Genomic DNA, 224546 nt, shown 5'->3' with positions numbered 1-224546 from the left:
ATTTTTTAGGCTTGAAGATAACTGGGAGAAAGGCTATTAAAGCGAGGAGACAGCCTGTAGGGCAGCTTCAGGAGCGATGGGAGTCCATTATAGAGCCTCTGCAGAGCTCTAACAGGTAACATTGGCAGCCATATGTCAGGTGCTACTGAATCCACATTTTTGTCTTGGTAGCCTAATTATAAAATTTCTTCTGGCATGAGGGCCACACACCGCTGACACGGTGTTGCTTCTATAGCAACACCGTGTCAGCGGCATGCTTACCTGCCACGAAGGCTTGAAAAGCAATGCATGACTGACATTTCAGCATGTTGCCCCAAAGTTTAGATGCTGGAGTCACAATGGCCGGCAGCCTAATAAAGAATCTATGACACACGCCTGGACACAGAGCTCCTACAATCCTAAAATCCCTATCTATTGGATTTTTTTTGTATCTGCTGTGGATCAGCCACAACCCCATTATATTGAAACTCCATCCTTCCTGCCTGCTCAGAATGTTTGAGGACTGTGATTGATCGCGTTTGATGGAGCGTGCGCTAAAAGCAACCTTGCGCGTGCATAACCACTCGGACGCGTTGAGGGAGGAAATCCAAGGACAGTTAACTTCACAATCACCGATGAAAGCAGGGGAAGAAATAAAAACAGAGCGTCACTCCTTTATCACTCTATAGATTCCTGTCTCTTCTGGTGAAATCCAATCTGCATGGATGGTCTCTGAACTCGTCTTTCATCTCCCTCAAAGACAACATACACCGAGAGACTTTTAAAGGGCAGAACAGAGCACTGAGGGAATCAAACATGACTGGCTAGTTAAACAGTGAAACCTTGTACTATAAATAGATTAAATGTATTTTGTTTGCAGGTTTCTTTTACCTTTTGACACTTTAATTAAATGCCTACAAGCTCATATCAGTCCTTCTCCGCTCAGCTTCCGGCTACAATATCTGTCCTCTTCAGCCTCCACAGGACTTTGTCTCTTTGGTGACATTTATTTATCAGCTTAGAGGCAAAATGATAGGAAAAGAAACTGGTAATTGCGTTTAATATGTTGTATGATGTGGAAGAGGGAGGAAGTTGTGGTAATTCTAGCCCCGGGTTAGTTTTGCGAGGACAGCACTCCAAAAACGCTTTTCCACATTTCACACAGATGTTCGCAAACACCTAAATATATCAGGCAAATTACATAAGCAAATTCAATAAAGGTAATTTTGCAGATTGTGCGGCGCGTGTAGCAAGGTGTTCTCCCACAGGTGCTTTGCAACCCACAAGAGACTTAGAACGAGAATTAAAGATGCAGCACAACCCGATATATTACACAGCGTGATCCAAATTTGAAATGAAAATTGTCACCCACCTCCAACATTTCCGTGCGGATTCAACCAACAGCTTGTGGAGTGATCATCAGGGAACTTTCATGGGCACTTGGGCGATTTGATGCCGGGTTTTCATGTTTCTCTCATTGTTTGGTGTCTTGTGTCGTTACTTGTGTTGTTACAACACCCGCGTGTACGTTTAGGCCATTAAAGTCAGTGAATCAGTCAAACACGGGTGCATTTGCACATTAAGAGAAGGAGCTGCTGATGATTGGCAGGCAGAGGCAGACACAGCGTGACCTTTAGAGGGACGCCTTGACTTTCCCTCCGCTGCCATTAGTGGGTCACACTAGACCAGTGAACTACAGTATCCCACAAACCGAGGGAGCTCATTAGCTTCATGTCTATACTGTGTGTAGCGAATGTTAAGACACTGAGCTCCACTGATGTGGACTGAAAGGCAGGTTGTCTGTACATCATCTCACTAACACTGAAGATGTTGTAATGCGGAGGTTAACTCCCAGCTTCTGAGGCCTGCTGCAACTAATTGAACATAAGGGGAATGAAAAGGCATGAGTGGGCATGGACCCAGGGGCCCGATCTGACGGGGCGACAGACAGAGTTGTCTGGGTAACCATTAAGTGAGACACAACGCATCCGCGCGAGTTGCAAGGATTCAGTTCGGAGCAAAACTTTGTGAACCTACTTCATAAACATTGACAGACTGAGAGATAAAGGAGCGACTGGAGGCGAATGACAGAAAGAAATGGTAAGTTCTGAGATCAGTCGCAGGCAGAGTACGCGCACACACACACACACACACACACACACACACGCACACACACACAGACACACACACACACACACGCACACACACACAGACACACACGCACACACACACAGACACACACACACACACACACACACACGCACACACACACACACACACACACCCACTGGTTCTAGTTGTTTCTAGCTAGACACCACCTTTTAGCACAGTTGCTGTTACAAACAGTGGCACAAGGCGGAAAGTTCCTCCGTTCTTTTCTCTCATAAAGAGCAACTAATGAGTCGCATTGCAAATGACAGCTCAAGTCTTTTATACAAAAGCGTAATTAACCTTTATAACGAGAAGAAGTAAGAAATTGCACAGGTCAGAAACACTAAAAATATCTCTCGATACAATCTTTCTCAAGTCTTATGCAATAAAGTGGATGCAGCTAATTAATGATGATGACTGTTTTCCAGCTATGCTAATTCAAATGTTCTGCTCGCTGCTTCACATAAGGCTTTGAAGCGCTGACCCCCCACTGAGCGCGTTTTAATCTTATCAATCCCATTTGCTGTTTGAAATGAACAGATCGATGCGGCTGCCCCTCGTTGAGAGATAGCGTATCTCAGCATGTTGAAGCGCGCCCTTATCTGTGCTAAAAACCTGCGGGTTAGCATGTTAGCATGTGCCGCGCGCCTACGCAGGTGTGGACGTATGAGGCGCACGCGTCCTGCAGCGGCGGGCGAATTATCTGAACAAACGCACCGTCTACAGCTGGGATCAGATTTCAGCACATACTGCATCACAGTTGCTCCTGGACCGAGCGGCTCCTCACAAACAGCAAAGCAGCTCGCCGCCTCGTGGCCGATGCCGCCGTCGTGGCGCGTTAGCGATGTAAAATGGCCGCTCACACTGATCTAAACAAGTGCAGAAGTCAAACACGTGAACCCACACGGAACCAAACGCACACTGTAGAATTTCTAGAAGGTTTTTTTTTTCCAGAATCACATTATCATTTGACCCAATTGGAGTGTTTTTCTGACCTACTTATTGGGCTGCTCCTCCAGGGCCTGGCCTTTTGCACTTGTTAAGTGTGTACAATGGCATACTTCTTTGATGTGCAAGTATCGATTGTACTGATACAAGACTCTGGGCTGACCTATAGCGCATTGATTCAAGAAAGCTGTCTGCAATGTGCCTCCTCTCCCAGCTGATGAAAACGGATCCGGCGATAACCTCGCACAGCAAAATTAACGCTCAGAGGTGCACATGCAAAATAATCTGTGGCGTCGCGAAACATCAAATGTAAAGGTTTAGACTCTTGACGGAGCCTCATCTGGTATTTTTAGCGCGTCAGCGCCGCTGCTCGTCTGCTTCTCCCCAATCGGAGAGCTGCCATTTCCATTTCTGACAGGGTTTGCCGTGATGTGCTGGGTTTAAACCTGTCTGCTCATCCAAAGGTCATTAGGTCGTGTCACGTCAGCGGTAACGGAGCTGACAGGCTTCAGCAGCCGACACATATGTTCTCGCAGCCTGAGGGACTGGGAGCGATTCCACGCCGCCTGCGACCGCACGAAAGCAGCGCACCTGCAGCTCGGAGGTTCGACGATACCGGAGAACAGCTGGGTGAAGTTTAATTGTTCGTGTATATGGGAAAAGGACAGTGTGTGTGTGTGTTGGGGGGGGTCAGGTCATAAATCAGCTACTGCTGCTACTGCCAGAAAGCTAAAAGTTTTAACCTGTGATTAATTAGAGAAAAGCACATAAGGAACTACTATATAATTTAAACACAACTTATCCGGAAAATAAAATCATTTTTTAGTATTATGTTTCAAATAATAATTAAAAAAATTAAACACACTGCCTGAACTTTCAAGTATATGAAGCACAGTGGGGAGTGGGCATTCAGGGTTCAAATTAGAGCCTGATGAGAGATTATAATGATGCTGCTCCATGGTTCAGTCCACATCCAGAGGGGCCAAATATCCAATTAAAACAGTCTATCACACCCTGTGTGTGTGTCTCTCTCTCTCGCTCACAAATCTGTGGCTCAGTGAGGTAATTACTAAAAACTCTGCATGTAAATTCAATTCGAGATAATACCGCTGGAGGGACAGCTCACAACAGCCCCCGAACGTCACCCAGTCATTTTACAGCATGAAATTCATCGCACTGTGAGTGTAAAGTCACAAACACCACCTTTACAAGAGTGTTCAACCACAGCTGCGCCAAGGTTTTGGTTCCATCAGCTCAACTCATACTGAGATCATAATTATAGCTCGATGCTAATTGCTATTAGCTAAAGTTCTATATGTATCTCACAGCAGGTAGAAGGACGCTGAGCTGAGCTGATCGGTGGCCAAACACAGTGTAAGAGCGAAAGCTGTACTTTATACCTTGACCTTTAACAGCTTGCTCTCTCTCCTCCGTCAGCATCACAGATCAGCTGCACAGCTGCGTACGAGCCCCGGATCCAGTCCAAATGACAGCAGTCTCTCTAATGTCCCCGAAGCCGCAGCCTTTTCATCTGGGCGCTAAGATAATGTCGCGCCTGTGTCAGAGGAGCAGCACTGGGCACTTCCTTTCATCAGGATGCGGCAGCTTTTACGCTACGCGCTGCAGCCGGTCGGGGACGGAGCCGCTCTGCTCTGTTGTTATCGTGTGCAGGTAGGACACAGTCAGGTCACAAACCTGGTGTCATTTTTATGGATTTGAAAATGAGTAATTGTTTTCGACTCTTCTTAATGAGCCAATCAGGTTATTAGGTTTCTCCTTAATTATTTTACTCCTTAAGTTAACATCTGTTTAACTGAATTACCTGAAATAGTCACTCTCATCATTGAGGTTGGGTGATTTTAACCCATTCTCTACACGCCATAATTATGCTTGATGTTGTTTTGTTTGATGATTAGTTCGCGGGACTGCAGCAAAAAAATTCGAAAATTATTTTATTTTTTTTGCTTTAATGATACACAGAGCCTTCAAGTTTGGATGAAACTATCTCCAGCCAGGCGCACTTCTAATGTGGAGGAAAAGCCTCAGAAGAAGAAGAAGAAGAAGAAGCAGAAGAAGAAGGCCAGTGGGATGGAAACTTAAAGACGCTTCTTTTTTTTCCCAATCTGAAAATGGCACAAAACCACCTGCTGAAAGTCAATTAACATAACCCTGACGTACACCGACACAACACACAGATACAAACAGCTAAATTTAAATGTAGGGAACCTGCAGGCATTCAGATAAAGCCGGCGTCAGAAGCCTCCCAATTTACCTGCAAATAGAAAAAGGCTTGGATAAAGACATGCATGTGAGACTTTTTGACTCTCTGTGAGGGAGTCGCTGGCGTTTATTGAAAATAACTTTTAATCTGGGAACATGTACTGACCAGTACAGTTCCTGCAAAACTTTCTGGATACGTTCAACGAAGAGCTGAAAAAGACAGCTCGGAAAAATCAGCTCGACACATTTCACTCTGAATAAGATATTTTAATTACCTGATAATCAAGCCCTTGTTTTTCCATCGGGAGCGCTTCGAGCGATCCTCCAGATAAAACCTTTAATGGCTGCCATCAGCGGGCTCTCGCGGAGCTCTGACGGTTCAAATGGCCGGCTGGACAGCGGAATGGGCTCCCATTCAGGCCCTGATTGCAGCCGCGCGGCCCTCGCTGCGGCTTCATTGTGTGCAGCCACTGTCACAACACCAGAGTGCCTGTAATAGAGGCCGCCGCGTCCTTGGGAGGTCAGCCCGCGTCCAGTGGAAATGGGTTTCAGCACAGCCCTCATTCAAATGTGGACGCACAAACTGGCGTTTGGCGACAATTTCTTGTTTCTTTTTCTTTCTGATTTTGAGGATTTCAGCTCGACAGACTAAAAAACCTGCAAGTCTGGTCAACCTGGCCTTCAAAGAGGTTTTTTGCCTCTAGGACTCGCCGGATGATCTAACCACACTGGCTAATTGATTCATAGCATGTAGGAGGGAGAGAAAATAGCTCTACTCACACGTCAAGTAAAATTAGCCTTCAGTGGAACTGACCAAACGTACTTAGGGCCTCTGTGTCCGCGTGTTTATTCCGTTTATGTTGTCAGAATGGAGATTTGGGATTTGGAGACCTCTGAGCTCTCTTATCGCAGAAGCAAAACATGTAACGCTCCAAGGAATTTAAGACTGTCAAATGCTATACGTTTACAGTTTAGGAGAAAAGCCCACAGTACAGTCTGTCTGCGCCGTGACGCTAATCTCCTCTGTCTGGACTTCTGTTCTTGTAAAAAAAAAACTCCCAAACTTTTCGGTCGGTAAAAGAGCCTTTTACTTAAACAAGGCGCATTCTTGAAAGGTCACCGAATCATAGGAGCGCGGCCTCGCGGGGCTGCGTTTTGTTACAATATGCACTCTGACAAGTGTTGCCGTCCCATGAGTAACACTTCATGGCATGATAAAGTAAGTAAGCAGATTTGCCGTGTGCCTGACTGTCCTGTCCAGCCGAGTGTGTGAAAAGCCTGTATGTGACATGTGCTCCCTGCTGGGGCCGAGACGGAGGAGGACGCGCATTCGCCACGAGTTCCTGTTCACGCACGATCAGCGTCAGGAGCGGAGCCGCTGCTTGGGCCTCCCTTCGTCCCCGTCGGACGCTGGAAACCGTTGCTGATTGTTCGTTTTAAGAAAGGAGGAGATTCGGGCTCTGCTCGTCGCCCTGAACCTGCAGACTGGCTGAACTTGTTAAATCTGTAATGATGCTGTGGTGTGAAAATCCTTGAAACTCCTCTTCTGGTGATTTTCGCATCAGCTGAACTGAAGGCGAGGGCTTCTCTCAGCTCCAGCTCCAATAAAACACTGAAACATGCAGCGTGGTTCCTCTCATGCTCATGATTTACTTTTTTACTTGTTTATTGATACTAGTCTAGTTTATACTTATACTGGCTAGGATTCAATGAGAAAAAAGGAGCAAGAAAAGGAGTCCAGTGCTGGTTCTGGTGATTTCAGATTTAATAATACACACTGTTGAGAACTCACCACTTCAATGGTTCTTTATTTATTGGGTCAAATCATCTTCAGCAGCCTATTGAACTGTTATCTGCAAATAATAAGATGCAACAAATGGCTAAAGGTGTTTCTTTCAAACCAAACCTGAGAATAATTCAATGACCGCCCAGATGTGGTATGAGTATTTTATTAGTAATAGTAAAGATAAATCATTTATGTGGCTGCAACACATTTTTTACGTGCTGTCTGCAATTTTTCTTTGCAAGTCCTGCAAAGCGCCAATCAGACCAATCAACCGCTAATAATTAGTCAAGGTCGGGGTGATAACGAAGCGATCGTGCAGAGGCTGATTTAGTCGGCGCCTTCATCCTGATGAGCGAGCGCTGCGAAAAGCCACCGAGCATGAAGCCATAAAATGAAGAGTGTGAGTCGCTTTTCGCACCTTCTCTGCAGTGAACCCGAGCCCGGAGCCTGGAAGCACAAAGGCAGCACATATAGACACTTCAAATGTGGAGACTTTCATCATATTTACCCCCATCTGACCAAACCTGAAGGGTCACGCTGATGTTATCCAGGCCGGGGTTTGCTGTGTGGAAGAGGGAGGCGACTAAAGTGGTGGAAGAACAACAGCAGCAGCAACAGAGCAAGAGGAAGAAGTGACCTGAACTTTAACAGGATGGAGCCAATTCCCTGAGGAGTAAACATTCAGTAAAAGCTGAGCAGCCCATATCTGTGGAGTAAATGGGCAGTAGAGTGAACCATGTTCTTCCCTAACAGGGCCAAGGTACACTGCCAGGGGATCTGAACTTGTAATTCCCTTTCACTGTTGCTTGACTTATCAGAGAGTGTACCAGCAACTTTTGGCCAGAAAAAGAAAAAAGAAACACTCCCACATCGCTGGTGTGGACGTCCATGATTGAGCTTCCAAACCTTACTGCAACACTATGATGAAATGATTAAAACCAGACCATCTCGCGTTAAAGGAAATTACCTCCCGCAATCAGGCTCGGCGCTATTAGCTCAGAGGACGAGTAAGCGGCTGCGAGGCAAAGTCCGGCCCACTGAAGCTCACTTCACTGTTGCAGCTGGAGGCTGTTTACTGTTAAGTCACACACTTGTATTTATTACCAGCGTCACAGTATTCGCAGTGTACGCCGCCTGATACCCTGCAAATAAAGGCTTTATTCAAGCGGCCTACTTCAGCCTGCACGCAGACACATACGCTACCTGTTGTTGTTGCTTATCGGAGCCTCGTCTCAGTTACCGCCTGGTGTTAATTCTTTCAAAGCGCGGGAATATAAAGCCATACACCCCCCGATAATTGCAATCCTCTCAGGGAGGCTGAGAGCAGTCACCTGTGAATGGATGAAGAAATAATGGCGCGGCTAAGAGCTGCTTGGGGGAATCAGACGCGTTTATTTATTTATTTATTTATTCATTTCTTTGTGAAGTGCTGTGTCTTGAAAGCTGGAAACGATTCGGGGACGTTTCTTGTTTGACACTGTGGCAACGAGGTGACGCAGGTAAAATGCTGTTGTTTTAGAACAACGCGTGTGCTCCCGGGGGTTAAATGCAGCCGGTGGAGGCAGCGGGGGCCGCGTGTCACGATGAAAACCGACGCGGGGGTGTCTCCTCAGCAGCCCCCCCCCCCCTCCTCCCCCCTACGTGACATCCTGACAGCACCAATCCCACCTTATCTGCCCCACCCCCCCCCGCTTCCGACACCTTCCCCTTCCATCACCCGCTTTCCGAACCCCGCTGTGATAAGCACGCCGAATTAAAATGATTTCTTTTTAATTACTTTCCCTATTAAGTGCAATCCGCAAGCGCATGCATTATATATGTATTTTTCACTCCACTCTCTATGAGCATTACACCGTAGTGGGTAAACCTTGCCTGAGGGCAAAATACACAAATGCAGTTAAATTAATTTCAGTGGGGGGAAAAACGCATTTTCTCACAGTAGACAGTTTTGGAGGAGGAAAAAAAACAATTCTGTCGTCTATATTTGGAAGTGAAGTTCATTATTCTGGAAATAATAAGTGGAAAAACACTCTTTGCTATAATTAGGGGGAAGCGTGTTCTGTACCAGTGCTTACAAGTGTCCTGCCGTAACCCAGTGGAGAACAGCTCCGCCGTGGTTGTTCGTATGGAATTATCTGCCCGTCGCGTTTCATATTTCACTTTATGGGAAATTAGCATGCAGGTCGTTTCCTCCGCGGCCTCTGAGCGATGATCAGACTGAGGCAGGCGCCGCGGTGACCTGCGCCGCGCGGGTTAGCGTGTCGGCCGCACACCGTGCGCTGAATCCCTGATACCGCGTTACATGTCCTTTACATCTTTGAGGCGCGGATCGATAGCGTGTGGAGGACGGACGGACGGACGGACGGACGGGAGGTAAACGCAGCGGAGGCCAATTACAGCCGCCGGCCTCGCGTCCTCTCAGGGGTCGGGGAGATCACCTTCCGCGCACCTGCCACTCCAGGCCCATGCAGCCGCGCCGGAGCCCAGCTTCACATCAGAGGCGCTACTTGAACTCAAAACTGGAAAAAAAAAAAAACCTCCAGAGGACAGTCGATCCACACATGGGAACCTTGATGACCCACGAGGCATAACATGAATTTAGCCCGGCCTCGCTGTCACGCTCTGTTTAGGGAGCTAAGACACAAAGGGGGTGTGATGTGTATGGATTTTCTTTTAACAGTAATAGGACTGTCAGGGGGGCCGTACAGCTTGTTTGAGGATTTGGAGCCACAGACAGCGGTAATTGAAACTGACAGCAGGTTGAGCACAGCGACTCTGTGGATAGCAACAATCATAACCTCCATAATCATCACAGCGGCACACGCGCATTAAGGTTTTAGGTAAACAAGGGGCCGTCTTCTTCGTGCGCCGCGTCCGGAGGCACGCGAGGCGCCTGAAAGCCCCGCGCCCCGGGGTGACGCCGCCTCTCATCTGCGAAGCCTCTAACGGAGGTTTTTTGTTGAGCAGCGGGGTAAAAATTCAGTTTACGCCAACAACTGTTTGCTCTAATTGAAGCCAGTTGTTTTGCAAGTCAATGAGGGGCGAACAATAAAAATAGCTGCCGTCTAAAGGCACTGACACGTGTCAAGGAAGCGCCGCAAAGTGCGCTTTATGACAGATTTTAAAAGGAAGCGCACTCGTTTTGATTTGCCGTTCGTGGGGTTTTTATTAGCTCCGTCGGCCATTAGCGAGGACGGAGCTCCGCTCGCCGCCTCCAGCCGCCGTCGGGTGGAGGCGGAGTCACGGACAGGTCCTGACGCACGGCGCAGACGGACACGCGCGGCCCATTAGAAACCAGCGAGGGGCCTCATTGCCACGCGTCGAAATTTTGAACACCTCGTCGAGAAAACCCAACGTGTTCTGCCTCACTGTCAGATATTCACCTTTGCTATTTTTACTTTTATTGGCTGAGACAAATCCCCAACATTGGAATTATTAGCTTCAGCGTCACTGTGAGACATTTCAAAATCTCGATTCGAAAAGGGATCTTTTCAGAACGGGTGGATTTTAAATAGAGCTTCACATGTTTTGATAAAATTGTGTGGTCTTAACTGCAGTAATAAATTAGTCTTTTTGCTGTTCTGTCCTTCTGTCTACCCCGCCTCTCTTCCTACTGACCTCAGGTCTGCTGTTCTTTTTCACTAGTCTTCTAGTTTCTCCTTCGCTCCCAAATGAAATTCTAATCAAATATTATTACTATGAAACATCCGGTAATCTGCTTAACAGATGGGTGTAAAAATCACAAAATAATCATTTTAGAGTCACATATCTAAAACGTTCAGACCCCATATCTGATGATGAAGGACAAATGAAGAGACTATGTCTAGATACAACTTTTGTTTATGTTAAATGAATCCTATGCTGAATAATACTGTATAAAAAACACAACCTTGATCAGATATGAAGCATGAGACCTAAAGCTCGCTGGTGAAGTTAGTGCACCTGTTTGTTCATGTGAATTATATTAGAACCATAAATTATCCACTTTCATCTAACAAGCATTTCATCTGGAAATGATCACAGCCAGGAACAAATGTCCTGTGACTAACTTTCTGACCGCCATTAGTCCTGCGGTGTTTCCTTCCAGATCTCAGCCCATTCATCTGAAGGATAATTCATCCACTTCATGTGAATTGTGTCTTTTTCGAGCATGGACTTTAATCTTGAACTCATTTTGCAGGGTTTCAATAAGGTTCGGATCTGGGCTTCCAGGGGGGCACTGCAGAACCTTAATCACTAATAATGATGCCCTTCACAAAGCTTTGGGCCAATGTGTATGAAACTCAGGTCCTACAGTAGGTTTTTCATGAGATCGGAACAAGGTTACTTTTGTCTGGAGAAGCAGACCACCCCCCATAATGCTCCCACCACCACGATGTGCCTCAAATAAATGTTTGCATATACACTACACTCATAAGGAGAAAACAATCTTTTTCTATATTTTGCTTATTTTCCCACATTCGTGAAGTTGAAGTGAGTCAGAATAAACATCTGTCCTCTTCATTTTCAATAAGTGCAAGCTGTCAGGCGTGTAATCACACAATCATGTGCTGTCAGTCACTTTCCATTACAGCCAATGCCGCTCGCTTTTATCGTGATGTGTCTCATTGAAGGTTTGATTCTCATTTCCTTATGTAAGCAAACACAAAACCCTCCCGACTTCTGTCTTTGGTATCAGCAGATGTTAAACTTCTTGTGGCACCGAAAACTACAAAGCAAATATCATTTTCTCCTGCTTATTATCTCCTCTGTAGACGTTATTGTATTCAGTCACGAGTTATTTCTGCTGCTGTGAAGATCTAAATAAATAAATGTTTCAGCGACAAATTATTTGTGAATATTCTTCTGACTGGTGGGAAGGAAACAAAGTTAGCGGGCGCACAGCTTGGTGCTGACAGATGAAAGAGGTGGTGAAGTGTTATTATGGCTGGAGTGTACTCAAAGGAACGCAATGGATGGCCACTCCGGGGTCAACTCTGCCCAGCGCGCCCTGGGGGAGAAATCTCCAGCTGAAGTATCACCTGCTTTGATATTGTGATGGTTGAGGAGCTTCTGCCTTGTGCTGCACACGTACACACACACGCACTCACACACGCACGCACACACACACACACACACAGAATCACTGCAGAAGCCTGAAAAATAACCCAAACCATGATCATAATTATCTGAATGTGTGAAAGAATGATGCAGGTTTTCATCTCTACTGTATATAACAAACAATGACAATTACATACACATACAGTATCACTGCGTCATGCATCCACTCTGCATATTTACTGCAGTTTATTATGCAAATGAAAGGAAATTATTGTAGAAATGTGGCACTTTTCATATTTCCAAAGTCAGTGAAGTTAACTGCAGGCCAGAAGTCGAGCATCAATCATACTGTACCTGTTCTCTTATTGTCGGCAGCAGCCTCCCCGTCTCCAAACGCACCCCCCCCCCTCCCCTGCCTTTCTTTCCCTTTCTCATTAGCTGGAGCCTGGGTGCAGACAAATGGGGAGAAATGAAATGGATATGCTTTAAAGTCTCTGTAATGGGTTCATGTGATGCACTGAACACGGCTAATTAAGGTCAGGAGCGATCTCGTCACAGGCAGACCTACACTTGTGTGTATGTGTTTATGAAGGATATTTATTATGCAGCTCTGGCTGGGACTGACTTTCCCTGCTTCACCAACATACTGATTACTGTAGTTTTGCCTGGGTGCCCAGAATTATCCACATACAGTATTCGAGCACTGTAATTTTCTGAGGATGGCAGTAATACATAAAGAAAAAATCTTTTAAATTATCAATATCCCATAAAAATGTTGTTTGGGCCGAGGAGAAGTGGGCCAAGGCTGCAGAGCCTCTGTCCTCACATGGCCCCGGAGCTCGTCTGTACTGTGTATTTGTAGAAAGACGCTGGCTGTAATTAGTTTAACAAATGGCTCAGTGGTCATTTAGGAAACGGCTCCTTTAAAAATGCTTCATAACTCAGGTGACTGATCGCGCAGACTAACAAACATCAGCCGACGCATCTAGAATTCCTGATTGCCGTAGGAACAGATAGATCCAACGGTGCGACTGTAAAATTACTGCTGAGGCGTTTAAACGCGTGGCCTCGTCCCGTCTCAGCCTCGTCGCTACCACAGTGAAACCCGGAGCGGTTCATGCGATACGAGTTTCTGCAAATAAATAAATAAACACTTGCTGACAGCACAATAACGATATTGAAGTGTAGCTCCTAAAAGTTCCAGCTAATAGCAGAGTGTCAGAATAAAACATCTCTGAGCTAAATCACTTGTGCTTAATTTGTGCATAAAACCTTGGTGTACACATTAAATACTAAAGTCTGCACCACAAATATTCACATTGTCCCATTTATGGTTGAGCCTCGGATAAAACAGTAACGTCTGATGCTAAATTTAACCACCAGACTCATTTGATGACTGTTTAAATGTTTTGTTTTTTTTCCTGTCACGCTGCAAACCTGAAACGTTTGCACCCATTCAAATCACTGGGAATGTGACTTAATTGCTTTATAGCAGGAGCTGAGCATCTCTCCATTGTCTTGTTTAGAGTTAGATGAGCAAATGACACCGCTCTGATGTTTGCATGGCCTCCATAAAGCTCAGTGGCAGCTGTCAGATGCCAGTTTGCCACCAATACTGAAACAGTCTATCACAGAACTGTGGAGCTAATATGATAATATACACCATAATACTTGAACTGGTGGTACTGGTGAGGTACTGGTACGGTACATGTCATTATAAATGAACTTTTTCTTAATTACTAATTTAATTTAGTTATAATTGTGTAGGTTTTGATTATTCATACCAAAATCCGATGATAACACTATTATTTTCATTCTCAGCAGAAAACAGAGCAGCGGAAACATAATGAGGGCAGGTTTGTGATCGAGCCTTTGTTGAGCCGTGTTCCCACTTACTTGATGGATTGTTGAGGCACAAACATTAAAAGCAGATTAAAAACAATAAATCACACCATCCCTGCAGATTTGATCAAAACCTTAACTTCTATTATTGCTGTTATCAGTTTAACGCTGATTATCACAGATCTCATTTTTCGCTATCTTGTAGCTTTCAGTCTCCCGGTGATAAATATCAGAGTGACTTATTTTCATGTTCACAATCAAGGATTGCATTACTGTCTAATCTCACGCTCTAAGAAGCAAAGCTGGATGAAGATCTGGGAGATTTTCACTTCCAGACTGTTTTCAAATCAGCCATTAAGATCTGTGCGTTTGGTAATCCTTTGAATGTCATTCACTTCAGCTCGTCGGAGCTCAGAGGGGGCGCAGCAGGAAGACCTGGCTCAGTGTGTGTGTGTATGTGTGTGTTAGTGTGTGTGCGTGTGTGTGTGTGTGTGTGTGTGTGTGTTACTTCATCGTCACTCAGTCATGTGCACTGCTTAGAGGAGTTATGCGTAATAAGGGAATACAATATGCACCTACACCGGGCTGCACGGCGGCTGGTGTGCAGGAAATTCACGGAGCGCGGAGACGCACGGGAGCTTAGAGATTTTTCCAACTGAACCGACTGAGTCAACACATGAATTAAATATCTGTGCTTAGCGCTGCTGTTGGTTGCAGCCACACTCTGCTACCGCAGCATTTTAAAAGTCTCTTTTTGCTAAAAGGGTTTCGCATTCACTCGCTCAGAGCTTGTTCTTAACGGGGATATCATTAACACTGACAAACTAAAATTCACTTAATGAAATGACAAATCATGCTTTTGCTAGTCTTCACTGCCTAATTTGTGTGGTGCGTTTCGTATTCATCGCATTTATGCAGAAAAAGTGGGTTTTATTTGTATTTAATATAAAGACAAGTCCGGAAAACAGCACAATGTGGGCGGTGAGGTGAAGCATAACTGGCCGCCTATACAATGAGCAGCTGCTCACTAAGGGCCTGCATTGCCAGGGAGATCATGAACTGATTTAATGCTGAAGGGCTTAGATGCAGCTGAAAGAGTAGGAGCAGATAAAGAGAGAGTGCAGTGTGTCAGGGATACAACACAATCGTGTTGTAGAATCAAATAGAGGACTTCCCATTTATCAAACTAACGGGAACCACACATTTGTCCTCACTCCACTGTCAGCGACGCTTTGATGAGCACTAATGTGAATAAGATGTTTGGTTCTGTGGGGTTCAGCTTTGCCACGCGGCTCGTCCTCGCCGTATTAAAAAGATATAATAGGATTAATATGAGTTCAGCTTGTGACTTGTGCTTCGACACAGCCTACTGTGCTTTGAAGCCGCCGCCGCCGCAATAGAAAGATGAACAGACAGGGTCTAATCAGTTCATGAAAATGCGCCCGGCGCCCAGCGGTTGGAGATTAAACAGATCGAGGTCCGCCCACAGATAATGGGCAGAGTAAACTTCATTCTGGCAGTTTACGGCACAAAACAGCCGAGAGCAACAGACACGGCGCGTAAACAAAAGATAAGGAATAAACACCAATGTTCAGTGTTTCCAGCAAGAGGTGCAACAGTCACTGGAGCATCAGCTTCAGGTTCGAACCAGCAGCACTGATGTAGAAAGACGATTAGGCTCTATCTATAACAAATTAAGACGAACAGACGCTGGAACTCTACAAAACAGTTTGAAACAACATAAAGATTCAGCGAAGGTCGTTTAGTTCACGTGTATTTTTAGATTTAGGGTTTGAACTCAGCCATAACAAAGGTTCAGCCTTCGCTTGCAACGTGGACGCATATTAATGATTGTTCCAGACCGGCTGCTTGTCTCAACCAATTTGCTCGTGCGGCCCCAGATCACAGCGCTAATGATATTTCAAAGTAAATTGCTACAGAGCGGGATGGATTCGTGTTGATGATATGTAAATGACCCTTTTTTAGATCTTTGCATCTTATCTTTGTTTTTCCACACGCCCCACGCTCATCAGCAGCAATGACCATGAGACGTCCCACGGTGAGCAGAAATCTGGGGATGTGGAGAAACTCCACTTTCATGGCTGGAAGGTGTCTTACCGGGGGGTCTTTCTAATTAAACTGGTGCCCAGACCAAGGCTGTGGGAGATGGTGCATCTGCTATGCAAAGTGGTTAGAAATCCTCTAGCTCCCCGTGTGCAAAACTTTTCATCTGGCCTCTATCGAAGAAGGCAGTTTGGGAAAATGCCTTTATTTTTCATAATCCCCCCTCTCTCTCTCTCTCTCCTACCTTATCCATATTTCATGAAGAGCTCTGGAGGTATGAAATTGTCTGAAACTAATCCACTACTGGATATTTAGTCCCAGATTAAAATCACTCGCTTCACTGCCTCATAATTCTGTTCCTATTGATTGCCTGGGTCCAAATATAAGTCGGGGATGTACAGAACATTTTTCCAGCCGTGTCAGCGCAGCCTCTTTGCACCGAACCCGTGGAAATGGTGCCATCCGCAGCGAGCCTGGATTTGTTTAGCCTCGTGTTGACACTGTACAGACGTCCTCCACTTGTTGCAACCCTCTGCGACACCGCAGCCGCGTCTGCACACCTGAGCACAGTTTAAACTGAGAACGCCGCACTTTGTTGCTGTAACAGTGAAATACTAGAATACGGCATCAGTTCAGTCATCATCATCAATCATTAATTAGCATCAATCAATTAAATATTTCTGGACCGGCACCTTATGCAAAAAGTCTGCACAATAGTGGCACGTTGCATCTACAGTAGTTATTACATTAGCAGGGAGCCCCGAGAGCACAGTTACCAAAGATAGGCTTTGTAAATATAAATTATGGAAAAGCGAAATTACAAAATATGAAATATGCAAACGGTTTCTCAACAGCTAAAAGTTGGCTTGTTCACAGAATTTAGTTGTTGGCCTCTTAAAACCAAATTAAATTTTCTGTGTTCATAACTGACAATTAACAGGAAAAATGTCTTCCTTTTCCGAGTGTGAAACTGCTGGCAAGCAATGCATGCAGGTGTTAATGCTACGATAACTGGAGCTATTATTCGATCTCCGAGCACCATTCAAGTAAATGTTCCTGTGAGTGACAAATCACAGATCCTGTTCCTCGCGCGACGTTGGAGTCGAGTTGGACGGGGAGGAGAAACACGGGACGGCGGACCCGCGGCGGGGACGCGGCGGCCGCGGCGGGGACGCGCTCCCGCCGGGCGCTCTCCAACGCGCCGCTCGCGAGGCTCCGCGTGTCAAAAAGCTGAAGATGGAGATGTGTTGACGCATCCCTGCCAGAAAATCACAGCCCGACTGTTTCGGTGCCAAATGCCACGCGGGCATGGCAGGTGAGAAACTCTGGAGCTCTGCGGGAGAGAGAGAGAGAGAGAGAGAGAGAGAGAGCGAACGCCGGGCCTGTCACCGAGTTATTGTTCCTTTTTCAAAATAACGTGTGTGGGACGTTAAAAAAAGACCCGCACAAAAGCGAGAGTTGAATCAAGTCTGATTTATGCTGCTCCTCCGCTCGTTCAGCAAACCTCCAGCTAACAACGTGTTACAATTTAATAGATGCCGGATAATATAGTGTAAATTAAAATTCTGCAGCAACAACAACAGTCAACAGCTTATCTTCATACGTGGGGAAAGTGAAGCGCTTTCATGTGCACTTGAGTAATTATGGAAATAAGTGGAGTTTGTTTACCCCGACTCTTCCACGCAATAATCTGCCTGCAGATTGAGTTTTACCAGGCGCTAGCTAGAGTATCATGTCTGGTGGAGTAAAAGCCCTCCTCTCTCCAAAGATTATTCCATCTATGAAGAGTCTGGCAAGTAAACAAAGGAACAGGTGTTTGGCTACAAAGGAGGCAAAGGAATAATACCCGGTCCTCAGCACACGGGTCTGTGTGTGTTTGTTCGCTCTCACTGTGTGCACAGGCCTAATGATGGTGTTTAGTCACCTCGTCACTTTCAGAAACATCCAGATTCTTTGATAATTACGCTCTTACTGTGCCGAAAAACTGTTGTGCGTGGGACTCGTTCGGCGCTTTTGGAAATGTGTTTATTCACCAGATGTGTGTCATCCAGATATAGCGAATATAACAAAAAAAATAAAAGAATGAAGAAAATCGGCAAAGACGCTAGAAGCAATGTTTGTTTGCGTCACCATTGTTCCATTAAGGCCAGTTTCATTCTGTTTTTGTGCAAACCTTCTTCCGAAGCACTTAGCTGGAAGTAGCATCAGTTAAAAACTGCAACTTGCTTACTTCAGCCGACCGCAATTATATTCTTTTCATTGGCCAAATATTTTCATTTTCCCTCGCTGTTTTGTGCCGATGATGAACTTGAGCCTGTCGAAGCCACAGCTGTAAACAAACCGTCACCTGATTCGAAATAGGAGTTAAATGCAGACGGCGCTGTGCGTTTCCTGACGTCAGCTCATTGCTACAGAGACCTCTGAATCCATACAGTACATAAGCACATAAATATATATGTAGTGTATATTACCTCAGCTTGTGTTGTGTCATTCGCCACACTACGCTCACAAACATGCCAACCAGCATCGATTTACTGTACATACTTATTCTGAGTGGGCTGTTAGCTTAATGATGATACTAAAGCAACTCGAGAACTGTAAAACAAGACAGAAACACAACTTGCTTCTCACTATGGGCCAAGTTTGTGGGTCAGACACTTATATAACTCACAGCACAGCACATCACAGCCCAAAACTCCTCTTATTTGCTCGCAGGCTACTTCACTGCAAGCGCATTCAGTGCAAACGTAAAGCTAGATTGGACTAGGAAGCATCACAGAGTGGCGGCGACGATGGAGCCAGCTCCTAATGACCGGGCGGCGAAAAACCAGCAGAGTCCAGAGCAGTGGATTCAGACTGGAGGATGAGTCCCAGGAGTGTGTACCCAGTAACATAAGTTGGTGGGAATGAGCCATCTTGCAGTGAGCCAGTGCATAACTTGCAGCATGTTCCTGTTGATTCCCAGCAGAGGAATGTTTTTAATGAGCCCCCCAGTGATGACTCCCCATCTCAAGGCCCCGCCGCGCACGGATCACGGGCTTTGTTTTGAGGCCAATCATTTTACCTTCGCATTGAAAATTCCCCGGACGGCCGTGACTCTTCCTGAACTTGTTCTTTTGCCGAAAAACAGTGCGCCTCCCCCGCCGCCCCGTTTCAAGGCGGGGGAGAGAGAAAGCTCATCTGAATTTGGGAAATGAAGAAAGAAAAAAAAAAAAAACGCATCTTGCGAGAACAGAATTCCCAGGTGTGCCTGCGCCTGCCCCGGAATTCAGATACTCAAAATACAACACATATCAAAGAGGGAGAGAGGATCATTTGGCAAGTGGGGAGAACATGAGACTATTCCACAGAGCTGTAAAATGCTTCTAATGTCTTAAAAAAGGAGAAAAGACTGAAACAAGGTAAAAGGAAAAGCTCTTGAAGAGACTCCTTTGGTCTTCAAAGAAGCCCTGACAGCTCCCACCCTCCATGTTTGTCTGCAACATCCAGCTTCATTCATTAAGTACTTCTATAATAAAACTGATGAAAGCAATTCATTGACGATGCTGCTTCTTCTTTTGTTTTTCTCACACTGTCAGCCCAAATTGACAGCTAGGTTAAACACAGAAAAATACATGAAACATCACTTACTTAGGAGGCAGGGAAACTTTGGCAGCTGTCTCTGCCGCTGTGCTTTTTTTGTTTTTTTCCTTTTAGATTCCTTTGATAGGAATGTCTGTCGATGCACAAAATAATGCACGCCCAGGGAAATTTACCAGGACAGGACTTATGCAGCAATAAGTTGAAGGTGCTTTTCAAAGGTCATATAACTTGTTTCGCCTCAGGAGTGTGTGATTTAGCGCTCCTTAAAGAACAGTTCAGGTTATTTTTCTGCTTTTGTTTCCTGCTCCTCTCTATTTAACGCATTCGCCCCTAATCAACGCCTGCTGGTGTGTGCTCAACGTCCAGACTGCAAAAGTCGCAGCCCTTTAGAACCGAGCGGCGCGGACGCCGGTCCCATGGAAGGACGCGTTTTATGGCGCGTTGTGTTCAGCTGCCGGGGCGCTGGAGAGAAGCCCTGGCAGCAAACTGGAGGTATGTAAAGCTCAGCAATTTGGGCAATTATGACACGCTGAGCACAAATCATTTTTATTATGAAAAACCAGGAGGGAGAAGGCCACGGATAACAGCGATTGGAACTAATTCCGGACTTTTATGTGGGCTGTACCATTTGCATCCTAAGGTTCATTTTTATTGTTGATGGTGTAGTTTTGTTGTTTGCTGAATGGCCGAGATAACATTAGGGATGGACTGGAAATGAAAATTGGCTCCGAGTCGCCCACCAAGCCAAATCAATCCACGAGGCGGGAGGTGGAAAACGGAGGGAAGACGATACAAAGAGATTACACTTATCTTAGCGCGAGCAGTTGAATGGTGCTCACAGCGCCATTTATGATAATGACTCAGGTGTTATTTCATTATGATCGCAATGGGCACGAAGCTGGCTCACCTGGGCCAGTTATCAGAGCCAGCCCACGCTCCCTGTTTGTCTGCTGCCCGTGTTTGTCCAGATCAGGCAAGCTGCGGCCAGCGATATCGCCCAATGTCCAGGAATTCTGCAGAGTGTACAGACGACCTGCCCGACCCTGTCCGCAGAGGCCCGGACATCAAATCTGAGAAGCGCTGCTTCGCAACCATTTAAGCTGAACCTGATATCAGAATGACTCACTTGATATATTTTACTAGTCAAACAAATGCAGCCGAAGAGTCTCAAGGAATGGGCTCCTGAGGGTGTCACCCTGAGCTGTGATGTCTTTAACCTTCGGCCTAATGCGGGCTCCGGGTTAATGCTGGGCTTTCAGTAGTCAAGGGTCCAGGTTGGCCCAAAGCTGCAAGATGCAAAAGTCAAAAGCCTCAAGAAACGCGGGCGCGTTCGGAGAGTTCGCCGTGGATTCGGCGGTTGCTACTCGTGCAACTGGGAGTCAGGCAGCTTTGGACCGTGGGCGAAATCTGGCTAAAATCTCATGACCTGCAAAATGAATCTGTTCTCGCTAACAACAGAAATATAAGCCTCCAAGTGAGGTCAAGTGAAATAAAATCAATTTATCGTGTTGAACTGATATGAATAGTTTCATTGTGAGAGATTCATGCATGCAGCCTGATCCGCTCTCCTCACCAAACTGTGTAGCAGGTCAGACTCCGCTCCCACTGCAGAAACTCTAAACACAAACCCCATGAATAATACAACCACTTTATTAAATAGCACCATACCACATAAAACAAGTTTGAATTAATCAAATTAAAGCACAGAAAGACTTTTTACTAAATCAGTGATCCGTGTACTGCATTCAGCCACGTAGTGACACTGGAATCATCCCTCAGATGCACAAGGTGACACCAAAGAGTGGATTGAGTGGTGGCATTGAAACGTAGAGTGAAGAGCATGTTGGTGGTTGAAGTTTTGTCAAACGTGTTAAGCTTTAAAAAGTGATTTTAATAGGGCTGGTGAAGTCATGTAATGCGGTGTGGGCCAAAACATTATTCTCAAACTATGTCAAAAACAATCACATTATTACGTAAATATGGTGAATAATTTTAGTTGAATTATTAATATAGTGTAGTAAGACTGGTGCTGTCTGACTTGTAGCACTGAAAGCAGGGAACACACGTTACCTGCTAATGATTTAATTCACTTAAACAACACAAGCTAACAGCCACGGGATGTTTGAAACCTGACTAAGAGAACCCGACAGCTTACAACGAATCACCCGAGTGTCACAGTGAGCTAAGTCACCAAGCTGAGGGCTAATTACTGATTTAGTCTGAACAACGGACTCCAGCTTTTGGTCCTGTCCAGCTCGCTTTGCGCCTGCTGCGTTGGCGCAAACACCGGCTCCCGCAGTTTAAGAGCGACAATCACCCAACGTTTGCCTGCGATAAGCGGCAGGTCTCGAGCAGCAGCTAAACATGGCGGTTGCTTAGTGACACGTGCTCCGAGGTACTCCTCCAGTCGCAGTCATATTCAAATTAGCGGCTGTGTGATGCGTGACAGGCGCTAAAACAAGAGGCGTCCCTTTACCCGCGGCGCTGCTATTCCTGGCTGCCTGGGGGTTAACGGGGTTAATACCGGATGCGGCGGCTCGCGCTCGGGAGGGAAAACGACTTCTTCTGCTGAGGCATCACAGTGCTGAGGGAAAAGGGGGCGGGGCGAGCGCATCCTCCTCCAACCAGCGCGGCAACCGGTAGCACGAGTAACGGCTTAGCTTAATTAGGTTATTTGTTGTTGCCACACAAGTGATGAGTAAAGCAAATCCTTTAATGTGCGGCGCCGCGGCGCGAATGCTGAGGAGCGGTTCCGCGCGCTCACCCGCCACCTGATGAATACTGATGCCCCGAACGCCAGACCGGGGCTCGCCCCTAACAGCGCCGAGGTCTGATGAATACATATTGTTGTGTTCGCGTGCGCGCGAGCGCGCGCGAGGCTCGCGGCGGGGGGACGATCCGCGGGGATGGGTTCCGGCAGACCGGGATGCGGCTCGGAAAAGCTCCAGCACATCCGAGAGTTTAGTCCTGAGCCTCGATTTCCTCTCTGGGGCTGCAATCATGTTTGTTTTCGCTAAACATTGTTTACCTTCTCTCGTGTGCGCGTGTGTGCGCGCGTTGGTGTGCATTTGTGTTTATATTAGTTTTTCATAGATCTGACGCTGAAACAGGACGCCTGGCAGGAATAAAGATTCAATCCCTGCCGGATTCCTTTTCCATGAAGAATAGATTAGCCTCCCTGTGACTAACTGACAAGTCCTTTTCATTTTAGGTGTGGTTAGTATGAATGCTAACACTCAGCATCATCTGCTGTGTAACGCAGCATCTCTGTATGGTGTGAGTCGCTCAGGCAGAGGTCAAAAGGTCATCTGCTTCATGCGCGTCATGCTCAGCTCTGTTTGCTCTCCACCTTATTTGTTTTTCAAAGACTCGCCTCCTTCCATGCACTTAATGTGACTTTCTTCTTTGGCCTCATCAGCAAATATGAAAAAAAAAAAATCCCAGCCCCACTGGGTATGAAGTAGGTCAAACTGTTAGTAGTTAATTTGGGCTCAGCTCAGACGAGCTTGAAACAGCACTTATTTTTCTGTTCACTTAACTCCCGCTCTCTGGATAATAGATGACGCTGTCCAAAGCCCTTAATCTTAGAAGTTTGCAATATTCAGAAATGATATTTTTTAAAAACCATAATGTCATAGCCTTGGTTAATACAAAGAGTAATTATTTGGGCTGCGTTGTATGACAGGGAACTTTACTGTACTCCGAGCATCATTAACTCTGGGATGAGAAGTGCTGTGTCAGACACCGGGGGCTGTTAAACTCGCTGTTATTCATGTTCCGCTGATATTGTTTGCAACCCGATCCAGTCACCTCTGCGGCGAGGACGCACGCGGCCGCCGTGTCTGCCTCTCTGACCGACTCCACGCGGTGTCACAAATTTCAAATGCGCGATAAGGGAGGGCAGGGCCGCGGCGTGGCGCTATGCAAATGCTAAGGGACCAAGTTAAATAGGTTTTTTAAAAGCTTACAAGCAGCAGCGCGCGCCGGCGCTGACCCCGCTGCCCTCTGGCTGATAACACTAGAGCTCATTAGAGGACTACACACACCGCTGATGTGGGAGGTTGATGCGGGCGAGCCAAACTTACAGTGATTGCATTTTTTTTTGTGTGTGTGCGTCTTGATAAACTTGACAAAAACTGAACATTGTAATGAATCAGATTTGTCTTTCAATCTCAAATTACACACGCCATTGTGTTTTTGGTGGTTCTCCCTTTTGTTCCATATGTTATGCAAATGTGAAAATTGGGTTCAAATTGTGATGTCGGACTAGTTTTGAGCCTTTGTATGTATGTGGTTCCATTGGATCTGTGTCCTTCACCATAAACATAACTGTGGAGCAGTTCATCAACTGATCCAAATCCAATATACATACATCTACATAATATGTTCTCGCATGATGAAGACAAACTGTTGCACGGCACACAGTTTCCTCGGTAAACTCAGTAAATCACTGTGATGAGCCGACACAATAAAGATCGTATCAGCTCTAAAGTTTGTCAGTTCCATCAAAGTCTGAAGCGTTGTTGTGATTCATGGGATCCAAAGTCACACCGACGGGCTGGAGCTGACACTAAGTGGCATATATTGGTTTTAATAGAGCGAGAACAGCTTCTAACCCGCGCATCCTCCGATTTAACGCCTTTTACGGCTCCGGGTCTCAGGTGTTGAACATTACTGCTCACGCTGTTTTACTGCGACATCGAGGGTGAGGTGTAAAAACAGCGATCTATTTATTTTGTTAGCGCTGACCAGTTTGTTGATATGTGTATCACGTTCTAGTGCTTTAATATAAAGCTGTATTAAACTTAATGAATCTGTTCTCCTATTATGAAACCACAGCATATACAGTAAATGTCTCTAACATGAGGCTGATTCCATAAGTGGTGATGAATCAATTACTCACAATCTGAGGATCATTTTTAAGGATAAATGTTTTGTTGAGTTAGAATCAAGTTCATTACATCACTGGCTGCTTAATTACGACCACAGAACCTAATGAAACAAGCTGGTAGACGTGAGTCAAGGTGTTACAGCACCCGCTCAAGTTCTAAAAGCTTTATTTACATCAGGCTCGTTGCGTTCGTTTGCGCTCCGTTTTGCACGTATTTCCTTCTCGCCCTGTGCACAAACTACGCCGTAAACCTATTTGGTGTTTCTTTGTTAATTAGCTTCACATTGTGGCTGCAAATCCTCCCAAGCGCTGCTCCGCGGAGTAAAGCAGGAGCGCCCACGCGCAGACGCTCAGCCTTTGTCTCGCCCGTGTTTGCTGTAATTTCGGTCCCGATATGTCATCTCCGCTCATAAACCCCCCCCTTCCTCCAGAGGGGGCACGGAGCAGCGGCACCGGGGGGCAAAAATCAGCTCCATCAGGAAGCCGGATAACATTGCACAACCTTGGTTCAGTAAGAATATCTCCGTATCCTGCTGACATGTGATCTTCTGAATCTATTTGGGACAGCTTGTCTCACTGAACTCTAAACAAGTCCTTTCAAGCTGCACCATTCATCAATTTCAGCCCTGGTTGTGGGCTACAGATGATACCCCGCGAGCTCGATAGCTGGCAGACACTTAACAATATGTCACCCAGCCATTCTCAGACAGCCCACGCTCGAGGCTTTTACTAATCCGGCGCTTCAGGTGTTGACAACGTTAAATGCTTAAGGCATCAAGCGAGGAGCTTATCGCATACTATTGTTGCCATGACAGCACTTAATCAACAATATTGCACGCGGGCTTTGCAGAAGTGTCATTACTGTTTCTGGCTAGTGAGCATGTTACTCCTCCAGCGAAGGCGTGCAGGTTTATTTATTTTTTGGGTTGTTTATTTATTTATTTGTTTGTCTAAATCTGTATTTGTTTGCGATGATGGTACGGTACCAGTGAAGCACTTTCTGCTGATGGAGAGGTTCAGCAGATAAATGATGGAAGGGATTTTCTCGGAACTGCTGTTATGGCTCTTTGAACTATTTTTACTAGCTTATTTTCCATGATTGCTGGGAGGTCCGACTCTTCTAAGTCAACCTCTGCGCGCAGGGCTCACAGAGATGGTGTGTGTTGTTTACTTTGGGACGCGTCTGTGGGGGGCTGAATAAGTCGTCCTGCAATTGTCTGATTCCTTCCCGGCGCTGCGTATCGCAACACGTCTAAAGCTAACGAGGGGACCCGGGTCCGGAAGCGCCCGTTGTTGTGGCTGCGGAGGCAGAATGAGATGAAGTTGATGCTGATGTTGTTGAGAGGCGCTGTTATATTTAACTGCCTCTCCTCTAATGCTGCGCCGCCTTCAATGCGCCTGCTCTGATTCGGTACCAGACATTTGTCAAACTGTGCTCCTTGTGTCTCTGCAGCCCTAATTTCTCACCAGTGCACAGGGCATTTACTGTTAATCATCTATTAGGCTTCCTGTAATGAATTTGTTTTACGTATTTCCCATCTCATCTTTGGACGACGGCGTATATTTCATCATAAGTTTTCTATTTATATTCATTAAACCTTTTCATTGTGTTAAACTAACCATGTTGATTTCTTATATTTCCTGCCCACATTTAGGCCTTAATAGTGACACCTACATGTATTAGGGCCAGAGCAGAAATACTACCTCTCGTCCTCAGCTTTGGAGATGGCCTAATCGGTAGCACTGCCATCTATTAGAGTGACACAGACCAGACACGCGGGTCCAACACTGCTCGGGACTGGCCCCGGGAGAAGGCTCAAGTATTTCCTGTAATGAATGAGGCCTGTAACATCGATGCCTGTTGACCTGCACCGTGTGGTTAAGCTGTTCAGCCGGGGTCAGCGTTTCCAATTTCCATTAATATTCTAATATGACATATTAAGTTTAGGAGTTGTGAGCACTGCACTCGGTTGGTAATAGCTCAGAGAAAATTATTGTCTCAGCTCGAAATCCTCCAGCGCTGAGGCCAAGCCCATGCGTGCGCGAGGCACTTCTTCTTCTGTAACATTTATGTGATCTGTGCAAGTTCACCTTCTGTGATAATATTCAGAGGAATCTAATTCATGTATATATACACATCTGGGAGCTGAGGATATAAATATAAATAGCTTCTTTAAAATATAACCTTAAAAGATAGCGGCTGGAGTTCTGTGTGTGGAGATAAGAGGAGACGGTAAGCAGGTAAGCAACCTCCAGCCGCTATCCTGCATCAAATTCAAGGCTGCGTTTTTTTTTTTTTTTTTTTTGAATTGGCTTGATTACTAATGCAGCCATCTGTCATTGTGGCAGGTACAGTGCAGGACTCGTGAGTGCAGCACTCAGAAGAAAATCCGGTTGCTCCATGAAAAACATCACCCATACAGAGTTAATAGCGCCCATACAACTCGCCGCAATGGGTAAGGATAATTGCATGGCCTTTAGAGCGGCCCGCGGTCTGGCCTTTGTTTAAACACAACAGCGAAGCCATAAAACAACATGAACAGAAAAAGGTGGAGGAGATTTTATTGAGGGGATCAAATTACTTTAATCTGCATCCTACAGAGAACTAAGCTAAATAAAAGACAGAGTATTCAGTTTTCCACTGACACAAATGTATTGTTTATTGATATTGCTTATTTATTATTTATTGTTAATTCATAAGTACAAGTGGAGACTTTGGTCAAAGTGAAGTCTTTCATACTTCTTAGTCTCCTTTCTAGACTCATTTAACTCTTTCAGTGTTTCCACATGTATCATTGAGACAAAGCTCCACTTCCCCTGTCCTTCCTTCAAGTCAAACACATTACTTCATATTTTCTCTGTGGTGTTTCTTTTAGCCTGTGAGGTTATTTGCTGTAAATGTCACCTGGGACGCTGAGTGACAAAATAATGACAACCTTTTTTGAGGCAGAGCAATTTCCCAGAATTGAATGAGCAGGATGTGTACAGAGTGAACAATATGTGCACTCGCCTCCCGATTGCGCTCTATCAATACCGCTCTGACATCTTCCCAAGAATGTGTTCAGACAAATAGATTGGACGCGGCACAAAGAGACGCACGGAGGCAAATAAAGATTTTAACACGTAGTGTACATGCGCCGGCCGCTGTTTACGTTGGGAGCGGGCGAAACGGCATCACAGCGAAGCGATGTCAAAATCTGTTGAGGAGGTTTTCCATGAAACACATTACGGCTGCAGCATGTTATAATCGTGAGCTAAGAGCTCGCTCATATCAATATGTTTGGAAAATATCAGGTAATTAAACTGTCACTGAACCGGGTCTGTTGTGTGACACAAAAATCCATTCATTCCATTAACATGGAAACCAAATCTATTTGCATGTCAAATGTCAACCAGAGAATTGAGTAGCGATTTCACAAACTCACGTCTCGCTTCATCGTTACTCGACGCCTTTACGGGGGTGAAATGGACAGTTCGAGTCGCCGAAGGTCACTACAAGCAAATTATCAAGGGGTATTTTTGGTACATATGTTCTCCAGTGTTGGAGCAGTTTTGAAATGAACACTCATCCATCACATCCTGTACAAATCATGTGTTTTTTTTAGAGATGAACATGTGCTAGTGAAAGCAGGTGTGTTGGAACATTTCCTGGTGTTAATTAAATGGTTCACTGGATTTGAAAATGAATTTCAGAAGTGACTGGATTCTTTAAGAATGTGTAAAATGGTGCAACATAATTACTGGTGTGAAAGAAGAGCACATTACAAGGTATTAGGTTAATAGAAATCTTGAGACGTCTCTGTGATACCAATATAACCACAGCACATACAGTGGTACAGTATAGAACGGGCTCATACTGTAGATGTCACCATGATGTGTATAATTACACAGAAGCGTCTTTACAATCAGTGGGTGGATTCAGAATTCATCTCAAACTAAAACTATCAATAAAACAAAGTGAAAACATCGGTAAAAACTGTTTCACATTACGAACCAAAGTATGAAGAATATTCTTTGCACAACTGTGAGACAACTGCAGACGTCATATTTGATAGAGTAGATTGGAGTATTGTGTTAGTTAATTACTCATGGGCATTTCATAAAATAAGCTTTTATAACATGATTGCCAGGTGAAGTGATAATTAAAAGAATTAGTTGCTTTTGTCCTGTCCAACAACAAGCAAACAGCTCTCAGAGACCAGATAAGGGTGGAGAATAAAAAGACAAATAACTTGGAGTCGGAAAATGCCTTTTGTTAAAAGGCATTACTACTGTACTGATTGAAAAGCCTCTGTAATAAACACAGTAATATTATTTCATGAGTCAACTTGCAGCATCTTAAAGGAAAAGTCTGGTGGCACTTAGCGTTTTGTGTGGGCTGATGTGTGGCCTTTGGAGGCGTAGCGTGTTCGTCCGGCAGCTGTGGACCAGGTCCTCCCATCGGAGCCTCGGAGCAGCTCTGGGAAAAAGCACGGAGCCATAAAACATTCAGCATCATTCAAAGTCGCCTCTCCCCGCGCACGCTGAGACAATGTGACATTCACAACAACAAGGATGTCGGCCCAGGAAACATATTTCAGGAAACCTTTTTTTTTTATAGGAGTGAAATGTGGAGGGGGGGGAACCTGCTTTAGCTTGACACATTTCTACTGGCATCTATTGTGCGGAGCATCAAACGCGCTCACAATGCGCACATTTCCTTGTTAGTTCCAATAGAGTCGTGAAATGATTCTTTCCCGGGCGAACGAGGTTTTAAATAAACAGGATAAATGCAAGGAGGGAAAAATACCGCCGAAGCTTTTTCATGCTGGGTCTCCACAGAGTAAATCACATCCTCTTTAGACTCCATCACATACCTGAGCACTTTGTATTTCTTTGAGCTCTCTTAACGTTCACATTCGCAGCTGTAAACAAAATGCGTTCCTTATGCAAATGCGTCTCTTCAGAATTAAAGCGCGCTTGAAAGTGTGTCATTCACGGAGTTCATTCCTCTTCTTTATTTTATTGTTTTAGCTCTTTAGGATGGAAGTGCTTCTCTTTTTTGCTCCTCACCTATTAGAGCACACAGCTGTGAGGAAGAAGAATCAGGTTACCATGTGTTGGACTGCTAAGCAGCAGCTTTGATGAATTACAAGTCAGTTAGCTCATTTTGCTGACAAAATGCAAATTTATTTATGACCCCGAATGTGGGAGAAAATGAAATCATCATATGTTTCCAAACACTCGTGCAGTGTTTTAGATTAGAGGAATCTATTTGCGATGGAAGCACATTCGGCGAATAAATTGTTTGAATTCTCTTTTGAAACAAGTCTGCGAAGCGCCACACTCGAACGCCGCCCGGGCTGAGCTCTCACAACAGAGCCGAATGAAAGGAGAATCTTAATTTAGGGCTACGACCGGACATCCAATCTCCCTCCGAGTCAGAAGAGCCACTCTTTGAATAAAAAACACAAAATCAACTTTAATTTCTGGAGTGTCTGCTTTTGATTTATAGTCAAGGAATAAAAAGCAGCCCATTTCATATGATTTGGTGGTTATCCCATTTTACATTTTCATCAAATCACATTCTCAGGCCATATCTGTAAAATTGAGAAATCATCAGAGCTGAAGTAGTGGGATATTGGAAGTTCAGCTTCATCAGCAGTCTGTGCGGCTGAAATGAGAGACCTTCAGTAGGCGCCTTCACCCCCCCCCCCCCCTAACTCTTCCATAGCCTCCCCCTCCCCATCTCTTACTCTCATTTGGTTTTTTGCTCCTCACTCAACTGCACAAGACGTAGTGAGATCACACGACGGGCTATTTTATCTCCACTTGTGTGAAATAATTTAATTAAACAAAGTCACAGCAATACGTCGCGTCTCCGGCTCATAACATATTTTACTGGTGCACCGAGAGCCGCAGCTCGCGCAATAACCACGAGTGCAGTAAAAGCTGATGCGTTTGCGTGCGGAATGTGCTGAATGCTTGTTTGCGAAGTTGGGTCTCACGCATTAAATCCATATTGCCCACCCACTGGAGATGCCATAATGTTAAAGTAATACTTACTTTTCCGACATTAGTGGAAATAATTTAGGTCATAATTGAATTTCCTGAGCCCATATCAATAGTATTTAATGAAATTGATACACTATTGATCATCATACAGTCATTCTGCATGGTAATTAATGGCTAAAATGCTGTGGCATGCAGATCTGAACCTCAATTTCATCCTCACTGGACTGCGTCCTCATAAGTGGTTTGCAAAGTACTGTAATATGCAATCCGCTGATGGCTTATTAAGATCTTTACAGTCATTTAATCTGATACTGTGGTCAATTATATCTCTCTGGAGTAGCATTGCAGTTTAATTTGATATAAACAAAACAATAGGCTGTGAAGCTGTGGTCATGATGGAAGCTGATACACCCGCTTTCTCTCTCTCCCCACAAGTCTGTGCTGGAATGCAGACAGAGTCTGCACTGCATCCTCCTCGTGGGACTTTATGGCTTGTTTGTAAACAATAAATAATATTAATTTCATACCGGACACCTCTGTTGGATCGATGCTTATCGACCGGGAGAATCACTTGTCTTTATGGCTTGCATATTTTGGGGGAGAGTAATTGCGCCGTTTATGCGTGGAGAGCGGAAGACAAGCGTGAACATTGTGTAACATACAAATGTGCCTCATGTTTTCATAATACTTATCTGTCATCGGGTCCGGTCTCATTGGATCACGGCGGCTCTGAATAATTCAAGATGATACAAGAGGAATGGTGGTTCCGTGCTGGTTTGGTGATTGATTGTGGGCCGGTGCGAGCTGCTTTAAGTCTCAGGATATTGTAACTGGAGCCAATGATGGAGGGAAAATTAATTACAACGCCACAAATCGATGAACAACTGAATGTGTCAACTCCCCAAAGAGCTGCGATTGCTCATTGTGGGCTGATTGAGAGAGCACAGGGGGAGAATCCCGGACCCGGCGAGACGGGAAAGGGAAGGGTTGCGGGGGAGGTCGGGCACTGCTTTGACTCCAAAACGTGGATCACAGCGAGGAAACGCATACTAATAATTCATACAAGAACAGCCGAGCTCCCCAGAAAACCCACTGTGCATTTAGCTTTCTACATATTCCCATTCCCTCATTTGAAATGCATGTAGCTAGGTTGTTTTTCCCCAAAAAAAAAAAGAGGAAGGAACATACTGTGACTAGAAGAGACGCTCTCCATCTTGCACTGCCTGATAGGACACAGAACAGATTAGCAGAATGAGCGAGATCATTACGAGCAACCTCACAAGTGACCGAGGCTGAGTCACTCTCTCGCTCCCGTTTCGCTGCTGCGCCCCTGCCTCGCTTTACCCTCTTCTTCGCGTTGTCGGAGCCCCGTCAGGAGGATTCGACTGCGGGGCGCGTTGCTGCAGGATCTGTGAGGCTCCTGCGTGCGTGCGCACGCGTCCGCGCCGTCATCCTGACTGTGACTTTGACCTTTAGCGAGGGATGCTGGATGGAGAGAAAGCTTAATGAGTTTGTATAATAGCTGGACTCTATCTGAAGAATCATCCATCTACATGAGCCCCGTAATTAGCTGGTAAGACAGTGGTCCGGTTCTGTGCTTCCACTTATTATTCTGCTGACTAGTATGTGGGAGTGGAGAAATGGATAAACAAAGATACAGACCCCCTCTGAAGTGTATTAATAATGTGCTGTCAATACTGGCAGCCTCGTAAAAGGCATGGTTGAGCAGTCTATGTTGGAGCATAAGTCACATCCTGGACTGAGGTTGCAGACAGGTGTGCGCTCTCACGGGAGCCTCTCCACGTGCGCGACGCGCCGGCAGCGCACGCACGAGCCCCCAAGACAAAGCAGCCGAGGCATGTTTAAGTGAAACTCAACGACATGCAGATGTGGCGCGCGTGTGCGCATCTGCATGCAAAGCGAGCGACCTGATTCCTCCCATTTACAGGAGTGAATATCATATCCATCATTTCCATGTACGGCGGGAGGATGAAAAGCAGCCGCGCGGACGAAATCATTTTCATTCTGTCTCGCGTTGCCCAATATGTGGTTAGTTATGCTTATTCAAGATATGTAAATGCTGGGCCAGGAATAAAAGGAAAGGCTGGAACACGGCGGGGCGCGCTCAGGACGCTCCGTCGCCAGCGAGCGCGCGGACTCCACTCCGGGTTTTGCGGCTCCGACCATCGCAGCGTACACCTTCCCCGATTCACAACACGCCAGCAGTGCTGCGCAAGCAGATGTTCCTCCTCTGATGCCAATTATTGCAGTTTTCGCAATCGGAGAAAGGTATTCTTCCTCGCGACGGCGGCAAAGTGACAGGAAGCGAGAGAAACTGCCTCCATCCTCGGCTCGGGGAGAGAAAGAGAGAGAGAGAGAGAGAGAGGAGGAGAGTTGGGAGCGGAAAGCGGCTTTGGGAGAAATAACAGTACAGTAAAACCTGCGGCGCGAGCGAGGCGGCAGTTTATTTACCACACCTGTGATGCGTTGTTCTGAGCAACGGAGACGCACGAGCGGGATACCGATGGCCACGGCGCGGCACGAGGATATGTGTTGAAGACTTGGGCGTTGTGAAAAAGAGACAGACAGGCGTTAACTGCTACTCCCCGGACCTTTCTTCGAAAAGCTCAGCGGTCCCCCTCCGCTCCCCGTTCCTGTTTTTTTTTAAATTCTTTGAAACTTGGGCTTAAACGACACGAAGATGCCCTCACTTCTGGGCCCCTTTGTCCGCGCCGCGCTCCTCGTGCTGTGGCTCGTCTTCGCCGGCTTCACCTGCACTGGTGAGTTATGGCGTTATCGCGCACGGGTTAATTGTCCTGTTAATTTGTGTGTCTTATTCGCGGGGGGAAATGCGCAGTAAGTAGCTTCCACGCCGAAATACGACGCGTGATAAGTTGTTCGCCATGTTGATTTGTTTGTTTCTGTCCTTGCCGCGCGTGACGGAGCACGCTGTTGGCAGCGGTTATTGTTCGCTAATTTGCCAGCGCTAACTCCCGTCAATTAGCCTGCGCCTTCAAGGTTACACGTCTGACTCCGTAGCTCCTAACATGTCCGCCAAGGTTAACACTTGAGCCGAGCACTTACTAGTATCAGCATATTCAATTTAAGCCCTTTAAAGCAAGTTGGGGCGACACCTGCTTCAAAGAGCCACGAGCCTCCGTGCACTTTAAGGCCCGTGGACCTTTTTTTATATGATAGACTGTATCATAAACAACGGCCGCTTCATTTTTGTTAGTCTGTGTCAAACACAAGCGGCAAAACGAGCCTGTAAATCTTGACGACGTGCAGCCCGGAGCAGGTCCGTGCTCGCCGCGGCTCCATCCGTCCGTGCAGCCCCGCTGCTCCGTTGGCTGCGAACGGGCTCGTTGAGCCCCACGCGTTTCTCCGCGGTCAGGACTCTTTCCTGCTGCATTCGCAGGACGGTGACAGCTTTACGGAGTTGCTCGACGACCTACTCGCGCTGATGACTTACATTTTATGATGTTGCCGCGTGGCCAGACACTCCCGATTGCATGCAAATGCGTTTGGATGTGCAAGGCAATCACTAACGGAGGCTGGAGCAGCATGACTGGAGAGAAGTTTCCCTGAGTAGCAGCAAAAAAGCCATTTGTGGAAAAATGTGCCCACATTTCCTTTCTGTTTCAAACACTATTAGATTATTTATTAAAAAACTCAAATTAGCTCATACAACATGTGTACAAATCCTAATTATGACACTCGTGATAAATATAAACCCAGTCATCCCACTATAGAGTGACTTGATTGTTGATTTCCCATAATGCACCTTCTCAGCATTTACACATTTAGACTATTATTCCAACACTTTACTCCATCTCCCAGATGCTAACCATCATCTCTCAATGCCCCGCAGTTGGAGGCTGCTGGTAAGTGTTCAGAACAGGAGGATTTCACACGTCATTTGCCTCGCGCTTATTTTCGAACCGCTAACCTTGCTTTGGACAGAAGACAAACATGGGAAAGTTGGTGTAATTTGTGTCTCTCGCTTCAGGACACGGAGATGATGAATTAAGAGGGGGGGGGGTTCTCTTGCATTAATTAGTGTATAATTATGAATATATTAGGTTTAAATAAACAGTCGTGCTCCGGGGACGTCGTATATCACGCTAAGTAGGTAGCAGTGCGCTGGTATTTGCAAGTCATTTCCTGATGCATGTTGGAAGTGATGTTTTGATGGGTTTGCTGGTTAAAAAGGATTTAATGCTTGTACCATGAAGTTGTTTGGTGTCCCTGTGCTTTCGTTTTGCACTTCTGGCTTCTTCTGGATGCCACGGCCCGTAGCTGAAGGCTGATTTAAGACCCCAAACTCCCATAGGTGTGATACTGTTTGTGTCTTTGTTTGCTCTGTGATAGCCTGGTGATCTGTGAAGGGTGTTTCCCCTGCCTTTCATTCAGTGCAGGTTTTTTATTCTCTTGTCTCTTTTATACACCGTTTTAGTAATGAACCTTCCTCCTTGTCTTTCACTCTGTCATGTATTCGGTCAGTACAAGCATCTTTCTAAGCTCCTATCACAGCGGACAGGCTGCTTTACTGTAATAGGACAGAGGAAGTTCCTCAAATGTATTGGGAGGTAATTTGGTAGCCAGGTCTTTCTACATCAGGACCGGGGCCGCCTCTGCCCAGATCAGTCGAGGTAGCCTCTGTAGAGAGGCAAGGCGCTGACTCGGCATTCATCGCTATCAAAAGCCGACTTGTCTTTTTTGCAGGGAAACATAACTCAGTCAGTAATAAAGGTAGGCCTGTCAATCTAGATTTGAGCTAGCTGAGCACTTTGCCTTTTCCCTGTGTTGTGAGTGATCTGACGGGCTGGACATAGGGGGTAGGTGCGCTCTCAGCCTTAGGAACAAAGAGACTGTACTGCACTGTGTGCGCACACAGGGAAAGCAGTACAAAGAGTTGCATGCTTTTGCAGCAGAAGTGCATGGCTTCCGCTGGTCTGTGTGCGCACATTATTCTGACTCCTGTTGCTTCTCTTGTTTCCCTTTTTATTTAAACTTGCCCTGAAGGTTGCGCGTTTAGTCTCTTGTTACCTTTCTGAAAAAATAATAACGAAACCCAGGTAGCCACGGATAGCTAATACAAAAATCTGTGAATTTTCTGTTCTTTGTTTTTCCCTTTGCCCAGTGAGAGCGTTGCCAAGCAATTGTTGTCTAGCTTAGTGAGGGAACATGGGATTTGGTATCAGGCATCTTCCTACCTGTGTGAACAGTCACCTCAGAGTAATTTCCGCGGGGTGTAAACCATATGATGATGCAAGGAGGTGGCCATTAAATGACAACAAGCAGAAATCTATTGCATAATACAGTCATTTGCAACTTGCACCTTCTTAGTACAGTAATACAAAGGATTATTTTTTTCAGACTTCCCATCATCCTAATGCGAATCATCCCAAAGTTGTCTTTCTTGCAGTAAGTTTTGTTTCTCCTCATTGACTCACTAAAGAATGCGATAAGGAGAGCAAAAGACAAGAATTAGCATAATTTATTGAGGGGAATTGCCTTCTGGTCAAAGAAATTTAAAAGCACTTCATTTCTGTCCCATAGATAATGCATGGCAAATGATCGCCATGTATTTGTGGGAATGTAGTTTTTTACAAAGAAGTGATAATTTAGCAGAAATTCTTTTTTTCACCCCCATTGGAGATGAATTCAAATGACACTGATGATTGTGACACAGTGGAGGAAAGTCTCACGGAGAGGGTTTCATTTTGTCAACTGCTGATACATATTCAGCAAATTGGCATGATGTAAAAATGCATAATGTATGATGTAAGGAGGCAAATAGTCTTTAGAAAAAGCAATCAGGATAAAAGTATATGATTTCACTCTCGAGGAGTTCAGATGTCTGTTAGGAAGCCTGTGCCTCTGAATTTCAATTGGACTGCATCACAACGGAAAAACAGAATTGAAATATCTTTGTTGCAAAACAGGGAGGAGCAAATTGTTTAAGTTTCTTTCCATCATATTAATTTGTTTGTTAGACTAAAAATGGATTAATTCAACTACTTGGCCGCAGTCTTCCAAAAATGTATTTTTGTGGGTTGATGTTAGTGAGATTAATGGAGGCAGAGATAACACTTCAGCATAAATGAATAAGAGGTAAACAGTGCATGTCAACACAGATTGGCTTTAAGCAAGTAGGAGCACGCTCCATTTGGTGACAAATGCCCGGGTGCCTTATCTGTAAGGGGACTATGTGCCTGCACGTATCCTTTGCAAATGGCAGTCTTGAAGAAAGGGAAGGACACAGGTGTGGCCGAGGACACGTGGAGGATGATCCTTGCAGAAGGGAGGCATTGGGGTTATTTTCTGCAATCTGTGCAGAGGCTTTGAGAAGCCACTACATCTCTGTCAAACTCTGCCCTTTTGTTCCAATTACACCGTTTCTATGATTCAGGTCTATGTGAGAGCACTTAAGGTTTGAAGTTGGGCCGTTTCCACCCTGAAATGAAATGCACAGTAATCACTATCTGTGCTTTTCTACCTAGGTAGCATAAAATTGACCTATCAGCTGTGAAGTGGGATGAGATTAGCCCACGTCCCACGGGTAACCTGGAGCATAATTCACAGAAGGCCACGGCATCTGACATGGTATCAGCTGTCGGCAGATTGCTCCACGTGTGTGCTGTTAGGCTTCTGATGCGGCACCATCCTGTGCCACCAACCCGCCATCGTGTCCCAAGGCCACCAATGAGTCAAGGATGAGCTTGTCGAGCTGAGTTGGGAGTCTTTCCCTGGAGGGTCTAATCGAGTGTTATTTCCCCAGGTCATCCTGCTCTCTCTCTCCTAAAACCTGATGCAGAGCTGACCTTGAATCTGAGATGCTACTGTATTCTCATGCTGAGATGTTTCACCTTGGGATCGAACAGTGAAGCTTGATGTTGATATCCGCAAGTCAGTCCCAATGAAAGATGTTAATGTTGCAGTTTTCTTTCCCAGAACTTCTTTTATGGACTGACTAGAACCCCAACCACTGAGCTGGACTGTTGTGTGCTTAAGCTGCACACAGTATAAGACACATGTTTGTTTTTAGTGCACATTATAGGCTGTCTGGCCACTTGCTCCGTGCACTGAGAATAGTGGTGTGTTATGAGATGTTCCCAGGTCCTTCCTCTTCTCCAAGTGATCAATACTCTTCTCCAAATGGTTAATTGGCCATCAGTCACTGTCAGAGGAAGTGCTTAGAAACCCAGAGGTGTCTTGGTGCAGCTCATAACAAGAGAGTGTCCAGTCCGCTGGGTCCTCTCCTGGCCTTTACTTCAGGCCAGGTGGCGGCTGGGGAGAGCACATCTGAATGCAATATGGAGAGCCATAGATTAATAGTTCCTTCGTGAGGCCACCAGGGAGCGATGTGCAGGCCACTTCCACTTCATCATATAGTGCACTGGATGGGGATTCTGCTCAAGACTTGATGGAAAAAAGATCTTTAAAACTCTGAAGGTCATTTGATATAAAGTTGCATTTGGCAGACTGACTCACGGCTTCAGTAGTGTCTAATCTACAATTTGTTTGACAGGCAAGTAAATGTTGTCTAGTGATGTTAGCGTGAAGTTGTCACTTTTATTTCCAGCAGCTTGTAGTTTAAAGTTTGAAGATAATGACATTTTTGTCTGTTTCTCCTCAACCTTGAAGGAAAAACACACCTCCAACCCGATGTATGGCTCATTGGTATGCTTAGCCCTATTTAGCAATGCCATGCAAAATACATAATTAGAAAACACCTAAGGCTACGCAGACATTCCTACTGGCGCTTGATTGGCAAGGGTATCTCAGGGAGGTCTGGCTTAGCCCGAGCCAGAATTTGTCATCTTGAAGTGATTTTGTTGACAAGACAGGAGGCACGGTGACCTTTCCTAATTATGTGTATGTGTCCAGGCACTGACGCCTTAGGCAAGCAATTCAACTGAGTCAACAGAGAGCTGACTCTCATTTGAGCCAGACAGCATGTTGTGTGATGTAGGGTTAGAATATGCTGGCTTTAGCAGCAAGCTTGTTAATAATTCAGAATTCATACATTCAAACATTGTTAATGTCATTTTGTGTTATAGTTTGTCCCCTCGCTTTGCTTATGGATACGACCAGAAACAAACAGACCAGGTCAGGTTAGGCACTTTCTCTATTGTTTGCTTCTTTCTTTTTCCAATTGTACCTGGAATCCTCTTAAAATATTCTAATTGTACTGTGACATCGTGCACGTAGATTCCCAGAGAACATGAACCATTTATTATCTACTTCAAATGTGTAGACACAAGTGCACAGCCTCTCTGATCTGTATGTAGGTCCTCTGTTATTGTTTTTCCCAAACAAACAATTTCCGCGTGTAAAATGGGGTCTGAACATTACACATTCAGAGCTTAAAGCCAGGCAGCACATTTTCCCAGCTAGGCCATCAGAAACCCGCGGCTCACAGAGAAGCACATTCAAGTCCTTTCTCTAACAGAATTAGTCGTGACAACACAGCTAGCACGGAGCAGAGACACTCGTTTTTAACAGGCCGCCTTGCACTTGATTATGGCTTCTTTGGATTTAAATGTCCACTGACAATTCATTGATGTTGAATCAAAGTGTGTTTTCACACCTGCAGTTTCTTGCAACCAGTGCTTGATTTTCAAAAGATGAGTACACGGCAGCACCGCTCTGCCATTGTTTTTGTTAATTAGCCGCTGCTTCCTGCAGAGTTGATATTAAAGGTTAGGTGATGTTAGAGAAACACAGTCTTGTGATGTTACCTAACCATTTACAACACTGCACCAACTTGATTTACAACAACTGGTTAGAGTTTGGTTAATAGTTGGAGCCGCACTGCTTTACATTAATCATTCTTCTTGACTAATGCAAGTATAAAACTATATACAAAGGTAGAAACCACCAGTGTGTCACTGAATATTGATCCAATCTGAGCTCCAGAAAACCTTCTTTAACTATTACAATGTGCAATCAAAGCCAGACCAGCACAAAACTACTCAGTTAGACTTCTTGCCCAGCAGAGTCCTGTAAAGCAAACTTTCCCTGTTAATTTAAAAACTTGCACCACAGCCTGTAACCATGTCAAGCTCTCGTTCTCCTTATACTGTAGTTTTCTGTTACCTTTGCCCAGGCATTGCTCCACTGTAAGTACAGTACAGTCCCCTCAGAAACCCATGTTGAATTTGTTCTATTAAGAGTTGGCAGCCAACTAGATTCAATATGTGCTGTTCTCTTTCAGAGAACACCTTGAACATAATCCATTTCAAAAACTGACAATGATGAATGTTTGATCAAGTCTACAAAAGTCTCTTGTAAATTAACTGCTGAAATATTTTCTTATCAGATACCGTACTGTGATTAATATTTGAGTCTTATGCTCAGTGTGTTGTGGATAGATGATGCTGCGCCTCAGAGTGAATGTTTTTTTTTTGTGCAGTGTTTTAGTTCTGTGTTAAGTTTCGACACATTGTAATGATTTATTTGAATGTAGCTGTGTAGTAGACGTCATTTGCTTTTAGCGATGGTGTGTGATTATAATCCTTGGGCTTTCTTTTTCACTGGATGTGAATACGGCATATTTGATGTGTGTATTAATTCCAGCATTTCAAGTCTGCAACTGTCAGAGTACAGTACACGCAGAGCTTCTGGTGACAGGCCAAACAAAGCATTGCTCATTTCAACGGCAATTAGGATTCAGGCAAAGACATTGTTTACTTAAAAATCTGGGTAAAGCCGGAATAAATGTGTCCTGAGTTTGTTACACCACAGTAAATAATAAGCCACTATTAACCACCCAGGCAAATCTGATTAAAATGAAATAAATCTAAAATTAACTATCAAACCTTGTCCTACCACGGGTCTGATTTATGAAACTCTTCATGGTTCATTTCGTCATCCTTGGTCTTTACCCTGTCTAATTAAACAGCTTCTAGCATCTATACAAAATGTTGATATGCTTATTATTATTGTGCAGCCGATCTTGGATCAGTCTAGTGTGTGCAGTCAGTTGACAGATATAAACTGACACCAGCATTAATTTTGGTGTGGGTGGATGGAGGCTATAATGCTGTTCTTAGTGTCCAAGTCTCCTCTGTCAAAAAGAAAGTATGATCTCACTGTAGCACTGCTCTAATTGATGTAAGAGTCTATGCTGCTACTTTAGCTTAATTTGACACTGAATAATGTGCATTCGCTGTTTCGCAGACTTTAATGTGCTTCTACAGATTATTGATTGTAGTTCTGCTGTTGCTTCTTCTGGGAGTTGGCACTGTTCAACTCGTTCAGGAAAAACAACAGCGTACAATTTGTTCATTTAATTAATTTGCCTGTCATGTAGTTGGGGCTGCAGACATCTGCTGACCACTAATCAATAATATAAGAAGTTATTTGTTTGACGCGGCTGTCGTTTATTGAATGTGAGCCCATGTCCAATTTCGAGCGGTGGCTGCACACTGGCCACTGACCCAGAGCAGCTCAGACAATACTGTTAACAGCTTCTCTAATGACTTCATCCGTCTTTCATTTCTAAATCACAGTGGCAAATTTTTACTCCCAAATCAGAAGATCCCATCACTCATAAACCAATGACACTATGAAGGATTATTCATCTCTATTATTCGAGATTTGACAATCTAATTGAAGCTGAAAAGTCAGTTGGGACATACACGGTGTGAAACCCCTGCAAAAATCATTAGTTCCATTTTGGGTGTTTATTTGGAGACTTGTGTTGATCTGTAGATACACTATCGGCTCCTATGGGGAGGTGGGATCGGTGTAATCTCTTGAGTGGTCATAGATATCAGGTGCCGCTCTTCAGTTTCTCTAATTTGTTGTCTTTTTCTTCTGAATATTGAGCAGCATTATGATGTAAGTTACTGGGACTGTCGGCCAAACGTTGTACATGTGTGATAATCAATGGAATTTAGAGTGAGGTCAAGTGAAGCAGACCCTTATTAGCCATTTTCCCCCACAGCTGTACAGATATAAGGTTTGTGCTCTCCATGTTGGATTTTAGTCGTCTATTTCCCACATGCAGATCTAGTGTGGATTTCAGCCTGTTGACAGGCCTCCTGGTTTTAATGTAATCAAAGAGGTAAATAGAAGAGTCATTGTCCAAAGTTACAATTCTAAAACCACTGCTCTCATAGAATCTGTCCAGATTCACAATAAACAACAAATGTATTTTGTGTGGGTAATTTAATATACTATAGCCTAATCAGTCTTAACCTTTTTAATATTGCTTTTTGAATCTTACCACTGGACTCCAGTCCCACAGGGATTCTCTTGTGGCATGTTCCTTCGGTCCAGCCCTCGTGGCACCAGAGGGCTCCACTGTGCCAGACTGATGTGGTTTAGCATGGGGAGGGAGCACTGGGTCCCCTTAATCTCTAACAGACATGACAATTTTATAAAGGCACATTAATCCACAATGAACAGGCTCTCTCTGGAGAGTTGGGGTTCGCTGTTAAAAGCAGGAAGCGATGTCGACTTACATAGGACCGAGGAGGGTGATCATTCGTCTTAGTTCTATATTGATGTCTACTGAGAACATGGCAATAAATGCATAGAGAACAATACATGCAGGAGAAAAATGATGAAGACGCATTTGATGGGAGAGAAGAGATAAGTCTCTTTATTTCTTGTTAGGTTGACCTAATTGCAGTATTCTGTGATTGACCCTGCTCTTTCACCTGTTCCTGTTTACAACACAATCAGTGCAGCTACTTAGACTTGAATATAATCAGTAACACCTACACTGTACTGTATCACAACAGTACAAACTGCTTCCTGACATTTGACACTAACATACAAAATTGGAACAATATGTCTGCACTTTAATTTAAAGCCATAAATAGATTTAATAATTTTTTTCCTTCTTTAAGCTGTCTCGTTCCTTTCAGTTACTTTAGAAAATCCCAGACTGACTCCTAACAGACAAGTGCCTTACAGTACATAGGGCTGTACTGTATGTAACTTGTAGTGTAATACTTTACTGCTGCACCACTGTACGCTCAGTGTGTGTACTGTCCTGTCATACGTTTCACTAACTAAAAAGCACATTACTACACGTTGGACTCTGTCTGTGACTCTATAACCTTTTCCATTGTTGCTGCTGTTCCTCAGTTGAAATCTCAAGTGACTCTATGAATCATCTGGTTTTATCTTTCACAAGTTTCCAAAGCCAGACTTCAGACCATGTCTCTGAATCACTCTCATTATATGTGATGGAAGTGCCACAGTGAGAGCTGTGAGGTCGGACATTCTATCCTGAACTAACTAAGTCCATATTTGTTATAATGTGACATTTAGTTTGATTCACCACACAGACCTGTGCTGTTTAGCTTATTTCGTAATTACTTTTGAATTCTCAGCAGCACACAGTACATCACACATACATCTTTTGGCTGCTATTTCCATAATAGTAATTATCTAATAACGTTTTTGACTGAGTCAGGTTATTCTTGTTGTTACACCGTTAAATCCTGAGTATTTCTATAAATTGGCCTGGTAATCACTTTAGATAATTGTGAAACTATGATTTGCTGTACAGCAGACGTCTTTTGTAATATTGCACTCTGCTAAAGAAGTTTATTTTCAGATTGTCCCACTCGTCTAAGAGACTCGAGATGAAATTTGTAAAATCAGCGCCATCGACGTGAGAAAGGACTACCTGACTTGGATAACACGTCTAAGCTCTCACAAAGGTGCTTTTCTCCTGCCTTGGCAGCCTTCAGCTTCCCTTTTATCAGGCTTGTCTTACCTTTCACATTCCATTACCTTAATCAACAGCATACCTTATCTCTCCTCACTCATTAAAGTAGGCTGAGAGTCTTGACAGTGGATGATTTGGAAATGTGATTTTGGTCCCTAGCAAAGTACAACTCAGTATTGAAATGGTCATTAAAACCCATCGCAGCATTGAGACAAGCGGCATAATTTGATTGAGATTCATGCGACTGTTTTTCATCCAGCATAAACTTCAACATTATCTGTGTCCATCCTCTGTAAGTGGCTGCCATTTTGTGTTAGGCCAGCACTGATTCACAGAGCCTCCACAGCTTAGTGGAAATTACCAAAGCCTAAAGCAAACAGCGGGGCCCTGGGTCCCACAAGTATGATGCAGCCAAGTAAACCCATTAACTGCTTATAGAGTGGGTTGTGGTATTGTCTCCATTTGATTCAATCCACAAATGAACCACTAAGTGATTTACTGCGTGTTTGGTTATGCTGAACCACCACACGAGAATCAAGACAATGTATCTTGCTACTGTACTGGAACCAAGTTCTGGATCCAAGTTATGTTCATCAAGTGCTCTCATAGAAGTGGTTGGAAAAAAATCTGGAAAATGCAAATTCTGCACTTGTCCATAATTTATCATAAAATCACAGTATAAGCATTTTACTTGTAAGATTTTGACAAGTCTGCAGCATTTCATTTTGGGGCACTCAGGCATGATACTCTGACTCTGAATTCTTCTATCCCCTCTCAACATATGATGCCCAACTGTACAAATTATTTGAATTGCCAGAAGGTGTTTGATTTATGCTGAGTCTGAGTTATCAGCGCCGAACAGGCCATGTAGCTTCCCTCTTATCAGCCGACCCAGCTGCCTGCAGAATTCCTGCATGTTTTTGAGCTCAGCCCTAAATGTGATGACAATAGTCATGAGCGGAACACAAAGACAAAAAAACTGCCACTTGCAGCAGAACGAGAGCCTCCTCCCTCACCTAATTTTTGTGTCAGATTCTCCTGCAGTATGTTTGACAAGAAGGCCTGGCAGCTTTAACGCCCTGGCCCAAATCAGGCTGTCGTGGGTGCTGCCCACCCCGACCCTGTCACACAATTAGCTTTTTGCTTTTCAGATAGCTAGAACAAAGGTGAACTCGGAAGGCTGGGGTGTGTTCAGTCAGAGTGAAGGGGTGTGTGAAACACTGATGGCTCTAGGGCACTTTCTTGACCAGAGGAGTCGTTAGCTGTCACTAAACATCACTGTCTCCCTGCCCACTAATGGCATCTCCAGATTGTGCTATAAGGAACAAAGCCTGGTTGTTTGAGATACCGAGGAAAAAATAGAGTGACCCCATTAGGGCTTCAGGCTGTGGTTTGTGACAGTGGCTGCAGACCTATAGACGTGTCATGACAGATATGAACCAAGGAGCAATTATAGGGTGATGTGCTTGAAGCTAAGCTGGCGGTTCCTTTTGACAAAATCAAGAAAAGGTGTTGCATGAATACAACAGCAAACACATGCTTCTCAACATGGGAACAGCATTAAAGGTTGTATATTAAAAAACTTGCAAATACATTGAGATGATTAAGCTAAATCTAGTGGTAAAATGTACATTTACTAGTAATCTGTCTAAAATTATATTTGTACTGCTCTCTGTTGTAAAATGTGTTTAACAGCAGGAGGATATTGACTAGATCTACACTGAGCTTTGCTTCCTGTCACGGAATCACTGAGATGCAAATTAAACGTGTTCAACAGATAATTTTTCTTGGGTGTGAACCAAACACTTTAAGACAGTAATGAAGCATAGTGGCATCCAGGACATTTTTAAACTACAGTTGAATAAAGTGTAATCAAAATCACCTCTATTTTGTGGGTGGCCCTGTCATTTCAGGAGCAATCCTAATATTAGGAATTGTTGGCTGTCGAATCCGAAGCTAATAGGATTTAAAAAAAAAAAAAAAAAAAAAAAGCTCATTTGCTATTTTTTTTCCTCACTGTTGAGTCTCATTATTTTTAGCTGCACATATAGCCACTGTCTAATGTAGGGGAAGTGACAGTAATGCCACGTTTTAGCTGCTGGTCTCCGCAGGTGATAATTAGGCTCCAGGTTCTTTCACCTTTGGCTAAAGTACCACTGATTTAAAACCCAAACTGTTTTGTAAAATGTGTGCTGTGTTTATATTTTTATTCTGGTGTTAATTTATTGTGGTAATGTAATTGTTCCACAGTACTGAGTCAAGTCTTAAGGAATAATGTGCAAAAGTCAGATTGTAGAATGTGTCATGTTTCTGCAAAGCATTGCAGGAGTACAATGCTTGGCATCAGCATTGTCACACAAGATCTCTGTCTCAATGACACTTGGAGTCAAAACACGAGCTCAGAAAATGTGAGCCCTCCCAGTGTCAAGAAATTGCTCTGTTTCTTGTGTGCTGCGGCTGCTGATGATTCAGACAGAATTATGAGTATTAGGAAAGTAACTTCAGCGCTATCATACAAGCGCTGCAAATATTCAGGACCAAGAGAGTTGACCTGTTTCTTTCTTCAAAGGCGGAGCGCCATTATCTCTTCCCTCGGTTTCCTTGGTCACAGCATGTATGCGGCCATGTGTCTAAGTTTCCCAGTGGAGGCTGCAGAGTCCCACAGGTTTAGCTGTAATACCCTCGTTAATTCCCTCTGTATGTCAGGTTATTGCCATCAAAGCTTATCCCCATCCTGCCTCGGTGCTTTTTTTTTTTTTTTACAATTTTTTTTCTGATGGCTTTGTTCTGTATCACAACCAGAGCCCTGCCCATCACCACACGCAGAGATACAGAAACAAACACACACATCTATAAATGCACAAATAGTAATAGCTATATAGCTTAAACGGAAGACGCAAATGATTTGATCTCATTTCAAAGTTGTGATCTGACTCAGATATTTTACTAGTTGGTTAAGTCGCAGCAGAACTGAGTTTTTAAAGGTTGTATTTTTAGACCGTTTGATCTGATATCTGATTGGGTTATTCTTGTCATTTATACAGTGTGAAACCTCTAAAGAACACACACACACACACACACACACACACACACACACACACACACACACACACACACACACACACACACAGTTTAAGATATAAACAGCAGCTACTGTAGTGATTACAGGAAGGAGCAGGCATCACTCATATGACTTCATTAAATGGACCCTTGACCCCCTGAGACGCTGGGTTGATCTATTTCCTCTTAGTTCGTTTTACTTTACCAGAGAATTGAGATTCCTCCCAGAGATTGTGGCTGCACTATCTCCTTATCTTTAATTTAGAAATGCAGTAGGACTGCACATGGGTAAGATGGTTATCCAGCGTGCCGGTCTGTCTTGTCACTTACATGTTAGCTCTGCAAAGGCCTCCTTTGGGACCACATAACTGGCTGTTACAGTACTTTTTAAACAGTTTTCTTTCTCTTTCCATTCCCTAATGGCCACTGATGGGGGCGTTGATGTCAGACATAATTTCCATCTTGATGCTTCTGAGGCTTCGGAGACCAGACATGTTGGGGCTAAATAAGCAAAAGAACAGGATCAAGCATTGGGAAAATAGTTCAGCGCTCGTAGCAGAGCGCCGCTGTTCTAAAATAAGCCTTTTTTTTTTTTTTGCTTTTTCCTAAGAGAGCTGCATGTTTGCATTGCGGCAAGGGTTGAACACACAGGGGCGGCCAGGAGCAGCTCCCCTGTAGCTGCGTCTTGATCAAGGACACTTCTGCAGGGTTGTTGGTAGATCAAAGCATAGTCTCTCTATCCACGAGGCCCGCTCTGCCTCCAGAATTATGTAGGTGGTTTAAGAGGGGAGGTGATCCTCATTCAGGATGACAGCTAACATTAACTTGAACAGCTAGAGCAACTGTTAGTTTATAGCAAAATATGTTTTGCAACATACTGTAGTTGACTTTTCCTGAAAAGCGCCTTACAAAAATGTTATCTTATTAGGAATTAAAGGATTTTTGAATGCTTTGAATACGCTGTGTTCCACATTATCAACTTGACGGGGATTTTACTCACCATATGCAATTAAATTTTTATTGGGCTTTAGAAATCTCCGTTTTGATGCAAGGTCTGCGTCATGATTGAGCTGTAAGGATGATGCCTCTAGAGCTTTCAACTTTACATTTGCCTTTCAGACAATTGAAAGGCAGAGAAAACGGTGCAATTTATCTAAAAGGAAGTGACTGCGATCAATAGGATTTTCATTAATTATGTTTTGGTACTGCAGTAAAGGCAGGATGTAGAGCTCCGATGAATGATACATTAGGGTTCCCAGCCTCTCCCTTACCCATGTCAATCCTTAGATCCAAAAGGCTGTCACTTCAATGATGCGGGAGCCCTGGGATGAGTTTGTGCACCCAGACCTATTTCTCCTTAATACCACAGCGATCTGTTTTGTCATTGTAGATTTCCGGCAGTGTCATGGCTTTGTGGAGGGGGGTGGGGGTGGGTGATACCATAACACAATCTTTCTGAGAGCTGAGTTTTATTAAATTATCCCTCACTCTGGTCCCACTTCGAAAGGTGGAGTTAAGCTGCTTACCTGTGGCCTTGAAGAATACATGAATGCAGTGTTAATAGTCCAGCAAGGAGTCAAGTGCACCACCTACACCAACATGGAAACAATTCATTTTCATTATTTACTTTGTAATATGGCCAAAAAACACCCTGCCTGCTCCTGTTCCCATTCCCCTTAATACTACAGTGACAGTCACAGTCATCCCATCTCAATCGCAACCCCAGTGATGACCTCTTTAAACAGCTAAACTAGTTTATAATCACATTAACATGCACTTTCACAACAGGCAATGTTAAGATGAGACACCAGGACACTGTGGTAACTCGCACAGCACAAAGGGAAAAGCTGATCAGCAGCCACGACAGCAGAAGGAGTAGGTGTACCCGCGACAGTCTGCCTCTAAATCCAATAAACCTCCCTGTGATACAGCTGTGACAGGTCAGCCAGATAATGCAACACAAAGGGCAAAACAAATGGGGCTCGCTCAGACAGGGTGCCTATTCCTCATTACGCCCTTGGCAATCACAGAATAAATGACCACAGGCCCACAGGTGCAAGCGATTCACTCTTTGGGCATATAGTCGTTTACATTAACATCATTTATCACGTGTGGTGTGGCAGCCTAATATATTAGTTAGTGTTTGCGTTATGCACACGTATCAGAGAGCGGGGAAATTGCAGCCTCTCCCGTGTCTCCGACCACCACACCGGCTTCGCTCCTGCGAGCGTTGGCAAGCAGCAGATGTAATAATTGTCCAGCTCAGAGAGTTTGCCGTTTCTCCCATCTGCTCTTTGCTGCCGTGCATCTGTGGGCCACTTGAAATTTGGGTTTCACTGTAATTTATGATTTTCCTGCAGCTGTATGCGTTTAACTGTACAGCCGACGGCGAGTGATCAAGTTTTGGACCTGCGCTTCTCTTACTTGTGCACATAAAAGCTGAAGTGGGCTAATTGCTTTTGAATTTTCACAGAAGACATAGTCGACTGCTATGTCGTCTCAGCAACACCAACATCTAAAACAATGGGCTGAAAAACTAAGACTTAGTAAAACTAATGAGGTTTATGAAGACAGAGTGGAGAGGTGTTTTGCATACGAGAAAGATAACACATTATTATTCTGAAATTAAAACATGCTCCAACATCACTGTTTGGATTGTTAAATTAATTCTTTACCCACAGCTTCCATCATAATTACTAGCTTCACAATCCACACGCGAAATCCGTGTCTTTATTGATTTAAATTTGAAGAACAACCGCCAGAGTAGGTGGGTTCTGAACATTATGCAGGGTCATGTAACTGACGATTAAATAATTTCTTACCTCCTGCAAAAACTCGTGGTGTAATTGAGGCTTACGCTGTTGTGCCCTTAGCTGCAATTTCTCACCTGTGTTGTGTTTGCTGGAGCCATCAGTCATTTGTCAGCTTGTCATGCTGTCCACGGGCTGCTGGGAATGTACAAAGAATGCATTAGCTTTTGTTTCCCACCAAACTGAATGAAGCCTGATGATATGCAGGGGTTTCCGCATCTCCACGCGCTGTTACCGTTCGTTCCTGCACCACTGCTAATTACCTCAGGTCAGACATGTTCAGTCACATGGTCTTGTCTGAATCCTGATGAGGATGAAAAAGGAGAAATAATAGTTTTACTGGGATCTTTCAGCTTCCAAATCCTTTAGCCGACACAGTCACATGCAATAAAAAATATAGAATTGAACCTTTAAAATGCTCATGCTCATGTTGAGATACTATAAAAAGCAGAAACAAGTTACTTCCTGCACTGTACACTGGCCGAAAGTCAAAGGCTCTCTCCTGCCTCTTCCACCTAATGTTTTCTCCTGTCAATAACTCACCCAGCTCTTTCCTCAGTGACGGACCAAAAAGCCGAAGCTGCTGAGAGTGTTGTGATCCACCATTGTCTTCTGAATCATATCTCCCTCTAATGGGTTGTAGTTCAAGAGTGATAGACAGTTCTGTTGCCGCAATCTTTCACTTCCCCGCTCATCTGACGACAGGTAAAGCAGTAAGTTAATAGAAAGTCTTTTTTCTCATTACTGGCTCCTATTGAAGCCTGAGCTCCTTGCTGATAGGACATGAACCCAGCTTCAGTTTCTTAGTTCATAGACTCCTGCTGTTTTTGTTCTTGACATCATTTGTCAAATAGTTTGGCTTTTATATATATACTTTATATATAAATAAATATACTTTTTTTTCTGCTTACTTTTTGTGTTTCATACACAGTGTCCTATACAGTAGCTCTGAGTACTCCAGTTGAATATGTTTCAAAATTTTTTCCCACTTCTAGAAACACGCACCCTGCCTGATATATTCTGAAGGCTGTGGAGGAGATTACACCAAAGTATGTTAACATTTAATCCATTATTATTATCTTGGTTGTCCAAGAGTCGAAATGTGTCTGTTGTTTTTTTTCTGATAAGCTGAAGTTCTCAATTTCCTTTTCATTGCCCTCATAGGTTATTTATTTACATTTACCTTTTATTTTGGTGTTGTTCTCGCTGGAGGTAAATGGCAATAAGAGGCATAACTGCATCTACAAAGATCCAGAGCAAAACTCATTTTCAGAGGGTTACAGGGTTTATTTTGCTTTTCCACCACAATCTTATCACTGACTCTGTGACTGTTTTCTCTTTGACCTTATTTGAATTCTGAGATAAGCATCCCTCCAGCAAAATTGGACCAAATTAGTCTTTTATCTGGTGTTTTTTTAAGGGAGTGCCTTTGTCACCATGTCGATCTGCCGCCTCATACACCGTAACTGTGCTCAGCTGCTGACTTGTCTCATTTACCCAAAAATATTTTGGTTACTGTTGAGGTCACACAGCCCCAGTGTGAATGCTTTTAATTCTTTATCTAGTGATGGTTGAAAGGGATTCCAACACAGTACAGTGTGTACACTAACAGTAGAAGTTGTTGTAGATGCTTGGTGAACTGCAGATTACATTACCTCATTAATCAAAATCTGTAAGGAATTTGTTTCTTGTTGGTTACATAAAATTACGAGCCTGAAATGTAGTGAGATCACGATCTGAGCCTAAGTAGGAATGACTTACAGTACATATAATTTAAATTCTCTCAGATGCTGGAATGGGGAATATCTTTGCAATTATGCACATATTTTGACATCACTATGTCTTATTATAAGAGCTGTGTTCAGTTTATATTAGATGAAATGAGCTCATGAGTTGCATTTCCTTTAATGCAAGAATTTTTTTCTCACAGTATGAATATCTGTTCAGTGTTTCAGAAAACAATGGGAATTGATAAATACGTCATCGCAAGTGTCTTTTTTAAAACGTGTTACCTCATGAAGTTTAAAAAAGTGGACCATACATCAAGCAATTGTCACTAGAGCTAAAATCAGTGAAATTGATACACTTTTTTTATTTTATGGTAAATAGATGTTGTTTGTTAAAAAATAACAATGTCACCTTGGGTTTTATTTATCTCATTCACCATTTACTGCTTAGATGAGTAAGCACGTTGGGAGAATAAACAACTCAAAGTTTATAAAGTTGCTAAATTTGTCACCTTTTACAAGGTTTGATTCTAAGGTGACATTTCACCAGCGCTTCCACTAAGTTAGTGAGACGAACACAAGGCCATGCACCACCTTGTGCCAAGTACTTTCCGAGTTATCTGGTGCTGAGCCATGGAATGAGCAGATAAAACAATTCTAAAGGGGAAATGATTCTGTCCGTAATCAGATTTATTTACGCAGCCCACTGAGGAAGATTGATGTCTTATCTGTGGCTGTGGATTTCAATTCTCTATGCCGTGATGCAGATAAACAATCAGTCCGCTGTCTCCAGAGCTTCTTTTAATTGTGTGTCTGTGTGTGTGTGTTTGGGTATGTGTGCGCCTTTTGGCACATTTTGTCTATCAGCATGTTCCTGACAACTGAGATGGTGACGTTTTTTAAAATAAAGTCACCATCTATCCTCGACTTCTTTCACAACTACTTTCCACGGCTTTTAAATGCCAAACATATGCTCTTACATCTTTCTGACTAGCAATTGAAAAGTGGAGCTCAAGCAGAGATCAAACCAGTGCTGTTGCTCCTGTCTAGCTGGGAGACAGATTTCCTCCTTTCTTCTGAGTGCGGAAGCGAGTGAGCCACCATTTTGGTGGAGGAGACGTCCGTATGTCGGAAATCCATGTCTTGGAGTTCAGAATCCTGTTCCTCGTTGAGTTTGTGTGACCACGATAAAAAGATTTAATTTCGGTATTTCGTACAGTGAATAAATAACTGGTAAATATAGCTTGTTGGAACAGTGCAAGGCAATATATCGACAGTGCATCTCTAAGGAATGAAGGGCTCATTATTTGTATGAAGGCTTATTATTCATGTGGCACAATATATTATTGACTGTGTGCCTTGAATATAGGCTATTTTAGTAGTTTTTTATTATCCTCTAGTTATGTAGAGTATACATACTGAAGTAGTTTCCATGGTAGCCACTATATTTGATGACAGTGGCTCCTATCTGTTGCATTGGGATTTACTATGTTACAGTATGTGGGGAATAAGGAGGGGAAACTCCCCTCCTTAAAATAGGCCAGGCAAAGAATGTGTGAAAGCAGAAAATTGGCATAACCTCCACACCCGGATGCTCAGAAGCCAACAAATTGTGCATTTGTCTCCTACACGAGGAAAAAAGCAGTTGATAGACAGCCTTCGCGTCGTGGGCGGCGATAAAGGATTTTGTGACTTGTTATTAAGTTGAATTCTCATTCACCAGCAAGCAAGATCTGAGGAGCATCGCTCCCCCTCCCTCCCTACTTAGACAGCTTGTCTTATTATCTCCTGAAACGGCAAGGTTACAGTACCTACAGGTGCAGAGGAAGGTGAACGCGTTGCCTTTTTATCTTTAAACCAGTCAACCTTAACAGAGACGCGCGCTGAAGTCTCATCAGACCTGGCGAGGAATAAACATTCTCGCGTGTACAAGTTTGGCAATTCTGCAGAGCTACTTAGATGGGAAATGGGAGAATGTTGAAACGTATCAGGTGTGTTTAATGGACCTGGAGAAAAACTGGGAAAAATAACCTTGGTTACCTCTGGCATTAATATAAAATTTATGAGAAGGATTTAGGCCAATCTCTCACAGAGCCTTGAGAAGACATTGCTTTGTCAGTCAGTACACGTTTAGCATAAAACTCTTGCTTTCCATTTTTCCAGCAGCTACCTTTTTTTCTACAGTCAGATTGTCATAGTTTTTTTTTATTCCAGAGGTATTAAGAGTGTTCAGGGGTATTAATTTGTTTTTGTCTAATTTAGTATTCGAGGAATGGTTTAGTATTTTCTTAACTCAAGTTCTTGTAGATTATTTAGCCCATAAAACTGCTTAGGGTGTACAACTTCATTCAGCTTGTTAGTCTTGTCTTATTTTCGCTGCACATGTGTGACGTTAATAATAACAGCTCATGAACTGAATGAGTCACTATGTTGTTGTTTTGTTTGGCACGTTTTTTTATATTACAAAGGGAACTGCTACTGCAGTGCTGCAACTATCCCAGCTGCGTACAGTGAATAATGAGCATTTCCAAAATGGCCTGTTTCACAGAAATGTGTTCATTCATATCCTTAATTGTTAGATTATATAAATGTTAGTATTACTTTTCTTTTTATGGTCACTTATTATTAATGACATGTTAGAACTTGGACCTATTGATTGCGCCTCATTTGCATTCATATGAAGGCTGTAATAAATTGAGCCATTTTGGCTGCTATAATAGTTGGACTATCTGCCTGTTAATAGGAGGGACCTTTTTACAGGTGAGGCAACTGTCGTCTGTCTTACTGTGATTCATGAATTTTGTGAATGGACTCTAATGAGCAGCATATTTCAATCAGTTGAAGGATCGGGAGCGGGGCTCTCTCTCCTCCTCCTGCTTTTGATGGTAATGGAAATTATCAGGCAAATGGCTCGGCCCATTTCTTTTAGTAAAAGTTCACAAAGCCACTTTTTCAACTATCAAAGAGTTTCTGTGTGTGACTGCCTTTAGCCCCCTGATAAATTACAGTCAGGTAAAGGCCTTCACGCATTCTCTAGTTGTAACACGTCAATGCTGTGTATAGCCGCATACTTTACAAGGTCTTGTACTATACGTAGTATGCTCAAAAGTAAACTGTGCTACAATACAGAGAATAGAAGTGGACCCTGTATCTGTGAGATATATAAACATACACTAATATATTTAGATATGAAATAAGCATATAGTGTGAAATTAGCATTTTAAGATTTTACTCTCCACTGTGCTTCATCAAATAGCTAGAAACAGCTGTGATCATATTAAATTCAGCTCAAATGTAGCTCAAACTACACTAATGAAACCAATGTGGTATTTTTAATTTTTTCAGAATATAGTTTACGTATATGAACAGCAGCTTCAGTCATAAATGGCTCATCTTACTCACTTCACCCCCATCAGTTTATATTATCCAGAGCACAAAATGGCTGCTGTCTACGTGCTGCCTGTGCTGAATGTAATTGTGCTCAATGGGTAGTAAATCCAGCATCATAAGTCAGAGAACCTTTCAGCGGTTATGAATGTGATCTAACTTGGCCTCCGTGTGCAAACATTTACCCAGGTCTTGCGGACCATGAGACGTGTCCCGCAGAGACACATCGAGGATCAGGACCCTCAGCGGGGTTTCACTGAGCCGCTGGAACTGGTTCAAGGCTTTTATTTAGCGTTATTAGGACAAGGTATGTTTTGTGCATTTACATGGGCTCACAAACTACTGCACCATTCAGGCCCCAGTCATGTCTAGGAGGAGAGAACACTTTAGCAACAACTAATGAATTTTGAAGTTGCTCATGAATAAAAGTTTGGTTAAGTGGGTGAGAAGTAAAGTCTTTTTCTGTCTGTGTCTCAACTTTGCACTGTCAATGCTATAGTACTTCTGCTGTTTAACCTAATCAATGTGCACACACTGCACCCACCATTGCATAATGTTTTTGTCTTCAATAGTGAGTTTTATTTAATTAGAAGAAATACAGTCAGCTAGAGAAAGCAAATGGCATAAAACAGAAGAGAATTTAATTGCTTTACAATAAAGCAGAGTCATTTTTTAATTAACCTTGTAATGAAAGCGGTCATATCAGATTTGGAGATCCTTGTCAAGAGCCAATCTTCAGGTTAGGAACAGAAAAAAAAACACCTGATTTGAGATCACAAGCCTCTTTTATTAAAAGCATCTGGTCTATGAGTGTCTGAGAGATGGAAGGAGCCACGGAACAGTAGGAATCATTTTAAAATGTCACTGAATTGCTGGAAGTAGGGAAAACAATTTTTACAATCGGTTAGTTACACAATTATTATGAATTGTTTTTTTTAAATGTCCATTAAAACATTGACTGGAAGTCGAACATGTTTGGCATTTTTTTCTTTAAAAGTGGCTTTTTATAATACAGTATTTTCAAATACCAGCTAATTTTTTTGTGACCTGACTTATTTTCAAATCTTCCTTTTCTTCTAGTAAGATGAGCCTCAATTCCACGTTTAACTTTGTACATGTCTTAGCAGACACAGGTGAAACGACAGATAAAAGCCACTTCTACTGACCCTATTAATAATTATTTAAATGATTGTTCTGAACAATTGATTCTGTTACTGTCAGAAATGTGATAATTGATTTACTGTATGTCCTTGTTGACTGAGACTGACTAATCCGACTGGGTGAAAGACTGATGCCATCGATGGGACTGAGAGCGTAATAATGTACTTAACTCTGTTAAAGCTGATGATGGAGCTTATTTGAAATCTCCTTAAAGCCAACAGGTGAATATTCATGCTGCACCAGTTAAACCTCCTTGATTCCTGGGAGAACAGCAGTCTGAAGGTCTGAAGAAAAAAAAAAAAGACACGTTAAAGCTAATCATAATAAATTATGTCTGGCCCAGGAGAAAGGTGCATGGGCCTTGTTGTTTATTAAAAAAGTAATTACTCTAATTCAAAAGCAAAGTTTAATGTGGTTAAAGTGACTGGAGTGTTCCTGGCTTGATATGCTTCCTCCAGTGAATTATGTACAGTGTAGTTGTAGTTAAAGGTTTTGATGAGTAAGAGTTTCATGCGTGAATAAAAAATCACTGAACCACTGAGCGATAGTAAAAAATGTTGAGGTCAGTGGGGCATATTTGATTGGATCAAATGTGTTACTGAAAAAATATGATGTATATGCAGTTCACAGCGCTACGTATAATTTTTTTATTCGGTTGGATACAAGTATCAATTCCTGCTAATGGCATATCATCTGGTTACAAAATATAGTATTTAGATTCTGCAAAAAAGCTCTTCTTACTGAGGTCAGCTTTCAATCTTCAAAAGAAAGCAAACTTTGGAGATGCTATTTATGAACCGTGTTCCTCCCACATGAATATCCTGCTGAGTTCTGTCACAGGCAGATTAAAGACACTGATTCACAATGGAGGAGAAGGGTAAAAATAAATGCATCGCATAATATTAAGTCAGGGGTGGCACAAAATTCACATATTTGCTTTGTTCATCACATCTAGCTTGAGTCGCTAGGTGCAATCTGTCCCGCTACAGATGGCCCGAGCAGAGGTTTGCCTGGGTGCACACGGCAGGTGGATTCAATCAAGCCATCTAATGGAATGTAAATCTAAAAGGCAGCAGGACCCAGGGATCACATCCTGCATTTAGTCATGCCCTTCGCGTGGTGGCTAAGTGCAGGTGCACATCAGAGGACGCCCCAGTAACACGGGGGGAGGGAGTGGTCATCTGCATGCAGAATTGCACAATTGTCTATCCAGAGAGATGAAGGGCGGGAGGCGGCATCATTGTCGGGGTCATTCGTCGCTTGTGTGAGCCGGTGCACGACAAAGGACCCTTTACTGCCTCCCGTCAAACTGTGTGCTTTGTTATTGTGCTGGAGGTGAAATGTAATTATCTGCCCTTTGGCGTGGAGGCTTCCAGTGATCCAGAGGTGGAAGTAAGGCAGCTCGCTGTGGATCACGATCACCCGCCCCAAGGAGGCCTTTGCTGACTTTAACCTTTATGTGCCACTGAATATCCCTGCTCGTTTCGCCACCCTGAGGCTGTATCTGTTTATCCAGCACCACCGATAGCACGCACGGCAGAGTGGATGCTGTCTGGTGTCGAAATGTCTCCTCTGAAACGTCTGCGCTTACGTTGGCGTGCCGGTGGCGCGGTGCGCGTCATGTGCCATGGACGGAGCGCTTAGCTACGTAGCTAAGCACACACATCGAGTGGGGTAAGAGGCAGAAGCTGAGCCTGCGAGACATTTACAAGATAAATATTACATTCTAGACAAGAACTCTGCATTTCTGAGGCGTAGGCGGCACAGAATGTTTTCACAGCGGCATTCTGTCAGAAGGATGCTGGAGTCGTTATGCATCTCCACAACCACGCTGACACAGGTTGTCCTGTTTCTGGAAGAGGAACACTTGCTGTACGGGAGATCTTACGTTTCGACTAAACCTCACAATGCCGTGATGGACACACTGTCACCCGGCGGCACGTCTTCTCCGCTCGCACTAGTGTGTGTGTTCTCACGGGCACCTGCTCAATACTGCAGTCGGAGTAAATAACAATCTATAAATACAGTAGCAAACACTGGTTCTACTGTTTGTCTACTGTACCATCAATTTTATTTTTTGCACTTATGCAATTCTATTCAAGTTCTAATTCATTATTACTCAACAACCACTGTTGTTCAGAGTTTCCGTAGAACAAATTCGAGCCCTATTATATCATTTTAGGCCTGCTAGTAAATGCTTAGGGCTCAAAGGAAATGAGTGGTAATTACGCCCTCCCTGGCTCAGTCAGTTCATATCAAACGTGGTGGGGTGTAGAGGCCTCTAGAGGCCACTGCCAGGGTTTGAGCGTTTTCAAAATGAGATTTTGAACAGTCTTTGGTCTAATTTCTCCTCAGCTCTATGCGCTTGTTAATATATTAATTAAGTATATTGGGGTAATAATATTCAGTAAAAATGAAAGTGGGAGACTGCTGATAAACGTCCCCAGATTGACCATCTCTCGCAATGTTCGAAGCGCTAATCAACGCGTGATAGCAAAGAAGCACTCCTAATTAAAGGTAGTTACATTTACAAATAGCAAGTGATGCATTCAAAAATACATTTGCAGTAACGCATTAGCACTTTGCAGTTAGTACCACGCCAGTGTGCCTTTATTAGTGCAGCATGAAATGATCCGAGGGCCCGTACTGGTCGAACGCTCCGCTCAAATAGCTGCAAAGGTTAAGGTCACTCAGCAATATAGAGCGTATTAGTAGCTGCAAGACTTGTTGAGCATTTGATGGTTGATGTTATGCTGTAAACTGAATACAGTCGCTCTTAAGCTTGTTCATTTATTTTTAGTTAAGTGTGCTGTCAGTCTCTACTTTATGTCAATTAACTGGAGTGTCCACAAACGACCTTGGCCAACATCCAGCTCCTCTGCTGTTTAGTCAGAGCTGGAGCCATGCCAGCAATACTGCGCTTGTTGTCCAACCAGAACCAGCCACAGCCGTCAGGTGGGCCGGTCCCAACGTACAGTCTCGGAGCCAGCGGGCTACCGACAGCCTATGCTAATGTCCATATGTTCATGTTTGCGCTCAGCTCTGGTCTCCCCTGGACACAGAGCTGCTATTCAGTCAATGTCATTGGGTAGACACACAAAACCTACAGGGCCGGTAGAGACACGCAGCAGGATGAGCAAGGGTTCAAAGGAGGCATTTCCAGTTCTAATCCTGCTGTGTAGTATGTGATCAATGACATTTACTGACCCTTTATAAGTTTTTGGTTGTGTAGTTTAGTTTGACTCGCCATTTTGCCCATTTTGACTTTGTAACTGCCCTAGTCTTCATTCAAGAGGCTAATTTTAGCAAAGGTAATTGCATGTGTGTAGTAGTCTGTAAGATTCTGAAGATGCAGACGAGATAATGAGGTCCAATGGAAAATGTAGGGTTTATTGGCAGTTTATTCACTGTGCCATGGAAAAGCATGGATATCTAAAACATCAATTTCTGGTCTCACATCTGCTTCATCTACTTTGATTATCAGTTACCCTCCATAAATTCCTCATGTTGTGTGTTTTACATTAAAGCGAATGTTCCTGAAGTACCCTAGGAGTCTGCATTCATTTTTATTAAGTATCATTACAACCCGACTAATGAAGCTGGATATACTGCTCTTCTGCTGTGATTTGGACATTTGAGTGTTTCATGTGACAAGTTACTTAACAAACTGCCTCCTCTTGGTCCTTGTATAATTCTGATGTAGATGTGATTTATGATTTGCCAGATTGTGGCGTAATGACTTTGAAGAGCCAACAAACCTGGAGGTGTTTTCAATGCACAGAAGTACTTTGTGTACTTGAAGTATTGTGTGAAATTGCTCCAAAAGCTACTTTGTTACCGAAACACTTGTAAATCTGATTTGTTTCTTTCACTCCTGTCACTGTGTGTGTGTGTGTGCGTCTTTGTGTGTGTGTGCGTGCATGTACGTGTTGAATGATCACCCACATATGCAGCCTGCCACAGGTTTGGTATTAGTGAATGGCCCTCAAGGGAAAGTCTTTCATTTATTGGAGAAAGAGCCACATTCACACGTAGCCTCTCTGTGCATATTATTCCCAGTGGCCCAGTCAAACCCGTTCGTACATTCAGACCGGCAGCCTTACAGTGCTTGTTTCTGGGCTTAATCACAGAAAAGACGCATTCTGTCTACTTTGTTTTTTATATTTCAAATCAAACCGCTATAATACAATGAGTTGTGAACCAGTGTCCAAAGATCACAAACACACCCACTCAGGGCCCGCACTCAGGTGATAAATGCCCATCATTGATGTCCAACACAGTGGAACTCTGAGCCCATTGGAGCTGATCCTTCGCTGTTATTCTACAGCAGCTGCCATATGGTTAGATCTCACTGCCACCTGCCTTTGGTGCTAACCAGGGAATAATGAGCGGGGGGGGTAGCCTGGCATTAGGCATTAGAGCAGGAAATCACAAAGTCTCCAAAATGACTTAATGTTCTTTCTTTTGGACTGTGTAAGGATAGATGCTTTGACTGAACCAGAAGCTGTTGAACGGGAGCTCAGGGCTGCAGCATTAGCAGGGCTGTGTTATTCTCTGTGCTTGTATACCCCTGTTGCACACTAGTATTGTGTTGTGTACTTTTGCCCCAAGCCCCATGATAAGCAAACAATTATAATAGCCTTAAAGTAGTGTCTAAAGACAGAGCACTTAAAAATGAATCATTCTAATGCAGTTCAGCTTCTAAGAATATAATTATTTTTAGAAAAAGACCATCTGGTAGAAAACTCATCCCCTGTCATGACATATTAACGCTTCACAGAGCAGGTGCAGGTTTTGCTTCTTGTTTAAGGAAACAAAACAAATCGCAACAAGATTCCTATCGCACAGACGCATCAGTGTGCGGAGTGCTGGCTTTCCATACTGTAAGTAGTGTAATCAGATGAGATCTAGTAGAAAAACTGTTCTCATATCTGTAAATAAATCTGTCCTGTCTAAGATACTGTGCGTCTCGCTGTTTGGTTTGGACTATGAATGTTCATGCAAGAGCTGTAATGGTTGTGCTCGTCTTGTATATAGGAATCCTCTCTGACGTTCTGTTCTATTTTATTAACTCAGTTATCTTAATTTTTTCTCTTCTGTATTAAATCCTCTGACTTTTATTCAACACTCTTCCGTTGTAGGACTTCCCAAACTCTGAGCTAAATCAATGCTCCAAGCAGCTTCGACGCCAAGCGTTCTTTGGTTATGTGCATCTGCATAAATGACAAGTCTAAAAAGCTTTAGCATCCACCTGCAACCTCCCGGTCCAGCGAGAGTGTTCCTCAGCAGCCAAGGTTGCCACGGCGACGTTTAATTAACGCAGCTATTGCCGGACAAATGTCCGTTATTCAATTTGAGCGATATAAAGCCACATTTATTAGGCATTTCTTGTATCTCGTGGCTGTAAATGTATGTTGGGCAGGACAATGCTTGATGTGTCTGCAGCAGTAATGAGCAGGGACTCCTGGCCCCCCTAATTGCTTGCCGAGCCTCTGCATGGCTCATCAGAGAGCGGCTTAATTGGCCATCACTACCCAGGCAAGCATGAGGCTAAGGCTAGCCCTGTTCCTGCCCGCTCGCTCTTTGCCAGGACGCTTGCAGAATAAGTAAGCGGCTCCATTCATTCTGCATTGCTGCCACTAATGAACGCAGTTTAGCCCGGAGGTCTTGATCATTGTTTCTCACTCCGTCTTGGTCTTGCTGTGTTTGGTGTGTTTGTAACTGCAGTTTGCTGGTGTCGATCCAGTGTTTGGCCTTTTTTTTCTTTTTATTCTTCGTACTGTTAAGCATCAATGTAATGAAGTACTTCCTGGTTTTGGTATTGGGGTCTGTAGTGCAAAGCTGACTCGTTGGGAGATAAGTGTCTTCAGCTGCTGGCAATCAATTTATTTGCCCTCTAATGTTAAATGCGTGAGTGGAATGAATAGTGAAAGACGTGAAAAGATGGAAGAGGAAAAGGGAGTTGAAATTGCTGTCTGCGTGCTTTTCTGTTCTCACTGAGAAATGATCCTTTCAGTGTTACTACACAACTCTTTATGGACCATTACGCTATCCTGAAATATACAATCACACGCAGAGCAATGCGTGGAGGCTATTCCAATACAGCCAGTTAATGTTAAAGCATCAACGGGGAAATGACATGAGTTTTTCATTTCCACACATGATCAGTTATGCATTGTTACTAGCTGTTTTCCCTTTTCCTGATACGAGAGCACGTTGGCCTGTGAAGCAGCGTGACCGTCTGATTACATGAAGAAAATGGTGCGCGTGTCTCCTGCCATACGTGGATTTGTCAGCGTGGACTCAGACGCATGGAGGTCACAGGCTTCCCTTCACCTGCCCTTGGAAAAGTTGCCACAACAACGAAAAGACCCCCGCGCATAATGCAGTATTGATTGGTGCTTAAAACGGTTTGATAACAGCTTTGTCAAGTCAACTCTTTTTAACAATCAGATTAGAGCTTTTAGTACAATCGATCGGGTGGGGATTTCAAATCTACAAGATGACAGTTAGAGAGGGACATCGCTGAAACCTACAAACAGTCAGACTCTGCCTCCACTCTACACAATCACGTTTTAAATGGGGCTGACTTCGTACAGGAAACCAGGGGCCTTTCCTTTTAATGAGCCAGTCATAACCAGTCCTGTGACCTGCACCGCGGCCTCGCTAACCAACTCCAAATGTGACGGATTCATCTGCTCACATCTGAAGGCGCCAGCAATTATTTTACTCCGTGTGCCGCCGGACAATGGAGGAGGTTGAGCTCGTCGCCGCGCCGCACGCCTCCCGCTGCAGCGCCGTGGCGTTGATCGTTGCAGCTGATTCTAAATAAATGCCATGCGGCGTGACACCCGGATGAAACAAATACCATCTGAAATGCCACATACAGTAAATAAGGACGACCCCGCCGTAGCCAGGGCATTACAACGCTAAACAAACTCTGCAGACGTGGGTGCCATTTTATGCTCGAACCACAAAGTGTTGCGCCTTTGCTTTCAATATGCTTGCATAGCATGCATCCGGGGTAAATTAAAAGTGCTTTTATGAGTCACCATCAGCTGGAAAAGGGGAGCTGGAGAATGAAGGTATTCACTGGTAATTGCTGGTATTCTCTTTATTTGATGTTGAAAGGTACTCTCTCGAGCTGTAATTCTGGTTGCCAAGTCAGCGAGAGGCAACTGTGAGACCGCGCTAGCTCCTCTCCTGGGCTTCTTAATTGGGTTTGTTATTGCAGACCCGAGCGGGGTGAAGGCGGCGAGGAAGAATGTGGGCTTTGGTATATAACACGCAGAGCTTTCGACTGTGACCCTCCTCCCAGGAGCAGAGTGTTCGCAGCTGCACTCTCTGGAGAAGGTGACCTGGCTTTGCATCCCTCCCTGCACTTCTCCCAGCGGACCGCCCGCCCACCCATCCTCTCCCACCCCGCTCGTTCACTCCTTTCCTCTCAGAGGTCATTTTCTACACCACCATAGTTTTTTGGGGGTTTTTTTCCGTTCCCTTCCCTCCCTTTTTTCTCTGCAACTATCCGTTGGCCCCAGCAGGGAGTCGCTAATTCTCTCCGCTCTGTGGATTTCCACACTTTTCCGGTGTGGGATGCCAACATCTTCAGTGCCTCGCTCTGGCATCAGCGCCCTCCCAAGACACACATGCATATAAGGCATGATTTTCCACATGGGCCCGACCCCACACTCCCAGGGCTTTTAGTAGTGAGAAAACATCAGTGGCATACGCGAGAGGCATAACAGAATAACCCCGTATTATTTTGGGTCTTGCCACCACAGGCATTTGACATATTTACTAACAGTGATGTTCCCGGAGCAGTTCTTCTGCTGACCGCTCTTTTCAAATGACTAAGAATAAGATGACTTTCTGGCACTAGCAGCGAGTGCTTGGTGAATGATGAGGGAGCTTGTGTGTGTATGTGTGTGTGTATGTGTATGTGTATGTGTATGTGTATGTGTATGTGTATGTGTGAGTGTATTGGAGCATAAAGCAAAAGGAAGCAGGTGGTTTACCATGTTTTTCTAACACGATGCAGGACAAGCAATCAACTCCCTATTGTACGTTCTTGACCCATTTTCTTTCTTATAGCGTGTTATCATTAGCAGCCATGACACATCTCTTTCGCATTGTCTGCACCTTCGACACGTACTGTACAGTAGTATTCTGGCAAAACATAAGAGGTCCTGCGTTACATTTATAAAGCCTTGCAGCAACATGTACAGTATTTTTAAAGAGCTTTCAAGTAGATATTAATGTACACGAGACATGCTTATGCAGCATTAGGCTATTTATCACTGGAGAACTGCTTTTGAGCTGTCACGGCTAAAGCTGTCTCGCTCCTTGTAAACACAGCTTCGGACTCCATTTGTGGAATTAAAGTTGCAAATGAGAATTTCAAGAACAGACCGGTGGAGGTGTCAGGAAGCGAGATAATCATTTCACCCTTATTAATGTTTTTCGTCTGAGGTACTAAGTCGTTTTGCATGTCTCACTCAGAGTTTAAGCATTAGTCTGTGTAAAGGAGAGTTCAACTCCAGAAGATGTCGGCTGCTTCTTGTTTATTAAAGACATACTGTAGGTAACAAATGTTACTCACTGTAATGTGTGTCTGCAGCCGGATAAAGCACCCCTCAATAGAAAAACAAATCTCAAAGCTAATCCTTTAAACACCACAGCGGTGGCATTGTGTTTTTCATCAACTCCAACACGATGTAACAAGCTTTTTAAAGCCAATCTCGCTAAAAAGAAAACCTCCATTAAAACACAAGAAAGGACTCTGATCACTAAAGTCACAAGTGGCGTTGGCATGTAATTACTGTACACGCTGGCGACAATGAACGGAGAATGATCGGCCCTGGCTTTAAATGGATGCCTGCGCTGATTCCGTGCCTTCAGTGAATACTTCTGATGCGCATCAACAGTCACATCTGCCGAGTCTGAATACAGCAAGATTCAAGCTGAAAAGCAAACATTTGCCTTTCAGCCTTTAAAGTCTCTTGTTGAACGCAGATAAAGATTGGGAACCTTTTCACAAAATCCTGGTTGTTTGTTCGGTGGAGTTTTTGTACAAGCTGGTATAGTGGAAGAAATGAGCATTACAGATGACTTTTTTTAAGTTTTTGAACAGCTCTTTGTTTGCTGTTAAATATAATGATGCCTAAAATACAGTACAACATCCCTTTACATTCCCTTTGTAATTGGATTTTTCTGGGATTTTCTACTTGCTCTCGTTTCTGCAGCCAGTTGGTTCTGCCACGCCAGTGAAACCAAACAGAAAGGTGAAAGCACTCAGTGAGGCCTGAAATGTGATCAGACTCCAGGCAGGACACATTACAAATGCAGCATAAGTCTTCATTAAAGAACAAAATAACAAGTAATCAAATCTCTGCAACATATGGAAACAGGAGCTAAGACGGAGCTGGTCTTGGGGGGGTGACTGGTCCTCAGCAGGTTCAGGTTTCAGCCTTGTTAATCATGACCTCACATTAGCGCAATGTAATTCCTCCTCAGCGTCTTCGGTACAAGAGACGCTTCCATTAGCCGCGTGTTTGTCTGCAGAAGCAACAACAGGCACGTTGAATAGCTCTCTTAATCTCAGGCAGTTACTGAACACAGCTCTTTTGTTCTGAGAGTAGGTCATGTACATAGTTCAGTCTAGGAGGGTAATATTTAGAGCAGGCCAGTCAAAAAGTCTATATCCATCGTTACAAGAGTGACATGTCTTAAATGAATGTGCCAAATAGACCAGGGCTCGACTGGTGTAAGGTCAAACACAAATGTGACAGAGAAATGTTATATCGTTGCTTTAATCTTCTTGTATATCTTGCTGCTTTTATCTCAGATGGATGTAAAGTACAACCCTGAACCGTGCCCTTACGTTTTACACCATTAACCACCTCCCGTTAACTTCAACTTCACTCGTTTCGTCCCAAACACAGGACAATTAGGGAAGAAATTTTAAGTGTCTTGTTTGACATAAACACTTGAGGCGAAAACGACGACCTTGCTTCGCGCCCGACGTCGTCGTACGCTGCTCTGCCCTCGTCGTGAATAATCGAGGGAATTTTGTGCCTGGCATTTGTTAATCCATTCAAATGAGGAATTAAATATTCAATTTTCTTTGAGAGAATCTCCTGCATATATTTGTTGTGCTCAAAGTAAATTGGTGTGCATATCAGCTCCCAGCTGTGTTGTTGTCCATGCCTGTTCAGAGAAAGCACAGCAGGAGACCCCATCAACATCATGGTAGTAATTTGATTTATGGCGTGTGTATGGTGATGCTTTGTGTGAATAGACATATTTATCAACAAAAACACCAAATGAATTTACTTTGCATTTTAAAAACAACTCGTTTTTTTTCTAGTAGTTTTGGAAATGAATGTCATCATTGAAGAGCATGACACACCTGCAGTGCTGTGTGCAGCCTGTAGGCAACAGCATCCAGCCGTCTGTAGGCAAGAAGGTTTGATTGCATTCGCATGCACTGAAGCACATTTATCAACCTTTGCCTTTCGTCAAAATGTTCATATCCATGTTTTGATCGTTAAATTCATGTCAGTGTTTTTTTTTCAAAGCTTGACTCTAAGATCTATTCTGTTCTCCAGCTAAAACCACATAAGATGCTGTGAAGCCTTAAGGCGTCAGTGCCGCCTCCTACAGTTCATCACATTTGTTTGTATTATAATTTACAGAATAACGGTTATGCACAAGATGTGAATTCTGGATTTCTTGCTGCTGCTGTGTTGCCCAAGACTTTTTTTTATTTGCTTGTTTGCAATACCTTGTGTCTGTCAGTTTAACAAAAGTTGTTAAAATAAATTAAATCTAAATTCATAAAGTAAAGCTAAACTTTGTGTTCTTCGCAAAACGTGGTTTCATCAAAAATGATGAATGTGGTTGCGTGGTTTAATTTAAAATAGATTTTAATTTGATTTAAGTACAGATGACTTAAATAATCAGTTTTTCTGCAAAACCATTGTCTTGAGCTTTTTGAGCTCTGTAATGTGACAAGCACAAAATAAGACTCTAGTTAATCTAACTATCATTTTGTATGTACTGTATGTGAAATTAAGTTCTGTGTGACCTTTTTTAAAAGCTTTCCCAAAGTGGAGAAGAATTACTTGTGTCCTACTTGTAGTTTCCATGAAAGACGTCATCTAATCATCTAACAGGTCTTATCTGAGCACGTCTATAAATAGTAGCAGAGTATAATAAAGTAGATTAGTCATATTCCATCAAAGTTTAACCTTAATCAGGACCAACGTGCTGTTTGACACGGTTTGTCGTAGTATTTACTGTGAAGCAGTCCCACGTGTTTCAGGCCTGATGAAAAATGTGCAACTGGGACATGATGTTGGGAAGTGAATGAATTTCAGCCATATTTCACCCACCTGAGCCTTTACCGTGTTGCAGTATCTGACCCCCTTTGTGCGTTCACTGATCCAGGTTTCCCCACCGTGCTTCCCACACCGCCACGTTCCCCACATGATTTGCAATCCCATCATTTCCCGTGCAACAGCTCGCAGCTCACTCGAAAATGAAATGGCAGCGTGACACGCGTTCGACGAGAGTGAAAGCACATCTGTTGAGGCTTTGTCGCTTACACTAAACACTCCGGTCACCTGATTTCTCTGTCTTTTCCTTTTTTTTCCCGTCAATCTGGTGCAACATTTAAATGATGCATCGCAGGCGTAACGCATGCAGTGAAGTTGTCGCACGTTTTATGCGCGGCATTGTCTCCGCAGCGGCTAAACAGCGCGACATAAAAGCACAATCCCTCCGAACGATCGCACACACGCGCACGGGTGATGTTAGTTGTGGCCTGTCGATAGCGTTGTGTTCAGCTGGAAAGATAAGTTCCTTCACGGTGGAGCCGCTCCGGTTGCTGGGCGGCGGGGGCTGCTCCAGGACAGCGGCTGTGAGTAATACTGCATGCTGGCGCTCATTGCAGCCGATTACTTATCTATTGATTGAAGCCAGCATTGTGCAGATGGATGCCTTTGGAGTGTGACAAGTGCTTTAACAACCCTGGAACCTAGTGCTCCTTAGCGTCACTCCGGGTCCATGTTAAATAATGTCCCGTCTCTAAGTCACCAGGATTCACTCACGGTCAATCCCAGCTGCGGAAAAGGAATCCATCTTGATTGGCTGTCTTCAGAACGAAAGATCTATGGCTGCAATTACATGCAGCCACTCTCTGCTACAGCTGATGAGATGTAATAAATAGCCTTAAGGACTGTGAAAATCCTTTAAATACACTTTCCCCCTTCTCTTCCTCCTTGACAGTTGGAGCAATGAATTTCTAGTGATCCTTGGAACCGCAACCCTGTTTCCCCTGCTTATCACTTTTGCTTAAGCTGCTCGAAGGACTCGGTCACGCGTGCACACGCCCACACGCCAGCCCCATGACGCGACGCCAGCCTGCTTATTGTTTATGTAAGACAGGAGAGGAGCCGCAGCACCTCATGACGAAAATATACTGTACCCTGAGTCACCGGGCGCTCCGTTCGCTGCTCGAGACATTTAAGCTAAATGTTCTGTGCTGCCTCGCGTCAGGATTTGGCACAGGTCCATCACCGCTTCCCAACAAGTCGCCTCAGGCCAGCCAAGTCAATCAGTTGTATAATCTTAAAATGCTAAGGGCTGACACAACCGGATGAATGTTTCAGATGAGTCATGATTCATCTGAAACTTCGGGCTTAATCTGTTTTTTATACTGTAAAACCGCCTGAGCAGCACTGGCAGCCCCTCACATTTTATTTGCTAGTTTGAGCCATTACTGACGGTTGCACAGTTTGAACCAACAGAGCTTTTACCAAGTGTATTTTTTTTTTCTTTTTTACAATATCCTCTGGATCTCAGCAGTAATCATCAGCGTCTGGGCAGCCCGGCTGTCTGCACTTTTCATGTGTTTTCCTAGCAAACAAGTCATATGTTGTTGTTTCTTTTATTTTGTATCTCAGCGTTAAGTTCACCGTTTTTTTTTTTTTTTTTTACTGAAACAAAAAACGGACCTGGGGACAAAACAGAAGCTGACCTTCTAACATTTCAACAGCCTTTATCATCTTGCATGCTTGACCTCAAAAACATTTCCATACCAAGGGTGTTCACACCTACTGTACAACAAGGAGGCTTCGCTTCCTTAGTGGTTATCTCTTCCTGTCAGAAGCAACACAGCCTGAAGCCTTAAACCCAGAGTCCGTAGCTTCTGTCATTTACATTTTTGTCTTTTCTAATTTGACAAAAAAAATTCACATAATCTTAGTATATGACACAAAAATAATGTATGTGAAAATGGAGGGGTTTTTTTGGTGTCTGCTTGACCACATTGAACCAGACACACTGTCATTGCAGTTGAGTAACTGTTAGTGAAGTGTGGATTGTGCTGTTTTTATATCCGCTGTCTGCTTCACAGTGAAGATGTCAAATCTGTTGGTGTGAAAAAGGCAAAGGATGTACAACGCTGCACATACTGTATGATCCGACTCTGAGCTGTTAGTCCTTTTATTAAATCTTCTAATTCAAACATTATTAATTTTCAAACAATTCCTACAGGGATTCAAAGAAAAAGGATAGTTTTTTTTTTTTTTTTTAATCAAACATCAAAGCAGCTCATTTTCATAGAGCAACCCTTTGGCGGAGAACCCACAATAGGATTTCTGTGTTGGTTCAGGATGTTATTGCTTTCTTGTCTCATTTTTATTTTTGGCAAGATTACAATTTCTTTCAAACTCTTCCTGGTACAATTTTGTTCACTCAAGGGTGCTTTCCATTTGCACTTTACCAAAGCACAAGAACAAACTCCCTCGGAGAGTGGCTGGTCCTCACTTAACCACACAGAAATAGCTGGACACGGTGGCCTGCCTATGACAGAATACAGTGATAACTGAATATCCCGCTGAACTGCACCATTTGCCATCTCCACTCCTTCATTTACCATAGATTCGGTTTGATGATTTCCTGCTGAAAATCAATGATTCACTTACGTTGAGAATAGCGGCTCCTCTGAGGGTGTTGGCCAGGTTCTCCCGATGGCAATGATTTCAATCAAGAGGTGTGTGAATTCCAGGCTTGCCACAATATCATGGAACACTCTGTAAAAAATTGGACAAATAAGTAATTTCTATGTAAAGGATAGATTTAAATGGATTCTTATTGTGACCTCTAGTACATTTATCGGGCAGGTCCTGCATGCTCAGGGATGCACACACCACATACAGTGTATGCATGAAACGTCTAGATTTTAGAAAAGAGTTTAGAAAATTAGATAATTTTACTGCAGTTTTCATTTTTGTAAAACTGCAACCAAAACATCAGACATTTCTCCAGTATAATATATTCTATTATAGCTCCAACACCCAATAGAGTATGGACGGATGGATTTTGCTATATTTGAAATTATTCATATCAGTAAAAGAATAATTGCATCACAGTTGAGCAAATGTCCTCAGATTTGACATATTAAATAACATACCTTCATTGTAATAAGGCTCATAGTCATCATCAAAAGAACCTGACAAAAGCGAAATTCCAGACAGTTTTGGTGTATTTATATGCATATGATGGGATTTTCTGTTTCCCCAGCCAGTTTCAAGTTTGCATCATATTAAATATTTCTTCAACGTTCCTATAACCATGTCAGCATGACCTGCATGTCAGAAACCATTGGTATTGTTTTTAAGTCAGGGATCTGACATGTTTGTCTAAAGGGCAAATTTGTGCAATTAATTTGACAGCTAAAGTAATGCGTGTAATGTTAAGCCACTGGAAAGCGCTGGCAGTTTTAATGCTCTGTTACAATTGAAACATGAATGTGTTATCCAGCAGGACTAATCCTGAGTCTTAACCAACAACATGTCCTGCATATTGGGTGACTAGCTGAACGCCGGAAGTCTGATTGGACTGTCGTTTTTCTTCCCCGCTGAGATGAGAGGTCTTATAAAAGACTACATGAACGTCCACAGGGATTACTAGTGCAAGGGGCCTTGGTTAGACAAAGGCTCTACAGTACATCATGCTGCGCTATAGACATATTGGGAGCTGTCCATATGTTTTTACCTAATTGGTAAAAACTGGAGAGTCCTAAAGTGTCTCTAAGCCTGGAGTCTTTGGCTCTGCAGAAATCTTGGTGCAAGCTTGGGTTTTATATTAATGGACGACTTGCTGCTCCCAGCCAGGTGGACGCAGAGCAGTAATAAATGTGGCCCAATACATCATCTGCAGCACATTACAGGGGAGCCGGGGTGATTATTCATGCCGGCAGGGGCATGAACAGACCTTTCAGGGGTTCACGGGCTCAAACTTTGAAAAGGGCGTCTCCCTCATCTTTCTCAACAGGGTGGATACAATCTCCCTGTGCCTTGCGATGCTACTGGTTAGACTGAAAGTATAATGAATTCAGTGAAATCCACAAGCTCAGACACGGATAATGGTGAATGCAGAGTGTCATTTGTTTGGTTTTGTCTGATTACTTGATGAGTTTGGATTTGTGTACGTGTGTTTATTAAGTGCTTTTCTTTTCATGGATTTACTGTAATCACTGAATTCTTTAACCTTAATCATCAAAGTTGAACACATCAACACGCAATTTGTAGTGTTTACGTTCCACTGTTAACTCTTCGGACTGTGATCCTGAATTTTAAGTCCCAGAATTAGCTTTGTAGACGGGTGCAATCAAGACTGCAATTACCACACTCGCAGTCAATCAACTTTTTTCCCCATCAGCCACATTCTTGGACCCAATTAAAGTTGGTACTTCTGCAGTCATTTAGTCAAGGGCCAGGAGATGATGGTGTTGTGAAGGTGGATGGGGGCGTTGTGTTTTGAGCAGCCTGTGTTTGCTGTCGGTTCGCAGCTATACGGGCACACACACAGACAGATGAGACACAACAGCTGGCCCTAATGCGTGTTGGGTAGGATCAGCCCGGCCCAGTCACAGCACATCAGTAGACCCATACGTTAGCTGACAGGGAGAGCACTAAACCGGGCTCGACCAGCAGGTGTCGTGGATCCAGCCCCGGCCCAGGTGATGGGGAATTAGGCAATCTGTCTTTCTACCGAAGGGGTATTGGAGCTGGGCTGGAGGAAGCTCGGTTGCCATTGCACATCAGGCATCTGATCCTTCAGAGCAAAGAACAAAAGAGTGTTTTACACAATGGCAAACATTCATAACCTGGACCAGCAGCACCTTCCAATAATAAAAAAAAAAAAAAAACCTGCAGGGATCAACTAGATGGTTTCTGAGCTGAAGTTCAGCCTCCGTGTCAGGCTGCATGTGTCACTTTGGATCAGCCCTCGTGGCACAGATGTGTTCATCTGTATTGTATGGTGAAAAGCAAATATTTTGAGCTTCACTGCTCATCCATTATGGATTGGAGCATCCACTCTGTATTTTAGTAATGGCAGGCTATCATTTGTTTCAAATAGAAAAACAGTGTGCATATTGTTTTGGTTTTTGAAAGCGCCATAATATTTGAAATCAAATATTGGTGATGGTTTATTCAAGAGGACAGAATAAATTAAAATTTAACTTTACTTAAAGTAATTCTTGTTGACGATTAGTAACCTATTGTTACAAAAAGCACCTCAAAGTATTTAACACTAATAATTTTAATGTTTATAGACAGTGTTTGCAGCTGTGTGTGCTTTTTTTGCAGCAGATTCAATGGCTTTTATAATTTAGCCCGAAAACTAGAATTATGCAACTCAGACAGGATAATAACCTACAAATGTGGTTTTAATTAGAACCAAAGCAGCAAAGTATTGAATAGGTAATGCCACATTATTTTCGGCAGTGTGGTTTCATCATTAAATTTGGTGGGTGAGGAAAACAAACAAAAAAACTCACCCAGTGTGGATGCAGTTGGCTTTTATCCGTGCTTTAACAATTCAGTCATTTGTCCAGGGTTCTCGGAAATAGTGAAAATAGCATGACAGCGCTGTATGCGAAAAATAATTCTGTCTGAAATGCCTATACTGTATGTTGCAGTTTTCCCCCACTGTTATTATTGTCGTATTGAAGAAATATGACTTTATTTAAATCAGATCATTTATATGTAGATCGAATTAAAATATACTGTGCATCACATAAATTAGAGTTTGTTTTGGTCATGTTGGTCAAGTTCATGAGTAAAACTGCAGGTACAAACACTGGATCAGTCTCAGGGCTGTTTGGCCATGCAGATGCATGATTTCAGACGCCAATGGGGTCTTTGGCTAATGTTCTTTTCCAACATGAGCAGTCTCATGCGATCTGGTGATTAACTGCTTTAAACATAATGAGCCTGAAAAACTGACAAAAACAAATGTTTACTGGGGCAGGAAACATGTCTGAAGAAAACTGTCCAAGTTGAATGAACGTGAATGAAAGCTAGAAGCTTCCCCCAGATATGGAAAACTACCCAGAGACTTTAGCCTGAGTTTGTATGTGCCAACAAGGTAATTTATGAGCAGCATTCTACTTTCCCAGATATCTAAAAATACAATCAAGCATTTGAATGGTTCCTCTTAGGGCAGAGTTAGGCTCCTCAACATTAGGTGTAATAGGTTTAAACATTTCTTTTAGTGTGCACAATAAAATCAATTAATTTGCACAGCTTGGCAGCAAAAGTCTGGCCCTTCAGGATATTCATGTTGTTTTTCAGTTGCTGCTGTTTTTTTCCTTCCTGCAGTAGTTTTCAGGTACATACTTGTTTTTAGCTTTTAGTTCTTGGTCTCTTTTATCTTGCGGCTGCTTTTAAATTAGCAAAACGGCAATGACAGAAAATGAGTACAGTAACTTAGAGTTTCGTGGCAAAAGAAAACTGAAGAGTTGACAGAAGAACCTTTTACCATCAGAGATTCAGACTCTTGATACTAAACACCAGTTTCCTTCATATCGTGGCTTTCAATGGTTTTGACAACTGAAGTGGGGATATAATCAGTGTTCATTTTTGTAGCAGCCCCAAAAAGACGACAACTCTGTACCTACTCTGCATGAGACGTGTTGGAGGATAATGTTAGTCATTGCTTTTTTTTTACTGTCCACACTGGAAAACACTGGCAGCGGTTACACCATGGTTTCTCTAATGCGTATGTAGACCTTTTTAAGCCAAACAGTGTCCTGCTCTACAGAAGGTAATGGCACATTAGTTAGCCAAAAATTATCTTAAGTCAAATACGGCCCATCATGCTAAATTTAGTAAGAATAACATTTCCCTCATTCAGATCCTGAATCGTCGTTAAAACTCAAATCGTTGCCTGTCAGGGCCGTCACCTGCCTTGCATTTCAAAGTAGCTTCTGAGAGATCCTTGAATACCACTCCATTATCCAAATGACATTCAAATGCTTGGAGCGAGCCTTTGCTGTAGTTTGTGAACTTCCATTTTCCTGGTACTTTTACAGTCAAACAAGAAATGCCCTAATGGCAGCAAGGCACAAGACTTTTTACCCTACACGCGAAAGAACAAGGTGACATGCTGACTCAATTTTAAAGAAGTGTTATTAATTTAGATAATGATCTTTCTTTCCATTAAAGCACTTTCTGGCCCGTTCTTCACACCTTCGTACACATTGGTCGACAGCCCTGATAAGATGTCTCCACTAGACTCATTGCTTAAATCCTATTGGTATATTTTCTGGAGCAAAGTGCCTCTTTTCAGATATTTATTGCCACTCACCTAATGCTTTGCTATTGTTCATGCACATTATTGGGTTGGATGTGAAGCCATTTCTGTCTCCGTAATATAGAGCGTGGCCATCAAGGCCCTTTATGGATTTCAAAAGGCAGGAAGCGGGGAAAAACCCAGGCCAGCTATTGCTGAGGGGAACTCGGGGGAGAGGTCCACTGTGCTCAACATTTATGCTGTAATAACGAAGGAAACGTGCCGCGTTTGTCCTCATAGTGTGTTTTAGTATTCACAATGCACGGATGACGGATTGAAAAGCCCCAGTCTCAATGGGAGAGTCTCAAGGACTGCTTAAAGCATCTGTGTATTACAGGCCCTCGGCAGATGTAAGCGAGCAGGACAAATAAGAAGTTGACCATTGTGCTGATAAATTCAATTTCTCAGTCGGCGCCTGCTGTACTTGGGCCTCTTTGTTACAGCTGCTCTGCAAATGAAACAACATATTTACAACTAATGTGAGAGGACTAAACTGCTAATCCCCATAGAAAAAGACACAGTGTGCTGATTTTCATATTGGCTGCAGCAGAAAGGTTTAGAAAGGTTTAGACTAAAACGCAGACATCCTAGATTTTGGTCAAGTCTCTCCCATTTGTGTAACTCTTAGAAAAATGAAAATCTTAGAGCAAGTTTAGCAGTTTAGAGCAAATATTTCCTGTCCAGTCCTCACACCCTCTGTACAATAGGAACAGCTCCCTGGTTATCAGATGGTGCATCGTCCTATTTGTGGCGAGGCGTTATTAGCAGTGTCGAGGCGCCGTCCCTTCTCATCACATCATTTGTCAGAAGATCATCAGTTGCTGTAACAACCCAGCAGGAGTTGCTGTGTGCTGCTTATCTGGTTCAGACACACAGCCTCTGGTCACCGGGGGAGGAGGAAAGTAACCGAGTAGAATTACTCCAGTACCGGTGTGTTACACTAGACGGCCCTTCATTACAAGGAGCAAGGACACGGTGGGTATTTTGATGCGGTCATCAAACAGTGTTCGGGGACCGTAAATACTCCTAAGTGCACAAAGTGTGCATGAGTCCAGGGCTGAAAATAGCCCTTTACAAATACAGATAAGATCAGATGCGACTTTATTTATCTCACAATGGGGAAATTCTTCAATACGGCGCAGTTTATTCCTTTTTGAGCTTAAGACAAATTAGACAAATTAGCTTAGGAGCCAGTGCCAGAGACAGGAGAATGAAATCGTCAAGTCCTGAGAGAAATGGAGGACCCATTGTTGGTTAAAGCCGTTTCACTATATGGGAGATGTTGACAATAACTAGATTATCAAGTAGCACCAGCCTCATCCTTTAAATACTGTACTTTCACCACTGGGAAATAGACAGTGTATCCGTGACTGACTAGATTCAATTGCTCCTCCTGCTAATAATAATTCCTCATTGTTTCTAATTTCCCCCAAGATTATATGCTTTATGACATTAAAATCCCACCAACATGCTATTCATCTATTCATTGTGGAAGGCTTCATTAAATAGCTCTTATTGTTGAGGTGATGAAGCGACCTTTATTTTGTCAGGACTGCGTTGCAGCATTGTGTCAGAGCTAAACCAGCCTAGAACTGTTGATCTGCAGGGTTGATGCCTTTGTACCTTTTCCTCCTTTTTGCCTTAAATGTACAAGAAATTACACAGTCTGGGAGAGAAACGGGGAGAACTCCCAACCATGTTTTATGTGTAGGGTATTATTTAAATCTCATTTCTGAGGGAGTTTCCGGTGAGCCGCAGTCCTGTTGGTTTTCATCTCACTGACATTAGCAACACGTACAGCAGCCGTCCTAATACTCGCCGTGCGGTGTCGCATGAAGCGTTTCAGGTGGCGATAGTCATGCTCAGACTGAGGAGAGACTCCCAGCGCTCAAATAAAGGTGCCATGAGTCACTGTCAAAGTGGAGGACGTGCTGAAGCTGCTGCCATCACTGGGATTTTAATGCGACATTAGACGGGCGTGTTGTTTTTAATAACTTATTTTTTCCATTAGTTGGCGTTAATGTTACTCGTGTGCTCTTACAAGCAAACCCTCATTCTCCTGCCTTGAACAGGCCCAAAACAACAACCACCTCGGATTTAGATTTGTTTTCATGCATTGCTAAATCACAGACGCCGGTGCGTCTCTGCTGCTGGTTGTGATGCTCAGGCGCTGGTGTTGCATGGGAGAAAAACACAAAATACACAAAAAAAACAAAAAAAAAGGAGAATAATCAGAAAGCGGGTTGAGGTTGAAATGAGTTTCCCTAAACACGCGTGGAGTTCAGCTGCGTTTGGGTTTGCTTTGGAGGTGGGTGGTCACATCAGATAACCAGCGCTGTCTTTCATTTCACACTTATCTACATAATTCCTAGTTATATTTCTCTTTCAGGTCTGCAGCCACTGATCCCAGATCCCAGGCAAACATGTGACATGTGGTAAACGCGTTTGTGCTTTGATAAGGCTGCTGCCACATGTCCGTATCTACAGGGCTGTCATATTAAAGCATTATAGAGGCAGGGGAAGCAGAAATCACTTCGTATGTACACATCCAGTGTTTTCATGGCCTATTAATGACCCTCAACAATCTTTACCCCCAGACAATATCAATTGATTGATTAGTCCGGCACTACTGGATGAATTGCTATGGGATCAATAAATGCACTTGTAAGCATTTGATTTATTGGCGGTGGTGAGAGCGTAACACAGGTTATTGCAGTAAACCGATATTCAGTGGAAACTCTAATTTTGAGTTTTATACCTTTTGTCTTTGCAGCGTGGAGTAAGTGAGGGCCTTGGCATGTGCCACTGCCACAGTCAGCGCTGGTGGCTTATTGAATCGTCACTTGTTTTTTGTTACAGTAATTAGAGTTGAGCAGGTGATGCTTTATCTCAGCCTTGTTATGGATCATATCCTTGTGTTGTGTTCTTATTCTCTGTCTAATGCCTCCATGCTCCGTCACACTAATTAGATGGCACAAGTCATCCTCCATTTGGTTCTACCTGGGTATGAGAGTGGGGGAGACGATCAGGCGAGGGGGAGGAGAAGAGAGGAACAGGCAGCTTGAACGTGTCACAAGGAGGCTTCACACTCAAAAACCCCCTTGGAACAGACCGAATAAGTTTAAGGAGCATCTGCTGACATCGGCACTTATACACTCTCCTGTCACTGCTTTGTCATTTTGCCAAATTGAATCTGCTTTCTGAGTGGTCGCTAAACTGACAGTGTATTTTCTGCGAGGACACGAGCCCTGGTGCTGCTGGCCGAAAGAGCATGTTTTATTTAATTGTGAAGCTCTCCAAGTAACCGCGTTTGTAATATGAGCGATGGGATACGGACAAAACAGGATCGCTGTTTGTGGTGTTTTGTTCAGTCCGTAAACAATATAGATTAGCAGCGATTGTGGCGTTCTATTATTTTAAGGTTTGTGGCTCTTGATCATTGTGGCAGCCTGCCTCGCTTTCTGCAGTTCGGATTGTTCCACAGTTGTAAAATGCAGTGTGTGAAACCTCATTTTAGCTGTAGGCACATCCGCTAATTAAAGGATTAACTTGGTAATCTAAATTGTCTCTTGTCTCCGTCTTCCTCCCTCCTCCCATTATTTCCTAACATCCATTTCAAAGATTTAAAAAATGCTTCCCTTCCCTCTCCATCTGCATTTCTGTTTCTTTCCACGCCGGCTCGAGCCCTGTAATCAACTTGCCTCTGAATAACCTTGTTTCCGGCTAAGCATAAGGAAACGACAAATCCGCCAGCGCGTGCGTGCCTCGGATGGCAAAGACGGCGACTGTGTCAGCCCCTCCTGACGGCTCAGGATGTCTGCAATTCCTCTGAGGATTGTGTGTAGTTATTAAGTCGAACGGTGTTTAAATCTCTGCGCATCTCATGAAAACCATCCCGCATTGAACTGTCAAATAGTAGAATTTGAAGCGTTCAATCTACATTTCTAGTTTAGTTACAGCAAGACTGAATTTCTTCCTCCAGGTAAATAATAGTGTTTATGTCTGTATGGGCTTCAAGATTTATATGTGTGTAGTTTTTGCTGTGCTTCTAAAATATTTTTGTAGAAATCCAACATAAGGTACAGTACGTCAATTGGAAACTGTCAATCAGCGATTTGAACCACTGATGAAAATGGTTTGAGGCTTTTTCGGACATGACGTCGGAGACATGTGGAAGTAAAATGGTACAAATCATCAGCTGTGATGCTCGAACCACCGGCATGGATATTTGTGTAGATTGTGCACTCACAAACTAATAATCCGTCCGTTCATTATCGGAGCCACTTGGCTGCAGCACATGACCCTTCACCAGATGTCACTGAGTAAATGGGCATGTTGCACCCTGGACAGGTAGCCAGTCGGGCCCAGGGCCGACGTGTCAGGACATACAGACACAGAGTCATTCACGTTGGCAATTTACACTCTCCAAATACCCTAAGAGTTTGACCTGCTGATCTTTGATGGGAGAAAACTGGAGTACCCAGAGAAAACTGCAGTATTCTCCACTGTGCTGCTAATGATGCATCTAGGAATAGAACTGCACTTTGTCTGACTGTATAACTATTTAAATCAAGATGTTGTTTTTTTTACATATCCCACATTAGCACTGATGTTATTTACACATAACACACATTCAGCCTCCCAGCTGCAGATCTTGTTAAACATGACTTTCAGCAGTTTATTCGCACGCATTTGCTTCAAACGTGTGGATTTGAGCGGACAAATACTTGCTTGCTCGCTCGCACGCACTGCGAAATGTCAGCTTTTTCACGTTGACACAAACTTAAAATGGACTCGTTAGGCTTGTGCCTTTCAAGGCGCAGCGGAGGAGTCGGTGAGTGTCAGCGCTGGTGGCAAAGGTAGACGATGCAAAATTGCTTCCCTGCTTAGTTCAACACCCCCCCGACCCCTCACCCCCCGCTGAGGTATCACTTTGAATAGATGAGGAGAAATTATTAAATAAAAATTAACAAAGCGGAATAAACAGATGTGTAAGCTCTGTTCAAAGGTGTGAGGCTCATCAATAGTGTTGCTGCGCATCATATTTACACAACTAACAGCTCCACCTTTTTTTTCTTCTTTTTCATTTTGTTGACAAACTGTTTGACGACATAACACGAATGCAGAATCTAATCATTCAAAGTTATTCCCTGTTTGAGGAGAGCTGATTTATGTCGCCAGCTTTTGATGGCAGTTCTCTTAAAGTTGATGATGTGACCTGAGTAGCGGAGGCGCCTCTATCATGGAGCCGCCCTCGTCACAGAGTGCTGCAGGCACCTTGTTATTAGTGTCCTGAATTAATAAACGCATACTGATGCACCGGCCTGCATCAGCGTCCATGCTTAGCAGCCAGTTTCCTATTCATTTAAATAAGAGAGCTGTAATAACATCACACGTGGCATGTGAGAATAATTTACATCCTCATCCCCATCCTCTCCGTCCTCGCTGCCTGTCTCAGTCCTTGAATTTATATTTTTCTACCTCCCTCCATTCTTCCACCTATTGATGCAAATGCGACGTGATGAATTTTAGGTTGCTAATTTATTGCGTATGTGATGCATAGGAGGCGAGCTTTTGAACATTCCCCACACCAAGGCTGACGACTATAGAAATTTGTCTGTGTATAAAACACAAAGCATTTTTTTGTGGCTCCATCTGTCACCGATTGAGAGCCGAGGAGCTATTTTCCCCCTTTTTGCATTTAAAACAGTGCATTTTGAATGCGTGTGCACTTTGTTACTTATATGCTCCGTGTTTGTGCGACGGAGTGAGTGTGTGTGGTTAAAGGCGTGCTCGCTGAAGCACGGTCGCCTCATTGAAAAATGTATTGTGAACCGCAGACATGTGGAGGAGTAAATATTTGTCATCTGTGGACAAACAAAGATCAGTCAGTCAAGCTCCACAGTATGTGTGATGGTGAAGGTAGGCTTTTATTTCCTCAAACATACTTTTCACAACATTTGCGTTCCTCCCTGTGCTTGATCACGTCTAATCATCATTTTTTTATCATTAGCATTTCTAACTCAAATTTCCATTCTCAGCATCCAGAAACCCACTTGAGCAGCTACTCCTCAACCAACAGGAGTTCAGCACCGGCTTTGTTGGTAATGGCAGCTAAACATGAAATGATTTAATATTCTGGATAGTAATTTTAATTGAATTAATTTCAGAGGACATTGTAAGGCACTGATGGTGTCATAAAACACTTGTTATAGCGGCTGTTCATCACTGTGATGTAAATTATGCTCAGTGATTGCTCAATGATGCTTTCCTTTGGGGACACGACGTTGTAAAGAAGAAGAAAAAAAAGTAATTGGCTCCAAAGGGCAAACGAACTGTTGGTGCCATAGGGGAGGTACACAAAGGAGCGTTATGTTCTCTCTAGCTGTGGCTTTTCGTCCCGCTGACACCCTCATTCTGTCGCTCATTCAGCACCTCTGTTCTCCGACTAGATGATAAGGAAGTGAAATAAAACATACATTAATGCGTTTTTGTTTAGTTTTTTTTTTTACAAATGGTGATAACGAATGTCGGTGTGACACACGGGCTGGGAGTTGCATTTCAAAAGAAGGCTTGAGATTAGTGTGTACGCAAAAAAGATAACCTGCTCATGCAAAATGATACACTAGGCGACATTACAGTAAAAATCTTTATAAAATATTGAACATGAATGGTAATAAAAGCTGCAACCTACCTGAAATCGTGATCCTGCGGGCACAAAGCGAGCGGGCGTAGGAGTAGATGGAATAAGTATATTTTTAAGTGCCCAGTTTCATGTGTGCATCTCAACCAATTAATCATTTCCTCCTCTCATGGATGTTCTTGGCGTCTGATTTGGTCAGCTGGACACATGAGACGTGGGTCTGTGTGCAGCGGGGAATCTGCCCCGGACATCATGGCTCAGCTCACTGACAGCTGCTGCACCTGGTTGCGTTTGCGTGCGCGTGTTTTAGGGAAGGCGACGTTGCTCTCGGGAGGAAAGCAGCTGCAGCAGAAATCCAGCAACGGGATCTTTGGTCGCAGCCTGATGTATTTTTAATTTTGACTCGAAGTGAACTTTTTTTTTATGTAAATGCCCAGTCGGGGCGTGGAGCGGTGCAGCTATTGGGCCTTAGCGACACATCCATCATGCTGCTTCAATTAAATCATCTCCATCAACTCAATGATCAACAAGGGAGACGTTTAGCATCCAGCGTTTGTTTGCGTCTACAAAATGATCTGGCAATGGACTCGGATGCATTTTGCAATTGATGGCAGCGTTAGCCAATCACATTTAGTGGGATGTAATGCACTGCCCATGGTGCTGGATGTCTATTTGATTTGTGCATTGACCCACAAGAAGTCTGTTAAGTGGCTGAAACTCCATGTGTGTGTCTGTGTGTGCGCTGACTTTGAAGTACACTGAGTCGTGACAATAATCTGAGCCAATTTACTACGCATCAGCCCCCCATTATGGGTTTGATATAAGGCCGCGCGTGACTAGAATGCCCCGCCATAAAATGACAATTTACTTCTCTAAAGAAATTACGTGTTTAACCTCATTAACCTGAAGTGCATGTAGTAAAATGGAAGAATAACCTCCGCCGCGAGTGCCCATACACATACAAACACAAATTGGAAGCTTCATCATGAGTTGAGAGTTCACGTTGAATGTGACCCTGCAAATGAGAAGCCGGCGGAGAGGTACCAGCGTCGGGGCTTCATCAAGCCGTCGGCGCCGCTCGTCGGGCGTCTCCGGTGGCGTTGGTTTCAGCATCACCTGTCCTCTATGAGATAATTAACCTGGCAGGTGTGAGGTGAGTCGCGCCCACTGTTTTAGCGAGCTGTCGTCTTGAGTCTGCGGGGAGTACAGAGGGTCAGCCCGGCCGGCTAATGGCTGCGGTTACAAAGCTGGAAGCCGGCCCATTAGACGGAGCCGCCGTCATTAGGACCAGCGCTTTTTCAAGCGGCCTGACCTACTGGTCCCATGCTGTTTATTAGCGAAGTTTGGGCTCTCCGTAAGAGCAATTATACTCGCTATTCATGATGAACTGTGGCCTTTTCCTTGACGCCACGAGACGAGCAACGCGCACTCACATACATAGTAAACAATGTCGTCCCGAATTGGGAGCTGCCGCATTAATGACATTCTCTCCCCTGCAAATGTGTAGCGCTTAAGAAAATGCGCTAGGAAACGGGGGGAAAAAATTGAACGTGTCAGCAAGTGATGTATGTCGTTCATTGGACACAGAACATTTAGTTTTCATTAAGAGTTAAACGTACACGAAACATTAATGGGGTTCAGCGGCGGCGGCGGCGTGCTTCACTGTATCTCATCCTGATAAATTAGCAACTCAGCACACAGGGGTAAAAATGGAGAAAAAAAAGACGACGACAGACATTAATATAATGTGCAGTGGGGGGAGGAAGTGACAGATAAAGTCTTTATCCCGAGATTGGTGTTTATGACGCGACGTAACATTATCCCTGACCCAGGCATCAGCAAACTGCAGGGATGAAGGAAGGCTGGGTGAGCGAGGAGCGAGCGGAGGGAAAGGTCAGCGCCAGTGTTGCTGTTTTGTTATGAGAGCCGTGGACTCCCTCTCCACCCCCACCCCCGCCGCACGGGGAGTGATTGAGCGTTAATGCCTGGCCTGTCAGCCATATTGGATCCAGGGCATTAAATTAATATTACATTCTTTTTAAGGGTTTTTTGGGGGGGATTTACTGGCCTCCCCCGAGTGCTGCTGCTGCGGAGAGGTTATTTCCCTCCGTCCTGCTCTGTTCTGTGTCCTCTAGCGCGCTGCAGTGCGTCTCGCACAAGGCTTAGTATGTTCAGGAAGAGGGCGCGTGTGCGCTTCGTTGTGTGCCTGAAACAGACTATACGAGTGTGCTTTAAATCAGGCTCCTCTGAAGGACAGCTCCCGTATAGTCAAGCCGCGTTTCCTTTTCTTCTTCCTTAACATCGTCCTACTGTAAATGTCACACAGAGTTGTGGAGGGATAAAAGCCAGAGTGTGTAGAGATGCAGTTTTAACTTAACTGGCTATCTAGTTGTCAGTCATCTCCAACCTCCCTGCCTCTCACCCTGTCTTGCTTAATGTGTGTGGAGTTAGAGTCCTGGTTGAAAAGCCATATAACACCGCGTGAAGTGGTCCAGTTGCCGAGATGGGATTTACGGCTGCCAGTCCATCAGCGGTGATGTTAAAGGGCTGTGATTAAGAGCTGGAGCAAAGACACGGACTCCTCTGGCCGCTCCAACGCAGCGGAGAGGAGACGAGGCCGAGTCTCCTCTCTGTCCATTTGTGTCTGTCTACTCTGTCTTTCATATGTATAAGTACGAGCTGAAATCCACCAAGGACGCAGAGTCGCCGCATTAGATGCGGCTGCCTCTTCGCTCGCTACTCGGGCAGCGAGGCAGGGAAGCTGCAGCTCCCGCCTCCATGACAACCTGAGAACTTGAAAGCCTTCCCTGCTTTTTTGCCGTCTCTCCTGAAATCTCGGCGTCTTCCGTTCCCCGCAGGTTCCGAGCACACTGCCACGGCGACGCTCCCCGCCGCCTTCTCGGACCTGTTACCTCACTTCCAGGTGGAGCCGGAGGACGAGTACATCGTGAAGAACAAGCCGGTGACGCTGACCTGCCGCTCCTCGCCGGCCACGCAGATCTACTTCAAGTGCAACAGCGAGTGGGTTCACCAGGACGACCACCTGATCGAGCGGACTGTGGACCCGGCCACAGGTACACAAAACGAACCATCTGCATACATCATCCTGATTCGATTTAGGCTGGAATCTGCCTCCTCCTCAGCTGCGAGTCCACCTGTTCTGCTGCGCATGTGTGACGTGTGCCTTCATATATTCAGCACATTATGCAAAGTGTTTGCATGCTAAACTGAGGCTTGCACTTTGTCAGTGATTACTGTGCTTCATCAGGCTCCTCGCTCATCCCAGCCTATTTAGCCCGCCAGTCTCGTAATAAGCACATTGGTTTTAGTCTCAGAAATCTTCTCGATCACCTTGGAGACCTGTTTGTTTTTCTCTCTGTTATGCTGCAGTCCCCCGCCTCCGCCATCAGTGTCATAAACATGTATGACACTGATGTGGTGTGACTCAGCAGCGATCTGTAAATTCATACCACCCATTCACAGGCTGACAACTGATTGGGATGCAATTTTCTGGGGGGGAGGGATGCGGACATGCACAAAACACACACACACACACACACACACACACACACACACGCAAACACATGCCTGCTGAGATTGATAGCTATGTATTAAAATTACTGTAAATATCGCACACAAAACACTGACTAATGCACCAGTGTGTACGCCCACAAAAACACAGGAGCAGTGTTTTATAAATTTCAACAACAAAAGTATAAATCCTATGCGTATAGTGCTTGTTTTGCATTGGATCCACGTGGGGTCCTGGGTTTGGCATTAACATGCAGCAGCTCAGCGGATGTGGCCCAAAGTTGTCACACAAATTGTCACAGGGGTCGTGGTCAGCGGAACCAGGCACCATGGTAGAGCGGGACCTCTGATCCAGTTTAGGCACCACCTTAATTATCGTCCTATATCGAAGCTTTGATTGGACGGGTGCTCACCTCCTCTGCCGCCCTGCTCTTTTTATGCTCGAGGAACAGTAAGGAAAGATTGCTAAAGCTGTCCTAGGCGTGAATTATTCTGAGGCATAGTGAAGTGATTTTAAACTTGAGATGTGTGGTAGTTAGTGGGAAGTTGTTTCTTTACTGCAGAAGGAAGTCAGTCAATGTTTTTACCCAGAGGAAAGTCAGATGTGGCTGAACAGTGACTCCTCATCTGTCAGTCACACATCATCTCTGCTTGTTTGAGTTGTTTTACGTGGTGTATTTTGTACAAAAGCCACTCATTTAGTTTGGAGTCAGACTCCTCTGAATAATGGCAATAAACGAATGAATTGTAAATTGTGTTTCCTGCTTTCAATATGGAGAATAAACACACAAGGGATGTGTTGTGGATTTGGACCATTAGGAAGAGATTGCCAATGAATTTATGCTGATACAATTTGATCAATTCCTCCTTGTGTTGTTTCATTAACAGTTCTCTCATGGTTTCTCGCGATTGTTGAAGGGAGTGATGCAAATTAAAAGCAAAATATCAACAACCCTTTAGAGAACAAACTAGTTTCAGTGTTTCTATGGTTCAAGTACTGTACTTTGATTGCATCAGTGCTTTTTTCTTGTCGTACAGTCAGTATCTTTATTTGTACCACATTAGAAGATTTGGGAAACTGTGCTTCCCACACCACTTCTGCACTAATTACATCACAGTAGCTCGGCTTCTAATTAGATTTTAAAGGTTTACAGATACATAAAGGCAAAATGTTATCAGATATGATTCCTAATTGAGATAACAATTGAATTACTCGATGTAACGTTCAGATGTTCACCACAGAGTCTGTTGTGATGTACAGTCACTGAACGAACAGGTCGGACATAATGCAGTCGTCTCGTTGCTGAAGGTCAACTAGCAGGCAGCTAACAGCCAGCTAGCTTTTCTGTGGTGACTGGTTTCGTAGTGCATTAAATTTGAAGACATTTGCACCCATGTGTTGTGCAGTGTGATATGTAGTTCTACTGTATTTTTCATATCTGCAGTGCAGCTTTGGTGGTTTTATGGTGTTGAAACCATATATTTCATGACACTCTAAATGTACAACCTAAGGATCCTCAGTGCAGACTCAGCACATGGTTTAATGTGTTGTATTGTAACTTTATTATACGGTTGGAATTAAATGTAAGTAATAAGCTGAATAGTGAAAATTATGAGGAAATCTAGATCTTTATTTATGACTATATGCATGTTTCTGTCTTTGTGGAACTTGTTTGTGTGTTTGGTTTTATCAATAGTAGGTTTTGTGAAGAACTTGATGTGGCCCATAAACAGTTTATGAGAACATTACATTACCTATGCAACATTGCTCTGCCAGCATTTAATGCTGATGGACCATTTGCCATGTGGTTATGAGCGGTTATAGTCAGCATTTATTTGTCTATGATACAAATCTGTCGTGCTGCGCGAGATGGACCCCTGCAGCCGCCGCGGTCGTCGCTGCTTCTGCAAGGCTTCGTCGCAGCTTCCCGCATCTCGGTGGTGCCGTTGCCTTTGATGCATGCGTCAAATGTGGGATTGCGCCGCTATGAAGGACACATGGTTGTCCAGAGGAATGGCTTCTCCAAGGTACCCACATCGATCTCTCAAACACTAGTGCTGTTTAATGTCAGCACTGCCCCGAGGAGTTTACTGATAGCTTCCTTTAATCCCCCTGCCTGCGAGGAACATGTGAGGCGCACGCATTCGGCTGTGATAAAACTGTGTGTGTGTGTGCCGCGCAGAGCGGGCTTGCCTGACTGTCCTCTCACCCTGGTTGTCACAGTCACACTGGACTCCAAACCCCTACCTGTTGCCAAGCAACGAGGACTTTGATCACACCAAAAGCTGCCCGATATCATGCACCGTGCCTTAAGGAGGCAGAATGAGGAGTTTGGGGATATATCCAAGTTGACAGAAATTGATTGACAATTTATACCAAGTGTAACAGTGAAAAACGACCTGCTCAAAATAGCCTGTGTCTCTACAAGGAGCTTGAGAGATTTTCTACCTGAGTGCTTGTCTCTGCTTTTGCTTCTCGCTGTTTTCTTCCTAGAGACGGCCCAACAAACAACTCAAGTGACCAGCCAGCCACAGTTTAAAAGCTCCTCGTTGCCTGGGATGTTTCAACTAATTCAGCTCCTCATCAAGGTTCCCTGTTTGTTTTGTTATGTAAATGTTGGCAGTTAATGCTCTTAATTCCAACAATAATGGGCAAGGAAATAATGCTAATGGAATGTAGACGCATCAGAGTCAAGAGTCACTGCTGAAAATGATGCTGGCATTGTGCTCATCCTCTGTTCAGCATGATAATCTGCCTTTGATGGATGAGTGGCCAATCAGCTACAAAGCACACGTACTGTACTATTTGATTAGGTACCAAAAAGGAGCTTTTCATGTGTAAATCTGTCAAACACTTTTTATTGGTTTATTATGAGAAATCCTAGTATGTTAACAGTTCTGCCTGTGATGGTGGGTTATTTATTAACTCAGAAAACACTTTTGCTATTAACCTCAAATTGCTGCCTTAGCTTCTCCAAAAATTCTAAAAAGGCAAAAGGCTTCACAAATGCTTCATTTGCAGGATAGTCTCAACCCATAAAGTAACACGATTTAAATACTGATGACATTTATTCAGGCTAAATCTGGGGTTGATTTATTACATTTTTTTTCACTTTAATTTGACTCAGGGATCCTCATTAGGATTAACAATGTTTTCAAGCCTGGTTTAGTCACAAACAGCATAAGACAAAGATAAAATAACCCGAAAGTGACGTAAAATAGAACCATGACTAATCCAAAAGATTTCTGTATTGAGACTTAACTAGACTGAAAATGTAAAAATACCCCGGAACATCAGCGGGAGGAGAGGAGCTCATCCCGGCTTCTGAAGCAATCATTTGAACTAAGACATTACCAAGGTTTGCATGTTGATAGAACAGAACAAGGTTCCAGGCTGACTGTCAGACATTAAATGTTTTATACTAGCTTCAAAGTCATTCTTTACAATCCAAATTGTAATTGATGATGGTTCTGCATATGTAAAGCAACAAGAAACAGAATTTTGTTTGTATGTTTCAGCAATGAGCCTGAATGCTTGTCTGATCCCTAATGTGCCTTTTCATCATCCACATTGAGATTCTCAAAGCTCTAATGACTTGTGTGCATTTAAATAATTATATGATACTGAACAAGAAAACCATAATCAATAAACCCTCACTTTCATGTGTGTGGCCGTTTCAGTCATTAAACGATCTGGCTCCTCAGCAGTATTGGCAAACTTCATGTGCATTCGCTCCCAGCAAACTCTCACAAACGTCTGTGCACCTGGAAGGATTTAAATGGATGAAAGAAGCCGGTCTGAAGCGCAGACATGATTGGCTTAGTCTCCACAGCTCAAGCTGAGCGGAACATGACACGTGGATAACCAGCGGACGTGACCTCTGCCCTCGTCGGACAGGCTGTTTATTGAAACTGATTTACTTCATAAAGGGGCTGATGTAGCCATAGTCATAAACTCAGCCGCACCCGTTGGTGCAGGAACCCGCCACACGTCCACATGCAGCGTGACTGGTTCAAAAGCTCCTTTGAACATGGCAAAGAACAGAGATGTCACAATTTGTCCTTCCCCTCTCGGTATCAATGTCCAATATCGATCCATCCTCGAGTCCATTGGTTCTTATTACCTGTCCTCAGTAACTTATCTCAATTGTTGCTGCTCTGACTGCTTCCTAAGCCCCAGCCGGCTCTGTCATTCCCAGGTCATCCTCTATAATGCGGGAGAAACGGAGACGTCTGGTGAGCCCTACAGTAATGAAGACATATCCTCCCCGAACAAATCAATGATGACAGTGTGTTTGCATAGATTAGAAGATTCTCCCAACACTATGATTTCTCATCAGACACATGATGAAGCGAAGGGAGATTGGCATTTCAGCGGAGGATTGTTGTAGGGGCCAGGCTGATTTGATTGTGTTTGCATTTCATCCGCCGGCATTGATGGAAACGATTTTGATCTGAGCGTCGCATTGTCACCTCGGCAGCAAAACCCTCTCAGGTGGAAAATACATGCATTTTACATTCCTGTTTCAATAAACCTCTGCAACTGCCTTATAAAGATGAGGCGAGATTATATTTTCTTTGTTGATTGAGCCGGATATTGACAAGGCTTGAAAACAGAAAGTGATGAAGAAAGTAATCAGATGCAACATGCGTTGTGCCTTCTGAGTTTACTGTGGAAACAATATTATTAAACTATTTAATAATCATTGTTATGGCCTCTCACAGAATTTCAGGTCCCTATAAGGAAAAATAACTCCTTCCTGTAACCCCCAGGTTTATCTGTCCTCTGTCCTCCTTTGAAATCTAAATACCAAGTATGACGTAGTCAGTAAATCTTTTAAAACCATCTATCACTGTCTGAAGAGAACTAATAATGTGTTATGGCGCCACAGGGCCAACCCTGTGTCTGCAAACCAGTGAGGATTCATTTGTATGAAATGTGTATTTTCTGACTGACTAGATCCTGGATTGTAATGTGATGACATATTTAATTTCTGATCTTTAGGGGAGATAAGCTCGGCTTAACTGAAATGATCTGTAACCTTTCTTTTAATACCTCAATACATCTGTGGCATTATAGCAGCCAATCACCTCGCTTGCACCGACTTTCACCTGCTCCGCACCAACTCCCTGTCCCTCAGTTCCATTTTCCACATCTCTTCCCTTTACATCACGTCCAGTGCATGTGGTTTCCTTAAATCCAAGTGAATTCAGCCCATGGCCGCGGGGTTGCACAACAGTGATTAAACATGATCTTTAATGGAATATTGAAGAACAGTCCTGCTGCAATTTAAGCCAAAGCGAATAGGCCGGTAAGCCAGGGTCTAATGAATAGAAGGAAATGAGAGAATTGAGGGGAAAAGGACAATATAGTTCTAAATGAACAGAATGGCCTTGTAACACCTGCTAAACATCGATCAGTAGCCAAGGGGACTAATTGATAATGCATTATTAGCTGCTTCTTCATAATGGGACTTGTATTTCATTCTGTCCTTGATTGCAGGCAGGACATAGAGGGAAAGATTTGGCGATGGAGCATCAAAAACAGATGGCAAGGTGAATGGTTCCCGTGACACATCTGTCAATGTGCTCTATTAGGCTTCTCAGGCTGGTCATCTGTGTGTGTGTGTGTGTGTGTGTGTGTGTGTGTGTGTGTGTGTGTGTGTGTGTGTGTGTGTGTGTGGTTTCTGGTAGCAACACACCTCAGTGAGAAGGGAGTCAGAGTAGATTTAATTGAAGCCTGTGTTTGTCTGGCCTTGAGACAAGTGCAAGTGTATTTTGAGCAGTGGGACCAAGCTGAGGAAAGAAGAATTAAAAAAAAACCTCAAGAACCAGCTGTGCTGACTGATCTCGTCGATAGACTTATTCAAAGGCTCCACTTCTCGGTGTCTGACTTTATGTAAGTCATATTTTTATTTGGAAATTTGGAGTATGTAGAATATGCTCCTTTGAAGTTGGTCTTGGCACACAGGAATAATGAATTTCAAAAGTAACTGCAATTAGTGGAACAGAAAGAGGAGGAAAAAAAAAAAGATAATTACCATTTGTCAAACAACAACACTGGCGTTCCAGTCTCCCACGCGCACAGCCTTTGTCCTCCCACCAAAACAGATCCCACGTCAGCCGTGCGCGTTGATTCCTATAAAGTAGTTTTTTTTATTTATTTATTTTTTTTATTTGTCAGTCTCACAAAAGATGTGCCCTTGCTGGAAGTTAAAACGTATTCAGCAGCGTTCATGGTTTTCTGCCTCACAGCGGTTCGGGTTATTTATTCACCACATCTGGGAGAAGACAGACATGTTGTCAATACAGTCCTTAATGTGTGCGTCTGCCAGTCGTGTGCGGCGGAGGCTTCATTTACGCAAGTGCAACAATGCTGTGATTATACTGTTTTATCATCACATGTCACTGCTTGTGTACACTGTAGTATTTAATTGTTCTGTAGAGTGATAAAAACCTCTAATTGCTCAAGAATAATGCATTTTAAAGTTCCTTTCTAAGAGCACACATAGTTTTTGTGGACCTCAGGTCCTCAAGCGTTCTTGGTAACTGGCTCAGATGCATCTAACTGCAGTTCTGAGCTGTTTTGTGCCTCAACCGAGCGCTCTGAAAAAATGTGCTTCGTATATCGCAATGAAATGCAGCACTTTGCTTCACCCTGGCCCTTGTGCTGAGCAAATAGAGGCCAAAGTTGCAAATGTGATTGGATTCCACAATGCGCCGCCAAAAAAAAAAAAGTGGCGTTTTAACACAGTGGGACTCAGACGGGCACCGAGACGCAGCAGTAAACCTCTCGCTGCCTCGCTGTTTCCGATAATAGGCAATGAACTTGGATATTCCTCTCGTTTAACTTTTTTTCTCTCTCGCTGTAATGTAATTTTATCTTTCAACTTCCCTCCGCATCCCCTGGAAATGAAAGACGCGAGTGTAACGCTGACAGAGTGGGAGTCTGTGGTGTCAATCAGCACCTGCTCTCCTCAAATTCGTTTAAAAATAGTGGAGCTGGGAGCCGCGGTGAGGGAGCTGACAGCTAAATAGTCCGTGGAGATTTTTGATAGGCAGAGGCTGACAGTTAATGCTTTGTGAGTTTGGCCCCAAGGAGACTCTCAGCATTAGTAGGTATTTTACACGGCGCTCGAACAAACATCAACTTGCCGTTTCCCGTTCTAAACTAGGATCTGCAGGGTGTCTTGGGTCCGGGACAGTGGTGGCGCAGTGAAAGGATTATCTTATGCATTGAAAGAGGAAGAATAGCTTCAATCTTGTCATGAAGCGCGATGTAGAATATGAAAAGGAGCACAGAGGATGTTCTGAGCAGGCGTCACCAAAAGGAGGATATATGCAGGCGGGGTAGTGCTCTGTCTAAGCAGAGCTCTATAGCCTGTACAGAGGTGGGCTGTGCGTGTACAGGCTGCTGCTCCTGGGGTCAGGTGGGCGAGAGATGAAGGGAACAACAAAACGTTTCCGCCTCACGCTTGAAGGAATAAAAAAAAAAAAAAAAACAATTATCAGCGTGGTCCAGCCCACACGTACTGTAACACTCCAGAATCCAGAGTCACATAAAATCCCCTCATCATCGTCATCATCACAGAATAGCGAAGGCAGAGGCAACGCTGCGTGTGTCTGAGGAAACCTGTTCATTAGAGTGGGTGTTCAGTGAGCCATGCTGATGACAGGAGCAGCGGTTCTGGTCTGTGAGCCATGAGGAGAGGCTGCTGAATTGTGTGTGCGAGATTCAAATGCATTAAGGAATTCCATAATTCGTTTGCTGGAGGTGATTTTCTTGTTTTTTTTTTCAATCAGTTGCATGCACATAACCAGCAACCAGGCCTCAACTGCTGCGCAGCAGTGATGTCAGTCAAAGTTCAGAGCACCACTCGCTACTTTTTCTCCCGTTTCTCGAATGTTCAGCATCGGTTTATTTATAGTCCCCCAAGTCGCTCTGCATCTACACGATCAATTATTAAATCAGTCATATTCCAACAAAAGGAATCAATATTTAAAGGCTCAATTGATGTTGTGACTGCGGCGCCTCGCCCCCTCATGCGTCACATTGTAGCTGATCGTGGACTTAAACAACACGGTGATGCTGGAAGCAGAACCGTGTAAAGTCAGCATCATGTGACTGAAGCAGGTGGGGATTTAAGCAGACTACAGACAGACTGTGGACCTTCACAGGTTATTATTATTTCAGTTTGTACAGTATACTCCTATTCTTACACTCCTGTCTCCCTACTCACTTCATTCCTATCTTCCTTCCTTGTGCTTTTCTCTGCTTCCAGGCAACAACCTAAACTCTGAAGTTTATATTTACTTCGAAGTACTCTGATACATTCCCATTACAGAATACAGTTTAGACTCATTTACGCCATGATCTGCTGATGAATCAGTTTCTGCTTTACACAGATCTTAAGGAGATTTATGGATAGATGCACAGTAGTGTTTTTATTGGGGCACAACCTTCAGAATGTCCAGCTACTGTTTGTTTCGATTCTTTAAGCCAGAGTTTATGGACTTTTTTATTGTTATCATCACAGTTTCTAGACAAGGAATATGGTTTCAACTGTGTCTTTTTTAACAGTCCAGTTGTGCCACGTTTATTTTCCTGTGTGCAAACCTTCTCTTTGAGTGATTTGTTTCTTAATGGTCAAAGATTGTGAGTGAGGATTTAAATTATCACCAGTCAAAGAAATTCACTTCACCCGTCTGATTGAGGTTTGGCATGTTCTCCTGAAGAGAGCTTGGCAGAGTGTAGCTGAGCGGGAGGCTGGGCAGAGCAGGGGAAATTGATTTGGTATGTAATGGTAGCTTAAGTTGCATATTGAGGATTTAGAAATGCATAAAGTCAAAATATCATGACTTTATATTTGCAGAAGATGTTTCCTGTCTGGCACTGGTTGCAAACAAACTAATATACGGTATTACAAACGTTATATGTTGTGTAAGTTAGTGTATGAGTCTGACAAACGATAAAATGCCGCTGCTGTTATTATTAGGCTAAGTATGAATTTTAATGTGAACTATATCAGAAGAGTGAAAAGAGTTTTGTATAAACGCTGCCGTAGCCTCTGTTTTCCCCCAGGCTGTTTGCTGAACGCTGTTTGTTAGCTGAATATTTACATTCGCCCACACACCTTCATTGGATTAACAAAAACCTCTGCCTTCCACCTCAGACAAAAGTGCTGGCCGAAGGCCCGAGAGGGGCCGGCCCATCGTGATGAGGGAGGGCAAACCCCTAATGTAATTTGTATGGCGCAGAGCACTCAGCAAGCAGATGGAGGCCCGGCCGACTTACCTGCAGCAGCTTGCCTTATTTACTTCAGTGCCCAAGGCCATGTCAGGCGAGGGGAAGAGAAACATGTTAGCCTGAGCAAATTATCATGGCTTTCATGTGTAGAATAGCGTTGTATCAGATCCGCCCACTCTGCAGACTGTAATGGAAGCGGCGGCAGAAGCGCTCAAGGCCTTCACCTCTGACACGTTCTCATTCGCGGCAGGACAAGGTGTGTGTGGGAGATAAAGGAGCAGGTTGCAGCCACTCCCAGCCTCAAGACTTTGGCATCCCGAACATTCTGCCCTTGCCAATCATCAGGGTCGGATGTTGGATGGAGAGTAATTGCAGCACAGGCGCTTTGGTAAAGGCACGTAGGTGAATCACGGCACCACCTTCCTGTCTGAAGGAAGGAAAGGTTAGACACACTGCTAATTATGGACAAACGGTGTAAGAAGAGGAATCCATGTGGAATGAATGTGATCCTAGTTTTAACATTATGCATTTATTGATTGGGTTATATGTTTATTTTGGTGACAGAGAACAGATTTGCTTAAGTTTATGCATTGATTCATTATCACGTTCCAAACCTGTGAACACCTGTGCAACTAAAGCCACAGTTTTGTCATTTATGTACAGTATGCTGCATGATGCATTGTTGTGACATCCTGTGTGCACTTAGCGTTAGTGTTGTGTGACTCACAAATTTGCTAGTGAAATTTCTTGCAGAGTGAAAATTTCACTCTCCGGGGGCACATGAAGTGTGTAAGTCATAATTCCATGTTATTCCCGGCAATTCTCAGCATAAATCTCATTCCTTTGTGTGTAGGGTACGCACATCTGTACCCATCTGGGGTTGATAGATACTCTTTTCACCAGTCATGTACTGTATATGTATGGAAAGATCTAATCAATGAATCAAAAATCATTCAGTCATGACTTTTACCATTATTCAAATAAAAACAAACTTCTCTTATTCGGCTTAGTTTGCTGATAAAGGCCAGTAAATATTTTATAGCTATTTATTTATCATTGTCAAGCTTCCTTCAGTTGATGTCTAATGTGAGTGAATAATGTTAAGGAATTAATTTTTTAACATTGTTTACAGGATAATTTGGGAAATACTGCATTCAGCATAAGAATTAGAAGAAACAAGGTTTTCTACCTCATTTACATCAGAACGGTTAATCAGCACTTTATCCAAGAGTGAACTAGATCTGCAAAAATAGAACAGGATTACGAAAGAGCATGTCAAGTATTTGGTGGAGGCTTCTACTGTGCAGAAACCTGTCGTCTCCGGGTGCTACCATAGAGACGGCCACTTCTAGACACTTGGTAACGAAGCTAAAACCTCAAAACACGTGTTGCTTCTCGACTGCCATTAGAGCGCCTTCTGCGCTGCTCCATTTGCTCCTCTCAGCCCTCCGTCAAGGCTCCACCTGAGCCACCTTGGAGTGGCATTGGACTGAACTTGGGCGGATTGATTGTTTGTCAGCCATGAATAATCTGCAACGACGTTCGGCGCGTTGGCGGGGCCTTGCAGTGTGCATTCATTGTGAAAAATGGACAGCTCAATCAAAAGAAGCTCTCGAAAAGCCGGTCATAACCAGAGGCAGAGCCTTGACCCAGAATCCTGTTCCACTGACTCAAGTTGCAACCTCACCGACACCCGTGAACGTACTCCTGCTGCACTCGGGGCGTCTCTCTGCCCCTCCCTCATCAGTTCCAGTCTCTTTTGCGCCTTAATGGAGCCATGCTTCACTCACAAGGCCAGGTTATCCTTCTTATGAGACAGATGCTTAAAGCACCACCTGCCACTCTTAGCTCCCCGCGTCCATCATCGCACTCCTTTGCATGCTAATAGAAGTGTGAAGGTGTAATGGCAATGCAGCGGTGACCTGGGGTTAACATCGAATTCTTGCATGTCCCGATGCACCTGTGTTTTCAGACTGTGCGGCGCTAAAGTTATCTTGACCAGCTCCCTTAGCGTCAGGATTTCTCTGCTTTTTTAGGACAGTTGAGGTAATTGGTCTGAGGAGGGGCACATTGTTGGTCCCTTGAAAAGAAGTTCTGGTCTTCGGTGATGGCACTGATGCTGTCTGGTACAAAGGAGGACGTCGGGAGGAAATGAAACACTTAGAGCCTGCTTTTGACTGGTTGCCAGGATGTGCGGACGGTGCATTCTTAAAAGCGGTCATCTGTGATGTCTCCCCTTCAACCATTGTGGAGCCTCTCCCTTGAAACGCTGCGTTCCCCTGATGTAGAGTCACCCAACCCTAATCCTCCTATATCCACTGATGAATCCCAGCCACACAAACAGTGGGGATGCCGCCTAATTGAATTTCCTTGGTCACAATGAACCCGCACTCAAAACCTGCAAGTTCCAGTCCTTGCCTTTGATAAGCAAATGACCTCTATGGAATTGAGGTCACAGCCTGCGAAAACAAGAGTGAGGGAGAGAAAAAATAAAGTCCTGCAGTCAGACAGGCCCAATATCGACTCGCCAGGGATTGAGCCCAGTGATGTTTACCCTGTGTGTTGAGCCACACACACACACACAATACATCTCTTCTCTTGTCTCACACAGTGGGACTGCTTCTCCATTGTTAAGTATTACTGTTTGAATGGACTGTATGTGTAAATAATCTTGTCTCTACTGCAGATTAGAAAAACACAGGCTGCAGTAAACGTTCCTTCGTACCGTAGATCTTGTATTAGCTTGTGTAGTATGACTGTACTTTGCCAGAGGACTTTTGGAACAAGCTCCACGATACAATAGCAGGGTCAGTTAATTCATGAACTCAGCCACTCTGCATCCTGTCCCCTCTTTTTATTTCTTCCGTTTCATTTGTTCAAACCCAGAGTGCCTTGAGGCAGAGCTGCGTGTTTGCTTTAGTGTCTGTCTGAGCCCGAATGCTCCTTTTTGCATACAAGCTCAGCTGCTTGAAGATCGAGGGCATTGTCATAGGGAATAGAGGCATACAGTATGTCTGTTTTTTTACAACTTGAGTTTGATTCATTTACAAGAACCTGTCAAATGTCTGTCCAGGCTTTGTGGACGCTCAACAATGATCATCAGGTCTTCATCAATGAGATTTAAGACGTTTAGGAGCATTCATAATGCAGCATTTTAGATTTGGAAACATACATTCAAACAGCAGTTTTGGATTGTTGGTTTTTCTGTATAGTTTTGTGTAAGGTCTTTAAGTAAAACGCCTCAGGATGACTTTTACTGTGACTTGGCTCTATATAAATAAATGTAATTGAAATTGAAACTAATGCAATCATTTTGCTAGCTGTGTGTTGCTGTCGGCCAATTCAATGCATTCCACTCTCAATCACGCTCCGTGACCATAGCTTGACACGTAAGGTCCTCGTCTTTTGTTAGTACAGCAATATTGATTTTAGTCTCAGAAATAGTCAACAAATAGCAAACGAAAAGAACTTGAGCTGCTCAACTAGCCATGAAATGACCAAGTGAGGGGAAGACGTGCATTTGAAAATTATAACATTTGCCTCACAGTGTATCTCTTCATTTCAGTGCTCGAATGCTCGGAGATGTGTACTTCTCGAAAAAGAAAAAACGCTGCTAAGTGAGTAGCACTCCAATAAAAATAAATTGGTTCCAGCTGTAAGCCCAGCATTCATACAGTGTCAATCACATAACCATGTTAAAGTTTGCCTCATAAGCTCATTAATAAATGAGTTGCAGATGAGGCCGTGATGATTTAACTGGAACGTTGAAAAGGAACTGTGAATCCTCTCCTTCCTTTTTGGTTTTTAACACCTTGGAGGCAGCCGATTCTAATATTATATTATAAATCAATGTTGATGTAATGAAGTCCTGAAAGACACGTCTTAGTGTGGATCAATACTGTACTGTAGTTGCTGTATCAGTCATTTCTGGGCGACGCTCCCAACGTTTGCTGTTGCCGACGGCCATCGCACTGCACATACTGTAGCGCTCCTCATTACCTGCTGTAAAATTACCGTTTTGTTCACAAAGTGTTGAGTTTATTTTGTCCTACTTATTAATTGGAGTGAAATTGGACGGAGTGACTCACGACGGTGTTACTGGAAGGTGTCAGACACAGAAAGCAGGTAATTATGGAGACAGGAAGAGATAAGGAAACAGAATGCAATTACCCTGGCAAGCAGAGCTTCAAATTGCTCTTCTTAGGATTTCTCACCTCGGGTTGCTATTGTTCATGCTTTGCATCTCCATACAGATCTTTATTCCTTTCACCCTCTAGCTCAGAGAAGAAGGTAGGTTGCATTAATCAAATGAATCTCTACTGTAAGTGGAGTCGCACAAAGCACCGCACAAGGCTTACTGCTGAATTTCAAATGTGTTTCTCCCCATGATTTTTCATGTGTACTGTAACTGCTGTGAGCTCCGTCTTAATCAGGACCCTCCACAGCTTCCATTGTTCTCCACACTCAGGCTGAGAGAATTTCTCAGAATTTAACCTAATTTAACTTTCAGGTTTGAGGCCATAGTGCAGCCTGTTGTTTTTTTGAACAGGGTTTTGGTTTTTTCAGTGCATCTGTAATGTTGTTGCAGTCGTGTGTCCATAAATAACGGATCACCCAGACAAACCTAAATGTAATTATTCCCTCTGTCTAATCCCTATTTAATACTTTAGACCTGCTGCATTATTCCTACAGTAACTGCAGGAATATCACCTCTGCCTGGAATATCCAGACGCTGTGTGTCCTATAAGGTCTATATGCTTTTCTTCTGTGTGCTAGGTTTTATGTGGGAGGCCAAATGCTGCCATGTTGCTGATTGGAAGGTGGAAGGAGGGTTCCTTCTGCTCCATTTGCTCATTCTCTGTAGTGCCCATTTTGTTACTTTACCCATTTGTTTTAGCTTTTAGGAGCTCACAGCCAGCCCGTGCTACAAACACTCAGCGCAGACACAGAGCAGGCTACAGATAGAGAGAGAGGTGGGAATATGAGGCTGAGTTCCTTAAGGATTTGGTCTTTTTCAAAGCAAAAGGAAGAAATGGCTTGCCAAATTTTTGTCAGAAATTCTTAAATCCACCATTTCTTTGTCTTATTTTTGGTCGTGTAGGGAGCGCATGAATGCATGTTGGTAAAATCTTTTACACGGCTTGGGTTCATTTTAAACATTGAGGTGAAGCCCTTCGGATCTGTATTCAGTTCACATATACAGTACTCACATCGCCTGTTTCACAGTATAATCTGGTGCATATATATGCTCCAATACACTGGGGGCCGTCCGCTGACCCTCAGCTACTTATCATTGTGTGGTGGCTGGCAATGGAGCCAGTCTGCTTTTTACCCTGACGGATCGTCTCACCGTTGGGCCGCCTTGCACTCTGCAGAGTTTGCTGCAATTTGTTTACGAAAAACTCTCGATTTCATGAATATTCTCCGAGCGCTTTATGTAATTCCTCCATAGGCTCGATGACCTGATAGGTGCCACCGAGTCAAGCTTCAGTCAGCATCCGTCTTCAGCTGGAAATGATCATTGCAGACAGATCAAGTGTGCGAGGGGAGTGTAAGAGTGCCACAAAGTGCTTTTATGTAAATGGAAGTTGAAGAGCGGTTCTCTGTTGAGACTTAAATACGCAGCACTGTATGTGCTACTTTGTCATTTAAAAAAAAAAAAAAAGTCTTCTGACTGAAAAATGGTTCTGTGTTGATATAATAGGTTCAGCACCTTTCTGTCATCAAAAGTGACCCCAGAGAGAGGAGATGAGACAGACACACAGCTGGAAGCAAAAGGAAAACATGGCAATCTCTTCATCAGAATGAAAATAAAGGGAAACACGTGGCCTTACCAAGCCTTTGAGGCTCAGCATAAGAAAAAAACAAGTCCCAGAAAAAAGGTCAAATGAAAAATGAAAGATTGTTTCTCAAATGTTTAAAAAAAAAAAAAAAAAAAAGATGGCACTGTTTTGGCAGAATGCGCTCCCTCCTGGTTTTGTTTGGAGCGGAGCTGTCGTTGCTAGAAAAGCAATAAAGCAATTTTTGCTCTGCGTTCCAGCAGCATCACTTATATGAACGCTGCTGTGGAAACGCTCCATAGATTGTGAACTCTTCCTCCCGCTTGGATTTAATAATAGCGAAGCAGGTTGAGTATTTTTCTTTGTGGAGTGTTTGTTCAGCGCTTCCTTGTTGTTTCTCAACTGTTGCTGGTTTAATGCCTAAATTACACAAAGGATGGCTGTGAGGCACTGCTCTCATTTTCCTCCGTTAACAAGCTCTCTGTTTGTATATGATTATGGTTACTCTGCCTGCCTTTTTAAAATGACTTTTTGTTCAAGGTACAAAACGCACCACGGCGGTTCCGTACGGCTCACACGTTGTCTTTCCGACGAGGAATGTTTACGTTCGTTTTGCTGTTCAAGCTGATGGGGATGAGCCGGCGCTCATTCGCCTCTCCTGTGTTTGCTTTGCAGCTCAGCCTGTCATGCAGGTGACAATTGAAATAACGCGGCAGCAGGTGGAGAAGATCTTCGGCCTCGACGAGTACTGGTGCCAGTGTGTGGCCTGGAGCACCACCGGGACCCAGAAGAGCCAGAAAGCATACATTAGGATCGCCTGTGAGTGCACTTGGACATGATCGCTGTGTTGTCACCACTGCAAACACCACAGCAAATAACAAGATGCCTAATTGCTGCATGTCAATATGTAATGAGAGGATTTTCACTAGCACTAACTGTGATCTACCAGTTAGCCGCGAGGCCTGGTCTGATGCGCCACAGTATTTTACTGTAATTACAGTGTAGGTAAATTAGCTTCTTGTGATTCTACTCACAAGAACAAAACAGTAGACTGTGTAAGAGGGGCACGCATCTGCGTGAAGGCGGTCTTAAATGAAAAAGAGGAACACTAAATTTGAGTATTCATGAGCATATTTTTCACTGGATACAGTAAATCAGCAATGATCCCCATGAAAGTAACTGGAATAAAAACAGATTTGAAATTTATTGCTGTGAAGCAATCATAAATCTGTCTGGGGAACACAGCTACACCCCTCGCTGCAGCCTCTAGGAGCTTTATTAGAAGAAACCATTTTACATTTGAGTATTTTAAAGCGTTCTGCCTATTATTCCTGCTTATAGATGCATTATTCCAGACATGGGCGAACACAGCGCTGTCTCCAAACCAGCAGGCAATTGGAAACCACATTCATTATCCAGCCTTGTTTGAGAGCTCAGATAAGTCAGTTAGACGTACAGTAAGATAAAGACACAGATATATTATAATAACCGCTGACACCCACCAACTTATATTCTCCCGCACTCACATCCAGCCGCATCCTTCTCAAAATATCTAACTGTGCAACTATACTCCAGCCACAGAGGCTCAACCAAACCTAATTACATATTGACCTTATTATTAGTTAAATAATGAATCTGTTGGTGGGAAAGAGGTTGCAAAGAACTTGAAGAGTTTAATTTCACTTGCAGGATTGACAAACTCTCAAGTCCTGTGTCTCACATGAAGTTTGGTTTAGGCAAGTAAGCACTTTCAGTTTAGTGGAATAGAAATTTCATTTTTAGCAGATTCATACATTCAGCCCATCTCTCATTGTATCTGATCTAATTAAATTGAGTGTCCTGACACTCTACGCTTGTCTTTACGTTTCCCTCAGTGTGATGGGTCTGGACAGGCTCAACATGTGTTTAAAGGAACTCAACCCCGGCTGTCAGTCGCCAGCAGCTGCTTATAAAACGGTCAAAACGCAGGGCGAGCACATCGAATTTGTGCCAACCCACTGGCTACCAGCAGGCTGTCGGGCTCGTCAGATACAGAGGAACCCGCATTTATTTGACTTACAGAAACCAATTATTGCCAGTTACCTGTGTAATTCATAGCCTGGATATAAAACAAATACTGTACTTTGCAGGACATGGTACAATAGTAAACGTACTCAATGAGACGTAATGTGAAGCCCCATGCAGCCAACCCGGCTTGCAGGAGCCTCTTGTCCAGGCGCCTCAGGGCTTTGTTTTTCGTGTGGCCGCTCCAAGCCCCTCATACAAATGGAAGCTGGAGGCTGGCGGGTGCTGGAGAGAGGGGAGGGGGTGGGAGGGGAGAGGAGAGGAGAGGCGAGGGGTAATGCAATTGCTTCTGCTTGATGCCGAGCCCCTCTGGCAGCAGACAAGCATCTCTGAACCAGCAAGGCAGCCTGTAATAAGTAACATGGTTGGTGCCACTGATCCCCATGTGGTTTGGGGGCCAACTGGAGTGCAACATGCTCCGCGAGGCCACGGGCGGATGTTCCAAGAGTGGAAAATTTGGAAACGTCACCGGGCCAATTTCTGTGGAGGGGAAATATTCCGTCCGAGCCTCACGAGTCATTGCAAATATACTAATTGGTTGTGTGTCTGTTTTTTTTTTTCCTCCAGACCTGAGGAAGAACTTTGAGGAGGAGCCGCAGGGTAAAGAAGCAGCATTGGACCAGGAGGTGTTACTGCGATGCCATCCCCCCGAGGGAGTGCCACAAGCTGAGGTGAGACACAGATACAGGAGATATTTATAGGACCCCATCTAGCATCCGTTTACCCTTTCCTCACCAGTAGGACAAAGAGCGCAAAGTGGCGCAGCATTAACTCCCCAGCATGGGAACAATCCTGTACGGATAAATTACGCCTCTAATTATCCCCCGTGATTGATTTATTATCTCTCCTACATCTCTGAAAAGTCATATATCACATCATCTGGTCGCATCACTCAGGATGGGCTCGGAGGCTTCACTCCCCGTTTGGCATCTCTAAAGACCTATCCATAATTAATGGCTCTATTTGCCTCACTCGCAGCCATCGCTTCCTCCCTCTACATGTACATGCTCTGTATCTATCATACATCCCTGCTCTGCTCAAGTCTCTCACTTTCTCCCTTTGTTTTGCACTCTCTCTCCCCCTCCCACCCACCCCCCATCTCCTTGTCTTTCGGTGATGTGTGCCTGTGGTCAGAAGACCAGACTGGGGCCAGCTGTTTCACCTCATCTGCTGCGTTTTCCCAGTCCCACGTAGACACTAACCGCTCTAATAACAACGTGAGAGGAGGTTAGGCCAAGCGGTAGGACAGCCCAGCGCCCAGGAGCAGCGCACTAGCCAATCACAGCTTGACAGTGCAGGGACAGCTTGTAGAGAAACGGGAAGGAAGGTGGCAACCGCAGTTCTCCACAAAAGAACATCAGAGCATAAGTCACTGCGGGAGAAAGCAAGCTTGACGCACAAGAGGAAGAAAACACACTTATATGTAGCATTGCAACCGACAGTAAACCAACAGCAACGCTGCCATACTGTAGCTACTCTCGAGACAGCACAAGGTCAAGTGAGGGCACGAAAACAAGCAAGCCAATCTCGAAGCAAACCAAACAGGAATAAGATCAACTTTGGCTTTTGAAAGAGGGCAAAGAAACTTTACCAACTATGATCGGCTTTATTCACAGACTACAAATAGCTACAAAGGCATCCCTCCAAAATAAAAGCTGCAATAACAAACACACTTGTGCCTTTTAGTCGTGAAGTACCTGTGTTCTTTTATTTTATTTTAGTTGTTGTCCATGGAAACCCGTTTTCATCCACATCATGCCCGGTCACTGTAGTGCAACACAAATAGAGAGGGCTTCTATTGAAATACAATGAATTTTTGACCACTGCAACATATTTTCAGGTGGAGTGGCAAAGAAACGAGGATGTGATCGACCCAGCGAGCGACCCCAATTTTTTCATCACTGCTGACCATAATCTTGTCATCAAAAAAGCCCGGCTGGCAGACACAGGCAACTACACATGTGTGGCCAAAAACATTGTTGCTCGCCGCAAAAGCGCCTCTGCCACCGTCCTGGTCTACGGTAGGTGATAACCTCTTTCAGCAGATGTCAAAGACGAGGCTAATGAGAGGTCTGGACCCCGAGCTCCAAAATATACAAACACACATTCTGCCCAGGTCGACGATGATACGTGCATGTTGCTTCTGTTCAGTGAATTTCCACATGAGCCTCCGCATGTTGACTGTAATTCGAGACTCAACTGTATCACCGTATTAACATATGATGCAAACTTGCATAAATCAAGTGAAATTTTCGGTAAGCAATCCATTACCCCATCCTAAATGGCTAAAGACACAGTGGTGGATCTGCACATTAATTAGCAGAACTTAAATGTTCCTGGCAGTAGTTCCACCAAAGCTGGCAGTCTCAGATCTCCGGTCTGCCATCTTCCTCCTCCTTCGTAGTGGATCCAGTAGGAGAAGGAAAATTCAATTAACAGCAAACTGTAAATAATGACTTGGCTTGATAAGCAGCCTGACCTTTATTAAAATGCAGAGAAACAGCATATTTTCCATCACAGAGGGTTCCTCGGGTACTGGCACTACTAAAGTTTTGGATACATTACAGCTTGGCTTAATACTCAACTACATGCAAACAGGAGCAGTAAATCACATGGGAATGCACCATGAAAGCAAAATGAGTCGTTTGACACAGTTTCTGCAGAGCCTTCTAGAAAGTGCTGTAAAGTTAGAACAAAAACCCATCACACAGCACTAATCACACACTGTTGTGTTGAAGTCTGCAAACCTCTTCTGCTTTTACAAATGTGTTATACAGCAGAAATGAGTGTAAAGTTTTTGAGGGGATTCTATTTAATGGCTTTCCTTTTTTAAGCAATTCACTCTGTTTTGTGGAGTTTTTACATTCGAAATACACGAAAAACAAGATCTGCACTGCATCCCTGGTGAAACGAGTGTGTGATCAGGAATTGTTGGATCAAATCTAAATTCACTACATTATGCATTTCTCATTCAGGTTGGAACTACTTTAATATTAATTAAAATGAAGATTGTGGCTACTCTTTTCAGCCAACAAACGCTCTCAGTGAAATCTCTGGAGTTTTGGTTGAAGGTTGGAGTCCAGTTCAGAAGACGTCAGGGTCTAGCACAGAGGACTCAGGACTGCTTTCATTATATTATAGAGAATTAGCAAAGTCTTCTATTCTGCACATACAGTAACATATTAGCATGAGAACACCATCATGTATTTACTTGCCTCTTTTTCATTTAGTTTGATCTAATACTTATATTAATCAGTTATTTAACTAGGTAGTAACAAAAACACTGTCGTTTGGATGTCGTTAGAGAAAGCGTTTTTCTTGGGCAGTAGTTCCACAAACTGCAAATGTTAAGGCATGTGCATGATGAATAGTTTTAATATCAGATGTGCTAATTTCAGCACAGTTAAAGCACACTACATTATACAGTGTGGTCATTTATACTGTTGATATAGATTGATATAATAGATTAGCTTGTTGTTGAAATGAGTATGGTGTTGAAAACTTCTGCACTGCTACTCCTTTCTGTCTTTTCAAACAATAACTTCCAATATTGGGCCTAAGAATAAATCGCGTGCGGCTGTATTTCTTACTTTATGGTTGACAAGATGAGAAATGCTAATTAAATGAGGCGAAGTCACAGTAGAAGAGGGTTTGTCCAAAACAAGACCTCACTTAGATGTCGATGCCAAGGGAACGAAAGCTCCAGTTAGCTGTGAACATCACCGTCCAACCGTGCTACTTGATCTGTGGCTGTAGAAAGTAATAATAACCACTACTTTTCAAAAGGGGTTCAACAGGGGGCCAGATGCATTTTAACAAAGCCTGGCTGGTGTGACTGCACTTTGTGCTAAGATGTAATCAGGGGCTGAGTTGCCTGGCAATTTACCTCGCCATGGCGGGCAATCAATCGCATAAAGAGGGCTAGGAAATGATTCAGCCACGACAAGCACAGGAGAGAGTTAGGGGGGGAAATTAGGAAGGGAGCATGTACAGAGAAGGAGCCACAGCACCGTTCGAGTCACTAAATCAGGAATCTGCGTATCTCTTCCCACGTTACAGGAAGGAGCTGATTGGAATTAAACCGGTGTGATTTGATGTAATCATCTGCTATGATCAAGCGATACGCCACCAATTATGTGCCCGTTGGTGTTAAGGTTTAGAGCGCGGGCACGGGTGCAGCAGGCAGCTTCAGCGATGGCAACCCGGCGCCCGGAGTGTCAGTCTGAAATACTGCGTAAAGGAGGAATAATTTGCAGTGTTCGCTGCAGTTCAAAGAATACTTGAGTTTGATGAATGACACGTGATGGTGTGAAATAGCTGGTGGATGTATGAAGGACACAATGTGAAGACCTTTGATGTATTTATTTTCCAGCGGCGCGCTGGCATTTCCAAGGGGAGGCCGTTGCTTTTTATGCATTTAAGAGCATGAGCGTTTGAATTCAAATGGCACATTCTTTTCAGTGATTGTATTTTTGACTGTAGGATGTCTTTGCATTACCTTGGTTCAGTTTGGAGGGATATTTTAAAAAAAATGTCCTCTTTGCAGCGACTGTCTTCCTCAGAGATCAGGTCAAAGATGGCAAGTTGTCACGTGACTTCTGTTCCCTGTTGAAGCCATTTCGATCCCACTGCAGCTGGTTGTAATTCAGCGTGGACGCAGGAAGCATCCCCCGTTGCTCCTGCTCTTCCCTTAGTTCACCTTGCAGTGCTGAACCAAAGAGTGTAACCGCATTCACAATGATTCTAGCGCAACACACCTCTTTTCCGTAGTGCATGTCGGGTAATCCTGGCTGCTCTGTCCCCTCATCCATCTACCCCCCCCTCCCCTCACCCCTCCATCCCCCTGGCACTGGTCTGACAGTCAACGGCGGCTGGTCCACGTGGACCACCTGGTCGTCCTGCAGTGCTGTGTGTGGGCGTGGCTGGCAGAAGAGGAGTCGGAGCTGCACCAACCCCACGCCACTGAATGGAGGCACGTCCTGTGAGGGGCAAAACGTCCAGAAAAGTGCCTGCATGGCCACCTGTCCAGGTAACTCCCAGGCAACCTCGTTTGTCCTGTGGTGCTTGGCTTCCTGTGGCTTCCTTTTTGCCTTTCTTTGCATCTGAAAAGTCAGTTCATCTTTATTTTGGCTGCTCTTTTGCACCAGCACACCTGGGTTGTTTCTTAGATGTCAGTGCTGCGGTTGTTTCCTGCTTGCACAGCAATGTTGGAGGCCGCTCGCCGTCGCTGCGAGGACGAACTCCGGAGAATCCATTCTGTTCACTTATCTCTTCTGCCTGGTTTTATTTCACCTACCTGTCTCCTTAAAGAGACATCGGCCCGGCCTCAGCGTTGTGTCACGCCAGCTAGTACATTTGTTATTGGGAGCTACTCAAGCCATGTAGTAAATATGGGCAATAAAAAGCTGAATGATGGCGGCCTGCGTGCCGTGTTTATGTGTGAAAACTTTCATTCTCCCTTGGCTGGCTGAGACGGAGCAACGCGCATCGATCCCTGGTAGCCGGAGATGGAAGTCAAGCTGCTTCATTTGCAGTCCCACATTAGCCCCCTGACAGTGGAGAGATAGCGACAGAGAGCTGGATGAGCAGAGGAGGTGGTGTACGGTGGAACGGGGATCGAGACAGATGGAATCAGATACAGTGTAGGGGAGGCAGGAACAAAGCCCAGAGTGGAGGAGCAAAGAGGGGAAACAGAGCAAGAACTAGAGGAATTCTTTTGCTCGATTGTGTACAAGCACTGGCTGTTTGGCTGCCAGCAGATCCGACCGTGGATATATAGCTGTGCCGCTGCAGCCGCGCTGACCGCAGGAGAACTCTCCCACGCTCGGTAAATGGCAGAAAGGGAAATCCAACACCTCTGGCAGTGACAGCTTCTCCCGGTCTAAAACAGGGGTTATCTTCCCCAGTGAATCAGGGTGCTGTGTTACACATCTCCCATGTAAAGACATCACGAGACGTGGAGCGTGAGTGTAAGTACAGTAACACGGCCCGCTGGAATACGGCCGGAGGAAGACAAAGGAAGCACAGAGATGCACAACGCTCCGGATGCTGTCGGGGTGGATTTGGAATTATTAGTGCCGGAGCAACGTGTAATGGAATTAGAGGGGTGTCCGGGGATGCTTGACATTCCCCAACAGCAACGCAGGGTACTGACCTCCTAGAGCTTACAGAGATTAATGTCAGTCCAAGCTGCTATTGTTAGACCGAACCCCACCCTCCTCTAGCCTTCTGTCGCCTCGCAAGGAGAAAGTGTGTAATTTCAACCCTTTGGGTGCTGTGACACAAATCGCTTTGTGTCCAGTGAACGTGGTTCGTCAAAGGAACTCGTCTTTTTTTTTTTTTTTTATCCCCCCTTGACGCGAGGACGAGGAGACATTGAGGAGTGTATTGGCTGCCATCCTTCCCTCAGTGGTGAAGTTTAGCCACAGCCGTCGGCATCCACAGAAGCCCCTCTCCACCCCTCCGCCCTCCCCTTAAGGCCGAAGTGCACCAAGCCAAAGCCCGGGGACGAGAGGCTGTTGTTTCCAATCACGAGTGGCTCGGCCGCTCAATTGTGTACTCACAGATGTGACTCTGAAATCCACCAAGATTAACTGACTGCTCCAATCATTTGTCATCCAACTCGCACACAGCCCGGCAGCGGCGGCCCCCGAAATACATCTGAATCCTCACTTTGATTAGTACATGTATGAATCATCAGGCTTAATAGAAGCTCTCATAAGGGTCGCATTCAGTGACGGGGAACAGATGAGACCAGCCTAGCAGAGAGCATCCCTACATAGTGGATAACAACTTTAATTATAACTTTGCTTATAGCCTTTCTAGGTCTGGTCGACCAGATGCACAGCAGACAGTGATTTCAGCCCATTTCAGTGGAGAAGAACTTAAGAAGACTGAATTACATCGGGAGCTGTAATGCTGCAGATACACATCAGGTTATTTATTTAGACACGGCTGACATTTGGATTCACAAGTATTGTTCCTTACTGTTGAGAGAGATAGACTTGAAAGCATTTTTTTTCCTCCACAGTGCATATTTTAAAATGCTGTAATTTAATGCCGGTCTTGAGTTTGTTAATTATGTGGACTAAGATTGTTGATTACTAGCTCTCTGCTGCGTTACACTTGCAGCATGACATATTTGAAGTGGTCCACAAAAAAGTATGAAGTGTGTATTTTGTAGCTGCCGCTTCCTCCTCTGGGCACAAAGATGTGCTGTCATCTGAATGAAAATTTACTGGAAACAAATCAATTTACATTTGGTACCAACACAGGCTATAATTTGCTTCTGTGTTGCCCAGTTAAGTCTGTATATATTTCTGCTTGAACTGCCCGTGGCTATGTGTTGTTCTACATTGGAAAAAAAAAACAGAGCGAGGTAGTTTCAGCCACGGACACGGAGGCACATTTTAATACGCATCCATTATGTGAGCTTCAACAGGCCGACGCCATCGACGGCGGCCTGTTCGGCAACAGACCTCTCCACTTCTATTCACGATGACTCTTGTTCTAAATGTGAGCTCCCACCTCTTACTGGGAAAGTGTGAAGCGAGAGCGGCTCATCTGTATTTTTGTCTAAGTCTCCAAAGTGTTTAATGAGAGTTGGCGAAGGCCTGTGTGGCAGATCAGATGGGCTCCACGCTGGGAGAGACGCGGGGAGCTGCTGCGGAGGAGGCCGAGGCTGCAGCCTGCGGCTCAGAGCGGCGCCGATCCACACTTGAGACGTCCACTAACCAGTGCAGGAGCTCACCTCCTCCCCTCTCTCCTCCCCCTCCCCTGTTCCCATCTCATCACATCCCGCCACAGCATCCCGCATCATCCTGCAGTCCACCCCTCACCCCTTCATCGACGTCCCCCCTTGCGCTAACTTGTGGTCAGAGCCAACAGTTGTGGCAAAATGTCAGAGCACGGCAACACGTCCAACAAAGACACACTATGTGAGCCAACAGCAAATAGTTCGTCCCCAGTTTTGGAAGCGCTACAGTGACACCTGCCCCCACACAAATTAACTGAACTGTTGCCCGATGTGTTAGAGAAAGCAAACAACCTGAAGAGATTTGTAACTGGTGTAAATGATTTAAATATTGTACTGATCCCTCAGGCTTGCCAGAGGAGTCGTGAGAATTCTGCTAGATGGAAAATAAACAGACTCGGGGCTGGTGTATTTGTTGTGTGTGTGTGTGTGTGTGTGTGTGTGTGTGTGTGTGTGTGTGTGTGTGTGTGTGTGTGTGTGTGTGTGTGTGTTAGAAGCCATATGTGTACTGTCTGCACTGCAAGTCTTTAGTTCTGCTTTGATATTTCTCCTCATATTATCAGAGACTGCACCAAAGACTGTATAGATTATCCAAGAGAATAAATAAAGGCAGTGATTCATAAAATGAACAGAAAAAATACATGAGAAGATGGCAGCCATCTGGTAATGACCTTCTCTCAGTGCTGGTTTTAATCTCTCAGTGCCATTTGTTTTGGCTCACCTGCTTCATATCCCTCATTCTCCGCTCTGTGCCATGTTGGTTTGTTCTAGTAGTTCAGTCAACATAAGGAGCCAGACTGGCATTAATTCGGTTATTGATTGCACGCTGCATCACAACTTTGAAAAAAACAACAACAACATAATATCAGAACAGAAGAATTCTATTTGGTGATTAATCTCTGCTGCATCACCCACTTCTGTGGCCATGCTAGCAGCCCCCTGCATGGCTCTGTGGTTTTTCTGTGGCTTTATTTTCATCAGCCTTTGAACACTGGGATTAGAGGCGCTTACTCACATGTTGACAGGACAGTGTGAGCAGAGAAGCTGACCCGCTGGTCTCAGTGGTTCGTCTACCTCCCCTTGTTCCCCTCAAGGACATGGAAACGATGGGTGTCCAACGATCTCAGACTGTGTCCGTCAGCAGTCATTGTCATTTTCACAGCAAAGTCTCAAACAGGCCCTCCTACCGACCTGTAAAGAAAGGTTGGTTCCTTTTGCTTCTCCCCGTGACAGCATGTCCAAATGGGGGCCTGCCACCAGGCTATTGTATTACTGTTCCTTCTCGGAGACCTGCCTGACCTGAAACCTGTGGGGCTGCATGATTGAAAATCAGCTGCAGTGCTTTTTTGCTATAGCGTTAACAATATCTTTCCACAGACGCGAACGGGGAAACAGCGGTTTTGTATGACAATTTTCTTATGTGGAAGTAAGAGAATGAGGTTTGGTTGCGATTTTCACATTATCTTGAAAAAAAAAGAGAAATTAAAGTGTGATCGGTGTTCTTGCTTCACTGCGTTTATCGGATTGACTTACTCGTCGTCCAAAATATCTTTTGGTCTCTGCTCCTGTAAAAAGCGTTTTCTGTTATTAAAATATTTGCAAAAGCGATTTAGAGTGAGACAAGACCACCAAGGACTGCCCTTTTTTTAATCTTCCTCGGTCACGGTGCTTGTGTCTCATCCACATTCTCATGAGCAACAACCTGTTTCCTTTCCAAAATGTTATTTGCTCTGCCATTAGTCTCGCTTTGCTATAGAAGAGAGGGGTAGAATTTCATCACCTCATCAGGGCAGATGTTGATCTCATCCCTTTATTTCACAGTGGTGTGGATAAACTGAGGGGCGACATAATATATTCATTAGGATGTAATTCGCTATTCAATCATTCTCATTCCCAGCCTGGATAATCAGCCCACTGGCCCACGGATGGGTCCATTCAATGCCAAACAAGGACAATTATCTGATTGGTTCTGCTCTCTCTGCCAAATGGATCTGACTGCTAAGAGGCCTGAGCTGTGTCAGCATCCCACCCCACACACACACAAATGCACCCTCGCATCCTCTGGCGAGGCGTTCGAGGACGTACACGGTCGAACATGCAGACGCACACCTGTGCCTCGGCCTCAGGCGCTCGCGGTGGCTTTTATCTTGTTTTTCACCGGGGACTGTCTCTAAAAACCACAAAGTCATTACTTGTTACACTTATGCATCATTGCAGTGGATATGCCTCCTGAATAACCTCGCAGCACCGCACTTATGTTTTATGAAGCAAAGCCTGTGACCTGCAGCGGGTCAGACTGCTTCTCTGGGGGTCATGCCCCCTGAACTCTTTATTATAGGATTAATGAGCACTTAGGTTTCCTTGGCCCTTGGTCAGCTGGGAGGAAGCTGCTTCTGTCATAGCATGCACTATTATGCGTGTGTGTGTGTGGGGGGGCGCTGGTGATTCTCATCTGGTCCCTTTCACCCTTGCATTTGGAAAGAGAGACAGACAGACAGTGGGTTTTCCCCATGAGAGCTCATTACTGCTCTTTTTCCCATTAGCCCTATGGTAACCTTCCCCAGGCACGGTGCTGTGTCACTCTCGATATTACTCCCAGCTACCCCCCCCCACACCCTCCACCCCCCAGCCATGATGCCGAATTACCCCCACCATTGTGAAATGGCCTGCCTCTCTGTGTGTGGTAAAACTGCTGATATTCCTTACAGCAGGTGCACTTCGAACTATTACCGGCCTATGTCCATTTCTGCTGCTGATGATGGTGGGGTGTTTGAAGTTCTGGTGAGGCAGCGGGTGTAATGTCCGCACATTTATCTTGGAGTAATGGGCGCCTCTGTTGTGCTTTGCATTCAGACACACTGTACAGGAGGTAAAGCTGATGTTGCTACAGTAACGGCACATGAAAAGAAATAAAACGGGCTTATTTTAATCACAATGGTTTAATGGTTTTGAGGAGAATTTCTAAATTGAGACGCATTTGCCTGCGCCCGGACGTGAAACGCGGACGTGATGGGTCATTATTTCACTCAATTGATAATTGGGTCTGCGAAGGCACCAGGACCTTTGGGGTTTATTTTAGTTGCATCTGATTTCCATGCTGAAAATAAACAAAAGAAGCAGAATAGAGACAGTATGTCTCTCCCTAGCAGTTTTACATGCTCGGGCTTCGCTGTGCATCTGGTGGCTTGGAGTGTGTGCACGTGGATTTGCATGTCGTCATCGCGCTTTCCCTGCCGGAGCGAGCGAGTTTGCACAGGACGGCAACAGAGTAATTCCACCAGTTGTTCTCGTCTCGCACGCAAATGCACCACTGCTTCTACGCCACCGTTGCCTGTGACGTTCGCTGTGTAGACTTTTACCCCTTCGCACTGTTTGTAAGACGTTACAGCTTGTTTTATCGAAACTCGTCAACATTTCTTTCAATCAATAGTTTGTCCCTGTGAGCTAAAATCTAGAGTGTTTGAAGTGAATCAGTTTGAGCTTTTGCTGCTGCTGCTGTGTGTGTGTTTGTGCCCTCACCCTTACTTTTTATTATGTGTATTTGCAGTAGATGGAGGTTGGAGCGAGTGGAGCAAGTGGTCGACGTGCGGCGCGGACTGTTCGATGTGGAGGACCAGGGAGTGCACCCAGCCCTCACCTGGCACCGGGGGCAAGGACTGCCAGGGCCTCGATCTCCAGTCCCTCAACTGCACCAGCGAGCAGTGCCCGCAGAGTGAGTGCACCCCCTGCATACAGTACAGCAAACCAGCCTTTCAGCCGTTCGACTCCTTGAAAGAAAAGAAACCTCAGTGCATGAAAAGGTGTTTTAGCCACAGGATCATGTTACAAAGTTTGTAAGAAGCACAACACTCTCATCAAGAAAGTGTTTTTACCAGTATAATGCACAGCATTAAGTCATCCAGACAACAAGCTGTAGACTTAAACACTGTACACAATCAATGTCCATTATCCAAGGAGGAGAAGGAGATGGAAGCTTTTTTTTTATTCCTTCACGCTTTTCATTTTTACATAATGTTCTACTTTGGCGCGAAAAAGGAAACGTGGTGGTCTGATTAAATAATGGCTCTAACGCAGTCCCGCTGGCTCGTCCCTACCTGTGTGACCTTTTTAGACAATCATTTGTAATTAATACTTTCCTGGCACTCACTGCTAGGATGATGTACAGTCTCCTCACCTGCACTGCGCCTGGGATGCTCTCTGACCTGCTAATAGAGTCGAGTACGAAACCGTCTCTTTTCTGATTAAAACACAACCTGCCAGATAATGTGCCACAGGTCAAATCAGGTGTGAAAACACACGTGCTCAGTGCTGTTCTAGTTCTGTAGTGAATTTAAGTTTAGTTGCGTGCATATACTGTGTGTGTGTGTGTGTGTGTGTGTGTGTGTGTGTGTGTGTGTGTGTGTGTGTGTGTGTGTGTGTGTGTGTGTGTGTGTGTGTGTGTGTGTGTGTGTGTGTGTGTGTGTGTGTGTGTGTGTGTGTGTGTGTGTGTGTGTGCGTGCGTGTGCGTGTGTTAGTGGAACAGCCAGTACTGTGGCTCTCCGTGAGTCATTAATAGGACATGTGCTGTCAGGATTAGAAACCATAAAGCTCATGCAGCCCGTGCCGGCAGCTGAGTGGAAAGTAGCACCACAGGGTCCACTGCCGACCAGATGGACATGAAGAGAGAGCTCTGTCGCTCCCTACAGACATCAAAGACAGAAAGATAGGCCTGCTTCCTATCTAGACATGAGTCTTAGTGTTGTCTCATAGAGAAAATGTTATGAATAGTGTTTGTCTGATCTTAGTAAACACTGAGTTTCAGTGGTGACTTGGTCGTCACATGCTACTGAATAAATAAACTTATGTATCTTCTGCTGGTTGACATAATCTAATAAACATGTATGGAGACAGAGGGGTGTATGGCTCATACATCATCTGCTTAAGGTAACGCTGTGAATGTGAATGGGAAACATACATGTTAAGGCTACGTGCATGTGTGAGTGTGGACGCCCGTACGTTTGCGAATTGATAGCTGATTCTGGCTTGTGCAGTGAACCAGGGAGCTCAGTGGAGCCATCATCAAAGGTCAGCAGCTCCTCCCCAGAGAGGCAAGACATATACACAAGGATGCCAGTCATTGTTTCTCTCTCTCACTCACTCACACACACACACACACACACACACACACACACACACACACACACACACACACACACACACACACAGCTCCTCAGTATTTATACTGACAGTGCAGAGCAGAGCGCTGGCCTCTGAAGAATGCCTGTCCCAATTTGTTTCCAGCAGATGTGTTCCCATAGACAATTGCTGTGTGAAGTATTATAATAAGCAAAATCGCAAGATGGTTTTGGCTTGTCAGCAACTCCCATACTTCAACCATGTCTGCAGGCTATTAGCTGAGATGGAAAACTTACCCCTGAAACAAAAGACACCCTTCTCCTCCAATGTAATCAAACAATGCTACTGCTGGGGGAGCCGCGGTTATTGCGCAGCATAAGACACCCTCTGTCTGAGGACCTTACAAACATCTCTAATCTCCCTCATTAAGACAGAAATTGCACATGTTAGATGACGTTATGGTTTCTGGTATTGCAACAGACGGCTTAGTGTTGCAGCAAACACATCTGACCCAGGCGGGATCATTTTCATAAAGCAAATGGAGCCGAAGATGAAGGTACACAAAACCTGTGTGGGGCAAATAATAAATAGGCTGGAAGGGTGCCAGGACAAAAATGGCAGGCAGGTGTTGGAGGGCACCAACAGGAGAGTGGGGAAAATGTGCTTGCATTCTCAGGTATGTGGAATTAGGACAACACAATAACAATTATTTGGTTTAATGGGTGTAATGAAGGTGCTGAAGTGAACTTTGAGCAGAATTTTAAATTAGGTTTAACCTAACGAATTGTCCAAAGCACATCAGAGATTTCATCTGTCTAAAGCTTTTTGTTGTTTTTGTTTAATTTTTGTAGATCTAATGGTGTGGCCAAGTGGTCAGTGGTCCATAGATCTCATATATTTGAACCCTATTTCTCCAGGACTGTCTGAGAGATGGCACAACTGTATTGTGCAGATAGCAATGGTCATGCTCATTTTGAGAGTTTTAGTAGCCATATTTCCCTGACCTTAAGAACTCCACTGTTATTCATCTTCAGGCAAGTGACTAGGATTGGCCATGGGATGAAATATATTCTCACATCTCTTGATGAATGCCCAGAGAGGAGGCGCGGGAGCGGCTGCAAAGCTTTTATTTATCAATGCAGGAGAGAGAAAGGTGCAGGTAGAGAGAGCTGAGGTTTATCAGGTTCAGACATTGTGCTGACTGCCAATGCAGCAAAAGTTCAAACTTTTAACAGGAGCCAGGTACATTGCCTTGGAGCAGGTGAATTATAAGCCCAAACTAACCCGTCTCAAGTGAGAAACTGATCCCTAACCAGCCAGCCCTGGAGCAAGTCTGAGGAGCTGAACTGAAGGCTCAGGCAACAACACAGATTGGCCTGAGGTCAGCTGTGAGAAGAGCCCCTCACATCCACAGATTATCTGCATGTGGCTGTCAGTCATGTGGAGAGGTCACACACAAAGAGAATCTAAAGTTCCTCGCCAGCAATTACGTCAAGTGGAAATGAACGATGGAGTGACGGCCACCAAGAGGAAGAGCTAAATTAGTAGAGTGAGTGCGGAAGTGGAGGGAAAAAGGGCGAGTTAGAGGGGGACTGGACTAAAGTAAAGCCCATCCAATTATAAAACCTGATTAGCTTTGTCAATTAAAGGGTGATGGATGTCCTTTCAATTATTGGGCGTCGTCATGAAAATCAATAGGCAGAGCCGGGAGGAGCTGAGAGCAGCCGCTGGTCGGGGTCGCACTGAGCACGGGGATCGTTCCACCGTGACACCTGGCGGGTCAGATAAAACTCCACTCAGCGATGCTCTGATAAGCGCCCAGAGATTACAGGCCCAAAACAGGAAGCGGCGGAGAGAAAAACACTTCATTGTCTGGCTTCACGAATGACGCGTGCATCCGAGGTTTGCTACTGTACAGCAGGTGCCTTTGGTTTGCCCTTAAAAAGTAAACCGCGTTCATCCAATCAGCAGAACTGTCTCCTTGCTGACGGGCGTTGTTCTGTCTTTAGTCCGAATGCACATCCCTCAGTAGACCGCTGCGCTGGAAGTCCAAATATCAGAGCCTCACCTGGCCTTTGCCTCGCCAAGACAATTGGATTTGGGAACTTTAATGAGGGGTTCAGGCGCAGTGGTTGCTCCTCTTTTCTTCCGTCCTCCCTTTTTGGAGCTCATTGCGGAGGGTATAAAGGTTTAGCCCGGCTGCTTACTGCTAAGCACCTCTATGCCTCCCTGAGGAGCAGCGGAGGGAGAAAGTGGAGACGGCAGGTAAATGAAGGAACTGAGAGCTGGAGGAGGGGATGGAACGTTATTCCGTAAGAATGACGCCAGAAATATGCTCGGTACACGCGTGGAATGTAATGGTCAGAACAACGAGGGAACCACGTGGTTGTTTATCTTCAGGCAGTCATTCACAATTGATTACATGTCAAGAGATCTCTGGCTTTACACAGAGCCGCAATAGAGCTTGGCTCGTATAATCCTGCTACTTAAGGTATCAGATTGTCCTGAGATAATCACCCATGAAATGGATTCTGGCATTTCTCTTAAAGACTTGGGTATGTCAGGCGGCTTTGTCCAATGAAATGGATTTTTCAAGACAAAAGGAGAAGGCAAGGACAAAGGGATGAGAGGGGAAGAATAGAGATGAGGAGCAGAGACGGAGGGAGGCGAGCGGCGTTTCTGACCATTCCAGTCTTTTCTTCTTCTTTCAGATTTGACTCCGCTAATTTAATTGAGCTGTTGTCGCGCCGCAGGTTTGCTATCAGACGCGAATGTCTCCCAGGTTTCGCACAGTTTCTCCAAGTAGTGGGAGTTGACGAACATGCGCCATGACAGTCTGGAGATGGCCGTGCAGAACACGTCGTTCCCCTTCCTGATGGATTGTGACACGAACGTGTTATTGCTGCGCCGTCCTGAACGAACGCTGTCAGTCACAGATGCATAGCGGCTTCCTTTTTGTCATACTTCGTCCCTCTTTTAATCATTTTCTCTCTGCCACGTTCGCCCCCCCAGCCTTTTTGTTGTCAGCTCACCACACGCCAGCCTGCAGCACTTTAACCTTTGCTGTTGTTCTCCGTCCCTCAGAGCCGTGCAGCTCACTGCATCCCCTCCTTGACTGTGTCAGTTGACAGCGCTATGCCCCCGTGGCTCCGCGCTACAATGGCCCTCCACAAAGGCCCCAGGAGCGTCCTCCACCTCCGCCACCAAATTTCCCCAGCCCTTTGAGACAGCCGTAGCAAATCCCATTCTTCTCGAAACACACACACACACACACACACACACACACACACACACACACACACACACACACACACACACACACACAGAGGGCTTGCACACACTTTGTCTGGGCTTAGCTGTCATCTTCATACTGAAGACGTTCCTATAGGGAGAGACAGAGCGACGTCAGGGTGCTAGAAGTTAAGGAGCAAACATTAAATTAAGAGACCAAAGTTCAATATTTGTCCTAACTATGCATCACAAACTCCTGCTTAACGTCTCCGTGCTCTGTTCCTGCAGCTGTGAGCGGGGCAGAGGACGTGGCGCTCTACGTGGGCATGGTGGCGGTGGCCCTGTGCCTCACCCTGCTGCTCATCGTCGTGGTCCTCGTCTACCGGCGCAAGAAGGAGGGCCTGGATGCCGACGTCGCCGACTCCTCCATCCTCACCACTGGCTTCCAGCCCATGGGCATCAAGCCCAGTAAGCCAGGTGTGTGGGCACCGCGGCCACGCAGGCCCCCCCCCCACAGCAGTAGGACACTGTTCTTTGTTACCCCCCCCCTCCTCGTCTGTGCGTCCATCGGCCTGTTTGTCTGCCCACCACGACCGGCGCAGCCCTCATTTACATGTACCGTGGATCCTGTATTTTTCTGTGGCTGTGGAGGTGGTGCGAATGTGTTTACAGTAGCTAAGTGTGTGTCTGTGTGTGTCTGCGCACACAAGCTGTTTGTTTGGTCGCCTGACACATTATGTTTCGCCACCACCTCATTGTCAGGAAATGTACCCACTCTGTTTATTGCCTGCGTGGAGCCTCTGAGGTTTACCAGCAAGTAATAGAAATACAACTGTCTGAGTTAGGATGGAGATGGGGAACTGGGCTGCAGCGCCTGTGATTCACTGTGAAAAAAGCCTTTATGCATTCTGGGTGCTAAGCTGTATCTGAGTTCTGTTTGGAATTGATTGTGCGGTTGCTAAAGAGACAGACAGAGATGGAGGGAGAGGGGGGGAATTGACTGGCTTTCGGTAGAATTTGTGTTTGTGTATTTTCCAGAGTGTGTGCGCGTGTGTGAGTGTTCTCTTTGCACCATGTGTCTTTTCCTGTTTGTTTCAATTCTCTGTGCGTTGCAACAGCTTTGCAGAGCGCGAGGTCTGTCTGTGTGATGCATGAACCTCTCGCGTGCCGCTCACGGACATTCACACGTCTGCATTTGGTCTGTTTCCTCTCTGTTTGTCCAAAACAGAGAACTCGCATTTGCTCACCATTCAGCCCGACCTCACCACCACCACCACCAGTTACCAAGGCACCCTGCGCTCCCGCCACGACACCGCCGGCAAGTTTTCCATGACCAACGGGCCGCTGCTGGACCCGCTCCCCAACGGCTCGCACACGCTGCACAACGGCAAGCTGAACGCAGACCCCGCGGAGTTTGTGAGCAGGCTCTCCACTCAGACCTACTTTAAAACACTGCCCCGCGATGTGGCTAACACTTCCTACGGGACCTTCAATTTCCTGGGGGGGAGGCTGACAATACCGAACACAGGTGGGTTCTCGGTTTGGTTTCATTTAGGCTTGTTTCCTTCACACCTGCAGCTCATATCTGCTGCCTTGGATCAAAAACAACAACACAGTATTTTGCTTTAGAGAAGAAATTTGTCCTGTTGAGACAGAGAAGTTTCTTGTTGAGGGATATTTAGGTACATTCATGCTTTTATTTCTTCATGCTGACAAACTCTCCACACATTAAGGCTCCAGTTCCTGGATCATTTGTGACAGCACAGCTCAAAGCCATTAATTATAATTATTACTGCATATTCTTATTATTAGTCAACAGTAAAGCACACAACAGGTGTTTATGTCTCTGTTTATATTACTTTAATACAATGTGCTTATTTCAACGTGTTTAGTTACAATAATCTTTGTATTATATTAAGTCTGTCTGCAGTTATACATTAGCAGACAAGGCCTTATAATCAGTCATGCAGCACCAGACAAGACAATTCATATCATTTCATGTAGTGCTAATGGTGCTGGATGTTTGTCTGTAAGCTGCCTGGTTGATGAGTTACCCGCTGGTTTATAGGGCTTTATGTTTACTGCTCTTCAGCGTGTGCATCCTGCTGCTTCCTATTGAAATTTGTAAATATCGTTTATGAAAACCGACGATAAATATAAATTCTTGTGATGCCAAAGTTAGGCAGCGAAAGCAGCAAATGTTCATTCAGGTATTGTTTGAGTCGACAGCCTTGTAAGGCTGTGATGTCTTAGGATCAGTAAAGCTCTGTAGGATGTTCTCTTTGCTGTTCCACTTCAAACAAAACCTGAACAATGTAACACCTGCTACTATTTTGAGAAATGCTATGGAAAGAAGTCGGGTTTTGTTCACATTTTACCCACTGTTGTTGCACACATAAAGGAAGCATCTATTGAAATGTTGTTACTCAGCCTTTTAATGACATTAGGGACATACAGTAAAGAAGGAGAACTGATCAGTAGCAGCTGAGTCCAACAAACATCTCACTGTCTCTTTGAAACTGAAACAGAGCATTCAGCCTTGTGCATCTTGTGCATTTGAGTCTTATTGGTTCACTCTAATACAGAGCACACACACACACACACACACACACACACACACACACACACACACACACACACACACACACGCAAGCCTTAATAAAGGACAGAGAGGAGAAAAGTCGCACATACGTCTCACTGCAACTCCCCCAAAATCATAGATTTCTGTCCTGATTGCATCTACAAGTCATTGTTGAGTAAAATGTTCCCACATCAGATAAAGAGTAAAAATAAATGTTCGGGTCAGTCATGACTAACTGTGAAACTAGGCCTCTGTGCCTCTGCAAGATTCCTGGAATAAAACCTAGTAGAAATTATTCCAATTAGACCCCGTCACTTAGTGTATGACAGAGCTGGTTACATTTGTAGGCTGATGTCCACAAGTGTCAGATACGTGCTAAGAGCATAGACTAGGGAGTAGGAATAGTCCATTATAGATTAGTCTGATAAAAGACCTAAAACAGATCTCCATCATTAGTCTCCCTGTTTGCTTTCCCTTTTCACATTAGCCGAGTGCAGAGCTTATAATTATAGTGGACGTCTGTGTTGTCACTGGGCTCATTGTAGGATGTCCAGATTAGCGGTTGACAGTGCCAGGATGCAGAATCTTGTGGGAGAAAAGGTCTTTTATTCATGTGTTTTGCTTACCATCGCTCTCTCTGTCTCTCTTCCGCTCTCTTATAGATATTTTATGCATGGATTAACTCAGAGCTGTGTACACTATACCACGCATTGGCACCAGTCTCCTCATTGGGACGCACACACACACAAAAAAGGAGACAAATCTGCATCCACTCTGAGGTTCTATATATTCATTTAGAGCAGGCACATGGCAGATATGGTTTATAGACTCAGACAAGGCTGTGAACATTCAGACACCTTGCCTTTATTCCGGCAGATGTTTTTATGGAGAACAGACCTCCGTTAAAATCCGCAGACTGTTAAGATTGTGTCACGCAGCCACTGTTTGTACTACAATTTAAATGGGATTTGAAGTGGATGATTTTGGCATGAGAATCACAACACTAATTCTACAACACTCCAACTACCTCCAAAGCTCTTTATTCTCGAAGGTGCATTGCTACACTCTCCTGGGAAAGTGCAATTTTCCTGGCGTAGCCTGTTCCGTGGTCTCAATTATCTTCTAGGTGGCAGGCGGAGGACATTTAAACCGCGAAGCAGTAGTGCATGCTTTTGTCTCAGCTAATTGTTGATCGCGGGGATGTGTGCCGACTCGGCTGCCGGTGCAGAGATTTGCATCCGCTACACCTGACACAGGCTGCCTCTGACCTTCAGAATAGATCTGTTTTTTTTTTTTTGAGCTGCACAGTTTTGTGGAGTGGGCTGGCTGTCTTTGTGAGATGACAAAAGCGCTGCTCAGTCAGAACAAATGAGCCTGTCCACCCCTCCTCCTAACTCCGCTCTCTCCCTTTGTTGTTATTTGCATTAGGAATCAGCCTGCTCATTCCTCCCGAGGCCATCCCCAGAGGAAAGATCTATGAGATTTATCTCACTGTTCAGAGGAAGGAGGATTTAAGGTGGGTCTCTTTAACACTGCCTAACTGGCAGTCTTCCCTGGATGCCACTAGGCTGTTTGTTTTGATGCTCTACTGTTCCATTAGGAAAGGCTTAAGAGCCCGTGCCAGTACTGTGGAGGAGGGATGTAAATAAATAATGTAGCCTTTTACCAGGATGTTCACTATTTAAGTTAAATGAATTGTTTAGAAAACACTGTTTACCTGGCTTACTGCCTTCACAGTCTGAAGGCATAGTCATTGTAGCATGCTGTGATAGTGTTCCCCTGTATTATTACTTAGTCATCACAGCTAGGCCCAGGTAGTCAGCGGGTAGCAGGTAGCAAGCAGGCCCTCATTAGTCTCTGTTTCAGGCTCTGTACAGATGACGCTTTACAACAAACCCCGTTAATTCTCACTAATAACTTAATGACTAAAAGCACTCATCATCTGAATTCTTTCTCTCCAACTCTCATTTCTGCCTGGTGTAGGTTACCCCTGGCCGGTTGCCAGACCCTGCTTAGCTCCGTAGTGAGTTGTGGTCCTCCGGGGGTGGTCCTGAGCCGCCCAGTTATCCTCAGCATGGACCACTGCTCCGACGCATGCCTTGATAACTGGGCCATCCGCCTCAAGAAGCAGAACTACGAGGGCGCCTGGGAGGTGAGACACTTCTATATCTCCAGTCCAGATCCTCCGCACTCAGACCATATGCCATTATAGCATCAGGTTTTTTTCATTGGCTGGAACAAATCATGAAATCACCTGCTCACTCTACTGTAGCCCCAGAGTTGCTAGGCAACATGTTTCTCCAAACATAAAATCTTTAAGCAAATTACTGATCTTCTGAGTGCTCCTTGACCATTTCTGACCACTGCTTCCAATTACAAAGTTCCCTCCTCATGTTCTGGCCATGAAATTTGAAAGTATCCAGAACCGCCAGACTCCAATAGGATGGAGTCGGCGCAACCTTTGGTGTCACACGCACACGCGTGAACACAGAGACACACGAGCAAACAAATGCGGTTTGAGGCAGTATACCCATCCCAACAATCCGGAGAGATTGGAAAGGCTGCTGGTGGGCTTTGGAGTGTTAGTAGGTCTTCTTTCATGTTCGATATTGTGCATAAATTATTCAGCCTCCCTGTGTGGTGGCGGTGGGGTGTCCGTTGGATGGATTGGCCTGTCTCACGCAGAGGTTAGACCAGCACTTTTAATCATCGGCCAGACCAAATATAGCAGCAGCCTGACTGCATGGCCACCAGAGGAAAAAAAAAGTGCCAGGTGGACGAGAGAATGGGAGTGGAAACAACCAAGGAGTGTGAAGATGCATGAGAAGAGGAGGGGAGGTCCAAATGGACGAGCGAGTAATATGGATATAGAGGAAGGATTAGGAGCAGCGAGAGGGTTGGAAACGCAGCTCATATAGTATTGTTTGGCACGGGGACGAGAACAAAACGAGCGAGGAGTGTGCGATGGCGAAAACGGACAAGCCGGAAGAGTGAGAGGAATGAATCGCTCCTAAAGCGTGTGCTCAGCGGCGTAATTGAGCCGCCTCACTCTCCGTTCCGCCGCGGAGAAATATTAAGATGATGAAAAAGTGAGACTCCATTGTGGTTGCATAGCAAATGAAGAGTGTCAATACTAATTCTATTGATGTAGATGGTGTCTGGTTGAATCGATCCTACAAGGGCTCGCCGGGCATTTGGCAGCAGAATGCTCTCTTCAGCTTGATTGGCTAATGGGAAGAGTCAGTCAACTGGCATGATGGGATTTTAGAGAAAATGTTGTCACCTTGGGTCCAATTTGTCCACATCAAATTAGCTGCAGCGGAGCAGTGGAATTTTCTCATAAAACTTTCCTGTACTGTGATGGGAAAGGACATTTTTGCATGTCTGTTCATCTTTATTAAGGATGCCGTTGGATTACGACTCTGCGACCGAGCGTGGAGCGAGGCGTTTTGCAACGCCGTTTCTCTGTCATGTACAAATCTACGTTTTCAAACGAAGCTACCAATTAATTCTTGGCGCTTTCTCCTCACCGGTGTTTTTAACACCTCTCACCATCAGACAACAGGCTTGTTTTGCAGAGAGGTTGGCAAGTTGTTTTCGCCTTTCTTAACAAACCTCCAAGGCTGGAGGAAATTCCAGGAATCCCAATAATCCAATATTTACTGCACCTCCTCACTCTTTTCTTTCTCCAGAACCATCTATTCTTGCCAGGAATCTATTCGAGTCGCCTTTCATTTCAATTGAGTACCTCGTTCATGCATTATTAAGTAAAGTGATGCTCCTCTATAGGACGTGTGCCTTTGTATGAGGGAATGTGTCTTCATGTCAGCATCGTGTAAGCACGCTGGGGTGAGAAGGGAATTTGAAGCAGGAACAAAGTATTCCCCTTTTCCCTAATCTACATGGTTATCCAGATACTTATGTAACATTAACTTGAAGACCTTTAGCTTAGATGTCACACAGCAGGAAGACTGGAGCTCAGGATCATGCTCCTGCTTCCCTAACAGCCCTACACACATCAGGCACCCAGGCAGGCACATTACCCTTCCCTCCTACATAAATTGGGTGCTTGACCTTCCATCCGCACCTTGTTTTTGTCTCTCCTCCTCACCTCTGCCAGGACGTCCTGCTGATGGGAGAGGAATTAGTGTCGGAGCCCTATTACTGCCAGCTCGAGGCCGAGACGTGCCGGCTGTTATCGGAGCAGCTGGGCACCTTCGCCCTGGTGGGTGAGTCCCTGCACATGGGCGCTGCCAAGCGCCTGAGGCTGGTGCTCTTCTCCGACGCCTACTGCTCCACGCTTGAATACAACATCAGGGTGTACTGCATGGACGACACGCAAGACGTCTTCAAGGTAACCGCTGCGGGTAATTCTGTGTGCGCGGCAGCTCTGCCAGGATCAGGCGCTTCGGCGTCACCTGAGTGATGGGTGGACTATTATGTGTAATAGCATTGTCTGTCACGTTGGAAGGTTAGCAGGAATCAGCGGCGACATGTAGGAGTTAGTCATAGCCACGCTAAATTGAACAATCTCACAGGCCCGATTACACTGCGTGCGCTTCAGGTTTGTGTGGTTTGTGGGTTTCCTGAAACAATATGTGTACAGGTTAATCGCTAAGCGTGTTCTGTAGGTAGAGATGCTTTGTTCCTAATAACCTGTTCCGCTTCGCTGCCGTGGGCCAAGAAGTTTCCCATCACTTAGTACAACGGCATATTTCCCCTCTTTTTCCTTTTTTTTTTTTTTTGCTCTCCACATGGACAGAGTATAATCAAGCACTAATGCCTCCCTCCCTCCCCCGAGGACTGTTTCTGAGTAGCCTGTTAAGATTTCATTTGCATGGTTAATTAGTAAATTAAAAGGAGAGTCTGTCCCAATCTTTTCCCAGCAACCCCTGTGCTCTGGTTTTTTGCTTTTTTCTTCCCCCACACCTCCCTTTCTCTCACCAAGCTGTTCCTCTCAGTCTGACACCACCCACAGCCACAAGTGCCACTTCCCACTCAAGTCCACTTTTGCCGGCTGTAATGGCCGACCTCCTTGTGCAGAGGTTCGCTGGCGGCGCAATTTCTGCGTAAGATGTGGGACAGAAACAATGGGAAGCATGTGAGAGCTCCGGATGAAATTAGTCCTCTCACATTCAGGGAGCTGAAGATGAGACGAGGAGCGCGCGCGCCAGCTCTGACTGCGGCGCTGGGAATCGCCGAAACCTTTCCCAGCTTACATCTGTCTCTGTGGCTCAATTCTGCTCTTGCTTTCCTGCCTCCTCTTTTTCTCCTCTCTGACAGCGATTGAATGATGGTGTGCACGCTCGGGCTCGCTGGCCCACACTAAACTACATGGACAATGAAATTAGATGTGGCTTACAAGAGGATACCAAGCCTTTGTTTACTTATCAGAGCAGTTCAACATGATGCCCCTCTCCTCATATCCCGATCGTCACGTGAACCGTGGCAGTTTTGCTGCAGTGTGACTGCTGAGATGACCTTGTTTGTCCTGTGTTGGACGCAGGAAGGATGCTGGTGCACAAAAACCCCTCTCTCTCAGTCTCTCCCTCTGGCTAGCTCTTGTTCTGCTATTCTCCCCTCTCTCTTAGCCAGGAAAAGGACATCTGAGCTTGTTGACTCCAGCACTTGCGCTGCCATACTCTGCGGCTCCCTCGACGCCCTTGAGTGCATTAGCTCCCTGTCTCTCACACAACCTGGTCCTGTGGTAAGCCACGGCGTCTCCAGGGCTTTGTAGTTTTTAGTGAGTGATTTAGAACGTGGCCCACACTGTTTAGTAATCTTGACTTCACGCTGCTCTTGGTGCTATTATGGAGGGAGCAGTTCATTTAGCAAGTACATTAACCACTTTGAGTGGAGATTAAACTTCCCCAGAGAGGTTCAGCCTAATCACTAATCACTATCTTTAAAATGCACTATTTATGATTAGACCTACAAGATGGCGACCATTAGAATTAATTGTAGTGTGCAGCTGTGGTGAGGGAGCAGTGGGTGGTACAGTGGAATTGGCGCGGCAGCCGCATTTCTTATGTTTGTGTTGATGCACGCTTCACATTCAGCACATGTGAAATTTATGACAGCACTTGCTGCCTGCTAAGGCGCTGCACCTTGTTTTTCAGACAGAAAGTCAACTTTCCATGCATTAAACAGGCTGTACTTTTGATGGGAGATGAAAAACGGAACACAAAAGGCATTTCGCCGCCTTTCAGTTGACTGGGAAGAACTGTAGAAACCAAAAGGGGATGCTGAGCTCCTCTCTCCAGTCCCATTGCTAGCTGTCAGTCTGCGCTGACAAGCTTCCGTCAGCGGGAGCGGCGGGTGCACACAAACGCATGCGGCCGCACATGCGTGCGAGCACTACCCTGTAATCTCTTATCTCCCAATTACAGCAGATTAGAACCAATGTTATTGTCTTTGATCCTAAGTGTGCGGGCACTCTGGGGAAACGGTGACATTTCTGTCTGATGCTTGCCGTATGTTACCAGGGCTCTGCCGGGACCAATTAAGTTAATATTTAATGTGTGTCCCACTCTTGATGGGCCCAGCCAAGGCTGGCACAGCAGCAGAGCAGACACGATCGGCATTTGGTAGCGCCCTCACTGTGCACTCAGTTGTTCCCAGCCAGACCTGTGGGAGAGCATCACTGATGTTCTGCCATCCCACAGCTGATTGAAACACCTGCAGTGAACCAAGCGACTGATTCGGTGCAGAGACAGACCTAACGCCAGCATCTGATTAAACTGGAAAAGGGCCGACAGAGTCGTCTTTGCAGAATCTGGATATGGTGCATCAACTTTTTTTTATGCGGCTGTGATATTCGCAGAGTGTCACCGTGGGGTATGTAGGATAAAATGTGTTTGGGAGGTTGAGACTATTGACCTTGACCAAGACACAGAACCTGAATGTGTATAATCTGTGTTTGAGGTAGATGTTGGTGCGGTTTTTAAAAATAAACCACGCTGACATCTAACATTTACATTTTTCGAGTTGAGTTTGCTGTAGAGTAACAAAGTCACAGTCTTTTGTAGTATTTCAGCTTAATTGGGGTCTCACTGGTTAAACAGAGGCTCCTGCATTGGTTTTTACAGTGTGTGACCCGAAGCTATTACCCTTATTTCCTTTTATAAAGCCTCATAAACCGCATGTGCTCGCTAGCTTCAGAGCAGCCGGCACCATTTGAGCACATTTGTGGGTTTTTTTTTTCCTGTGTCAGAACAGTCGACGTGTACAGATACAGTTTTATTTACTGGCACGGAATTCTTGGAAAAAATAGCAAAAGAGCACAGCCCAGTAATTGCTGGCATTAAGTTAAACAAGACAGTCAGCTTTATCACTGAGCCCAGCTGAGAAATTGTTTCCATATTATATTTTTGTGTTCCTGTGTGCTGTATTTGCTGTACCGCTCTGTGATTTATCAGGCATAATGTGCATCTTTTCCCTAGCAAACACAGTTCCCATTTATAACTGAGCAGACAAGTCCCTTCTATTTGTAGTTATTAATCAGAGTTGACTGTAGCGGGCACGGCCACTGGAGCTCAGACTGATAGACTCTCAGTCAGAGAGGAAAAGCCTGTCACATCCTGCTGACAAATACACAGATTTATGGAGCCCACATAGCCAGGCTCCTCTCTATAAACAAATGCATTTGCCTGAAAAGAGCAGCTCTGAAAATGGATCGTCGCTATGAATGCACATTTTTAAACACACAGCGTCACAGCATTGCTAAGGTTTGAGGGGGGGTGAAGACAATTTTACGAGGATATTAAAGCTCCGCTTTCGATGACGTGTGGCTTGACTAATTAACTGATCAAACGCTACTTATAATCCCCATCATAGCCGGTTATGTTAATCAGTTTAATACACACTGAAGGCCACATGTGAGAGCGTGACCCGACTGTGAGGAGAGAAGAGCATTTTAATCCGTGACTTTGAACCAGTCGAGTGCTTTATGCCCAAACTTTGATTTGTTTGGAGTGTTTCTCATCGGCATCGTTTTTGTTGTAAGAGACAGTTGGGTGCAGCTTCTAACCTCCTCCTGTCAGCACCAGCCTGAGGAGATTAGCCCAACGAGCGCCTCCCGCTCCCCTGGCGGAGCCCGGGCCCCGAGTCCATCACAGTCCCAGCTCGAGTCCCGGTGAGGAGCATGAGGGGATGGGTGAGGAGAAGGGTGAGGAGAAGGGTGCGAGAGATGCCGAGGGTGGGAGGGGGCTTGAAGTCGTAGACAACTGCGGCCATGATTGCAGTAATCCTGTTATCTCTCTCACTAAAGCTGGCTACTCAAGTGACCTGGAGACACAAAAGTTAAGCTGCCTCTGTCTCTCGCCCCTCTTGCCCCCTGCGCTTTTCACTCGTCCCTGCTCCATCTCACTCTCTTTAGCCAGCCTCATTGCGTGTCGGGGGGTGGTCTCGGCCGCGGCTGGCTCCAAATTCGCAGTCCTCGCACACACACACACACACACACACACACCACAGGCTATCTCGAATTCCGTCAGAACAAAAGGGGTTTTTCTCCTGCAGTACTTGAACTTCTCGCCCGGCTCATGCATCTTAATGCTTCCACAGTTGTACAGGGTCAGGGTGTCTAGGAGAAGCTGCTCTACTTATCTCCACTGAATGGAAACACAGTTTTAGCCCCAAGTTGATGATTAATATGTGATTTGATAAACTCATTCAAGGCCTTGCATTGTTTTCCCTCAGAAAGAGTAAATAATATGGTCAAATTTAGCTTCTCATTTATTAGCTGGCTCACGCTGTCATTTGTTAACAGGATAATGGGGCGTAAAGAGGGCCATTATTCTCTCAGTCCACAACATATGCTGAAATCCTGCACCAAACACACTAATACACACACTCAGAGCCACATACACAGTACACAAAAGAGAGTTTGTCCTTTATGAGCACGCTGCGTATGCCTCAATGAGATCCGTGTCCCTGACAGGCGGCAGGCGTGTTGTGTCCTAGACCCCGTTCGATTGTAACCCGGCTGTGTCGGCCTTGAACGTGACACCCCGCTCGTCAGGTGAGTTAGTGCTCGTTTTAGTAGATAGATGCTGATAATAAGATAAGTGACATTCTGCTCTTGAAAGCAGATGTTATAGGTCAAAAACGCGATCAAAGTCCACAATTGGGTTTACAATGCTAATAGCCCCCAGCTAGTGATTGTGCTGCAGAACTGGGCTTCCTGCGTGTTGTGCTTTTTGTGTGAGTAACCTAATAGCAGAAGGCTTTTAATTCTGTGGAGAATGCACTGCCCCCCTGTTATTACCTAATTAGACCTTGATGCTTGGATTCAGAGCCACTGCCTGACCTTCCCACTCTGTGCGAGTGGGTTGGATAACATCACAAGGCCCTGGCACCGTGCAGCACTGCGGGGACCTGCCCGACGTACGCAGGAAGAGAATGGAGCCGCGCGTTCAGGGGTCGAGGAGAAGGAGGATGAGGTCGTAATATTTGTGCTAACTAGAAAAGACGTGCAAAAAACTGGAAATTAGCGCTGCAGCGCGGAGAACGTGGACGTTAAATCCTCCTGCTAGACTTAAAAAGCGTTGATCCAGCGAAGGAGGAAGCACATTAAATAACGAAGGCAGGTGGAGATTTCATGTGGATAATTAACGGTGTTCTTTCCGTTCCATTTCGAATCAATCCAACCCATTCCAGGGAAAGGGGGCATAAAATTATATCTGTGTTGTGAAGGTGGGAATTACTGCAATTTCCCACCTTAATTAGACGCCTTTGCTAAAATCGTAACGTGGGCAACCGCGCCGGCTGCAGCGCTCAACATATGGCCCCATCCACGCTCACGTCTCACTCTTGGAGCTGTTTGAGACACGACTGCTCGCCCCGCGCTGACTGTGATGCCTCCGCTGCCATTTTGTTTCCCTCCTCAGACAGATTAAAACAACATACCTCATTCCTGTCTCTGTTGTAATATGTTGCTCTAATTGGGAGTGCGAGGCAGCACATGCGAACGCCACCCAGCGTATCCGACTCTGGAGGAGTCGTGGCGCATCCGGCTCAAAAGGAATTGATAGATCAAGGGAAAACGTTCCAGATGGTCATTTGGGGTGCGACAAATGGTCCGCTGAGCAAGTCGCACGGAGATTAAAATAATAAGCATGCATGTACAAACCTCTACTGGCATAAAAACAAAATGTAATTAAGGAGGTTCGCCATGCGGCAACGATGAGCGGATGACTAATGGCTCGCCCGCCTTCTTCATCGCGGCCCAGGTAGCTAGTACTTCAAGATGGCTTCAAGATGCAGGGTTCACGTGCTAATGCAGTTGTTGGGAGCAGGGTGCACACACACACACACACACACACACACACACACACACACACACACACACACACACACACACACACACATACACGGGATCAACCTTGCTGTGGCACTAAATTCCTGCTGTGTGTCCATCTCCTCATGGTCTTTGTGGCGTATGTGCCTGTGTGAGCGAGTGAGTGCGTTCGTCTTTTACCTCTCGGTCCAATATTTTATCTCCAGCATGTGTTTGTTTTTATGTCCGTGCCTTTGCAGACAAACGCTTGTTTGTATTGTTTCGTGTGTAACCGATGCAGTGTAAAAAAAAAAAAAGTGTAAACAGGAAGAGCCCCACAGTTGTGAATTGTTTTGCAGATTCTCACTCGCCTCTGTGACACTGCTGGTAAATGTGCCTCCTCTGAGCCCTGACGCCCCCCCCTCTCTCTCTCTCATCAGGAAGTGATGCAGATGGAACGGCAGCTCGGGGGTCGGCTGATTGACGAACCTCACGTCCTGCTTTTCAAAGACAGCTACCACAACCTGCGCCTGTCCATCCATGACATGCCCCAGGCTCACTGGAGGAGCAAGCTGCTAGCTGGCTACCAGGTGCGCCGGCAGCCCCGGGGGAGGAGGGCGGCCTTACAAGGGCAGGGGGAGTCGGAGCGGGGAGCACAGACATGTAGTACAAGTGCCTGGATAGATCTGTCAAATTAGCGGCTCAGAAGATGAAGGCCTTTCAAATGTGTTTGGATGCTCCATTTAAAATGCATGTAAACTCCGCTTCTTTTAAATTAGCCATCCGCAGAGATTAAAGAAGAATGCGGTCGGTGTCGGCAGAAGCAATGTTACTGAGTAATCAAAAGTTCTTCAGGAGCAACTTTTTATTGTTAATGAGGGCTCTTGGTCCAGCTGTCTCTGGAAAGTTGTTTTAATTTCGCTCGGTTCAGAGTTTTAATTAAGTGTGTTTTGCTTTTGCTTCAGTTGATCACTTTAAAGATTCTCACAGTCCATTACTGTGGGACTCCTCTGCCCAATAACCTTTGCCACTGTGCAACTTTAAGTCATTGGATGGAGTCGAGGGATGTTTTGGGCTGTTTGCTGCCCCTGTGCTCAGGATGTGTGTGTTTTCATCCGCCTGTACTTGTACATGGGCTGTGTTCCTGTGTGTAGTGGAGGTGGGTTGTTTGGCCTAACCCAGAGCCCAGAGCTGATTGATTATCCCTGTTTGGCTCTCTGAAAAGGGAGCGCAGATGAAATATAGAGCACTATGTAAATATCTGGAGCTTTACAACCTGGATCTTGGAACCTCTCCACCTCCACTATAGTCTCTGCATCTGCGTGGCGCGGCGCACTGTAGCCCCGGCGACGGAGACACGAGAGCTGTTCAAAGAGGACCAGGAAATGTTGGGGCTGTAACTGTGTAAGCACTGAGCACCAGGTCCCCGAAGAGAACACACAGGCTGTGCCAAGCAAGCAGCGGCAGCAACAATGCACACAGAACAGAGGCTTATTCCTCTGGACTGTGCCTGTTCATTTGGAAGCGTTATTCCCCTCTCAGCAGTGCGGTCAAAAAAGGCCTTTAGTCTCCCTGGGGCCCCTTGAAGATTTTAGTGCGTTTCGCCCGACTTCTTCTGTCGCCCGTACGGCTGGGTAACAGTGCCCCCGCTTGGTTGGCAGCGTGTACTGCAGCGCCGCGCCACTCAGCTTTTGAACCCTGGTTAAAGTGACGCCTTAATGTGTCCGGTTGAGCCCAAATGAAGCACGAATGTGTAGCAAAAGATGTAGATGTAGCCTGGTTTTAATTGGTTCAGAGAAGCCAAGGCTGTGGGGTTATAACTAGGTTATACCGGCTGTAGGCTGTTATACACGGTGTTGTTTTAGCTTTTATATCATCAGCATCATTTATATGTCAGAAATGCTCATAGTGAACACGCCTGCCAAGAGAGTGTGGATCCACTGAAGCGATGCAATAAAAAGGATTTTCAGAGAGATGTTGTGCTCTATCCTGAAATATTAACGCTGCAAATAATCTGACAGCTATTAACTCCCTTTACAGGCTCTATCCGTCAATAACAGCGCATTGCCTCCCTTTAATTTACCTACGTGTTGTCAGTCTGCTGCCTCAGACGCGTTTTTGCGATTCTCCGCCTAACGATGACAGCTCGCGTCGGTGTAATTAATGGTGAACCCGGTGTATTCCAGGCAGGTGGTCCTGTTGAGGCGCGCTTCAGACACGCTGCTCTAACGGCGCGGCGCGTTTCTGTTCCGCAGGAGATCCCGTTCTACCACATCTGGAACGGCTCCCAGCGGTACCTGCACTGCACGTTCACTCTGGAGCGGCTCAGCCTCGGCACCTGCGAGCTCACCTGCCAGCTGTGCGTGTGGCAAGTGGAGGGGGAGGGGCAGAGCTTCAGCCTCGACTTCAACATCGCCAAGGTAACGCCTGGCATAGAACCAGCAACTGATTATCGTTATCGTTATATCGATAACCGTTGTTTATCGTTCATGAATGAACTGAGGAGTGACCTTTCCTGACCTTTGCTTCCACCAGGACACGCGAGCTGTGGACTCGGAGTTCCTGCTAATGGACAGTAACGCCACGGCTCTGGCGGGCCCCAGCGCCTTTCAGATCCCGTACCTCATCAGGCAGAAGATCTGCAGCAGCCTGGACGCCCCCTGTCCTAACGGGGCCGACTGGAGAATGCTAGCACAAAGACTTAAGCTCGAGAGGTAAAGCCCAGCCGTGCCACACCCCCATGCCCTCGCCCCCACGCAAGCAAGAAGCGGTTTGAGTTAGTGTAACGTGCACGGCCACGCTGAAGTGTTGTTCCAAAAGTTCAGGTAAACAAGGTTCTGCCTTAACAAACTAATCCTCTTTTCACATAGGTAACATTATAGGATTAAAACGGACTTGATGGATACAGCTATGATTTCTGTGAAAAAACATGACCCCTCTCTTCCCTTCCCTTCTTTTTTTTTTTTTTTATCCACGGGAACAGGTAAGCAGCTTAAAGTCTGCAGCTAAACTTGTACCTGCTACATTCTGCTTAACGGCGGTAATTGGAAAGGTGGCACGCTCGCTGCCTATCAGCCGCGAAAAAAGATGGAATAGCTTTGGCTCGGTGCCAGCCCCAGAACAATTCATTCTCACAGCAACTATACTTTCACTATCGCTGCTGCTACAGTACCTGTATCAAAACAGAGCCCGACATTGATCCTTATCCCCCAATTTAATTTCTACCTTGTAATGAAATCAAATAGGTCCACTTAATTTGTCCAATCAACTTTATTTACCCCAATTAATCACAAATTGAATTGATGCACTACAGGTTTAATTAGCAATGTTTTGCTCAACATAATCAATTCTCATTTAGGCTTCAGGAAAGAACAACCGCTCTGCTGTTGGATCTGTCCTTAACGACGCGTTTTCCTCAAAAGGCTGCAGCCTCTCGCCTCCCGTCACGTTGTACTTCCTCCTTTGTTTCGGCACGCGTGTGTGCAAAGTGTTCAGACCGCGCAGACTGGGGCCCAATCAATAAAAGTTAAAATGCCAAGAACCTTTTATTTGATCTTTCTCCCCCAAGACCGTGCAAATGGCTGCATCTGAGGCGTACAAGATAAGCCTGTGTTTCACACGGCGAGGCGGATAAGCGTCCGACGCGGAGCTCGGGCGCCTTTTATCTGAATCGTGGCACAGACAAAATGCTTTTTGACCGACGCCTCCCTTTGTTGTGCTCACCCGACGCGGGGGGACGGCTGCGTGCGCCCTGGAAAATCCAGTCGACTCGAAATAGCAGAGTGACACCATGTTCTCGGCGCCTGTGTTCGGCCCAAGCAGCCTCGCATTTAGAACAAGCGTATGGAAGATACGAGGAAATGGTGTGTGACCTTTCCTCGAGGTGACTTGCTTGCGTTCTGGGCTTCCTGTCTCATCCCTTCCCACTCATGTTGCACAATTCCCCTCCGTGCCGAGAGTTTACGCCGTTCTCTCCTTTTTTTTTTTTAATGTCATGTGTACTCTACATAACAGTTAGGACCCCAGACATTTGGAGAACAGAAAAAGGCCATTAAATCAAACAAGCGTCTTCGGGTGCTGCGGGGATCAGATCCCACTCAACATCAAATATACAGCTGGCTGGGGCTCCTGCTTTGTTGTCATTGATTGGGTTTGATCGTAAAGGTTCTGCTCCCAAAATGGAAAAGGTCACTTCCGACTTAACAGTGAAAGTCTATATAGGATTTACTATATGGGATTTAGGGCCCATTTCAGCATCAAATAAAGCGGAATGAGGCTTATGCTGTTAATCTTCAAATGAAAATTGCCAGAGATTGTGCATTTGATGGCAGCCTCAAGAGCCGGACTGTGTTCTTCTGCCTTTTATGGTTTTTTTACTTAGTGCTCCAACACAGCATATCGTCATGTAGCAGTGTAGCACACAGTAAAACCTGACATTGACAGAGTTACAGGAAGGAGAAACACAACGAAACAGCAGCTGAAGCGGGATAAAGAGAGAGGCTGTTTTGATATGTGCCCGTTGCTTGATTCAATAAGAACATCTCCTTGTTCCCTGTGCTTTTGTCTTTCGCTTCCCCGCAGACACATGAGTTTCTTTGCATCCAAAGCGAGCCCGACCTCTGTGATCCTGGACCTGTGGGAGGCGCAGCACTTCCACAGCGGCAACATCAACCAGCTGGCCACGGTCATGGCCGACATCGGCAAACAGGAAGCCATGATATTCCTCGTGTCGGACGGCGAGTGCTAGCCCGGAGGACGGGAAGAGACTGGTGCGGAGGAAGTGCACAACGCGGAATGAAGGAGTAAAGCTGCGGCAGGAATCAAAGAGCAGAGCTGTCCCAACGTCCCTCTTCTTCACCGTAGAAGATCGCACAGGATTTCCGTAGGACCGAATCCCGATTTCTTATAGAACGGAGCGAAACACCTCTGAGTGACAGACCAAAGGGAAGGTTAGAGTTTGGCTGTGGGTGATGATGCCCTTTATTTTAAAGTCCACTCAGTCCATGTTACAGTAGCACGTTGCTCCCAACAAGAGGTTTGCTACACGCCTCGTACTGCTGCAATTGGCAAACTCGACAAGTCTCTGACCCTGGACCTGTAAAGGCTTGTGAGCGGAGGCGCCGGCCCTTTCAGGTCAGCGAACGGGCGACATATGCAATTGGCAGGTTGGTTTAGGTGTCATCTCACACACAGAAAACGTCTTCAGCAACGATCATCAGGGTCCGTGAGCGTCGACCCCCCCCCCCCCGATTCCAGCGTCGTCTGTCCGAGCACAGTCCCACACATACAGGCGGCTTGTAGCACATCCTGGACTGGCAGTTTTTAAACCGATTGTATGTCAGAGCCCCCAAATCTGTCTCCCCCTTGTTATTTATTTAGGGTTTTTTTTCACTCCAGCGGTTATCATCGCTACTGTGAATGTAACATCTTGATTCTGCGAGACGCTTCACAGCATCTAAATCAATATGTGAGGTTTGGGCTTTTTGAACTCTCTTAAAAGGGAGGAGTGAGTAATATCCTCACTGGAGTCACATTTCAGAGGCCCGTGCTATTTAAAGCCTGTGATCTTAATCGGAGGACCTTATTTCGTGTCTCCTATTACCCCCTCTGTTCACAGTGGCATTTTTCTGTTTCAAATTCCACAGCTAATGAAGGAGCCATAGGGCCGAAAGGCGTCGCCGCTGCATATATGAGAACACTGAATGTCGTCAGAACTCATTTGTAAAATGACATTTCACTTGATTATGTTAATTCTGTAGAGTACAGCGTTGCCAAAAGGGTTATTATCCTACGCTAGCGCCGAGCAGCTCTCCCTCCGACGCGTCCAGCACCTGATTCCTCATCGTTTTTTACAGATGAGTCATGTTAAAAAGGTAAAAGTGCAGCTTAGATTTCAAAGCAATGTTGGGGTTTCTGTATTTGCTGCCTGTCTGTCAGGCGCAGTGAAGAGTGGCTTATTCATAACATGCCTCTGCTGTCAAAGGGAAGGCTTTTTTTATTTTTTTTATTCCAGAAGTGAACAAATGACGCAGCAGATCCATGCTACTAACTCCAGGCTGCAGCCCGCGTTTGCTGAGCGTTTAGGTTTCATCTAAACGTTGTTTTTATTTTTTTTACTTTATTAATGGATCTGTCAGGTCAGGTAACGTGAAATACACCGCATCGTCAGAGTCTGCTGATTCAGTAATTATACTTTGGAAAAAGGTGTGAGCAATCCCAAATTAGCCATAGTTCTCTCTCCGTCTGCCTCAGGGTTGCATGTGAAGTTGTCCGTCGCAAAGAGAGCACTTTTCATTGAGCCCCCGCCCCCCCCGAAGCAGCGAGCACCGCCCCGTCCTCCCAGCTCCTGGGGCTTCAACCTTTAACTCTAACTGGAGCCTCCTTTATGATTGTCAGATATTTAGAATGTACACGTGTTTCCTTGTAGTGGGAGAAAAACTGTCTATTCTTTTTGCATATTAGTAACTGCTCGCCTCCTTAATGTGGCATCTCCACGTCGTCGAGCTTCTCTTCGTTTCCCTGTCAGACACGTTTTATAAATCGCTAGCGTTTGATATCCAGATGCCATAAGGAATCAGAGTCTTGTTATTTTTGAAGCTGAGGGAACGTGAGGGTCGAGCCCCTTTCAGATGAGACGGTGACGCCACCTTTAAACCGACCTTTTCCATATTGAAATGGACCATCGCCACATGTAAATACCTTTTCTACAGCGGCCGCGTGCTGTCACTTTGCATACTGTATATCAGCAGAATTGGTAACCAAAGTTTCCCAGTATGGTTTGAGGCCACGTCGTCCTCACCGTAAGCGTTCAAAGTGTGTCCCAGCGTCCTTTTACTCGCAGCTCAAATAGTTACCGTTGGTTCATTACCTTCTCGTTTCTTTGCTTTAGTCTTTGAGACGAGTTAATGCTGTTTGTTCGAGCGGTAATGTGTCGGCTTACTTTATCACTTTGTAAAGAAATGTAAATTATATTTTAGTATGAAGCCAAAAAAAAGACACCTAACTGGCGCAGCATTTGTCAAGTCTAAACCGTGACGTGTTTGCCTATATACTGTTGTTTGGCGATCTAGCAGTGAAGACTTTTTGCAGTGTTAAGGGTTTAGTGACTCTCAGTGGAGGTTTCGCATTTTGTTCATCCTGACTCTGCCTACATCCACCTGGTTTTCTTTACATTGGAAGCATTTAAACACAAGGTGGAAGCAGTCACTGCTCTGGGACGGTGCGGAGACTAATTGCAAAAAGAGGACATCAGCTCTTGGACACTGACAAGCCAGTGTTGACGCAGCATGTTTAGATGAGCCATGACAGCTGTACAGTCAGACTGTATGTGAAATTTTATCACCCCTGTCATTGTCTTGGATGTGTTGTCAGCACATTTCAGTAATGTAATTCACCAGCCGCCAGGATGTTCAGCATCTATCTTCACATCTAAGGTAACTTGTCCTGCAAATCTGCAATTACTGTGTGTGTGTGTGTGTGTGTGTGTGTGTGTGTGTGTGTGTGTGTGTGTGTGTGTGTGTGTGTGTGTGTGTGTGTGTGTGTGTGTGTGTGTGTGTGATACAGTTTCTGTCATGACATCTGGGCCTGTAAGTTCTGTGTAAAATCGTGTCTGTAACATAGATGCATTGTTCAACGGTTCATAATTTCAAGCCCATGTTATGGGAGAAATTTGTCACAGCTGTACTTTGTGTGTCACTCGTTACTATTCAGTGTCGAGGGTGTGTGTGTATGGAGCGACAGACTGGGTGTGTGCGCAGCGCCCCGTCATTCTGACTGAAACGTTTTGTTTCTGAACTAAGAACAATAGATTCTGTACTTGTGAATGGTTTTTCTATTTAGTTCCTTAATTCAATGTTCCTTGCCTTTCTGCAAGTAAAAAATGCTGTATTTATTACATGCCACAGCGCTTATGCAATTGTATAATCCTCGTTTTTTTTTTACCTTTTGTGTTCCTTATCAATGTAAATTGTTGTCAAAACTTTTGTGGCAATGGAAAAACTTCTGCTAAGGGAGATTTTCTGTACTTTTTGGACAATGATATGGATTTGTGGGTAGAATTTTGGAAATTCGTTTCTAAGTGCTTTCAAGTATTTACTTGGCCTTATGTATATATATCTATCTATAACATTTCAGAAAGGTATGTATAGTAATTCAACCTGAAATTGTTGTAAATAAATTATATATTGTTAAATCAAGGACTGGACCTTTGCTTTAAAAATGAAAGATTCCTAACTCTGAGATAACATTTTTTTTAACTAACTGTAGCCAAGTACATGATTTGTGATGCCACATATTACAGACATTCAATCAGAAGAACAGTTAGCAATAACAATTAAAACCGCATTAAAATCATCTATTACTTTATTTCTAACAATTAGACATTTAAAAACAAGGTCATTCCCAGTAGAAAAAAGAAGCGCTCTTGCAAACACCAACATACAATTATAACACCTGTGCACAATAAGTTTTTATTTGAGTCATAGCGGGAAATCTGTAAAGATTAAAGGCACTTAGTGTTTTTCTATGGAGGGGGAAAACACTGGATGAAGTTATTGCGGCGTTTGGCTCAACAACAGCTAAGCAAAGACTAATGTCTGAACACTGGCTGATCAAACAACATACGGTGCATCTGTGAAAACACTGCTGCGTTCTGCCCGAGCACATGGCGCTACTAAATTAGTCCATTTGAGTTTCACCCTCCAATAGACGCTGAAGCCTGATAAACACACGCTCAGAGGCTCGTACGCTAACAGTAACATGGGCGACAGCTTTTGACGTCTTCCGTCGAAATGTCCAACAATTGCAAATGAAACTTTAAGTGTGAAGCATTTGAAAACAACAACAGCACTTTCACCCACAAGTGATTATTAAAATCTATTAATAAAGGATTTTATTACCTGCAGGAGGTGCTCAGACTTTCTAGAGCTGCAGTGATTAGTAAAGCCGTTAGTGCTCCTGTGGTGAGGTCCAGTCGAGCTGAAATAGGGAACCCCCCCCCCCCTTTCTGCTTGACTAGATAGCCATTATGTTAATAGGCAGTGCAGCAGGAGTCAGTGAGTGGGCCAGGGTCCTGAACGGGGCACCGCTTCGCTACAACTGTGGCAGATCATTACTGCGCTATGATGTTATTAGAGGCTCAATGACTCCTTCAACCTGGATGATATTGAACTGATCTTACTTCAGATGGAACAAGGACCAAATTAGCAGGGACGAGAGGATTTTTCACTAGGCTGTCATCATATCTAATAATAATAATAATAATAATAATAATGCGACTTCGCTTCGTCAAAGGCGACTTAAAGGCACAAGGCGGTGACAGGATATCACAAAGTCTTGACTACTTCCAGTTAAAGCGGCTGCTCTTACAGGTAGTGATGGTTCAATAGTCCTGGAAGTGCGGTAGAAATGTGATGTTAGCATCAAGTATAAAAACAGAGTCTGCAGGGTGAGGAGGGAAAACCTGATCAGAACTAGGTGTGTGGCTGCCAGAGGAGATGTAAAGTGTGTGTGAGTGAGCCGCAGGGAGAGAGGGAGGTCTGGCTTCCTGTGAGGACGAGGCTCGCTCTCTCACACTGGAGCGAAGGCATGGCCTTTGCACAGGGGCTTATCCTTCTTCGAGTAGAACGTCTTCCCCTCCAGGTTGATTTGACAGAGCTTTAAAGATGAAAGGAGCCAGACAGACGGAGACAGACACAGAGAGACAGATTAGGAAACCGCAGCGGTGTAGAATTAGACCTCAATATTGTGGATGTGAATTTTAAAAGGTTTCGGACCGGGCCGAGAGGGAGCGCGTTGTTTACCTGAGCGCGATCGCTCCCAGCGTTCTTTGACGGGAGCAAAGCGAGACGGAGAAGGTGACAGACTACAGGTGACAGGTTAAAGGAGAGCGAGACGGAGGGCAGAGCTCAGGGTCCAGATACGGGGGCTGATTTCTCAGGCGCTATTGTGCGGGGACAGGCAGAAGGAGGAGGAGGAGGAGGAGGAGGCCGGCGGAACGCCACAGGGAGCGGTATCAATCAAAATGACTTACAGCACAGACGAAGCATGTATCGTGCCAGCTGTAGCCCAAGGCCTCCAGGAACCGATCCCCGGCATCGATCTTGAAGTCACAGCCATGGCATTTGGTGCCAAACATCTTATCGTAGTCTGGAGAAGAGGGAAAAGGGGGGGGGGGGGGGGGGGGGGGGGCAGGAAACACAGGCAAGATGAGCATCACTATAAAATAAGAGCGTGCATTCAAAGGAGCTTTTATCACCCGCGATATTAGGTCGAGCCTCCATATGTAAACATCACTTAACCTTTGGAGGATGTTCTGGAGCAGCGGGTGTGAAATGGCTTTCCACCTCCTTTATCTCTAAACACGGCGGAAGCGCCTCCTCTTAAAGAGAAGTCGTCGCACGCGCGCGCGCACAATGAGTTAAACGACGGCAATAAAGACGGATGGCGCTGCTTTGAAGCCAAATGTCGCGTCGCCGGCCACTTTCCGCTGCGCGCGTTATTTGGTCCACCCACTGCACGCGCCGGGTGTGAGGCGGAGGATTAGGATGAGGGGGAAATTGCTCCAGATACTTAACTGGATTTGCCAGTCTCTTTCATCACAGGGACTCTGGGGAAAGTGTCAGGATATAATGTCGCATCTCGAGAGTGAGTGGGTGAGAGCCGCACAATACCTGAAAGATGCTGAGGCGGCAGAATGTTTATCAGAGCTAAAGGCATTTATTCAGAGTGTAAGTGCTCAGGTTCCGGGTTTGACTCCGATAAAGCGGCGCGCGACGTCGGCGGCGGCGGGCGAGGAGCACGCGGCCGCGCTAAATCATTTACGGCATAATGGAGGAGTGCGCGCCATTCATAAAAGCCAATGGAGGAATGTATGAAGTAAACTGTGGCTAAATACATTACAGCAGATGAAAACATCACACTCGATGATTGAGTGCGGTGCGCGCCAGAAGATTCATGACGCGGCCTCGTGCCAAACCCCACAGCAATAATACAACAATGCAATGTTTAACAAATAGCTTGATAAAATATAGGGAAATTCAAGCAGCGCTGGAGCGAGAGCGCGTTTTCCTCCTCTTTCATGCAAAGCAAACAACTTTATCACGAAACGCACTCGGCGACACCTCCACGTGACCCCGTGGCTGTTACGGAGCCCGTTTCCTGCTCAGCTCTGGAATCCACTGGTAGTGAAATCACACGAGGGTCAATACGGAGCCGGGCACGAGCGGCCGGACGCGGTCGAGCGCGTGCTAATCAGTCCACGCGGAGCGCACGACGCGTCGCTCCTTCCTTTGTTTCGCTTCTGCTAAAGCGGAACGTCTTAAAGCCGCCCGCCTTCATTTCAGACTCCGGTTTCTGCTGCTCCCTTTGATTCCTACTCCCAAACAGCACATAAGTGCGTGTTTCTGTGTTTCCGGCAGAGGTTTTTTCTCCACGGTGATTCCTTCAGCTCCTTTTATGAAGCCTCGTTAATGCGTGCGGCAGAAAGCAGAAGAAGAATGAGAGAAAGAACTCAAGCGGAAACACGTTCGAACTTGAACATTCGGTTGTTTGTTGAAAACACTAATTACTCAGTTAGTGATGCTAACGTTGCCAGCTAACAAAGGTTAATTGTGTTTAACTACAGCAGCACGAACGAAAACATGTATCGTCATCGTTCAGGAACGCGCGTGGCTCCGTGAGGACGCGCAGCGTGAGGCTCAAACGTAAAGATTTGCAGGTTTGCGCGTGAAGCGCGTCTCACCTCGCTCGCAGTAGGGTTCGCCCTCCTCCATGTAAAAGGCCTGGTTCCTGATGGGAGCCTTGCAGGCGGCGCACTTGAAGCACTGCACGTGGTAGGTCATCTTCAGGGCGTGCATGATCTCCTGATCCGACGAGACCACGCGCGTTACGCACACGTTGTACTCGAGCACAATGCATTTGAGGCCTCAAGCGTCCGCGGCCTGTGGCGGCGGAGCGGCTCTTACCCCCGTGATCTTCTTCTTGCATTTGGCGCAGTTGGGCGCGTAGCGGTTGTCGTGGCACTTGGTGCAGTAGACGGAGCCGCGCTCCTCGAAGAAGCCCCCCTCCTCGAGGACCGCCTTACACTGGGAACACGTGAACTCCTCGGGGTGCCAGGAGTGGCCGAGCGCCACCAGGTACCGACCCCTGGAACACACACACACACACACACACACACACACACACACACACACACACACACACACACACACACACACACACACACACACACACACAGCTGAAGGCAGAAGAAGCGCTTCCTGTTCCTGTGAACTAACCTTGAGAATCTCTGTTCTACTGGTGACTTTGTAGGAAATAAATCTTTGCTGTGAACAGTGACCAGAATATGAAGTATGGTTTCTCTTGTTATCTGTGAAATGAGATTTCGCTTCTATGAAAGTCAGCATAATGCTACTGATAAAAAAATGATGTCTCCAAACTGTTAATGACGCTGACCGACTTCATCGGCTGCCGTCTGTCGCTGTGTATCAAACATCTCAAACAACGAGTCATTTATCTGACAGACACCGGGAGAGGCGCGCGCCGCAGTCTCACCGGATGATTTTGTTGCAGGCGCCGCACACCGGCGTCCTGCCGCCGTCGTCGGGCGCCTGCTGCGCCGCCTGCAGGATGGAGCTGCGGCTCTGCATGGGCGTCGGCTGCGCCGGCTGCTGGTGCTGCGTCAGGACGGTGCTGGTCCTGTCCGGGCGGAAGCGGTCGGCGAAGTGGGGGTCGGTGACCCACGGGGGTCGGTGGGACGGGCCCGAGCTGCGGGCGGAGGAGGAGGAGGAGGAGGAGGAGGAAGAGGCAGCTGCCGCCTTGGAGCCTGGGCCGGAGAGACCAAACCAGTCCGTCTTAATTCCAGCACTTGGCGCCGACTTTGAATAATAATCTTTTCGTGTAATCGACGCGATCTTCCAGATGCCTTTTGTGACAGTTTCGCTTGTCGCGCTGTTGCTCGCGTATTGACACTTAATAAGAATCTGTTAGCGCAAGCTACGCTGGATGCTGCCGGGGCTTTTTTTATGCATCAGCAGGAGCGGGGACTCACCATCTGGTTTTTCTGCTGCCTGGGCCTTGGCAGGTGAGGGAGTTGGCTCAAGGCTGTGGGGAGAAAATGACTAATTAGAAAGGAAACGCACACACAGAGGCCTCTCGGTTACCATGGTTACCACTCAATGGATGTCGCGCCACAGATTGCCTTCTGCTGCGTGAATCATCACCGTCTTTATTATTCATCAGCATCGACGGGGCGGCGCCTCGTTCTCTTACCTGCTGAAGCAAGGCGGACGCAGGTGGAGGGTAAACGGCAAACCCAGACCGGCGGTGCCGATGGAGCTGATGCCGCGCTTCGCAAACGCACCGAGAGCCGCGCCTCTAATGAGAGCGGCGCCGCGGATTGATTGACATCACTCACGGGCAAAAGTTGGGGGGGGGGGGGACGAGAAACCGGCTCCGTGAGATCGGGATGCAGACGAGTTTCCCTTCAAGCCCGCGTGTGCAGAAGTGTTGAAATAAAGACTTTCAAAGTTCTGTTACCCAGAGCAAGCGTCACTATATTCAGAGAATCTTCAAACTATGACAGAGACGGTGAAAAAAACAACTTCTGAGCCGCAGCAGCGAGCTCTGGAGATGTCTTATCTCGGGAAAAAATATAACACCGCCCCGGGCGTCCATTATGTTTACATCATCAGCTGTGCCATCTACAATGCACTAATGAAAGATGATGAAATCATTTCTCATTTGCAAAGAAAAATAGGGGAATGAGAAATGAATTAGCCAGAAACAGGCTTGTTGTGCAGCGCCGCCTGTGTCGGGTGAGGTCTGTCTGTCAACGAGTCCACAGAACTAAAGGCATTAGGTTACGGAGGAGGAGATGGGAGAAGATACAGAAACAACTGGGAGCCATCTCTGGGAGGAGGATGAAAACAGGGCTGTTTTCCCAAACAGTGTACTCGGAATAATAAAAGGGACATTAAATCCCTGTGCAGCAGCAAGAAGATGGCTCGCAGGGTTGGCGACGGAGGGGAAGTTAAATCGTTCTAAATTAAAGAAAGTTCGACCCGCTTCCAGGAGACTTTGGGAGAGAAATTACAGACAAACAGGGAGGGATGAGAGCAGCGCAGGGGGAGGCTCTCTGAGGAGGGGGGTCACGCGGAGGTCGGGGTGGACCCGGTCCCGGAGCCGGACCCGTCCCCCCGGGACCACGGCCACAGCATCCCGGTCGCCCCACGCACGACTTTTAGGGGCTCAGTCGCGCGGCGGCTGCGGCTGCTCGTTCCCACCCGGCGCGGCCCGGAGCGTGTTTCCTTGACATTTTCACAGCTTTCCACATTTTCCTCCCCACTCCCGCTCAGCGAGAGGCTCAGCGTGATGCAGGTGCACATTTCACAATTCCTGCATCACACAGACCCCCCCCCTCCACGCAGCGCTTTGGACGTGCCGCAGAGCAGCACCCCACGGAACATTTCTTGACATTTCCTGTTTGCTCTTTACACCTGCGCTTTCAGATTCACCTGAGTGTTTCAGGTTTTTTTCTCTTTCCTGTGGGATGCATCGACCTGAGCAATAAGTAAAAAGGCAAAAAAAGGGAGTCTGTCTGCAGCTCAACATCCGGCAGAGGAAGCAGCGGGTCCTGCCTTCAAATGGAGCAAGGAGCCGCTGACACGTGTCACCCTCCGCAGCGAGGAGGTAAAGTTGACGCGGCTCGGTAGCAACTTCAATGTGACAAGTGACAAAATGTCACAACAATGACGACTCTTCATCTTAAAGCCGACGCTGCGTTTTGCCGCGCGGTTTTGATGCTTAATGTGCGCAACACGACCCCGTCACTTAGTCTCCGCTGTTCGGAGCTGCGCCGCGTTTACGCGGGACACGATGTCACGATAACGGCGACGCGGCGAGTGATGTACAAAAGGAGTCCACGCATGAATGTTTCATGAGCGGAAACATGCTGCATCTCCACGAGGGGACGGATGAACGGATGAATTCTCGGGTCTTTGTTCATCATTGAGCCCCATCTACTGACTCGCTGCTTGGTCCATTCTTATTTATAATCACCATTATCATTATCAACAGCCACGTTATTCGCCATTAACGCGGAACAATAGCAGCTTAAATGAAATGCCTGGTGACTGTTCAGACGTTTCCAATCGGCAACTATTCCACGCATTTATCTCAGATAAAAGAATTCGTTCTCGCCCGCTAATATTTCACTCGTCCTCAAATCACGGTGTGAAAACAAACCCGTGTGCGGCTTCGACACCTTCAAAGCAAAAAGTGTTGGCCTTTTTATTAGGTTTTAAATACTCTTGGATATTTTTACTTCAGGTAGGTGCAAGAGAATAAAGGCTGCGATTGCTCAGTGTGCACCTCCGCACTTGAACGTGTGCTACTTTCCCTGTGCTCATTTGTTGTTTTTATGCCCGACTACACAATCATTTTCTTTCTGAGGCAATAAAAGTGAACCCAGGGCCTTGATCTCTGCGCAGACACTCCATTAATTCAGAACTGCATAAACGCCGAAGAAAGCCCCGCTGCTACATAATCACTTTTGTTCGGTACACCAGGTAAATAAAAGGAACTGTTGTGACTCAACAGTGGAAAGAGGGGAAATAAGAATTGGATGAGAGATGTGTGCTTTAAAGCCTGAATATGGAACAAACAAGAAAAGAGACGGAGGAAAGGACAGAAGCAGGAATTGGGTGGTTTTTTTAAGTTTTATATTTTTGAAGACAGCAGAAAAAAAAGTACAGATTTATCTTCCCTTTCTGTCTTAATGGTTGGAGAGGCTCACACAAAAATGAGGGAGCAGAAATGACAACTGTGAAGAATGAAGAGCTCAATAAATGGAAACAGGCAGAGAGAGAATGAGAGAGAGACACAGACAGAGATCAAACGAGGGCCTGAACTTCACAATCACGTAAGAATAAAGGAACAGAAAGGCGCTTCCCACTGCTGAGGCCCTTCTTCCCACTTTCTCACTAGTTTACGCCAAGTAACGCAGTGTGAAATGGAAAACAGGGCTCCAGGAACAGTGGCCTACAGTGCTGTCAACAATCATCAAGTCAGACATTCAGAGGGAGATCTTACACTTAGGCTCAGTATGCAAGGTTCCACTTCAGCTTTTGTCTAGGCTATGTTTCGTCTATTTTTGGTTTGCTCCCCCCCACCCCGTCCCTGTCTGAAGGCTGAGCGTGGTAACGGCCAGTGGATGGTCGGCTATCTTCGTCGTCTTCGTCGTCTTCGTCGTCTTCGTCGCCTAGTCGTCGCGGGCCGGACGCGGCTTCAGGATTTGATATTGAGGGAGCGGGCGGAGCGGTTGTGGTGCCAGTCCCTCAGGCGGGCGTAGCGGGGGCTCTGAATCTCAGTGAGGAACTTTTCCCTGGCCACACGCAGCGGGAAAGGGGAGAATTAGAACAGAAACGGGGCCGGGGGCAAAGACGGGCGACACAGGCGCAGGCGGAAAGGGAACGACATGCACGAATGGGCCTCCTCCACTCAATTAGCAACAAAGACAGGAAACAGCTACAACTGCTCTGTCCTAGAGGTCGGTCAGTAGGTCTGAGCAGATGCCAAGTTAACTGTTTGCAGCACTTATCAAGGAAGCAAACAAGATGAACTGAACTACTCTGTTATCACACACTGTTCTACTGAAACAACCCATGCACACACGCCGACAATCCATTAGATGGAAACATACACCAAAATGACTTTACACACGTTCAAAAGCATCCAAGTTTCTTTTACCTGGACTTCTTCATGTTTTCGTCATCTGGGTCCTGCACTGAGAGGTCCAGGAGAAACAACACACACACACACACACACACACACACACACACACACACACACACACACACACACACACACACACACACACACACACACACACACACACACACACACACACACACACACACACACACACACACACACACACACACACACACACACACACACACACACACACACACACACACACACACACACACACACACACAATCAGCTCACCTCACTGACAAAGCTGACACAAATCTACTGTCTGATTCTCCCTGATCAAGTCTCAGCCCCCTCCTTGATGGTTGATGGTACGTATTACAGAAAACAGTGCTGTTGTGACCCAAGACAAAGTCCATGTGTCAGAGCGGTTACAGTCATGAAAAACAAATGCTTCGCTGTCACACTTGACAGCAGCAACCTGACACCTGAGGCCTCTCTTCGCTGTTGAAATATGAACACGCTTGTTATCCACCTTTGCCGTGTCACTCCCTCTCCCATCACTAGGAGCCCATCCCAGTCACACTTCCTCCCTCATCACCCCCCCAGGCCTCAGTCCTGACTTACTGAAGTCGGTGCCCGTGAGCTGGGCCAGGATGCGGAAGGAGCGGGACTGGGTGGTGCCGGTGCGGGGCTGCCAGTCCTGCGTGTCCTCGATCAGCCTCTTCTTGCTGCGGTCGTTGGGGATGAAACAGGGCACGTTCTCCACCCGGAGGCCGTGCCTGCACACACGCGGCGGCAGCACGCGGCGGCCACGGTTACCACAATCCCAACCAGGGACCGCTCACTTATATCAGCCAGGCTAATGAGGAGCTTAACAACAAGGGGCACTCTGGACGGATCATGCAATACTGAAGTAATGCCCGGTTCACAATCATGCAATGAGCGAGCTAATGGATAACACTAAACACTGGAGGCTCACATGGGAACACGGTGGACGCACTTCATTATACATCACTCTGTCATTAGATTCAGTGAGAGTGTATGAGAATGCACAAACACACAATAGTTTAGTTAAACTAAGTTTCAAAATTAAAGGCATGCAATCATCAAAAAGCAAGTAAAAATGAAGCTAATCATAATTAATCAGCCAACTTTTCTTGCTCTAAACCTAATTACTGCTGTGTCTCGTGTCACCACAATAAGCTATTACAGCGACAGGCTAGCCAGCATGCAGCTGCCTCTTACTTGGCCTCTAGGTACACATCGTCATAGTAAGTTGGTTCAACCCTGCAGAACAGACCAGAGATCAAATCAAGTTACCATTAGAATGATGAAAGGGAACCTCCGTCCTCTGACCTCACGACTAATGAGCATTAAATAGCTTTGTACATAATACTAACGTATGTACATTTAAACGTGTCTAATCCAGTACGAGATGCTGACTAGTGAACTAACAGGACACTGAATGCAACCTCAGGCTGACACAAAGCTACATCGTTTTGTTTGGAGAGATCACGAGACAAACAGGCTGTGAAACACTCAAGGATGGGAATTAGTCTAAATGAGTATCAGACAAAACAAGGAACCCTTATTGAGCACCAGACTGGGAAAGGAAACATGGGATGTACTAACTTGTCAAGAGGTTCCGTCTGTGGAGTTGGAAAGTGAAAAGAAGATGTCAGAGTTCGGCTTCGGGCTGCAGGATGAACAGAACCTGCCATAATACTCTACGACGGTCAACGTACACAAACCTAAACACTGAGCAGACTACAGGATGCAGGAGGCGTGCAGGAGGTGGGAGGAGGCGTGCCGTTACCCTCAGCGGGCTGCAATTAGTTCAGATAAACCGTTATCAGCCGTAAATGTCACCGCTGGGACAGACGTACCGGACACGTTGAGCATACGGAGGCATCGGACCGCTTAAAACCCACCGCCTCCAAAGGAGGAGGCTTCGGCCATCTGCAGAGGAGCGTTCACGAACACGTGACGCCTCCCTAGAGTACGAAAGCAGGGCTGTTTAAATAATCCAGCACCGGTGCCGTAAAAGCGGAGCGAGAACTCAGAATTTATGAGCGGGGCTAAATACAGCAGCAGACTCAGAGCCACCGCAGCCCAAACTACAGCAACCAGAGCTCCATCCGTAGAGACCGGGTCAGAGCCACGGGGTCGTTTAAGAGACGATTCCTGGAATCAACCGGACGCAAAAAGAAAAAATACTGTTAACTATCAACGTGATAATGAAGTGAATATTCAGGCGAAGCTCAACAGGAATGAAGAAAATGCGAGTCGTGCTTCCTGTTCCTCTTAACTGTTGTTTCTCAAAGATGGATTTCATTTGTGATTTGTTCCCACTTTGGTAAATAAACTGCAAATGAAGCTCAGAGGATTTCCATCTACAGGCACCAGCGGCCGTCAGACTGTTGATCGGTGGGTTACCTCACTTACCTCATTACCTGCCTCAAGTGCTGTGCTTTGTGGGAAGTGATGTGTGATGATGGGAACAAAAGAAAGAGAGAGTAAGACGGGAAAAACATAACTGAAATAAATCAGCATCAGCGGCGCCCAACAACAACAAACAGTCAAAAAAAAGAAGCTTAAACTGAATTTACAAGCCCATAAAACCACAAATGATTACCGTCACATCCTTCACCAATCTACACAAAAACTGCTCCCGTCACCCGATAGAGTTCACTCCAGAGGCGCCTCAGCTGGAAGGAGCCGGAGCGAGTGGTCCGCGTGGGCAGGACGGCCCCTGCTTCACACGCTGCTTGTTTTCATCAGTCGCAGCCAAGGCGTAATAAAAGCAGACAGCATCATCTGGCTCCGCTTTAACAAATGGTTTAAAAAGTGCTCGGTAGCTGTGGTTCCGAGTGCTCAACAGCAGCACAAAGTGGAACGCGGCCGCTGCGCCGCGTTTTAAACCACGGGAGAAGAGAAGATCAGCGCGCCTCAGCGGCGGCCGAAGGTAAAAGCGCAACGTCCGATTCAATGAAAACACGAAACGGGGCAAAGCGTCAGTCACACCGCGGTTCTCCACCTACCCGTTGTGCGCGGCGGCGGCGGCGCGGCCCTGCGAGCGCGGCGCGCTGGGTTTGGGCGAGTAAGACACAGGTTTAACGGCGGGTCCTGAGCTGGCACCAGCACCACCCGCTGCGAACGGCCGCGCCATCTTGTTAATGGCCGCGCTGGGGGCAAAGGAGTACTTGGGAACACAAGCCGGAGCAAGCGGGTCCTATGGGGGGGGGGGTGCAGGAGAGGGAGACAATGCAGCACAGTGCACAACATGCAGTTAGACATTTGTGGCACACATTAAAAAAAAAAAACGCTCCTTCTGCTGTTGCACAATCCCAGGCTTTATGTTCAGGGTTCGGAGCCTCCAGGCTTCGCTCTGCGTGAAGAAAGAACTAACGCTGGTAAACTGAAAATGTTCCGAGTGGAACGTATGGGACTAATGAGATTCCTCCGCTAAACGGGAACGCTGACTTTGCAGAGGTGCGATTTAAAATCGGGAGCGGACATCACGAGGGCCGACTGTACCTGAACGCATCTGTAGGATTGTGCAAGGCAAAAAATAAATAAACAGCAAAAAGCAGCATCCACATCACCCACGTCCAGCAAAACAGCTCATTTAGCAAATGACTCGAGATGAACGTAATCCACTTAAACACAAAGTGACATAACACACTTTGAAGCCCGTAATGAGCAGCGGTTAGAGGGGGGTTTCACATTCGGCGCGTGCCGCTTCAGTCCGGGAGCAGACCGTGCCACAGGGTTCACGCAGAGAGGAGCAGCAGAGTCTTACCTTCTGGTCTCCACCCGCTTTGAAAGCTCTGTGGGAGAGAAAACAAGAGATGGAGACGGTTGGAATGCGGCCTTCGCTTATCTGCAATGTTTCAAACAAGTCCTAACAGAAAAGTGATGGATGCTAAAATCACACAGTGGATCTGAACCCTCTGTTGCATTATCCATTGTATTGGGACAGTGAAGCAAGAAACATCACAATAGTACGTTCACCACTCATTGTTTGGCTTCGATATGTAAACATGATTAAATTCATCAGGATAAAGTGGAAGCTCCTCTTTACTCCATTGTAAACAAGCCTCGGCCCGTGACTCAGTAATGAAGTGAAATGTGGAAATCAGCCAGGTTCTGTGTGAGGAGTCTTCACATAAGCTTGGACTGTCCGCGGATTCACCCACCGAGTTAAGGGAAGCGCCACAGCGTTCGCTCTAATCCCGGGATTTGCATCACAGCGCGTCCTGATTGCAGCAGCGTCACAGAAACGACTCTAAACCGCCGGTGTTAACGCGCACACGCACACGATGAGTCACGCTTAACATCAGCGATGCGGGGAACACGTATGACGCCGGCTCTGCAGCAGTATTTTTCTTGGCACCATGAACTCACAGCAGACAAACATGGGAGCGATTACGGCCTCACAGAATGACTTCATTTGCTCGGTCCGAGCTGCATGTGCGCATGAGCTGAATACGCACACCATGAAATCATTTCCTGCCTCATTTCACGGGTCACTTCTTTCAGATGATGCATGCTCAGCTTTCAGGCTGATGTCAGATGAAATATGAAAAACTCCCATGATACTGTAATCAGCGTCGCACACATCGACTCTGGACCCAGCGCGTCCCCCTTTTATTCGAGCCCTTTTCTCCGAGCTGGAAATCTATTGCCCGTGTCGTTTTGATTCCACTCCTCCTCGAAAGCTCGGGATAAAGTCAGAATCCTCCCCATAAAAGAAAAAGAAACGAGATGATCATTGGTGTTGAACAAAATGCGGCACTAAACCAAACAACACGCCATATCTCATCAGTGTACAGCTGTCCTCCTCTCTTCACATAAAAAGGAACTATGGATGGCAGCCAAGATATGAATAAATAAAACCGACAATAGCCCCACTCTGAGAAGTGTTTTAGGAAAACAATATTTGCTTGTCTTACAATATAATAACAATAGGAAAGGGCCAGAGGAGAGAGGAAACGGGGGATTCATGGGAAAAGAGTCGGACAGAAACAAAGCAGAGGAATGTGAAATGTTTACACAAGGAAACGACACAGGAGGAAAAACCACTGGAAGCAGAAAGTGTTGAGCGATGGTGTATTGCGAGTCTAAAGGTAAACGCTGTAAAATATCACTAATGATGCCCAGTGAGTGATTAGCCCTCAGTCTTATCCCCACGAGGCTCAACATCTCCTCTGCTGTCGCGCCCTCGACTCCACCGCTCTCTCTGCCTTGAGATGTCGTGTTTGCAGGAAGCAAAAAAAACCAAAAAAAAAAACTCAGCATCAGCAAGGAGGGAGCGAGCCTCTCAGTTTCAGCCATATCTGTGTACACACATTTATGATGCGTGTATGGAGCTGTATGCAGCAAACATCCAGATCCTCCGGACCCAGGGCTGTTCATTAACGCTGTGGCCCCGGTGCCTTTCGCAGCGCCGTGTGAATGACCTGTGGCTGTGCTCGCTCTCATAAACTCAGCGAACACCGAAGATTAGTCAGAACATAAAAGCCGAGACTCTTGGCAGGAATCAGCAACGTTAACACAACGTTAAGGCCATGTGTTGCAGCACAGGCTCTTTATTAAGAGCATCGCCATGACAGCATCAACGCTACTTAGCAAGTCCAAACCTCCTCAGCTTCTAGCGGCTATTAGATTGTTATACGGGTACATTCTAATCTTTCTGATCATTAAGCTCCTTACGAAACATTTCAGCTTGGACACACTTGATAAGTCAGGAATTTCTGGCAGGACTTGTGAGTAGGTATGAGTGTTGCTTGTATGAAGGTTGTCCAGAGCTAATTAAAATAACTCCAGCTCAATTAAAAGGGAAAAAAATTTAAAAAGAGATTTTTCCTGGCTGACACTTAAGTGTTTTAATCTAAAATAAATGTCCTCCTAATTACATTATGAGGACAGAACTCACATTTCATTCAAAAACATTTCATTGAAGCTCCAAAAGGCCAGAGTGTCTGCTCAACAGCAGTATTCCTGCTCAGTAGTGGCTCCAATGTCTATAAGACGATACGAATAGACACAGATTTCACTATTAAACTGCTGCACAAGACGAACGAGCGTCACTGCACCTGAGATGGAGCCGCATCAGAGGGGACGGTATAGAAGGAGCTTCTTTGCATCCTCTATAAAGAAAGTCCCAGAATGCAGCGCTGCGCGTCTCATTAATGTGACCGTAATCACCAAACGCTTGCCCAAAGTGTGGGCAGCGGGAGTCTGGCATTCATTTCAAGGAGAACGGCGCGGGGGCAAAGCGAAGACCCTGAAATGGGCTTTTAACTGCACCGCGACTCTGAAGCGCTGATGAAAAGTTGTGCAAGATATAATGAAACCGGCAGCTTCCAGAATGTGGGTGGAAATGGGCAAGAACCTTATGAGGCACTGGTGGAACTATACGTACCAAAGCCTAGGCAGATCCTTTTAAAGGACTAATGCCAAATCCTTCTCAAATCTGTTCAAGAAGGTTTTTTTTTAAATATCTGCCCAACTACTGAAACGGAGAGATGAGCCAAACATGTGATTAAAATTTGAGTCAGGTTTAAACTACAACAAATTTAGAATAAAGTGACTTTAATGTATTTTGCAACCATTGGAGCGAAATTCAAGGACTCGGCAATATCTCACTTTTCCTGAAGAGTAAAAAGGCAAAGAAAAAAAAAAAGGTGGGGATGTGCTTTTGTGGTGATTTATGCTGGCGTGTTTGAGGGAGATAAAAATGGAGCGTGAGTAAGTGTGCAGAGTTTTGCAGCCTCACGCGCTGCTGGAGCACTCACTTGCTGAGGGTGAGGCTGAGGCTGTCCGTCGCCGCCCGGATCTTGTTCTGTGCCTCCACGTGGGTCATGTCCTCCGCGTTGCTGTCACCGATGGACACCACCCAGTCTCCCACCCCGACGCCGGCCTGAGCCGCCTTCCCGTCGGGGGTCAGCTGGAGGAAGGGGGGGAGGGGGGGGGAGAGAGAGAGAGAGAGAGCGCAGGCATCAGACACGTTGGAGGTCGGCACAGACGACTGCAAACGAGACGAATGAGTGGATAAAAACAAAACAAGCTGAAAATTGGCAGCACAGCGCAGAAACAAACAAGGGTAATAATCAGTTTTCAGCATTTGTATCCACGTCTTTCAAGGCCTGGTATAAAATAATAATAAACTATAAAAAGCTTTGGAGACATTTCCTATTGTTTAGAGGGAAAATTGGAACAAGACTACTTCATCTAATCATCTCTGGGAGCCGGCGTGTCGGCGTCTGGCAGCCCGGCCGAGATATTTCACTCAGCACCACAAGAAACACGCATTACGGGTCATGATGTCATCAGTCATCAGCATATGATTCACTGCAGATGTGACCCGGCCTCTGAAAGGAACTCCCGCAGACAGGGCTCACACGGCACCGACAGTGGCATCACTTACTGGAACAGCCCGTCCACCGCTCGCCGCCTGCAGCCAGGTGAGATGACAGAGCGTGACATCATGCACCGGGTCGTCGCGGAGACGGGCCGAGTCAGACCGAAAGTTCCCTACATGCGCCGCGTCGTCTGGAAGCGCCAGCGGTTGCTCTGTTTCGTCAGGCTTAGTCAGCGGACGCATGCGGCCTGATGAAACGCGAGACTTGCGTCAAATTCTCAGACGGCTGGAGCACGAAGTATTCGGCGTCAGATAAGAGCGCCGGTGCCAGGATTTCGGGGCAAAACCCTATTAGGATTTTCTCCCGATGTCACGGCTCCCCGTAAATGCCGACTCATCAGAAACCGAGAGGCCTCGGCCGTCCAGTCGATAGTCGTCTACCGCCCTGAGGTTCTGCACATCGAACATAAACCGCTGGTGTAAAATCCTCAGTAAACGGAGCACAGTTCAGCCTGAAAAATCGCTCTCCTCCATCGTCTTTGTGGCAAAGACCTGCCTTGAACCACAACACGGCGGAGCTAGGACTGGGAAGACGCGCATCCCCCCAGAGGCGGCGAGTTAAACTTATTTTATAGGTTCAAACACCGCTTTAATTGGCTTTGGTTTGCACTCACTGGAAGCAATTAGACGAGTTAAGACAAAGTTATTGCTCCGGTTTAGAAAGGAGTTTTAAAAGCTTAAACTGGCACCGATGGCGAACCCACGTGTAGCTTCCAGCCGCTCCTCTTTATACGTTATACGGCCCAGTAAAAACTCAGCGCCTTGTCATTGGACTGAGGACAAAACTATTATTTCATTAGCGTTAAACGAAAACGCTTCCTGTTGGATCTGTCAGAACCTCAGGGGAGCTGTAGAGGTTAAATACGTACAACGAGCTGTTCAAACGAGCGAGTTATGGACACGAGGTGCGTCTTGAAACGCCGCGTTCTGACGGAACAACAAAAGAGTTGCTCCGTTTTTGTTGGAATACCGTGTTGGTATCATAAAGCTCCAACCGCGCAATAAGAGCTGTGACTTGTGGGCGCCGCGACGCCCTGAGGCCGCGTACGCTCACGCGTCCGTGCGCGCGCGACGAGCCGGTGACGGACGCCGACACCTGCGCCGCCGCTGGCTCGGGTTCAGAGCGCAGCTGCTCCCGCGTCGGCAAAGGCAGCAGCTAAAGTTGCTGCGCTCAGGCCTTTGGTCGCTCGGGGGGAGGGGGCACAGACGGAAACTCGATACCCCCCCAGGGCAGTTTGTCAATATGAAGGGCCGTGAAAAACATGTCCTCGCATCACGCGTCGCTCGTGGCGTCGCGTGGACGCGGCCGCAGCGAGGCTCCGGCACCACTGAAAACAGGCCCCGCGCAGAACTGAGGGGGTTCTACGACGTCAGCTACACAGCCCGCTGCCTGACCGCGGGCCTTTGGGCCAAGCGGCCTCAGCGTGTGTGACGGGCACCGGCCTCCAGCACTGGGGCACATGCGTCCTTTTGTTTTCGGATGAACCGCTAATGCACCGGAGCCTCTACAGCTCCCGATACAGCGGCCGTGCAACACTGTAACACTGCACCGGGACACTTTTATTCTTTCCACGGCTATTTGGGGGCCAAGAGACCGTCTCTCCTTTCCTTACATCACTCGCCGCACAGCTGATGCGCGGCCATAAATATCCCTCTGAGAAACTGAGAACCTAACCTGTAAGTATGCGCCCCCCCCCGGTTGTAACTCCACTGGAAACACCTACCATCATCTCCCCTTAAGACGCTGCTGCTACTAATCACAACAGAAGACGTTCGCATCCAGCTAGAAACAGAACAAGTGCCCCCTGAGGCCGATCCACTAGAAAAGAAGTGAATTATTATCTCAATCCTCTAACAAGGCCGCTTCTCCCCAAGTTTGAGAGAGAGAGAGAGAGAGAGAGAGAGAGTGTGTGTAACAAAGCAACAGATGGCCCACAACTCAGACAGAAACACAAAAATAAGACTGGCTGACACATCCAGCTGCGGCGCCGGGGAGACATTTACAAATCTCCTTCCTCCCTTATTGACATGACATCATCTGTAATTTCCTCTGAATATTTGATTTCAGGAGGGTGGCATGTGTTTGTTGATTGGAACCAGATGGTGCTCAGGAGGCGCCGTTATGGTATCATAATGTTTATGGAATTGCGGCGGCATAAGATCTGGGGCAGATATGTGGAAAAACGCGTCAGGCGCGTCGCCGGCCAGACGTCGGAAGCACAAAAAGGGAACGACAAAGGACGAGACAAGGACATCGGCTCGTTTCCTGCCTTTTCCTGTTTATGTTATTGGACACGTTGAACCCGAGGCTTGGCCCGCTTATTTATTCCACATTCATTTGTCATTATTTTCAGAGATTAATTCGCTGAAGATCTGAACTGAAGATATCTGTCCCCGCAGTCGCAAAACATTCTTCTTTATAAAAGCAATGAGTTAAACACTGTCCACCACCCGGCAGCTTCCATTGTGTGTGTGTGTTCTCCCCCGTCTGCATGGCTTTCCTCCGGCTCCTCCAGCGTCCTCCCACAGTCGGAGACGCACGTGTCAGAGTCATCTGTGATTAAACTGCCCATTGGCGTGAATATGAGGGATGATGATTGTCTGTCTGTCTCTATACAAGCTCTGGTGCAGAGGAAATGTTGCTTGAGCTTCTTGTGTTAAAACTGAGCTGTAACTATCATGCCAAGTGATATCGACGTATTTAATGAATTATTTAAAGAATAAATATAGTCTTTTTAAATGAGATGCCAAGGAGTCTGCATGGTCAAAAAGGAATAAAACACATCTGCTAATAGGATGAGAAAGTAAAATACTAAAATCATTCTGCTGCTTCCCAAGAAGTGAGATGTCAGAAAAGGAACATTGAGAGAAGCCGTGTGAAGATATTTTAGCTGATTTATGGGTGTAGCATGTTCTGCTAAGGTCAGAAATTATTTTTCCCCTCACAGCAACTTCACAGTTTGTCTTGGCGTGGCCTTTTTTTCCTGATCTCACTGGAAAAGTATTCCTGCGAGATTTGGTGGAGTCCATCAAATGCTCGGGATAAGCGAGTGTGGAGGACGTATTAGACACAGAGAGGAGGCGAGAGGATTGTCTGTTGGCAGCGACGGGGTGGATACGAGAAAAATCCCTGGAATGCTGAGAAAGCGTGGCTTTCCAGGCTCACAGACGGAGGAGGAAGGAAACGAGGGCACGGAAACCCACACGGCAGCTCGCAGAGGAGACGCTTTCCTAAATCAGCACAAGATTATCGTCAAACTCAGGCTAAATGATTCATTAAATATATACACAGCGACTCTGAACTCGAACAAATAAAGCAAAACGTAGGCCATAAATAAATGCAGTCTCACAGAGCAGCAATTAGCCTCTAATCCATACAATAACACTTAAACGCATTGATTACAAGTTATCGCCAGCGATCTTTTTGCCTCGCGGCTTTTTACGGTTCGTTTTTCATTCTTCTTTGTGTAATCGCTTCCAACCGACTGCCTGGGTGGAGATACTCATCAGCGCCGGGCCTGTGAAGACCACCCTCTGAACGCGTCCAGCGTGAGCCCGGTGGATTCAGGCCTGACTCTCCTCCCCGTTACTGAGGGATGCGTATCTTCAGCCTTCGCTCCACTTGTTGGGCCGTTTTCGTCCTCTGCATCTGTGCGAGCGGCCAATGACACCTATGGGGGGGGGGGAACCCCCCGGTCCGAGGGCGCTACAACCCACAGATACGAGCCACCGGCCTGTCGTTAAAGAGTCTTATCTTAAAAATACAGGTGCCGCGCTAACAAGCCGACAAGTCCAAGTTACAGGGAGAGAAAAAGAATCAATGTTCCTCTGTGGGAGAGTAATAATCAGTCTGGACGGCAGAGAGCCTCCTCCGCCTCCTGCATGAGCTGATTAGTCAAGATTAGTCAGTTATTACAGACGCACGCGACGGCATTCATCTTGACATGCACGGTGTTTGTCAGGACAGAAACTCGTGTTAAGCCGAGTCCTACGCCCCCCCCAAAAAAAAACCCCGGTTCTGTTCTCGCCCGTGCGTCAAACGAGGCTGTAACATCTGCTGCGCTTTCCTCCTCGGACGCCTGCCAGGGAGCGTGGCAGGTACGAGGCGTGTGCCGACAGGGCCGGCGGAACCCGGTGCCCCCGCCGCGGGGGGGTGAGGGGGTGGGGGGCGAGGCCGCGCGAGCCTCTGGGCAACGACGCGCAGCAAACGTCATCACAGCAACAACTGCTGCCGTAGCTTCATAAAGTCAACGAGAAATGAGTGTGTTATTGTGTAATAGAAGTGTGTATGTGTGTGTGTGTGGGGGGGGGGGGGGGGGGGGGGGGGGGGGGGGGGGGGGGGGGGGGGGGGGGGGTGGTGGGTTGGGGGTTGTGGGTGTGTTTTGGTGGGGGGTTTTGTGGGGGGGGGGGGGTGGAATGATTGTGTGCGAGTGCAACTTTGAGGCCGCGCTGCACTTATAAGGCCTGGAAAGTGGCTGCCGGCCTCTTCCACAGCGAAAGCAGTTTATAGAGTGTGTGAAATTGGCAGAATGGGGCGGGAGCAGCGCGGAGCGCAGGAAACAAACGGCCGCGTGTCCTTGTGGGAAGTGAATATTAATAATGCACTTTGAGGCGGAGAACGGCGTTAAAAATGCAGACCTGCTCCTCCGCCGTGGAAGCTGTGGCACTGCATTAGTCAGCAGCCGGCGCCGTCACCGACGGACCCGATCGGCCACAACATTAAAACCACCTTCTGGGCCCGTGTCGCGGCGGACGGGGGTCTGCGGCTGTGCGTTCCTCCATCTGCCAATGCTTCCTCTGCAAGCTGTCCATCACCGGTTCTTAAAGCCACCAGGTGGGTTTTAATATTGATTTTACATCGTCAGCGAAGCCGAGAAGTCCGCTTGGCGCTGCAGCAACAAACTTTGCTTACCCTCGACACGGTGAGCGGCATGCTGAAGTCCTTGCCCCCCTGCAGCCGGAAGCCCCAGGGCGCTGGGCCGCTGAGAGTTACCGAGTATAGGCTCATAGCCTGGAGGAAGACAAGACAACAGAGCGTTAGGAGCGGCTCCCAAAATGTTGAATGTAGCAGAAAGTGAAGGTGGAGAATCGCTATCTTACAATTATTCATTGAAATACATCAGCTGTTTTCTCTCTAAGTTTGACCACACATAAAAAAAGCTGCTGGGACACAATGTTCCAACACTCATCACCACTCAAATGAATACGCTCATTTGTTTATCTTTGTGCCATAATGTGAGGATACGTCCGTACGGAGGCCCAGTTCGGTGCGATTAGGTCCCCGACCGCAGAGAACATCAGCGTCGTAAATCTGCCGGACACCGAGGCGCGGCGTAACGTGGAAACTCACCAAAGACTGGAGCGTTCACCACAACAAAGCCCAACTGTCAAAGCGTTTTCCACGCAGCCGTGAAACTATGAGAACTATTCAGCGTCATTATTTGGCGGTGGCTGGCATTCGCTTAATGGACTAAATACAACTGGAGCAGCGACGCTGAGCCGGGCCCTTGACCTGCATGTTGCACCTGGCCGGGCCTTCATCACTGCTCCTCCTCCTCCTCCTCAGCCCTAGCAGGCGTCTCACACACACACACACACACACACACACACACACACACACACACACACACACACACACACACACACACACACACACACACACACACACACACACCTTGCCTACCTTGTCGTCAGGGCCGGAGCCCAGAGCTGGGAGAAACTAGAGAGCCAGTAAGTCGGGGCAAGCAGATTCCCTCAGTGTTGGCAAAGCCTACGCCTCGACAGAGGCTGTGACACAGGCAGGCCCTAAACTCTGCTCGCTCCTCAGAGGCTATATAAGGAATGTAAAACTACACCAAACTATTTCAGCCCAACACCCACATGAGTCACAGAGGGGGGGGGGTGGAGGACGGAGAGAGAGAGGTAACATCCACTGGCCCCATATTCTGGCAGAAGCCTGCTGCACAAGAAAAAGTCAGTGAACGTTTCTAAACGCACCCGGGATCAGCAGGACGCCACAACAGACGCGAAGCTCAAGTCTACATTCCTCAGTACAAGCAAATCAGCAATTATGCATGAACATCCAGCTCTTAAAGCAACAGGAGTCCACGTATAAAAAAAAGGGAAAAGGCTGTTTGTAGGAGATATTAATTATAAAAAAAGGAGAGAAACCAGAAACCATGCAACGAGCCAATTTCATCTAAAAGGACTCATTTTTAATTTCTAGATCTATATAAACTGTATCGATTAAAACTCATCACGTGATTACACCACAGCAACAGGTAAAAGCGAAGTGACTCTAACAAGGAGTTACAAACGAGCATTAAAAAGCCAAACAGTGAAGAAATCAACGACTGAGCCGATAAATCAACTCGTTGTAGCAGTGACGTCCCTGCTCCTGCTCCTGGTATTTATAGTCCTCTATGGTGTCTACATTCTGTCTATATGAGCCTTTCGTGGCAGGGCTGCTTACACAACTAGCATTCGAGTGCAGGAATGCGCTTCTGGGCCATCTGATGGTCCGCCCGACAATGTGATCGGCAACAGGTATAATCACAGGCGACACCGTGAAGCAACGTGTACATTTACAAAGAAGGAGCAAACAAAGCGGGACACGAAAGCAGCCCGGAGACGCTGCAGCCGCGCGGCGGCGTCGCTCCGCGGCTCCCGAGCCACAAAGTTCCCGGAGAAAAGCGTGTCTTTAAAAAAAAAAGAAAGAAAGTTCCGACGCCGCGCGCACAGCAACGCGTCCGTGGGAGCTCACCTCGTCTCCCTGCCTCTGTTCGCCAGACATCACGAGTGGGTCGACCGGGACCGAAGTCAATCGTCGCGTCGGCGAAGTTTTAGACTTCCTCAAAGCGCGCGTCAGGAAGCCGCCGTGGGTCCCTGCGTGATCGCCGCACGCGTTCCCTCGGATTCTTTTTAGGAGGACTCGGTTCAAACGTCAGAAGTCACATGGGCCGCAGCTCCAGAGCGGAGCCCGGCGGAGGCGCGGGGAGGCCGCGGCTGCTACACCACCCACCGACGAGTCCTGTCAGTGGGAGCAGCCACAATGCCGCGTTGTTTTCCAACAAACGCCGGTTACGTAGCAGGAAAACAGGGAACGGCGCACACATCACGACACCGTGTTAATCTTTATCAGGAGCTCCTGGGAAATAGATGCCGAAGACTGTTTATTCCGCTGATTATGATACTGTACTGTACTCCAATTCACTCGTCAATTAGTTTTATTGTGTTTACACGGTTTACAAATACAGCCTATAACCTAAGGCCTTGTATTGTGACGAATAGATTTTATCACAGTCGTAGATATTACTGGTTCCTCGTCCACGTGTTCATAATGTAGCAACCTTTATTTGCATTGCTCATTTCTAAGCCAGGTGACAAAGGCTTTCATAACCCATAGCAAAAACAACAGTAAAGCTGCGTACAGACGCACCGTGCTGTCATAAAAACGCAAACGACTGCAACGAGGTGTCACTGTTTTATTTGAGTGTGTCTAAGTGCAAGATTGTGCAGAAGCTGTGACCCCTGATTCAAGCTCCCTCTCCCTAAAAAGACTGTAGCCTCACAGTTCCAAAGATGTCTAATAAATATGTCTAATAAAATATATTCAATTTGCACTTTAAAATACCGTCACACCAGATATTGTATAGACTTGAATAGACTTCATTCACTCCCTATGATTGCTATTTAATGTTATACGAGCAAATATTTTCTTTTATTGCCTTGTTTTGATTTGTTTGGTGATGGTATTGTTTTACTTCCGGTCTGGTAGAGAGCGTGTGTCACCTATTTTTTAGCCTGCAGTGTTATAACCAAGACTCTCCCAAAAGCGAATAAACATGATTGGATAGTCTTATTCATTATGTTACATTTTAACTTCACTCTACAGTTGCCAGATTCTATTATTTGGGGACATTTTGGTCCACACTATGTCTGTAATAAAACACTGTTGCGCTTTGTTTAGAAGCAGCAGTTGCGGCAGGTGGCCACCAGATGGAGACAAACTGCAGCCAAAGGGAAGCGGTACCCCTCCGGGTACTGCCCTGCTCCATCGTCACAGTGACCGAACAAGTGAAGAAATCATGATTCATCAGTGAGTGAAGGCCTAAAATCGAAGCTCACATTGTTTTATTTCAGAATATTTAATTCCTCGCTTGGATGTCCACCTTGGTGTGACTAGAATAGCAGGCATCCCAGTTAGATACTGTAATTACTAAGTAGTTAGAGTTAACCGGTGGCCCATTTTGGGGCTTTAACGTAAGCTAGCTAAACCGACCAAGCTCAGTTCAACTTGTAAACACTGTTGTGAAAGATGGCTGACAACGGAGCGCACCCGATCGAAGAGGACCCAGCCGCGGCTTTCCTGGCCCAACAGGAGAGCGAGATAGCGGGCATCGAGAACGACGGTGACGGTTTTGGGGTGCTGGAGGGAGCGGACGGCCAGCTGCCGTCGGCTAACTATGGTATGACAAGTTTTCAACTAAGCTAACGTCGGCGTCAGCTAGCACCCGAACCAGCTAACAGCTGGCTAACGTGTTCCGGTTGATGGATAGTAGGAGTGAGCGAACGATGCCCTCTTCGGTGTATTACTAAACACCAGCATCTCCAGTCAGTTAGCTACGGCTGCTTATTCAAATACAATGAAATTAACGGGCCGTTAGCCACATTAGCTAGCCGCTCGCTGGTTGCGCTCAGTCTGGACACCGTCTTACTACCGTTGATTCCAATACAGCAGATAAATACAACATCTTGGCTGAATGAGTCTAAGTTAGTGAACACTTTTCCGGGAAATCGCGTTGTGTTGAGCGACAAAGCCTCAGACAACATCAGTGCCCAAACAGGTGCAGCTGCATTTCTGAATGACATAGGACGCTGGTGAGAGGACGGGGAGCTCGGCTGACGGCGACGCTCTGACGACGTGGTCTGAACTTTTTCTCGCACTTTTCCCACAATGTTAGGCGATTTCGGGGACGAGACCACCACAGTGAACGGGGACATATTTCAGGTGAGCACAACAACAATCACACAGCGACGCTCGTCGTCGTGTGTGTCTCTGAACCGTAGAAAACGCCTGTCAACGTGCCTTCCGCTTCGTTTCCACGTCCTCCTGTAATGATGTGGCCGTCTCGCCCTACGTAGTGTTTGCACCCGCTAACTGCATGTGGTCTCATTCACAAAGGAGTCCAACGGTCCGACAGACAACTATGCAGCCATCGCCCAGGTGGACATTCAGCGGCAAGAACCGGAGAGTTTACGCAAGTGGAGGGAGGAGCAGAAGACGCGCCTGGAGGCATTAGGTGAACAACGACGTTAGTCGTACGGTGTAACGCAGGTCCGGCGAGCTGGTGTCTGACGTCACTCCCCGTTTATTGTGAAACTCGTTGCACACTGTGGGGAAAAGCGTCCATTGGCAACTAGATTAGCCTTTTAGTTCCTGAGCAGGCAGTCTAGATGGCATCTATTTTCCCACAATGCACTGCTTCCTGTTTTAGAGATAAGAACGTGACTGTTTCAAACAGTTGTTAGTGATGGAGATTATGGCAGTGTCTACAATTTAATTCTCGCTACTGTAAAAAAAAAAAATCAAGTAGCAAATGAGTAAATTGAAGGATTTAAACATAAAAAAATGTCCTCTGCCGGGTTTTTCTGAATGTGTTGCTTCTGTTTCTGCACCCAAACAAGATTCGGCTTCCAAGTCGGCAGAGACTGAGTGGAGAGAGAAAGCCAAGAAGGAGCTGGAGGACTGGCATGTGCACCAGAACGAGCAGATGGAGAAGAACAAGGCCAACAATAGGTTAGTGTCTGACATGTCCCCTGTTAACATGCAGAGATGTAACAGTTGGTTTATCATTACGATGTGATGATGTTGGAATGTTTACACTGGAAAAGAGCTACTGGCAGATTGCATTTATTGGCAACAGAAACATACATAGCAACCATAGATATTCACCCACCTTATGAAATAGTTATTTTTGGTGGTTTACTGTTTTGCTTTACACTAACAGTGCTCACTTCATACTTTTATTGCAGCCTTTCCCTTTTCTTAACCAAGCTAAACGACTTTCTGTCACACTTCCCAACATACTAATTAGTTCTGGCACAGTATCATTCTCAACGTGTGGCTCTAGTTTTGGCCAGTAACAACCCTCTGAGATACTACTAATCTGAATCTGTGCGTGTGGAGCAAGATGTTATCTAGTTGGCAGGAATGCAAGGAGTAAACGTCATGGTTTCATCCTCGCTACAGTCCAGTGGATAATTGACATGCTTTGCCATGTTCAGTCGTCTTCAGCAACAACAGTCTCAGTTACAGTACTATACAGAATGGTTGTTTTTTACTTCATATGTTTGACTTTATATCATTTTCATGCAGTTTCTCATTCGCTTACGTAACATTTTTAATGCAGACCAGAACCTTTCTCCTTGGTGTTTAATGAATCTGTTCTCCTTTCTTCTTCTTTTTCCTGCTTTCTTGGCCTTGCCTCGAACTAGGATTGCTGACAAGGCTTTCTACAAACAGCCCAACTCTGATGTTATAGGCTTTGTGTAGGTTTAGAGTCGTTCCGCTTTTTAATGTTGTATGCATCTTTCCTTGTCTTAGCACTAGTTAACATCTGTCCAATGCATGACATCCCTCTCTATTTTTGGAGACTTAGTTTGATATTTCTGACAGTTCCTAGTTGTTGGCATTATTATTTACAACTATTTTAATAACTAGCAGACCAATTTACAACAAAGTGTAAAGCTGGTATAAATAAATGCATGAGTATTTCCTTACAACCAGGTGCTGTTCATGTGAGTTAGATTTTAGTAGGTGGTCATGTGTGGCTCAGGCAGGCTGATGTTCTGAAATACCACAACTCATTTTACTTCCTTCCCACCTGCAGAGCATCAGAAGAGGCTTTCCTGGCAGAGAGCGATGGCGACAGTCCGGGTACTGAATGGGAGAGAGTAGCTCGCCTCTGCGACTTCAATCCAAAAACCAACAAACAAGCGAAGGATGTTTCACGAATGCGCTCTGTCCTCATCTCTCTCAAACAAACACCTTTAGCTCGTTAGAAAAGGTCACAGGGAGGAATTCTGTTCTAGTAACGTTGCCTTCCTCAGTTTTTAACCTCATGTCACATCAAAGTTTGTAAGCCCTTTTCCATAAGAAAAACCTCTGGTGTGTTTAGAACTTTTCAGAACTTCTCGCCTTTCTTGATGCCTATTATATTGAAACTATATACTTAACCTCACTCTTGTCAGAAGACGGATCGGTCTGCTCTTGAACCATCCTTTAGCTGGTCAGTTATACCACTGCTATACTGAAGAATATATTGTTACTGTAAGTTAAACATTTTGTTTTCCCTTTAACTTATAAATTGTTACTAGGTCAACTTTACTGCATGCCTCTGCCGGTGTCCTAGATGCACTTTTAGATTTCAAATTAGCATATTGGTCAATGACAAATACTTACTTAATACTCACTATTAAGGATTGTAACCATCTATGCCTCTTATCGGTCTAAATTCTAAACAAATTTTACATTCATGCTTGTTGTATTATATTTTTTGTTACTATATTTGAAGTAGCTAGTAGACCTTCCTTACATCAGCTTGTGGCCTTTTTGATCTAGCTCTTACTCCAGTTGGACTATTTTAGAAAGAAGTAATTCCTCTTCTATTTGGCAAGATATCCGCAAAAAAATAAACAAACACAACCAAAGATTTCTGATACCGTCTCAAGTTACAAGTTTACCTGATTGACTTGTTTGATTTGACATTTCACCAGAGCATTCTCCAAGTTTTATGTACTGTGTTGCACTGATGTTTCAGTTTTTATAACAATAAGGTGTCCATTTCAGATTAATAATTATGTGCACATTGTTTCACATGTTGCCTATTCGAGACTAATAAGTGAATGTTCAGAGGGAAGTGGAAAATAAAAACTGAGTATGATCATCAAGAGCAATTTGTCTCTAAGTATTTTGCAATTATAACTTGACACTAGAACGTCCCAGGGACAGTTACTTTGAGCCGATCATTTTAATCTTTTGTTTTGCTTGGACGAACTTAATCTTCACATTCACACCTTCACATATTTTTATATGCAACGCAAATTTAATTAAATCTGTATAAAACTGATGTTTAATAAATTTACTCACCAACACAGAATGCAAGTTGCAAAAAAAAAAAGTTATGTTTAATCCCTGTTTGCCATGAAGAAATAATTCAGATTTGTGCCACAATTGGCCAAAATCCTTTACATGAGTAATTTGATGATGAAATTGCTTTTCATGCCATTTAATATGAAAGTCTGACTGTTCAGTGCCTAGAATGGACACCGATCCTACTCTGATTTAGATGTATTCATGCAGGTCATCACCATTACGACCATGATCACAATTAACATGTACAATGGTTATTTGTTTGTAAATAATCTGTTTAATAAAAGGTGGTGTATGGAAATAAAAACAAAAATGTCCCCAGTTTTCTGACCATTTTATCTCAAATACACATAGGACAATGGGTTTAATTTAATGTTTACACTGGAAGACACATTTCAAGTTCAGTGAAAACTACAGAGGAAATCCAACCCAGCCAGAAAAGCAACGAGAAAGAAAAAAAAGTGATCAGCATTTCTGCTTCAAACCAGTTTACATAAGAAATGACATTGACATACTAACTTGGACTGGTAAGGAGCTGGTTTAATTAGATTACCTTAAGGGAAACTGAAGCAAAATATTGTCAAAAGCAAGTTGCAGTTTTAAATAATAAACTGTTGACCAACAGTGGTAGCCAAACAATGTCAGAATTGATAACATTCAGCTGAGACACAGGGTCTTGAATGAACAGACACAATTCAGTCTTTCTTTACTGTTTAGATTTCAAGGTTGTGGCCAAGACTCCAAAGACTAATGCAGCAACGGTGAAGCCTTGAGCGAGGATACGTCCCCGCATCAGCATCTGGGACTGTCTGTTCTTCCCTTGATGGAAGGCACGGAGACCGTACATCAGCGCCCCTGCTGTTCCCAAACACCCTGAAAAACAAAATCACAAACTTAGACAGACTGCAACAAAACAACACATGTAGTGAACAGATAGACCCTAAGGTTGCAACTATAACGGTTTGTCCTGTTGCATATCATAAGTAACCCACATTATTAAAACAACGCTTTGCCATAGAATACAGTAATTATGTTGGTATGTATAAAGTGACAGCTCTACAATAAAATAAGCATTGAAACAAACTGGAGATAGAGACGGGCATGATGCCAACCAAAGTGATGATGATTGATGACTCGGCAAAATTAACACACCACGCAAGGTCAAACTAACAAGTTAAATATGAGCAATTTAAATACTGTTGAGAATGAAATGACCACAAAGTATCATTGGCAGTGAAATACATTTTAGCGGTATATTATTCTGGGGTTAGCGGACTTTGGCCATTTAGCTTGAAACGACAACTTGCCGGCTCTTTAGCTTGTTGTCGTTTGAAGTACCTGTGAAGGGCGAGCAACATCTACTTTACTGGCTGATGCACTTGTGTAACTCACCTATGGGGACAAACGGGTTCTCCTTAGTTTTCCTCGTGAATTTCTCTACGAACGTCTCATTTCTGGACACCGGCAGAGGATTGAAGCCTTCGATGGCTGGAGGCCGGGACAAATCAAACGCCACGGTTCCTGAAGGCGGCGTTTGCGTAGAATGTTGTGGGACCGCTGGAGTTACGGCAGCAGACATGTTTACCTCTGCAAAAACAGCTGAGGAAGTGAACTACTCACTTCCGGTTATGCTTTGCCCCAGCCCTTCACAATAAAGGCCCGGATATTTTAAACACCAGCAAAAGGATGAGGCAGTACTTCAGCTCCCCCTGGTGTACAGTAGGCTAACTGACACTAAAAGATGAATCAAATACGCTAATTTTAAATATACATTTAATCGCACTATAAATAAATAACAGCGTTCTGACTTATTGACCTGGGAATAAAGTGACTACAAAAAGCCAAAAATGTATCAGCAGCTTTTTAAATGCCAGAAATAACCAATACTCCTCTATACTCTCCTATAATACAATACTCCTCTGGCATCTGATTTCCTTCATGGTCATTTCAGATTATAAGGTGCGGTCTACAGGTTGGGGACAAGTTGTGCAAACCAACTAGGATTAATGCAACCTTTGAAGCGTACCAGTGTTACACTGATGCAGAAACACTTCAGCCGAGTAGAAACAAGGGTGAAAAATGTGAGCCAAGACTTTGCATTAATTCAATATTATGCAGAAATGTAGCCTTCAATCAACATTTACAATGCAGAAAAGGTGATTTGACGGTTTTACGGAATCATTTTGCTATAGAGATACTGCCAAGTCTAAGCTAAGAACGAATGATAGATATTTTAATTTTAAAGGACTGAGCTCCCGCAGTCTGTCTATACAATAATGATAGACCGATCATAAGAGATAATGGTAGCAAAGTGGTACCAAAGTGAGTTCAAGTTCAGCAACACCTCACTGATCTGAAAACTGACTGGAATGAGACACAGATGTTCAATGAAAAGAACATTGAACAAATACTTTTCAATCTTTTTATTGAATATTAAGGTAAATATTTCACATTAATACAGGCTACATAAAGTAGAGCCACTATACGACATGAAATTTACTCTCATTTTAACCCTTTTTAGTATGTAAACAATTATACATGTATTTACCACTCTAAAAGGTTCTGATTTCTGTTTAGGTAATCATCATCTAGTTCTGGGCCAAGTTTAAATAGCTACTTCATGTTGAGCCCCCTGCAGCCCAAGAACGATGTACGTGGGTTTAAGTCAAAATCGCTAAACTATGCAGAGAATGGATCCTGTTGAACAGGTATGCGCATGTTTGTTTGCATCATCAGGACACAGCTCTCGCCCAATTTCCTCTCTTTGTTTGAAATAGGCACATCAAAGAATGGTGTCAAGAGACCTCAGTTATTCAAACTCAGCTTTGTACTGCCAGGTCTCCACTAAAGTTAATAAGTTGTACGCTTTACTTTTTTCCTTTGTCTTATTCGGTCATATTCGTCAGTTGGTATTTTTCACGTTTGCGCTGTGGGTCATGCTGTGTGCGTTCAGTTGCTGTGGACGTGACCTAGTTGACATGGTTCAGGTGCACATTGCCCACATGGGGTGCCCAGGTACCTGGCCACACCTGAAAGAGAAAGTAAATTAGTTTCAGAACTGAGTAATGTCAGAAAAATTTGCTTAGTTTTTTCATGTTAATAGATGGCCTGGGATTATTATTAGCGGACAATACCTGCTGTTGTGGGTCAGAGTTATCTGTATTGTTTGGGACCACTTTTATGATGGGGCTCCATGCAGGGTCACCAGCGTGCAATCCATTGTACATTGGCCCTCCTGGCCCCTCTGCCATGGGAGGATGAGGGGGCAGCATGGTTCCGCCATACATTGACATAGGCATCCCCTGAAAGGTCGAGAAGTAAATAGTAAAACTCTTCATAGCAAAAACTGTTTTCCAGAAAATTGACTGCGAGTTACCTTTGGGAAGTCCATGTAACTGTTAGGCAAATGCTGAGGCTGGTGGTAACTGTTAGCAGGGTTTGCAATGCCCGTGTCATCCTGCTCCATGGGCTGGTGCTGAGAGAAGGCTGATTGCTCTGCCTGCAGCTGTGGGTGCATCATGTGACTGCCCATCAGAGGCTGAGACCAACCTGACATGGCTTCTGTAACAGCACACAGAAGGGTTACAGCCTGACCATCCAACCATGAGTTAAAACATGTTTTTAGTTCCTTAAATCAGATTTATAAACCCAGTTCCTGCCTTCCTGACTTGTGGAAAAATGTTGCTCTAACCTGAAGCGCTGCCGACTCCAAATGACCAAATTCCTCCCTGTCCAACCGATGCAGTGTAGCTGGTAGTGAGAAGAGGTGGGTTGACTGAACCAGTCTGTCTAATCCTGGCCAGCCGCTCAGTGCCGATGGGTGGGGGAACCTTGCGATCTTGCTGCGAAGAGTTGTCTGGTTTAGGCTGAGGAGGTGGCGCCACTGCTGAAGTGGAAAGGGCTGATGATGACACCGTGGAGGGAGGGGGGACAGGTGATTCACCTAGTAGGGAAGAAACATTTTAGGAGATCAGTGGAGATCAACAGGCTAAAAATGAATCACGAAAGAGAAAGGAATCACAGAAAATGCCATTTAGAAATTATAAGAAACTAGTTGTAGCGTGTGGAGATACCTGATGTGGATGCACTCCATGGGTGAGGGGAAAAGTGCTGTCTGCTGAATGAGGGTGTGCCAACAGCTGTGTGACCATGCAGATATACAGGACTGCCAGACATACTGGTGGCATAGCTGGTCAAAGCTGTGGGGAAAAAATAAAAAAGTATATATGTTAATGTACAGCACAAATAACCAAAATGTGCATAGCAATAATCTGGTAAGAAAAATCATCAGTTCATACCAATGGGGCTGTTGACCATTCTCTGGGAGGCAGCGCGGTAGCCAGGGGCTTTGGAACTGTCTGGAGGAGGTGGAGGGATCATATTCTCCATGCTCATGTAGGCTGGTGGTGCTGGGTACGACTGCTCTGGAGGTGAGCGAGCAGGCAGATGGCATGCACCCCACACGTGACTGTTTACTTGACTATTATTATCAAAGATGCTGCTGAAATTAAAGAGGCCTGCAGGACCAAAGTTGGCGGGCATCTGCTGAGGCTTGCCTGTACTGGCCACATGTTGCATCTGGGAACCGTTTATCATTCCCAAATTAGCAGAGACCTGAAGAGAGCCTGGAGCCTGGGCTTGAGCTTGGGTGTGGGCTTGCAGAGGCAAACTTGCGGGCTGTGACGTCTGTTTTGGGGTCTGTTTTGGGGGTTCTTGCTGAGCATTGAAGGGCACAAACACAGACTGTTGTTGCTGCTGCTGCTCAGAAAGGGAATAGTAAGGCCCTGGTGGCTGCATACGATGGGAGACTCTTGGTGCAGGGGCTGAGAAATGGGGTACAGTGTTGTTGGGGTGTGCAACATTGTGAGAAAGCACAGGAGCAGGTGCCGAGGGGAGATGGGCACTGGGCTGTGGATTGAGAAGGGGCGGCGGGGCCTCTGTAGATGGTACAGAGGAGGGAGGGGGAGGTAACTGCTGCCGTGGTTCTGGCTTGGGAGGTAAAGCCATGGCAGGGGCAGTGAAACCCACTGAGCTGATGCTCTCGGTGACAGAACCAGGCTGGTTCTCCAAAGGAAGAGTTGCCTTTTCTTTTCCCACAGGTGCAACAGCACTGGGCTCTGTTTTAGCAGACTGAATGGGGTTCTGCGACACAGATCCAACTGCTTGCTGAAGGGCATTAGCGGTAGTTGTTGTGGAACTGTGATGCGCAGGAGACCCTGTGCCTCGTACTGCATTATTACCGCCAGTAGTCGTGGCAGCAGCAGACACAGAGGTTACTCCAACAGGCTTAGGGTCAGGGGCAAAAAGCTGCTTTCTGACAGAGGAAGGCGTGGGGATGCTGGGCTGGGAATTGTAGGAGGTGGGGTTGGGGGTATTAGGCGAGCCTGCAACTGCAGGTGTGGGAGCACTAATAGTAGTGGTGGTGTTGATGGTCGCGACTGAGGCTCCGGACGTGTGGCTGTGCTCACTGTGGGTCATGTTGGGCCTAGCCTGGCTTCCACTGCTGTTGGTTCCTCCATTGTGCTTGGGGGAGCTGTTGGCGCTTCCAGGACTTACAGGACGCACTGGGAACGGACCCCAGGTGCTTGCGGCAGGAGAGAAGGTTCCCCCAAACTGAGCCATGGGTAGACGAGGGTGTCTGATCTGGTGCATGGTTTGAGCAGCGAGTAGAGCTAGCTGAGGGTGGGCATATGCCAAGGGCAAAGACACCGGGAAGGGCTGTCTGACGTTTGATGACAGCCCCTTTCCAATCTTTCCCCCAGCCTGAGAAGAGGATGAAGATGAGGATGAGGAGGGCTGAAAAGAGACGCCCGAGGAGGTGACTAATGAGCTTAGGGCCTTTGGTCCAGTGGTCGATCCACTAGATGCCCCTGGGGTACTTTGAAACGCAGCTGAGGTGGTTTTAGAGCCTGGGACTCTGATGTGATTCCGTGGGATCAGATCCTCAAGCTCTTTGGCTGGATCTTGGATTAAAGCGTTTATCAGCTGGACTGCATACCTTGTAGACTCCGTGCCGCCTCTGCAAAAGAAAAGCACAATTTACTTCACCTGACTGTTAAATAGCTCAAGTCATCCAACAAGAATAGGAACACTTCCATCTCCATCCCAAATTTGTACATATATTACAACTATCAATCTGAAAATTTATTTTATATTGTGCAAACCAGTATGTTTCTGATCTGTGCGCTCAATATTGAATAAAGGTCAATAAGTAAATAAAGATCAGGGTTTTTAGTGCCTTATGAAATCAGATGTGCAGTGCAAATACATTTAAACAGCTGTTCAGACGTGTTTACAATTTAGCCGAGGGCAACATTTTTACCTTATAGTGATCATCCTCTCTCCATTCTTGTCCTTCTGTTTGTCCACGTCAATGTGAGCTCCTGTCACGTCCTGGATGGCTGTGATATTGCAGCCCCCTCTGCCCATAATCCGTGACACCACAGAAGCTGGTACAGAGAGCTTCTTTGATCTTCAGGTAGATAGGTGAAAATGTTACTCATTGATCTTTCCTTTACCAAGATGTGTGGTGTAAAAGTTGTAATTAAATTAAATCACCTTCTGACCACTTCCTTCCAACCTTCTTCTCTCTTCTGGCCTCTCTTTGGGCTTGTGAGGCTGAGCTTGTTTATGGGAGAGGTGATGGGAAGGGCCATGGTCTTGAATGGAGATGGTAAGGAGTTGGACATTGAGTCACTTGTGTCTGGAGCTCTGTGAGAAAAGAGGCAAAGCTCAGACTCCACTGGATGACAATAGCAATACAATCTCCCTGTTGTTGCCAGTCACTTAGACAATCTAGTGTGTTGAAAATAGAAATACAATCTCATAAAATGTAATATGCTTAAAGCATGTTATTTACTGAATCACACTCACTTTTGTGTTGGTTTTGAGATGGAGACTGTGACCTTGTTGTCCACCTTTCCATCAGTCAGTGGCTGAGGACAGTGTCGTTTTTCTGTACCGGGAAGGATGACCTGGGACTGAATGGCTCCTGAGGAGGGGACTGAAGATGAGGATGAAGAGGAAGAGGAGGAGGCGGAGGAGGTGAGGTCAGGGAGGTAGTTGAGTTCTTGACTCTTGCCCCCGCTGCTGCTGCTTTCACTAGCACAGTCGGTGCTGTCCAAGGGGTCCGAATCGCTGTTGCCCCCTGTCGCTCCCCCGCCCCCACCCCGTGGTTCACCATGGATCTTGTTCTTGTCAGCTTTGTGCTGGGCTAGTGCAACCTAGAAATCAAAACAAAAACAATCCAGAGGGGATTATTAAATGTTTTCCTATGGTCATCTACAGAGCATGAATCATGCACAAAGTTGGGAAGACTCACCTGTGGATCCTGTAATATGATGGGTTCATTGGGCGAAGAGTCTTTCGTCTTATTCTTTTTGTTCTTGCGATTGGTGCTTGGGGTAGTGGCCACACTTGCTCTCTTCTTACCAAAAACTGTAGTGAAAGTGGTGGAGGTGGCGGATATACCAATGGTGGTAGTGGTGGTTGCACTGGGAGGCTCAATTGGAACCTCTGATTCTAAGAGAGGAAGTGGGTGTAAGTCAGACAGGAAAAATTAAAAAGACTCAGTTCAAGCATTGCGTACTTGTTTTTTATAGCTCAAGTCATCTGAAGTTACCTTCAGCTGAATCTTCCTTCTGCTCCAGCATCTCAGATGAGTCATCCTTAGGTTTCTTACCCTCCTCTTCCTCCAGCTTCCTTTTCTGCTCCTCCTTCTTCTTTTTGCGTTTCTCCTTACGCTTCTCACGCTTCGCGGCTAGGGCTTGCTTCTTGCTCTCCTCCCGTGACTGTCATAATAAGCAGAAAAAGTCAAATAAAAAATTTTCATCCTTTACACATGCAATAACCAATCAGACATTACCTTCTCCAAGTCTAGCTCCTTGAGGAGAATGCTAGCGTTCTTGTTGGCCTCGGCTGCCTGCTGGTCTTTGGCTTTGACTATGGTCTCCATGCACTGGTGGCACTTCTTCAACAGCTCCTGCAACAACAAGAAAACAAGTGTTACATCTGTTGGAGGTCTTAATTTACTTCCATCTATTCCAGTAGATCTTGTAAAAAGAAACTAACCTTGTCCGCAATGGTGGCAATATATCTCATGCATTCGATATCTGACGGGAACTGGTTGACCTCCTTCACAAGATATTGCACCACCTTCACATGACCCTAAAATGTAAAAACAGTAAAAAGTCAGTAACCGGATTGCTTAAATGTAATAAGACAAATAATCACGGTCTTGGTCAAATCTAAACCTTGCGAAAAGCAGCCATAAGTGGGGTAATCTTGCGGTTGTCAGCTGCATCCACATCAGCACTGGCATGGACCAAGAGCTGGACCACATCAAAATGTCCACCGTTGGCCGCTAACCAGAGGGGAGTGTTTCCTTTCTTGTTTCGCACATCGATATGGGCACCCCTGGGGGAAAAAAAAAAGTGTTGGCTTGACATACAAACATAGCAGGGAATCAGGTTTAAATAAAAAAAAAAAATACACAACTGCACAATAATTAATAAGTTATGAGAGAAGGGTGTACTCAGCAGTAAAAGTGGTAAAAACAGTAGTCACTGTTTGATAAGTAGATTAGTGCTTTGTATAGGAGAACGCAAGTGTCCTTACCGGTTAATAAGGAGCTCGCAAAACTTGTAGTGGCCCTTGTCTGCCGCTATGGTGAGGGCAGTGTCTCGGGAAGAGGGAACAGGGGGAGCGTTGACATCAGCACCTTTGTCCAAGAGAACTCGGCCTACCTCTGCATAACCTCCTGAGGCTGCCTCCATCAGTGGAGTAAGACCAGTCTGGAAGAATTAAGTTACTTTTAATAACAGAAGAATTTAAAAGGAAAGTTCTAGCACTGTATTTGCAAAATTGATCCCTGAATACAAGCCTGAACAAGAAACCAAACCAGTCTTTACATTTTCTATCTTACTCTTAATAATCATAATTTCAGGGAATGCTCTGTACCTTTGCACGGTGCTCCACATTGGCCTTGCGATCCAGCAGCAGACTGACAACCTCAGCCCGTCCCTGGAAGCAGGCTAGGGTCAGCGCAGTGTTTCTATTGGTCTCAATCTGGGCATTGATGTCTGAACCCATATCTAGCAACAGCTTCACTGCTGGTACATGACCATTCATAGCTGCCAGCATCAAAGGAGAGATTCCCAGCTTACTGCCAGTCCTAATGGGAGAAAAATTTAATTGGTTTGGGGACAATTTATATAATTTTGGGTGTGACAAAAAGCTGCACCTTTAGATGAGATAAAGGTGTCTTAATGAATAGGCATGTTCTACTAATACCAGAGGGCAGGTGAATATTCAGTTTTTTGTAACAAACCTGGAGTTAATTTCCGCTCCAGCATTGAGGAGTATCTTTATGATGTTAACATAACCCCCCGAAGCGGCGAGGCTAAGAGGCGTGTAGTCAGAAACATTACGGTGTTCCTTATTGGCTCCCCGAAGCAGCAGCAACTCAACCACCTGTCGCACAGATGACAGTTCACAAAATAGTTAAAAAGAGAAACAAAACAGCACATTAGTAAGCAGAAATAAAGAAGGTTTGTTCACCTCCTGGCGTCCCCCAGAGCAGGCTAGGGAGAGGGGTGTGTCTTTGGTTCTCTCAGACTGCGCCTCAATGTCACCCCCTTTATCGAGTAACACTTCCACCACACCAACGTGGCCAGCAGTGGCAGCCAGAATAAGAGGTGTAAAACCTAAAGATGATGAAATTTTACTCATTATAATTTAATAGAGAACTTACATAATGTTATCAATGGAAGCTTTAGATTAGTTATGTTAATTTTTATGCTATAGTACCTTTCTTGTCCCGGTGCTCAATGTTGGCTCCCCGTGCAATGAGAACCGATACAAGCTCTTCATGGCCCCCTGCACACGCCAGTGTCAGCGCTGTGTCATGGTTACTCTCCGTCTAGAGGGGGGACAGCAACTCTCAGCTATGTCCTCAACAATACAGTCAATTTTATCACATTAGTTAATTCAATTCGCAGCATCTCTTACATGTGCATCAATGTCAACAGAGGGGTAGAGGGGCAGCACTGAGGGGGGCGATGCAATGTTTCCAGGCGTCTGTGCGGGGGGCTGGGACAGGGGTGTGGGTGAGGTTGTAGTGTCCAGCATGGGCACACGGCTGCTCACAGCTACAACACAGAATAAAGTGTAAAACAAATGATTTTTCCTCAACGCTAAATGGAGCTTGACGTCAACAACATACAGTCAACTGGCACATACCTGCCATGATGTCATCCAGCGTGTCTGTGAGCGTCTGTGCAGGTGTAGCCACCATGAGGCCATCTGGGGCCTGCTGAGGCATCATGCCTGGGCCTAACCCAGGCAACTGTTGACCCTGACCTGGTTGTTGCTGCCCCAACATCTGTTGCCCAACCAGGACCCTCTGCAGCTCTGGGCTGGTGTTTCCCGAGTAGTCTGCAGGGTTGTAGTCTGGCAGAGGCTGAATAGGGACAAAGGCTGCGAGAGGTGGAGGAGGGGGCTGTGGCTGAGCCTGTGGCGAAGGGGGCAGAGGAGGGTGCTGTGGCACGTCCCTGTGGAGGATTGTACCAACTTGAGGAAGCTTGGGGTAATCATCTTCTCCATCTGGCTCATCATCGGAACCATCCTCCTCCTCCTCCTCCTCCTCTTCCTCCTCCTCCTCCTCATCATCGTCGTCATCATCGTCATCTTCCTCTTCCTGAAAACATGCACCAAACTATTAATCGTATGACCTCCGTAAAAAAGGAAAGAAGATAACACACAAAACTGATGCAATCACATGATTAACCAATCTCTAGAATGGTCTCACCTCCTCCCCGTCCTCTCCTGGCTGCTCTTCTTGATCTCCATCTTTGTTCGCCTCTTCATCTGTGTCAGAACCCGTGTGTACTTGGGCACCTGGTGTGGTGGGAATAGGTACTGGAGTTGTCATTGTACTTCCAGGCCCAGGGCCTGGGCCCTGGCTTTGTCCAGGCTCCTGGTCCTCCCTTAAGCCCTTCGCCTCCATGTACTCTTTGGTGAACTGTTGCTGTGTTTTGAGCTGCAACTGGCGCTCCACCTTCTGCAGCTCCTTTAAGATTTTCTTCTTCTTCTGTACCTGTCAGCAAATCAATTGTGATCATGTCTCATGTGCTTTTAAAAGACATCTCACAATATACTACAAAAGATGTCGATAATGAGACAAGACCATAAGCAGATGATAAATTATACCTGCTCTTCACGGCTCTTCTTTAGCTCCTCAATCTTGTCTTTGGTGAGCGGCTCCCCCTGAATGAGCTCTAGCGACTGAAGCTGGGCTTTCTCAATAGCACTGATTCTCTGGCCCAGCTCATTCAGCTTTCCCTCAGTCTCCTCCACAATGCACTCTAGAGGCTGGCATAAGTGGAAAGGAGGCAAAGGTTCGGCTTCAGGCCCCCGGCCTACAGAACTAGGGACACCGGGCTGAAGGGCTGCCTGTCTCTGCTTAGACACACCTGGATTTGAAAGCGAGGGATAATGATTGGTGAATGCAAAAAAAGAGATAACACTGTAAAGGCAACAGGCCTAAATTGCTTGTCTTTACCTTTGCTGGAGATGGGTGGGGGTGTGGTGATGTTTGATGGGGCGCGGTCAGGCTCTTGAGGAGGCACTACCATGGCGAGAGCTTGGAATGGGACACGAGGAACCTGGGAGATAATGTTAATTTAAACCTTTCAGAAGTGAAGTTAAATCTAATACAAAAAAGACACTACCAAAAATTGTTTATAAAAATGTGTATTTGATCTGACCTCTACCTGAGAGGCATCTTGCGAAGGGGGAGTAAGCTGGGAGAGGTCAGGGGCTGGGACAGACAGGATATTGTTGGGGTAATCCAACAGGTAGGAAACCACGTTGGTGTGGCCACCTTTAGCAGCCTCTATCAGCATGGTCGAACCATCCTACAATCAGAAATCATAAATGTTAAGTATAAGATGTGGCTCTACACACATGGCATCCCACAAATCTTCCAACTGTCACGCAGTGTGCGCTACCTTTAGTCTGTGTGTAGGATCTGCCCCATGTGCCAACAGCAACTCCACCACAGCCAGATGACCTCCGGCACAGGCCAGAGACACCACCGTGTGATCATTGTTGGCAGTAGCTCTGTTCACATTAGCACCTGGAGTAAAATATTTAAATGCAGGTTAAAAAATGAAATTTTCTGAAAATGAAATAGTTCACATAGGTGTTTTTCATCAACAGACCTTTGCTGATAAGGAACTGCACTGTGCAGAGATGTCCCGCTCTTGCTGCTTTCATCAAGGGTGTTCGCCCCCCTTCAGACTCATGTTCCTTTAACAGAAAGATGAGGTGTCAGGTAAAGCCTTGTACAGTACAGACATTAAACGAAAGTGGAGTTGTATTAATTTAAGAAATAAAAAACTGAAAAACAAACTTTTTTAGGGCTCTGCTGTTACATGATCATCAGGAGTTTATAAAGCAAAATGCAAAGATTTGAGTGAATATCTTACCAAGTTGGCTCCAGCCTGCAGCAGCACATCAGCAACATCAGTGTGTCCATTCTCACATGCATAGGTCAATGCTGTGTCGCCTGTTGCTGTCGTGGCATGAACATTTGCTCCTTGAAAAAAGAAAAAAAAGAAATCAGGGATATTCAATTAGTACGCAAAGATGTGTATTCACAACAATTTAGAAACAATCTTATTACTTCAGTTCCTCCTCCTTACCTGCAGCCAGTAGGTACTTGACCAGTTCCAAATGACCTTCCTGCGCAGCCTCCATTAGGGGAGTAGAGCAGCCCAACTCAATGTCAGCTCCTGCCTTGATGAGAAAGTCAGCAACTTCCAAAAAGCCTCCACAGCATGCAAGAGTCAAGGCTGTTTCCTGGGTCTCCTCTGTCTGGGCATTGATGTTAGCACCTGGATAGTAGAACAACACCAGTAAGAGATTATAACTCATGCAGCTTCAAAAGGGCAAAACATGCATTAATCAGCAAACAATAAACCTTGTCAATATTAGGAATGCCACACTTGATATAAAAGCAACCCACTTACTGGAATGACATTTCATGGCAATTTTGTATTTTCAACATTTTGGAGTGGAAACTTTATTTACCTTGAGCCAGCAGCAGTGCTACCATCTCTTCGTGACCTTCTCTAGCTGCTTCCATCAGTGGGGTATAGCCCTCATCATTAACCTGGGAAGGAAACAGACACATAAAATAATAAGGCAGCGTGTTTGTGACTCCCTGCTCCTTTACCCTGCAATATATGATTCTGGTACACTAAACTGTGGCTGCAGTCACATAATAGGTATTTACAATTTTCCCCAGAGAAAAACATCTTTTTTCTAAACTGTTTATATTTAGGCATCTATTTACTCACCTCTTCCAAGTTTGCTCCCCTCTCTATGAGCAAGGCTGCCAGTTCCACGTGTCCTCCACAGGCTGCGAGAGTAAGGGGGGATTCAAAGGAATCCGCTGGCATGTTGACCTGCGCACCGCTGTCCAACAGCAGACGTGCCACCTCCACATGGCCATCCTGGGACAGCGAGACACAGAGAATGTAGAGATAAGCACATAACTACATATATATGAAATTGCTTTTCAAGTTAAAAGTTGCTCACAATATTTAAAGTTTAATTACCTCTATAAATAAAGTAACTTGCATGAAACGCACATATACAGAAGAATAAAAATGTTTTAGTGGCCGTGAGAAGGCAATTCATGCCGTGGGTCAGATGCTCACCATGCACGCCTCCATCAGTGCTGTGTGCATCTCGTCTGTTTTATGCTCCTGGTCTGCTCCAGCCTCGAGCAGAAAACGGACCATGTCCAAGTGGCCTGCGAGTGAGAAATTAAAGTTCACATACTAAAAATTTCATTCCTGTAGTGAAGTAAAGCACTTCCGGGCACATACGCCAAATACTGTAATAAACAGATCACACTTCACGTGAATTCTAACCTTTGTAGCAGGCTAGTGTAAGAGCGCTCTCTTTGAACTCATTGGAGTGTGTGTTGATGCCGGCGCCATACTCCAGAAGTACCCTGGCCACTTCCACATGGCCAGCACTGGCTGCCTCCATAAGAGGTGTGTGTCCATTCTCATTGTGGTCCTCAATGTTAGCACCCTCTTTCAGCAGCACCTTCACAACATCCACAAAGCCACCAGCACATGCATACGTCAGCGCTGTGTTACCTGCAAGGAAAACAAACAGATTCATTTGACTGCAAAACATGCTGCATCAATGAAATAATGCAAACCGTTGTGAAATTGAGAGTAATGTTACCAGTGGATGACTGTGCGTTAACATCTGCTCCATGGACCAGAAGCAGTTTCACGATGTCCACGTAACCTCCGCTGGCAGCAGCCATAAGTGGCGTTATGTCCCCCTTTATGCCCCGGTCCTCCACATTGGCATGCATTGCCAACAAAACCTGAGGGTTAAGATATAATGATAAATAGAAATGAGCAAGGAGGTATATGAGCATATTGTACCCACAACAAATACTGATACCATCTGTGCTGCAGCCAAGTCATTTCTGTGTACAGATACCGAACACAGCAAGCATGTCAAATTAAGCTGAGCAACATAGTGCATGAACTTCTTACATACCTGTGCAAGTTCATAGTAGCCAGCCGAGCAGGCGAGGCACAGTAAGCTCTCGCCTTCCTCTGTGTGTTCATTGACGCTTCGTCCCTCATCCAGTAATTTGCGCACTGCGTTGACATCCCCATCTGAACACGCCTCCGCTAAACTACGGCTGAAAATAACCAGACTGCTACAATTACTGCTACTGTGGCAGGTCAACACACAAACGCCTCACATTGAACTACGCTCTTATGGTGCAAACATGTTCATATTTGAGGTTTCACCAATAAACTAACAAACAATTGGTGAGGACAAGATACATACTTGTCAGCTTGGCCAGCGTTGAGGGTGTTCTCTGCTCTCATACGGGTCAGGGCTGCGGCAGCCTCATCCAGGGCACAACTCACGGATGACGTCAGTCGGCGTAGCACCTCAGGGTCTGCAAAAGCTTTACCATCGGCAGTGGACAGTTTACCGATGCCTGCCAAACACCAAAAGGGCAGAGGTGCATAGGGCAAGGCAAACCGCAGGGGAGCACACCACACCAGAAGAAGAAGCAAGTCCAGTCCAGCCAATCCAATCCAGGGTTAGTATCAGCATACACAAAGGAGAAAAACACACGCACACACAAGCATTTGTTAATGTTGCTTGATATCGTTTTTCACTACTTTCAAAACACCATCTATGATTCTTGACTTCTTAATGTTGGTCATTTACTGGGTCAAACAATACAGTACAAAACTATCTTACTAGACATTTCAACTGATGAGGTTCAGTTAAATACAGTTCTATCAAAAACTTGAATATGGATGAACAAAAATTTATTGAGGGGAGGTGTTGCTAGTTCAATACACTAGCAAGACGCTGACAGAAGAAGATATAAAAAGGTCCATCTACTGTGAATTATAGATGGGTAAGAAGCAGTGAAGGTGAGCAAAACAAGGACTAGAGGTCGTGATCAGCGGTAAAAAAAGCACAGCTGGGATGAAAACAAAATATCATGAGACAATTGTGTTTGTATTTGTCACAAAAAAAAGGAGAAAACGCAAGGGATTGCGAGTAAGGATAAATATAACAATTTTGCTAAATGGCTGCAATAAAACATCTGTTTCAGGAGGTAAACATTTCAAATTAAACCATTTGACTGCTTGTGTGTTACATGGCATATGTAAAACTGAAGCAAGAACAGCCAAGAGAAAAGAAATAAGTGTTGGTTTAGTGAACTTTCCAGCCTCTGCTTCAACCCATCCTGAAGTGAGCTCCAACCCTTGTGGTCACTCCAGTGTTTTCGCCACTAGGCCTGCAAATCAGGCTAAACTTAGTGCAGCTCCCAGGCAGGGATTTCGCAATGGTCCCCAAGAAAGGGGAAAAGAACAGGTCAAGGAAGCTGATCATTAATGTTTTAATGTTTTGTGTTTAGCCCAGAGAATGCAAGACGTTCACTGAACCAAAAATGACTGAATGTTAATGAGATTTTAAAAATGTAAATATCTCATGTTAATTAAAAAACAGAAACAGACCTATTTATTGGTCACATATTTAGCAAGAACAACAACAAAAAAATAGTATTCACCTATTGATCTCATAAGTACAAAAATCGAAGTACAGTAACATATTGCCCCCCCATAAGTTCCTGAGTATTTTCTGGTGGCCACTAAGTTGTCAACTGCTACTGAACCATCAAAACGCTATGCAATCTGAATAAACATTCAGAACAAACAAGTTACTAATCAAAAATTCAGCCAGCGTTTGTTCAGGCCAGGACACAGAGAGACCCCAAACGAGTCAACATCAAATCTTAATGACTGTCATGTGTTGAGATTACAACAACAAACATAAATGTCAATCAATGAGCCACTGGGAAGTAACAAAGGCGGCTTTCACCATGCTTTTGGTAGATCAAATTCTTAACAGGATGCTAGCAATAGAATTTATAGTAAGCAGGTTTTTTAAAATGTCCACAGCGTCCTTACATAGTAGGTGAGGCAAGGCCATACCTCAATACAGTACAACATGTATAAAACTAAATCCACACTCAGGAACCAAGGCATATTACAGTGTTTACCCATAAGCATCTGATCTTGCACGACTCCACAAATACTTTTACACGTTTACACAAACTACATGACCTGTCACACAGTGTTAACATAAAATGTCAGGGTCCAAGCTTCATCTATACACCAAGCGCTTACTCAGGACATACAATGATCCAACTAGTGTGAAGTACTGAAACCAGAACATTTATATATTTAATCATTGGAGTAAGCTTCTTCGAGGCAGATGACATACTTAAATTAACAACTTATATTCTACCTAATACTTCACTCCACGTGTGCATGATGCGTGATATTAACTGTGTTACATTTACTTGATGGCTTCCACAACAGCAATCGTCACCAAAATGGTTCAAATTTTCACAAAAGACAGAAGAAAATGGCTTTAGTCTAGTGTTTAGTCCAACCATTTGCTTTACACGTGTACAACCCTTTTTTAATTTACCCATGAACAAAACAAAATCTTAAAAACAAATCCATCCCTTCTCTGTGAATACATTATTGAGGAAGTAACTAGGACAAATGGTGAAAGGCCACAGTTTGTCAGCAGTGTCTGTATCCTCATTCAAAGCCACAGACCTCACCTGCCACAGACACATACTCCCTCTTATTTTTCCCCATACAATTAATGTCTCCATGTTAGTTGCTAATGAGCATGGTGCATGCTGTTCAGCAAACGCTGATAGTACTGTTCTCATTTTCATCTGCCTGCATGATATTTTGGTATTTAATTAATTTAACATTTTCACTACAGAAATCATTAAACTTTTATTATGTTTAGCTTAAGGACATTTATGCTTCCAACTTGTCACCATGTTTAAATTTTTTCAAATCTTTTTCATGTTTGTCTTTACTGTTCTTTAACTAGTTTAGCCTAATTTAATATACTGAAACCATCCTGACTTTAATGAATAGGAATACAGAGACGTGTTCCACGTGGTCCATTATGTTTGGTTAACATCCCACAGAATTTTCTTTTAAGTAGAAGTGGGTCTGGGTTCTTGTGTAAAAACATTTAAAAACAAACTTTTGGACGTTTTTCTAGTTCATCTGGTATAAAGCCACATGGCATCCCCTTTGTTTTCTCAAACAAATTATACATTTAAATCTAAAAAAAACTTTAAAAGCTTCCTTTTAGAGATGATGATTTTTGACCGGTGTGGTCAATATCACAGACAGTGCCATACAAATGTGTCATTTACTACCATTGGGGGGGTTCCACAATCTATTGACCTAAACAGAAATTAAAGCTACATTTAGTAGACAAAGCTTGATTTTAGGTTGAAGCTTGACATATATGACTATGTTAATCATCTTGTGGGTCTTAATTTGGACTTTAGTTGTAGTTGTTCTCTCAAAGTTCTCTGGCAACATGGCAACTTAAAAAGCCAAAGCGCAGAGTGCAGAAATTGTGTGCGCTACCTGTCTGTCTCGTTTCCTCCCTCTCGGTTTACAGTTCTAATTATTCCTGTCATTTCTGGTATTTGTGATAGCACTATTATCTGTAAGACATCACAAGTCTCAATTACAGGTTTTTACCAAGGTTCTTGTATAAGGCAATACGTCAGGGTGTACTCAGGAATAGTGAGTCAGCATCTTAACTATTTACTTGCACATTTCTGTATGTTTAAGTGACGATCAATTCAAACATACAGTACAAACACACAGACAAACACTCGCAGTCAAACAATGAGTTTGATACATTTTAAGGGCATCCCTCTCCCTTAGCTTTTTTTGTGACTACATTGAAATTTTGGAAGATTACCATTGAGCAAAGACAAAATACTCAACATATCTGGCTGTAAGTGCAAACAATTGTCTGAAATCCAAGACACACAGGTACGCCCAGACATTTAGCATCTCCCCTAATGATGATCAGGCCTGGTATGTGGCTACTTTGTAAATGCTGTGAATGAACACAGGTCGTCTGAATCTCCCGGCCACAAATGTTACCCAAACACACTGCTCTGTCTGCCAATATAGCAGAAATACAATACTAGAAAATAAGACATGAAAGGGCATTTAATCGAATTAGTAGTAGTAATACTAGTGTTAGATTTGAAGCATTAACAGACCATAAACATACAGAAAATAATAAGTTGCCACTTCTTCTGTTCCAAGTAGTCAGGTAGAAAGGGGAATAGAATGGGATTAGCCATTAGCCCTTCAAAACTGGCTCGCTGCATGCTGTGGAGGCTCAGGCCTGTTGCACTGTTAATCTGCTTGGTAATGTTTATAAGCCCAAATGGAGGCCAGAACACCTATTTCTAATCTAAACACACCTTTTTATGCTTAGATTACAAGTTGTAATCAAACTAATTTGTTCAAATTAACTTAACATTGCACTATCGGGTTCTGGTTCGCGTATTTCAGGATTTTTTTCAAACAGAGACCTCAGTAAATGCCCCTACGCTGAAAATAAGAGGGACAAAAAAATTGTCAGAAGACAACACGTATGAGTGAAGAATACCCTTTTTCCCAATTAACAAAAATAGATTAAAGCTAAATTCAAGTGGAGGGAGGAAAACTTGATTTGATCAAACAATGTGTCAAATCTTAAAAAAACAAAATTGAGCTGTGACAAAGCAGTCATACCTGCAGCTTCTAGTAGAGCTTCAAGACGAGCTTGTGTCTCTGGGTCAACAGTCCTCAAATCTACTCCATCTGTGGCACTGGACAAAAGTAACTCTGATGCTGTCTTCATGATAGGGTTATCCAGGTCCTCCTGGTCCAAAATGAATGACTCCACCTGAGAGAGGGAGGGACGTGGGTAGAAGAAAAATCATTATCCGGTTGACAGCTGTATTCATGTTAGTTTTCAATTAAGAAACTTGACTGAAATAGAACTAAAAAAAACTGTATAGGAACAATGCTCATGCGACTCTCAGCAAATCACTTAATTCAACTAACTTATAAAAATACAGAAATACACCATTCGTAGAAAGAAGTAAGGTGCTCTTGTTTATTGATGGGGAGCTGCACAGGGATGACACAGTCAATAGCCAGGAATTACAACTGTCTGCCCCCAAGGTACAGCACCACACTCTCATACCATTGCTTTGCCAATGCCAGTCACCATGTATTATAGCCTCAAGTACTACATAATATTTTTATAAAGAAAAATCATTTCAAATCAATTTTAGGTTTGTCACGAAAACTTTTATGCTTAATGTTAGTAAAAGGTCACGATGAAAACTATCTTCCCCTGGAATATTACACCTTTGAGTCTTGAATACTACTTTGTATAAACATTACTAGTGTAAACAATAAACACACAGAGCAATTTTGTCATTATACCCAAATTATTTTGTCAGTCCTAGACTAAAAATTGGTTACATTCGTCAGCTTCAAATGTTTGAAAGGCACTGTGCATCCTAAAACCTACCTATGGTTGCACATGGATGAGCAACTTACCAAGTTTTGAAATTATAAAGTATAATGCAGCATGCACAAATAATGAGTGACTCACGTTTCCATGCAAAGAATTTCATTAAGCTATCCAAACATTAAACTTTGGATTATTCATTCCTCTGTTATAGTACACTGCCTGGAAGGTGGGACTCTGCATCTACAAGCTGCAGCAACCTGACACAAGGGACCAGACACAGAGAGCAAATGTTGAGAGATGGTCCGCATTCAGTGTGGAAGAATGTAGCTATACAACAGGAGTGCAGAGCCAAACAACCCATGGGGGATGTAGTTCTATTAAGGCTTTTCTAATCAACAATGGACATCAGTCTTCACTGTTAAATGAACTACAGTTCCCAGAGTGTTGGTGTCAGGAGAGCTGAAGAGGCCTAGAATGGCATCTGCTTAATCCTGGGGCTGAGATTTTAGCTACTGCCCAGAGCAGGGAGCTCCTCACTGGAATAAAGCACCACAACAAATGCTCCCCTTCAGGTCCAGACTGGGGGACTCAGGAAAATAAGAAATACATTTACAGCGTGAATCAAAATGTGACCTGTGAGCTGGCCACTGCCCACTGGATATTCCCTTCTTCTGCTACTATACAGGTCATGCCTAAGCAAAAATGGGCAGGGTATATTGACATTGGAAACAGCTAACATCTTTACTTGTTATGGCTGTGGGGGTGTTAAACACAGACACCAGGTATTAGGGAATTTCAATAGAGGCAGGTCAACATAGTCACTGGTATATGCTGACTGGACAGGTAACGTTCACCTTTGGTGTCTATTCTCTTCACACCCACAGAGGTTAACTGTAAATACAGCATCACATTTTGATGACAACATGCCATGAAAACGGTACTGAACTGAGACTTTGCTAGGTTTGTACAAATATTTGCCATCTACCCTGACAAATCCCACCCCTGTGTCCGCTGCAGCCATACCTAATGCTAAACTCAACTGCATGCTGGTAGTTTAGCCGAGAAGTTGCAATGGCCTCAAACTGACCGCTCACATAGGGCAACACAGGCAACAAAAGCGGTGTGGTTATGACACGGCATTTGCTGCATCGTGCTGGTAACCATTCGGCTTGTCACGTCATCAAACACAGTGGATTCCTAATATTCTGTGCAACCTGTGTACCCATTTGCCCAAAACGAAAGCGTGTCCACGGTGTGTGCGGATGACATGCGGGGATGTCATCACACCTGCCCCCGTGTGCGACGCCTGCCACATGAAAAGTTGGACACTTCCAAACACGAACTCCAGTTGCTCTCGAATGCGAGAACGCAAATCAAGTTCGCAGCGTGGCGGCGGCCACCGTGGGCAACGGATGAAGACACAACTGGCTTATTTGTCAACACCGACAGTCGAAAATTCGAGCAGTTCCGCGACGAAATGCACGCTGTGAGCGTGCCTAAAAGTTAGCTGATGGCGATCGGCGTTCATTTACATGATTTGGAAAAGTGACGTAATTGCACCACAACTACGAAATGGCAGAAAGTCAGTTGGCCGTGTACGACCGCGGGCTTGTGGGCATCTTTCATTTGCTGTGACTGCGAAGCTGTTGGAAGAGCTGCAAAGTTGCGTTGGGTGTTACGAGACGACAAGCGAGCGAGGCCGTCGTCCCTTCCACCCTAACTAGGCCGTGGTCACAGCCTCCGCTGCATAAATAAAACATTTTAGCCGGTTAGCGTGAACAACTACGTGTGTCTCACTAAACATTATCGACATCATGTACTTCATAAGCATCTGAAATGACAACATGCGCTGTTTCGTTAAGGTGCTAGATTATTTTATGTAATTTCGGCGGCCTGGGAGGGGGTGGTTGCCAGCTGCGAGCTAATTCGCTAGCTAGCAGCAAGCTCGCGCTAGGAGAGGAATGTTGCCGAGCTCTCTGGTTAGGCTTAGCTAAATAGCTTAGCTTAGCTTAGCTTAGCGTAGCGCAGCTACCTCTGAAACCTCGTCTTCGTCGCTGCCGGATCCTGGACCCGAGGAGAGGACGGCCGCGGCCGCTAGTTTGAAATCCAGTCTATCTGCAGCAGGCCCGCCTGGTTCACCGTACAAACGTACTTTCTTTCCACCTACACCAATCCCAATGCCCCCTAGTCCGACTCCTCCTGGTGTCGCTCCTACCCCCATCCCTGCCACTGGGGAGCGAGGAGTCACCGAGTCAATCTCGTCCTCGAAGCCGTCCGTCAGCATTGCCGTCCCGGCTACTGCATCCTGCATACTTGTGTTCACGATACTTGTGTTAACAAGCTAGTTGTTTACTTAAACGTCCGTCCAGGCTCTTTCCTTTACGATATATGCGTGATTTTACTTCAGGGAATCCAGAAACTCTCCCGAAGCGAGGGTTGAGGAGGATCTCTTTCCCCCAGCCATTAACTTTCTAACAACCTAACCCGATACGCAGGGTTTCTCCGAAACACCGCCCAAGTGGGAAATTCGGATCGTTCTATTGGCCTAGCTCAAATAAACCCCGGCTTCTATTGGCCAAAGTTAGTGCTTGTCAAACGCTGGATCACAACGTCATGTTAGGTTTACCAATATCACGAGGCTGTAGAACGAACGTCAAGACATGACATGGTAGGCCAACTTAACTGGTAGCTAGCTTTACTAGTTTATGTAAACTCTGACTGGGAATTCACATAAATACGAGAACTGCAATGACATTAGGTTTAAATATTTGAATTTTCTCAGAATGCTATTTAAAAAAAAACATATTGACAGTTCATGTGCCACATCTTATTTCCTTAATGTGCTTGCAAACGTAAATAAGATAAATATGGCATGTATTAAATGTGAAACAAAACAGACGTGTGTTTCATTTATTTTTTTCATAGTTTTTATATATACATAGATGTTAAAGTAATAAACACTTTTAATTGTTCATAATTACATGCTGACTTAAACTGGTTTTAGTATATGTTTGATTTGAACATTGCAGTGAATTCGCGCGCTTGTCCACCGCCAGTCTGCATTATCATCACATACATTCATCTATCAGATATGTGACGAATGTCTGTGATAATATTTCACTAATGGAGGATTTTTTCCTCTTTTTTATATTGCACGGTGGGTTTAAAAAATAATTGTTTCTAATTTTATTAGAAAAATGACCCAAAGACATATGCATTTTATTGTCTCTTTAGATAAATATATTATCTTGTGTAAAAACATGAAATACATGAAGAGTAAATGTATGATAAATATCGCAATGTGGAATTAATTAAATTTACTTATTTTTTATGACCTACAAAAAATGTTCAAATAATACTGCTTCAAGAGTATAGTTACCACTGTCTATCTGTCATCAAATGCAATTTTCCTCTAGGTCTGCATATGCATGGACCATTATTGTATTGTCCTGCTACCGGCAACTACATAGTTTTAGTGAAATGGGATGATATAAATAAGTGTGAAGCTGTAGAACTTAGTGACATTGCTAAAGGTTTTATGGTGATCTTTTTTAAGTCGTTGTTCCTAGTCACCAAGGTTTGTGGTCTACTTCAGTTCATTGGCATACCAAATGACGTTCATACTAAAAAGCTTACACATTGTCATAATCTTGAGTTACTAAATGGACTTAAGTGTATTTGCCACGTTTTGCTTTTTTCAATTGGCTGTAACAAGCATGATATTGCTGTGGCCTATGAACTACACCAACTCTACCCTATAAGAAGCTACTGATTACTTGATCACTGTAAACAGGTTTACTTGGATTTGCAGGTCTCCGATGCCGCCCGGACATCCAGGGCCTCTGGCGTCTACGTCATCACATGGGCGTGGACGCACTCGTTGGAGGCGCTTGGTTATTCAACCGGGTATGCCAGGTGTCTATAAACAGCATACGTTTTTGACCGTTTTGATATGTTGTGACCATACAACAAATTTCTTTACGATTCTGATTTTAGTATAAAACACTACAAAAAACTAATAAAGGTCCCAAGAGTATTTTTCTTCCCGTGAATAAACATTATTTTGTAGCCGCTAGGACATTTGCTTTAAGTGCAACGCGTTGTTTTCTAAGCGTGAAAGTGGGAGGTCTGTTGAGGTCTGGCAACCTACCGCGAGGTCTCGGCAGTAACACGCAGGTCTGGTCATACAAAGTCCGGCGTGTTAGCGTTACACTTGTATCAGGTGAGTTGCTCAGTGGACCATCGTTTACTCGTTTTGCGAAAACTAACAACCAAGGTCCGTTGATTAAGAAAATGCAGCTGCTGTTGGGTGTAAAACACTATCATGCTGACGTTAGACAGAGAAACGTAGCTAACCGCTAACTGTTAAAGCTAATAACATGGCGCAGGCGGTGAGGGCCGCTTTTGTTCTTTTGTCTGGGTGCGGTACGGGAGGCTACACATTGTATATTAAGTGGTTTGGGGTCTCAATTACAAATCTATAACCAGTGTTTTGCAATATCCGAATCATCAGAATACCCCAACAACAGGATAATTGTCCAATCGAAGTAGCTACGTCCAAAGCTAAGGCTACACATTGTTGTGTCGCCAAGTTAGCTAATGCTATCTGAGGATTAATTTTAGAAGGATCCCTTTTAAAGTAAAATGTATTAAGGACTGGTAATACGTCCACCGTACTTATAACCGTTTCTATTTACATTTATAGTGTGTTCTATTTTAATTATGACTCAGAGTTTTTGTTTTTACGTCGTATCTATCGGTGTGAAGCGTCAGGCTACGTCAAGGTGGCGCCAGTAGCAAATTTAACGTTTCTTAAAGTCTTACTATAAGAGACTGCTAACGTGGAACAAAAACAAAAAGTACTTCGATGAAGGTTTACTGAAGTGAATGAGTTTAGATGGAAAAAGTTTGTTTGGGTTTAGGATTAATATAGTGACAGTAAGTGGCACCTGCCGTGCTGCTCATATTAGCTCTGACTTGAATGCATTCTCTTTAAAATACCTCAGGGATTGCGACCAGTCATGGCTGATGAGGGATATGTGGTGCGTATCAGGGGTCTCCCGTGGTCCTGCTCAGTGGATGAAGTTCAGAGGTTTTTCTCAGGTACGTGTGTGTATGTATTTGTCTCTTGTTAAAAGAAATACTCCATTAAGTACAGTGGCAATAATTTGCTGACAATGCTCTAATGCAGATTGCAAAATTATCAACAATGGCGGTGGTATTCACTTCACGTACACAAGAGAAGGACGTCCCAGTGGAGAAGCATTTGTTGAGCTGGAAACAGAGGAAGACCTGAAGATTGCGGTGAAGAAGGACAGAGAAACTATGGGTCACCGATACGTGGAAGGTGTGTAGGACTGATTATAGACACTAGGTAATTACTGTCTCCGCTTTAAGTTTTAGTTGTGTTAACCGCTTGTTTTGAATGTGGTAGTGTTTAAATCCAACAACGTTGAAATGGACTGGGTCATGAAGCACACTGGCCCCAACTGTCCAGAGACAGCAGGAGATGGGCTTGTCCGACTCAGAGGCCTTCCATTTGGCTGCAGCAAAGAGGAAATAGTGCAGTTTTTCTCCGGTAAGAATCGTTCTTGTATGATTGGTTAATATCATCTTTGTTTAATTAACATGAATAATTTAAACATTTTTTCCTCATCCCTCCCCTGTGTCTTCTTTTTCTGACGAAAGCGGACCACTACTTTTACATAATTTTACAAAAGATCGGGACATCTTTGCAAAATATGTATTACCCACTGTTTTGTGCAGTGAGAAAAGGAAGACAGTGAACTTTTTTTGTAGGAGAAATCCACCTATTTTTCACTTTATTAGGTACATGTGTACACATCTAATGCTGCCTACCAAGAATTCTTCTCTTACAGGATGTTAATTATAACAGGGGTGCCCACACTCGTTTGCATTTGGAGTGGCGAAATTATCCATCTACAAAACAACACCAGCTGCATGAACCCTTATTGCACAATACAATTGAATGCATTGTGTGCCACCAAGCTTGCTCTAATGGTTTGCACTGGGTGGAGTCAGCCGCGGATGTTTGGGACAGTAGCTGGTGAGCTGCTAGGTCACCACATACGCATAGGGATGTAGTGAGCTGCTAGGTCACCACATACGCATAGGGATGTGGTGACCATAGATGACAGTGTAGCATGTACACATGAGCAACCAGCATTACATTTGCGATCATTATAGTGGGCACATCCTAGTAGAAATCACATTTCACACACCCCAAAAAAGAGACGCATTAAATTGCACAGATGTACCGAATAAATTGGTCAGTGAGTACATTAAAGCTTTTTTCTTTTTTTTTTTTTTGAAGCACAGGGAAGTTGCAGCGCAAACATCTGTTCCCTTCTTTACTCATCATATTCCTCTTGAACCCACATTTATTACTTTTTTATTAGGTTTTACTAGAAATATAATGGGTACCACTCATCACTGAGGTGACAGTCGATTAACATAGTGTCATTATTTCTTTCCCCATTTCCCTACACATTTGACCTTTTTAAATAGTTGTCCTATATAGTTTGTCAAATGTTAACTTATTAGTCAATAGATAAAGATTTAAACTCATGTCACCCACAAAAATCTTGTTCTCTCTTCATCAACACACCAATACTAGCCTGATGTTCCACACAGTGCCCTTTTCCATATTCTTCCTCTCTCCTCTCATTTCTATTTTATCCCCAAAGTACAGTAAATGTAAGTCTTTTAAATGACCAGTCACTGGTTCAACGCTTAACTGGTATGTGTGATAATGTATAGAGTTTTCTATCTCTCTTTTTAGAGAAAGTTCTCACTGTGATTGGGCATGTGATTTAATATGTCCCCTGCTGGGGTTATCTGTCCTTGGGTTGAAGGGTTGGAAATCGTGCCAAATGGGATAACATTGCCGGTGGACATCCAGGGGAGGAGTACGGGGGAGGCCTTCGTGCAGTTTGCTTCACAGGATATAGCTGAAAAGGCTCTAAAGAAACACAAGGAAAGAATAGGGCACAGGTGGGGATGGTTGGTTGGTTGGCTGGATAAGTTGCTTTTCTTATGGTGTGCACCTTCAACATCTGACCCAAATACAAGACTGATATTACATTAATCTCGGTTAACTTGAGCATATTTTTATATTTACCACAAACATTTTAAACAACACACATTAGAATGTTAGATCCACCAATGCCACATGTACATTCAGTGTTTAAGTGGGAACGTTAGTGTTTGGGCACCATTCAAATATATGAATTGGAGCTTATGTTAAGAACAAGCGGTGTCTTGGCACTAAACATCAGTCATGGTGGATAAATGGTAAGGAGTCTCCCTGGTGGTAAAATCAGAGGACCACTGTTCACAAGGATCTGGAGCCCACTGTTACAGGTAATGCTTAGAGTGGGTTGCAGAAGGGCTGGGACCTTCTCTGTCCCTCTAAAACCAGGACAGTGGCTGTCATGGCAAGGACTCAGGGTGCTGTTTTGACATAACGAACCAGAGTAAATAATTGCAGGTAACCATAAGAAAAGTGTGAAAGTTTTTAGCCCCTTTGGTTAGCTTACTTTTTCATCTCAATGGATAAGCTGTTTTTTTTAATATACTTTAATCTAGAACTTCTCGGACATTTTACTACCTATGAACTACACCATGACAGCATCTGCATAGCCCAGTTTCATCAGTATTGAGCAAATGCGGCCTTGATCCATTCCCCATGAATTCACTGCTATATCTGCACTTTTAGGTACATTGAGATCTTCAAGAGTAGCCGTGCTGAGGTGCGGACCCATTACGAACCTCAGCGGAAGCCCATGGGCATGCAGAGACCTGGCCCCTATGACCGGCCCTCTGGCGGTCGTGGCTACAACATGATGGGTCGAGGGGGATCTTATGACAGAATGCGACGTGGCGGCTATGGAGGAGGTGGGTGTTCAGTGGGCTAAACAGGTCGAGTCAGATTTACTTATAATATCCAGTCCTGTTGTCCCTTTATGTCAACACTGCACAATGCAATATAAGATTAGAAGGTGAGATCCACATAAGACTTTGTGCTAATCTGCATTACATATATTCAGGTGTATCGGACGGACGGTACGGAGATGGCGGCTCGTCATTCCAGAGCACAACAGGCCACTGTGTCCATATGAGGGGTCTCCCATACAGAGCGACAGAGACTGACATCTACAATGTAAGAAAGAGGGTCCATTTCAATCAGCAAAGTGGGCAGTGAAGTCAAAATATTAACGTTAGGTCACTATTTACATAAATCACTTGTGATAATTTACTCCAGTAGGAATCCACGTACAATTACCTCAGTTTTAAACATTTCTGCCAGTAGAATTTATGGCAGAGCTACAGTTTTTAATTGCATTAAGATTCTACAGGTGTATCTATTAAAGCCACTGCCTAAATTTGTGCTTTTGATTGCATTTGTAGTTCTTCTCCCCACTGAATCCAGTGCGGGTACATATAGAAATCGGTCCAGATGGCAGGGTAACCGGGGAGGCAGACGTTGAGTTCGCAACACATGAGGATGCGGTGGCGGCCATGTCCAAAGACAAAGCTAACATGCGTGGGTTTAAAATATACTGTACTACTGACACTGTCTTTATCAACGTGATATTTTATAAATAGTCCTGATGATGTTTATGCTGTCTCCGTTTCTCCTTTTAGAGCACCGCTATGTGGAGCTTTTCTTGAACTCAACAGCAGGTGGTAGTAATGGTGCGTACGGCAGTCAGATGATGGGAGGCATGGGTAAGCATTTGTAATGGTCTGGTGTCATCTAATTACATGCACATTAATAATATGCTTATGTAGATTTTTTACTTTAAATTCTTGAACCTGATGTGATTCATCCTCTCTACAGGCAATCAGTCATCTTACAGTGGTGGCCAGTTGAGCTCAGGGTACTCTGGTGGATACAGCAGCCAGGGAAACATGGGGGGCTACAGTGACTACAGTGAGTGTCAGCTCTGTTATATTTAGTCCAGTTATCAGTTCTCCATATGTGATGCCCAAAAGTATAAACATATATAACATATATGCTACTTCACCACGAACTCCTCGGTCCTATAGTGTGTATTCTCTCTCTCTTGTTAGGTAACCAGGGCGGAATGGGAAGCAGTTACTATGGTGGCGGAGGAGGAGGAGGAAGCAGAGGTTCTATGAATGGACTGGGAGGGGGATGGGGAATGTAATTTTGTTCACCCAAATTTGACATTTTTGGTTCTGTTTTTTTTTTTACACTCAGCATTTTGCTGGAAGGACTGGAAACGCTGATACTCATCACTAAGCATAGGGCAGGTTCACATGAGGCTTTGAAAATGCTGAAAGGCAGGGTTTGTAAGTTTTTTTTAAGTGGATGATCTTCAGAGAAGTGAGATCATCTGGTGTCATAAGTGTGTGAGATACGCTGCTCGTCTTCCCCATTCCTCAAACTGTACCAAGTTTTGTGTTTTCGTTCTCCAAACACACGGCTGTTCAAGATTAACTCATCCTGTGCTTGTGGGTTTAACATGGGTTACAGTGTCTGAGTGCATGAACAAAAAGTCTGAAACTGTCAGGTATGTGAGGATTAGACTTTGTTTCATCTTTGTAGTGTTTAGCTTTTTATTTCTCATTAAAATGTAAAAATCTGACTTTGAGACAGCATGTTTGTTTTCTTAAGGCGTGACTGTTAAGGCAGTTTTTTCTGATTGAAAGATTTATCAAAGCAAATTTCACATCTGACATGAAGGTTTCTACTGCTTCAAATGCTCTTTGTATTTCCTGTGCACAAAATTAATAAAACTAGTCTGGAATATCTAATTTAACATCATTGCAAAACAGTTGGCTTTATTTATCAAATGTCTAGATAAAAAACCTTTGTCCTTCTCCAATTAAGAAAACATCATAGCAGTTAATCTACAAAACCTGGTTAACACATTTCAAAATAGTTCAACATTCTGCAGTCATTTACATGATGTATTCAGCAGTGGAGCTTGAGCTATAGGAAGTGTTGCAGTATAGCTATATGACAAGTTACCACCAACAGTACCAAAGTGCAGAATGTTTTCTCGCAACCAGCTACTCAAATGATTCTCAACATTGACCTTGATGGGACCTCAAAACAGTCTACATCCATGATTTAAAGTTGAAAGATTATACATTAGAACAGTTAGACCATCAAAGTGAGTATTGAATAAACACCAACAGCATAAATATTCCAAACTATATCAATCTGAGTTAAGTTTACATGAGCTGTTTTCTTAAGGTGGCTACTTATTTCATATGAATGAATGCTCCTGAATTTCAGGTAACAGCAGGAATCAAACACCAAATCACGTTTCCCTAAGATCTGGTGAGTGATTTCCCCAACGTGTAGTTAAATCATAGCGACTGAGCCTGTGCACTGGTAGAGAGCAGTTAGATGCTTGGAGGGGCTTCGTCAGGAATCTGTGGACGAGCTTCTCTGTAGCAGCAGCGAGTGGCACGTGTCGCACACCCGCACCGGCCGAGGGTAGGAAGGCAAGGCCAGCTCGTTGTTGGAGCAGGTATTGCAGTAGATGTCTCCGCAGTTTCTGCAGTGGTGCTGACACAGGAGAATATTCAAATGCTACTCATTGGAATGAATGTGGCGGGTGGAGGTGAAGCAGAGGCCTACCTTTCTACGTGCAATGGAGAACTCTTTGTGACACTGTTTACATTGGGTGGCCTCGTCGTCTTTCAGCCAGGCGTGACCCTGGTGACAACAAACACAGACAAACATGAGGCACCTGCTCCAAACTAGTAGACGTAGATGTACACACTTCTTGGCGTTACCTTCAGGGCTTTGTTGACCTCTCTGAAGTCCTCCATCTTAAGTTTAGACCTTGGACACAATTGAAAGCAACATAAGAATTTTGCGGCAAATGCCATTAACTCGAATACTTTTCTTTTTCCTCCTGCACTGACTGGCTGAGGTGCAGTCCCATCTCCTGTAGAGCCTGTTCCTGTTGCTCACACGTCTCCTGCAGCTGCTGCTTCTCCTGCTTCAAATCCTGCAGCTCCTGGAGCAAACATTCACAGAAGACATGTGTCTAAACAGAATGTAGGATTTTAAGGGTTTGGCCGACTGCAACGCCATGCGAATGTTATTTCAGTGGCCTAGACGCTAAGTGTGTGATGCTGACCACATGCAGGCCTTGGAGTTGTTGCAGCTGCGTGCGGAGCTCAAGGCCGTTGTCCTGTTCCCTCTGGAGAGCTTTTTGTAAGCTCTGTCTCTGATCCCTCTCGATGCGAAGCTCGTTCTCCAAACCCAGCCTGTGCACAGAAAACAGAAGACTTGAGTCTCAGGTTCAGTTTAAGGCAGCTTCAGGTGCACCAAGATAAATAGCTACTGGCCATGAATTTGGAACCTACTAAATCACGCATGAAAAATACCTTTGTACAGAACTAGACTTTGATATTTTTCACCTCAGTGCATCCAGGTCAGTCAGCTGCTTCTGCAAAGCATCCACTTTTCCTTCCAGCTCCACCCTCATGACTTTGTCCGTCTCGTCGCTTTGCTTGTGTTCTCGCTCAGAGTTCTGCAATCTGTGACACAATGAGGAAGAACATTTAATTTGAGACATTTCATCACAGGAAAGCTCAAACATGCACAAGTACCAACCTCTTCTCTAGCTCCATCATGGCCTTTTCCATTTCATTCATCTTCTGCTCAAGCTTCACGGCCTCCGCCTGCTTCTTTTCTGCTTCTCGCCCAGAGTCCTTCAGAGGTACAGAAGGTGAACCGGTGAGCCTCGTGTCAGAGGGAAGCATGCAACAGGACAACGTGTGTTCATGCGAGTCTACCTGAGCTTTATGGAACATTTGAACGTTAAGAGTCTTGACTTGGTCGAGCTGGAGACGCAGGGCTGCCAGCGTGTCCTGTTTCTCGTGTGTGTCCTTCTCCAGCAGCTTCATGGCAACCTCCATCTCCTGCTTTAGACTAACCTGCAGCTCCAACTCGTGCTCCAGCTCCTAACAGCAGAAAGCCCTGGTCAGTACTAGTCTGTACTTAATACAACATAACCTACACATGAAGAAATTACCCATAACAACAACTGTTGACTGTCTCAAACACAACTGTATCTCAGCCTTTATTGTTTCTTAACGAGGAACCTGAAGCAGTGAGACCTCTGTATAACATGTTGATACCTGACCTGGCGAATGCGCTTTTCCTCCTTGTATTGATTCCACACTACATTGTACATCTCATCCAGGCCCTGTCGGGTCTGTTTGTATGTTTCCAGCTCCGCCTGGCTGTCCTGAAGAGCTGCCTAAACAAAAAAAATTAAATAAAGCATTGTAAATCTTGTGTATTCTTTCAGCTTGGAGGAAGTAAGTTGCTATGCATTCTCACCTCTTCCTTTTTCTGGCTGCATTGCAAGATTGACTCATTCTCCTTCCTTAGCTGCTCCTGTTCTTCCCGCAGGGAGTTAATTCTGTCAGTCGCTGCCATCAGCTGACAAATACAAATGCATGCACTCGTCAGTTAACTAAAAAGACCCAATGCACTCGATCCCTTCATTTCTCAGATCAGATCTGACCTCTTCTACAAGTTTGCTGTTGGTCTTTTCCAGGGAGTCCATCTTGACCTGAAGGTCCGTAACTGTGCCACTTAGGTGACGATTTAACTCCTCAATGTAATGCTTCTGGTCCAATATTGCTGTCATCTTGGTATCGCTGGAACAAGAGGAAAAAGATCAAATAAAACAAAAGCAAAGTTAAGTAGTCAGCAAGACGCTCAGTGGAGATGAAAACACTCACTCTTTTGGAGTCTGACTGTTGGCAGCGTCTTTCAAATAAAGGGAGAAGTCAATGACTCCCACCTATGTGGGAAGACGAGCTGAATATTACACACCTTGGAATGTGACTGCTGGAATCTGTACACAACAAACCCTGCCATCAACTTACCTGAGAGTCAAGATCCTCCCCCTTAATACAGAGGTTAGCGTCAATTACATTGAGGCCCACCAGCAGCCCCCCCATCACCACACCCTCCTCCTCCATCATGAACGCTCCATAGTCATAGAACTCACTGAGAAATCAGAGTACAGAGATGGAGAGGAAGAAAATATGTGATTCATAATTAATGTTACATTAAAGAATTAAGTGCCTGGTTTAGGATCCCTCCAACTAACCTAAGGAGGTCCTTGCGGTCAAGCAGAGCCTTCATATAATCGGCTACTGTCTTTTGCATTAGTGCCAAATGCAACCAGGCCCTTGCTCTCCCCAAACCAGTCCTGGGAGAGAAAAGGAGACGCAGTCAATACAAATGTTGAGTATTACTTAACTTGTATGTTTGTAAAAACATACCTTATACCAGGCAGGTCTCTGGCACTCGTGGCAATGCTGACAGACTCTGGACACAACTTCTCAACAAGTTCCAGTGGTCCCCATATGGACTTGTTCTGGCCAATAAAGGTTTTCCTTGCTGTAAAACAGATGTGCACTTTCTCAACATGATACTCAGATGAGCTGTGCTCCAAACGTCCGCATCGTTGAATGTATCACCTTTCAGTCCGTGTTTGAGGCAATGCTCCAGGACCACAAAGAACTGTTGCAGAGGAGGGTAATCGGAGTCCAGCGTCCTGCCCAGACTCAGGGACGATTGGATTAACACTTTGATGCTCAGCTTCATCATGCTGAGCAGATTGGCTCTTTCTATTGCCATGGGCTCCTTGGGGGGCACGACTGTAAACAGGTGCGACGGAAACAGGTCAGAGGAATAACACAGACTGGTTACATCAAACATGACGGCGGTGAAGCACAGGAGTACTATTCCTGCAAGTGGAGCAAAGAGCGATGCGCGTGACTTTGTGCACGGCCGCCAACCACTGCCATGCGTCTTCAGAGCTGACGACTACAAAACTTACAGTAAGTTCAAGGGGAAGTAACGAAGACAGATCCTGGCTGCGCGTTTAAACTTGCAATAGAAGTTTACCAATGGTCCAAACGTACCCGGAAGCTTTTTCGCAGTCCTCATGAAATCATTCTCTGGAATACTTTCTGTCGGGGAGCTCGCAGCGGACCCCTGCGAGGCACGCCTCGGGGCAGCAACGTAGCTCACTCCGCTGCTAATCGTCTCCGTGGCCTTCCGCGCCAGAGACAGGATCGGAGCCGACCAGCTGTTCTCTGGCGGCACCGGGACCGACTTGTCCGCGAGACCGTGTCCGTCGGACTCGCCGTCAAGCGCAAGCCGGGAAACCTCGGGCTCATCCAGCTGGGGTTTTGCTTCACCGTCCTCCAGAACTGTGTTTACTTCCCCTGTCTCGTCGGCCATGTCTGTCACCCCTCCCCTTTCTCCGCGCGTTCACGTGACCAATGTAACCGCGAGCCCAATGAAAAGGTTCATCGGGTGCGCATTACCGCCACCTGCTGGTCCGGAGTGTAGAAAAAAACACAGACACTGACCCTTTCCGCTCCTTATATTAATAATGTATTAAGTCATTATATTTGACCATGACGTCAAACTCTTGTGAAAAATAAATAATACACTATACGCACAACTAATCGTTTGCGTTCACATCTACGCAGTTCTTAGAAATAACTAAACACCAAATGTATCATGTGTGGATTTAAAGTAGGATTTTATTACTATTATGCGTTTTAAGATATCTCCAGTGAACTCAGAACACGTCTGTGCGTTTATTCCCAACTTCACCACATGGTGGCGTAGACGGGCTGCCTGCTGTCAAACCAGTGACGTGGTTTAGACTGACCAGAACCCCCCAAAAAATATTTAACACAACCCAAAAATGTACAGCAGCAACAACAGATTTGCTATTCAGTGTTTCACACCAAATCCTTTGGTTTCGGTCAAATACAAAATACAAATGTTGCACACCTATAATAAAAAACCTGAACAGTATGGATTGACTTATCTTATCTTTGTCATCTTCCTTTGATCTCGGACACATTGACATGGTCCATTTATTAACTGTCTCTTTTATCCTACGCCTCACAATTCACAGTCTTCTGTTTACTTTTTTTAACCACTCTTTTAGCTGATCTATCTTACACCATTTCTTTGTGACATTTTTACAGGCTACTAATATTTTACAAACAAATTATTAATGTAACAAATACAAACAAATACAACACTGGATATGGCTAAATTATATATTTCTTTGCTATTTTTAATAATACTGTCAATGTAATTTTTTCCTAGGTCTTTGACTTTATGTCTGTCTCCAGTGAAACTTTGTATATGAACTTAGGACTAGCTTGTGCTGCATTAAAATATTCTTCTGCTCTTTGGTAAAGCTGTGCCTCCCTTATGCGTCCCTAGTTTGGGGTTGGGGGTTAATGAGGCCATTAGAAGTCCCTTATTCAAATAAGATAGTCGTCCCTCGCTGTGGGCGTGGCGAGACACAGCTATAAACAGGTCGGCGCCCCTGCAGGGACGCTTTTTCCCTCCGCTCCTCTCAGCCGACGGCCGCAGTATCGCACCAGAAGACGCGCAGATCTCAAACAGGCGGAATTAACGCGCACCGAGAACAAATAAAACAAAGTCAGAGGAATACGCAGCGCCGGAGAGCCTAGAAGGAATACAAACCATTCTATTTTTTTATTCAACGTCACCTGGAAGTTTTGCGACCATGAGGATTTCCAGTGCTGTGCTCGTGCTGGTTCACTTCTTGGGTGAGTTTCACGTAGAGACCGCGTGGACTGATGCGTTAGAGACGCGCTCCCTCTGAGCCTGTCTGCTACTTGTTATGTCTTAAACATGACGGTTCTCCGTCGCCTTGTAAACTAAACAGCTTTTGAGGCAACGCTTTTGATGATGCCAGGCTAATTGGGTCATCTCTCTATTTTAGAGCAGCTTTATGTAACTGTATACATTTATTTTTAACCCATATTCTTGCCTGACATTAGCTAACTGTCTGCCTGTGCCTTGTGTGCGCGCGTGCGTGAGGCGCGGGACATTTGCCAACTTGTATTTGCACCCTCACACACTCCTGCGCCGCCGATGAAGGATTTGTTGGCCGGCTTCCACTGTGCTGAGGTGCTCTTTAGCAAGGGAGGGAATAGCTCTCAACCCCTAAGGACCGTCTGAACGCGTGCATTGCCTAAAAGGATCATCAGGGTTGCGCAAACAGTAAAAAGAAATGGACCCAGGCGTGTGCGCAACATGTTTCAACTTGTCCCGTCTTGGCGCAGTCGCTGTCCACTAGAGGAGGTCTTTCTCCGGTCGGTCTATGTTCATGCCAGCCTCTCATTCTGAGCTCTCCTCTCCTCCAGCGGTGTCCGGACTGGCCAGCGGCACCCCGGTCGACAGGCGCGAGAGCGACAGGCAGCAGCACACGGCCGTCATCAACTTCCTGGCCACGACCAAAGACAGGAGAGCGGAGGAGGTGAGCCGCAGCGCGGCCGCGGCCACGGCCACGTACGGTGGCGAGGAAGAGGAGGGGGAGTACGACTACTATGAGGAGGAAGACTATGAAGACGGCGACGGTCTGTCTGGAGACTACCAGCCCAGAGGTGAGGCCGCCGTTTTAAGGCCATCTCAGAAGTTCGCTGAAAGGCCGGTGAAAATCTGAATGGTGTGTGTTTGCGTTGGTGTTGTAGTTGCCATGTCAAGCAAACCCAAAGACCCGACCGTGGTCCAGGAGCGGGTGGCGGAAAGCGCCGGGGAGAAGCAGCCGAGGGGGAAGGGCCGAAAGAGGGGGAAGGGAAAGGGCAAGGGGAGGAAGAGGAACCCCTGCCTGAAGAAGTACAAGGACTTCTGCATCCACGGCACCTGCCACTACCTGAGGGACATCAGCACCGCATCCTGCGTGTGAGTAGCCCCCCCCCCCCCCCGCCGCGTCGAGCCCCACGCGCCGACTGTCCGCGGACGCCGCCTGTAACAGAGTCCCTCCTTCACGCCTGCAGGTGTCTCCCAAACTACTCGGGGGAAAGGTGCGAGTTCTTCACGCTCCCCGTGCAGTCGCCCGAGGGCTACAGCCGGACCACGGCCCTGGCCGTGGTGGCGGTGGTGCTGTCGTCCGTCTGCCTCGTCATCATAGGGCTGTTATTAATGCTTAGGTGAGTAGAGATCAAACCGCCTCATTTTTGTCGGATCGTTTTAAAAGAAAAGGCAGGAAACGGGGTTTAAAAGCCTCTTCCCTTTTGTTTATTACAGGTTTCATAAGCGAGGAGCGTACGATGTGGAAAGTGAAGAGAAGGTCAAACTGGGGTCAGCGTCCAGCCACTGAGCAGGCAGCGTGGGGTGAGTAGTGAAGCCCGTGGACGCGGACCAACGCCTCCACGCTCGCGGAACCAGGTTTTTACTCAGCGCCTCCCTCCTTTCGCTTCAGGCAACGATGCGGGAATTCTACCTCAAAACAGTGAAGGTCAAACGTGAAACAAGGTCCCAGAGGGAAGAGGAGCGCGGAGAGCGAGGACGCCTGCCCGACCCTTAGCTGGACAGTGTGACGAACAAACGGGCAGCTGGACTCCTGGAGGCCCGGGAGGAAGACGGGGCCGCCTGAAACCGGAATACTGGAGGTCCCGGAGGGATGGACTGAGACGAGACGAGACGGGAGCGGAGGACGAGAGCGGAGACGGAGGAACAAACTGTGCTGCTTCTTGAATGTGCGACTGACTGAACTGATAACGTTCTAAAAGAAAGTTCAACCTGGATTTCATCCACAGACACCGTTTTGTATTTTCCTTCACAAGTCCAACTTTTTTGTTTTGTGTACAGCGAACTGTGTATTTATAATTCTAATTTATTTATTTAAGCTAACTGTATTTATAAAGACTTTAACCACCTTTTAAAGTAACAATGTTACAGTTGTTTTTGTATTTCGTATTAGACAATATTTATTTATGAAACAAAAAGCAACCCGTGCAGAAACTCCTGAAGATGTTTAATGATTTCATGAGAAGAGATGCACGGAAATCTTGATTTCTGGCTAATTTTAGCAATCACTAGACGATCAACAGCACTGTAATTCACCAAGCGATCACTGAACGCAGTCCTTTAATGTTTCAGGGTGGTTTCAATGAGGCCCGTGCTCCACAGGATCGGCCTGCACACACACTCACATTCACACTCACAGCTGGAAGCTGCCCAGTACGAGCAGCGGCCATTACAGTCCCACTGTAAGTTGGGTTCAAGGCGTTGCTCAAAGGCACATCAGCAATAATAATCAAAGATCCTCAAACCTCCCCCTCAAACGTGTCCTGCAGGTTTGGGGATATTTAGGACTCTTCTGGCTTCGTGTTCTGCTTCTATGTTGCAACGACTCCGGCTCCGACCGTGTGCTGAACACAGAAATGTGCATGTAAGGCTAAGAACCAGTTAATAGGGAGCGTCGGAGTCTAAATGGAACGCACTGCAGAGGGAATCTGTACATATGTCATGTTGTTTCACACCATCGTTGCTGTCAAGCAGAAGAAAATGTGAATTCAGGTGTCGACCCTTTGAAATCCTCTCCTGCAGTTTTGAAGTGATTTTTATTCATGCAATGTTTTCAAAATTAAACAACAAATCTGAACTTGACTAAAAATCTGACTCCTTCTTCTTACAACTGTTGATACTATTATTGATGCTCACTATCACAGTGAAGTGTTTCTATACAGAGAGGTCACGTTGATTTTTATTTTCTGTTCCACTTCCTCAGTCCTGAACCAACACGATGTTTCAAAATGGCTGCTGGGTAAAGAGAAGAGAGACGCTGTATTTATAGTAAACACAACATTTTGATCTCCTCCGTCTCTGACGTGGGAGTGACAACAATTAACCAAAGCACCTGTATCCTGGCTCATATGGCAAATATAGAAACGGAGGAAGAAAGTCTCCTGACCCCCAGTTAGAGCTGCCGAGTGGAGGCCAGCACTTACTTGCTAATTACTTTCAACTTCAACAGCCAAACAAAGTTCTGACTGTATTATTAAGTCACTATCAGCTATGTGATGACAGCAGCATCACCGGCCTTACAGAAGATCAATGGGCAGAGTGTTGGCAGAACCCTCTGGTGTGTGTGTGTGTGTGTGTGTGTGTGTGTGTGTGTGTGTGTGTGCGTGCGCGTGTGTGTGTGTGTGTGTGTGTGTGAGCCACAGGGAGCAGATGTTCGGTGAATGGGCCAGAGAACACCTGACGTTCAGCCACAGCGCGTCACGCCACAGCATTACTCACAAAGACAACAGATGTCACGTTCAAAGACCCGCTACCGGCGTGGACATCAGAGAGCCGAGCCGGCCGCGGGCTTCACAGAGACCGCAGGCAGCGGGGCCCGGCAGGATGCAGAGCGGTTGTGATGCTGGTTTAATGGCTGAGGAGCCCAGCTGGAGCCCCGCGTTAGTCACGCCTTGAAGTCGCCTCCTACATGGATGTTGTTACGCCGACAGTGAGTGAGTGTGTGTCGTGGAGTAATGCCCTGGTTGTGTGTCTGTGTGGGTTACAGCGGTTAACCACATTGTTACATGCAGAAATCCACAGCAAAACACCAGTGTTACGTGTTTGCTATAGAGCCATTTTCAGTCCTCCACGGGTTTGATTCACACACTTTTCTATATATATTGAATAAGCAAGATTGATGAGGACCCACTCAGAGCCAGATGCTGCTGGATAGACGGGTGTGGCACCTGATTCAGGGCTCGACACTCCTCAAAACGGCGGTTTTGAGCCGTTTAGCGGTTAACATGCTCGTGTACATATTTCTATTTGCCCACTTTGCACTTTCAGTCGGTGTCTCCTGAATCAGCGTCGCGCAATGATTCAGCACTGAGTCTTCTGTTTTGATGTTCTAAGTTACAGACCGGCAGCTGTAAGCGCCCATGTCACAGTATTACATACACAAATACGTGTGTGTGTGTGTGTGTGTGTGTGTGTGTGAGTGTGTGTGTGTGTGTGTGTGTGTGTGTGTGTGTGTGTGTGTGTGTGTGTGTGTGTGTGTGTGTGTGTGTGTGTGTGTGTGTGTGACAGAGGGCCGGCCACCTAATCCCAAGCCTCTCAATGTCAAGTAGCAGAGCGCCCAGAAATAGTGCCGTGCAGTCATGCTCACATAGCTGCTATTCCCGGGGCCCACGGCCTCCGCCGAGCCCCAGTGCTGAGGGAGAGCGGCTCATCATCAGCCCGGTCCCCTTGTGGGGTCACGTCCACCTTGTGGGTATCGCTGATCGTACCTACAAAGTTTCAAAGGGCACATTTCCATACCTCAGGAGGCGTTTCCTCACCGGTTGCCATGGAAACCCACAGACTCTTGTTGTGCCTTCAAATTTCCTACGTTACATTAAACAATTTGAAGCTGTGTTGACGATGTTTGATACGAATGATCATTTCATTTTATATTACATTGCGAAACAAGCCCCGGCGGTTGCGTTGGACTGAATCAGCGTAAGGATGGTGAGCTTGTTGTGAAAGGTGCTTCCTGTCGCCGTCAAGAAGCAACAATGGGCCATTTCCACATTGATATGGAAGTGCGCACAGCAACAGTTGGGAATATAATTATTCCTGAGCCCGATGTCATCATCAGGAACATATACCTGAAATTATTAAGAATGATTCCATAAGTGTGCGTTGGGTGTTTTTCTATTTGAACAAGCATCTTTGCATGTATGTGATGTTTGGAAACGTCACAGCTCAGGGGGAGTTGTCCTCACCTGCACCGCCTGAAGTGGACACGGATTACTAACACTTCCCCACGGCCGGATGGACGAGGCGAGGACAGCGAGGAGTGGTGATGACAAAGGGAGACGGGTGAGTGAGGAGTGTGCACGTGGCGTGGACGTCCCCACGAGGAGGAGGGGGAGATAAGGATGGAGAACGGGTGTGAGCCTGGAGGGCGCCGTCTTCGTCTGACTCAGTCTTTTTCAGGCCGACGACCGGCGGACCAGTTATCCTGTGCTCCCGTCCCATCCCGCGCACATTCCTGCCCCCCCCCCCCCCCCCCCCCATCTCCTCATCCTGTTCCTGCTCTTGTTCTTCTTCTTCCTTTCACCTCCGGGACCGACGCCCGCAGCCAACGTGAAGCAACGAACGGTCATTTTTACAGAAACGGAGAAGATGCTCGCTAACTGACCAACACCCCATGAAACCAGTCATGTTTGACTCATGGCTCCGTTTTTCCACTACTTCACTGAGGCTGGACGTTTGAGCTCCGAAGCCCATGCACGTTTCTCTCACTCCTCTGTAAAAGAACTGCTTTTCTGCGCACCGTGCTGCATCAATATTACATATTGTACATTTATCCACAGGACTTTCCTCTGTTGCACCACTGCCACTTCGCTCTGATGCCGTGGGCGGAGCGCGGACATTATCCTGGTTGCATGCTGTCTTGTGCCTGAAGCCTCTCTGCTGCAGACACTCGGCTGCCTCTCTGCCTTCGGCTCCTGATGCCAGCGGGACGCGGGCAGGGACGCCAGCAGATTCCCCTCTGCTGATGTCACCCCGCTGGACCCCCGCTTGTTATGTATCATGATCACACTATTAAATTCTCACTTAGGTCTATTTCCACCCCAAGGAGGCTGATGGTGGCATCACATAACCCGGCCGGGTAAAAGGAGAAGGGAGACTTATAGTGGGAGCGAGAGGCGGGCCGGGGTTGGGTTCCGAACGGACGGGAAAAGGTGGCAGGGAGGGAAAACGGGGTATGATCCACCCCATGTCATCCAATCAACATCCCTGCTGCCACACACACGGCTTGAAAAACACAAAACAGACAGGAAGGCTGGGTGACTGCATGCCTGACTCATCTGTTTTCTCTGCCCCTTACTGTACGCCTTGTGGGTTTACGAAATTAAAGAAAGACTCCTCCCATATCCGCCCAGTGTGTGTGTGTGTGTGTGTGTGTGTGTGTGTGTGTGTGTGTGTGTGTGTGTGTGTGTGTGTGTGTGTGTGTGTGTGTGTGTGTGTGTGTGTGCACTGCAGCAGGAGCCTAATGGTGGTTTTAGGGGATCAGCCCAGCGCGTGCTGGCGGCTTGAGCTGGCCGCCACCACAGCTTATGACAAAAGAGCGGCCGGCGGATGTGAGAGCAGACGGCAGCAGCCTCCGCTGAGCTCAAGGAGTGGGCTGCAGGCATTCTTCCCTGCTGTCGAAACTCGAAACAGCTCCCGCGCCCCAAGGCAAACACTTTATGTCAATGTCGCACAATTCCCACTCAATATTATATATTAATTTAAGTGTTCCTAATTTGTTTTGATGTACAGGGAGGAAGTGTTCAATGACAAACATTTTCGAAAGTTTCAAGATTACTGGGTTTCATTGAAAATAAAACTCTTCCTGGAGCTCAAAATAAATATGACAGGTCATTGGAGGCAAACAGGTGCTTGATTTGGGTCAAAAATAGCATCAGGGAACTAATGACTAATATGTTGTTGTTGTTGTTGTTGTTGTTGTTGTTGAAAGTTGAGAGTGGAAAGTGAAGCTAATATGTTAACCTGCCTTCGGTGGAAAACCTATGACCAAACTTAAGTAAATGAATGAACGAATACGTTTTCATCCACCACATATTGACATTCCGCAGCAGGCAGCCCACAGGCCATTAGTGAGGGCCCTGACCTCAGTGAGTTTCCCCTCTGCTGCTCTCCATCCCTCTGTGCTGCCACTGTGGCTCTCTCTCCGCGGCCTCCAGACAGTGTGGGAGCTGTTCAGAGAGCAAGGAATGCAAAATGCGAAGAAAGCACGAGTTGCTGAAGGGGAGACGAGGGTGGAGAGGACGGCGGGAGAGGGGAATTTTTCCTGGGATGAGGTCATGGATGATGGCTCCTCACTGAGAGCTGAGAGCTGAGCTCGTAGTGGATGTACACACACACACACACACACACACACACACACACACACACACACACACACACACACACACACACACACACACACACACACACACACTGGGCTCAGTCCCTGGCAGAGACCTTCCATCTAGCTCTCCTCTCTGCCCATTACGCCGCGGCTAATCTCCCGCTCCAGATCGCTCTGTCCTCATCAACGCACCGCACATGACGGCCAGCTTTGCACGAGGCAGCGCAGTCGAGCCCCCGGCGGGCCGCTTTAGCTTCGCTAAAGCCCGGCCCATTACGAGCTGAGAGATGGAAGTGATTAGTAACACGCTACGATTAGCGCAGTCAGCGCATGCAAACGCGCTGACGCAGCGCTGTCCCACCGTCTCCTGAGGAAGGATCTGGGTTCAGTGCTCCCGCCTGAATGCGGGTTAGTAGTCACTGTTGAGGAGGCAGGATGATGGAGGTTAATGTTATTACTCAGCCCCTTTTCCTCCTCTTTTCCTCCCTGTGTGTGAGTCAACCCCCCCCCCCCCTCCTCCCGAGCCCCCTTCCCCGGCGTGGATTTCGTGAACGGGACCTAAGCACCGATGCTTTGTCAGGGGGACAACAAGGCCCCCTGCTGACTGTGAGCGGCTAGCGTGACCTTGGGGGCGATGGGACGACTCGTTGAGTGGCTGTGGTTCTGCTCTTGGGGCCGACTGGTCGTGCAAGAAGGAGGGAGGAGCGAACACCTTTCAGATTAGAGGTTGGGCTTTTTCGAGTGGGGGTGTAGAAAAGACTAAATAGCCTGTGCAGCTTCTGTTGCTTATTGTTCCAAACGCCATGGGGGTAACTCGCTGTCTTCAGGGATTAAATGTGCCTAAAATAGATCTGGACTTTCAGGTTTTCCCATAAACAGGCTGCGTGTATCGTGGGTATTTCTGTGACCTGTCACCTGCGGAGTCCTCCCCCACCTGTTTCATTTTCCCTCCCACGACCTCCTCAGATCTCTGCTGTGAAACAAAGGTCGGCTTGTTCGAGACCACAGATGTGTTTGCAACTCCGGGAGTTCCCTGACAATAATTACAGGCTCGTCGCTGACATCTTTATTGCCACCGAATTCCAGCCCTGGCTGAACCTTGCACTGATTTGTGACCTGGAAAGGTGTGCGTTCACACCCCAGCTCGCCGTGAACCTGGGGAGGAAGCGGGTCTGGGGAACCCAGCATCCATGCCGCGACCAACCGCCACGTCCTCCCGCTCCCGTGCTCATTAACAGCTGCACTTACTCTCCTTCCGTCGGTCCACGGCGCGTCCGTCTCAGCGGGGAGTCGCCGTCCACCAACAAAGGCTCCACATCAAAGGGCGTGACGTCACCGCCTCGCGGGTCTTTGTCCGGGAGGCTCACGTGGAGCCCTTCTCAGCCTCAGGTATGAGGGTGAGTAGGTGCTGGCTCCGGTCCGGACATTCCTCTCAGTCCTGTGAGTGAGTGTTTGCTCCGGACCTCTTTTATAGAGGAACCGGGGAGGGCGAACGGGCCGTAAACCGTGGCCACGGAATCAAACAGCATTATCTGCACCCTGCGCCAGCTTGGCCCTCCGTCGCCATGGCGACGAGAGCAATGCCAAGTGGGAAAACAACATCATAAAAGAAAATTGCTGTTGCGTCTCAGTGATTGTTGGATCCTATAGCTGGATGGGTGGGAGTAATTCACTGCACATGTTCAGGCTTCGAGAGAGTCAAAGGAAGGTTTTGTGCTTTTTTGTGTATCACAGAAGGATTAAAGCAGATGCAGAGGATGAGGTCACGGTTCTCCTGATCAAGGTCGGACCTAGGAGGCACTTTTTCCAAGTATGTTTAACTGAAAGTGTCTCTCTATATTTATAGTTATTTGGATATTCTTTGCGTGACATTCGTCATTCTGTGTGTGTGAGTAACAGAGGAGTGTAAATGTCCTAAGTTATACTTCTCTATTGTATACACAGAAACCAGACTCATTTGAGACTCATTAGCAGCCGCGACGGCTTTCAACAGTTAATTTGTTCTCAGGTTAGAAAGGAGAGACCCACTATTTTTTATATTTCTGCACAGGTTCTTGCTCCAAGTGCTTAAAAGTTGAGTAATGTCACAATCATGAGTGATAATAATCCAAATGTAGACAAAGGAGTAAATAAGATGCTGGATCCTGATATGATTGGATTGACTGCATCCACTATTCTCCATTATTCTAATTCAGTTGTAGTATTGTTTTCTGCACACAATCCCAGACGCCTCTTGGCATTAAAGCCCGAGCAGGACTTCTTCTGGCTGTGGTGACATTTATCTCACCCCTCCCTAACGCCGGCCTTTGCCCGTTTCCTCACGCTTTGCTCTCTGACACACTTTTCCATTCTCTTATCTCGGTTTTCTTCACCCATTCCGCCGCCGCAGGTAAAAATAGCTCATCTATCGCCATCATTGTGTGTATTTATGTTTTATAGTAAACAGTAACGCGCTGTTGTCTCGCTCGTTTGTTCCACTGGCTTTAAATATTTCACGTGTTCCTTCCTGGTGTTTCTTTACCCTTCTGTAATCGGACCCGCGCACGTCGCCGGGCCGCCGCGTGCGCCTGTGTGCGGTTATTGTGAGCGAGAAGGGGGCGGAGCCGGGGCAGATACGCTGTCTGAGCAGCCTCTTCCTCCTTTTGCTGATTACTGCACAGTCATGATGTCCAGAAACAAGGCAACCAGGCACAAATCCACCGAACAAAGACACACACACACACACACGAACACACACACACACACACACACACACACACACACACACACACACACACACACACACACACACACACACACACACACACACGAACACACACATACACACACACACACACACACACACACACACACACACACACACACACACACACGAACACACACACACACACACACACACACGAACACACACACACACACACACACACACACACACACACACGAACACACACACACACACACACACACACACACACAGAAAAAGCCCATCTTGCATAAACACTGAGATTGTCCTTTGTTGTCCCTTTTTCCACTATTCTATGAACTACGTACCAACATTGCTGTTTTTTTTTCCTTCTGTCTGTCATCAGAGCTATTTCCAGAGGCTTTCTTTAGAAGTGGGTGTTACTAGCTAAAGAAACAACCTAAAAATAAACTAAAAGAGGGAACGGGGAAAGAAGAGGATGTGAAGGGACAGACACTAGTGTCTGAGCATTTTGTTTGTGTTGATGTCTACACACACACACACACACACACACAATTGACTGATTCAGTTTAGCAGGTAACTATGACTTCTGCTTCGGGTTCATATGGATTTCCTTCAGAATACTTTCCTTGCTGTGTCATTGGTGATGCTAAAGGTATTCTTTTCTTTGTGTGGAATTCACAGCGACACTCCCTGCAGTGGTACGACGTTTCGACTGTTTTAAAGGCCTACATGTAGAATTTCACATCTTTGCCGTCTTCAGGGAGACACGGCTTAAGTGATGCTTGAGCTTGTACCTGGTAACACGATAAACGCATGCAGCAGAGCGCATTCTGCAGCCTGAAATCAAACTGTGCGCTTGCATGCACATTGTAGCTCATCTGCCACAGCCGTCAGCAGGAAACATAGATACTGGAATATTAAATGGCCACTAGCTGAACGCCAGTTGAAGAGCTGAGGTGTGTGGCTGTGTCCAGTTCCCTTAACACGCTGCACATGAGGCTGCTCTAGAAGCAGACCAGATGTTTTTTAGTTTAATAAAATGCCTTCATGAAGTCATCATCAGGAAAGGAAGAGGTCTGCCCCGGGATTTCCCGCACACTCAGAGTAACATCCAAGAGCAAGGGGCGATCAGGAATGCCCTAGTCATGCACAACAAGCATGAGGAAGGCTAATAACACTGGAGGCCGTTTTCAGTTTAATTCAAATCCACCTGGAGTCCAAAATGATCATACCACTTCCACCTCCCACATTCCCACTGTATAGCAGTGCCTGAAAAAGAAAGTGTGTATTTGACCTACAGTGTTCTGTCGTCTATAGCTGCTAGTATCTGTTCAATCATTTGCTAGTAATGCCTTCACAGAAAGGGCAGAAATCCCATTATCCTCTGCATGTGCCGTGTTTTTGGTTTCGCCTCTAGCTCACAAGGTCTCAGTGTGACCAAACTCCACTCAGTAAATATTCAGCCATGCACTGGTTATGCATCCTGGTGAGGTGAAATGAGAAAATGAACAAACAGGAATAATGCAACCACTTTTTTCATACACAGTAACTGATCTCATAAATAATTTTAGTGTGGGCTTCTATTAATAGCTGGGACCCTGAGTCACTGAGTGCCACACATGTTCACACACCTGCATGCACCCTGTCGGAGCATTTTTCATGTAATATTCCTCAGATTGGCCACAGCCGGTGCCCACGCATGCACAGCCCACTTCCTTCCTTTATTTTGAACTGCACCTCTAATAGCAGCCTTCTTATCTGCGTGCAGTGGCGTCACCCACTGAAGTTGGTTTTCTCTCGAATGCACCAAAATGTCGGTAAATTCCAGCCCCTCGCTGACACATTCCAAAGCAGCCGCCTTCCTCTCTCTGTCCAGTTATGATGTGCCCGTGTGGGTTGTGAGGCTGCTGTGCCACCGGATTCCTTCATGACCAGTCGCTGTGTCATCGCAAAACAGAAAAAGGAGCGGGTGTCAGACGTCACTCTCCGAGAGGGCGGCGTGATGACATCACTGTGATGCTATGGGAGCGCTGGTGGCCCTGGCAGAGGCGCAGCAAGTTAATTGTTATTTGACTTAAAAGCATGATGCTGATGTTTATAAAGTGCCTGAGGGAAAAGCAGAGTCCAGTTTAGGAGGATGTGACCTCACTCGGTTCCTAATAAGCAGTGTGGCTTCAGTCTGCAAACATGGAGAAGCTGAAATAACAAAGCGATTAAAGTGAGGAAGTGCGACTGTGAGGATAAAAGCGACGAGGAAGGGGCGGTGGGTGGTGGTGGGGGTGGAGGCGGGTTCAACGGCAGAACTCCTGACCTTCGAATGGACAACTGGGAAAACTAAGCTGGTATTTGATGGGAGGCACATTATACAGTCTACACAATGGGAAAACAGTAGCACAATTTCCCATAGTCCCCTTGGGCATGGGCACTGCCGAAAAGGGAAGCCAATCATTTAGTCTCCTGTTTGCAGTAGGAGTCAAAATCACACTTCCTGGTTGCATGTGGCATTCCTCAGCGTTTAAGAGCTAGGATACGAGCGCCCTGCGTCTGTGGACTGTAGAGAAGCTACGTATGCTCCTGTGTGAGCCCAACCCCTGTTGCCATGCCAGGCATTACTCAGTATGACTGCTGGACACCACTAATGCATCGTGTAATGATAACGATGGAAGAGACAGCCCTGATGGAGGCGAGTAGGAAACATCAATAAAGCAATAAAATTAATTAATGCTTTATGACTTTAGCTCATGTCAAGTGTAGTCCAGCTCCTCCCCTTTAGGTGTGGAGTGTATAGAGCTCACTAGTGCTGCACTAGTGTGCTTCTTTGTGCGACGTTTCAGTTTGACTACAGGTTTAACAGAAAGACACAGGTATGCGAAGGGGAATGAGCCGGAAGTGATGGGAGTGGAATGGAGAACATGTTTTAAGCGTAGCCCGGGGCCGCTTGTTCTGACATCGTACAGGTAGGACCTGAACGCAGCACGGTTTACACAGGCAGGCCTGACTCACAGAGAGGCCCACTCTGCAGCAGCGTATGCGGCCTCTGAGCTCAGTAACCTGAGGAAACACACGGCCCGGCAGCGCGCAGGTAGCTTCAGAGCTCCTTTTACAACGGTGGGGGGTCACGTTTCAGTGGAATGTTCCACAGAAAGGCTTTCGGCCGCTTCCACAAAGAGGCTGAGTGTAATCGGTTTCCCCGTGATCACGCGACTGAGTCTCCAGGATGAAACCAGGTGAGGACCCTGTTGCGTTTACTCTGATCCAGCACAACGAGGCACGAGGAGGGCGCGCACGTGCATTTACTATGACTGAGGACACGGTGAATGTTTCTGTCAGGGCCGCACGGTATTCACTGGCACTCGGCTAATTGAATTGTGTCCTCGCGAATGCATGCGAAGTATGCCTGACATTTTAAAGAACAACATCGCTTGAGAAACATGAAACTGGGCTCCCAACAAACGCTCAGTGACTCACTGTCATTGTAGCACTTCCAGTGATGTAATGCAACTGAGAAAGTGACCTGGGCACGAGTCAGGTACGGCCCCACAGAGGATGAAATGAATAAAATGATAAGTCTGAATGTGACTGTAAAGATCAAATACTTATTGGGTTATTTTAAACTTAAAAAAGCGACGTTATGAACAGTCTTATGCTGGAAAAGCCCAACTTTGGACGAGTGCCGTTAAACCGATATCAGCTTTAAAAGCCAGCGTGACGAATAATACTCATGCAAAGTGCAGGGGACTAAAGCTGACGTCGGGTTTCAGCCATTTCCCTGAAAAGCAAAGCTTAAGCACAGCTCAGTGACAGACACTGATAGTGGCAGCGCCTCTGTAGCGCGTGTCACAGCTGTAACAGCGGCTTCGGACGTTATCACGCCATTCAATGGTCATTATCAGTGGTTATCAGCCCATACGTATGGGCCGGTAGGTGCCCATCTACCTGCTGGCAGCGGTGAATAGGTGCAGTAGATCACTGTCAATGATCCGTAAGGTTGATCACGGCTCGGATGATTTAACCAGCAGAGTCAGTAGTGTATTGTGTTAGCTAACTGTAACCTGAACCCCCCACCCGTTATCCAGCCCTAACCACAATAACCTAACCACAATAACCTCTAAAGCTGCAGAACATAGCAGCTTAGCTAGCTGTTAGCTGTTAGCGAGTAGGCAGAGCAGGCACCTACTGGCCCATACGAATTTGCTTATAAGTTCTGTTCAGCCCATTCGTTATGGCTGATAACATCCGAAGCAGGTGGCTGTAACCTGCCGCTGAGCCCCTCCTCAGCACGTATTTACAGCCCAGCGCCTGCCACTCTGGAAATGTACAGTACAAAGGGCAGCTGACGTCTCACAGGCAGAGCACTGGAGCAAAAAGAGGAAGGGAGAATAAGTGAAAAGTCAGACCGCGTCTCTCCTTTGCCTTGTTTTGGAGTTTTGGAAGTGGCTTCTTGGTGGTTTCGTGTCTTACGAAAGATGAGGTTCACGCCCATTACATGGAATTGTTGGTTAAGACTTTTCTGACCACTCTCCTGACCTATGTAACAGTGTCTCGTGGCAGCGGACTCAGGCACAGTCGGGACTTGGGACTTTTCCAGTATCTGATGCTGGGATGCATAAAGTCACAGAACTGATGGCATCATCAGGGTCGGTTCATAACACCGTTGTTGCACCTGAAGGCTTAGATTTCCGCTGAAGTAACCGTCGCTCGCCACATTCATTTAAAATTTAGGAGGACCAGTGATAGGGGAACTGACACACACACACACACACACACACACACACACACACACACACACAAACACACACACACACACACACACCCTCAGCTCTCTGTCTCTATCGAGAAGCTCACTGACACAATGGATCCCCTGCTTCCGAACCCTCGCTGCTTCTCTCCAAATCAGAATGTCATCACCCAGTGAGAAAAATACTTGTCATCTGGCCCTCGCCGTGCAGCCATTGGTGAACACACAGGCGAACTCAAGCATGGAGACATTTAGTCTTTCAAAAGCAGCATTGTGTGAAGGTCAGGCGAGCGTGGAGCGGAGATCTATCACAGTGACATTCTCCGCTCTGCGAGAGAGGCTGGACTGTCTGCTCCGGTTACATGGACGGGGCACCGGAGCAGACCTGGATAAAGGGAATGGAATGTTTGAGTGGTGGCGCATCTGCGTACGTGCGTGTGTGAGTGTGTGTGTGTGTGTGTGTGTGTGTGGTATGAGGGGGAATCCCTGACACACAGCGTCCAGCTAAATTTTGCCAACAAAAGCAAGCTTTCCAGGGTCTGTGGACTTTTTTTTTTAAATAATGTGGTCACTTTTGCTCTTTCAAGAAGCCGCATTACACAGATACACGCAACACAAATGAGTAGGTTCGGCGAAATGCATTTGTAATGAATAAAAGGCCCGACCGCCTGGGCTTCCTTCACTGAGCGCTGCCTCCCATGATGAAAAGCCCTGTTTGTTTTTTCTGCCGAGGACCACACTCATATCCCGCAGGGAGGGAATATGCAGACGTCTCAGCTGCGCCTTGTGGATTATGTGAAATATGCGGAGGACGTGTGGGAGACTGACGCGCTCTGGTTGACGCGACCGGCGCTGGAAATAAGAGCGATCCATGCAGACAGACAGTCTGATGACTTCACTGACACCGGGGATGAATCAATGAAGGAGACTTGGAGTCTAATGAGAGTCAATAAGAGCTGTATTCAGACATGAGTGTAAACTTTATGAGCATCACCGCCATGATTTGACTCAAACAATGTAGCAACATTGTTACAAGTCATCAGACACATGTGGCAACGTGCAGTAGAGCAGCCAATCAGAAACGTCAGGGGGTCTTCAGATTAATCATCCCGCGCTCAAAAGGCTGAAGGTGCAATGACTAAGATGGAGGTTGTCTTTGGCTGCCGTGGGCTGCGATGATCTTATCAGAGCCCACTTATGAGCAGACAAAATGTTCCTGCTCCAAGAAGGTGTGTGGGGAGGTACGCGTCACGGGTCTGTCTGGACATGTAGTTTCAGCACAACCGCTCAACCTGTCATTACATCTCAGTCGGTGAGTCCTCCTGCCTCCGCTCAGGAATTTACAGTCTCCGCGAGGCCCTTTTCCAAAGCAGAACAACAACAGGAGGACTGATAAGGAACAGGTTTACTTTCAGTTGCTTGTGTTTCCCTTTTTCCAGTGCATCGCAGATAATCCCTTTAAACACACGCACCTCCGAGGCTGAGCTGCCTTTAAAGATATGGGGCCGTGCCGAGCGGGTGCACTCGGTAAAAAGGTGAGCCATACTTAGTCCAGAGTAAACTGGGTGTGCATAGCCGGCATGCCCCCAGCCCTTACTCTGCATTTAGCCGCTGACCCCCCCCTTTATGACAAAGATCTACAGAACCGTCATGACCTCACCATCCCGGAGGCGCGTGCATTCACATGGTCGGGGGGGCAGTGTTCGTTTACAAGCATGATGTCACTGCGCTGGATGCACCGGCCCTCACTGCAGCCCAGACCTGACCCCCGGCCCCACACGGACCCCCTGTGTGACGACCTCTCTAGACACAACTGTGTCTGCAGAAGGAAAAGCATGGAAAGCAGCTTCTTTCCCTCATCGCGTCCCCGACGGCGACGCCGGTGGATTTGGACGTATGTTATTAATACCGCAGGGGCGTTCACTTGGGGGGATTTAGGAGGCTTCTTGGGTTTCAGTTTCTGGTTTTCTGGGCTCGTAGACATATGTCCCTACAAGGTGAGCTACATCTCCGGGCCAACGTGCTAACGACTTGGCCCTCATACTGAGGATGCCAACGCTTCAAACCCCACGCTGCAGGACACTGGTACAACCCAGCGAGCTGTAATTAAACGTCCACACGCCGGCTGGACGCAGACTCGGAGCTGGGTAAAAAGCCAACTTGTGACTGCGGGGTCATGCGTTCGCTTTGAATGTGATTTAAATCCCTCGAGAGCCCGGGGAAATCTTTGTGGGTTGGATGACAACTCCTGTCAGCTACCTCCACAATGGGCAATGTGGTAAACAAGGGCCTTAAGCCCCAACTGCCCTTCTGGGACTCTTCAGTGATCAGGAGCAGAAAGCTGTGGTTTTACTGGGCAACTCCCAGACAAGAAGTTAAACAAAGAGCGAATGTGCACAGTCAGCATCTTCCAGTGCAGCTCCAAGATTCTGTTGGAATTGCTTCAGCTTTCTCGTCTCTATTATGTTTTTTCACATTCCATCTTTCATTCTTGTTATAGTACTGTCCACAAATCACATTAAAGTACCAACAACAACCTTGTGCGAACTGTGTTGAGGTGTGACGCCCGTCTGCCGGCTCCTCTCTGACCTTGTCCGTCCGTCGGTCCCTCCGTCTGCTTTAACGCTCTCCAACATTGCAGGCCGCGCGCCCGTCTACGTGTCTGGGCCGTCTATTTGCAGTCTCAGACAGTCCACCGCGTTTGCGTTCGACAGTTCGTGTGTTATTTTGTCTGCGCGTCTGGGTGATGTCATTCAGGTGCCGTGTGCCAGAGCAGAAAGACCAGGTGTCACCGTCGGGCTTTTTTCCCTCCCCTGCCCTTTCCTCTGCTGCCAGACACCTTCCAGACGAGGCTTTCCGGGGATGCGTTCGCGCTCGAAGATGCGCATGTGCACGGTTTATGGCCCAGTGTAAGGACGCAGGTGTGAAATGGTGTAGGTCCGCTACTACAGGGTGACCTGCGACGCTGCTGTGGTCAGATTTTAAAAAGGCAAGCCCTCAGATTGGTCTGTGGTGACTGATGGGCCACACTTTCCCTTCCTTGCTTTTTGGCTGTCTGTGCGTTTGCGCTGTGATGATGGATGCCCGGCCCACTGTAAATATAGCCATACCCCAGCTAGTTAGCATGGCTGGCATTATCCAGTCCGGTGGTCATAGGCTAAATATATATCCAAAATAAATACTTCCAGATTTAATTCTCAACTGTTATTTAGACAGGCGACATAATAAATCTATTTAGGTAAAGCGTTAGAGAACTATTTTGTAATGAAGCAAGAACCCTAGTTTACACTCTGTAGAGTCAAAACCCTGAGAAACAGTCACATCCAGTTTCTTAGGGACCAGTGGAGGAAAACACTGTGGTTCTGCAACCGTCTACAGAAGCTTTGCCCAGTGCTGTGGCGACTGTGGTGGCGACTCATTGCTGCGGCGACAAGTCATCGCCATGGTTTCCATGTAAACTCTGATTTAGCTCTAAATGCACTGATACTGTGGAATGGATGGTGTGGGTGGGGAGCACAGAGAGTCCGCCAACGGCGACCGCAGGGAGTGACGCAAGTGGGGGAGGCTGCGACGCTGGAGTGGTCCTCCAGTGTTCATTCAGGTGCGACTCTGCCCCGCGGCTGCAGACGGGAGAAGGAGCCAGCTTCCCACAGATCAAACAGCCACCGGATCTGTGAAAGGGGGTCAAAAAGTGGGAAAACCGCCTCGATGTGGCAGAGCGAGACAACGGCATCTTTGAGATCGGTCGGGGGAAAGAGAAGGGTTTCCGGAGAGAGGCCACCGTGACCGCACGGGCAGGATGGAATCTGGCCGTGTGAGACTTTCCATTCTCTCCACAACAACAGTCGGCCGGCTTTCACCCGGCCGACTGGCAGCGCGACAATGGCAGAAGCATGTCTCCGCCTCCCCCTTCGCTCTGATGCATCACCTATGGGGATGAACGTCATCAAACTGAGCCCACGTCGTACTGAAGCGCGCCTGTTTCCTCACGTGACACAAACTAGAAAGTGGTGTTTTAAGTTCCAGTGCCAAGCAAAAAGTGGTGGTGTTCAGGCTTAAAACAATACATAAGCTTTGCACACAGTGGTTTCATATGTCCCTGGCATCTCTTTTATTTGTAAAATCCCCACAACTGTTAGTAAAATGGCCTGAAACGGACAGAGGGTACGTGTAAGCTGACACACGTGCACCCTCCCATGCACGTTGACGTTGACGTTGACGTTGACGTTGCTCCATGACGCCCCTAGTGGTTAGAAACGGCACAGACAGGCATTCAGTATGATGTCTTTGTCACGTCATACTCATTTTGTTCTATATTAAACAATAAGAAACTGGCATAATCGCTTCCAAAATATCCCTTTTGGCCCCGTGTTTATTTTTGTTCGGGTGGTAATGAATGTTCTGTCCCCGTCACGTCCAAAACACGCCGAGCCCTCGCAAGGAGCGCGATGCCAGGGAGCTCAATTAATCTGTTATCACACCGTATCTCCGCCCATCAACGCGGCTCCTCGGCCTCCGAACCTGACCTCAAAAGCTCGGAACGAGGTGCTTTGCATTCTACCGCGACTTTCACATTCTTTTTTGGCAGATTACAGGTGAACTTCTTGAGAAGAGACGTGACCTGACAACATGTCACACACTGTGTGCAAAGAGATTCCTATGGCACAGAGCTGAAAAAAACAAGATACTATCTAAAACAAACAGTGTCGAGGTTTCAGGTCATTCCCACTGATTTTATCAGCGCTTTTGTTGCTCCCCATCATATGAGCAGATGGGTTTTTACCAATAAAAAGTGAAACATATTCCATGTGTGCGCCTTGGTTGTGGTTGTCTAATTACTGTTACTGTGCTGCTGCTCTTAAATGTGCCCCACTTATTTGATGAATATAAAACTTACTGAACAGTACAAAGTCTTGGTCCCATGGTGGTTTGCACCCATCAGATCCAGATGTTTGAAACCCCCCTTCAGCGATGCACAGTTGTTTTTGTCTTTCCAGTGTTTCAATTCCACACACTGTACGTGATGTTAAAAACAGACATATACAGGACTGAAGGAGGAAAACATAAACATTACAGATTCAAGGGGAAACTGGGAGCCTGATTCAGCACTGGCTTCTGCTCTAATGTGTAATAGTTGTATTATTGAAGGTCTGAGGTGTACTTGCATAGCTCATTCCTTTGACTTCATGCTCGAGGAATCTGGTGACCCATTCGCGCCACAACCTGACAACGGCACAAGGGCTAAGGCTGATTCCCAGTAGATTCCCTTGAGTTGAGTTAATATCAGCCACACACACACACACACACACACACACACACACACACACACACACACACACACACACACACACACACACACACACACACACACACACGAATATAGTTTTCTGTCTCTGGCTCTCTGCATTTGTTTCATTCCTCATTGATCTGCCATCAGGATCTCTGGATGAAGTAAAGAGTAAAGTGATCGGGGTATGACATCAGTCTTACGTGTGTGTGTCTGTGACTGTGCCCCAGTCTTTGAGACACGGACAGACTCATAGTAACTAACAATTTCCTCTTTAGGGACGAGGGTCCAGAAACACCAGCCTAGAATAAGAATTTCCACTATAAGACAAACACCTCATTTTTTTGTGTCTAGTGTAATGTAGCACAGTAACCTCAGTCGTTAGGAAACAGCACAGGTGAGTCATGCAAAGCTTGATAATGATTAATATTTTTACAGGAGCTGCTGCTGTAGTTTACGCAGAACACCACTTGGCGGAGAGAGGGGAACCTGTGTGACACGTGTGTGCATACACAAGCAGAGCGTGTCTCTATAACACAAATACAAGTCTTTATTATGCTGCTGGGCAACAAGATATGGGCTTCAGGTGTCTCACTTAGCCCTCCTTCCTCTTATCTCCCTCGGTTTTGCTTCACTCATGCCATAGTCAGCGCAGGCTCACACATGCATGCACGCCCCCGCCAGCTTCCTCCTGGAAGAAAGCCTTATATGGGCATGAGGCTCAAATATCCAGGTATGGCAGTTTCCCTTGATGCAGCTTTTTATTTTATTACAGTACATTATCAAAGTTAGAAAGTGAAGTTTGTTCTAGGTAAGACAGAGCTGTCAGACGATAACAGCCAAAGCAGGTACCAAAGGAGAGGTATAGATCAAAGGAAATGGAGGAAGCTTTCACTCATAACTCATAAGGTGTTTTATTGCGTAGCTAATGATTAAAGAACAGTTGTGTAACGGTATACTGTTGGTTAAGGCATAAATGTTACTCTTATATGAATGTGTGACAGGGCACCAGACATTTACCTCATGAAGGGGCTTTTCTCTTTCCTTAGAAACTCAAATCAGCGACATTAAAATCACATTAGTTGGAATTTCACATTTATAAGCTATTGGAATCTAATCACTGGCTGGAGAAAATGGCACACACGGGAAGCCAGAAAGCACATTGTACATTTGATACCAAACACCTTTCTTATCATACAGTAAAACACGGCTGTTTTCGCTCTGCCCAAGACACACACTCTTTTCCACATTCCTGATAGTAGAAGTACAATGTAGAAAGGATTTTTCCACTGACAAGCCTCCCAGGGGCTTCACATCAAACATGGTTCAGGAGTGACGCCTCATGGGTGAGGCAGAGATGATGGGAGTGTGTGTGTGTGTGTGTGTGTGTGTGTGTGTGTGTGTGTGTGTGTGTGTGTGTGTGTGTGTGTGTGTGTGTGTGTGTGTATGTGTGTGTGTGGGGGGTACAAACGTGATCACAGAATCATAACAATAACAAATGCCCTGGAAAGAGTGCAAAGCCCTTCAAATGATGTCATGGTACCTATTTTATGTGTGTGTACAAATGGAAATCACTGTTGTCACACACAGCGGAAAGGATGTGCCTGGGAAACGTCGACTGAGATGACTTCACATTATTGGGGTGAGCTGTCAAACAGTCAAACAGCACAAGACTCTCACAGAGAAACGCAGAATAATTTAAATTGATTGGCTGAAACATGTGAATCTTTACAAAATATTCAAGCAGAAGGTTTAGTGTGTGCTTGACTGGATGAGATCAGGGACCAGGCGTGCCAGTAGGTTTATACAGATTAGTTTTGTGTTCCTAAGGTGTGTCCCTAATTATCCAGATTGTGCCAGTGCAGGACCATATTCATTAACTGACCTCCAAAAGAGGAAGTTGCAGGGCACCTGATTGTTTCCTTAAGCATGGGGTGATTTTAAATTTTAGATTATTTTTATTATGTGCGATCACTGTGTTAGATTAACACACTGTCGCTGTTCTATGTGGAGATTGCATCAGTCTCTTTGAAATTAATGAGTCATTTTTAGTGTTCGAATAAAATTATTTACAATACTAAAATGACTCACTCAAGGAAGTTATTTTACCAGGTTCTCCCAGAGTTACAGCTCATCCTATAGCATTAGGTGTGATGTAAATTTAAAAAAGTGTATGGGGCGGGTCCTTTTTCTATAACAGCATTATTATATTCTAGTTACCAGAATCAGGTTTTAATTAGAAATTTATTAAACAGTCTAAAGATAAAATAAAAAGAGATTCCCATAATGATTGATGTAACTGCTCATACGGCTGTATCGGTCTCTGGCGCCCTCGTGTGGTCACTATGGTGAAACGTGCTGCTGTGAATTCACTAAAGCCTCAGCATGTTACAGCAAGTCTTTAAACATACATATGGTGTGACCTGGCGGCTATAAGTCATTATATAATATATTAGTATATCATTGTTTGGAGGAATTCCATCTTAAAGGCAGAGAGAGAAAAAGAATGGAGCTAAACATTCAATATTTTGTAAAGTTATACAATATATGCATATGTGAATGAATTCTACTTCTAATTCTACATGTCAAAAAAGGTGCTAATACAACAGGTGCTTCTGCCCGCTTTTAAAATT

The 224546-nt window shown here is 45.5% G+C and overlaps 8 protein-coding genes and 1 long non-coding RNA gene across 18 annotated transcripts; 4 read left to right on the top strand and 5 right to left on the bottom strand.

Annotated features, from left to right (window-relative positions):
- Positions 1 to 26386: 26386 nt before the first annotated feature.
- LOC129604757 (uncharacterized) lies at positions 26387 to 32455 on the bottom strand. Its single transcript, XR_008695945.1, has 3 exons — positions 31842 to 32455; positions 31686 to 31720; positions 26387 to 28962 (listed from the first exon to the last, which is right to left on the bottom strand). It is a non-coding gene; the product is annotated as an uncharacterized LOC129604757 (long non-coding RNA).
- A 5-nt stretch (positions 32456 to 32460) lies between these two features.
- On the top strand, positions 32461 to 138396 carry unc5a (unc-5 netrin receptor A). Of its 5 annotated transcripts, none has more exons than XM_029165642.3 (16): positions 32461 to 33277; positions 83486 to 83701; positions 99861 to 100004; positions 101817 to 101920; positions 103090 to 103270; positions 106111 to 106278; positions 112553 to 112714; positions 117637 to 117867; positions 118577 to 118876; positions 121358 to 121445; positions 121913 to 122081; positions 124050 to 124283; positions 130646 to 130795; positions 132461 to 132625; positions 132741 to 132919; positions 134787 to 138396. In XM_029165642.3, the coding sequence occupies exons 1-16, from the start codon at positions 33199 to 33201 to the stop codon at positions 134950 to 134952; spliced, it is 2736 nt and encodes a 911-aa protein (XP_029021475.1). In that variant the 5' UTR covers positions 32461 to 33198; the 3' UTR covers positions 134953 to 138396. The 5 variants fall into 5 exon arrangements, with proteins under 5 accessions (XP_029021475.1, XP_029021474.1, XP_029021476.1 ...); XM_029165641.3 differs by having other exon boundaries at positions 32462 to 33277; positions 112550 to 112714; XM_029165643.3 differs by having other exon boundaries at positions 32463 to 33277; positions 112550 to 112714; positions 117637 to 117825.
- Positions 138397 to 138659: 263 nt separating this feature from the next.
- pdlim7 (PDZ and LIM domain 7) lies at positions 138660 to 161461 on the bottom strand. Of its 3 annotated transcripts, none has more exons than XM_029165691.3 (11): positions 161111 to 161461; positions 159260 to 159358; positions 153722 to 153873; positions 150724 to 150751; positions 149963 to 150153; positions 143254 to 143306; positions 142758 to 143028; positions 142169 to 142349; positions 141946 to 142066; positions 140236 to 140351; positions 138660 to 139859 (listed from the first exon to the last, which is right to left on the bottom strand). In XM_029165691.3, the coding sequence occupies exons 1-11, from the start codon at positions 161138 to 161140 to the stop codon at positions 139773 to 139775; spliced, it is 1329 nt and encodes a 442-aa protein (XP_029021524.1). In that variant the 5' UTR covers positions 161141 to 161461; the 3' UTR covers positions 138660 to 139772. The 3 variants fall into 3 exon arrangements, with proteins under 3 accessions (XP_029021524.1, XP_029021525.1, XP_055368494.1); XM_029165692.3 differs by lacking the exon at positions 161111 to 161461 and adding an exon at positions 160031 to 160177; XM_055512519.1 differs by lacking the exon at positions 161111 to 161461 and adding an exon at positions 159698 to 159846.
- A 925-nt stretch (positions 161462 to 162386) lies between these two features.
- Positions 162387 to 166301, top strand: cltb (clathrin, light chain B). Of its 2 annotated transcripts, XM_029165728.3 has the most exons (6): positions 162387 to 162815; positions 163311 to 163357; positions 163532 to 163649; positions 164035 to 164146; positions 164845 to 164898; positions 165240 to 166301. In XM_029165728.3, the coding sequence occupies exons 1-6, from the start codon at positions 162665 to 162667 to the stop codon at positions 165409 to 165411; spliced, it is 654 nt and encodes a 217-aa protein (XP_029021561.1). In that variant the 5' UTR covers positions 162387 to 162664; the 3' UTR covers positions 165412 to 166301. The 2 variants fall into 2 exon arrangements, with proteins under 2 accessions (XP_029021561.1, XP_029021562.1); XM_029165729.3 differs by lacking the exon at positions 164845 to 164898 and having other exon boundaries at positions 162396 to 162815.
- Positions 166302 to 166818: 517 nt separating this feature from the next.
- higd2a (HIG1 hypoxia inducible domain family, member 2A) lies at positions 166819 to 168113 on the bottom strand. Its single transcript, XM_029165737.2, has 2 exons — positions 167894 to 168113; positions 166819 to 167374 (listed from the first exon to the last, which is right to left on the bottom strand). The coding sequence occupies exons 1-2, from the start codon at positions 168078 to 168080 to the stop codon at positions 167208 to 167210; spliced, it is 354 nt and encodes a 117-aa protein (XP_029021570.1). The 5' UTR covers positions 168081 to 168113; the 3' UTR covers positions 166819 to 167207.
- Positions 168114 to 168909: 796 nt separating this feature from the next.
- On the bottom strand, positions 168910 to 188938 carry ankhd1 (ankyrin repeat and KH domain containing 1). 2 transcript variants are annotated; one of them, XM_055512512.1, is made up of 38 exons: positions 188484 to 188938; positions 185719 to 185872; positions 181394 to 181550; positions 181094 to 181256; positions 180767 to 180914; positions 180442 to 180675; positions 180228 to 180320; positions 179863 to 180026; positions 179594 to 179675; positions 179206 to 179397; positions 178990 to 179099; positions 178723 to 178810; positions 178510 to 178637; positions 178267 to 178416; positions 178062 to 178164; positions 177710 to 177972; positions 177309 to 177596; positions 176741 to 177197; positions 176510 to 176649; positions 176309 to 176420; positions 176060 to 176205; positions 175830 to 175972; positions 175460 to 175673; positions 175118 to 175293; positions 174754 to 174916; positions 174572 to 174667; positions 174366 to 174482; positions 174123 to 174291; positions 173823 to 174022; positions 173375 to 173724; positions 173060 to 173212; positions 172824 to 172973; positions 170800 to 172520; positions 170575 to 170700; positions 170193 to 170444; positions 169878 to 170062; positions 169636 to 169803; positions 168910 to 169530 (listed from the first exon to the last, which is right to left on the bottom strand). In XM_055512512.1, the coding sequence occupies exons 1-38, from the start codon at positions 188760 to 188762 to the stop codon at positions 169471 to 169473; spliced, it is 8094 nt and encodes a 2697-aa protein (XP_055368487.1). In that variant the 5' UTR covers positions 188763 to 188938; the 3' UTR covers positions 168910 to 169470. The 2 variants fall into 2 exon arrangements, with proteins under 2 accessions (XP_055368487.1, XP_055368488.1); XM_055512513.1 differs by having other exon boundaries at positions 178273 to 178416.
- A 1578-nt stretch (positions 188939 to 190516) lies between these two features.
- hnrnph1 (heterogeneous nuclear ribonucleoprotein H1) lies at positions 190517 to 196260 on the top strand. Of its 2 annotated transcripts, none has more exons than XM_029165704.3 (11): positions 190517 to 190673; positions 191458 to 191554; positions 191643 to 191798; positions 191886 to 192029; positions 193327 to 193465; positions 194190 to 194368; positions 194521 to 194633; positions 194882 to 195017; positions 195119 to 195202; positions 195315 to 195407; positions 195548 to 196260. In XM_029165704.3, exons 2-11 carry the CDS (start codon positions 191473 to 191475, stop codon positions 195643 to 195645), a joined length of 1224 nt encoding a protein of 407 aa, XP_029021537.1. In that variant the 5' UTR covers positions 190517 to 190673; positions 191458 to 191472; the 3' UTR covers positions 195646 to 196260. The 2 variants fall into 2 exon arrangements, with proteins under 2 accessions (XP_029021537.1, XP_029021538.1); XM_029165705.3 differs by having other exon boundaries at positions 195544 to 196260.
- Positions 195668 to 200767, bottom strand: rufy1 (RUN and FYVE domain containing 1). Its single transcript, XM_029165652.3, has 17 exons — positions 200411 to 200767; positions 199964 to 200143; positions 199766 to 199883; positions 199591 to 199692; positions 199364 to 199487; positions 199217 to 199278; positions 198997 to 199132; positions 198810 to 198911; positions 198610 to 198726; positions 198260 to 198427; positions 198078 to 198175; positions 197882 to 198001; positions 197599 to 197728; positions 197381 to 197475; positions 197249 to 197297; positions 197091 to 197168; positions 195668 to 197018 (listed from the first exon to the last, which is right to left on the bottom strand). The coding sequence occupies exons 1-17, from the start codon at positions 200730 to 200732 to the stop codon at positions 196875 to 196877; spliced, it is 2145 nt and encodes a 714-aa protein (XP_029021485.1). The 5' UTR covers positions 200733 to 200767; the 3' UTR covers positions 195668 to 196874.
- A 1086-nt stretch (positions 200768 to 201853) lies between these two features.
- On the top strand, positions 201854 to 204937 carry LOC114864762 (proheparin-binding EGF-like growth factor). Its single transcript, XM_029165725.3, has 6 exons — positions 201854 to 202093; positions 202694 to 202933; positions 203021 to 203231; positions 203327 to 203479; positions 203577 to 203663; positions 203752 to 204937. The coding sequence occupies exons 1-5, from the start codon at positions 202051 to 202053 to the stop codon at positions 203647 to 203649; spliced, it is 720 nt and encodes a 239-aa protein (XP_029021558.1). The 5' UTR covers positions 201854 to 202050; the 3' UTR covers positions 203650 to 203663; positions 203752 to 204937.
- Positions 204938 to 224546: the final 19609 nt, after the last annotated feature.

The sequence above is a fragment of the Betta splendens genome, chromosome 10 (assembly GCF_900634795.4).
Source record: "Betta splendens chromosome 10, fBetSpl5.4, whole genome shotgun sequence".
Classification (NCBI taxonomy): Eukaryota; Metazoa; Chordata; class Actinopteri; order Anabantiformes; family Osphronemidae; genus Betta; species Betta splendens.
This window is presented reverse-complemented; position numbering and strand designations above follow the sequence as displayed.

What these genes read in the sequence shown, in the direction of transcription:
- unc5a (XM_029165641.3), top strand. Translation starts at nt 33,199, where the DNA reads ATGCCCTCACTTCTGGGCCCCTTTGTCCGCGCCGCGCTCCTCGTGCTG. An exon ending in GCTGACAATACCGAACACAG is followed by an intron (nt 118,877 to 121,357) that starts GTGGGTTCTCGG and finishes TATTTGCATTAG; the next exon opens with GAATCAGCCTGCTCATTCCT. An exon ending in AGCTGCTAGCTGGCTACCAG is followed by an intron (nt 130,796 to 132,460) that starts GTGCGCCGGCAG and finishes TCTGTTCCGCAG; the next exon opens with GAGATCCCGTTCTACCACAT.
- pdlim7 (XM_029165691.3), bottom strand. Translation starts at nt 161,140, where the DNA reads ATGTCTGGCGAACAGAGGCAGGGAGACGAG. An exon ending in AAGCGGGTGGAGACCAGAAG is followed by an intron (nt 150,154 to 150,723) that starts GTAAGACTCTGC and finishes CCCCCCCCATAG; the next exon opens with GACCCGCTTGCTCCGGCTTG. An exon ending in GCAAGAAGAAGATCACGGGG is followed by an intron (nt 142,067 to 142,168) that starts GTAAGAGCCGCT and finishes TCGTCGGATCAG; the next exon opens with GAGATCATGCACGCCCTGAA.
- cltb (XM_029165728.3), top strand. Translation starts at nt 162,665, where the DNA reads ATGGCTGACAACGGAGCGCACCCGATCGAAGAGGACCCAGCCGCGGCT. An exon ending in TGAACGGGGACATATTTCAG is followed by an intron (nt 163,358 to 163,531) that starts GTGAGCACAACA and finishes TCATTCACAAAG; the next exon opens with GAGTCCAACGGTCCGACAGA. An exon ending in TCTGATGTTATAGGCTTTGT is followed by an intron (nt 164,899 to 165,239) that starts GTAGGTTTAGAG and finishes TCCCACCTGCAG; the next exon opens with AGCATCAGAAGAGGCTTTCC.
- higd2a (XM_029165737.2), bottom strand. Translation starts at nt 168,080, where the DNA reads ATGTCTGCTGCCGTAACTCCAGCGGTCCCACAACATTCTACGCAAACG. An exon ending in GAACCCGTTTGTCCCCATAG is followed by an intron (nt 167,375 to 167,893) that starts GTGAGTTACACA and finishes TTTGTTTTTCAG; the next exon opens with GGTGTTTGGGAACAGCAGGG.
- ankhd1 (XM_055512512.1), bottom strand. Translation starts at nt 188,762, where the DNA reads ATGCAGGATGCAGTAGCCGGGACGGCAATGCTGACGGACGGCTTCGAG. An exon ending in TACACTAGCCTGCTACAAAG is followed by an intron (nt 180,321 to 180,441) that starts GTTAGAATTCAC and finishes TCTCACTCGCAG; the next exon opens with GCCACTTGGACATGGTCCGT. An exon ending in AATGGTCAACAGCCCCATTG is followed by an intron (nt 170,701 to 170,799) that starts GTATGAACTGAT and finishes TTTTCCCCACAG; the next exon opens with CTTTGACCAGCTATGCCACC.
- hnrnph1 (XM_029165704.3), top strand. Translation starts at nt 191,473, where the DNA reads ATGGCTGATGAGGGATATGTGGTGCGTATCAGGGGTCTCCCGTGGTCC. An exon ending in AGTTCAGAGGTTTTTCTCAG is followed by an intron (nt 191,555 to 191,642) that starts GTACGTGTGTGT and finishes GCTCTAATGCAG; the next exon opens with ATTGCAAAATTATCAACAAT. An exon ending in AATAGTGCAGTTTTTCTCCG is followed by an intron (nt 192,030 to 193,326) that starts GTAAGAATCGTT and finishes CTTGGGTTGAAG; the next exon opens with GGTTGGAAATCGTGCCAAAT.
- rufy1 (XM_029165652.3), bottom strand. Translation starts at nt 200,732, where the DNA reads ATGGCCGACGAGACAGGGGAAGTAAACACAGTTCTGGAGGACGGTGAA. An exon ending in GCAGCCAGAAAAAGGAAGAG is followed by an intron (nt 198,727 to 198,809) that starts GTGAGAATGCAT and finishes TTTTTTGTTTAG; the next exon opens with GCAGCTCTTCAGGACAGCCA. An exon ending in ATGATGGAGCTAGAGAAGAG is followed by an intron (nt 198,002 to 198,077) that starts GTTGGTACTTGT and finishes ATTGTGTCACAG; the next exon opens with ATTGCAGAACTCTGAGCGAG.
- LOC114864762 (XM_029165725.3), top strand. Translation starts at nt 202,051, where the DNA reads ATGAGGATTTCCAGTGCTGTGCTCGTGCTGGTTCACTTCTTGG. An exon ending in TGGAGACTACCAGCCCAGAG is followed by an intron (nt 202,934 to 203,020) that starts GTGAGGCCGCCG and finishes TTGGTGTTGTAG; the next exon opens with TTGCCATGTCAAGCAAACCC. An exon ending in GGGCTGTTATTAATGCTTAG is followed by an intron (nt 203,480 to 203,576) that starts GTGAGTAGAGAT and finishes TGTTTATTACAG; the next exon opens with GTTTCATAAGCGAGGAGCGT.